At 40.5% G+C, this 249,591-nt stretch overlaps 2 protein-coding genes across 8 annotated transcripts; both read left to right on the plus strand.

Moving 5' to 3' along the window:
• Positions 1–35,148: 35,148 nt before the first annotated feature.
• Positions 35,149–168,717, plus strand: CaMKI (Calcium/calmodulin-dependent protein kinase I). 7 transcript variants are annotated; one of them, XM_070282328.1, is made up of 10 exons: positions 35,149–35,168; positions 35,927–36,104; positions 36,168–36,302; positions 89,373–89,417; positions 89,654–89,728; positions 89,802–89,940; positions 125,456–125,720; positions 125,772–125,898; positions 168,150–168,237; positions 168,296–168,717. In XM_070282328.1, the coding sequence occupies exons 2-10, from the start codon at positions 35,965–35,967 to the stop codon at positions 168,527–168,529; spliced, it is 1,248 nt and encodes a 415-aa protein (XP_070138429.1). In that variant the 5' UTR covers positions 35,149–35,168; positions 35,927–35,964; the 3' UTR covers positions 168,530–168,717. The 7 variants fall into 7 exon arrangements, 6 of the variants coding, with proteins under 6 accessions (XP_070138429.1, XP_043069475.1, XP_070138431.1 ...); XM_070282330.1 differs by lacking the exon at positions 35,149–35,168 and adding an exon at positions 35,179–35,388 and having other exon boundaries at positions 36,168–36,306; positions 89,379–89,417; XM_043213537.2 differs by lacking the exon at positions 35,149–35,168 and adding an exon at positions 35,179–35,388.
• On the plus strand, positions 80,193–80,993 carry LOC138926865 (uncharacterized). The gene has a single exon (XM_070282457.1). The coding sequence runs from the start codon at positions 80,193–80,195 to the stop codon at positions 80,991–80,993; it is 801 nt and encodes a 266-aa protein (XP_070138558.1).
• Positions 168,718–249,591: the final 80,874 nt, after the last annotated feature.

Genomic DNA, 249,591 nt, shown 5'->3' on the forward strand with positions numbered 1-249,591 from the left:
GTTTTGGAAGCCTTATGTTCGGTATTTTGTACTTCCTGTACAAAAGGACCAAGAGGACCCTAAGTGTGTCCGTCATACGGTCACATAGAGTCTGAGCAAATTTTCCAGAGAAGGCAATTGCGACATCATCCGCATAAGCGATAACTTTGCAACCACCCCCTTCTAGGGATCGCAGTAGGCTATTAACCGCCACGTTCCAGAGTAGGGGTGAGAGTACGCCTCCTTGCGGAGTGCCTCTTCTGACGTATCTATGAATTGATTCTCCTCCTAGTGACGCCTCAACAGTCCTGTTTACCAGGATCTGCTCTATAAGGCGTATGGATTGATTGTCTATTCCTAGTCCTGTCAGCGCATTGAATATCGAGCTTGGTAGGATGTTGTTGAACGCACCTTCTATGTCTAGAAAAGCAATGAGTGCGTATTCCTAATCACTAAGTGCCTTTTCGACAAAAGTAGTGATTTCGTGGAGTGCCGTTTCCGTGGATCGGCCCTTCCTATACGCATGCTGTGATTCCGAGATATCATTTGGGTTAAAAGTTAAATTAATGTGGAGGCTGATTAGTCTCTCCATTGTCTTGAGAAGGAAGGACGACAGGCTTATTGGTCTGAAGTCCTTAGGGGTGCAGTGAGATGGTTTTCCCGCCTTGGGTATAAATACGACTTTCGTCCGCAAACACATTGCGGGTACGATGCCTATTCTGAACATTGCTGAGAAAGCTTTCTTGACCCAAGACAGATTGGGACCGGCTTTAATTAGTTGAGCCGGGACAATGCCATCTGGACTTGGGGATTTGAAAGGCTTGAAACTATTTATTGCCCAGCTGAGGTACCTGTCACTCAATAGGTATTCAAGTTGGTGAGGGGGGGAGGGGCTATTCCCCTGTCTCTGCATTTCTAGGGTTGTATCTTCTCGAGAGCATCCCGGGAAATGTGTCTCTGTGAGCCTCTAGGGTTTCTCTGCTGGACTATGTCCAGTTACCTTCTGAGGTTTTAATATATCCTACATTTGGTTCAGTCGTTGCGAGGACCTTCCTGAGTCGGGAGGCCTCTGATGTTTGCTGAATGTTCGTGCAGAACTGGGCCAGGCATTCCTTTTTGCCTTGCGAAGCTCTTTGTTATATTGCCTAAGGTCCGCTTTATACGACTCCCAGGCTGCCTCCGAGTTTGTTTTGCTGGCAAAATTAAAGGCCTTGCGGGCCTTGGTTTTAAAGGGCGCAAGTGTTTTCGACCACCATGGTGGTTTCTTTGACTTGCTATTGCCCGATCTGCTTTTGGGACAAGCTTTATTGAATGCCTTGGCGCACGCTGCCGTAAGCGTGTTCACCATGGAATTCAGGGCTTCCCTACTGTAAACGTCCCCTGTTGGAGGTTTCCTTAAGGAACTTTCTAGTTTTTTCCAGTATAACTCCCAGTTCGCTTTTCTCGGGTTACGTACCGTTAGTCTATTAAAGTTCTCAAAGTTGACCACTAATTCTATGTGTCGGTAGTCCGAGAAAGAGTGTTCCTCTAGGACTCCCCATCTAACAATTCTGTCTGCTAGGGATGCAGAGTAAAGAGTGACGTCGAGTACTTCCCTTCTGTTCTTGACTATGAAAGTGGGTTCTGAACCCCTGTTACCCACCAGAAGATTGGAGCTTAGGATAAAATCGAAGATTGACTCACCCCTCTCGTTTGTGTCAGTGCTACCCCACTGATGATGATGGGCGTTAGCATCGCAACCTATGATCAGGTCGATCTTGTGCTCCTTGCTGTCTTCCACCAGGTGTTTGATTAGCGGGTGCGGGGGGAGGGCCTCTTGGTCGTGGCCCATATACGCCGAACATATCCTTAAAGGGCCATTTGAGCTCTCTATGGCTGGTCTTCATTGCTGAAATTGGGTAGCAAAAAGAGGTTAAGGTTCTTTTTTGCGAGGATGCAGGCTCGCCTTTTACCTGTTTTATCGGCTTTGCAAAGCCTAAACTCCGACGCCCCCAACCCAAGAATCCTGTCTCCTAGGATCCAGGGTTCCTGGATGAGGGCCACGTCCGCTCCACTCTCGGCGAGGTGGAGTAGGAGGGCAGCTGACGCCGCTTTACTGTGATGGAGGTTTATTTGCAAGATCGTCAGGGACATCCTTACAAATCTCCACCACAGTAATTTCTGCCTCCGTCTCGGAGCTCAGCAGAGAGTCCTCTTCCATTCCGACTCTACTAAGTGCCCTTGCCAAGTCGCTTTCCTCCGAGGTGTACCCTTCCAGGATGTCCTCCCCCTCATCCGACATTCCCTCTGGGTGCCCCTCTTCGTGCCCCTCCTCCAAGTCTGGCTCTTGCGTGTCTGCCTCCAGCCCGATACCTCCTGGCTTGGCCTTCGCATCGGATTTGTAGATACGGACCGAAACGTGTTCGAATCCGTACTTTAGCCGGTGCTCCGTCCTCTCCAGGGCTTTAACGGTCTCCTCGTTGAGTCTAAGGATGACCAGCCTCCGCAGTTTCACCGCCTCCTCGACCTTAGCGACTCTCCAGTCCGCCGTGGGAAGCGTCGGGTTGCACATCCTAAGCATCGTTAATATGGTTTTAGGGTCGGCTGGCTTTTCAGTGAGCCACACTCGCGCCTTCGGTTTGCTAGGGATCTCGTCTCAGTCAACCGCCACTAGCTTAGCTCCAGGGTAGAACTCTGCAAGCGATGCAACCATCCGCTTGTAGGTCTCTACCGAACGCGCGTCTTGGCAGGCAATTTTCTGGACGCTACCCTAATACCATCCATCTTCGCATTCTGGTGGGGGTACTCCACTCCCTAGCATCTCCTCCACGAAGCGTCCATGCAACTCGTTAACCACTTGTCGTCAAAGGTCCTTGGGGATGAGCCCATCTTTGGAGCCCTTGTCCAGGACTCCAATTAGGGTTCTTCCCTTCGTTACTTCGGCGAACGAGCGGTTGGACGGCTGCGGCTGGGCCTTCCTCTTCTTGGCCTGGGGGGCTTCTTCCTCTGTGGACCTCTGCCTTTTCGCGCTTTGCGTGGTCTCCTTGGCAGGGTCTGACCTAGTACGTTTGTTCTGATCCAGCCTCACTCCCGCCTTTTCCGGAATAAAGTCCGGCAGGATCTCCATTGCCCACTTAATGATCTCGGCCTGGTGCGGGTTGGCTTTTGCCGATGGGTCCGCAAGATGAAGGCTGCTCATCTTCTGTCATTATAAGAGCCTTTACGCTGCGTCGAGTGAGACGCTCCCGGGCCAGGGTTAGCCTTAGGGGCCCCGCCGGTTGGTTTAGAAGTTGACCCTGGGGTCTTCCTCTCCACGCCGTTCGGTGGTCCCATAGCTAGCCCCACTATGGGGGGCTTAAAAAATTTAAAATTTTTTCCAACCACCAAACAAATATAAAACCACTCTTATTTGCATAATCTTGCGGCCATTCTCGGGCAAAACCAACTCAATGGGCTGGCAAGACTCTCCCAGTTCCATCAAAATCAAGCCGCCTTCGAAAAAGAAAGCCTATTCTAATTTTCAAGATGACGATTCCAGCGACTCCGAGCATGGAGAAATGAAGCGGAAGTCTGCTAAAAAACCCATTATGGAAGACGAACCTACCACCAGCGAAGCAGCCAGAGCTGCACTTAAAGCTAATATTGAAAAAAATTATTATGCAATTCTATCTGATTTAGACGATGAAGATCGTGTCAGCGACATGGAGGTTGACGGTATGAAGAAAAAAGATGACAAGAAGACCAAGCAATCTGTGGTTAAAACGGCGAAAATCATCAAACCGCCCCCAATTTTTATCCCGGACGTATCCAGCATCAAGGGCCTCTCCAAAGACATTTCCCGCCTCTTACGCGGGGATGTTAAAGTGACCTACAAGGCAAGCACTAACAACACAATTCGCGTCATGACCCCAGACAAGGATACTAACTCAACTCTGAAAAAGTTCCTGAGCGAAAATAACCATCGATACCACACATTCCAGCCCCGAGACGAGCGCGCTTATCGGATCGTCGTTAAAGGCCTCCACTTCTCCACTGACCCGGAGGATATTAAGTTGGGTTTCAGCAGCCATGGACACAAAGTCAGGGATATACACAATCCTACGCATAAAGGTACAAAGAAGCCACTAAACATTTTCTTTATTAACCTCGAGCCAGCCAAAAACAACAAGGAGGCCTTTCAAGTCAAGCTGCTAAACCAGCCGTCTGCCTCCACTGCGACGGATCACACGCGGCCTCTTACAAGGGCTGTCCAGCCTACAAAAAGGAAAAGAGCACGTTCGCCCCCAAGCAGACTGCCCCAAGACGCCAGCAACCTCAATTCAGCAAAATTAACCTTAACATCAGCTATGCTAGCGCAGTCAAAAACGGAGCACCACAGTTTGACTACAACCCCAATCCCGATCCCAGTCTTCCAAGTAATCCAATGAACGCCCTAATAGCTAGGATGGAATCTATGTTTGAGCGCATGATGGAGAAGGTCTTGTTCCAAATAGCCCAAATGATGGCCACCGTTTGCAAATCCTTATGCATACGCAATTAGATATAACCATATGGAATGCTAACGGCCTGGTAAAAAGAAGGCCAGAGGTCGAGCTATGTTGCAAGACCCACCAAGCAGACGTTCTCCTCATATCAGAAACGCATTTTACCAACAGATCATACTTGACTATTAGAGGATACGACCTCATTGCCGCTAACCACCCGAACGGTAGAGGTCGCGGGGGCGCGGCCATCCTTATTCGCAGCTGCATCAAGTATGAGGCACTTCCAGCCATCTGCGAAGTCTGGGTGCAATGTGCCCAATTAAAATCTCCACTACCAACGGTGACATAACAATCGCTGCACCATATTGCCCCCCCAGGCACAACATCCACGAACAGGAATTCGGCTTGCTACTTTAATGCTAAACACACCTGGTGGGGCTCCAGAATTAGGAACCCAAAGGGCTCGGCCCTATACAGGCAGATTCAGTCCCGAAACTTGAGCTGTCACGCAACCGGTGCACCCACATACTGGCCTACGGATCCCCACAAAATCCCAGATGTCCTAGACTTCGCCATCTCCGGAGGACTGGACTCTGCCGGAATTCAAGCGAGAGAAGTAGAAGACCTCTTCTCGGACCACAGCGCCTTTGCCGTGTCACTTTTCACCACAGCCTTGCTCAGGTCAGCCCGCAAAAAGCTGATCTACAAGACAACAGACCTTGACAAGTACCAATCTTACCTGAACAACGTTACTGACCCCAGCCCGACACTTGAATCCCCGGTTGACATCGACACCGTTGTAGAAGAGTTAACAGCCCATATTCAGGCGGCAGCTTCTGAAGCAGCACCAAGGCCCTCCAACAGCCCAAGAGCGCTTGACAGGGACATCCATTTTTGGAGCCCAGAAGTCGAAGAACTCAAACTTGAAAAGCGACGACTCCGAAGAGTGTGGATGCTCTCGAGGAATCCTTTGGACAAAAACCGCCTTCAATAGAGCGACCAAATGTCTGACAGAAACGCTGGCAAGACTAACAAAGCAGGCCTTTGACGGATTCGTCGAACAACTTGAGCCAGGCGACCCTCAACATAACTTATGGCGAGTCACCGAATCTATCAGACAGCCGCTGAAAAGGATCCCACCTGTACAAAGAACCGACGGCAGCTGGTGCAGATCGGAGATGGACAGGGCCAACGCTTTCGCCGAACACCTCGAAGGTGTCTTTACGCCTTTCGATCGCTGCTCACCGGAGGATGCTGCTGAAACTGCCCGTCTGCTAGCCGAGCCTTCCAGGGACGCCGATCCAATACCACCAGTGACTGAGGAGGAAACAGCTGAGCTCATAACCATCATGAGCAACAACAAGGCCCCGGGCGATGATGGTATCAATTCAATTGCATTAAAAATGTTACCACCTCCAAGCATTCAGCTAATTACGAGGATCTATAATAGATGCTTGGAGATAGGGTACTTTCCGTCCACATGGAAACGTGCCCAGGTAACTATGATACCTAAGCCCGGGAAACCCGAAGCAAACCTTTTGTCCTACCGACCAATAAGTTTGTTACCAATGCTCTCCAAAGCGAGTGTTTTTAAGCAGAGCACTGCCAGTATTTGATGAGGCTGGACTGATCCCTGACCACCAGTTTGGCTTCAGGCGGCGACACGGTACGCCAGAGCAGTGCCATCGGGTAGTGCAGTGCATCCTGGACGCGTTTGAAACCAAGAAGTACTGCATGGCCGTCACGCTGGACGTGGAGCAGGCGTTTGACCGAGTCTGGCATCCCGGTCTTCTATATAAATTAAAGACTGGCCTACCCCGACCATACTTCCAGTTCCTAAAGTCGTTCTTGGAAGACCGTAAATTTGCTGTTAGATGTGGCGAGGCCATCTCCGGTATAAGAGAAGCTCACGCTGGTGTACCCCACGGCAGCGTTCTTGGCCCGTTGATGTACAATGCTTACACGGCCGACCTCCCTGTTCTTCAGAGGCCTGACCTGCTCGCAGCAACCTATGCAGACGACACCGCCTTCCTTACCACCGCCGATAGCGCATTGGGGGCAGCCGAAACGATGCAATTGCAGCTTGACTTGCTCAGCGACTGGCAAAAGCGATGGAACATTGCCGTCAATAATGAGAAGTCCACTGCCACCACATTTTCTCTCTGCAAAGGCAACTGCCCTCCAGTTAACCTTAACGGCTCTCCAATTCCACAGGTAGACAATCCCAAGTACCTGGGATTCTATCATGACAATCGCACCATCCACGAGGTTCTCAATTTCCCTTGGGTCAAGGACGAGATACAAAGAAGCGGCGCACGTTACATGCAGAGGCTTCATAATCACCCGAACCGGTTGGCCAGCTCCCTGCTGGACAACAGCTAGCAGCCCAGAAGACTAAAAAGGACACACCCGCTGGACCTCCCCTTACTACTCTAATTTATTTCTACCATATTAATATTTAAAATTATCTATAAGTGAAGTTTATGTGATAACATTTAATGATTGCTCCTCGTTTTAAATAAACGTTACCCTGCTATTACAAAAAAAAAAAAATAATAAATATTTTGGTCCCACGAGTAGGCGGGAAGGGGTTCGTCCATCATGACATAGCCCGCTTGTCACAATAAGCCTGGTTAAAACTGGGAGATCGGCCGGTCCCCCAGAGTTCGCATATTAGCGTCCGAGCCCCCCCTCGTACACGCATCCTTCGGCATATGCTGTTCCACCTTGGATTGGGGCGATTTAAGGAAAGGAGTGTTCTTCTCCCCGCCCGACTACCATTTGCCAGCATCCTCGGCAGAGACATGACCTTACCGGGACCTGTTCCGGGACCACTTCCAGCGCCAGCGGTATACACAGTTACGGCACGCAATTGCTTGCGCGTAGGTCCCCCTGTTGTAACCGTTGGCTGACGGCTCCGGCTTCAAGTTAGAGGCAAGGTATTTTGCAAAAAGTTCAGAAACCGCCTGATCCGAGTCGGCTGCTAAATTACCATAAAGTATGGATTAATGTATGTCCGATTTTGACTTTTTGCTGTTAACAAGCTGCCAAAAGTTTAAGGTGATTGTAAAGGAACTTATTAAGGAATTCAAATTCCCGCCTAAATGGCCGGTACAGCTCTCCTGCTCGAGGCTCCCCTGTCTCTATAAATCATTTTAAATGCTTATCCCTTTTATGCTTTAAGTTTTTTAAACCTTTTGTATAACAGGGAAGCCTATAAGATATTCGTACCCTCACAGGGGCATAAGTATCAATAATATTAAAAAAAGCAACCAAGAACTTGAATAACAAATATCGATTGAGCCATCCGAAAAAAAGGAAACCCAATCAAAAGCTGAAATAGATGCATTGATAAGTGACAAGTTAATATCATTAAAATGATAATATGGAATGGGTGAAGCAGTAGGCAAAAAACTATAAAGCTCAATATGAATTACTAACGGCTTGTAGTGTACATCACATGGACTTAATGGTACATTGCATAATTCTACTTTACTATTAACCACGTTATTTAAAAATATAAAATTAAGAATTTTGGATAAATCATTAAAAATATTTACATGGGAGAGGCCCAGACTAAAAATATCATCTAAAAGTACAATTTTATGGCTTTAATGAACGTTGCTGGGTAGCATGTGGGGAGACTCCGGGTCCCGAGACCAGACAATGGAGCTTAAGTTGAAATCACCAGCTACCATCAAATCAGTAGGATCCGACGTTCTAGCACAGACACTAGGGATGTTTTCCATATGCACCTGATAAACACTAAATGCTCTATTTGGAGGGATCTACGACGCAATGATGACTATGGGCCAGGGACGCCCTGGATTGAAATGGCAAGCTGATCCAGTAGAGGGTCAGCCACCGGAAGATGTAGTGGTGTAGCCTAAAGAGAAGACGGGTAGCGATGATCACACCACCTCCTCGCCCACACTGGGTAGTGAATGCATCTCCGTCTTTTCGAAATAGATGGTTCAAGTTAGGCTCGAAGAACTTAGAGGAGCTAAAGTTGTCATTGAGCCACGTTTCCACAAGGATGATTAGATCAAAACCTCAGGCAGGAATTCCATCTGGGACTTGGTCCTCAATCCCGATATATTTTGAGATATAACTTTGAAGCTTTTATTGGGGTCCCAGAACGAGTAGCTACAGTCGAAACTGGGAATTGGAAGGCTAGCCAGTGATAATGAAAGTACACTCCTAGTACTGGTGCATGTGGGGGCGTATCCAATACGCATAGCTTGCAAGATAGCCGACGAGGACACATAAAAATTTCCATTAAACTCAACAGTAGACCTGCGAGTGTCCAGTTTCAAGGCAAATCCAGTTCCAGGTGAAAACATAGAGCGTTCATAGTCAGGCACATCCAAACGCACCAAAGAACCACTCTCACGTCCAAAAGGTAAATAAACATCTTCCATCGGCGAAAAGAAAGCAACAGCGAGTGACCCAGCGAAAATAGATAAGATGAGCAGCGATGCGCTGTCAGCGTCTCGATTACGACCGCCTTGTTGTTGATGGACATCCACAAGAGAAGATAAGATGTAAACAACTCGCCTTGAAAATAGTTGTTTTTGTTGGAGCATATCGATCAGCAAACGAAGCAAGGTATCGGAGGAATTGGAGAAATCGTCAACCGTTACTATTAACGTCCACGGCGTTTGTTGTTGGTAGCGCAGCAGAGAGCACCGCTTACTGGGGGTTTTTTGACGATCGCGTTTGTGGTAAAGGTAGAATAGCCGGGAGGTCAATAACCTTAGCTGGCTCTCTATGCACAAACGGGCTGACTTTTACCGACATAGGACAAAAGTCATCATTGAAGACTGTAGGGAAATGTGGCTCCGGAACTCCCAATCCAAAGTAGACGAACATGAGGGCGTTGATGTCACCAGCTTTTTTAATTAGCCTAGCACAGGCTAAATCACTCGGCTCCACGTTCAGCTTATCTGTGACAAACTTGCACAGTGCGTCTAGTTGGGAAGACGATGCGAATTTTCCAATATGAAGGTATTTTAAGGTGGGAAGCACTTGAAGCTGAGCGCAACTGGGTGCTTGTCCCACAATGCGCCTATTAGGGTTAATCCGCTTCTTCCTCGGGACAGCCACCTTAAATGCCGTTGGGGCCTGGCCCAATGTAGCCTATAATTTCCATTGTCGAACGGCATAAAAAGTATCCTATGTCCGTTTCCTCCCTCTAAGCTACCTCCCAATCAATTTTGGCTCAAATCTGTTCTGCCGTTATTGATTTATAAGAAGTGTAACATAAAGCGATTTTCTTATATATACATAGATTTCTTTAATTATATATTTTTTTCTCTAGGCTGCCAGCGCCGAGCAGGCCAGCGATGAATGAACTTTAATGAACGTTGCTGGGTAGCATGTGGGGAGACTCCGGGTCCCGAGACCAGACAATGGAGCTTAAGTTGAAATCACCAGCTACCATCAAATCAGTAGGATCCGACGTTCTAGCACAGACACTAGGGATGTTTTCCATATGCACCTGATAAACACTAAATGCTCTATTTGGAGGGATCTACGACGCAATGATGACTAACGGGCCAGGGACGCCCTGGATTGAAATGGCAAGCTGATCCAGTAGAGGGTCAGCCACCGGAAGATGTAGTGGTGTAGCCTAAAGAGAAGACGGGTAGCGATGATCACACCACCTCCTCGCCCACACTGGGTAGTGAATGCATCTCCGTCTTTTCGAAATAGATGGTTCAAGTTGTGCAGACACTAGGGATGTTTTCCATATGCACCTGATAAACACTAAATGCTCTATTTGGAGGGATCTACGACGCAATGATGACTAACGGGCCAGGGACGCCCTGGATTGAAATGGCAAGCTGATCCAGTAGAGGGTCAGCCACCGGAAGATGTAGTGGTGTAGCCTAAAGAGAAGACGGGTAGCGATGATCACACCACCTCCTCGCCCACACTGGGTAGTGAATACATCTCCGTCTTTTCGAAATAGATGGTTCAAGTTAGGCTCGAAGAACTTAGAGGAGCTAAAGTTGTCATTGAGCCACGTTTCCACAAGGATGATTAGATCAAAACCTCAGGCAGGAATTCCATCTGGGACTTGGTCCTCAATCCCGATATATTTTGAGATATAACTTTGAAGCTTTTATTGGGGTCCCAGAACGAGTAGCTACAGTCGAAACTGGGAATTGGAAGGCTAGCCAGTGATAATGAAAGTACACTCCTAGTACTGGTGCATGTGGGGGCGTATCCAATACGCATAGCTTGCAAGATAGCCGACGAGGACACATAAAAATTTCCATTAAACTCAACAGTAGACCTGCGAGTGTCCAGTTTCAAGGCAAATCCAGTTCCAGGTGAAAACATAGAGCGTTCATAGTCAGGCACATTCAAACGCACCAAAGAACCACTCTCACGTCCAAAAGGTAAATAAACATCTTCCATCGGCGAAAAGAAAGCAACAGCGAGTGACCCAGCGAAAATAGATAAGATGAGCAGCGATGCGCTGTCAGCGTCTCGATTACGACCGCCTTGTTGTTGATGGACATCCACAAGAGAAGGTAAGATGTAAACAACTCGCCTTGAAAATAGTTGTTTTTGTTGGAGCATATCGATCAGCAAACGAAGCAAGGTATCGGAGGAATTGGAGAAATCGTCAACCGTTACTATTAACGTCCACGGCGTTTGTTGTTGGTAGCGCAGCAGAGAGCACCGCTTACTGGGGGTTTTTTGACGATCGCGTTTGTGGTAAAGGTAGAATAGCCGGGAGGTCAATAACCTTAGCTGGCTCTCTATGCACAAACGGGCTGACTTTTACCGACATAGGACAAAAGTCATCATTGAAGACTGTAGGGAAATGTGGCTCCGGAACTCCCAATCCAAAGTAGACGAACATGAGGGCGTTGATGTCACCAGCTTTTTTAATTAGCCTAGCACAGGCTAAATCACTCGGCTCCACGTTCAGCTTATCTGTGACAAACTTGCACAGTGCGTCTAGTTGGGAAGACGATGCGAATTTTCCAATATGAAGGTATTGACCAATATGAACTGGGTGCTTGTCCCACAATGCGCCTATTAGGGTTAATCCGCTTCTTCCTCGGGACAGCCACCTTAAATGCCGTTGGGGCCTGGCCCAATGTAGCCTATAATTTCCATTGTCGAACGGCATAAAAAGTATCCTATGTCCGTTTCCTCCCTCTAAGCTACCTCCCAATCAATTTTGGCTCAAATCTGTTCTGCCGTTATTGATTTATAAGAAGTGTAACATAAAGCGATTTTCTTATATATATATAGATTTCTTTAATTATATATTTTTTTCTCTAGGCTGCCAGCGCCGAGCAGGCCAGCGATGAATGAACTTTAATGAACGTTGCTGGGTAGCATGTGGGGAGACTCCGGGTCCCGAGACCAGACAATGGAGCTTAAGTTGAAATCACCAGCTACCATCAAATCAGTAGGATCCGACGTTCTAGCACAGACACTAGGGATGTTTTCCATATGCACCTGATAAACACTAAATGCTCTATTTGGAGGGATCTACGACGCAATGATGACTAACGGGCCAGGGACGCCCTGGATTGAAATGGCAAGCTGATCCAGTAGAGGGTCAGCCACCGGAAGATGTAGTGGTGTAGTCTAAAGAGAAGACGGGTAGCGATGATCACACCACCTCCTCGCCCACACTGGGTAGTGAATGCATCTCCGTCTTTTCGAAATAGATGGTTCAAGTTGTGCAGACACTAGGGATGTTTTCCATATGCACCTGATAAACACTAAATGCTCTATTTGGAGGGATCTACGACGCAATGATGACTAACGGGCCAGGGACGCCCTGGATTGAAATGGCAAGCTGATCCAGTAGAGGGTCAGCCACCGGAAGATGTAGTGGTGTAGCCTAAAGAGAAGACGGGTAGCGATGATCACACCACCTCCTCGCCCACACTGGGTAGTGAATACATCTCCGTCTTTTCGAAATAGATGGTTCAAGTTAGGCTCGAAGAACTTAGAGGAGCTAAAGTTGTCATTGAGCCACGTTTCCACAAGGATGATTAGATCAAAACCTCAGGCAGGAATTCCATCTGGGACTTGGTCCTCAATCCCGATATATTTTGAGATATAACTTTGAAGCTTTTATTGGGGTCCCAGAACGAGTAGCTACAGTCGAAACTGGGAATTGGAAGGCTAGCCAGTGATAATGAAAGTACACTCCTAGTACTGGTGCATGTGGGGGCGTATCCAATACGCATAGCTTGCAAGATAGCCGACGAGGACACATAAAAATTTCCATTAAACTCAACAGTAGACCTGCGAGTGTCCAGTTTCAAGGCAAATCCAGTTCCAGGTGAAAACATAGAGCGTTCATAGTCAGGCACATCCAAACGCACCAAAGAACCACTCTCACGTCCAAAAGGTAAATAAACATCTTCCATCGGCGAAAAGAAAGCAACAGCGAGTGACCCAGCGAAAATAGATAAGATGAGCAGCGATGCGCTGTCAGCGTCTCGATTACGACCGCCTTGTTGTTGATGGACATCCACAAGAGAAGATAAGATGTAAACAACTCGCCTTGAAAATAGTTGTTTTTGTTGGAGCATATCGATCAGCAAACGAAGCAAGGTATCGGAGGAATTGGAGAAATCGTCAACCGTAACTATTAACGTCCACGGCGTTTGTTGTTGGTAGCGCAGCAGAGAGCACCGCTTACTGGGGGTTTTTTTACGATCGCGTTTGTGGTAAAGGTAGAATAGCCGGGAGGTCAATAACCTATAACTTTTACCGACATAGGACAAAAGTCATCATTGAAGACTGTAGGGAAATGTTGCTCCGGAACTCCCAATCCAAAGTAGACGAACATGAGGGCGTTGATGTCACCAGCTTTTTTAATTAGCCTAGCACAGGCTAAATCACTCGGCTCCACGTTCAGCTTATCTGTGACAAACTTGCACAGTGCGTCTAGTTAAGAAGACGATGCGAATTTTCCAATATGAAGGTATTTTAAGGTGGGAAGCACTTGAAGCTGAGCGCAACTGGGTGCTTGTCCCACAATGCGCCTATTAGGGTTAATCCGCTTCTTCCTCGGGACAGCCACCTTAAATGCCGTTGGGGCCTGGCCCAATGTAGCCTATAATTTCCATTGTCGAACGGCATAAAAAGTATCCTATGTCCGTTTCCTCCCTCTAAGCTACCTCCCAATCAATTTTGGCTCAAATCTGTTCTGCCGTTATTGATTTATAAGAAGTGTAACATAAAGCGATTTTCTTATATATATATAGATTTCTTTAATTATATATTTTTTTCTCTAGGCTGCCAGCGCCGAGCAGGCCAGCGATGAATGAACTTTAATGAACGTTGCTGGGTAGCATGTGGGGAGACTCCGGGTCCCGAGACCAGACAATGGAGCTTAAGTTGAAATCACCAGCTACCATCAAATCAGTAGGATCCGACGTTCTAGCACAGACACTAGGGATGTTTTCCATATGCACCTGATAAACACTAAATGCTCTATTTGGAGGGATCTACGACGCAATGATGACTAACGGGCCAGGGACGCCCTGGATTGAAATGGCAAGCTGATCCAGTAGAGGGTCAGCCACCGGAAGATGTAGTGGTGTAGCCTAAAGAGAAGACGGGTAGCGATGATCACACCACCTCCTCGCCCACACTGGGTAGTGAATGCATCTCCGTCTTTTCGAAATAGATGGTTCAAGTTGTGCAGACACTAGGGATGTTTTCCATATGCACCTGATAAACACTAAATGCTCTATTTGGAGGGATCTACGACGCAATGATGACTAACGGGCCAGGGACGCCCTGGATTGAAATGGCAAGCTGATCCAGTAGAGGGTCAGCCACCGGAAGATGTAGTGGTGTAGCCTAAAGAGAAGACGGGTAGCGATGATCACACCACCTCCTCGCCCACACTGGGTAGTGAATACATCTCCGTCTTTTCGAAATAGATGGTTCAAGTTAGGCTCGAAGAACTTAGAGGAGCTAAAGTTGTCATTGAGCCACGTTTCCACAAGGATGATTAGATCAAAACCTCAGGCAGGAATTCCATCTGGGACTTGGTCCTCAATCCCGATATATTTTGAGATATAACTTTGAAGCTTTTATTGGGGTCCCAGAACGAGTAGCTACAGTCGAAACTGGGAATTGGAAGGCTAGCCAGTGATAATGAAAGTACACTCCTAGTACTGGTGCATGTGGGGGCGTATCCAATACGCATAGCTTGCAAGATAGCCGACGAGGACACATAAAAATTTCCATTAAACTCAACAGTAGACCTGCGAGTGTCCAGTTTCAAGGCAAATCCAGTTCCAGGTGAAAACATAGAGCGTTCATAGTCAGGCACATCCAAACGCACCAAAGAACCACTCTCACGTCCAAAAGGTAAATAAACATCTTCCATCGGCGAAAAGAAAGCAACAGCGAGTGACCCAGCGAAAATAGATAAGATGAGCAGCGATGCGCTGTCAGCGTCTCGATTACGACCGCCTTGTTGTTGATGGACATCCACAAGAGAAGGTAAGATGTAAACAACTCGCCTTGAAAATAGTTGTTTTTGTTGGAGCATATCGATCAGCAAACGAAGCAAGGTATCGGAGGAATTGGAGAAATCGTCAACCGTTACTATTAACGTCCACGGCGTTTGTTGTTGGTAGCGCAGCAGAGAGCACCGCTTACTGGGGGTTTTTTGACGATCGCGTTTGTGGTAAAGGTAGAATAGCCGGGAGGTCAATAACCTTAGCTGGCTCTCTATGCACAAACGGGCTGACTTTTACCGACATAGGACAAAAGTCATCATTGAAGACTGTAGGGAAATGTGGCTCCGGAACTCCCAATCCAAAGTAGACGAACATGAGGGCGTTGATGTCACCAGCTTTTTTAATTAGCCTAGCACAGGCTAAATCACTCGGCTCCACGTTCAGCTTATCTGTGACAAACTTGCACAGTGCGTCTAGTTGGGAAGACGATGCGAATTTTCCAATATGAAGGTATTGACCAATATGAACTGGGTGCTTGTCCCACAATGCGCCTATTAGGGTTAATCCGCTTCTTCCTCGGGACAGCCACCTTAAATGCCGTTGGGGCCTGGCCCAATGTAGCCTATAATTTCCATTGTCGAACGGCATAAAAAGTATCCTATGTCCGTTTCCTCCCTCTAAGCTACCTCCCAATCAATTTTGGCTCAAATCTGTTCTGCCGTTATTGATTTATAAGAAGTGTAACATAAAGCGATTTTCTTATATATATATAGATTTCTTTAATTATATATTTTTTTCTCTAGGCTGCCAGCGCCGAGCAGGCCAGCGATGAATGAACTTTAATGAACGTTGCTGGGTAGCATGTGGGGAGACTCCGGGTCCCGAGACCAGACAATGGAGCTTAAGTTGAAATCACCAGCTACCATCAAATCAGTAGGATCCGACGTTCTAGCACAGACACTAGGGATGTTTTCCATATGCACCTGATAAACACTAAATGCTCTATTTGGAGGGATCTACGACGCAATGATGACTAACGGGCCAGGGACGCCCTGGATTGAAATGGCAAGCTGATCCAGTAGAGGGTCAGCCACCGGAAGATGTAGTGGTGTAGTCTAAAGAGAAGACGGGTAGCGATGATCACACCACCTCCTCGCCCACACTGGGTAGTGAATGCATCTCCGTCTTTTCGAAATAGATGGTTCAAGTTGTGCAGACACTAGGGATGTTTTCCATATGCACCTGATAAACACTAAATGCTCTATTTGGAGGGATCTACGACGCAATGATGACTAACGGGCCAGGGACGCCCTGGATTGAAATGGCAAGCTGATCCAGTAGAGGGTCAGCCACCGGAAGATGTAGTGGTGTAGCCTAAAGAGAAGACGGGTAGCGATGATCACACCACCTCCTCGCCAACACTGGGTAGTGAATACATCTCCGTCTTTTCGAAATAGATGGTTCAAGTTAGGCTCGAAGAACTTAGAGGAGCTAAAGTTGTCATTGAGCCACGTTTCCACAAGGATGATTAGATCAAAACCTCAGGCAGGAATTCCATCTGGGACTTGGTCCTCAATCCCGATTTATTTTGAGATATAACTTTGAAGCTTTTATTGGGGTCCCAGAACGAGTAGCTACAGTCGAAACTGGGAATTGGAAGGCTAGCCAGTGATAATGAAAGTACACTCCTAGTACTGGTGCATGTGGGGGCGTATCCAATACGCATAGCTTGCAAGATAGCCGACGAGGACACATAAAAATTTCCATTAAACTCAACAGTAGACCTGCGAGTGTCCAGTTTCAAGGCAAATCCAGTTCCAGGTGAAAACATAGAGCGTTCATAGTCAGGCACATCCAAACGCACCAAAGAACCACTCTCACGTCCAAAAGGTAAATAAACATCTTCCATCGGCGAAAAGAAAGCAACAGCGAGAGACCCAGCGAAAATAGATAAGATGAGCAGCGATGCGCTGTCAGCGTCTCGATTACGACCGCCTTGTTGTTGATGGACATCCACAAGAGAAGGTAAGATGTAAACAACTCGCCTTGAAAATAGTTGTTTTTGTTGGAGCATATCGATCAGCAAACGAAGCAAGGTATCGGAGGAATTGGAGAAATCGTCAACCGTTACTATTAACGTCCACGGCGTTTGTTGTTGGTAGCGCAGCAGAGAGCACCGCTTACTGGGGGTTTTTTGACGATCGCGTTTGTGGTAAAGGTAGAATAGCCGGGAGGTCAATAACCTTAGCTGGCTCTCTATGCACAAACGGGCTGACTTTTACCGACATAGGACAAAAGTCATCATTGAAGACTGTAGGGAAATGTTGCTCCGGAACTCCCAATCCAAAGTAGACGAACATCAGGGCGTTGATGTCACCAGCTTTTTTAATTAGCCTAGCACAGGCTAAATCACTCGGCTCCACGTTCAGCTTATCTGTGACAAACTTGCTCAGTGCGTCTAGTTGGGAAGACGATGCGAATTTTCCAATATGAAGGTATTGACCAATATGAACTGGGTGCTTGTCCCACAATGCGCCTATTAGGGTTAATCCGCTTCTTCCTCGGGACAGCCACCTTAAATGCCGTTGGGGCCTGGCCCAATGTAGCCTATAATTTCCATTGTCGAACGGCATAAAAAGTATCCTATGTCCGTTTCCTCCCTCTAAGCTACCTCCCAATCAATTTTGGCTCAAATCTGTTCTGCCGTTATTGATTTATAAGAAGTGTAACATAAAGCGATTTTCTTATATATATATAGATTTCTTTAATTATATATTTTTTTCTCTAGGCTGCCAGCGCCGAGCAGGCCAGCGATGAATGAACTTTAATGAACGTTGCTGGGTAGCATGTGGGGAGACTCCGGGTCCCGAGACCAGACAATGGAGCTTAAGTTGAAATCACCAGCTACCATCAAATCAGTAGGATCCGACGTTCTAGCACAGACACTAGGGATGTTTTCCATATGCACCTCATAAACACTAAATGCTCTATTTGGAGGGATCTACGACGCAATGATGACTAACGGGCCAGGGACGCCCTGGATTGAAATGGCAAGCTGATCCAGTAGAGGGTCAGCCACCGGAAGATGTAGTGGTGTAGCCTAAAGAGAAGACGGGTAGCGATGATCACACCACCTCCTCGCCCACACTGGGTAGTGAATGCATCTCCGTCTTTTCGAAATAGATGGTTCAAGTTGTGCAGACACTAGGGATGTTTTCCATATGCACCTGATAAACACTAAATGCTCTATTTGGAGGGATCTACGACGCAATGATGACTAACGGGCCAGGGACGCCCTGGATTGAAATGGCAAGCTGATCCAGTAGAGGGTCAGCCACCGGAAGATGTAGTGGTGTAGCCTAAAGAGAAGACGGGTAGCGATGATCACACCACCTCCTCGCCCACACTGGGTAGTGAATACATCTCCGTCTTTTCGAAATAGATGGTTCAAGTTAGGCTCGAAGAACTTAGAGGAGCTAAAGTTGTCATTGAGCCACGTTTCCACAAGGATGATTAGATCAAAACCTCAGGCAGGAATTCCATCTGGGACTTGGTCCTCAATCCCGATTTATTTTGAGATATAACTTTGAAGCTTTTATTGGGGTCCCAGAACGAGTAGCTACAGTCGAAACTGGGAATTGGAAGGCTAGCCAGTGATAATGAAAGTACACTCCTAGTACTGGTGCATGTGGGGGCGTATCCAATACGCATAGCTTGCAAGATAGCCGACGAGGACACATAAAAATTTCCATTAAACTCAACAGTAGACCTGCGAGTGTCCAGTTTCAAGGCAAATCCAGTTCCAGGTGAAAACATAGAGCGTTCATAGTCAGGCACATCCAAACGCACCAAAGAACCACTCTCACGTCCAAAAGGTAAATAAACATCTTCCATCGGCGAAAAGAAAGCAACAGCGAGTGACCCAGCGAAAATAGTTAAGATGAGCAGCGATGCGCTGTCAGCGTCTCGATTACGACCGCCTTGTTGTTGATGGACATCCACAAGAGAAGGTAAGATGTAAACAACTCGCCTTGAAAATAGTTGTTTTTGTTGGAGCATATCGATCAGCAAACGAAGCAAGGTATCGGAGGAATTGGAGAAATCGTCAACCGTTACTATTAACGTCCACGGCGTTTGTTGTTGGTAGCGCAGCAGAGAGCACCGCTTACTGGGGGTTTTTTGACGATCGCGTTTGTGGTAAAGGTAGAATAGCCGGGAGGTCAATAACCTTAGCTGGCTCTCTATGCACAAACGGGCTGACTTTTACCGACATAGGACAAAAGTCATCATTGAAGACTGTAGGGAAATGTTGCTCCGGAACTCCCAATCCAAAGTAGACGAACATCAGGGCGTTGATGTCACCAGCTTTTTTAATTAGCCTAGCACAGGCTAAATCACTCGGCTCCACGTTCAGCTTATCTGTGACAAACTTGCTCAGTGCGTCTAGTTGGGAAGACGATGCGAATTTTCCAATATGAAGGTATTGACCAATATGAACTGGGTGCTTGTCCCACAATGCGCCTATTAGGGTTAATCCGCTTCTTCCTCGGGACAGCCACCTTAAATGCCGTTGGGGCCTGGCCCAATGTAGCCTATAATTTCCATTGTCGAACGGCATAAAAAGTATCATATGTCCGTTTCCTCCCTCTAAGCTACCTCCCAATCAATTTTGGCTCAAATCTGTTCTGCCGTTATTGATTTATAAGAAGTGTAACATAAAGCGATTTTCTTATATATATATAGATTTCTTTAATTATATATTTTTTTCTCTAGGCTGCCAGCGCCGAGCAGGCCAGCGATGAGCAGACCAGCGACGACCAGGCCGGCCTAGAGGAAAAAAAAATATAATCAAAGAAATCTATATGTATATAAGAAAATCGCTTTATGTTACACCGAGCGCCGAGCAGCAGCAGCCAAAGCTGCTGTTCGTAGGGCTCTTTGAGAAAGCGCTCCCAGCGCTCCCTCCGAGAGCCGACGCCCCTTTGATCACAAAAATCGTTTTCTAAAAAAAAAGTTTCATTTAGTTATTATTTAATTTTTATATATACATATTAAATAAATACTTTCAGAATTGTTAACGTGGAACGTGGATCCCGATCTCTCATGATGCCTTTTTTGATTCTGACTCTTCCAAAATAACAAACATTTTTTTCCGCGATTAGGTTTGGAAAGCTTCAAAACATGTGAATCGGTTAAACGCCCAGTATTGATGAACCAGGGACTGAAATTTGATTGCTCTTGCTCTTGATTGGAACTTGATTGCTCAAAATCTGTGGTAGCGATTTGGATGGGAATGGTGCCATTCGATTGGGCTAAAAATTAACTTTCACGTGGTATACCGTGCATTATGGCGCATCCTCTTTAAAAGAAAAAGACAGATATTCATAATAGTGGCTGCCGTGTTAAGCAGCGTCAAAACCCGTGATAATGATAATGGTCAGTACTCGTGAATCAGGGTCTGAAATTTTCGTGACTTGCGCTGTCTATGATTTTTCTATGATTTTATGATTTTTGCTCCATACGTGCTTAAAAAGGTCGACTACATCGACTCCACTACCGTTCATATGGGCGCATCCTCTGAGAGTTTTACAATTTTAAAAACAATTTGTTGGGGTAATTTTTGTATGTGCTGTTTACAGGGTTGGCCCACTTTTATTCAATTCTCTCCCAAACGTAGGGAGCGATTTAAATGAAATTTTCAGAGCATATTTTAAAAATAATGTCTCGTACTTGTTGGCTTTTTCCAAATAAGACGCAAGACATTATGGGGCCTATTCAAACACATTTTTAAACTACTTAAAAAATGTGGAACCCGCTTAAAGCAAAAAAAAAAACAAGAAAAGAAAGCTAACTTCGGGCGGAGCCGATGTTGATATACCCTTGCAGTTTAAAGCGGATATAAATCGCAAACATCGGATAAAGGTTGCCGGTCCTTATGAAAATATCATCATAAAACCAATTAATTACAATAAAATATATAAAAAAAAGTCCCAAGCTTCTATCTTCAAAAATATCAAAGTTGGTATTTATACCAAAAACCATTTCCGATCATTCAGTTATATGTCAGCTATAAGATATAGTCAACCGATCGTTATGAAATTTGGTAGATCGGATTAACTGACCAAAAATAGAATGTGTACCAAGTTCCAGCTTTCTATGATCATTAACACGAAAGTTGGGTCATTTCCGATCGTTCAGTTATATAACAGCTATAGGATATAGTCGGCCGATCCTTATGAAATTTGGTAGGTTGGATCAACTGACCAAAACTAAAATATGTACCAAGTTCCAACTTTCTATCTTCAAAAACACAAAAGTTGGGTCACTTCCGATCGTTCAGTTATATGGCAGCTATAGGATATAGTCGGCCGATCCTGATGAAATTTGGCATGTCGTATTTTGCCAAAAATAGCTCTCATGTCAAATTTGAACTCTCTTACTTTAAAAACACCGAAGTTACACCATTTCCGATCAATCAGTTATATGGCAGCTATAGGATATAGTCGACCGATCCCGGCCGTTCCGACTTATATACTGCGTGCAAAGGAAAGAAGGGTGTGTTCAAAGTTTCAAGACGATAGCTTTAAAACTGAGAGACTAGTTTGCGTAGAAACGTCTGACAGACGGACAGACGGACATGCTCATATCAACTCAGGAGATGATCCTGATGAAGAATATATATACTTTATAGGGTCGGAGATGTCTCCTTCACTGCGTTGCACACTTTTGGACAAAATTATAATACCCTCTGCAAGGGTATACAAACAAAAGTTTGTTCAATTCTTTACAATTCTAGCGTTTATTTGATTCAATTAAGTGGCTAAATACTGAAATAATTTAAAAACAAAAAGTTTGTTGCTGTGTTCCATTTCCACCGCTTCGCTTCGACGCTAGCTGAATGACCCTAGTTTGACCCACATATATACCTTAACAAACTTTAATACTTTTCCACATTTTAGCTTCGAACAATACAACTACTTATTCGAAATGAATAAAAATAGACAATGTTGGGGCAAAATGATTCATATAGATATTTATTATCATATGCGTCCTTTGTATTTTAAAGTTATTTGACTGTACAAATATTAATAAAAAAAAAAGGAAAGCTTCGAAAATACACAACTTCGGACGGAGATGATATTGATATATGAAGATCGGATACATATATCGCAAACATTAAATATATAGTTGGCCGATCCTCATAAACATTATATCCTTACACATAAAACCAATTTATTAGAATACAAAATTAAAAAAAAAGATAAGTAATAAAGTTGATATTTTTAGTAATGGTAATTGGTAAAAGTACCATTACAATTATCAAGGACGTGTGAAAAGTTTTAAGTCGATAGCTATAAAACTGAGAGAAAAGTTGTGAGGTTAGACATATGGACAATCAGACTGACAGACGGACATGGTCATATCAACTCAGGAGGTGATCCTGATTATTTATATATATAGAAATTTTCATGTCACAGTTTTTGTTACCAAACTCCTCCGAAACGGCTTTACCGATTCTCATGAAATTTTGTGAGCGTATTAAGTAGGTCCGAGATTCCGCCAACATCTATTTTTCATCCTCTTAAATCCTGTTCGACATACCAAAAATCACATATAAATTTCACAGCTTTTGTTACTATACTCCTCCCAAACGGCTATATCGATTTTCATGATATTTTGTGAGCCTATTAAGCAGGTCTGAAAATCCACCAACATCTATTTTTCATCCTCTTAAATCCTGTTCGACATACCAAAAATCGCATATAAAGTGAGTTACTACCTCATCACACTGATAAAATCACGCTACCATAGAATTTTTACTCAATTAAACGGGACAAAATCCTTCATCATTAAATAAATACTAAATAAATAAATATTTTGTTCAATGAGCAATGCCAATAAAACGCAAAGGGGGTGATTTGAGCCGTGATAAAATTTTTTTTTTTTTAAACGTTATTTTTATTTCTTGAATCTTTTTTAAGCGAGACTAACAAGAGGTGTATCAAATCTTATATTTTTAACCTAACTAATAGTCATATTGACTGATACGCAGTTAGACGGCCCTAAAAATCGATTGCTGGGTTGGGAGGTCGTTGCGTCTAAGGCGGGATACGCTAGAAACCCGAGTCAATCCCCGAGCGAAAAAATTTGGGTGCGAAGACAGTTTTTCTTTGTATGACTCTTTTTGCTTCTGGATTTCGTCTTTTACTGCGAGGATGCCCAGATCCCGGTGGATGTTTTCGTTGCGAACATACCAAGGTGCCCCTATGATAGTTCTCAAGATTTTTGATTGTGCGCGCTGTATGATGTCTATGTTGCTGCTGCTCGCGTTCCACCACAGCTGGGAGCCATACGTCCAGATTGGCTTTAGGACTGAATTGTACAGTAGTAACTTGTAGTCCAGGCACAGTGGCGATCGTGAGTTTATGATCCAGTGGAGGCTGCTGGCTTTCAGTTTTAGGTGCATCTTTTTGCATTCGATGTGCTTGCGCCAGGTAAGTCGTCTATCAAGGTGAACGCCAAGGTACGTTACGTCGTTAGCTTGAGGGATCTACATACCGTTTAGTGAAAGCGGAGGGCATGTTTGTCTATTAAGAGTAAACGTTATATGTTTATACTTTTGTTCGTTTATTTTAATGCGCCAGTCAGACTGCCTCCTTTCCACTATTATAATATGATTAGCCAGTTGGGTTGTTGCCTGCGTTGGGCATCTGGAGCGACTAAGGATAGCGGTATCGTCGGCGACCGTTGACGTTGTTGGTTGTGCGTTCGTAGGAATTTTCGCAGTATACAAAACATATAGACACGGGCCGAGTGCGCTTCCTTGTGGAACTCCAGCTTCGATGGTGTAGTCGCCCGAAGTAGCTGCGTTGCATCTCACTGAGAATACCCTATTGTGCACTGATTCCAGTAGCTTGTGAGTGTATGTTGGCAAATAATTTTTGCCATTTTTTTGCCGTTTTAATTTTTTGCATGAGTCCAATGAGACAAACTCGGTCGAAAGCTTGAGATACGTCGAGGAAAATAGCGCTGCAGTATTCTCGCTGTTCAAAGGCTGAGCGTATTTCGGATGTTAATCTGTTCACTTGTTCGATGGTTCCGTGGTTTCTTCGGAAGCCAAATTGGTGTGCCGGGATAATATTGCTAGTTTCCAGATGTGGTATTATGCGAGTTAACAAGCAAATTTTAAACAATTTAGATAAACAGGATAGAAGGCTTATTGGTCTGTATGATGACGCAATTGTGAGGTCTTTTCCAGGCTTCGGTTTTATTATAATGATGGATTTCTTCCATCATTTCTAATCTTGAGAAAAAGCCAAGATTAATGATTCCATCAAATAGTTTGCAGACGACCTCTATAGCGTATTTTGGAAGTTCGATCAGCATCTTTGGCGTCAATAGGTCACCTCCGGGAGCCTTTTTTGGTTTTAGCCCTCTTACGACTTTTTCGATTTCGTTCAGCTGGAATGAAGGTGCAGCTAGCTGAGGGGTAGCCTATGACTGAATTACTGGCCTGAGGAATAAATTTGAGGCTGGGTTTGGCTGGAAGACACTTTGGAGATGTGTGGCGATGTGTGTTTTAGCTCGGTCTTCGTCGCTGCGAGCCCAGCATCCCGAAGAGTTTCTAATCGGGGTGGTCGTTTCAATTGGCGCGCTAAGATTTGGGTGGGCCTTCCACAGGGGGTACTTTGTGCTTGTTGGCGAGAGATTCTGGATGTGCCTCAGCTGTACATTTTCTTTCTGTTCGTGAAGAGCCTGGTCGAGTGATCGGGTTGCTTCCTTAAGGCGTTGTTTTGAAGCTGGTGATCGGCTGTTTTGCCAATCACGACGCGTGCGCCTCTTTTCTCGCACGAGCTGTTCGATTTGCTGATTAGATTTGAAGTGTTTGTTTTGGTCTACTTCTTTCCTATGAGGAGTAGAGATTTTAGCTGCCGCAACGAGTTCCTCTTCCAGGGCGCTCGTAGTGTAGTCGATGTCCGATTCCATGTTAAATTCCGGGGCGAGTTATATGTGGGCACTCACGTACTTTTTGTATTTTAGCCAGTTCGTTTTTGGCGTCGTCAGGCTGAAGGGGTGTTCGGTTATTTCTGTGCTTTGAAGAAGCGTTAGAAGCACAGGCGAGTGGTCTGATGATAAGTCCGAGACTGCTTTGGCACTTATTAGATTGCGAGGTACGTTTTTTGTCACTGCAAAATCAATAAGGTCTGGGAGCTTTCGTGAGTCTGTTGGCCAGTATGTGGGACTTCCAGGGGAAACGTAGTCCAGTTTATTTTTCACATTTATAATTGCATTGTAAATTTGTCTTCCTTTGGGAGTTACTAGACGTGATCCCCAGTGCGTATGTTTGGCGTTTTAGTCTCCTGCGGCTATAAATCGACCCCCAAGTGAATTGTAGAAGTCCATAAATTGTCCTTCCGAGATTGAGAAACGAGGAGGGCAGTAAACGGCAGCGATTGAAAGGATTCCGTTGCTTGACTGAATTTGTATCGATGTGGCCTGCAAGAAGTTTGTTGCAAACCTTTTGTGAAAGTGGTGTTTAATGCGTTCTCTGATTAGAACTCCAGTTCCGCCGTGGGCTTTCCCATCTGGATGATCTGTGCGGTAGATTGTGTAGCCTCTTATATGAAAGTTGTATTTGCTTGTAAGATGCGTTTCCACCAGTAGCATAACGTCAATATGGTTTTCGGTCAAGAATTGTGACAATTCTAGTTTATGCCGTGAGACACCATTGGCGTTCCACATTGATATTCGTAGCGCCTGCATAGATTATTTAGACTGTTGTGCTACGAGCAGCTGTATCACCATGTTCTGGTTTTGAACAAGCGTTTGCATGGTCGTTTTCATGAATGACATAAGCTCCATCATACTTTGTTGGAGGGTAAGCATCATTGTTTCCATTTTGCTGTGTGGCTGTTCTGGGGCCTGTTGAGCGCTTTGAGAGTTAGGCTGAATTGGAATTTCCCTTCCAGATCATAAAGCATCGGCATAGGAGAAGCCGTTGGTGGTGTTTAGTGGACCGAATGAGGATCTCGCAGCTTTGGCGAAGAAGACGTCTGGCGTAGTTTTTGACGCAATGTACGCATTCTGTGGATTTTGTGGTTGCGCGATGCGGTCGCTTGACGCATGCGACTCTTTAACTCCTTATACACCATACATCCTCTATAGTTTGCTGTATGGCTGCCTCCGCAGTTTCCACATTTCTTCACGGTTCTGTCCTTGTTTGTAGTGCAGCAAGGGGACTTGTGGGCGTCCCCGCAGACTACACAGACAGCCCGAAGTGTGCAGTAAGACCTTGTGTGTCCATACTCTTGACAATTAGTGCATTGCACTGGACCGTTACGTTTATGTGGCTCTTCAACAGTGATTTTCCGATGCAAAAGATATTGCAGGTTGTAGATTGGGTGGACTTCGTTCTTCTTCAGCGACCTGCTTTCTGGCTAGAGCTCGACCTTGAAGAGGGGTTGTGGCTTTTTATCTTTATTTAGAATGTTAATAACATTCTTGGCGGCGAAGCCCTTTTCTTTAAGGGCGGTTTTTATTTCCTCGGCGGTAACATCAGGTTCTATTTCCTTTACTGTCACTTGTAGGCCATTACTGCTTTTCAGCTGGTACGTGAAATCGGTGTAATTGACCGGCAAATATTGTTTTCCTTTTTGCCTGATTTTAGTGCGACCGAATAACCTAAACTAAAATTACTAGACTTCATAATAATTCTGACTTCATAAAAATCCTGACTATCGATAGCCCTAATCCGTTCCGCGACATCCCCACCCCCGTAAAGCAGCCGCAGTCACCACGTTCAGAACAGCTAGCTTTGAAGCGGGACGCGTTGTCATGGCTCGATCGTTAGTCCTCACTGCCGCTCGACGAGGTACTCCATCTCTCCCGGTGAAGACCTCCTCCACGACGCCACGTTTTCACTCCTTTTGTGGTATGGCTGGATCACAGACGAACACCAAGTCTCCTCAACGAATGAGCTCGACATGCTTGTACCATCTCTCCCTGCGCACAAGAGTCGGCAGGTACTCATGCACCCATCGCTTCCAGAATCGATCCCGCATCATCCTCGGTATGCGCCACTGCTTCCTGGTAGCGCATCTCACGGGCTCCTGTCCGTCATGCTTGGTAAGATCTGGGACATCGGGTGCTCCCTTCAGGGTGTCAGTGGAGCCTCCTGGTCAACCGTCACTGGAAGATGTGAGAGCGGACGAGAGTTCACTATACTCTCCGCCTCAATCAGCAGGTTCACCAGTACGTGCTCCTTGGGCACGAGTTCCTTCATCGTGTGCGCCAGCACCTTCTTCACACACTGCACCATTCTTTCCCAGGCGCCAACCACAGCTGGGTTCGCCGGGCAATTGAAAATCCATTCGACTCCTTTAGTCGACAGCTCGCCCTGGATCCGTACAGGCTCGAACACTTCGCTGAAAATTATGTTCGATTCCGCGGGTTAGACCTTGTTTATGATATGTTTTCGGGGTCGCCGAATCCGAATCCGAGATCTAAAAAACACCAGAATTTCAGGGTTACGACGTAACCTCAAAAATCCTCATACAAAATTATATTCGAGTCCGGGGGTCAGACCATGTTTGTAATATGTTTATGTTTAATATGTGAGCAGACGTCAGTTGCTATCAAATAGTGTCGCTATCAGTGATTTCGATCCTCTTCGCTCTTGCTTTCGTTCGTTCTCTCCTCTATATTCTTCGACCGCGAAGTGTGTCTAACATAAGACTAACCTAGCCTTAGTTAGACAAACATGGGAGGTCCTGGGGCACCCAATTTGGGGAGCAATCGGTTTGCTGCTCTATCTTCAAACGTCAGCCCCCCACCCAAGAAACGAAAACTCCCGCAAATACTCTACTCTGACTTCCCGGAACTTCCAACAAAAAATACAACGAACCCCAAATATATTATCATCTTCGCCAAAAAGAGTGACAAACCTATTTTGGAATACAATTGCTTTTCGGTTCATAAAGCGCTTAAGCTTATTAATAATAATTTTACCTCAATTTCTAATTTTATTAATGCTGGTTAAGACTAAAACAGATACAAATGCGTTTATTAAAACAACACAACTGCCTGGTTTATGCGAAATTGAGTGCAAGCTTCACTGATCTTTAAATTCTATAAAAGGTAAAATCTACGCACCCTATTTAAACGGTATTCCCAAAGACGAAATCGTTGAGAATGTAGCCCACAAAAAGTCACATCAGTGTACAAATTCCTGAAGCAAACTGAAAAAGGCTCGCAGCCCAGTGGAGTCATATCGCTTACATTTATTTTTTTAATCTCCCTTCCAAAATTATTATCTCATGGCATAATGTTAAAGTCTCGAAATTTTTCCCTAATCCAATGAAGTGCAAGTCTTGCCAAGAACTTGGCCACACACAAAAAAATTTAAAAAATGAGCCAGCATGTACCAGCAATACATGCGGATACCAGCAGCCCCTTTTTCCGGTTACTGTACCCCCAAATGCGTTAATTGTTCCGAAGCTCACGCCGCCTCTGATAAGCAATTCAAACAGCAAAAAGAAATACTAAAAATAAAAACAACAAAAAAATGTACAATGCGCGAAGCGAAAAACTTCTTCAGAGCTTCTCAACCCAAAATAAATCAGCTGCTGCAGATGAACTCGCGACAATATCAAAACACACAACTAAAAATCATTCCCACACATTCTTTTACATTCACTACCTCTACACTAAACAACATAAACCTCGAAAATATTAACTCTGAAATTGGCTCCCTGGAGTTAATGACTAACAAAACGAAATCTCTGATCTTGACTCCGACGGGTCAATGTCAGAATAATAACTAAATTATTAAACCACTATTATAAAATTAATATAACTAAGCCCCTGATGACTATATGTTAAATGGCTATATGAACAAATACGATGAAATAAAAATCTTAATAGCTACTAAAAGGCCAGATATTATATGTCTTCAGGAAAACCACTTACCATACAATTCAAAAAATATAATCTGCCCAAAACAATATACAATTGGTTATTTTACTAATTTACCACTAAACTTAAGTTCGAAGCAAGGAGTGGGTATTCTTGTTAGGCAGTTAGTGCTAAATGATGGCTCAGTTACACTTCTTAACACACACAACACTTTCACAAATTTTGACCTCTTTTTACCCTCGCCAGTCATCTACCCCTTCTTCTATAAATGGTCGGCCCTTCCTGACTGGAATGAAGGTGCAGCTAGCTGAGGGGTAGCCTATGACTGAATTACTGGCCTGAGGAATAAATTTGAGGCTGGGTTTGGCTGGAAGACACTTTGGAGATGTGTGGCGAATTTTTCAGCTCGGTCTTCGTCGCTGCGAGCCCAGCATCCCGAAGAGTTTCTAATCGGGGTGGTCGTTTCAATTGGCGCGCTAAGATTTGGGTGGGCCTTCCACAGGGGGTACTTTGTGCTTGTTGGCGAGAGATTCTGGATGTGCCTCAGCTGTGCATTTTCTTTCTGTTCGTGAAGAGCCTGGTCGAGTGATCGGGTTGCTTCCTTAAGGCGTTGTTTTGAAGCTGGTGATCGGCTGTTTTGCCAATCACGACGCGTGCGCCTCTTTTCTCGCACGAGCTGTTCGATTTGCTGATTAGATTTGAAGTATTTGTTTCGGTCTACTTCTTTCCCATGAGGAGTAGAGATTTTAGCTGCCTCAACGTGTACTTCTTCCAAAGCGCTCATAGTGTAGTCGATGACCGACAGGCACGTATCCAGACAGGCACGATGAATACCGATGTTTTCAAATAAAAAAAAAATATAACAATTAAGAAGTTTTTTTTTTGGGATCAGATATATTTAGAGATAGAGATCCATATCCAAGATCTCCAAGCTCGTGTTCTTCGTGAAGATTTTGTCAGATTCATCCCAATCAACGATCAGTCTTCTGAAAATCCTGCAAACGTTATTTTGCAGCGATGTGATGAGCTCAATCTTGATATGAGTAAGTGTGTTGGGCAAGGATACGATGGGGCAGCAAATATGGCAGGTCATTTGAGTGGAGTCCAAACGAGAATAAGAGAAAATTATCCCAAGGCAAGATACATTCATTGTGCCAGTCACCGTTTGAACCTTGCTCGGTCGAATGCCATGTCTGCTCCAGCAATACGTAACTGTCTTGGAGTTGTTAGTCAAATTGTAAATTTGTTCAGAAATCATTCGAATGCAAAAAAAATTTTTCAAGAAACTATTCAAAAACATGCTCCAGACAGTAAAAAAAAACGACTTCTCCGCCTTTGTGACACAAGATTTATCGAAAGGCATGACAGTATTATTGTGTTTTTGGAACTTCTTGAATGCATTGTTATAGCTTTAGAAGAAATCGCGCAAAAAACGTATACTATTTCTTCAACGGCATCAACTCTTCACGCAGCAAGTCAAAAAAGTGAATTTTTAGTCAGCATTGTTGTTTGCGAAAAACTTTTCAGTTTGACCCTTCCACTGTCGATTTTCCTCCAAAATAAAAAATCAGATTTAGTTTCCGCTGTACAGTATACAAATGAAGTATTGAGTTCACTCCGACAAATGCGGGAAACAGCTAACGACACTTTCAGAGAAATTTTTCAAGTAGCATCATAATTTTTTGCAGATCTTTTCGACACTGAAATTCAAGCTCCCAGAGTTACGTCACGACAAAAATCTCGTGCGAATCCGCAAACGACATCGAATGAAGAGTATTTCAGAGTCACCACATTCATTCCTTGCATCGATACTTTGATACAGAATTTGACGGATAGATTCATCAAAAACGAAGATATTTTATCCAGTTTCCAACTGCTACTGCCAGGATATGCTTGCAAGAAAAAAATTGATGAACTAGAAGAATTAGGTCCATACTTTCAAGACGAAATGCCATTGTCCGCAGTTCAAGCTGAGTACAAGTTATGGTGTACCAAAATTTCATCAATTGACCCATCGACCGAAATTTTGAGACTGTTGGAGTGTTGTGATGGAAAATTTTTTCGCGGGATAAATCTTCTTCTCAAGGTCATGGCTACTCTTCCAGTCACAACGGCTAGCGTCGAAAGAACGTTTTTAACAATGAAAAGGATAAAAACTCTACCTCGTAGTGTGATGGGCCACGACAGACTTAATTATATTATATTATATATTTAAACCAGTTCGTTTTTGGCGTCGTCAGCTGTTATTCGGTTATTTCTGGGCTTTGAAGAAGCAATAGAAGCACAGGCGAGTGGTCTGATGATAGGCCCGAGACTGCTTTGGCACTTATTAGATTGCGAGGTACCGCTAAATCAATAAGGTCTGGGAGCTTGCGTAAGTCTGTTAGCCAGTATGTGGGACTTTCAGGGGAAACATAGTCCAGTTTATTTTTCACATTTTAATTTACATTGTACAATTGCCTTCCTTTGGGAGTCACTAGACGTGATCCCCAGTGCCTATGGGGATCGATGCGGCCTACAATAAATTTGTTGCAAACCTTTTGTGAAAATGGTGTTTAATGCGTTCTCTGATTAGAGTTCCGCCGTGGGCTTTCCCATCTGGACAATTCTAGTTTATGCCGTGAGACACCATTGGCGTTCCACATTGATATTCGTAGAGCCTGCATAGATTATTTATAGAGGTGCATAGAGCCTGCATGGTCGTTTTCATGCATGACATAAGTTCCATCATACTTTGTTGGTCGTTTTCATGCATGACATAAGTTCCATCATACTTTGTTGGAGGGTATGCATCACAGTTTCTGTTTTGCTGTGTGTCTGTTCTGGGGCCTGTAAGCGCTTTGTGAGTTAGGCTGAATTGGAATTTCCCTTCCAGATCGTAGAGCATCGGCATAGGAGAAGCCGTTGGTGGTGTTTAGTGGAATAAAGACCTCGCGGCTTTAGCGAAGAAGACGTCTGGCGTAGTTTTTGAGGCTATGTACACATCCTGTGGATTTTTGTTGCGAGTTGCAATTGCTTGACGCATGCGATTCTTCAACTCCTTATACACCATACATCCTATATAGTTTGCTGTATGGTTGCCTCCGCAGTTTCCACATTTCTTCACGGTACTGTCCACGTTTGTAGTGCAGTGGGTGAAGTTGGGCGTCCCCGCAGACTACACAGACAGCCGTAAGACCAGCCGTAAGAAGTGTGCAGTAAGACCTTGTGTGTCCATACTCTTGACAATTGGTGCATTGCTCTAGACCGTTACGTTTATATGGCTCTTCAACAGTGATTTTCCGATGCAAAAGATATTACAGCTTGTAGATTGGGTGGACTTCGATCTTTTTCAGCGATATGCCTTCCGGCTCGAGCTCGACCTTGAAGAGGGGTTGCGGCTTTTTATCTTTATTTAGAATGTTAATAAAATTCTTGGCGGCGAAGCCCTTTTCTTTAAGGGCGGTTTTTTTTCCGCGGCGGTAACATTGGGTTCGATTACCTTTACTACCACTTGTAGGCCCTTACTGCTTTTCAGCTGGTACGTGTAATAGTTTTTCTGAACAATGTCCAGATATTTGGACCCGATTCGGAAGTGCTCTTCAGTCTTGGTATGCACTTTTGTTTGATGGAGGTTCCCTTTGATAAGCGGGACAACATGAAAGTTGTCACCGTTGCCAACGCCGCAATTCGGTTGACCAGGGCACTCGAGCTCGCGCCTAATATAGATTGGAGGGGGCTTGGGTTTTTTTTGCGGTGTCTTGGGCTGGTTGGTTTTCCTCAACATCCCCCAGTAGGGCAAATCTGTTACTAGTGGATTTGTCTGCTTCTTCGTCGATCTTGAGGACACTGTTCATTTTTGTTTTATTGCCTGCCGGATTACTCTGCGGGCTAAGCTTGCGCCTAATTTGGATGTAGCGAACCATTCCAGTCTGTGTGACCGGGGCCCCTTTGGCACTTTCCGAAGATGTTGTTTTTTTACTCGCTGTAGTCGTTGACGTCGCGGTAGTAGTACAGCTAGTTGTTGGTCCGAAATTTGTTTCCGATATTGAAGGGGTTTGCACTGCGAACTCCATGACGCGGAAGTCGTTGTGAGCAGAGCGGGTGACCATGCCCTTTGGTTTTCAGCGGCCAGTAGAGCCGTGTTTACCGATTTTTCCACTTCGGTATAGCGGGTTGAAAAGTAAGAGTAGAAACCGCTTCTTTGGTTCACTGAACTTCTACGCTCGTTCTTTTAATCGTTGCTCATTGCATATTTATTTAAAACAATGCACTAGTTTTGGTTTAGAACATCACAACTGTGGTTCACAAAATGTGGTTCAGCGTCTGTTCGCTTATATTGGGTTGCCCCAGTTTTTTTTTTGATTAGCTGTTTTATTTATTTTCAGTTTTCCCGGAGCTCGGGCAATGCTCGTCCGCTCAGTTCGGTAGTTAGATGGTTATCCAATACAATTAGGCCTCAATACATTCGAAATAGAAGATCCGAAAGAACCGAAAAACAAATCAGGCAACAAAATACTGATGTACGATGCTATGGTAATTGGTGCTATGGACAAGGAATGTTCAAATTGTCATGCTCTGAAATTCAAAAATAAGCCAGCTGGGATGTGTTGCTCGTCAGGAAAAGTGCAAATACCAGAAATTAAGGCACCACCTGAACCATTGAACAACGGCTTACTTATCGGCACGGATCCAGATTCTAACGTGTTCCCAAGTCAATTCTAACATTCAATTTATACTTTCAAATGACATCATTCGGAGCAACAGAAATAGTTCGAAATACTAATGCAAATGGTCAACATTACAACTCTACATCCAAAATCAGAGGCCAGATTTATCATAAAATGGGCTCACTGCTGCCAATGCCAAACGAACCACATAATTTCTTACAAATCTACTTTATGGGCGGCGAGGATTCCGGGAGAGCACTTGCTAATCGTGTAGATGCATAGATGCATGCAATACTAGACAAAAAAGCTCTTAAAGGGAAGGAGGAATCTTTGGAAAACGAAATTCGAGTTTTAAGAAGGTATGTACATACATATTTATTTCATAACAAAATGCATTGAACAAAATCAAGACAAGTATAATTGTTTTATAAAAGTTATATTAACAGGCCCCTTCACCACCTAATAATGATAGCCCACTATAAATTTTATTCTCGTTACTTGTAGAGTGCAAGAGTGCAAGGGTTCAATATTGATATATACTACCAATTTCCATATTCAAGTGTTAAAATTTTAAACGCATGGATCTCGGATTCAAAAAAAAGATGGAACTATCCGATTTGGAACATTGACTCCTATGGTATTCACGCAGATGAAGATTCTGTCAAAGTTTTGAGAAGAGGGGGGTCCCAAAACGAATTCTTGTTAAAGCCTAGTACTCTGACGACGAAAATCCCCTGTTAAACGTGTGCCAGCGAAATCGCTCTTTATTTGGCTACCGAGCTAGTGTGACCAAAAAAGTTAAGGAAAAGGGTAATACTGAACAGCTGTTGTTTGTAAGCAAAACGGAAACGCGAAAAAAACTGATATACTCGCAAACGCAGATAAGCTATCAACATCAAAAGTAGACATAAACCGAGCTGGAACCTCAACGCATGTTAGGTAAAAATTTGGGCTTAAACGGTTCAAAACTTTTCAAGTTTATAAATGACGTAGATACGAACAGAGAATTTTTATATATATACATATAGAGTTTATAGGGTCGGAGATATCTCCTTCACCGCGTTGCCTCCTTTTGTCCAAAATTATAATACCTACAGGCCCTGCAGTGCAGGGGTATAAAAATGATAAAAAAAAAAATTAATGGAAATGATTATAAAAAATTAAATCGTTTAAAGAATTTTTATTAGAAAGAAGCATTTGAAAAAACTTTCGTTGACAGCGGAATGAAAATACTTTTTTGGTTGTCAAACATCATCTGAGTCAATCTGAGTAGATATTAACCTATTGCTGTTGGCGAAATAAAGCATTACATTTTTGCAAAAAATATGTACGCTGTTAATGAAATTTGTTAATGAAATCATTAAGATGAAAAGTCATCAAACCATGCCGATTTTTTCTGTCCCATAGAAGAAAGTTTTTAAAGCAGTTTTCGAAAATTGTTCAAAGATCGAAGAACACGAAAAAAAACATAAAACTGATTCGAATGACTGACTGAAAAAGTTTTTGTAGTTCTGAGTACTAGACTATAGCCCAAAACCATACAAACATATTGCGGTAAAACGGTACAACCGTATTGCACGGAACTCAAAAACTTCGGTCACTCTAGAGTGCCGGGCTTTATTCCAGTGTACATATGTGTATAATACCAAAATAAAAAATCAGGGATGCCAGACTATTTACAAATTTGAAAACTTATTGTAAGTATAAGCTCTGCAGTGACTGTTAAATAACAGAACTCTTAAAACCAGATTGCAGTTGACGGTTAGCGCCAGAGATATAATCAATAAATCAATATTAAACAATTTCGACTTCTATTTTAACTTCTTGTCCTAATTTAAAAAAAATATACAGTATTTTAATGTAAAGAGATTCACTTTTATATGTAAATGTAATTTTGAGATTATTTGGTCACTACAGGTAAATCGTTAGTAAGCGTGTATAAATTCCTTAATGTAAACGATATTGTTACGTACATACATACATACATATATTCGTGTGATAAATTTTTAAAATGATCTAAAATAATTTTTTTTTATCTACATTAATTTGCATATTGATAAATGTAATTTTTAAATACGTAAATATGAAATGACAGATTTTAAAATAATAGTGAAAAAGCAATTTGTCATGGTCGTTGTTACATCTATAAAATGATACTAACATATTTTTATACAATAGTTCAATATAATAACAGGTCAAGTAAAAATAGTTATACATATGTATTTATGTGCATATGTATGTACGTCTTTGGCTTGAAGTGTAGAATGTGAGATGTACATATAACACAGCAATCAGCAAAACTATAGCCTTTGACATCTAAGCCCGATGTTTTATACATATGTATGTGTGTTATGTTTTTAAGTAAATTCGTGTTTGTATGTATATTTGAAGTACAAAATATATATATTTAAAATGTTTTTCTTTAATGTGTTTTGTCATCTGATTCAAATTAAAGCAAAAATAATAAGTGTGTAGTGAAAATTTTCAAAATTTATGCAAAGTAATAAAAAAAAAAACATGCCACTTTTTGGAAAAAAAGATTCTGGCAAAAAAGCCAAAGCAAAGGATACAAAGGAGATGAATAAACAAGTGTCAATTGAAGAGAAATACAATCTGCATGGACTTCTGGGAACGTACGTACTAATATCTAAATATCTATATATTAATAATTAAAGAGTATTTTACCAAACATAAAGTGGTGCATTTTCGGAAGTGCGTTTAGCCGAGAGTAAAGATCCGCCTGGAGATCATTATGCAGTAAAAATAATAGACAAAAAAGCCCTTAAAGGGAAGGAGGAATCTTTGGAAAACGAAATTCGAGTTTTAAGAAGGTATGTACATACATACATATTTATTTCATAACAAAATGCATTGAACAAAATCAAGACAAGTATAATTGTTTTATAAAAGTTATATTAACAGGCCCCTTCACCACCTAATAATGATAGCCCACTATAAATTTTATTCTCGTTACTTGTAGAGTGCAAGAGTGCAAGGGTTCAATATTGATATATACTACCAATTTCCATATTCAAGTGTTAAAATTTTAAACGCATGGATCTCGGATTCAAAAAAAAGATGGAACTATCCGATTTGGAACATTGACTCCTATGGTATTCACGCAGATGAAGATTCTGTCAAAGTTTTGACTCGAGGGGGGTCCCAAAACGAATTCTTGTTGAAGCCTAGTACTCTGACGACAAAAATCCCCTGTTAAACGTGTGCCAGCGAAATCGCTCTTTATTTGGCTACCGAGCTAGTGTGACCAAAAAAGTTAAGGAAAAGGGTAATACTGAACGGCTGTTGTTTGTAAACAAAAAACAAATCAGCAAAAATGAATTCGAACCGATTGGATTTTGGTGTTTTCTTTATGTATTTCGCCGCTAAAGAGCTGATTAAGAAAAAGAAAACTGGGTCAAAATCAAAATCAATCACAAATCTTTTCAATGCCATTTTATGGCATTAAAATGCCCCTTGGGGGTCAAATCCCATGTTACAATATGGGCTTCGCCCTGACCGCACTAATTAACTTCACTTTATCCTCGCGTGTCGAAAATTTTTCGGTCCGACAATTTTTGTCTCTTAATTTTCGCTCCATGTTTTGGCTATCAAAAGAAATCAAATTAATTCTTTTTACACCCCGAGATCAGCTGTTTATTTTTTTTTTATCCGCAACGCCATTCAATTTGATAGCCATAATTTTCGTCGTCACAGTACCGGCAAAATCTAGGGGGCAAAAATTTCTTCTTCCTTTTTATACCCTTGCAGGAGACATCTCCGACCCTATAAAGTATATATATTCTTGATCAGGATCACCTGCTGAGTTGATATGAGCATGTCCGTCTGTCTGTGTGTCCGTCTGTCTGTTTCTACGCGAACTAGTCTCTCAGTTTTAAAGCTATCGACTTGAAAATTTGCACACACCCTTCTTTCTTTTGCACGCAGTATATAAGTCGGAACGACCGGAATCGGCCGACTATATCCTATAGCTGCAATATAACTGATTGATCGGAAATGGTATAACTTCGGTGTTTTTAGAGTTAGATTACATGAGCGCTATCTTAAGCAAAATAATATGACATGCCAAATTCCGTAAGGATCGGCCGACTATATCCTATAGCTGCCATATAACTGAACGATCGGAAATGACCCAACTTTTGTGTTTTTGACGATAGAAAGCTGGAACTTAGTGTAGATTATATTTTTGTCAGTTGATCCAACCTACCAAATTTCGTAACGATCGGCCGACTATATCTTAAAGCTGCCATATAACTGAACGATCGGAAATGGTAGAAATACAAACTTTGGTATGTTTTAAGATAGAAGTATGGGACTTTTTTAAGACTTTTGTAATAAATTGGATTATATATTTATATTCCCATAAGGATCGGCCAACTATATCCGATGGTGGCGACCGGATATAGGTTTTAACTGCAAGGGTATATAAACTTCGGCTCCGCCCGAAGTTAGCTTTCCTTTTGTTTACGTGAGGGGCCGTTGTGCCGCAACTTTAAGAGCACACCCGCGCTGAAGAGCGCACCAGCACTGAAGAGCGCACCCGCGCTGAAGAGCGCATCCGCGCTCGCCCCTCGTTGCGCTCTCGCTCCTTCGTCGGCCGTCGTCGATCGTATTTTTGCTATTACTTTTGCCTTGTTTCTTTTTCTAAGTTAAGTTTTAATTCGATGTAAGCAGCCCAATAAAGCTGACCGCGTTATATCCACTGGAAGACGCCCCCGACTTTTTATTTATCATTTCATCCCTAATCCTGGAATCTTTTGCGGCAACCACGCCCCCCTACAAAACATTGGTCCTTCGAGCCGGATAATTCCTGGATTTTCTTCTGCCAGCAGTTCTCGGCATTGTTCCGCCAAAAGATAAGTACATTTTTCCGTCCCCATCTCTCTGCCGGTCTTCAGCAGTGATCCGAACATTAAATTTCGTTCACACTGCTGCAAGATTGTTTTTCCCTCCGAGTCCGAGTTTTCCGACACAACGGCAGGTTGAGATTTTCTAATAATCTATAATAATCTTAAAATGCCGCAAATTTTTCTATCCGTCTCCGTTTTGTGTGCTGCCCTTATTCCTCGCCGTTTTCGGCCTCTCCGTTATCCATTCGCTTGCCAACGGTCGAGGCATATGTGCATCCACATACATACATACGCACATACATGTTTTTTTGGTGCAATTAATCCGCGAAAAATTCGCAAGTGAACAGTGAAATTGTGTGGTGACAAAAAGAAGGCATAATTTATATTGGCCACCGGTGTGAATTAGTTCCGGAATTTCCAAATTCACCGAACAGTCCGCCGCTGTCGTAATATTTGTTTTTATCTTCCTCAACCAGTGTCATTTTTTACACCACATAACTTTTCTGTTCCCCCAATTATAAAGTCCACTTATCAAAGCTCCACTGTGCCAACATATGCCCACATGCCCTTACATATATCCGTACCTGCATGCATGTCCATATATTTTCTGCCTTCAATTCCAGGAAATATATAACTGATAAAATTTAACATATACAGTCCATTTATCGAAGCTCTACTGTCCCACATGCCCATGCCCCACATGCCCTTGCATGCATGTCCATATATTTCCAAATATTTCCTGCCTCCAATTTCAGGAAATATATAGCCGATAAAATTTAAAAAAAATTAATATTTTCTAAAACCAACAATTATAAACCGCCATTTCACTACAAATCCGTGATTGTGTCGCTTAAATTCTCGACCTAGCCGTGTTGTGTTTTTTCGGTTCTGTTTATTTTTCTTTGAGGTACGTACAGGGTGCCGACGGCATAACCGGCTGCGTAACAAAATAGATTAAAAAATCAATTAATTATAAATTTATGTGTTTATAATTATAACTACGAAAATTTATTCAATTCTTATTTTCCGTTCGAGCAAAGGGCCAGGTTTTTTGAATTCACCTTTCCGGCCACTCAATAATTAAAGTCGAAAATTTATTTATCGAAAAATTATAATTAATTTATTTAATTATCGACCTTCTGTCCGAATAGAGCCGCGGTTTTTATTTCCATCTTCCCGGCTTCGTGTTAATTAAATTCAATTAATTAAATATTTAGGTTTCAATTCCACCGTTCCATCTTCGTGATAATTAACCTCAATTGATTAAAAATTAAGATTTTCAACTTCACCCTTCTGGCTCCATCATATTTAAATCCGACAGTTAGCCAAAAATTAATTATTTATTTTTTGTGTGTTAAATTCAAGCCAAGGTTAAGTCCACCTTCCGGCTCCGCAAATTCGAAAATAGTTAAGAATTTAATATTTCAGTATATATTAAATTCAGTACGAACCACACAAGTCGAAATATACATACATATATAGACCGTCATCACTTTTTTCCGAACAAGCACGAATTTTCCGGTACTTTTTCCATTTTCCGTGCCTCCAACGTTGCTTCTACTACGCATCAGGCAACATCCGCCTACAATCCGAGCAAACCTCGTCTCCTTTTGGGTTTTTTCTGGTGGCTAAAGTTTTTCTTTCCACATTGGAATTGTGCCGCACACGACTTTACTTTCCACATCGGCGCCACTAGTTCGCACTTGCTCCTTGTAATTGCCTTTCATCCGCGATCTCACCGTTCTCATCACATTAATGCGACCGGCCACCACTTCGTACGAGGCACCTGTTGCGCGAGTCAGTCGACAAGCGCTGACCAGCGAATTGGACTCTGAGAATGCCCACGGGAGACGACAAAAAGCCGCGTTCGATCCCAGCCATCCGTTTGGACAGATCTCAATCCGCATCTCCGCGGACGCCTCTTTTGAAGCCTAAGGCTACCAGTGCTAGTCCAAGGGCAAGGAGTGACGAATCCGTCAATACAACCCCCGGTCCTTCACAGAGGCAGACTCGCTCCGTTGCGAAAATGGCTCCAAGTGCGGTCGTCAGCTTTATTGGGCTGCTTACATCGAATTAAAACTTAACTTAGAAAAAGAAACAAGGCAAAAGTAATAGCAAAAATACGATCGACGACGGCCGACGAAAGAGGGGCGAGCGCGGATGCGCTCTTCAGCGCGGGTGCGCTCTTCAGTGCTGGTGCGCTCTTCAGCGCGGGTGTGCTCTTAAAGTTGCGGCACAACGGCCCCTCACGTAAACATCCTCCCCCCCTTGCAATCGCTCGGGTTGCAACTGATCCCTCGTCGCTAGCTATGCGTCACTGCAGCTAGAGGGCGTACACGGGTCGATGAAGGCCCCCGTGTCGAAGATCCGGGTCCCGGTGTTGACGCTGTTCCGGTTCAGCAGCGACGATAGGGTGGGCGCGTCCTGCGAGGGTCCTCGAGTAGAGGCGGAAAATTGCCTAGGCGCGGATGACGCGGGCGGACGAGCGGTGGACGGCACCCGATGGGTGGCGGACGAATGCAGTGGAGCACTTGACGGCTGCCGGCCAGTGGCGGAAGAATGCCGAGGGGTTATCGAAGAGTGCCGGGAAGTCGGCGGCCGTGGATCGGTTTGGGAATGCCGGAAAATGGCGGACGCAGGGCGAGAAGCACCCGAACCGCGCCGGGAGTTGGCGGATGACGGCCGACGAGAGAGCGAGACACCAAGTGTACTGTCTCCCGCGGGCGGTGACCGGTGCTCCTTGGTCACGGGGTGCAGCAGCGTGTTGTGCTCCTTGGTCACGGGGTGCAGCAGCGTATGGTGATCCTGACCACACGTCTTACAGCCGTCCCCACGCCGACAGGATCCGTCGGAGTGCTCGTGGGCCAGGCAGATCGAGCAATAGCGGTTCACGAGAACCGCTCGGAGCAGCTCCTCGGCACTAAGGCGTAGGAAGCACCGACACTTCTTCAATGGATGGATCCCACTGCACACTCGGCATCGGTAGAATTGTGTACCTCGAGTACATCTGCTCTCCAGTGACTGGGCGTTACGTGGGCGTGGCGATATCGTTCTGAATATGACCTTGGAATCCAGAATTTGGCCCGGATCAGTCTGATCATCAGCTTATTGCCACCGTGCAGCGTGATGCGATGTGTAAATCAAAGAAGGAGTCGAGACAGAATTGTGCTCGCATCCTGAATCGAAACCCTGAACCAGTGAGTCACCGAGGCTGCGGGCAACTCGTGCGGAAAAAACAGACACGCTGCGGGGGTTAGCTGGAGACAATGGGCCTGTCAGCACCCATCCAAAAATGGTCTCCTGACCGAGAAGCGACCCGCAGATGTTAGCCTTGGAATTACCGAGGAGAATTGACGGAAGAATGTCAGCTCCTAATAACACATCGATTTGGGAGCTCTCAAAGAAGTTGGGGTCCGCCAGGGGAATGTCGGGCAGCCCCTTGAGAAGATCTCGCGAAAACGGATATGATGGCAGATTTCCTGCCAACTGCGAAAGAACGTAAGCCGCAGTCTCTAATTGTAGCCCGGGTCTAGACGGCGACCGAATGGAAAAATGGCACAATTTAGTAGACTGCGCGGAAATGGTCTGATTGAGGCCGGAAACTTGGGCTTGAATCGTCTTGAAGGGAGGCTTGACGAGGTTGAACAGTCGTTCCGTTATGAACGTCGCTTCGGAGCCTGAGTCTATCAGTGCTCCCACATAGAAAGTGTGACCTTGGGGAGCTTTGACGAAATCATAAATACCAGGAGGCAGTCCCAAGCCTCAACATTGATGGAGGACATTGCTAGGGCTGTCAGACAACTCTGAATGGTAGCTTGCAGCTCCTTCAGCGCGACCCCGGACTCTCGAGAAATAGCCTGGATGTTGAAAAGGATCTTCAACTGGCTGTTGACCAATAGCCGGTGGTCCTCAAAGCGGTCTGTGAGGCTTTGCCATGCTGCGACAAACCCCTCATGGGTAAGCGGAGCCTTAGAAACAATGGCGTGGGCGTCACCACTTGTTTTGGACAATAAGTGGAACAACTTCTGTACCGGGGTGAGCCGCGAGTTTTGGATGTAAATGGCCGTAAACAAGTCTCTGAAGGTGGGCCACCGAAGATAATCACCCGCGAAGACCTCGGTATCCAGCGGAGGTAACCGGCAGCCTGTAGGCGCGGGCGTGTGGACATTGACGGGAGCCTGAGTGGATTGGGAAGCAATTTTCTCCCGAAGCTGGGCAATACATCTCGAATAGACGGAGTAACAGTAGCTGTACTTCGCTTCCAGCACTGTCGAGGCGGCCGCATTGTCGTCGGACACGGCTAGCAAATCGGAGCAGCTCTCATAGCTCTTCTCCACCTTCTCCCATAGTGCCCGAATTTGGTCCCGATGGACTTCGCACATGTATTGGGAGCCTATTTCCGTTTCTGGGGCGCCCGGAGTACTTATGTTAGCCTCAAATTGGCTAATTCGATCTGTTGTGGCGATGAACTTTTTCAACGCCACTTGCGTTATATCCACTGGAAGACGCCCCCGACTTTATTTATCATTTCATCCCTAATCCTGGAATCTTTTGCGGCAACCACGCCCCCCTACAAAACACCTTTCTTGTTTAAATTGAATTTTTGTTAAAGTGAAGTTATTTTCTTATTTTAAGTACTAGGCTTAAGTTTAGTTGTCAAACTATTCCAATGGCTTATCTACATATCGTACCTACAAATTTAGCCAAATTGTAAAATTAGGGAAGTCATAGACGTTATATTCTGCTTTCCTACTGGATTCCTTCAGGTTTTTACTGTTACCAAAGTATGCAGCAAACATTTTTGATGTGAATCCATAATTTTTAAGCTGAGTCAAAGAGGAGTGGAAGTGATATAAATATATATATTATACGGCATATAACATAGTCGGGGAACTCGTTTAAACCTGACCTTTCTTGTTTTACTCTTATGTAACGTTTAGGAAACGATTTTGTCATTAACACAGGCCGACAATTTCCAATTTGCACTCCTCTAAGCATAATTTTAATTGCTCCATGAGTTTTAGGAGCAGTTTACAATTTTTGCGATGTATATCCGGTTGGTGGAGGGTATTGTCGGGTCAGCCAGCAGCACAGCGGTTTAACGTTAATGTTTAAGGGGTTATATACAGTTGTGATAAATGAAAAAATCGATTTTTTTTAAGTATAAGTATATACATGTTCTTTAAGTATATACTGTTGAGAATACTCTCAAAAAACTTCATTAAGATCGGAACATTAGAACCGAAGTTTTAGCTATTTATAGCGCACTAACTGCACATCAAACTTAAAACTTTAAACGCGATTATCTCTGAATCTTGTTTTCAAAATTACCTTTGCGGTGGACACGATTACTAAAAAACTACTAATCCGATCAACACCAAATTTTGACCACTAATTTATTATGATAATAGCTAGTCCGTGAACAAAGGATTTTCGAAGGAGTTTTGAAAACTCCTTTTTTAGAGCATCAAAATCGAAAATCTTATACCTGGAAAAAGTACATTTTTTGTTAAAACCGTCGCCATTTTTTTTATCAAAATTTTTACAAATCCTTCGTTTACGGACTAGGCAATACAATATACTAACGAAATTTTTTGTTGAATTTGTGATTTCGGATGAACCATTGTTAAGAGGAGCCCTAAATAATAGGTCTTACTCCAATGAGCTCCTTATGGAAACTGATTTTACTCGGTAAAGTTATCTTATAAGTACGATACACGAGAATCTTAAATCTATTTAAAACTACTTGTCAACGCACTGCACGCTGACCTTGAACAACCATTCTCGGGATATGATGTACACCGCAAGACACCATCGAAAAAAGACGATTTTGGAATTCGGCTATAACACTTTTATTATTTAATATTTTTGTTATGAAAAAATTTAAATAAGTGCCCAGAAACATGTAGTAAGCAACGTCGGCAAAAAATTTTTAATAAACATTTTCTATGGTGTCAAAAAAAAATCGACAAAATTTCATTTTTTAGCGCGGTACCAGAGACTATAGTTCTTAAACCAGAGTGCGTATGTTCTTTTTGAAGATCTGGTGCGTTGGCAGGCCTCTTGCAAATCAGTTTAGCAGGTTCCCGACGCCATGCTATATGTTCAACTAGGTGAGCTGGAAATTTTGGTGTCGGATTTTAATGCGACCTACATTGGGTAGATATCCGATCGTTATTTACAACGATGGTGGACATTAACCTCTTTATCAGTAGAGAAAAAAAGCTGCAGCGCTTACAGAAAACAATTACGACGTGGCGTTGTTGTTGTTAAATAAAAGGTTTAGCATTCGCTGACCCATGTTTCTGAGATCTTAAATTTACGGGCCGTTGAAAGAGTGTCAGCTGCAAGGTTAAGGGAACTATCCGACGAGTTAAAGATAGCGGTATCGTCGGCGAACGTTGACGTTGTTAGTTTTTCGTTCGTTTAGGTAAGGTAATAATAAATAATAATATTTAATATTTAGTTTATTCAGAAACAAAAGTTAAAAAATAAAAACTTCTTATTAAATCAAAATAAAAAAAAATTATGCTATTCAGTCATATAGTAAAAAGCAAAAACAGCTCCGTATCTCGGAGCAGAGCAGAGCAGCTTTTTCTGCTACGGCTCCGCTCCAGCTCTCTTAAAAAGTGACAGCGGTAGCATTAGCAGAGCAATATTTCTATGCATCTCGTTGCTACGAGATTTCAAGGGTATATCAACTTCGGCTCCGCCCGAAGTTAGCTTTTCTATTTTGTTATAATCTACATTTGTTTGTGTCCTCTCGACACAATCTGATTTGAACACAATCTGATAAATATTTTCGGAGCTATAAATAGTATTTATTTAATACATTAATTTATATAATCATGTCAGAGTGCCTGATGCCGTGTAACCTGATGCGAGGTTATTACGTTATCATGTATGGACAATAGAGGTCTGCATGAATACAGTCAAAGCAGCATTTGGCACTCTCACTCAAAGTTCTGACTGACTGAGTGAGACATTGAGTAAAACGGATTTGGCAAATGTGGTAAAGGCATGAGTAAAAAATTTACTCTATCCGAACGGCGACGCAATAACCAAATGAGTTTTGTAACCGAGTACTCGGTTAGTTGTGCGTCGCATTTGTGACGTCAAATTTATTTTTTGTTTTTGTTTTTGTGTTGCTTTTCAATACAAGAAATCAGGGACCGTAATTGTTATAATTTTTAAAATAAAAATTAAAAAATAAAAATTATTTGTTGATTTTTATGACAAAAATTGAAATATAACTCTTATTTTCAATTTTTATAATAATAATTAAGAATAAGAATTATTTTTCAATTTTTATTAAAAAAAAAAAAATAAAAATTATGATTCAATTTTTATTAAAAAAATTGAAAATAAGTGTTATGATTCAATTTTTATTATAAAAATTGAAAATAAAAATTGAATGCGAGTAACTTCTGAATAGGGTTGTTGGTTTTTGAAAAAATATCGTATTGATGATATTTGCTGTGAAAAAAATATCAATCGATAATATTCAGAAATATCACCCAAAAAAATCGATATATCGAGTATTTTCGATATTTTTTATAGTCAGCTAAATTTGAAAAAAGGTTATTTTTAAATTTAAAAAAAGGTTTTAATATGTGTTTTCATCCGCCATGAACTGCAAATAAGACATATTTTTTTATTTAAAAAGTGAATTGAAAAAACAACAAATATTTATACCCACTCTCAAGCAACTTTTATTTAAGTTCTTTGAAATAAAAAATAACAAAATTATTAAGGACATTGTATTCAAATTTATTTATAAAAAAAACTTAATACAAAAAAAAAAAGTTTCATGGAATTCATGGAATATGTACTTAATAATTCTAATTACTTAATTCTCTTATTTAATGCTCTTAATTACTCTTAATTACAAAATAAATCTTTCTTCAATGATTTAAAAAAAACTCTTTCGGTTATATGCTGGTCTGTCATTCGACTACGGGAGTCACAGACAATACATTTAATGGCAGAAGCCAACCGTTCAGATGAAACCGAACTTCCAGGCGTGATAAGAAAACTTAAAGCAACCTTCGCTAGCATCGGCATCGTTGAAATTTGTGAGTTCCAGAATTCCAACGGATTTGTCTCCCAACTACAAAATGGCATACTCAAGTAAACCTGCATTTCCTTTCTTTCGCAACAAATATCGGAGAACACCAACTCAAAAATATTATTATCGACTATTTTTGCCCAAAAAATATCACGATAATAATATTTTTTTAAGAGAAAATATATCGATATATCGATAATTTGATATATTTCCGACATCCCTACTTCTGAACCGAGTGGACTATTAAAAAACCGCTTACATATTTATGATCTGTGGCGCAGTACCTTTCAAATGATGTATCGAACGTCCTCAAAGGACATAATCAAGGATTCTTCAATTATTCAATGTATTTAGTTATATTTCTACTAGAAATTTTCAACTCTGTACCCACCCATTTTCAAGTACACACCGAGTTTCTTAAGATTCTTTCGATTGTATTGAAATATTTGTTGTATATTTTTTAATTTTCTATTTATTTAGTTTTAAAAACAACAGTTTCTTTATGGACTCCGATGATAAGTTGCACCGTAAATCCGAAAGTACTAATTTAAGTGCAGAAAATGCTCTTTCTACCGAAACCTGGGTAGCGGGCACACTATGCAACACTTTTGCTAGTTGGTAGAGCCGAGGATAAGTAAACTTTTTGCCTTCCCAGTATTCCATTATATTCTCCTGCAGTCCAATTTGCTTAGGAGAGTATGTGTGGATCTCTGTCATAGCCAACTTTAACTCAGGATCATCGTCGTCATCGGATTCCTCATTTTCCGAGTTCACCTCAATGGAGCTAAGGAAATCCTTCAGTAGAGAACTCTGGGATTCTCCATCAATCTCACTTAACGACGGGCTTTGGCTTATAGATGAAACTTCGAGTTCTTTTTTTACTATGCTTTCCTAAAAATAAATATAAATTATTTTAGAATAATTATTGCATTACTTTTACAATACGCGATTACCTTTTTATTTAGGGCTAGTATTTTTCGCATTAATGCCGCTAAATGATTTTTAGCACATACCAACTGAATTGGATTTTTAATTAAAACCCGTCGAATCCGTGGATCCAAATAAATTGCGGATAGAACAATTTCATTTTCGGTAAGATTTTTTTCTCGGTTCTCTAAGTGTTTGACGAGGTTCTTAGAGTGTGTGCTCTCCATAGACTTAATGGATAACTTCGTTTCAAGCCAAAGCTTATAAAAATCGCCGAAATATAATTGTTCGCTTTGCAATTTTTGAGTGGCTATAAAAATCGGTTCTAGTGCCGCCAACAGCAAGTTAATTTCCTCCCAATTTGATTCCGTTAACTGCAAAGTTTCACTTAGATTTTCTTCTGAAAACTCCTTGAATACGCATACGTTTTTCAACATAGTGTACGTGGAGTTCCACCTTGTTGGCACATCCAGTAGAGGTTGGGGTAGCCCTTGTGAAGAAATGGCGAGCCTAAACATAATTTTAAAATAGTATTGTAATTTTTAAGTGTAATGTTATGCATTTAATTTGTTTACCTATAAGTCGGAGTTCGCAATGTTTTTATTATGGATCGTGCGCTATCGACAAGGAATCTCCGACTCTTCTCTTTTAGCAGGTTATAAACAGCTAATTGCATGGAATGGGCGGCACATCTAATCGAATGTATAGAGTGAACGCGAATATCGTTCATAAGGTCGTCATCGTCAAACTCGTCACAAAATTCAGAATTCAATTCTTTGTTCATGAAGTCGATCGCTTTAATGACATTCTTGCCATTGTCTGAAGTGACAGTGTAGACTTGCTCCTTTCTTATTAAAAACTCGCTCAGCACATTTTCAATTTCCATGCTTAAATTCAGTCCCGTATGCCTTTTATGCAGCTCAATCCCTCCAAGCGTTTTTACTTCAATGCGGTGGTCTCGATAGTATTGGACATTGATTCCCAATATACCCCTGTTATGCCTCGAAGCAATGTCAATTTTAAGCGAAAGTACTCTATCCTTCAATAACTTCGAAAGAGTCTCCTTTATATTGTGGTATTTTTCGCTTACATGATTCATAACGTTGCGAGATGTTATGGGGCTCATGTCCAAGCCACAAAAAATTTGTTCCGTCAACTTCTTAAAAGGAGCCGAATCCAGCAAAGCAAAGGGAACCTTCTCCTCGGTCACAAGTTGCACACACGCTTTTTTTTACTTCAAAAGAAGAAAGAGCAATGGAAAATTTTTTCTTCTTTGCTTGAGGCTCGTTTGGATTTTTTTCTTCCAGTTCACGTTTATAATTATCTGGATGCACCTCCTGCAAATGTCTTCTCAAATTCGTTAAGTAGTGCCCTTTAAAGGTACGACCACAAATTTTACATTTAGACACATTATCGTCTAATGAAAAATTAAAAAACTCGCGGACAATTAAATCTGTTTTTCGTCCCATCGCGATCAGCACCCAAATGAAATGAAGAAAAAATCAACGACAATTTGATGCTAACCAAAGCATTTCATACTTAAAATAGCAGTGTTAACCTGATGTGCACTTTTACATGGTTGACCCACACTAGAAATATAACTAAATACATTGAATAATTGAAGAATCCTTGATTATGTCCTTTGAGGACGTTCGATACATCATTTGAAAGGTACTGCGCCACAGATCATAAATATGTAAGCGGTTTTTTAATAGTCCACTCGGTTCAGAAGTTATTGGCATTCAATTTTTATTTTCAATTTTTATAATAAAAATTGAATCATAACACTTATTTTCAATTTTTTTAATAAAAATTGAATCATAATTTTTATTTTTTTTTTTTTAATAAAAATTGAAAAATAATTCTTATTCTTAATTATTATTATAAAAATTGAAAATAAGAGTTATATTTCAATTTAAGCAATAGAAATTGAAATAAAAGTTTATTGTGTTTCTGGATTCACCGTTAAAAAATGGTATATGTGTCCTTTTCCCACTCCCCACAAAGGCTTTTTTGTCGTTCAATTTTTTTGAACTCATAAGTCTTATTTGCAGTCCCTGCAAGAAATAGAAAAATAGAAAGGCATGGATTAATTATTATATATACATATGTATGTATGTCATTTATTTAATTTTTCATAACAGAATGCAAAAACATAATTTTTTTTATTGTATTTGCATTGTTAGCAATAATACATCGCTTTTCAGAAATTAAATTTCTAGCATCTGAAAAGGCTCTTTGCAGGTAGCTGCTTGCTACCTGCTTGCCGAGCTGCTTGCAGGTATACAAAAAATTGTGCAACTAGTTTTAGCTTCTGCTCTAACTGCAATGAATGACGAGAATGTCAAAATTTTATCCGAGTACTCTAAGCATTTACTCTGCATTCACTCATTCTATCCATTCCACATTGGTTTGAATTTCACTCATTTCGCGCACAACGAAAACAACCCTTACCAATCCGCAATTCACTTTGTTGAAACGGTTTGGCACGCTTAATTGCGACTTAAACTTATTTTTTTTTTTTTTTTTTTTTTTTTTTTCGCGGTCTTTCAGAATTTGGAAATGGCTTGTGCATCAATAAGAGCATCAGCTAGCATTCCTGTATTCATCATAAAGCTTAGAGGCCCAGACGACCGAGGGGCGCTCAAGAAACGATTTGTTAGAGTATATTAAGTTATTTGTTAATTATTAAGCTAAGAGGAGTTAGTAAGGAAATTTAAAATTCTATATTTTAAATTAGAGGGACAGGAAAGAGATGTAATAGAGTAGAGACCATTGTAGTTCGAACATAATACCCTAAAAGGGTCATGCAGTGCATATGTCGAACTACAACGGCTAAGGAACAGAGGACTAAAGTTTCGAGTCCTTCTATTAGGAATGTTGAAATTTAAGCGTGTTAGTAAATGCTGGCTATCTACATACTACATACTATCTACACTTTTCTCTATGATTATTAATAAGAAAAACTGTAACGTGTAACGGTGTGTGTAGAAGGACTCGTCCTTGCTTGGGCACGCTGTAGTGTCCGGCTCTTGCTCGTCGGCTTAGGGGGTGGTGGTCTTGCTTCGGACGGATCGCACGGGTTACACATTAATAATCTAAAGACCAGAAATTGAGCGTGCTAGCGACAAACAAATTGTAAGATTGAACCGGTAGAAATTTAAAGAAGTTTCAAATTTTATCGAAGAGAGTAAAGGGGTGTGTGCGCGAAAGTGTGAGCGAGGCGATACCACTGATGTATATGTGGTCGCGTTTAGCCCTCCCAACCTATGATCACCATCCTTGAGATCCACTCTGGTGACCCCTTTTACCCACGACCGCTAAGACATTAGCCGAGTTCAGATATTCAAACTTTAGTTAATTTTCATGATTCAAGAGTGACACAGTTTAATGTTCGAGATAAACTTAAAATATAACATGTTGATTAGGGCCAAGATTTGTTCAAGATTTAAATGTTAAAATTATATATAAATGATAAAAATGAAGAGTAAATAAAAGGATTTATAATTAACGCTAGAAGATATTTGAACTAAAAGTATCTAAAGAATTCTCAAATTTAAGTTTACGGTTTCTTTCCATATCTTCAAGTTGTTCTTAAAAAAAATATATAAAATGGTTTTAATAGCTAGGAATAATTCAAAATTTATTTACGTTAAATTTTCTCCACACATAAATTTTAGCTTTTGAAATATACAGAAAGTCGCATTCTTTGCTTTAGTTTTATACACTACGAGGGAATTTCATAATTTAGGCAGAGTTTTAGATCTTTAGTTCTTTAGAGAGCGTTAAATATAAAAAGCATGCAATAAAAGTGACTCACGATTTTACTCCAGATCCAGCGTAGAAAGATCGATCTTCCGCGAGCTGAAAGCTGTAAATTGACCCAAAAGCGGTCTTCTTCGACTTAGATGGTAAAAGAAATTTCGTTCTGCGCAAAAAATGTAGAGTTCCCTTATCGTAGAGGGCGCGGGAGACTTACTATAACATGTAAAAGCTTTAAGCTTATATGTGCATGCACATATGTACACGGAGAGAATTGAAACTCAAATAAAGTTAAAACAAAAAAAATTATATACTTAATTAAACTTCAAAATTCATATCAAAACTTTTTGGAACTTGACGCTAAACAAGTTTTGCAATTTAAAATTAATTAATATTAATTATTCATTTTTCTACACTTAGGAAAATTTCTTTAGGTTAGAAACACGTGATTTGGGGTGATCCCTTATTTTAAAATCTTAAAATTTTTAAAGATTTTGGCGAAAAAGGTACAAGCCGGTGAAACTAGCCAGGGACCGAACGCTGTGCGACGACTTGGAGGTGTGGTTTCGTCCATTTTATTAGAAATTCGGAATTTTTGGTCGCGACATGGCCAAAGCTTGCGTAGATCGACGTATGATAATACCACTGATTTTTAGTTCCTGATTTCTGATTAGTTCTTCCTTCAAAATTCTGCTCCTTCTTTGATCCCCATTAAATTTGATTTGGGATTAAGGGCAAGAACTAGAGCAAACAAAAAAAAATACTTATTATACTCAAATAACCGAAAATTTTGAGTGCAATCGTGCAGACCTCTAATGGACAACCCAATTTAACTTATATTATTATATACGGGAACAATTGCGTTCGACTTTTGGTTTTGAAAGGGGGGAGAACGGCCACGAGAAGTAGCGTCGCTAAAGAGAGATAGGAAATTTGAGGTGAGACTATCTCAAAAGGCTAAATGTTTACATTATGCCCATTACACAGGCCGAAAAAAATTTTAAAAACTTCAAAATTCTACCTTCTACAATCTTTGCGTTCTCTACGCAAGTATCTAAAACAGGGGTGCCAACTCCCATTGCTCTCGTTCCTCCTTTGTTGTTTGATTGCTCTTTCATATGGAAAATGCAAAATCATATATGTACATGTGTAACTTCCAGCATAGGCAAAGGCCAAATGAAAAAACAATTTTTCGTGTTTTCCCTATTATTCTCAATTGTGCTAATTCAAATGCAGTTTGTTGTTGGATTGCCGAAAACATTTCACTGAAAGAAATGCATTCTTGTTTCTGCCAAAATGGTCGAATTGAAGCAATGCATTTTTTTTTTCGCAGAACCATTTTCTTTAAGCTATGCATTTTTTGTCATAGTAGACTGTTGTCAAAAAAGTAGGTCATTTTTATATTGCTAAATATTTAAAAATGTATTTTTTATTATAATGATATTTTTTTTAGTCCCCTGTAAATTCTACAATAATTTTTTTTCAGTGTACCGACATGAATTGCAAAAAAAAATACTCGCCCCAGTGCACAGTGGCTATTCTAGCGTCAGATTAAGCCTTACGCGTAAAAACTCTCGCCAAAACACAATGGAGGATCTCTTTCATTTATTGTTAGTATGGTCAGATCCACTAATTACAAGCTTTTCCAAAAGTTCGGCCAATAACTCCAGCAATGCAGTTTCCTTTGAGATTGAAGGCCTAAATCTTCTTCTGGACTACAATGCTCAAGAAGAAAATTCGGTATCGTCAGATCCACTTATTACAAGCTTTTCCAAAAGTTCGGCCAATAACTCCAGCAAGGCAGTTTTCTTTGAGATTGAAGGCCAAAATCTTTTCCAAAGAAGGCCAAAGAAAATTCGGTGTCGTCAGATCCACTAATTACAAGCTTTTCCAAAAGATCGGCCAATAACTCCAGCAATGCAGTTTCCTTTGAGATTGAAGGCCTAAATCTTCTTCTGGACTACAATGCTCAAGAAGGTAATTCGGTATCTTCAGATCCACTTATTACAAGTTTTTCCAAAAGTTCGGCCAATAACTCCAGCAAGGCAGTTTCCTTTGACATTGAAGGTTAAAATCTTCTTCTGGACTACAATGCTCAAGAAGAAAATTCGAATTCTGAGTCAGAAAAAAAATTTAGATTCAGACTAGGACAATAAAAAATTGTTTATTTTGTAAAACTGCATCTTGAAAAAAAAAATTAAAAATAAAAAAAATTTAATTAAAAAAAATAAAAAATAAAAAAAAATTTAATTAAAAAAAATAAAAAATAAAAAAAATTTAATTAAAAAAAATAAAAAAATTTTGTTAATTTAAATTAATAAATTTTATTTCTAATTGGGTTAAAATTCCATACAAATTTTAAACATTTTTTTTTTTTTTTTTTTTTTTAACGTTGCTTTTATTTCTTGAATCTTCTCTTTGCGAGACTAACAAGAGGTGTATCAAATCTTATATTTTTAACTTAACTAACAGTCATATTGACTGATACGGAGTTAGACGGCCCTAAAAATCGATTGCTGGGTTGGGAGGTCGTTGCGTCTAAGGCGGGATACGCTAGAAACCCGAGTCAATCCCCGAGCGAGAAAATTTGGGTGCGAAGACAGTTTTTCTTTGTATGACTCTTTTTGCTTCTGGATTTCGTCTTTCACTGCGAGGATGCCCAGATCCCGGTGGATGTTTTCGTTGCGAACATACCAAGGTGCCCCTGTGATAGTTCGCAGGATTTTTGATTGTGCGCGCTGTATGATGTCTATGTTGCTGCTGCTCGCGTTCCCCCACAGCTGGGAGCCATACGTCCAGATTGGCTTTAGGACTGAATTGTACAGTAGTAGCTTGTAGTCCAGGCACAGTGGCGATCGTGAGTTTATGATCCAGTGGAGGCTGCTGGCTTTCAGTTTTAGATGCATCTTTTTGGATTCGATGTGCTTACGCCAGGTAAGTCGTCTATCAAGGTGAACGCCAAGGTACGTTACGTCGTTAGCTTGAGGAATCTGCATACCGTTTAGTAAAAGCGGAGGGCATGTTTGTCTATTAAGAGTAAACGTTATATGTTTACACTTTTGTTCGTTTATTTTAATGCGCCAGTCGGACAGCCACCTTTCCACTATTGTGAGATGATTAGCCAGTTGGGTTGTTGCCTGCGTTGGGCATCTGGAGCGACTAAGAATAGCGGTATCATCGGCGAACGTTGACGTTGTTAGTTGTGCGCTCGTAGGAATATCCGCAGTATACAAAACATATAGACACGGCCCGAGTGCGCTTCCCTGTGGAACTCCAGCTTCGATGGTGTAGTCGCCCGAAGTAGCTGCGTTGCATCTCACTGAGAATACCCTATTGAAGAGGTATGATTCCAGTAGCTTGTGGGTGTATGTTGGCAAATACGTTTTAATTTTGTGCATGAGTCCGATGAGCCAAACTTGGTCGAAAGCTTGAGATACGTCGAGGAAAATAGCGCTGCAGTATTCTCGTTGTTCGAAGGCTGAGCGTATTTCGGATGTTAATCTGTTCACTTGTTCGATGGTTCCATGGTTTCTTCGAAAGCCAAATTGGTGTGCCGGGATGATATTGCAAGCTTCCAGATGTGGTATTATGCGAGTTAACAAGCATTTTTCAAACAGTTTAGACAAACAAGATAGAAGGCTTATTGGTCTGTATGATGACGGAATTGTGAGGTCTTTTCCAGGCTTCGGTATCATTATAATAATGGATTTCTTCCACTTTTTTGGGAAATAGCCAAGATTAATAATTCCAGTAAATAGTTTGCAGACGACCTCTATAGCGCATTTTGGAAGTTCGATCAGCATCTTTGGGGTCAATAGGTCACCACCGGGAGCGTTTTTTGGTTTTAGCCCTCTTATGACTTTTTCGATTTCGTTCGGCCGGAACGGAGGTGCGGCTGGCTGAGGGGAGGACTCTGGCTGAATTACTGGCAGGAGGAATGAATTTGAGGCTGGGTTTGGCTGGAAGACACTTTGGAGATGTGTGGCGAATGTTTCAGCTCGGTCTTCGTTGCTGCGAGCCCAGCATCCCGAAGAGTTTCTTATCGGGGTGGTCGTTTCAATTGGGGCACTAAGATTTGGGTGGGCCCTCCACAGGGGGTACTTTGTTGGCGAGAGATTCTGGATGTACCTCAGCTGTGCATTTTCTTCCTGTTGGTGAAGAGCCTGGTCGAGTGATCGGGTTGCTTCCTTAAGGCGTTGTTTTGAAGCTGGTGATCTGCTGATTTGCCAATCACGACGCGTGCGCCTCTTTTCTCGCACGAGCTGTTCGATTTGCTGATTAGATTTGAAGTGTTTGTTTCGGTCTACTTCTTTCCTATGAGGAGTAGAGATTTTAGCTGCCGCAACGAGTACTTCTTCCAGGGCGCTCGTAGTGTAGTCGATGTCGGATTCCATGTTAAAATCCGGGGCGAGTTCTATGTGGGCACTCACGTACTTTTTGTATTTTAGCCAGTTTGTTTTTGTCGTCGTCAGACTGAAGGGGTGTTCGGTTATTTCTGGGCTTTGAAGAAGCGTTAGAAGCACAGGCGAGTGGTCTGATGATAAGTCCGAGACTGCTTTGGCACTTATTAGATTGCGAGGTATGTTTTTTGTCACTGCAAAATCAATAAGGTCTGGGAGCTTTCGTGAGTCTGTTGGCCAGTATGTGGGACTTCCAGGGGAAACGTAGTCCAGTTTATTTTTCACATTTATAATTGCATTGTACAATTGTCTTCCTTTGGGAGTCACTAGACGTGATCCCCAGTGCGTATGTTTGGCGTTGTAGTCTCCTGCGGCTATAAATCGATCCCCAAGTGAATTGTAGAAGTCCATAAATTGTCCTTCCGAGATTGAGAAGCGAGGAGGGCAGTAAACGGCAGCAATTGAAAGGATTCCGTTGCTTGACTGAATTTGTATCGATGTGGCCTGCAAGAAGTTTGTTGCAAACCTTTTGTGAAAATGGTGTTTAATTCGTTCTCTGATTAGAACTCCAGTTCCGCCGTGGGCTTTCCCATCTGGATGATCTGTGCGGTAGATTGTGTAGCCTCTTATATGAAAGTTGTATTTGCTTGTAAGATGCGTTTCCACCAGTAGCATAACGTCAATATGGTTTTCGGTCAAGAATTGTGACAATTCTAGTTTATGCCGTGAGACACCATTGGCGTTCCACATTGATATTCGTAGCGCCTGCATAGATTATTTGGACTGTTGTGCTACGAGCAGCTGTATCACCATGTTCTGGTTTTGAACAAGCGTTTGCATGGTCGTTTTCATGAATGACATAAGCTCCATCATACTTTGTTGGAGGGTAAGCATCATAGTTTCCGTTTTGCTGTGTGGCTGTTCTGGGGCCTGTTGAGCGCTTTGAGAGTTAGGCTGAATTGGAATTTCCCTTCCAGATCGTAGAGCATCGGCATAGGAGAAGCCGTTGGTGGTGTTTAGTGGACCGAATGAGGATCTCGCAGCTTTGGCGAAGAAGACGTCTGGCGTGGTTTTTGACGAAACGTACGCATTCTGTGGATTTTGGTTGCGCGTTGCGGTCGCTTGACGCATGCGACTCTTTAACTCCTTATACACAATACATCCTCTATAGTTTGCCGTATGGCTGCCTCCGCAGTTTCCACATTTCTACCACTTGTAGGCCCTTACTGCTTTTCAGCTGGTACGTGTAATAGTTTTTCTGTACAGTGTCCAGATATTTTGACACTATTCGGAAGTGCTCTTCAGTCTTGGTTTGCACCTTTGTTTCATGGATGTTCCCTTTGATAAGCGGAACAACATGAAAGTTTTCACCGTTCCCGATCAACGACGCAATTTTGTTGACCAGGGCACTCGAGCTTTTTTCCCTAATATAGATTGGAGGGGGCTTGGGTTTTTTTGCGGTGTCTTGGGCTGGTTGGTTTTCCTCAGCCTCCGCCAGTAGGGCAAATCTGTTAGTAGTGGATCTGTCTGGTTCATTATCGTTATTCAGGACACGGTTAATTTTTGTTTTGTTGCCTGCCGGATTACTCTGCGGGCTAAGCTTGCGCTTAATTTGGATGTAGCGATCCATTCCAGTCTGTGTGGCCGTTGCCGCTTTGGCACTTTCCGAGGTTGTTGTTTTTGTACTCGCTGTAGTCGTTGACGTCGTGGTACTTTGAGTTGCAGGGGTTTTCGCTGTTGTTGCAGAAGTTGTAGCGCTGCTTGTTGTTGGTGCGAAATTTGTTTCCGATATTGGAGGGGGGGTTTTACACTGCGAACTCCATGACGCGGGAGTCGGAGTGAGCAGAGCGGGTGAGCAAGACCGTGCCCTTTGGGTTTCAGCGGTCAGTAAAGCCGGGTTGCTTTTAAGCGCCGATTTTTCCACTTCGGTATCGCGGGTTGAAAAGTAAGAGTAGAAGCCGTTTCTTTGGTTCACTGAACTTCTACGCTCGTTCTTTTGGTCGTTGCTCAATGAGCTCATTGCGTGGTACGTATTTTTTTTTTCAACAATGCACTAGTTTTGGTTTAGCACATTACAACTGTTACAAAAAAAAAAAGCTTGTCTGTCGCTTTTAATAAATTGTATTTCAGTGTCTTTTCGCTTATATTGGCGAAAATATAAGCGAAGTGAAGTTTTCCCGGAGCTCGGACAAAGCACGTCCGCTCACTTCGGTAGTTCGATTACGATTTTCGATTACGAAATTTCTAACATTTTAACATTTAAATGATATTCCACATCTGACACCAAATTACCCAAATCGGCCACTGTGCAGTGTATTGATGATTTCTTGCATTGGTATGGAAGTTTGCTCTGCCGTATGCAGAGCTTGGGCCTGCCTCCCTGATCTAAAACAAAATATATAATATACCTCCCGCCAAGTATGTATATACATATAATATTATATATTATATATATTACATATTATAATATATGTTATATATGTAACTCCCACCAATAGGACCTGTCGCATAATGTTCGAGATTAGAGATAAGAGTTTAAGAATATAATATATAAAGTCAAGAGTTCAATAAAGCAAAGTGATAAGGTAACGGCAAGTGATTGAAGAACCACATAGGTTGAACACCCATCAATTTGTTACTGAATCGAAATTAATTATAACAAGAAAGGAAAGCTAACTTCGGGCGGAGCCGAAGTTTATATACCCTTGCAGTTAAAACCGGATATATATCGAACACATCGGATATAATCTGTACCAAGTTCCAGCTTTCTATCTTCAAAAACACAAAAGTTGGGTCATTTCCGATCGTTCAGTTATATGGCAGCTATAGGATATAGTCGGCCGATCCTAATGAAATTTGGTAGGTTGAATCAACTGGCCAAAAATAGAATCTGTATTAAGTTTCATCTTTCTATCTTCAAAAACACGAAAGTTGGGTCATTTCCGATCGTTCAGTTATATGGCAGCTATAAGATATAGTCGGCCGATCCTTATGAAATTTGGCATGTCGTATTATTTTGCCAAAAATAGCTCTTGTGTCAAATTTGAACTCTCTAACTCTAAAAACACCAAAGTTATACCATTTCCGATCAATCAGTTATATGGCAGCTATAGGATATAGTCGGCCGATCCGGGCCGTTCCGACTTATATACTGCGTGCAAAGGAAAGAAGGATGTGTGCAAAGTTTCAAGACGATAGCTTCAAAACTGAGAGACTAGTTCGCGTAGAAACGGACAGACAGACGGACAGACGGACATGCTCCTACCAACTCAGGAGGTGATCCTGATCAAGAATATATATACTTTATAGGGTCGGAGATGTCTCCTTCACTGCGTTGCACACTTTTGGACAAAATTATAATACCCTCTGCAAGGGTATAAAAAGTATATTCCTACTATAATAGGAAGGGAAGTGCAGATATCCATCCCAATTTAGTCCTCTAAGGGCGAAAATCATGCAGTCCGCCATGAAAATGGACAGTTCGATGTGATCTCTGTGCATTCTAGAGCTGGGATACTATCGATGGCACTATCGATATATCGAATTGTTTCCTTTCTGAGCCGCCATCGATAGTTTTTTGACACTATCGATGGTGCTAGGCATTTTTCACATCACTGAAATTTCAATAAAACACGAGGTTTGGTCGCGGAAATGTGCCCAAATTTGGTAGGTAGTTTTGGTAGTGCCCAAATTTGTATTTGTTCCCGCAACCTTGACTGAGTCAGAACGTATGTTCAACAAGGCTGGACTCGTTATGAATAACCGCAGAGCTTCGCTTAAGGCGAATAATGTGGACATTTTATTTTTAAAAATTCCTGGATAAAAAAATTTTTTTTTTGTTTTTTAATTTTATATCAAAAATGACCTGAATTTTGTATATCTCATGAAGATCTCTTGATCTCTGTTGAAGCTACCTTATAATTTATGTTAATGATAAGATAGTAAGGTTGTTGGTTTTTAAAAAAATATCGTATTGATGATATTTGCAGTGAAAAAATATCAATCGATAATATTAAGAAATATCACATAAAAAAATCGATATATCGAGTATTTTTGATATTTTTTATGGTCAGCTAAAATTGAAAAAAGGTTATTTGTAAATTTAAAAAAAGGTTTTAATATGTGTTTTCATCCGCCATGAACTGCAAATAGGAGCTATTTTTTATTTAAAAAGTGAATTTAAAAAACAACAAATATTTATACCCACTCTCAAGCAACTTTTATTTACGTTATTTGAAATAAAAAATAACAAAATTATTAATGACATTGTGATCAACTTTAATTATAAAAACACTTAATATATAAAAAAAAGTTTTTTAAAACTTAATTAATTTATGGAATATGTACTAAATAATGCTAATTACCTAATTATCTTATTTAATGCTCCTAATTACTCTTAATTACAAAACAAATCTTTCTTCAATGATTTAAAAAAAACTCTTTCGGTTATATGCTAGTCTGTCATTCGACTACGGGAGTCACAGACAATACATTTAATGGCAGAAGCCAACCGTTCAGATGGAACCGTACTTCCAGGCGTGATAAGATAACTTAATGCCAATTTCTGGCTTAAGAGTGACCAAACATAAAATATCGGAAATACCAACTCAAAAATATTATTATCGACTATTTTTGCCCAAAAAATATTCCGATAATAATATTTTTTTTAAGAGAAAATATATCGATATATTGATATTTTGATATATTTCCGACATCCCTATAAGATAGAATAATTTTGATCTTTATTTTCTCTTTTTTATTGTGTATATAGCTTAAAAAACAAAAACCCTATGTATGGAAAAAAATAAAGTAAATATGACTATACTATCGATACTATCGAATTTTTGCTTTGAAAACATCGAAACTATCGAATGCTTCGACCATCGATAGTATCCCAGCTCTAGTGCATTCTGCATTGTGGACTCCAGACACACGATACATATTCAACTATCGAACGTACCAAAGGCACAAATGGTTTTTGTTAAATCAGGGTAATTCAATTCTTTAAAAAATCTCGTCATAAAACCAAGCACACAATTTGCATTATTAACCATGGTGGAAATACGGTCGGAAAATTTAGGTTTCAAATTTTGAAAGTTATCCGATTTTAAGTTTAGGTTTGGCTACCTCTACCGCTTTGAATGGCTTGAATGAATTAAAACGTCGGGCCAGGCAACTCGACTAAATAATTTATTTATTACGTTTAAGTATGTACAAATCGCTTAGTTGGTCACACGCCGATTCTCTCCCGGCCTCTCGACTTTAACGGGACTTCTTCAGAGAGTTTTAGCTTCGCAGCTCCGCACTCTTTGTACATTACATTAAGTCCCAGCATGCATCATAAAATGGTTTATTAATGTTGATCATCCAGTTTCATCTGCATGCAGAATAAACATTCTTATAACGTTTAAACAAATTATTTGGTCTTTATATTTTGGTGCGGGTTCAGGTCATTGAAAAATCTCAATGACCAAACATTGATGACCACGACGTGATATAGTTAATATTATTAACTACAATTTGTAAATTAAACATTACATGAACAGTATGTGGTGAACAATTTGCGTACGCTACATATCAGCACATCAGTGGCTAACAAGCAATCAATTTTATTTAAAATAATAAACAAATTATAATCAATAAAAAAACATTAACATAACGGCAGTTCAGTTGTGCCCTGGTGTATTACACAGTGGGTCAGTGATTTGGAACTTTTGAAGATACCTAGTAGCAAAGAATCTTTACAGTATTCTCGTTGTTCGAAGGCTGAGAATATTTGTGATGTTAATCTGTTCCCTTATTTCCTAATCTTCTCTCTCAAACTATTTTGACGGGATAATATTGCAAGCTCCAGATGTGCTATTTTGCGAGTTAACAAGCATTTTTCAAAAAGTTTTGACAAACAGAGAGATATAAGGCTTTTTGGTCTGTACGATGTTGGAATTGTGTTGTCTTTTCCAGGCTTTACTATCATCAAAGATTATAAAGTACATAGATGGGACATCTCATACAAAGAAAAATTTTCTATGGCGGGTTCCAACAGTGAAGTTAAGTTTGAGAAATTTTTCGCGCGACATTGAATGAGGAATAGCCGAGTGGTAGAGTGCTTGGCTGGTGTGCAAAGTAAAACGAGTTCAAAACCAGGCTCGGGAAGTCCATTTTTCTTTAATTTTAAATCTATTTATATTATTGTTTTATTATTTTAATGCGTTTTCCTAAATTTATAATCCAATAAAAAAAAATACAAAATTGTAAAATAACCTTAACATCGTCTCAGTCCGTAGTGGAACCCGCTGTAAAAATGTCTATAAGTGCGGGTTCTACGGCATTTTGGTAGGCCGCGTCATGGAACCCGCTCTCAAATGTTTTCATTTTTTCCGTCGTGGAACCCGCTGTAATAATGAAAACATTTGAGAGCGGGTTCCACGACAAACGGCTGGGAGATGAGATAGGGAGAGAGAGAATTCTATTTTTAGATCGTAACATCTTTGGAACGATGAAAGTTTGAAACGTTGTAACCGAACCACTGTGAGAGTAAAGAGATCAGAAATATCTTCTACTATCCTTACTCGTCAGCTCTGTTTTTGGTATGGATTCTAGCGCCTCCTTTAACACCAATTTTAAGTATCATAAAATCAACTTCGACGGTAGCCTAGATGGATAGTGCGCGGTCCTTATTCAAGGGGTCCTGGGTTCGATTACATTAGCGGGCGGTTTTTCCAATTTTGATAAAGTTTTAGTTTTATGATTCTTTTTATACATATTTACCTTTATTTTTTTTTTGTTTTACTTTTAATTATACCCTTGCAGAGGGTATTATAATTTTGTCCAAAAGTGTGCAACGCAGTGAAGGAGACATCTCCGACCCTATAAAGTATATGTATTCTTGATCAGGATCACCTCCTGAGTTGATATGAGCATGTCCGTCTGTCTGTTTCTACGCAAACTAGTCTCTCAGTTTTAAAGCTATCAACTTGAAATTTTGCACACACCCTTCTTTCCTTTGCACGCAGTATATAAGTCGGAACGGCCGGGATCGGCCGACTATATCCTATAGCTGGATAAATTGACATGAGAGCTATTTTTGGCAAAATAATACGACATGCCAAATTTCATAGGGATCGGCCGACTATATCTTATAGCTGCCATATAACTGAATGATCGGAAATGACCCAACTTTCGTGTTTTTGATGATAGAAAGCACTTGGTACACATTCTATTTTTGGTCAGTTAATCCGATCTACCAAATTTCATAACGATCGGTTGACTATATCTTATAGCTGACATATAACTGAACGATCGGAAATGGTATTTGGTAGAAATATCAACTTTCGTATTTTTGAAGATAGAAGCTTGGTACTTTTTTTAGATTTTTTATTGTAATTAATTGGTTTTATTATGATGTAATAATAAGGATCGGCCAACTATGTCCGATGTTTGCGATATATATCCGGTTTTAGCTGCAAGGGTATATTAACTTCGGCTCAGCCCGAAGTTAGCTTTGCTTTCTTGTTTTTACGTTATTATTATTATTTTTAATTGCATTCTATTACAATTATTGTAAAAATAAGTGACGGACTTGTCGGCTGACAAAATGCTGGAAGGACTCCCTTGAAATTTTATTAGCATTTTATTAGCGGGACATAAGGAAGAATAAAACAATTTTACAATTGTAAAATTAAAGAAAAATATTACAATTAAAGAAAAAAAAAAACTGTAATAATTAGAAAAGAAAGAAAAAGTTCAAAGTCCTTACGAGGATTTGAACACAGAAAAATTACACATAGAGTAACTACTCTATGCATTACGCTACCATCCTGTCTCGATCTGCGGCGATCAAAAATACTAATTGTTCTACCAACTACCACATCGGCGCATCGAAAACAGAAACGGGAAATTTAAATTGAAATTTGGAAGCCAAAACCTTTTTACGCCGTCGTGCGAGCAGTCACACATACACACATAGGTTCACATTTTTGTTGACGGGTACATGTAAAGAGTTCTAAAAATAGATACGATTCTATTTTACGAACGCATGTGCGTTCCCCCCTCACCAACAAGCTCGAAGAAAAAAGTTGACCGTTTTGGGCCATTGACCATAAATTTGTCTTTGTATAATGGTGTTTTTTGTATTTCGGATTAAGGTCATTGAAAAATCGGAATGACTTAATCGTATTGATTTGAAGTGAATAAACGCGAAATCGAAGTTATTTTGCCACTCGAATTCACAGCGTGTGAACACAGAGAAATGAATGAGAAGAAATGAAACGAGAAACGTAATGCAACATTCCGCAAAACCGGAATTCATTTGAATTTTGAAGTCGAAACATTTGAAGTTAGGTTCGTTTGTACTGTGTGCTACAGAGAAATTTCCTACGCCCCTGTAGTGGGGGCTTGTCGCCAACTGCTTTATAGTCTTGCACGAAAAAAAAATACATAGAACCCAACGGAAAGATGGACATGCATTATTATACCGTTGCAGAAGGTATTCAATTTTTTTGGGCTTGGCAAAATTCACACAAATATTGATCTTCAGCCATAAGATATAGTCAACCGATCTTGGTCTCAAAGTGGGGCTATTTCCTAGCTAGAAATATATAGCGATATAAATCTAGAGGCCTTATGCCCAATTCCGCCCAATGCCCAAACCGACTTCGTTTAAAGATATTGAATTGTTCCGCCCAAAACTTCCTTTGCAAATGGTTTTCGTACTGCATATCTCCCGATTTTTTCTTTTCTATTTTCTTTCTCGATCCTTGTTTCCTTTCTAGGTATTTCACCTGACTCACGATATTTAAAAATATACTCAGAGCTTTAATTGAAGCCTGTTTAAGCTGATATCTGGCGATTTGGTGCATTCTGTACAGGCAATAAAAAAATGTTTCCTTCACCCGAGCTGCATTCTATTTGGAATATTTTTAAAGGTGTGTTTACAAAAAAATTTTAATAAATGTAATTTAAGCAATTTTTAAATGACGAAATTACGTAAAAACAAAAAAAAGAAATCTAACTTCGGCCGGAAACCTTGCAGTTAAAACCTGAAACATATAACCAATTTATTACAATAAAGCTAAAATAGTGTCCCAAGCTTCTATCTTCAAAAATACCAAAGTTGATGTTTTTACCAAAAATCAAATACCATTTCCGGCTATATAAGATATAGTTGGCCAATTGTAATAAAATTTGATAGGTTGGATCAACTGACCAATAATAGAATCTGTACAAAGATCCAAACTTCTGTCTTCAAGAACACGAAAGTTGGGTCATTTCCGATCGTTCAGTTATATGACAGCTATGGGATATAGTTAACCGATCCTTATGAAATTTGTTATGTCTAATTATTTTGCCAACAATAAGATTCATACAAAATTTGAACTCTTAAAAACACCAAAGTTCTAGCATTTTCGATCAATCTGTTATATGGCAGCTTTAGGATACATTCGGCCGATCCGTTCCGACTTATACATATACTGCGTGCAAAGAAAAGAAGGGTGTGTGTAAAGTTTCAAGTTAATAGATTTTAAACTGAGAGACCTCAGAAGGTGATCCTGATCAAGAATACATATACTTTATAGGGTCGGAGATGTCTCCCTTACTGCGTTTCACACTTTTGACAAAAATTATAACGTCCTCTGCAAGGTTATAACAAGAAAGGCTACCTTCGGGCGAAGCCGAATTATCGCTATTGGAATTTTATTATAAAATCAGTTTTTTAGAATATAAATTTAAAAAAGTCAGTTATATGACAGCTATTAGATATAGTCGGCCCATCCTATTGAAATTCGAGAGGCTCGAAAAGAAAGAATTCGGGGGCGTCGTGGGTTTATCGGAGGTTTATCGTGGGTTTATCGTCGGAGGCGCATCACCTTTACATCACCTTTATTTTGCTGTAGGGTTGTTGGTTTTTGAAAAAATATCGTATTGATGATATTTGCTGTGAAAAAAATATCAAACGATAATATTAAGAAATATCACAAAAAACAAGAAAAAAAAAGCTAACTTCGGGCGGAGCCGAAGTTGATATACCCTTGCAGTTAAAACCGGAATATAGAATAGAATCTGTACCAAGTTCCAGCTTTCTATCTTTAAAAACACGAAAGTTGGGTCATTTCCGATCGTTCAGTTATATGGCAGCTATGGGATATAGTCGGCCGATCCTAATGAAATTTGGTAGGTTGGATCAACTGACCAAAAATAGAATCTGTATTAAATTCCAGCTTTCTATCTTCAAAAACACGAAAGTTGGGTCATTTCCGATCGTTCAGTTATATGGCAGCTATAGGATATAGTCTGCCGATCCTTATGAAATTTAACATGACATGAATTCAACATGTGTTGCCAAAAATAGCACTCATGTCAAATTTGAACTCTCTAACTCTAAAAACACCAAAGTTATACCATTTCCGATCAATCAGTTATATGGCAGCTATAGGATATAGTCGGCCGATCCGGGCCGTTCCGACTTATATACTGCGTACAAAGGAAAGAAGGGTGTGTGCAAAGTTTCAAGACGATAGCTTTAAAACTGAGAGACTAGTTTGCGTAGAAACAGACAGACGGACAGACAGACGGACATGCTCATATCAACTCAGGAGGTGATCCTGATCAAGAATATATATACTTTATAGGGTCGGAGATGTCTCCTTCACTGCGTTGCACACTTTTGACCAAAATTATAATACCCTCTGCAAGGGTATAAAAATCGATATATCGAGTATTTTTGATATATTTTATGGTCAGCTAAAATTGAAAAAAGGTTATTTGTAAATTTACACAAGAAAGGAAAGCTAACTTCGGGCAGAGCCGAAGTTGATATACCCTTGCAGTTAAAGCCAGATATATATCGCAAACATCGGATATAGTTTGCCAATCCTTATGAGAATATCATAATAAAACCAATTAATTACAATAAAAAATCTAAAAACAAAAAAAACGCAAGCTTCTATCTTCAAAAATACCAAACTTTGGTATTTCTACCAAATACCATTTCTGATCGTTCTGTTATATGACAGATATACAATATAGTCGGCCAATCTTTACGTATTATTTTGCAAAAAATAGCATTCGTACGAAATCTGAACTCTCTAACTCTAAAAACACCAAACTTATACCATTTCCGATCAATCAGTTACATGGAAGCTATAGGATATAGTGGACCGATCCCGGTCGTTTCGACTTATATACTGCGTGCAAAGGAAAGAAGGGTGTGCGCAAAGTTTCAAGTTCATAGCATAGCTTCACTAAGAGACAAGTTTGCGTAGAAACAGACAGACGGTCATGCTTATATCAACTCAGGAGGTGATCCTGATCAAGAATATATATACTTTATAGGGTCGGAGATGTCTCCTTCACTGCGTTTTACACTTTTGGACAAAATTATAATACCCTCTGCAAGGGTATAAAAAAGGTTTTAATATGTGTTTTCATCCATAAACTGCAAATAAGAGCTATTTTTTATTTAATAAGTGAATTGAAAAACAACAAATATTTATACCCACTCTCAAGCAACTTTTATTAACGTTCATTGAAATAAAAAATAACAAAATTATTAAGGACATTGTATTCAAATTTATTTATAAAAAATATTAATATAAAAAAAAAGTTCTTTAAAACTTAATTAATTCATGGAATATGTACTAAATAATGCTAATTACCTAATTCACTTATTTAATGATCCTAATTACTCTTAATTACAAAAAAAATCTTTCTTCAATAATTTAAAAAAAAACTCTTTCGGTTATATGCTGGTCTGTCATTCGACTACGGGAGTCACAGACAATACATTTAATGGCAGAAGCCAACCGTTCAGATGGAACCGAACTTCCAGGCGTGATAAGATAACTTAATGCCAATTTCTGGCTTAAGAGTGACCAAACATAAAATATCAAAATATACCAACTCAAAAATATTATTATCGACTATTTTTGCCCAAAAAATATTCCGATAATAATATTTTTTTTAAGAGAAAATATATCGATATATTGATATTTTGATATATTTCCGACATCCCTATTTTGCTGCTTGCATGGGACTAAAACTTAACTTAGAAAAAAAACGCTACAGCCAGAGCGGACGATCGACGACGGCCGAGATCGTCGCTGGCAGATAGAACCGCTCATCCGCCAATGTCACGCCTTGGAAGTGGGCACGCACCGCCTCGCTCAGCTCTCGAGACGGCGTACTAGCGCGCACGTGAGGCTCGATTTTGAAGACGACCTCCAGCCGAATGCTATCATCGAACGCTAACAAATTTGTTCGTCCCCACGCTGGTAGTGGGCAGACGGAAACACCGCTAGCGATGCGTCAATGCATCTCGATGGCTTACACGGGTCGATGAGGGCCACCGTGTCGAAGATCCAGGTCCCGGTGTCAATGCGCACTAGCGCAGTCGGCACAACGTTGACGCTGTCCCGCTACAGCAGTGACAATAGGGTGGGCGCAGCGGCCGCGTCCTGCGGGGGCCCTTGACAAGAGGGCGGAAAATTGGCTAGGCGCGGATGACGCGGGCGGACGAGTCTCGTTCTGGCGGTCTGTCAGAAAGTTAATTTATTCCTTCCATGTTGGCATTTCGGCCTTATTATGTACTATGTACGGATTGCTCCCACATAGACAGTGTGACTTTGGGGAGCTTTGACGAAATCATAAATACCAGGAGGCAGTCCCAAGCCTCAACATTGATGGAGGACATTGCTAGGGCTGTCAGACAACTCTGAATGGTGGCTTGCAGCTCCTTCAGCGCGACCCCGGACTCTCGAGAAATAGCCTGGATGTTGAAAAGGATCTTCAACTGGCTGTTGACCAATAGCCGGTGGTCCTCAAAGCGGTCTGTGAGGCTTTGCCATGCTGCGACAAACCCCTCATGGGTAAGCGGAGCCTTAGAAACAATGGCGTGGGCGTCACCACTTGTTTTGGTCAGTAAGTTGAACAACTTCTCTACCGGGGTGAGCCGCGAGTTTTGGATGTAAATGGCCGTAAACAAGTCTCTGTAGGCGGGCCACCGAAGATAATCACCCGCAAAGACCTCGGTATCCACTTTAGATAACCGGCAGCCTGTAAACGCGGGCGTGTGGACATTAACGGAAGCCTGAGTGGATTGGGAAGCAATTTTCTCCCGAAGCAATACACCTCGAATAGGCGGTGCCCGAATTTGGTCCCGATAGACTTCGCACATGTATTGGGGGCCTATTTCCGTTCCTGGGGCGCGCGGAGTATTTATGTTAGCCTCAAATTGGCTAATTCGATCTGTTGTGGCGATGAACTTTTTCAGCGCCACTTCGACCGCACTTGGAGCCATTTTCGCAACGGAGCGAAAATGGAAACGGTTGGGATCGGACGCGGCTTTTTGTCGTCTCCCGTGGACATTCTCAGAATCCAATTCGCTGGTCAGCGCTTGTCGACTGTACAAAGCGGTGGCCGGTCACACTAATGTGATGCGAACGGTGAGATCGTGGATGAATTGCGATTACAAGGAACAAGTGGGAACTAGTGGCGCCGACCTCGAAAGGAAAGTCGTGTGCGCACAATTCGAATGTGGAAAAAACTTCAGGAACCAAAAAAAACACAAAAAGGAGACGAGGTTTGTTGAGATTGTAGGCGGATGTTGCCTGATGCAGAGTAGAAGCAGCGTTAGGGGCACGGAAAATAGACAAGTACCGGAAAATTCGTGCTCGTTTGGGAAAAAAAATTGATGACAATCTATATACAGTAGCGGACAATGAAATCCGGACACCTAAATGCTTGCACTAAATGTGAACTTTGCATTAGTTTGGTAGGAGCGCGTGTTATTATATCGAGTTGAAATTTTTTCGTTATATCCGGAAGGTATTTAGCTTTTATGATCTGAAATCATTTTTTTAATTATTAAACTTCTTATGTTAAAAAAAACTGTACATGATTGGGGAGACGTCATTTCCCCGCGACAAACGCTTTAAAAATTGCCTTGCTTGACCTTGCTTAGGGCGAAAGGTCAGGCAAGGAGCATGCCGAATGGTCCGGGGATGCTTTTTTTACTATGGCGTTGGTGATCTGGCATTAATTGATGGAACTGTGAATGCTGAAAAGTTCCAAGGTGTTCTGAATCGTCACCTTCTACCCTCAATGGAGGAGCATCTTTCTCGTGTCCCAAACATAATCCTTTAGGACGACTCAGGTCCTTGCTATCGTGCAAAAAAAAAGGGATATATATTTTTTTTTAATTCTTTAAGGATTTGTTAAAACGATAATTAATGTTTTAAATATCGTTTTTTTTTTTTTAAATTTAGGTAATCAATTATTTGCAGAAAAATCGAGTATCAACCTTAGACTGACCAGGGTAGTCCTGATTTCTATCCGATTCAATATCGTTGTCCTATTTTAAAGTTAAAATACATAAAAAGAAACCCAAAAAAATAAGAGAATTTAATTTAACAGTGGAAAGTGTCGGTTATAAAGACATAATTAAGAAAATTAACGAACTCTTGGTAGATTTTATGGTATCAAGAATAAAGGCCGTATTAAAAACTTAAGGAAGACCAACTAAATACTAAAGAACCAAAACCAAATTATTTTTGAATACGTTAAATACTAAGCTATTAAGAAATAATTTTCAAAGATTGTTGTTAAATAGTTAATAAAAATGTTGTTATTGTTTGCCTACATTTTTGTTATTTCCATCGAATATTGAAGTATACGCTTTATTTCGAAATAAAACAAAACTCAATTTAAAACAACACGTTTTAAATTAACATTTATATTAATTTCATCGATTTAAAACAAATTTACTCCATAAAGTAAACGATAGCTGAAAAAAAACTTAAAAAGTAGTATTTTCTGCCTGTCCGGATTTCAGTGTCCGCTACTGTATGTATGTATATTTATACAAGTGTGGCTCGTACGTAGATATTGAATTCATTCGAACTTGAATAGATTTCGAACTTGCGGAGCCGGAAAGGTGGACTTGATTTTGGCTTGGATTTAACAAAAAAAAAAATAAATAATAATGATTAATTTTTGACTAATTGTTGGATTTAATTATTATGGAGCCGGAAAGGTGGAATCGAAAACTTAATCTGTAATTAATTGGATTTAATTATCACGAAGCCGGAAAGGTGGAATTGAAACCGCGGGCCGCGGCTCTATTCGGACAGAAGGTTGATAAATAAATTATTTATAATTTTCGAGATTAATTATTGAGTGGCCAGAAAGGTGAATTAAAAAAACTGGCCCTTCGCTCAAACGGAAAATAATAATTTAATAAATTGTAGTAGTTAAAATTATAAATATAGAAATTTATAATTAATTGATTTTTTTTTAAATTTATTTGTTACGCTGCCTGGTATGCCGTCGACACCCTGTACGTAGTTCACCTGAAAGGAAAAAAAGAGCACCAAAAAACACAACACGGCTACTGCGGCGGCTAGGTTGAGAATTAAGGGGTTATATACCTTCTTTGTCGAAGAAAAAGAGCAAAGTTCGGATTTTTTTTAGGTATGTAGCAATTATTTAATTACACGGATGTTTTAATTTTTTGATAGTACACTTTATTAACAATGTTGGTGCAACATTTGGTGGAAAAATATTAAATAGTTTTTAAGGGGTGGCTGTTTCCCTTAGAGGCTTTTTTTTTTTAGAGCCTTGCGGTGACAGTTCCCCAGGTCAAACAGGTCAACTTAAACCATAAAAGTAAAAAAATTTCATTAGTTTAGTGTATTTCCTTGTGCTTGAACGATCGATTTAAAAATTTTTATTTTTTTTATTCATACGGGAACGTTTTATGCTAAAAATGAACTTTTTGGTCTCTAGAAATTTCACTAAAAAATTCATTTCGGCGAAAAAAAGTTTGTGCGTGAATAGTCGATCGTTCAAGCACAGAAGAATTTCATTACGAACATTTTAAAAAAAATTTGAACAAAATCGGTTCAGTAGTTTTCCGCCATCCATGTCACCGCAAAGTCATTTTTCAAGAAACACCATTTCGAGATATTCGCGTTTAAAGTTTCAAGTTCAGTTCAAAGCCGCAATGAGGCGCGCGGTTAGGAGCGCTGTAACTTTTTTTCTACTGCTCCAATCTCTATGAAAATTTGGGAAAATGTTCTTAAGGAGTTTTTCTTCAAGATAAAGCAATAAAAAAATTTTCGATTTTGTGAAAATAAAAAAGGTATATAACCCCTTAAAGGGGGGCATCTGAGTAACAGGCGAAAAAAAAGGATTTTCTGGAATTTTTTTTGGCCAAATGAAAAAGCCAATCAAAAATTTGTAAATGAGGTTTTATTATATTAAATTTAAAGTACAAAATTAATTTTTTTTTTAATAAATCGAAAACAAAATGGCGGCTCTGCAACCTTTATTCGAACACCTAACGTCCTTAATTTTTGATCTAGAACAAAAAATTAAGTTTGGTTATTTTCTGTACATCATCGGCTAGTGACACACGTTGCTGATTAAATTTGTAGTATTTGTTTCGGTCTACTTCCTTTCTATGAGGGCGCTCCGGGGCGAGTTCTATGTGGGCACTGAGTGGTCTGATGATAAGTCCGAGACTGCTTTGACACTTATTAGATTCGAAGTATGTTTTTTGGCACCGCAAAATCAAAACGGTCTGGGAGCTTTTGTGAGTCGGTTCTTTCCAAAGGCAACATAGTCCACTTTATTTCTCACATTTATAATAATAAGAACGCGAGAAAAAAAAATAATAATTATAATTGCATTGTAAAATTGCCTTCCATTGCGAGTCACTAGACGTTATACATAATGCGTTTGCTTGGCGTTGTAGTCTTTTGCGGCTATGAAACGATCCCCAAGTGAATTGTAGAAGTCCATGAATTGTCTTTCCGGGATTGAGAAACGAGAAGGGGCAGTAAACGACAGCGATTAAAAGGCTTTCGTTACTTGACTGAATTTCTATCGATGTGGCCTGCAAGAAGTTTGTTGCAAACCTTTTGTGAAAATGGTGTTTCATGCGTTCTCTGATTAGAATTCCATTGCCGACGTGGGTTTTCCCATTTGGATTGTATGTCCTCTTATTTGAAAGTTGTATTTGCTTGTAAGATTCGTATTCACCAGTAGCATACACTCAATATGGTTTTCGGTCAAGAATTGTGACAATTCTAGTTTATGCCGTGGGACACCATTGGCGTTCCACATTGAAATTCGTAGAGACTGCATAGATTATTTAGACTGTTGTGTACGAGCAGCTGTATTACCATGTTCTGGTTTGAACAAGTGTTTGCATTGTCGTTTTCACGAATGATATAAGCTCCATCATATTTTGTTGGAGGGTTAGCATCATAGTTTCCGTTTCCGTTTCCGTTTTGATGTGTGGCTGTTCTGGAGTTTGTGAGCGCTTTGTGAGTTAGGGTGAATTGGAATTTCCATTCCAGATCGTAGAGCATCGGCATAGGAGAAGCCGTTGGTGATGTTTAGTGGAATAGGGACCTCGAAGCTTTGGCGAAGAAGACGTCTGGCGTAGTTTTTGACGCAATGTACACATCCTGTGGATTTTGGTAGCGCGTTCCAATCGCTTGACGCAGGCGACTCTTTAACTCCTTGTACACCATACATCCTATATAGTTTCCCGTATGGTTGCCTTCGCAGTTTCTACATTTCTTAACGGTACTGACCTCGTTCTTCTTCAGCGACCTGCTTTTTATCTCGAGCTCGACATTCAGCCTTGGTTTGCATCATTGGTTCATGGATGTTCCCTTTGATAAGCGGGACAACATGAAAGGTATCACCTTTCCCGATCAACGCCGCAATTCGGTTGACCAGGGCCCTCGAGCTTTTTTCCCTGATAAGGATTGGAGGGGCTTGGGTTTTTCTGCGGTGTTTTGGGCTAGTTGGTTTTCCTCAACCTCCGCCAGTAGGGCAAATCTGTTACTGCTTAATCTGCCAGGTTCTTTGTCGAACTTCTGGACGTGTTTAATTTTTGTTTTATTGCCTGCCGGATTACTCTGCGGGCTAAGCTTGAGCTTAATTTGGATGTAGCGATCCATTCCAGTCAGTAGAGGAAGAGGTAGCGAAATTAATTTCAGTACTGCAGGGTAGAAAGAAGGCTGCGAGCATGAGGTTTCATATGTTTCATTAATATAATTTTAATGCATTAGTATTAGTAACGAATAGCAGAAAGTAGACTGAGAACATGACGTTTCATACATTTTATACTGTGGGTACTGTGGGTTTATACTGTGTGTGCGCGTCAGCGCTCGGTCAGAGAAAATATTTATACCCCTGTCCTGTCTTCTTGCCGAACATATTAATAAGGCAGGAAAAATTCCAAAACGATTTATTGCAATTTTTAAAAAATTCTCTGAATTATGTTTTTAAAATTTAAAAATTTATATGAAAAGCAAATTACTTAAATATTTTCTGGCAACATAAAGTTTTTTTACTGTACCACAGTCAAAGTATTTCGCTATAATGCGCTCGCAAAGCAGCAATCTATCAACAAGCAAAGAGTGGTTTGCAGTTGCATCAAAGCGTTAAAGATCAGTTTTTATTGGATGTCGGATGGATGGACGATGGGGTGGTGCATGTTGTCAGTCGGGAATCGTGTTTCACATGAATGGACTCAGTGCCAAAAGAGTAATAGGATATAGACGGCAGATCCTTAACGATTTGGTTTCTCGTATCATGTTGCCGAAAAAAGAATTTATAGAAAATGCCAACTCTCTAACTATAAAAACACCAAAGTTATGGCATTTCCGAGCAGCATTATTGACCTAAAGCAGTGATCGGCACTCAATACATTGATATGATTTTAACACACTAGTATTAGTAACGAAAAGCAGAAAGTAGGCTGTGAGCATGACGTTTCACACATTTATAGTGTATGAGTCGGGCAGAGAAATTTCCTATGCGCTTAGGAATTTTTAAGAGCAAAAAAGTCCCGAAAAACAGTTTTTTCAAAATAAATCAAGATTTTGACGGTGTTAGAAAAATTTCAAATACGGTTTTATACTATATTCGACCTAATAGAAAATTTCTACTAGATCTCTTCAAAAGTTACTCCAATTTTTGTTTTTGCGTTATTGCGTGCTGCGTTATTTGGAGTCTTGACTTGGCGCCCAAACCCGAAAAAGGATTTTTATTATTTTTTTCGGAAAAACCATACATTTTTAAAAGAATGACAAGATGCTTTTCATTGGCAATCGTTATAAATTTATTTTTGCCCTGGCCCAAATGCTGACAATTTCTTATCTCCAGCTGCTCTGATATCTATGTAGGTTAGATATCTAGGATCTTCAAACTCAAAAAATGATCGGAATATTTACTTCGAGGATTTCACCACGTGATTTTTTCCATCCACCTTCTCTGTCAAACCGAGACGAGAGTCACCGCAGGCTCTGCACAGTTTCTTCTTTACCATTCTGAATTCTTTACTTCGGACGACTATCCTTCTTCTATTTTATATAGTTCCAGAACCAATGCTCTTTCTTTTTTAAACGGTGGCATCCTGAATACTGACTAATGGCCTTATATTCTGTGTTACCCAAAGTCTCCTGGGTCTCCATGTTGTCATTTTCGTTCGATTTAAAATTCCAAACATGACAACCTGATCGAACTAGTTCATCGAACTTTTTTCTTTTTCTTTGAAAGGCTTACAGTACGCGATTTTGCTATATGGTTTGGAACATCATTAGCTGGATTCCAATGAAAATAGACACACTTGTTGCATATCTCGTTGTGAAAACGTAGGTTTTTGCATTTCTGTAGGCTTACAGTTCTTTAAAGCATCTTCTTTAAATTCTTTAAGGCTTTCTATGTACCGTGTGCAGTCTAATTCATAATATTTATAATACAACTTAGTCCGTGACTGCAAACGTAAACATGGATTTTCGGTAGCTTTTGGCTTTGCGAACGAAATCAGTCAGCTCCTTGTGCTCCTTTGCTTCTTCTGTGTCACCTTAAGGTAGTGGTTCTTCAATCCTTCTATCCAACGCATCAAGAGAATTATCGTGTTTTCCAAATCGGTAAATCAGTTTTATTGCATATTCTTTAAGTATATTCTATTGGGAATACTCTCACAAAAATTCATAACGATCGGAGCGTTAGAACCGAAGCTGTAGCTATTTATAGCGCACTTTCTGCATATAAAACTTGAACAAACTTGAAACTTTGAACGCGATTATCTCAGAATCTTGTTTTTTCGGTGGACACGATTACTAAAAAACTATTAATCCGATCAACACCAAATTTTGACCACTTATTTATTATGATATTAGCTAGTCCGTGAACGAGGGATTTTTAATTTTTTTGAAATCTCCTTTTATAAAGCACAAAAAACGAAAACCTTATACGTTGAAAAAGTACATTTTTTGTTAAAAACGTCGCCATTTTTTTTTTAATCAAAATTTCTAAAAATCCCTCGTTCATGGACTAGACAATACAATATACTAACTAAACTTTTTTGAATTTTGGATTTCGGATGAACCGTTTTCGGGAAATCATGTCCATTGCAAGACACCATCGAAAAAAGACGATCCGGGAATTCGGATAACAATCTTTTTCGATGGTACAATTTTGTTATGTAATATTTTTTTATGAAAAAATTTAATTAAGTACCCAGAAACATGAACTAAACAACGTCGGTAAAACATTTTTCATAAATATTTTCTATGGTGTCAAAAAAAAATCGATAAAAATCCATATTTTTGCGCGGTACAACTGTATATAACCTCTTAACAAAACTACTATTTTTTATGAACGTTTATTTTCTCTAGATCCAGCATCTTTTATGTAAAGTTCTTAGTGATGAGTTTTTTTTAAGTACTTTACCGATACTTTCATTTTTATACATGACATTATACATGGTGACATTGACATTACTGAAAAGGTGGACCCCTCTACTAAAGTTTTCTATTTAACCCACACGTTTAAAATTGAAAATGCTGAAAATTGCATTAATGGAGTACCATTTGTTTGGGGTCAGATATTTCGCCAGCACTAGATTTAGGGAGTTTTGTCTCAACAAAAAATTAATTTGCATTTGATTGCGTCGGGCGCAAGTAGAGCAAACGGACAAGTCGAAAGCCTTATGAGAACCCTAAAGAACTTATTAAGTGCCGCTGAAACTAGCAATCGATCTTGGCAAGAAGCAATAGGAGAAGTTCATTTGGCTTTGACCTGTACGATTAGTCGAGTGACAAAGGCAAGCCTCTTAGACGTGTTCACTGAGACCTTTCGATATGATAGGAGAGGTCGAGCCGTCATATAACAAGGAACAATTTGAAAAAAAAACAAGGAAAACTAAGTTCGGACGGAGCCGAAGTTGATATACCCTTGCAGTTAAAACGGATATATATCGCAAACATCGAATATTGTTTGCCGATCCTAATGAGAATATGATAATATAACCCAATTTATTATAATATAAAATCTAAAAAAAGTTCCAAGCTTCTATCTTCAAAAGTACCAAAGTTGGTATTTCTACCAAAAACCATTTCCGATCGTTCAGTTATATGGCAGCTATAAGATATAGTCAGCCGATCGTTATAAAATTTGGTAGGTTGGATCAACTGACCAAAAATATAATCTGTACCAAGTTTCAGCTTTCTATCTTCAAAAACACGAAAGTTGGGTCATTTCCGATCGTTCAGTTATATGGCAGCTATAGGATATAGTCACCCGATCCTTATGAAATTTGGCATGTCGTAATGTTTTGTCAAAAATAGCTCTCATGTTAAATATGAACTCTCTAACTCTACACCAAAGTTATACCACTTCCGATCAATCAGTTATATGGAAGCTATAGGATACAGTCGGCCGATCCCGGTCGTTCCGACTTATATACTGCGTGCAAAGGAAAGAAGGGTGTGTGAAAAGTTTCAAGTCAATAGCTTTAAAACTGAGAGACTAGTTCGCGTAGATACAGACAGACAGATGGACAGACGGTCATGCTCATATCAACTTAGGAGGTGATCCTAATCAAGAATATATATACTTTATAGGGTCGGAGATGTCTCCTTCACTGCGTTGCACATTTTGGACAAAATTATAATACCCTCTGCAAGGGTATAACAAGTCTAAAATTGTTGGATGCACAGTTGGAGATTTTGTATTGTTGAAAAATTTAGAGCGTCATCAAACAAAGTTTGAGCTATGCATGTTGGTGAAGAAATCAGCAAGAAACGACAAAAGAAAATTTCTGGACAGGCTCGCTGAAAATGCAGAAAGCGCAGCCAACATGAACAACATGCGCTCATTGTACCAGATAATTAGTCAACTGATCGGAAGCTTCCATAGGCGAACCCAACCAGTGCGGGACCCAGATGGAAGACTCCTTACTCCTGGAGGCACAACTCCAAAGATGGCGACAGCATTTTATGGATATCAGCTGCACAGAACAACCGAGCAGCACGCAAGAAAACTTCAGTAGTATTGTACCGAGCAATAACTTCAGAATATCACCCACGGGACCATCAATTAGAGAAATAAAGGATGCTATCAGGAAATTAAAACACAACCAAGCGGCTGGAGATACCGGCCGAACTTCTCCAGATTAACACGCAACTAATGGCCGAAACACTGCATCCACATTTCAATAATATATGGGAAAGGGAGCGGATCCCAACATCCTGGAAAAAAGCAACCATCATAAAGCTACCGAAGAAAGGAGACCTCAGTGACTGAAACAACTGGCGAGGCATTACCCTGTTGAACACAAGTTACAAGGTACTAGCCACTCTACTGAACGAACGTCTTCAGGAAAAGATCGAGCCAACACTACGAGATGAACAAGGAGGATTCAGACCACACAGGAGCTGCGTAGACCAGGCAAACACACTACGCGCAATAACCGAGAATGGCGCAATAACTGTGGAATGGCTCTCGCCGCTGTACCTCTTGTTCATAGATTTCCAGAAGGCATTCGATTCGGTAGACAGAGCAGCGATATGGAGGGCTCTTGCTGAGCTGGCGGTACTGCACAACGGGAAAATTAGTGCACCCTTCCAGACGAACACAGGCGTCAAGCAAGGATGTCCTCTATCACCACTTCTGTTCAACTTGGTAGTCGACGAAATTATGAGAGAAGTATGCATGGACAGACGCGGAATCACTTGGAACTTCACCCGACATCTAGAAGACTTGGATTACGCGGATGACATATGTCTCTTGGCTCACAAATTCGAAGACATACAAGCCAAAGCTAGGGACCTCGAGATCCGAGCTGGCGCAGTAGGTTTAAAGATCAACGCATCAAAAACGAAAGCTATGCGGATCAACAACTCCAACACAAACAACATCACAATCGGAGATATTCGACTTCGTCGACAGCTTCACATACCTCGGTACTATCATAACATCAAATGGTGGAGTGGAAAGTGATGTGGAGAACCGACTGCGCAAAGCGAGGTCTGCATTGGGAAGACTACACCGAGTATGGAGAAACCAGCAGAAAAACAGAAAAACAAAGCTGCGCATATTCAACTCGTGTGTAAAATCCATACTGCTATAGTGATCGGAGACGTGGATGACCTCTCAAGGGATATTGATGAAGCTGCAGGCTTACATCAACAAGTGCCTGAGAATAATACTTGGGGTATTCTGGCCAGACAGAATATCCAATGAGGACTTATAGCACTGCAAAGGAGAGGTGCCAATCCAGAAACAAATAAAGAAACGGAAATGGAAATGGATTGGCCACGCTCTGAGGAAGGATCCAGGAAGCATCGTAAGAATGGCTCTGAAATGGAACCCACAAGGAAGCAGAAGAGTGGGTCGCCAAAAGATGACCTGGCGCCGTACAGCACTCCTAGAAATATCCCGGGAAAACATCAGCTGGGACACGATAAAACAAACAGCGCCAAATAAAGTTTGGTGAAGATCCCTTGTAGAGGCCCTAAGCTCCCGAGAGGAGTAATAAGGAAAAAAAAATCAAACAAAGTTAAGTCCAAAGTTTAGGGGGCCGTTTCAAATAACCGAATTGTTAGAGCGGAATGTTGACATGATGTTGACATCAGGAAAATTCCGAATAGGCAAATACCAGCTAAGTTTAAAAGAGGTGATAAGGATTTAAGAAATAAAATAGTAATGTAATAATAATGAAAAAAGCCTGTTGAAAGAGACAGTAATAAAATAGTGTAAAAAGAAACTCTACATGTACAGGAAAGAGGTAGTACAGGTGCACTAGATAACATAATGTGAAGAAGGCTTACAGAAGGGTATTTTTTTGTCAAAAGTGTACAACGCAGTGGAGCAGATATCTCCGACCCAATAATGTATATGTCGGGAAACAGTTAGTTCAGGAAAGTACAGAATGCGAAGGGCATAGCAGCAGAGACGGTGATAGTCTCTGCTGATGAGTGAGGTCCGTTGACGAGTTACCGAAAGTCGTGAGATGAAAAGAGATAACGATATAGGCTCGACTCGAGAGAGAGAGAATGCTGCGAAAGCAGGGTTGAGCGTAATGATCGAGGAGAGTAGAATCATTCTGGCTTGGGTAACGTAGGTGAGCGGAACTCGCTGTGCTCGCGCATAAGTAACAAAAGTTTAAAGGACAATGGAGGATATTCCCGGTCATCCGTCATCAGAAGTGGGATCGCCTTCGCCACAAGAGCACAGCTCTGCTCAATATATGGCAGCGCTGGAGGAGCAAAACAAAAATCTCATGGAAATTATAAAAACCATGCAGGCGCCAAGAGCCTCGGCGTCGGATGGGAAAACCACGCACGTGACACTACCCAAATTTAATCCCGATGGCGCTGGAACAGATGCATCAGCATGGTGCATGGTAATACACTCGAAGGCAGCGCCTTAGTAATAGCACTCAGCAAAGCGTTGGAAGGCAGTGCTTCGCAATGGCTGTCCCAGGTTTGCTTTGCTGGCATCACCTGGACCCAATTCAGGGAACTGTTCATTCAGCGATTCGTGGGCATTGAGACAACGGCTGCCGTACTGATTAATGTGTTAAACGGGCATCCCAGATCTGGAGAAAGCTTTGCAGAATATGGCAGTCGCATAGTTACGCTGTTGCTATCCAAGTGGAAGTCGACGGAACTGGAGGAGATTGCGGTGTCAATAGCGTTAGCCCACATGACGCAAATTGACACTAATTTACTGCATTGGGTCTTTACGACGAATGTAACGACGCGCAATGAACTACAGCGGCAGCTGCAAGCTTACGCCTTCAAGAAGCGCAAACACGAATATGATGAAAATTCGTCAAGCTCGGACAAGAAGAAACCACGAATGCAGATGCAGGTGAAATGCCATTATTGTGGAAAGATTGGCCACAAATATGCCCAGTGCCGTGCTCGCATGGAGAGCTCATCGTTCACCAAAGGAAAAAATCAGAGTGGAAGCAGTGGGTCCGGAATAAAGGAGCGTTCAAACATAAGATGCTACAAGTGGGGTGAGGTTGGACATATTGCTTCTGTATGCTCCAAAGGCAGTACTAGTGGACACGGCGAGTACAAGGAGAAGCGCGTCGACATATGTGAAGTTCTTCAGCCCAAAGGTTTATTCCATCAAAGGGGTGAGATCTTTCCATTTTTTTTGACTCTGGCGCCGAGTGTTCCTTGATTAAGGAAAAATTAAGTTACAAAATTGCTGGAAAAAGATTTAATAATTTAATTGTACTAAGAGGAATTGGCGACAATATTGTTAAGAGCCATTTGCAGATTTTGTCTACGATTCAAATATCCGAATTTAATTTAGAAATCGTGTTCCATGTCGTATTAGACAATTATTTAAAGCATGACGTAATGATTGGTCAAGATATATTCCATCTTGGTTTTGGTGTTATGATCGAAACAGACAAACTAAATATTTACAAAACTAAGATTATTAATGCTATACATGAAGATACATCTAATTTTGAAAATTTACTTGATACTAACATAGAATTAAGTGAAATTGATAAATGTAAACTAAAGAACGTATTGCAAAAATACTCTGGCAATTTTATAAATGGAATCCCAACTAAGCGCGTAACCACAGGGGCATTAGAAATTCGTTTGATAGACGAGAATAAAACTGTTCAAAGGCGCCCATATCGACTTAGTGCAGATGATAAGCTATTAGTTAGGGAAAAAATAGACCAAATGATTAAATCCAATGTGATCCGTCCAAGCAATTCGCCATTTGCAAGTCCAATGCTATTAGTTAAAAAGAAAGATGGCAGCGACAGGCTGTGCATTGATTTTCGTGAGCTAAATTCAAACACTGTCTCAGATAAGTACCCGTTGCCATTGATTTCTGATCAGATAGATCGCTTGCGAGGCGGAAAATATTTTTCCACTCTAGACATGGCCAGCGGATTTTATCAAATACCGATTCACCCTAACTCAGCACCCTAAAAAACAGCATTCGTCACCCCAGAGGGTCAGTATGAATTTCTGGTGATGCCATTTGGGCTAAAAAAATGCATCTTCGATATTTCAGCGTGCCATAGTGCGAGCTCTGGGTGACTTAGCCTATTCCTACGTAGTAGTCTATATAGATGATGTGCTGATTGTAGCAGAAACAAAGGAGGAAGCATATGAAAGGTTAGGTATAGTTCTGAGAGTCTTGTCTGAGGCAGGTTTTACATTTAATATAAAGAAGTGCACCTTTCTTCGTACAGGAGTAGAGTACCTAGGATTCTATATTAAAGATAGTGAAATTAAACCGAATCCAAGTAAGATAGAAGCCCTGACTGCTCTGTCGCCACCATCCACTGTAACGCAGTTAAGGCAATTTATAGGCCTGGCATCGTACTTCAGACAATTTGTCCCGCGGTTCTCAGAGCAGATGAAGCCGCTTTATGAGTTCACCTCCAAACTTAAAACGTTTATTTGGAAAGAGGAGCATGAGCAGATCCGACAAAAGATTATCAAAGTACTGACGACTGACCCTGTACTGACAATTTTTGACCCTGAGCTCCAAATCGAATTGCATACAGATGCCAGTGCTGATGGGTATGGCGCAATCTTAATACACAAAATAGACGGTAAACAAAGAGTAGTTGAATATTTTAGCAAACGCACAACAGTATCCGAAGCTAAATATCACTCATATGAGCTAGAAACTTTAGCCGTTTACAATGCAGTGAAGCACTTCAGACATTATCTATATGGTAGAAAATTCACTGTATACACCGATTGCAATTCACTAAAAGCGACACAAAAGAAAGCTGAATTGACCCCAAGAGTACACCGCTGGTGGGGGTATTTACAGGCTTTTGAATTTGTCATTGAGTATAGAAAGGGTAGCCAAATGGCACATGTGGACTTTTTATCGCGCAATCCAATTCCTGTAGTCTCAACTGTCATCCGTAGAGCAGAGGTTCGTGTAGATCTAGCTGCAATAACAAATAATTGGCTGATAGCCGAACAACGAGATGATAGCATAATAAAAATCATGGACCAGTTAAAAAGCGAAGATATAGAGACAGATGTAAAGAAAACTTATGAAATTAGAACTGAGCTATTATATCGCAAGATACAACGTAACGGCATGACTCGTTGTTTACCAGTGATTCCTAAGGCGTTTAGGTGGTCCGTTATAAACCATGTACATGAGGCTATGATGCATTTAGGGTGGCAGAAGACTCTAGACAAGGTCTATGAACAATTCTGGTTCGAACATATGTCTAAATATGTCAAGAAGTTCGTTGAAAATTGTATAACCTGCAAATTATCTAAGCCCCCTTCTGGAAAGGCACAAATGGAACTGCACCCCATACCTAAGATTAGTATACCCTGGCATACTATCCACGTAGACATAAGTGGCAAGCTCAGCGGGAAAAACGACCTGAAGGAATATATCATTGTACAGGTAGATGCATTTACACAGTTTGTTCACTTGTATCACACTCTTAATCTAGACTCAGAAAATTGCATTAAAGCTGTGAAGTCAGGTATATCTTTCTTTGGAGTTCCCAGTCGAATCATCACAGATCAAGGCAGGAGCTTTTCTAGTGGTAAATTCCGTGAATTTTGCTCAACGAATAAAATTGACTTGCACTTAATAGCCACGGGCGCAAGCCGTGCTAATGGACAGGTGGAACGTGTGATGAGCACGCTAAAAGCTATGCTAACTGCTGTAGAAACTAGTGAGCGTTCTTGGCAGGATGCATTGCAAGACATTCAGTTAGCCATGAATTGCTCCACAAATAGAGTTACAAAATCTAGTGCTCTAGAGTTGCTAATAGGGAAAGAGGCTAGGCCTTTTGGTATGCTGAAAATAAATGAAGAAGATAATATAGTGAATAGAGAAAATGCTAGAATAGAAGCTAAAGGAAACATGGACAAAAATGCACAGTACGATAAAGAAAGATTTGATAAGAACAAGGCGAAGGTTATTGCGCATAAGGTAGGGGATCATGTTTTGCTGAAAGCTGAAGAGCGCCATCAGACAAAACTTGATCCCAAGTTTAAGGGTCCGTTTCAAGTAGTCAGAGTGTTAGATGGAGATAGATACGAACTGAAATCTTTAGTCAATAAGCGGATATATAAATACTCTCATGAGTCTCTGAGAGCGCTACCGAATAGACAATTAACCAGCGAATTAACAGGAGAAACACGAGGTAGTGATGAGCCCCAAAATGGGGGAGAGCCTGCGGTTGGCACAAGAGAATGTGCGTCTGTGTCCCAAAAGGGGAAAGAGAATGAAGACGGCCCGAGTGAGTGTGCGTCTGTGTCCCAAGAGGGGAAAGAGAATGAAGACGGCACAAGTGAATGTGCGTCTGTGTCCCAAAAGGGGAGATGTTGACCGAATGGTCTTAGTGACCTGGTGCATATGTTTGCACGACGAATGAAATTGACAAAATTTAAGTTAAGTAAATGATGAATTGTTTAGAAATAAGAATGGAAGCTATTATGGAAGCAGTTATATGGAAGCTATGGGATATAGTCAGCCGATCCTTATGAAATTGGGCATGTCGTAATTTTTTTGCCAAAAATAGCTCTCGTGTAAATCTTGGACATCATCGCCTTGAAAGTCAAGAAGCTGAGAAGCAGTTATGGCCAGACGCAGAACGCTATCGAGACTTTCCCCGCGAGCCTTGCCAAGGCCATCATTGCTGTGGGCAAGGTGAAGGTTGGGTAGTCAGTATGCCGGACATAGCGCTCCTAAGCGAGCCCCATAGGACTGGCTCAGACAACCGCTGGGCAGTTGACCTATCGGGGAAGGCTGCCATCTGGAGCTGCGGCGCAACAGGCGCGACAATGCTTTCAGTGCACAGTGCAGTGGGATTCGTAAGGGCTCAGATAGGTGGGGCATGGCTTTACAGCTGCTACATGGCATCTAACCACCAATGAGTTTGAGCGCATGATGGACTGCCTAGGAAATGATATTAGAGGCCGTTCTGACGTCCTTGTAGCAGGGGACTTCAACGCATGGGCGCAGGACTGGGGCTGCCCGAGGATGAATGCGAGAGGGAGAGTGGTCAGAGAAACCTTTGCCTCACTCGATCTCGTACTGCTGAACGAAGGAAACCAGCACACCTTTAGCAGAGCCGGAGCAGGATCCATCATAGACCTGACGTTCGCAAACCCTTTGCTAGCGACTGACGCTAACTGGAGGATAAGCGGCAGCTTTATGGCCAGCGACCACGAAGCAATATTGTGCTCAATTGGTAGCCCTCAAGAACGACCGAGGGATCCGAATCCACGAGGCTACAGAGTCGGCACGCTCCAGGCGAGGAACTTCACCGAGGCAGCAGGCAGCGCGCGACATCGGCAACGTCTTACCAAGCGGAGCCAACGAAATGGCTGATACCCTGGCTGCTAAGCTGGAGGCAGCGTGCATGGCGAGCATGCAGCGGAGAAGCCGCTACCGTAAAAACCGCGCTCCCGTTTACTGATGGAGCGACGAGATTGGCTCCATCCGAGCTGAGTGCATGAGAGCAAGGAGGCTTATGCAGCGCGTGAGAGGCACCGACGCCTTTGTGGAGCGGCACCTAGCCTTCAAGGACCGACGCAAAGCATTGAAGGTGGCCATCCGAGACAGCAAAAGGAAATGCTTCCTGGAGCTATGCGACTCGGCGGAGGAAAATCCATGGGGCAACTCGTACCGGATAGTGGTGAAGAGGCTGCGCGCAGGAAGCCAGTCCCCCACGGAACCGAACGTACTAAGGACCATAGTGCAAGCACTGTTCCCAGCCGGCAACCAGGTCACCCAGCTTCCCACCCCCGCAGCAGACAATGAAGCGGCTGAGGAGGTAACGGAAGAGGAAGTTCTGGCCATAGGGAGAGGTCTGGCCCCGAACAAAGCACCCGGCCGGATTCGGTTCCTAACCGAGCCCTGAAGCTGGCTCTAGCTCTGCAGCCGGGCAGCTTTGCGGAGCTGTACAATAAATGTATCCGCAAAGGCACTTTTCCCACCAGGTGGAAGGTACAGAAGCTCCTGCTGCTCCCCAAACCAGGGAAACCAAGGGAGGAGGCGTCGTCCTATAAGCCAATCTGCCTGCTGGACACAACGGGCAAGGTCTTCGAGAGGGTGCCATAGAGGAGGCGGGAGGGCTGTCTCCCAAGCAGTATGGGTTCCGGAAGGGAAGGTCTACGGTGGATGCCATAGCAGAGGTGGTCGGCATTGCTTGCAACGCAATTGCGGGAACCAGGTGGGAAGGTGGCTCCAAGCAATACTGCCTGATAGTCTCCCTGGAAATCAGGAACGCCTTCAACACGGCGGACTGGGGCAAAACACTGGCAGCCCTAAGGCGACGTTCCCATGGCCATAATGAACGTCGTCAGTAGCTACTTTAGCTGCAGAGTGCTACTGGTCGACACGGACATGGGCACGGAGTCCTACGACGTTACGGCGGGTGGGTCCCAAGGATCGGTCCTAGGACCGCTGCTGTGGAACGCCATGTATGACGGGAACCTGAGGCTGCAGCTCCCAGCGGGATGCGACGTCATCGGCTTCGCAGACGACGTAGCGTTTGTGATTGTGGCCAAGCACAGGGAGGAAGTGGAGAGAGCGGCGAACAAGGCAATCGAGGCAATGGAGATTTGGCTCCAAAATGCCGGTCTAAGCCTAGCCCCGCAAAAGACCGAAGCGGTGCTGATCCGGGTTGGTGGAATGGCCATAACCTCCCAGCGGGCCATAAAATATCTGGGTGTGATGATCGACGCCCGGCTCTCCTTCCGCGAGCACCTTGAATATATCCAGGGCAAGGCTGCAGCCACTACCAGGGGCCTCGCCAGGATCCTTCTAAACACCAAAGGCCCCAAGCAGAACAGGAGAAGGCTCCTCGTGAGCGTTGCCTCGGCGCAAATTTTGTATGCAGCGCCCATCTGGGCTGAAGCGATGAATACGCCCAGCTACAGGAGAGGGGTAGATGCAGTTTACAGGCTTGGTGCTATAAGAGTCGCGTCCGGCTTCAGGACAGTCTCCGACGACGCCATTCTGGTTATTGCGGGGATGGTCCCGCTGAAGGAGCGCGCTCGAGAGCTCAAGGAGCTTAAGGGAACCCGTGCTCGCAATGAGGGTGCCGGCGGCACCCCCAATACAGCTGCAAGGGAGTATGCCAAGGAGAGGTCGCTCACAGCCTGGCGGGATTGCTGGGACGCTGACCCAGGTCTTGAGTGGACATGGCTGCTTCCGGCAATACCTGAAGCGTTTTGGCCACGCGGAGGAGAACTGGTGCCCGAAGTGCGGGAGATCGATAGTCGAGGACGCCAGGCACGTTGTCTTTGAGGGCCGCCGGTTTGCACGAGAGCGCCACCGACTGGAGACGACGGCGGCCGATCAATCCACCCAGGAAACCTTGTGGAGGTAATGCTGGAGAACCAGATGCTCTGGGACGCAGTAGCATATTTTGCTGCAGCGTTAATGCAGAGGCTCAGGAGCTTCGAGCAGGAGAGGTGGTAGAGTGGAGAGTTGGGGCCTGTGGCGGGCGAAACAATGCCTAGCGGTCGTCCCGCCCGTTCTCAAGCCCTCACTATCCATCATCCATGAACAACCACCTTCCCCCCCGTTATTATGGTTATATTTATGTTAAGTATGTTAATTTTTTGTCGAGACTAATAAAGCAAAAGAATACAAAAATCATATCAACTCAGGAGGTGATCCTGGTCAAGAATACATATACTTTATAGGGTCGGAGATGTGTCCTTCACTGCGATGCACACTTTTGGACAAAATTATAATACCATCTGCAAGGGTATAAACATTGAAAATAAAAATTATTTTTTCAATTTTCAACGAGTACCGACATTCGAATTTTTAAATTAAGAAAAACCGAAATAAGAAAGTTTTTTCGCTCAGCTCAGCACTGCTTTCATGGTTGTTTTATGCTTACGCATCAGCATTAGATTAAATCTGCAGCAATAGATTATTTTCAGATTAAATCTTCCATTTAGACTTTTCACCTCATTGCATATTCCTCAAAAACTCAAAGAGCAATCATATTTTCCAACATAATCATTTTGCTTTAACCATGCACGTTCACTTATCAATAACCAAAGAAATAAATTAGAAAAGGTAATTTTGTAAACAAACTACTTCACAGATCGCGCTCAAACTTTACTTAGTAATGCAGAACAGTGTTAGCAACATTGTTTGGTCATTGAGCGTTTTCAATGCCGTAAATAAAAAATCAGAATTTAATTAGGTTCAACGCTATAAGCTTTATTCAGGCCGCATATGAAATTAGGATTTATGAGGATATATGAACACTATGGGAAATCCAATCTAGGATGCGAGCGCAGTAAGAAGATGAACGAGAGTGGCGCCAACCTTCCAGAATAGGCTGAGCGGATGCTCGCTAACTTTAAACGCCGAATTAGCAAAGCCGAGCGGCCGAAAGAGAGTCGGCTTGCGACCAACAAAACATCAGTTACTAATTAATTTTTGTGTTTAAATTAGTTGCTTGCTGCTTGACCCGACAAACATAACAAAAAAAAAAATGTCCGAAATCGGTTTAGCACAGGCGTTTTAATTAATCCAGTCCCGGTATTTTTTTGACAGAAGGTATATACCTAGGAAGAAAAACAGCAGCTCCGATCACAACCGAACTTGATAACTTGCAACAAGCATCTTATATCGACGAAGGATTAAATTCAATGCTGATAATCTTAGCACAATTTTTGCAATATGCATTTTGGGTCATTGCTTTGCGAAAGCGGCTGGCTTATTTTAGAGGCAGGCTTATTCAACAACATAAACGACTCTTATTTTTTTATTCGATTGCCTTATTGCCTATAATTTCTTAGCCTATCTTAGAAAATACCTATTATTTTTTTTATTTTTGTTTATTTTTTGTTAAGTGTATTCTTTTGTATTGTTTTGAGATAGATTACACAGTGCGACAGTGATATGGAACTTTTGAAGAGACCTGTGAAAAGCGTTATAACTTCAACAATTTTCAACATAATTTCCTAATGAAATTGGTCTCGTTTTATTCAGAAATAACAAGACAATATTGATATAAGTCAAAAATTATACCATTTCTTGGAAGTTGTACCGAAAAAATGGCGTCAAAGTCCAAAAAACACAAAAAATCAAAAATTTCAGTTTCTTGCGTAAAAAGTTTATCCTTTTTGTTGAAATAAATGAAAGATCTATTTTTTTTCAAAAGCTACAACGTAAAAATTTTTTAAGCGGTTTAAAATTACGCGCTTTGGAATTTTTAAGAGCAAAAAGGTTCCGAAAAACCGTTTTTTCTAAATAAATCAAGGTTTTGAGTGTGTATAAAAAATTTCAAATACGGTTTTATTCTATATTCGACCTAATAAACAATTCCTACTAGGTCTCTTCAAAAGTTCCTCCAAATTTTTTTTGTCGCACTGTGTTATGGGATTGAATTCTATAAATAATATTCAGTTTTAAGTAAATCTACTATAAAATAAAAAAAAAAATAGAATCATATTAACAATTTCTTAATATTTCGTCTAATTCATTTTGTTTAAAATTTTTATTGCTTTCCTTGTTTAACTCATTCTATTTTGTTTAATTTTATTTTCTTTTCATATTTAGGTTCAGTGCTAATCAAAATGATGCCAATTGTCCAAATGGAACGCGGTGAGTTCATACCCCAATCCTTTGGATTAATAAGAATTTCCTAAGAATTTACATAGACAAGATTATACCACTAAAAATCTATAAAATTTAAATGATACGAATAGGTAAGGCTTCGAAGGTTCGTAGTTATAGTTTATATATTTTTTTGATCAATTGGGAATCATATTTTGTTAATAATTTTTAGCATATGATTATTTTTTCTTTTCAGTAACAAGTAATTAAAATTATTTTTACAGACTAACTCACCCAAACATTGTGCAACTTCTGGAGACGTTTGAGGATAAATTGAAGGTGTACCTAGTAATGGAACTGTATGTGCATCTTAATTATTTATTACGCTACGTAACCCAGAAAACGACTAATTCTTTTTTGCGAGTTTTGCAGGGTAACTGGAGGTGAACTATTTGATCGCATTGTAGAGAAAGGATCTTACACTGAAAAAGATGCTTCTCACCTTGTAAGACAAATACTAGAAGCCGTTGACTATATGCACGAGCAAGGTGTTGTCCATCGTGATTTAAAGGTAATTTTAAGTTGAATTTATAAATTATTTTAAAACCATTTTAACAATAATTTACGGTTTGACGTGTAGAACAAAGTAGTAAGATATCGCGTTAAAAAATCTATAATTTTGCCCTGCGCATGACTTAAACGGGAAAATGGCTGGAACGGGTTAAAGTCAGTTAATATAGATTATGGTATTTAAAGGTGATTTTCTGTGGAAGCACTTCCGCCATGTCGTTCAAGGGTATCACTGCACATTGGGCTGAAACGCCGATTTTGCGGCATAAAATCCAAAATTATTTTGTTAAATAAAAAAATTTGTTTTTTTCGAAATTCCGTTAAAAAACTTTTGCACCATTATAAAAATATTTTTCAAATTTTTGCGACCATCCCTGGATTTTAAGTAGCAATTTAAAGTCAGCTGATTGTGCCTGGTTATCTTCCACGTGGTCAAAGTTTGTTGCACTATAATTTTTAATCTTAAGTATGGAAAATATTCATCAAGTTATTCTACATAACTACTGATTTGTTGTATTTAGTTGATTTATATTAACATGTTTTATATCGATCGTAACCCCAAAAATTCTGTGTTTCGTAAGTTAGAACTAATGATATTACGTCGTATTGCAAATGAGGTTTATGTGTTAATCTACATATGTATATTGGAATAAAAGTTAACGCCTTTTGCCGGCTATTTATCTGTTTTGTAATACAAAAAAATTATTTTTTACCCTTGCAGATGGTATTATAATTTTGGTCAAAAGTGTGCAACGCAGTGAAGGAGACATCTCCGACCATATACATATATATTCTTGATCAGGATCACCTCCTAAGTGGATATAAGCATGTCCATCTGTCCGTCTGTCTGTCGGTCTGTCTGTTTCTACGCAAACTAGTCCCTCTGTTTCAAAGCTATCGACTCAGTTTAAAGCTTGAAACTTTGCACACACCCGTGTTTCTTTCGCACTCAGTTTATAAGTCTGAGCTGCCGGGATAAGCCGATTATATCCTCTAGCTGCCATATAACTGAACGATCGGAAGTAACCCAACTTTCGTTTTTTTGAAGATAGAAAACTGAAACGTAGTATAGATTATATTTTTGTTCAGTGAACTCGACCTACCAAATTTTATAAGGATCGGCTGACTATATCTTATAGCTGCCATATAACTGAACGATCGGAAATTGTTTTTGGTAGAAATACCAACTTTGGTATTTTTGAAGATAGAAGCTTGGGACTTTTTTAGATTTTGTATTGTAATGATATAATGATACATATATTGTATGATATGACTATAACTTCGGTGTTTTTAGAGTTAGAGAGCTTAGATTTCGTACAAATTGAATTTTTGGCATACCAAAGTTCATAAGCATCGGCCAACTACACCCTATAGCTTCCATATAAGTGAACAATCGGAAATGTCCCAACTTTTGTGTTTTTAAAGATTATATTTTTGGTCAGTTGGTCTAAGCTACCAAGTTTCATAATAAGCGGCTGACTATATCTTATAGCTGCCATACAACTGAAAGATCGGAAATGTCCGTCTGTCTGTCTGTTTCTACGCGAACTAGGCTACGCGAACTGCACACATCCTTCTTTCCTTTGCACGCAGTATATAAGTCGGAACGACCCGGATCGGCCGACTGTATCCTATAGCAGCCATATAACAGTATAACATATATAGCAGTGTTTTTTGAGTTAGAGAGTTCAAATTTTACAAGAAAGCTATTTTTGGCAAATACGACATACAATAATACGACATGCCAAATTTCATAAGGATCGGCCGACTATATCTTATAGCTGCCATATAACTGAACGATCAGAAGTGACCCAATTTTTGTGTTTTGAAGATAGAAAGCTGAAACTTAGTACAGATTCAATGTTTCTTCAGTTGATTCGACCTACCAAATTTCATAAGGATCGGCCGACTATTTCCTTTAGCTGCCATATAAATGAACGATCGGAGGTGACTCAATTTTTGTATTTTTGAAGATAGAAAGCAGGAACTTAGTGCAGATTCTATTTTTGGTCAGTTGATCCAACCTACCAAATTTTATAACGATCGGCTGACTATATCTTATAGCTTCCATATAACTGAACGATCGGAAATGGTTTTTGGTAGAAATACCAACTTTGGTATATTTGAAGAAATATGTTTGGACTTTTTTTAGATTTTGTATTTTAATAAATTGGGTTATATTAAAGCTATGGACTTGAAACTTTTCACACACTTTCTTTCCTTTGCACGCAGTACATAAGTCGGAACGACCGGGATCGGTCGACTATATCCTATAGCTGCCATATAACTGATTGATCGGAAATGACCCATAGTGCAATTCACACAATTCGACATGGCGACAACGCTCTTGTGAGCGGGAGCATTGTCCTGGTGCGGCCTTTTTTTCTTCAGCTCCGAATCAAGTCGTCCCAAGAGATTGGAATAGTATTCTCCCGTAATTGTTCTCCCTTTTTCCAGATAATCCACATGAATTACACCTCGGGCATCTCAGAAAACCGTTGCCATCACCTTGTTGGCCGACAAACCGATCTTGCTTTTTTCGGTGCCGTTTCTCCAGTAAAAATCCATTGCTTTGACTGTTCCATACTCTCTGTTGTATGGGGATGAATCCAGGTTTGTCAACAGTCACAAAACGACGAAAAAATTCTTTTTTGTTTGCGTTAAGCAATGCCAAACTCTCCTTCGCAATGTGCAAGCGGTTGCGTTTATTTTCCATTGTGAGCAACCGCGGCACCCATCTTGACGATGTGTAAACATTTTACATTTGTGTAAAATGTTTCCAACGCGTTCCACAGAAATGTTTAGAGCATTTGCAATCTCTCGCAGCTTGATTTGGCGATCATCCAATATCATTCCATGGACTTTATCCACAATTTCTGGTGTTATCACCTCTCTGGGCGATCATCGTCAAAAATGCTTGTCCGCCCACGTTTAAATTCAGCAGTCCAATGTTTTATTGTTGAAAACGATGGAGCTGAATCCTTATAAACTTTGTCTAACTCCTTTTTAATATCGTCGTTGGATTTCTCTTTTAAAAACAGAAATCTTATGACTTAAATCTTATATTCGATTTTATTCATGTTGACGACAATGCAAATGTGAATGCGCTAAAAGTCCCGCCAAAATTACCAGCGTTGATAAAACCGCATGAAACTTTCACAGTAATCAGCTGATAGAAAACACAAATCGAATAAAATATTAACGAATTAAGAAAAAAATGTTTTTTTTTGTAAGGCAGATGTCAGGTCAAGCAGCAGCACGGCGTTTAATGTTTATGTTTAAATAATGTTTATGTAATGTTTAGTGTAATGATTAGTGTAATGTTTATTTATTAGGCCTAAGTTTGTACAAAAGCTTTGTTGATCGCAAGCCAACTCTCTCTCGGCCGCTCGACTCAACGGGCTTTCTATAGAGAGTTTTAGCTCGGCAATGTCTAGGTCAGGCCGCCCTCTCCATTTTCGAGAGCTTTAGCTCGAGGTGACTTGTCGGGCCTCTCTCTGTATTTACTTGAGTCCCTGCATGCACCATAAGCTGGTCTATCTGCGGATCATCCGGCTTCATCTGCATGCAGGAATAAACATTTGTAACGTTCAAAATTAACAAATTCGTTTTTTTATTTACGGCATTGAAAACGCTCAATGACCAAACAACAGACTTTTTATCAGCCTAAACTCGTACGTACTTAAAAACTAGTAGAGCTAACAATTTGAATAGTTTGAATAAAATAAATAATAACAAACTGCCTGTTGAAAAAATTAATAAACCCCAAAATACATATCGACGCATTTCCGCAAAAGTGTCGTATGTTGAAAAATCCAATTTTACAGGAAAAGCTTTTTTTTATTTAATCTCTTGCAAACAATAAGCAAAATCATAATATGTTTAAGCGATTAGAAAGCGGTTATTATATTTCTTTATTTTTGTGCGTTTGAAGTATTTCCATGCAAAAAATTTGTGTATGGACATACGATAATTTCGCGCGCACATTGAAAATCACTGTAACATACGATAAAATTGAAACTTAATTTTTATCGGAACTATAGGGTGTTTAGTTATAATATTTCACAGGGTAGTGAGACAATAGGTGCCTAACAATTTTGCATTAAAATCTCAATTTCGAAAAAGAGCGACTTACGATACTTTTGCGGAAATGCGTCGATATATCCACATCACATCATCCACATCACATCACCCCCTTTTACCCCTCGTTCGTTTTTCGCCTAACAAAATAGTTAAATTTAATGCAGCCAAACATTTATTTGTATACAAATATGTGTACATACACTGACGAGCAAAACTGTAACACGAGTTCAATGTTTCAACTTTAAAGGATTTCTAGATTCTATACCAAGAGCGTCCATCTGACTCGAAGCGATGCGGTCACCAAGGAATGTGCGAAAAACCGTCAAACACGGTGGTGGTTCCAACATGGTTCGGGGATGAATTCATTTAAATGGAGTTGGTCCTTTAGTATTAATCGATGGGATAATGCGAAAGGAGCAATATCTAGCCATTTTACAAGAGAATCTTCCGAAGGTTATTGAGAATATGGGTCTTTTTGCACAAAAATGCGTTTTCAAGGAAAGGCAACGACCCGAAGCACACGTCCATAATGGTGAAAAATAAGATTGCAAAACAGAAATTTCAATCTATGAAGTGGCTACCACAATCTCCCGACATGACTCCAATAAAAAAACTTGTGGAGTCCTGTGAAATCGGAGCAGTTGAAATATGCAGTTCCTTCAAGTAAAGTGATGGAGTTGTGGGAACGGACACAGGACATATGGAATGCTGTTCCACCGGAAATGGTACAACGGTATACCCAAAGTATGTCTAATCCCATAGAAAAGTCAGCTCTTCCAAAAAGTCCAAAGGAATGTGGACTCATTATTAAAAAAAATAAATAAAAATATTTGTTAAAAAAAATAACCAGAGTGCAAAACTGTAACATCTGACTTTTTTTACCGTTTGGCGTCATATTTTGAAATATTGAACTCGTGTTACAGTTTTGCTCGTCAGTGTATATAATACATATTTACATGCATATATAATTTGGCGTACATACAAATACTTTATTCATCGGAAAATTTGTCGTTTTCGCTTCAACCGTTGTCCGCTGCTATATTTATATGTATGTATGTATATGCATTAGTTTGGCGCATTTTATTTTAACGGAACCGTTAAACCGCAAAAATTGGTTGGGTATACTTATTATACCCTTGCAGAGGGTATTATAATTTTGTCCAAAAGTGTGCAACGCAGTGAAGGAGACATCTCCGACCCTATAAAGTATATATATTCTTGATCAGGATCACCTCCTGAGTTGATATGAGCATGTCCGTCTGTCCGTCTGTCTGTCTGTCTGTCTGTCTGTTTCTACGCGAACTAGTCTCTCAGTTTTAAAGCTATCGTCTTGAAACTTTGCACACACCCTTCTTTCCTTTGCACGCAGTATATAAGTCGGAACGACCGGGATCGGCCGACTATATCCTATAGCTGCCATATAACTGATTGATCGGAAATGGTATAACTTTGGTGTTTTTAGAGTTAGAATTTGACATGAGTGCTATTTTTGGCAAAACATTACGACATGCCAAATTTCATAAGGATCGGCCGACTATATCTTATAGCTGCCATATAACTGAACGATCGGAAATGACCCAACTTTCGTTTTTTTGAAGATAGAAAGCTGAAATTTAATACAGATTCTATTTTTGGTCAGTTGATCCAACGTACCAAATTTCATAAGGATCGGCCGACTATATCCTATAGCTGCCATATAACTGAACGATCGGAAATGACCCAACTTTCGTGTTTTTGAAGATAGAAAGCTGGAACTTGGTACAGATTAAATTTTGATCCATCCTACCAAATTTCATAAGGATCGGCCAACTATATCCGATGTTTTATTCGGATATATTCGCTATATTCGACTGCTAATTAATTAATTATTTATTTTCATTTTTTCGATAGATATTAATTAATTATTTTTTCGTTTTTTGTCAGATATTAGGTTAGGTTGAGGCGGCGATGCGGGGCCAGTCACTGACACCCCCATCCACTTGATCCACTAGGGCTCCTTGTGGTACCGCGCAGGCAGAGGTCTTACCAGGGGACCTCCCCCCTCCTATCTGCTAATGGGCCCAAAATTATGCTATTATTCCTGATTTACGAATGAAGGCTACGAGTCTGCGTGGCGCGATCTCCGCGAGGTCTGTTAGGTTCGTGAGTGCTGCTGCGCCCAAGAATTTGAGTCGGCTGCGCCCTAGCGCAGGGCACTGACACAGGAAGTGTGCGACTGTCTCATTCTCTTCCACAACTCCTGCAGTAGTCATAGTGCATAGTAGTCATATTAACCAGTGCCCCGTGATGGCCTTGACTGCCAGACTGCAGTCCTGCCTATTGAGGGCGATAAGCATCATTGATCTCTTCTTAGAGCGGATAGGCCATATCATTTGTGAATTCCTGCAGTTTTGGAGATTTTTCCATTTCCTCAGTGATGCGCGGTCAAAGTGATCCCTGCATTTTAGCCTACACGTACCTAAGGGGATACCTTCTGGTTCCTTCTCCGGAAGGAGAGGATTGGTAGTACCTGCTCTTGCTAGTTCGTCGGCGGCGCAATTACCCTCGTGATCCCTATGTCCAGGCAACCATATGAGGTGGATGTCATGCTGCTCTGCCATCTCGTTAAGAGATCTGCGACAGTCATTTACTGTCCTAGAGTTTGATGAGAATCCGTCAAATGCTTTGAGTGCCGCTTGACTGTCTGAGAAGGTACAGATTGTTTCTTGATTGCCAGTAAGTGCGGGGGATCTGAGTGCTTCCTCGATAGCTATTACTTCTGCTTGGAACACACTACAGTGGTCGGGGAGTCTGAAGGACTCATTTAGACACAGCCGTTCGCAATGGAAACCGCCTCGCACCTGGCCATTCAATTTTGAACCGTCTGTGTAAATATGAAGGGAACCGGCTAGTCTTGGGATTTGTGTGGTCCTCCTTGTTAGATTCCTCCCTTGTTAGAATGGATTCCTTATATTTTAAGGTGGAATGATGAAAAGGTATGCAGTAGTCTGTAGCCCCCGTTGGTGTGCAGTGATGTAGGTCCAACTTAGTATGTCCATAGTCGGTCCTTTTTCATATGCCCGTCTCGCTTAGCGTAATTGCCGATAGCGTGGCTATCTTGGCCCCCATTAACTCTACAGGTAATAGATTGAGTAAGAAATCTAGGGCGTCAGTCGATGTGGTACGTAGGCTGCCTGTGATACAGACCTCCGCCATCCTTTGCATTTTCCTAAGTCTCTCTCTACATGTGATGTTTGTGAGAGCAGGCCACCAGACCACCACCCCGTAGAAAAGGATGGGTCTTATTACCACTGTGTAAAGCCAACTGATTATCTTTGGGGACATTCTCCATTTAAGGCCAATGGCTTTTCGGCATGTATAGAGCGCGATTGTTGTCTTGTGAGCTCTATCCATAGTGTTTGACTTCCAGTCCAGTTTCCTGTCTAGCGTAATCCATAGGTACTTGGCGCTACCGCTGAGGGAGAGTGTTTCTCCTGATAGAGTTGGAAGACTTAAATTCGGTATTTTGTACTTCCTGGTGAAGAGGAAAAGCTTGGTTTTGGATGGGTTTACACCTAGTCCATTCCTAACTGCCCATGTTGAGAGGCCCCTAAGTTTTGGAAATTGCGATATCATCTGCATAAGCAATAACTTTGCAACCACCACCTTCTAGGGATTGTAGTAGGCTATTAACCGCCATGTTTCACAGGAGAGTACGCCTCGTTGCGGAGTGCCTCTTCTGACGTATCTATGAATAGATTCTCCTCCTAATGACGCCTCAACAGTCGTCATTCTCCTCCTAAATACTCGATTGATTATCGAGCATGGTAGGATGTCGTTGAACGCACCTTCTATGTCTAGAAAAGCAATCAGTGCGTATTCCTTCTCACTAAGTGCCTTTTCGGCGAACGTAGTTATCTCGTGGAGTGCCGTCTCCGTGGATCGGCCCTTCTTATACGTATGCTGTCATCCCGAGATATCAGCTGGTTTGATGGTAAGATTAATGTGGAGGCTGATTAGTCTCTCCATTGTCTTGAGGAGGAAGGACGATAGGCTTATTGGACCCACATTGCGGGTACGATGCCTATTCTGAAAATTGGGTCCGGCTTTGATTAGTTTTGCCGGGATAATGTCATCTGGGCCTGGGGATTTGAAAGGCTTGAAGCTGTTTATCGCCCAGCTGAGATACCTATCACTCAATAGGTATTGGAGTTGCTGTCGGCTGTCCCCCTGCCTCTGCGTTTCCGAAGGCTGCCCCCATTCTCTGCGTTTCCAGGGTTGTTTCTTCTTGAGAGCATCCCTGGAAATGTGCATTTGTGAGAGCCTCCAGAGTTTCTTTGCTGAACGTGGTCCAACTACCTTCCGAGGTTTTGATGTATCATACATTTGGCGCAGTTGTTGCGAGGACCTTCCTGAGTCGGGAGGGCTCTAATGTCTCCCGAATGTTCGTGCAGAAATTGGTCCAGGCATTCCTTTTTGCCCTACGCAGTTCTTTGTTGTGGGCGCAATTGTTTGCGACCATAATGGTGGTTTCTTTGACTTTATTGAATGCCCTGGCGCACGCCGCCGTTAGTGTGTCCACCATGGCATCCAGGGCTTCCCTACTGTCAACGTCCCTTGTTGGAGCTTTCTAGTTTTTTCCTGTATAACTCCCAGTTCGCTTTCCTCGGGTTGCGTACCGTTAGTCGATTAAAGTTCTAAAAATTGACCACCAATTCTATGTTTCGGTGGTCCGAGAAAGTGTGTTTTTTTAGGACTCCCCATCTAACAATCTTGTCTGCTAGGGAGTCAGAGTAAAGAGTGATGTCAAGTACTTCCCTTCTGTTCTTGACTATGAAGATGGGTTCTGTACTCCTGTTACCCACCAGAAGATTGGAGCCTAGGATAAAATCGAAGGTTGACTCACCCCTCTCGTTCATGTCAGTGCTTTCCCACTGTTGATGATGGGCGTTGGCATCGCAACCTATGATCAGGTCGATCTTGTTCACTTCATAATCTCGGCCTGGTCCGGGTTGGCTTCTGCCGATGGGTCCGTCCTCATTAGGATGAAGGTTGCTCTCCTCCTATCTTTATAGGAGCCTTTCCGCTGCGTCGAGTGAGACGCTACCGTACCAGGGATCACCTTAGGTTTCTCGCCGATTGGTTCAGATGTTGACCCTGGGGTCTTCCTCTCCAAGCCGTTCGGTGGCCCCATAGCTAGCCCCGCTTTCGAAAAAGAAGCCTTAGCATCCTCCTCCGTACCGGCGCGTCCCGCCTCCGGTATGTTGCCCCTCTGGAGGGAGCTTCTCCATCTCAGCCACTCTTTGGCTTTTGAGGGCCTTGGAGTTTGACGGGTCACTGAACCCATTTCCGGACTTTTTTAGGGAGTTCCATTCTCCGCTTTGGTTTTTATTTGGTAAGGTAGTACTCATGTTTTGGTCCCACGAGTAGGCGGAAAGGGGTTCGTCCATCATGACATAGCCCGCTTGTCACGATAAACCTGGTTAAAACTAGGAGGTCGGCTGGTTTCCCAGAGTTCGAATATTAGCGTCCGGACCCCCCCACGGACACGCATCCTTCGGCATATGCTGTTCCACCTTGGATTGGGATGATTAAAGGAAAGGAGTTTTCTTCTCCCCGCGCGTCTACAATAAGCCAGCATCCTCGGCAGAGACATGACCTTACCGGGACCTGTTACCAGCCCTACCAGCGGTGTACACAGTAACGGTACGCAATTGGCTGTTGGCTGACGGTCAGATATTACATTAAATATTTCTTTTTTTTTTTTTTGCCATTGTTATTTAATTTAATTAATTAAATAATTAAAATACAAAAAATTTTATATCATTAAAAATTAATATTTTGTACTAATTAATAAAATAAAATAAAAATTTTTACTTAAAAAAAAAAATAATAAATTTTAAAATTTTTACTTAAAAAAAAAATAATAAATTTTAAAATTTTTTTCGTTGTTGTGTTAATATTTTTTTCTGTTTTTATTAAAAATAAATAAAATCAGAAAATGGATAATAATAAACAGAAATTAAATCCCGCGACTCTTGCTGACTTGAAGAGGAAAATTAAATGTCAGAGTGAAAAGCATTCGCCGGTTAGAGGAACGTTTGGAAGCTGGGTAAGTTCCTTTAGTAAAGACCGAGCTAGAGTGCAGGCTTAGGTTTTAAATGAGACAATTTTTAAGGCAAATGAGTTACAAGAGTTGAATTTGGAGCCGAGTTAGAAGAATTAGAGATAACAACTAAGGCAAGGGTGTTGTCATTATTAAATGCCTTCACTTTAGCTGAAGAGTCCCCACCAGCTACTGCAATTTCTTCAGCCCCAATTCGTGCTCGACTTCCCAGTTTGGCATTGCCAAAATACAGTGGAAACTATTTTTAATTTAAAAATTGGGAAGAGAAAAATGGGAAGAGTTACTGGATTATGAAGAATAGCCGCTGTAATCCGATTTAAAAAAAACTGGAGACTGGCAAGCCAAAACAGAAAAAAAATGCATTGCAACGCACAAGACCATAGTCTTGCCCAGTGTAGTCCGTTCGCTCGCCTTTCTGTAATGCAACGGTTTGAGTTTGTCAAGACAGCCTTATTAAAGTCTGCGAAAAGGTCTCACGGTTGCGAAGTGTAAATCGACTAAGTGTCATATATTTGCAAGATCGCACCACATACTTCTGCACCGATTCACCGTAACCGAAAATAATTTGGCGTTACCACCACCAAATGAAATAGCTAAAGCGCTACATCTTGATGGTCCTTCTACATGCTTTGAATGCGTCATTCCTAGAAAGGGTTTTGTTAGCGATGTCGATCGTAAGCGTTAGAACTAAAAATATCGGAACATATTCGGGTTTCGGGTTGTCTGACTTGCCGTTAGCAGATCCATATTTTTATAAACCTCAGCGGATAGACATGTTAATTGGAGCTGAGTCATTTTTCCAACTGTTGGACAACAAATAAAACAAGGTCCAAACCATCCCATCCTCAAAAAACTCTCCTTGGATGGATAGTATCGAGAAAATATAAGGCTAATACCTCAACTCCTCAACAGCCTGTCTCTAGCCTTATCTCGAGAAGATTATCTCGAGATCCGACTTTAAAGAAAATGTATTTGGAATTTATGGTATTTCATTGCTACATTGCTACTACGTCATACCCTATCCGTGTGTCTTATGGCCTCAAAGCACATCGACCAAATTACGAGTCGTGTTTGATGCGTCTTGTAAGACATCAACACAAAAGTGCTTAAACAATCTGTTGATGGTTGGTCCTACAATCCAGGAAGAGTTGTATTCAACTCTTCTTCGATTCCGACTGAACAGATTCGCTCTGATAGTTGAAATAAAAAAGATGTATCGCCAAGTAATGGTAAATGATGCCGATAGGCGATACCAGTCGAAAGTGTGGAGGAAAGACCCATCAGAGTCCTTGAAACTGTGTAAGCTCAACACCGTTACATATGGCACTGCGCCAGCCCCATTCCTGGCTGTTGTAGGGGGGCATTGTTGCCGCAAAAGACTCCAGGAGTAAGGATTAAATGAGAATTAAATGAGGATTAAATGTCGGGGGCGTCTTTGGTAAAATCAAAACAACGCGTTCAGCTTTATTTGGCTGCTTACATGGTACTAAACTTAACTTAGAAAGAATAAACGCTAAACGTAAATATAAACCAGAGCGGACGATCGACGACGGCCGACGAGAGAGGGAGAATGCATAGAGGGGCGAGCGCGGATGCGCTCTTCAGCACGGATAAGCTTTTAAGCGCGGGTGCGCTTTTCAGCGCCGATGCGCTCTTAAGTTGAGCTGAGCGGCACAACGGCCCCTTACCTAAACACTGGCCATAAGGTGTTTGAAGAGGTTGGAGGAGTGAATCTGTAAAAAAATAAATTCCCTCGAAAAATGTATTTGACAATAACTTCCCTGCCGAAGTTCTTGGGACCGACTTTTACGTCGACGACATGTTAACGGGTGCTGGTTGCATTAAAAAGCTAAAGACAATTAAGTGTGAAGTAACTCAGGTTCTGAAGGCTGAAGTAAGCTAGATTGGGATGATTTCATACAACAAAAGACATTGCCTTGTCGCAATTAGAGGATATCTCAATTCCGTGATTCGTGTTTACCGAGCCGATGTCACGGATTTAAATTCATGCCTTTTCTAACGCATCAATGAGAGCCTATGAGAGCAAAGTCTAAAGTAGCGCCATTCAAGACAAAGATGCTACCCTGTCATGAGTTACGTGCCTCTAAGCCTCTAATAAATGTTCTAATCGAATGAACTGTATTTTGGTTGGATTCAGAAATTACTCTTCACTGGATTCGTTCTCATCCACCGCCGTTGTCAACGTTCATATCGAATAGAGTTGCTGAAATTCAAGAGTGGTCAGATGGCGGCATGTACCAACTAAACAGAGCCCGGCAGATATAGTGTCCAGAGGGGGAGACGTAAAGGAGACTGTAGAATCGATCTGGTTTACAGGTCCATTGTTTGTAAAGGAACCGGAAGAAAAGTGGCCTACGGGCCCCCGTTTAAATCTTTCACCAGAACTTCTACAAATGGGAGCGAAAAAGAATGGGGTTGGAACCGCAGTCGTCTCTACCTCACATTTATTGAAAAAGATAGAGGGATATTCCTTTCTCCTAAAACTGTTGCGAGTGTTCGTTTATATGTTCCGTTTTATAAGGAAATCTAAGAAATTAGTAGTGAATTCTGATATTGTTCTCTCACCTGTCGAATATAATGAAGCATTTAAGAAAATAGTCGAAATAGTTCAAGAGCACAAGTATCAACCATAAGTAGAAAAAATCGGATAAATTTAATTGTTAGCCCTAGTCTACAAAACTAAATCCCTTTTTACACGAATCATCATAGGCTGGGCTTACCTTTTCGTTGTAGCGGGTTGGGGGGCGACTAGCTAATGCTCATATATCGTACGATGCCAAGTTTCCAGTATTTTTGACAAAACGCTCTCAATTTGTTCAGAGTTGCGTCCGATACTTGCACGAGTCGAATTTTCATTCGCCACGAGCACTTGTGAGTCTTTTGCGACAGCGAATATGGATCGTAAAGGCGCATAGGGTGACCAGATAGCTGAGGTGGGAAATACGGACACCGCCGTTTTGTCGTATCCACCCCCCCCCCCCCCCCCCCCCCCCCCCCCCCGCGGTATATTCAAATTATACTTTGCATATTCTTGATTGACTGATTGAGAATAAAAAAGTCAGCTGTTACAGAAATACACAAAGCAACGCTAAAAGCAATTTACATATGTACGCGACAGTATGCATACATACATAGCAAACCGAACAACCAGACGCAATCGTACCACATTTCTAGGGAATTTTACCGTTAACGCGTGCTAAACTAATTGCGCGTTCTCTACGTCAGCTGCGAGCGCGGGCGCTTTCGAATGTTTAAGTCTAGAAACTCCTTTCGGAAAAATTGCAGGTGCAACCTGTTTTTTCGTTAAAAACGCGAAAAATACGGACATTTTACAAAAAAAGTACGGACGAACGGACACAGAGCTGAAAATACGGACATGTCCGTATTAATACGGACGCCTGGTCACCCTAAATGCGCAGGAAGTCTGCAGTCAGACAGTACGGTAATGCATACGCTGCTATAAATACAAGCCTCGTCTGATGACTCAACTCATGGGAGATTTACCCTTAGATAGAATTCGTGCTCTCCGCCCATTCTCCATATGTGGTGTTGATTTTTGTGGCCCTATTGATACGATATTGAAAATTTGCGGTAGGCCGCCCTCTAAGTCCTACCTTGCCTTATTTGTTTGTTTTGCATCCAAGGCAGTTCATTTAGAAGTAGTTTCCGACCTTTCCGGTCGAAGTGGCAGCACCAGAAGGACGATATCCGGACGGGCGAGCTGCACCTGATCGCAGAGGATCACCAGCCGCCACAACAGTGGCTCACAGGAAGGGTAGGAGCTACGCACGCCGGCGTGGACGGAAGGGTCAGGGTCACCGTCCTCAGGACTAGCTCTAGAGCAGAGTATAAAAGAGAAGTCCACAAGCTAGCGCGGCTGCCAGTGAGTTGAAGCCGGGTGGAGTCCTTCAACGGGGCCGGTGTTAACGAATTCGTCATGGTTTATTGAATTTGATATTAATTTGAATTTGTTGTTTGATTGTATTTTTAGTTGATTTGTTAATGATTTAAATATAGTATAAGATAGCTTAGGGCGGAGCGGTAGCGAAAGCTTATATTCGCTCTTGTGCGAATTATAACGTTGAAGAGGCCACGTCTTAGGTTTCGTTTTCGTAATTTTTTTTTATATTTACCAGCCACTCGCATTTTTTATTTTTTATCGTTTTCGTGTTAGAGATAAAGTAATCTCTTTCAACAAAGTTAAGAAACTTCTACTCACACTACCAAAATCGTAAATTTATTATAGCGCCAATTCCATCAAGTTTTTGGACATTTTTTACCGGGAAACTATTTGAAAACCGAATCCTTAGTTTAGGTTAGGTTGAGGCGGCGATGCCTGGGGCCAGTCACCCAGTCAGATTCGCTGGGGCTTCTTGTGATACCGCATGGGCAAGAGGTCCTGCAAGGGGACCACACCCGATTCTATCTACTAAAGACCCAAAAAATTCTATCCTGAGGCGGCTCGCGGGCCCATACAGTTTTCTGAATAAAGGCAAGGAGTCCGAGTGGAGTGATATCCGTGAGGTGAGTTAGGTCCGTAAGTGGTGCTGCACCCAGGAGTTTGAGTCGACTACGCACAAGCGCAGGGCAGTGGCACAGGTGTGTGATTGTCTCCTCCTTCTCTACATCCCTTCAGTTCCTACAGTAACCGCTAGTCTAGCAGCAGAGAAATCTGAGGCAGTGATTCACTGTCCTAGAGGTGAATAAAAACCCGTCAAGAGCTCTAAGTGTCGTTTGACTTTTTGAAAAGATACAAATAGTATCTTGATTTCCAGCAAGAGCTGGGGATCTAAGTGCTTTCCCGATAGCTATTACTTCCGTTTGGAACAAACTACAGTGGTCGGGGAGTTTGATGGACTCATTTAGCCCATTAAAAAATGGACTCATTTTTTTATTTTTGACCTATGGCAGCGACCTCTGTGGATTGCAGTAATGATTTTCCTTATACATAAGAGCTCCTAGTGTTTCTTTTCTGGACGCGGTCCAGCTACCATCCGAGGTTTTAATTTATCCTACATTTGTTGCAGTTGTTGCGAGGATCTTACTGAGTCGGAAGGCCTCCGATGTCTGTTGAATGTTCGAGCAGAACTTGGTTCAGGAATTTCTCTTTGCCCTATGTAGTTCCTTGTACTGCTTGAGGTCCGTTTTATACGCCTCCCAAGCTATTTCTGTGTTTGCCTTACTAGCGAAGTTGAAGGCTTTTCGGGCCTTGGTTTTGAACGGCGCAAGTGTTTGCGACCACCATGGTGGTTTTTTTGACTTGCTACTGCCGGATCTTCATTTGGGGCCGGCCCTATTGAATGCCTCGGCGCAAGCTGCCGTTAGCGTGCCCACCATGGCGTCTAGGTCTTCCTTGTTGTTAGCGTTCCTTGTTGGAACCAAAGATTTGGGGGAACCAAAGATCTGGGCTCTGGATCCCCACTAATTTTATATATCAGTGGTCCGAGAAGGAGTGATTCTCTAGGACTCCCCATCTTACAACCCTGTCTGGTAGAGAGCCTGAGCAAAGAGTTATGTCAAGTACCTTATTTTCTTTGGTTGTTTTTTTTTTTCAAGCGCAAAAATATGAAGGAAATATTTTATGCAAAATTTTTTTTTAACTTTAAAAGTTAGGTAAGGGTGTAATAGGTGGTACCGGTAATAGGATATAAATAATAAAGTACCGGATATAATAAAGTCGGGAAACTCGACTATAGCCGTGCTTTTTTGTTTGAGGTGAAAACAAAATTAAAATAAAGGAATATATTGCTATATTTTGTATATATTAATATATTGAGAGGGCTAATGGTTCCAGATTTCAAGGAAATAGACCTGCTGGTGGTCGGTGGCTTGTCATTTTTTCCTGCGTCAATACCGCTCTCTGGAACCAATCCTTAACCCAATCCTTGACATCTGTGGCAGACTTCGACGATTCAGTGATCCCCGTTATTCGTTTTGTTGTTTTTTTTTTTAATGGAAGGTGCTGTTTAACCTTGGAATGGGGTTATTTGAGGAAAGGACTGTTCTTCTCCCCGCCAAATTGCGATTAGTCAGCGTTTTTGGCAGAAATACGACGGGATCTTTTCCAGCGCTGGGCACACTTACGGCTTGCGAATACTCGCATGTTGCCCACGCGATATTCGCTACATACCAAAATTTCAATAACATTTAATTGTATACTACTTAATACTAACGAATACCTGAATCAAACAACTCTTATAATAATACATTTTTATATCAGAGGTCGGCACGGCCCTATCTCGGGGGCATAGGAAATTTCTCTGCCCGAGCTCTGCCACACACACACAGTATAAATGTGTGAAACGTCATGCTCACAGCCTACTTTCTGCTATTCGTTACTAACACTAATGCGCTAAAATCATATCAATGTATTGGGGTGCCAACCACTGGTTTATATTAAAAATTATTTATTTAATACTGTTTAAGGTTCAGTTACTGGGACAAATGCGAAGAAGAAGCTTATCTTCTTAGCTTAGCTTATGCTTTGTTCGGCTTCCATAAACAAAAATACAAAATGGCACGAGAAAAAAAACGCTGCAGGTACATACGTGTCCATAAGAAAGCATTACTGGCAAGATTGGTAGCTTATGATTTGTGATGGATTATCATTTTTTATGTAACGTTTGTGTGCATCACAGAGTTCTAGTTCTAGCTTCTAGCATGCTTAGCTCACAGAGTTTGTGGGTCTGTTCCACCGAATTTATAGTTCGACGTGATTCGATTGAGCCCAGAAATAATACAAATAGCATAAAACTCTACGAACTCTTTATTCAGAGGCTTTTTCAAATATAATGTTAAATTACTCCTTGTTCCCAAAATTGGGCTCCGCTCCGTATCCTTGCCGCTTCTCTTGGTTCCTCCTGGCTCAGTCGTCGCCGCTTCCTGTTGAACGTTCCTATTGATCCTGCGTTCCTGCGTTGCCGTATGTTCCCCTAAAAGTGGCCCTTTCGCTAGCCGCACGACTGCATCGGCTGCGACTGCTCAAAGCCTGTGCCGCGCTCTTCCGCCCCGCTACACCAGGGATCCACCGCGCACACGCGCTAGCGAGTCTGGATTGGGAGTTGGCCGCTGGTTGTCGCACCTCCGGTATACCAGGGAAACACCGTGCATACGTTATAGCGAGTCAGGATCCGGAGTTCCTGTCAAAGACCGGGCGTTGCGTTTTCGCTACCCCTAAGGAAACACCGCGCATACGCGCGAAGGAGTCTGTATCGGGAGTTTCTTTACTGCTCACCGAGGTGTCCCCGATCGGTTTCTTTATTGGGCTTGAGCACGCCTGTTCGTTGCGATTCTGGAGTCGTTAAGGCGTACGCCAGCTTTGTCCTTTCCTCACTTCGTAGCAAGGCTACCGGCCGTGGTCGGGAATGGCCCAACTCGACTCTGGTACCCTGGGCTTTTAGAGGAACCGCCCTGCAACGGATCCTGATCCAACGGACCTTTACGGTCTACTCTCCTTGGGCTGTTGGACTCTCCAGAGGCAGTCCTTCAACTCAAACTACCGGGTCCTTTTTAAACGCTCTACCACTTAAATGGCGTTTTGCCCTTCACCGACCTTTCGGCCCTGCGGCTAGGCTGCTGGTCTTCACTTTCCTCGTAAGTTCGCTCGGTTGTTGACCGGTGCTTGACCGCTTTCGGACCCCCTCGACCCTCCTTTGCCCCAGCTACCTATCTTGGCGAGAACTATAACAAGTAAGCGCGGCGCAATGCTTCAGAAGTCTAGAGGTGCGACCGAAAACGAAAGGGAGAGACCTCTGTCGGGTCAAGCAGCTAGTTGCTAGTTTAAATAATTAATTAATAATTTAGGCATTGTTGTTGCAAGCCCGACTACCGCTCGGCTTCAACTAATTCGGCATCTAAACCTAGCGAGCATCCGCTCAGCCTATTTTTGAAGGTTGGCGCCACTCTCGCTCTTGGTCTTATTGCGCTCGCATCCCAAATTGGATTGATCACATGAATAAGATTCCAATTTCATATACGGCAAAATAAAGATTTTATAACGTTTTAATTTAATACAATTTGGTTTTTATATTAACGTCATTGAAATCTCTCAATGACCAAACATTGTTGACCCCGACGTGTTCGTTAATATATTTATATACATATAAAAAAAATTACAAAAACAAAACCATTTTGTAAACAGTGTTATGTGGACAAATTTCATACGTGACTAATAAGAGAACAGTTTGTTTATAATAATAAAAAAACTATAATATATAATATATTATACATACATACAGACATAAACATAAACGTTAGTTCGCAAGCATACAACAAACATACGTTCCACAACGCAAGTGCATTCGCCCGCGCATAGACTTCAAACAAACATACGTTCCACAACGCAAGTGCATTTGCTCGCGCACAGCTTCATATATATATACATTCCACAATTCCGCTACGGTTCTGAGCGCACAGTGGGGCTGATCGTTTTTGCCGCGAGCAAATAAAATTTATTTTCGGGTTGTTCGGAACTCAATATAATCTATCATGAACTCCAGCGGCGCCGTTACAGGAGCACCCACTTCAACCGTAGTACTTTTTTAAAGTGCAAGGCCCTGGGTATTCTCCAGGACTTACAGAGGATCCAAAGAGCTCTTCAGCCTGTTTCCAAGGTGGATGATGCCATGCTACACGTGCGACATGGCCAGATAACCACCATGTTCAGCGACTTCAAGGCCACACATGGGGAGCTTGAGGATTTGGACATTTTGCAGATCAGTATTGACATCCGATGGACTGTTTCAGAGCTCGTAGCGACGATGCAGGCCGAAATTGATCACGAGACGACCCTTCCTTTCGCTCTTCAGGCTGACCCAGGGTTAGGTCAAAGTTTTCAAGCGTTGCCTTCTCTGCCGCTCCCTACCTTCAGCGGTGGATACTCGTAATGGGCTAATCGTCGGCCGCAATCCTCGTATTAGTAAGGTGGAAAAGCTTCAAAGGTTGCGATCTTGCCTTCGGGAGTCTGCTTTCTAAGCAGCTCGTTTCTTGGAAGTCTCCGATGAGAATTATGATGTCGCGCTGAATTTATTGGAGAAACGATTTAATAACCGTCACCTAATATTTAAGGCACACGTGAACGAGATTCTGGGCCTCAGTCTGTTGGAAAGTGGCTCATTAGCAGCTCTTCGAGGTCTTTCGGACAAATTCAATGCCCATATGCGCTCGCTATTTAAAGCGAGCCTTAAAAATTATGGGTTCGTCAAATCAGATCGCCATTTGCATCATCGTCCAGGTTCTTCTTCAAAGGTTGGACCCAGCTACCCAGGCTAAGTGGGAGGAAAGTCAAAACTCCTCAGGGCAGACGCCATCCCTACTTGGGTGTCGATGGGCGCTCACGTGGGAAGGCGTCGAGATGCAAATAACAGTAGATCATCCTTTATTGTTAGTAATTCGCTTCCCTCTGCCTGTGCTCTATGCGGTGGATGGTCCCATATAATTTCTGCATGCCCCCGATTTCTGTCAATGCCCCCTGAGATCCGCCTTGGTAAGGCCAGACGACTCGGTCTTTGTCGGAAGTGTCTGCAAATGGGCCATCACATGCGTGAGTGGCTCGCTGCTAATTGTAGCTGTTGTGGAAGGAGGTATCACAGCCTGCTACATTTTCTGGATCCGCAGGCATCTAGCGGCCAGCCCTTGGTTGGTCCTCCCATGTCAGCCATAGCCGAGGTCGCCGAGCCTGTAGCCTCTTCGCCGTCCACTGCTAATACACTAGTTGCTCAAGGTCGCAGCGGCGATATATCGTTGCTTGCTACAGCGAACATTCTTGTTCGTAGTCGCGCTGGAATTCTTGTTTCATGCCGAGCTCTGTTGGATCGCAGGTGCAAGTGATCACTTTCCGGCTGCCAAGTCAGCTGCAGCTCCGGAGGTACAAATCATTCATGGCGGTGTCTGGTATTGGCGTTACCGGCTTTGCGACAGATGGATTCTCTGTTGATGTTCTTCTGCGGTCCCACTGCTCCGAATACTCGGCCCTGGTTAGCGCCGTCATCGCCGCCAATATTACGGAACTGCAGCCTAGCTTCAGTTTGGATGTCTCCAGTTGGAATATTCCTGCAATCTTTCTTTGGCTGATCCTGAATTTTTCCGTCCACAGCGCATCGACCTTCTTATCGGAGCCAGTCTGTTTTATGAGCTGCTGTGTGTTGGGCTAATTAAGCTCTCATCCGGCCCGCCATTGCTGCAGAAAACCCGACCTGGATGGGTCGTGTGTGGAGGCGGTTCACATGTTCAGAGAAGATCACTCGTTTCCACTGGCCACAAGGATGTTTCGGAAAGCGCAACAACGGTAGATGATCAGCTGGATTCTCTGCTCCACCGGTCGTGCAACATGTTGCTCGGCTGGATTCCGGCGCTTACGCTTCCGTTAAAATGTGGTTCTAAGTTGCTGGGAAAATCTTACCCCCAAGCCGTTTGACGATTTCTTTCCCTCGAAAGGAAGCTCTGTCGCCGTCCTCAATTGAAGGAGCAATATGCTGCCTTCATAAAGGAGTATTTGGAGTTGGGACATATGTCTCCACTCCCTGCTGATGCGTCACTGGCCAGTACTTTCTGCCACACCATTGTGTTTTAAAGGAGGACAGTTCAACAACCATGCTCAGGGTTGTTTTTTACGGATCTGCTGTCCACTTCTGGATATTCACTGAATGACGTGTTGATGTCTGGCCCAGTTATTCAGCCAAAGTTACTTCATATTCTATTGGGTAATCAATTAATTATTGGGTAATCGAACTACCGAACTGAGCGGACGTGCTTTGTCCGAGCTCCGGGAAAACTTCACTTCGCTTATATTTTCGCCAATATAAGCGAAAAGACACTGAAATACAATTTATTAAAAGCGACAGACAAGCTTTTTTTTTTTTATAACAGTTGTAATGTGCTAAACCAAAACTAGTGCATTGTTGAAAAAAAAAATACGTACCACGCAATGAGCTCATTGAGCAACGACCAAAAGAACGAGCGTAGAAGTTCAGTGAACCAAAGAAACGGCTTCTACTCTTACTTTTCAACCCGCGATACCGAAGTGGAAAAATCGGCGCTTAAAAGCAACCCGGCTTTACTGACTGCTGAAACCCAAAGGGCACGGTCTTGCTCACCCGCTCTGCTCACTCCGACTCCCGCGTCATGGAGTTCGCAGTGTAAAACCCCCCCTCCAATATCGGAAACAAATTTCGCACCAACAACAAGCAGCGCTACAACTTCTGCAACAACAGCGAAAACCCCTGCAACTCAAAGTACCACGACGTCAACGACTACAGCGAGTACAAAAACAACAACCTCGGAAAGTGCCAAAGCGGCAACGGCCACACAGACTGGAATGGATCGCTACATCCAAATTAAGCGCAAGCTTAGCCCGCAGAGTAATCCGGCAGGCAACAAAACAAAAATTAACCGTGTCCTGAATAACGATAATGAACCAGACAGATCCACTACTAACAGATTTGCCCTACTGGCGGAGGCTGAGGAAAACCAACCAGCCCAAGACACCGCAAAAAAACCCAAGCCCCCTCCAATCTATATTAGGGAAAAAAGCTCGAGTGCCCTGGTCAACAAAATTGCGTCGTTGATCGGGAACGGTGAAAACTTTCATGTTGTTCCGCTTATCAAAGGGAACATCCATGAAACAAAGGTGCAAACCAAGACTGAAGAGCACTTCCGAATAGTGTCAAAATATCTGGACACTGTACAGAAAAACTATTACACGTACCAGCTGAAAAGCAGTAAGGGCCTACAAGTGGTAGAAATGTGGAAACTGCGGAGGCAGCCATACGGCAAACTATAGAGGATGTATTGTGTATAAGGAGTTAAAGAGTCGCATGCGTCAAGCGACCGCAACGCGCAACCAAAATCCACAGAATGCGTACGTTTCGTTAAAAACCACGCCAGACGTCTTCTTCGCCAAAGCTGCGAGATCCTCATTCGGTCCACTAAACACCACCAACGGCTTCTCCTATGCCGATGCTCTACGATCTGGAATGGAAATTCCAATTCAGCCTAACTCTCAAAGCGCTCAACAGGCCCCAGAACAGCCACACAGCAAAACGGAAACTATGATGCTTACCCTCCAACAAAGTATGATGGAGCTTATGTCATTCATGAAAACGACCATGCAAACGCTTGTTCAAAACCAGAACATGGTGATACAGCTGCTAGTAGCACAACAGTCCAAATAATCTATGCAGGCGCTACGAATATCAATGTGGAACGCCAATGGTGTCTCACGGCATAAACTAGAATTGTCACAATTCTTGACCGAAAACCATATTGACGTTATGCTACTGGTGGAAACGCATCTTACAAGCAAATACAACTTTCATATAAGAGGCTACACAATCTACCGCACAGATCATCCAGATGGGAAAGCCCACGGCGGAACTGGAGTTCTAATCAGAGAACGAATTAAACACCATTTTCACAAAAGGTTTGCAACAAACTTCTTGCAGGCCACATCGATACAAATTCAGTCAAGCAACGGAATCCTTTCAATTGCTGCCGTTTACTGCCCTCCTCGCTTCTCAATCTCGGAAGGACAATTTATGGACTTCTACAATTCACTTGGGGATCGATTTATAGCCGCAGGAGACTACAACGCCAAACATACGCACTGGGGATCACGTCTAGTGACTCCCAAAGGAAGACAATTGTACAATGCAATTATAAATGTGAAAAATAAACTGGACTACGTTTCCCCTGGAAGTCCCACATACTGGCCAACAGACTCACGAAAGCTCCCAGACCTTATTGATTTTGCAGTGACAAAAAACATACCTCGCAATCTAATAAGTGCCAAAGCAGTCTCGGACTTATCATCAGACCACTCGCCTGTGCTTCTAACGCTTCTTCAAAGCCCAGAAATAACCGAACACCCCTTCAGTCTGACGACGACAAAAACAAACTGGCTAAAATACAAAAAGTACGTGAGTGCCCACATAGAACTCGCCCCGGATTTTAACATGGAATCGGACATCGACTACACTACGAGCGCCCTGGAAGAAGTACTCGTTGCGGCAGCTAAAATCTCTACTCCTCATAGGAAAGAAGTAGACCGAAACAAACACTTCAAATCTAATCAGCAAATCGAACAGCTCGTGCGAGAAAAGAGGCGCACGCGTCGTGATTGGCAAAACAGCAGATCACCAGCTTCAAAACAATGCCTTAAGGAAGCAACCCGATCACTCGACCAGGCTCTTCACCAACAGGAAGAAAATGCACAGCTGAGGTACATCCAGAATCTCTCGCCAACAAGCACAAAGTACCCCCTGTGGAGGGCCCACCCAAATCTTAGCGCCCCAATTGAAACGACCACCCCGATAAGAAACTCTTCGGGATGCTGGGCTCGCAGCGACGAAGACCGAGCTGAAACATTCGCCACACATCTCCAAAGTGTCTTCCAACTATTTGATGGTATCATTAATCTTTGCTATTTCCCAAAAAAGTGGAAGAAATCCATCATTATAATGATACCGAAGCCTGGAAAAGAGCACACAATTCCGTCATCATACAGACCAATAAGCCTTCTATCTTTTTTGTCTAAATTGTTTGAAAAATGCTTGTTAACTCCCATATACCACATCTGGAAGCTTGCAATATCATCCCGGCACACCAATTTGGCTTTTGAAGAAACCATGGAACCATCGAACAAGTGAACAGATTAACATCCGAAATACGCTCAGCCTTCGAAAAACGAGAATACTGCAGCGCTATTTTCCTCAACGTATCTCAAGCTTTCGACCGAGTTTGGCTCATCGGACTCATGCACAAAATTAAAACGTATTTGCCAACATACACCCACAAGCTACTGGAATCATACCTCTTCAATAGGGTATTCTCAGTGAGATGCAACGCAGCTACTTCGGGCGACTACACCATCGAAGCTGGAGTTCCACAGGGAAGCGCACTCGGGCCGTGTCTATATGTTTTGTATACTGCGGATATTCCTACGAGCGCACAACTAACAACGTCAACGTTCGCCGATGATACCGCTATTCTTAGTCGCTCCAGATGCCCAACGCAGGCAACAACCCAACTGGCTAATCATCTCACAATAGTGGAAAGGTGGCTGTCCGACTGGCGCATTAAAATAAACGAACAAAAGTGTAAACATATAACGTTTACTCTTAATAGACAAACATGCCCTCCGCTTTTACTAAACGGTATGCAGATCCCTCAAGCTAACGACGTAACGTACCTTGGCGTTCACCTTGATAGACGACTTACCTGGCGTAAGCACATCGAATGCAAAAAGATGCATCTAAAACTGAAAGCCAGCAGCCTCCACTGGATCATAAACTCACGATCGCCACTGTGCCTGGACTACAAGTTACTACTGTACAATTCAGTCCTAAAGCCAATCTGGACGTATGGCTCCCAGCTGTGGGGGAACGCGAGCAGCAGCAACATAGACATCATACAGCGCGCACAATCAAAAATCCTGAGAACTATCACAGGGGCACCTTGGTATGTTCGCAACGAAAACATCCACCGGGATCTGGGCATCCTCGCAGTGAAAGACGAAATCCAGAAGCAAAAAGAGTCATACAAAGAAAATCTGTCTTCGCACCCAAATTTTCTCGCTCGGGGATTGACTCGGGTTTCTAGCGTATCCCGCCTTAGACGCAACGACCTCCCAACCCAGCAATCGATTTTTAGGGCCGTCTAACTCCGTATCAGTCAATATGACTGTTAGTTAAGTTAAAAATATAAGATTTGATACACCTCTTGTTAGTCTCGCAAAGAGAAGATTCAAGAAATAAAAGCAACGTTAAAAAAAAAAAAAAAAAAAAAAAAAAACTTCATATTCTGTTAAGGTTCCGATGCCGTAGGGTGGCCATTACTGGAGATATTTGCAAAATGTATCGTTGCGTCAGGATGATGATGATGAGCAATTAAGGTTTCCAAAAGGGGCCGAAACGGTTAATGAAGTGGTGCTCCAATGTTGTTGACATGCTGGATAAGGTGCCTGAAAATCGGGAGTCTTTCCTAAGCTTTGATCGTTCTTTCTTCAGTCGCTAGGCTTTATGACCCATTAGGCCGCGTTGGTCCTGTAATTTCAAAGGCAATGATCTTTCTCCAAAAACTGTGCCGTGAGAAGTTGTCCTGGGATGAAAGTCTTCCTCAAGCTCTTCACTGCGACTGAAATATGATTTGTAGCATCTTTCTTAGTACGCAGCGCGCCGAATTCCCTAGATGGGCGCTAACATCGAAATCCGAGGTGGAGGTTCATGGATTCTGTGACGCCAGCATTGAGGCGTATGGGCATGCGTTTATGTCGTGTCCAAGGGCGCAGGATCTGCAAGCTATTTACTCTGCTCGAAGTCCCGAGTTGCGCCGTTAAAGACTGTTACGGTGCCGAAGCTGGAGTTATCGGGAGCCGAGTTGTTGGCTCGACTTATTTCGGAAGTAGCCCAGTTGAAGGTCTACGTTTGAAAGTATTTTTGCTGGCTGGTGCGATTCTACTGTGGCTCTGTCTTGGATCCGAGAAGAACCCTCTCGGTTTAATGTTTTCGTCGCCAATCGAGTTTCGACCATTCAGAAGCTAACTAGAGAAATGGAGTGGCGGTATGTTCCCACTTCTCTAAATCCAGCAGATATTCTGTCGCGTGATGCTCTTCCCAATGAATTGGTTGAGAATAAGCTGTGGTCTCACGGTCCTCCGTTTCTCATTGGATCCCAAGAGTCGTGGCCAACCGCGGTCTCATCTGAGAGATCGATCCTGGAGTTACGTGCAAGGGTCCTGCTCATTCAGTCTCCGTACGTGGATATTACAGCGGTTTCCAAGTACGCTAATTCGTTTCCAGCACTGCAGATGGTATTCGGTATACAAGTTTTCTCAACGAATTCGCCATTGACGCCACTCTCGCTCTTGGTCTTATTGCGCTCGCATCCTAAATTGGATTTATTACATAAATAAGCTCCCCCATTTCATATACTGCAAAATAAAGATTTTATAACGTTTTAATTTAATAGTTAATAATAATTTAATAACGTTTAATTTGGTTTTTATTTTACCGTCATTGAAAACTCTCATTGACCAAACAACCTCAATGCACGATAGACTGAAAGGGAGTCTCGAAGCAACTCAATTTGACTCGAATTGCTCGAAAATGCTCGAATTATAGACGTCTGCAAGTCCCGACATCCTTCCGCGGTAGAAATACATACCGTATTTTCACAACCTTCTAACAGTGGAAGCAACCTCAGCTCATTAACTGGAAAGCTTGGACGCAAATACTCCACATCCAAAGACTGAGAAGGAAGCCCGACCTTGCTATCTAACTGAGTATTCTAAATCATCGGAAAACCAGGAGTCAATTAAATTTTTCCGCCAACAAAAGTTCATAAAATAAACACGTGACTCGTGACTTTGATGTCAACTGTTGAAAAGAACTATGGTCGATGGCGTTTTCCTGGAACCAGAGCCGAAAAATGTAATAGGTTGTGGCGCCTTCGTCATACTGCAATTTAAAGAATTGCGGACACGCATTACAGTCCTGAAGCAGGAGAAGATAATGGGGAAAAAAACGTGCGTGACTGTGCGTGATTACCACTCCTCTCACCTAGGTGGAAAACGAGCCTGATCATATCAAAAAATTTACACTCTGGAACATTAACCGAAACTCAAGCCATTCTTCGGAGCCTCCAGTAAATGTAGGAAACTAAGGCGGACAGTTTGATCCATATTTGCAGCGGGACTTTCACTCACCACGGTCAAGTGGCCGGGCAGGAAAGTAGAGGAAAGAATTACCTCTTTGAAAAAAAAAGTTCGAACGAGAAAGACGGTACCGAACAAGGTTGCCTGTCGTCTGAAATGGCGAGGGATGACTAATGCGGTTAAAAAGTGGCTTGGCCCAAAATAGCTCGTATTATAGGTAAGACCCGACAGGTAATTTGCGAAACGCAAATTTTAAACGATATCCAATTCGGATTAAATTCAAATGGGAAACTATTGAGTTTATATCATAGACAAAGCTTAACGTCATTAGCGTAAATAAGTGCCAGTGAGGGTTACATCTGTAAAGCAAGGTGCAAATCGTCAAGAAATGTTTTTAAAAAGTTGGGTAATCATATATTTAAGTGGTTATATACAGTTGTGATATATGAAAAAATCGAGTTTTTTTATTGCATATTCTTTAAGTATATTCTATTGGGAATACTCTCACAAAAATTCATAACGATCGGAGCATTAGAACCGAAGCTGTAGCTATTTATAGCGCACTATCTGCATATAAAACTTGAAAAAACTTGAAACTTTAAACGCGATTATCTCAGAATCTTTTTTTTGGGAAATTACCTTTGCGGTGGACACGATTACTAAAAAACTACTAATCCGATCAACACCAAATTTTGACCACTTATTTATTATGATATTAGCTAGTCCGTGAACGAGGGATTTTAAATTTTTTGAAAACTCCTTTTTTAAAGCACAAAAAACTAAAATCTTATACGTTGAAAAAGTACATTTTTTGTTAAAAACGTCGCCATTTTTTTTTAATCAAAATTTTTAAAAATCCCTCGTTCACGGACTAGACAATACAATATACCAACTAAACTTTTTTGAATTTTGGATTTAGGATGAACCGTTTTCGAGAAATCATGTCCACCGCAAGACACCATCGAAAAAAGACGATCCGGAAATTCGGCTATAACATTTTTGTTATGTAATATTTTTTTATGAAAAAATTTAATTAGGTACCCAGAAACATGTACTAAACAAAGTCGGTAAAACATTTTTCATAAATATTTTCTATGGTGTCAAAAAAAAATCGATAAAAATCCATATTTTTGCGCGGTACAACTGTATATAACCCCTTAAAGTGTTATCCGGAATGGTCGTTTGTGAATACGGTGTTTGAAAAAACTGTGCAAAGAGATCGGAAACTGCCTGATCAGTGTATGCAGTGATCAGCGAGTTTTCAAACGAAAACAAAAGTTAAGCAAAGGTGGAAAAGATTCGTGGTTACGCTTAGTGCTAGCAAAGTTTTAAGATTGCTTTGGATCCTATGTTTTCTATATATTTTAGGTTTTACATAGGTACCTTGAACTGTAATTATTATTCAGGAAATCGGACCAATCAAATTCCAAACTTAATTTTTTTTACCCTTGCAGAGGGCATTGTAGTTTTGGTGAAAAGAGTGCAACGCAGTGAAGAAGACATCTCCGACTCTAAAAAGTATGTATATTCTTGATGAGGATCACCTCCTGAGTTGATATGAGCATTTCCTTCTGCCAGTTTCTACGCAAACTAGTCTCTCAGTTTTAAAGCTTTTGACATGATACTTTGCATACACCCACCTTTTTCCCCCTTCACGCAGTATATTAGTCGTAACGGTCATAAGTGATTGATTGAAAATGCAATAACACTGGTGTTTTTCAAATTTCATAAGAATCAGACGACTATATCTTATAGCTGCCATGCCATATAACAGAATCGGAAATGACAAAATTTTTTTCTTTTTCAAGACAGAACTTCGAACTTGGTACAGATTCTCTCGCGTAGGAAAAGGCGGACCAACTTATAATTCGTACACTCGATTGCGCTGAGAGATTAATCTTTGTTTCCACACTTTTATAATGGAAACAGAATTTTTGTAATATAAAATATTTTCGTGGAGTTAATAAAGATAAATTTATTAACATAAATAAAGTATACTATTATACTTTAAACAAGAAAGGAAAGCTAACTTCGGGCGGAGCCGAAGTTTATATACCCTTGCAGTTAAAACCGGATATATATCGCAAACATCGGATATAGTTGGCCGATCCTTATGGGAATAGGAAAATATAATCCAATTTATTACAATACAAAATCTAAAAAAAGTCCCAAACTTCTATCTTCAAAAATACGAAAGTTGAAATTTCTACCAAATACCATTTCCGATCGTTCAGTTATATGGCAGCTATGGGATAAAGTCGGCCGATCCTAATGAAATTTGGTAGGTTGGACCAACTGACCAAAAATAGAATCTGTATTAAATTCCAGCTTTCTATCTTCAAAAACACGAAAGTTGGGTCATTTCCGATCGTTCAGTTATATGGCAGCTATAGGATATAGTCGGCCGATCCTTATATAATTTGGCATGACGTAATGTTTTGCCAAAAATAGCTCTCATGTCAAATTTGAACTCTTTAACTCGAAAAACACCAAAGTTATACCATTTCCGATCAATCAGTTATATGGCAGCTATAGGATATAGTCGGCCAATCCGGGCCGTTCCGACTTATATACTGCGTGCAAAGGAAAGAAGGGTGTGTGCAAAGTTTCAAGACGATAGCTTTAAAACTGAGAGACTAGTTCGCGTAGAAACAGACAGACGGACAGACAGACAGACGGACAGACGGACAGACGGACATGCTCATATCAACTCAGGAGGTGATCCTGATCAAGAATATATATACTTTATAGGGTCGGAGATGTCTCCTTCACTGCGTTGCACACTTTTGACCAAAATTATAATACCCTCTGCAAGTGTATAAAAATATGTATACCCCGTACTTATACCCCGTATGTTCTATAAGAATGTGCTTGGTCATTGAGGTTTTTCAATGACATTATTCCGCACAAAAAAAAAAAACGAATTATTTATTTAAAGACGTTAAAAGAATATTTCGAGTCGAGCGGCCGAGAACAAGTCGGTTTGTGACCAAGACGATAAGTACATACTAAAGAACAAATAAATAAACTAAATCACAGCGACGGCTGCCTGTCCCGAAAAAATTTGTTTTAGAAGAAAAACCGCAAAACAGGAAAAAAAAAATCAAATCTAAAATTCTAAATCAGTCTAACCTATGCAAACCAGAGAACTGATTCGGGTGAATGAAAAAAATTCATACACGCTCAACAGCCGAATAATCGCACTGTTCGGATCAGCCAATCAACCTTGCATGCGCTCACATTTTGGTTATAGATTTTAAATCCACTCAGGTGCGAGCGATTTTTGTGTCACTCCAAATTGTTCGGCTCGTGTTCAGCATAATGATTTCGGGCGCTACTCATTCGGTTCAACAATCATTTTTTTGAACAAGAATAGCACTCAACTCACAAAAATCAACTCGAATGATTTTACTCATGGAAATATGATTTTACTCATTCACGCAAACTGAACTTTTTTTGCACAGATGAAATGTGTGAAGAAGAAGGTGAAATGCAACTCAATGAAAATGATTTTACAACAAAGCGTTTATTTTCATGTTTTAATTTTGATTTTAAATTTATTAAGAAATTATATTAAAGGATCAAAAAACAGAATCAATGGTCAAATGCTTTATAATACGAGTTTAAAAATATTATGCTGTCGACAGATTTTGGGCAAAGACGGTTCCTCTTTTCAGTAATGACGTTTCCAGCCAAAGAAAATCCGCGCTCTGCAGCAGCACTACTTGCCGGCATTGAGTGGACTTTAAGTGCGAATTTTGAGAGTCTGGGATATGTCTGATCTTTATCCTTCCACCATTTTAAAACATCAAAGTCATCTCCTATATCAACTATTTCTTCACAATAGCTTTCCAGCTCATCTTCAGGTGTTTTGAAGCTATTCAGAGTGGACTTTTGAATTAGGTTGGGGAAAAAAAAAGAAACACTCTGATCCTTGTCTGCTTGGGTACTTGTTGAAAAAGTTGAGCTTTCAAATGAAAATTCTGAGAAATCGCCGTTTGGTGTGCTTGGGCTAATTTCAGCAGAACTAGTTGATGGAACGTCCAAGTTCTTAATTTGTGAAATGCAAAATTTTCGTATAGCGTCATGATCGTTAGGCTGCATTCGTAACGCAGTTGGAAACAAAAAACAAGCAGCTTTATGCCACACACAAATATTTGGAATCCAAATTTCATTAACGTTATTACATATCTTTTCTTTTAATGTTACCAGTGCCGGTACATCTTCCTCTTGTGGTGCGCAAATATGCCTCATTTTTTCAATTGGTATCACAAGGTATCACAAAACACAGGGATGGAGAACTGCAGAATTGAAGCTTCTTAAAAATTATTTCGAAATCGCTACATAAGTCTACCAATTGTTTTAGGGTTGATATGTTTATAAGCAACAATCGCTGACTTTCTTGTTTTTCTATTAGAATTTCATTAATGTTGAACCAATTGTCCACAATAGACTTAAACATTGTGAAAGTCAAATTCCATCTTGCAATTCTATTCTGCAAAGTTTTGACGATATTTGAGCCTGGATCGGTAACGAACTTCATTTGGTCCAAATTATATATACCGAATTCAGCAAACAAAGTGTTCAACTTGTTTAAAACATTTGTGCTAGTTGAACGCTCGAAGTCCATTGACTTAACACCTAAGATGAGATCTACCAATTTTAAATCTTTTTGGTAGTGCAAGGTGACACCAAGAAAGTTGCGATGAACGTAACTGTCCATCCACAAGTCAACTGTGGCAGTTGCTCCACCACTATTAGCAACTTCGGATATCTCATCTTTAATCATGTTTTTTTTCTCATCCGCCAACTTTTGCGTAGCTCGAGACACCGTCGTTGCATCAGGCAGCAGGTCATCAAGATCAACTTCTTCCTTATACCTTCCACCAATATTGTCTAGAAACTTTGCCATGTTCCTAAATCCATTGCCATTAATTGATGAAAAGGGTCGGCAGTCCTGTGTCACCCATTCCACACATGCGTCAATAGCATCTTTTTTGTCCTCTGGTTTCGCTGTAGTCAACAATTTTGACTCTTTAAGCAACTTGCAGCATTTGTGTCGGCTTAAATTTGAAGTCTGTTTCGGTGAGTATTTCACAAGATTATGACAAGATCGGCAATATAAAAAACCATCCAGAACAACGCCATCCTCCTTAACAATTTCTGTTAATATGTTCCAAATATTACTTCTTCCCTTATGTCGGGCAGCCAATTGGTATTCATTTGAGCGAATTTTTTCAATGATACCCTCCATATCCATCAAGTAACAAAATGCAACTAATTATGAAGTACTAAAATGTAATATGAAGCAAAACGAAGAATGTGACCAAAAAAAACAAAAAAAAGGACAAGCTACAAACTACAAGCTAAACTACGAGAAGCTGGCATAGAAATTGTTATTGTACATGCAGTCGTAACGCTCACATTGTGTCGTCTTGTCGCTAATCGTTTAGTCGTCCACACTCAACTCAAGTTGATCCCATTGATGCTTTCGTATACACCTGCTCATTTTTTGGATCGGAATGATGCGTACGGCAAAATGATTTGATTTCACTCATCACTGTTTTTTGTTCAGTGAGTTGAATTGAGTGAGAAATTTTGAACCGAGGACACAAGATGATTGGAATGATGCGTACGGCAAAATGAGTTGATTTTTACTCATCACTGTGTTTCGTTCAGTGAGTTGAGTTGATTGAAAAAGTTCGCATATAATTAAATCAAGAAAGTAGTGATTTTTGAAGTTCTCTGATGCAAACCAGATACAGTAAAAATTAAAAAAAAACTTCTTTTAGCTAAAACAGGACGCAATTGAAAAGTTGTCATCCAACGTAAGTGGAAGAAGTATTGTCTGGTTGCTTAATCCGATTCTGTTTGTGTATACGCGAACTAGATTCTCAGTTTTACATTTTTAGAATTCTTTCTGGCTTTGTGATATTTTTAGCAAAGAGACCAGTTTAATTTTGCGGCTTCTCCAGCCTCTCCCGAGCGATCTTGGGCCCATCTGTGTGCTTTACTTTTTTCTTTTTCGCGGAGCATTACGCAAATTTCTAGCTTGTGACGACGCAATCCGGTTGTCTTAAAAAAATTATGTAGACCGCAATAACCAGATCATAGCTGAACAGGATGAAGAAGATATATCATAGGTGTTTTTACTGTTTTAAAATTTTACACAGTTCCACAGATCATCTGTTCTTGGCAGACACCTGATCCGGTTTTCGATAAATGTTCGGCTCTCTATAGTAGACCCCTTGCGTACGCATGTGCATGAGGTTTGTCAACAATTACATACCTAAACAAGAAAGGAAAGATAACTTTAGGCGGAGCCCAAGTTGTTATACCCTTGCAGTTAAAACCGGACATATCACAAATATCGGATATAGTTGCTCGACCCTGATAAGAATATCATATTGCAACCAATTTATTACAATAAAATTCAGCCGAAGGCCCTAGTTGCCATGGTTTTCGTAGTAGATTTATGTTCTGTAAACATAATAATAATGTTTTGTCTACGATGTAATAATAATAATAATATGACAATAAAATATCTTAAAAAAGTCTCAAGCTTCTATCTTCAAAAACACCAAAGTTGGTATTTCTACCAAATACTAATTCTGATCGTTCACTTATATGGCAGCTATAAGATATAAACGGCCGATTGTTATGAAATTTGGTAGGTCGGATCAACTGACCAAAAATAGAATCTGTTTCAATCAGAATTAAGTTTTATCTTTCTATCTTCAAAAACACGAAAGTTGGGTCATTTCCGATCATTCAGTTACATGGCAGCTATAGCATATAGTCGGCCGATCCCTCTGAAATTTGGCATGTCGTATTATTTTGCCACAAAGGCGAACTCCAAACTTTCTTACTCCAAAACAAGAAAGGAAAGCTAACTTCGGGCGGAGCCGAAGTTTATATACCCTTGCAGTTAAAACCGGATATGTATCGCAAACATCGGATATAGTTGGCCGATCCTTATGGGAATATGAATATATAATCCAATTTATTACAATGCAAAATCTAAAAAAAGTCGCAAACTTCTATCTTCAAACATACCAAAGTTGGTATTTCTACCAAAAACCATTTCCGATCGTTCAGTTATATGGCAGCTATAAGATATAGTCGGTCGATCGTAATGAAATTTGTTAGGTCGGATTAACTGACCTGATTAACTGAAAAATAAAATCTGTACCAAGTTCCAGCTTTCTATCTTCAAAAACACCGAAGTTATACCATTTCCGATCAATCAGTTATATGGCAGCTATAGGATATAGTCGGCCGATCCGGGCCGTTCCGACTTATATACTGCGTGAAAAAAAAGAAGAGTGTGCGCAAAGTTTCAAGTCGATAGCTTTAAAACTGAGAGACTAGTTCGCGTAGAAACAGACAGACGGACAGACGGACATGCTCATATCAACTCAGGCGGTGATTCTGATCAAGAATATATACATATACTTTATAGGGTCGGAGATGTCTCCTTCACTGCGTTGCACATTTTTGGAAAAAGTTATAACACCCTCTGCAAGGGTATGAAAACCCCGTCTTTGAAAAAGGGAGCAATAACAAAACAGATTAAAACTGTGTCTTACTATCACTGCTTAATGTTTTTTTCGGTCAATGACGGATAAAATACCTTTTTTTTAAAAACTGAATTAGCCAAATTAAATTAATTTAATTTATGGCCTCGTCTTTCAGATCACTACAATAAATTTCGAAAGTTTTTCTTGAAACTACCGTTTATATCTGGCCATCAAGTTATCTAAAAAATCAATTGACCGATCACCTTAAAATTTTTCCATGAAAACCGATAACATGTACAGAACTTGTGTTATATAAATTGTGTCTTATACATATTACATATTGTATACAAGAGAGAGTAGAGAGTATTTAAGGGGACCCCCCCCATTCTCGATTTTAAATTTTGACGATTTTCAATGGGCTGGCAAATGAACATAAATTATTTTTTAGGGTTGTAACTGTGCTTACATATATTAAGACACAAAAAGGAAGAAAATCATTTCACAGAATTTTTTTTTGTTTTGTTTTTGTTGTTGTTTTTTGTGATCAAAGAAAAGCCCTTCTTTTCGGCGGCGCATGTGATTTCTGCTCACTGGAACATCTGAATCCAAAAATTCCAACGGGATTAGAAAAAGTACATGTTTGGCTCTCGTATGAACTAGGATTATTAACTTCGCTCAAAAATTAACAAAATGGTGGACCTTTGAAATTTTTTTTTCGAAATTTCCATTTTTTTCAGCCACAAATCGAGTTGAAAAGTAAAGAAGATCTTCACCGATTTGATTTATCCTAGTTCATACGAGAGCTATATATGTATAGAATAACGTGTTAAAATTTGGAACCGATTGGATTAATAGTTTTTGAGTAACCTCATGAGCCAGTCGTAAAAACACTGTTTCGAGAAAAACGCGTTTAAAGTTTTGAGACGGCTCTCGCCGTCGCCTGAGGCTTCCACCATAAATCGGCTATATCTTTAAGAGTTTTTGAAATTTTTACTTGAAATTTTCAGGGAACATTCTTGAATAGTTACAAGTTCGAATTAAATTAAAAAAAAAAATCGATTTTTTAAAACCGAGAATGGGGGGGGTCCCCTTAAGAGAGTAGACAAAAATAAAAATTAATATTTATGCAAACTTACAGCCGGAAAACTTACTTTACTATAGTCCCGATGAAGATAGCAAAATAATGATAAGCGATTTTGGCTTATCCAAAATGGAGGATTCTGGAATTATGGCGACCGCATGTGGTACTCCTGGGTATGTTGCACCAGAGGTATTGGCCCAGAAACCTTATGGAAAAGCCGTTGATGTGTGGAGCATTGGAGTAATATCATACATTCTTTTATGTGGCTATCCTCCTTTTTATGACGAAAACGACGCTAATCTTTTCGCTCAAATTTTAAAAGGTATTATTTCTTAAAATTCGAAATTACACAATTAATAATAATTTATTTCAGGGGAATTCGAATTCGATTCACCATATTGGGATGAGATAAGCGAATCAGCCAAAAACTTTATAAGAAATTTAATGTGTGTTGCAGTAGAGAATCGATTTACTTGCAAACAAGCTTTGGGGCATCCTTGGTAAGGCTCTAAATATTTAAAATTATTAGCTTATGTAGTATCCCTTTTTGTAGTATGTTGATGTGGTGAAAAAACATAAACGCTTTAAGTAAATGGTGATAACTTATTATACCTTTGCAGAGGGTATTATAATTTTGGTGTGCAACGCAGTGAAGGAGACATCTCCGACCCTATAAAGTATATATATTCTTGATCAGGATCACCTCCTGAGTTGATATGAGCATGTCCGTCTGTCCGTCTGTCTGTCTGTTTCTACGCGAACTAGTCTCTCAGTTTTAAAGCTATCGTCTTGAAACTTTGCACACACCCTTCTTTCCTTTGCACGCAGTATATAAGTCGGAACGGCCCGGATCGGCCGACTATATCCTATAGCTGCCATATAACTGATTGATCGGAAATGGTATAATTTTTGGCAGAATAAAAGAACATAAAAAATTGCATAAGGATCAGCCGACTATATCCTATAGCTGCCATATAACTGAACGATCGGAAATGACCCAACTTTCGTGTTTTTGAAGATAGAAAGGTGGAATTTAGTACAGATTCTATTTTTGGTTAGTTGATCCAACCTCCCAAATTTCGTTAGGATTGGCCGACTATATCCTATAGCTGCCATATAACTGAACGATCGGAAATGACCCAACTTTTGTGTTTTTGAAGATAGAAGTTTGGGACATTTTTAGGTTTTGTATTATAATAAATTGGATATAAGGATTATAAGGGGTCCTTAAGGATCTGCCAACTATATCCGATGTTTGCGATATATATCCGGTTTTAACTGCAAGGGTATATAAACTTCGGCTCCGCCCGAAGTTAGCTTTCCTTTCTTGTTTTTCTATAATATTGTATTAAAAGTATTACCACTTGGTATACTTATATGACAAATATAAAGTTACTGTTTGGTCATTGATGATTTTCAATGCCAGTAAATAAAAATCAGCTTGTATTAAGTTTAACGTTATAAGTCTTTATTTGGCCGCATATGAAATTGGGATTTATGTACAATAGGTGAATTCCAATTTAGGGTGCGAGCGTAATAAGAAGACGAACGAGAGTGCCGCCAACCTTCCAGAATAGGCTGAGCGGATGCTCGCTAACTTTAAATGCCGAATTAGTAAAGCCGAGCGGCCGAAAGAGAGTCGGCTTGCGATCAACAAAACTTCAGTTAATAATTAATTATTATGTTTAAACTAGTTGCTTGCTGCTTGACCCGACATTCTCCCCCCATTTGGGGCTTCTACTCCAACTTCCTCCTTAAGGGGCAACAGGCACAGCTTAGTCACTGCTCGCTTGGTAATTCCAGATGAGGTTTTTATCACCGCCACTCGAAAGATACCATCCCGACCAGGGATTAACTCCATTATTCTCGCAAGCGGCCATTTCATCGGAGGTAGATTCTCGTCCTTTACTAGCACCACATCGTTCGGGGCCAAGGCAGGACCGGAGGCGCGCCATTTGGCATTCGATGGACTCCATAGAGCAAAACTCCAGCAGTGACCGTTGATGCTCTTCGCTTAGAAATAATCGGCGCAGCTCCTTTAGCTTGTTTTTGGCTCCGACAAAGTTGGTTGCGTTGTCCGACCAAAAATGTTGAGGCCTTCGGCGGGTGCATATAAACCGCTTTAAAGCCTGTAAAAAAGAAATTGTGGACAGATCCCTTACAAGCTCCAGGTGGACGGCTTTGGTAGCAAAACAAATGAAAACGCTAACGTAACAGTTTACTGGAGCTTTGTTTCGCACTTCCGGCTTATAATAAAACGGCCCACAAATATCCACACCAGTGACTCCAAAGAACTGGGAGCCGCTAACTCTTTGATCCGGGAGATCAGAATGTGCTCCAACAACCGAGGCTTAGTCTGGAACCATCGGATGCATTTGTGTATTGCCTTTGTCACGGTTTTTCTCCCCGAAATTGGCTAATAATGGGACCGAATGATTGCCAACAGCGCGCGAGGTCCCGTATGTAAATTTCGCTCATGGAAGTCAACAATTATAGCCAATTATAGTCAACAATTAACAACTGAATGGCTTCTTGGAAGTATAATTGGATGCTGACTATCGAAATCCAACGAAGAATTGTTTAGCCGACCGTCTACGCGCAACAGACCAAATTTATCCACGAAGGGAGGGATGAGGCAAAGGCCCTAGATACCATCTGCAGTGCTGGAAACGAATTAGCGTACTTAGAAACCGCTGTAATATCCACGTACGGAGACTGAATGAGCAGGGCCCTTGCACGTAACTCCAGGATCGATCTCTCAGATGAGACCGCGGTTGGCCACGACTCTTGGGATCCAATGAGAAACGAAGGACCGTGAGACCACAGCTTATTCTCAACCAATTCATTGGGAAGAGCATCACGCGACAGAATATCTGCTGGGTTTAGAGAAGTGGGAACATACTGCCACTCCATTTCTCTAGTTAGCTTCTGAATGGTCGAAACTCGATTGGCGACGAAAACATTAAACCGAGAGGGTTCTTCTCGGATCCAAGACAGAGCCACAGTAGAATCGCACCAGCCAGCAAAAATACTTTCAAACGTAGACCTTCAACTGGGCTACTTCCGAAATAAGTCGAGCCAACAACTCGGCTCCCGATAACTCCAGCTTCGGCACCGTAACAGTCTTTAACGGCGCAACTCGGGACTTCGAGCAGAGTAAATAGCTTGCAGATCCTGCGCCCTTGGACACGACATAAACGCATGCCCATACGCCTCAATGCTGGCGTCACAGAATCCATGAACCTCCACCTCGGATTTTGATGTTAGCGCCCATCTAGGGAATTCGGCGCGCTGCGTACTAAGAAAGATGCTACAAATTATATTTCAGTCGCAGTGAAGAGCTTGAGGAAGACTTTCATCCCAGGACAACTTCTCACGGCACAGTTTTTGGAGAAAGATCATTGCCTTTGAAATTACAGGACCAACGCGGCCTAATGGGTCATAAAGCCTAGCGACTGAAGAAAGAACGATCAAAGCTTAGGAAAGACTCCCGATTTTCAGGCACCTTATCCAGCATGTCAACAACATTGGAGCACCACTTCATTAACCGAAATTGGCCTTTGGGAAGGATCCCGGATGTTTGCTGCATTATGCTAATAGCTCCATCTATAGAGTTGCCTCCGGAAAGTAGATCATCCACATAAAAATCGCGACGCAGAATTTCGGCCCCTTTTGGAAACCTTAATTGCTCATCATCATCATCCTGACGCAACGATACATTTTGCAAATATCTCCAGTAATGGCCACCCTATGGCATCGGAACCTTAACAGAATATGAAGTAACTTTGGCTGAACAACTGGGCCAGACATCAACACGTCATTCAGTGAATATCCAGAAGTGGACAGCAGATCCGTAAAAAACAACCCTGAGCTTGGTTGTTGAACTGTCCTCCTTTAAAACACAATGGTGTGGCAGAAAGTACTGGCCAGTGACGCATCAGCAGGGAGTGGAGACATATGTCCCAACTCCAAATACTCCTTTATGAAGGCAGCATATTGCTCCTTCAATTGAGGACGGCGACAGAGCTTCCTTTCGAGGGAAAGAAATCGTCAAACGGCTTGGGGGTAAGATTTTCCCAGCAACTTAGAACCACATTTTAACGGAAGCGTAAGCGCCGGAATCCAGCCGAGCAACATGTTGCACGACCGGTGGAGCAGAGAATCCAGCTGATCATCTACCGTTGTTGCGCTTTCCGAAACATCCTTGTGGCCAGTGGAAACGAGTGATCTTCTCTGAACATGTGAACCGCCTCCACACACGACCCATCCAGGTCGGGTTTTCTGCAGCAATGGCGGGCCGGATGAGAGCTTAATTAGCCCAACACACAGCAGCTCATAAAACAGACTGGCTCCGATAAGAAGGTCGATGCGCTGTGGACGGAAAAATTCAGGATCAGCCAAAGAAAGATTGCAGGAATATTCCAACTGGAGACATCCAAACTGAAGCTAGGCTGCAGTTCCGTAATATTGGCGGCGATGACGGCGCTAACCAGGGCCGTGTATTCGGAGCAGTGGGACCGCAGAAGAACATCAACAGAGAATCCATCTGTCGCAAAGCCGGTATCGCCAATACCAGACACCGCCATGAATGATTTGTACCTCCGGAGCTGCAGCTGACTTGGCAGCCGGAAAGTGATCACTTGCACCTGCGATCCAACAGAGCTCGGCATGAAACAAGAATTCCAGCGCGACTACGAACAAGAATGTTCGCTGTAGCAAGCAACGATATATCGCCGCTGCGACCTTGAGCAACTAGTGCATTAGCAGTGGACGGCGAAGAGGCTACAGGCTCGGCGACCTCGGCTATGGCTGACATGGGAGGACCAACCAAGGGCTGGCCGCTAGATGCCTGCGGATCCAGAAAATGTAGCAGGCTGTGATACCTCCTTCCACAACAGCTACAATTAGCAGCGAGCCACTCACGCATGTGATGGCCCATTTGCAGACACTTCCGACAAAGACCGAGTCGTCTGGCCTTACCAAGGCGGATCTCAGGGGGCATTGACAGAAATCGGGGGCATGCAGAAATTATATGGGACCATCCACCGCATAGAGCACAGGCAGAGGGAAGCGAATTACTAACAATAAAGGATGATCTACTGTTATTTGCATCTCGACGCCTTCCCACGTGAGCGCCCATCGACACCCAAGTAGGGATGGCGTCTGCCCTGAGGAGTTTTGACTTTCCTCCCACTTAGCCTGGGTAGCTGGGTCCAACCTTTGAAGAAGAACCTGGACGATGATGCAAATGGCGATCTGATTTGACGAACCCATAATTTTTAAGGCTCGCTTTAAATAGCGAGCGCATATGGGCATTGAATTTGTCCGAAAGACCTCGAAGAGCTGCTAATGAGCCACTTTCCAACAGACTGAGGCCCAGAATCTCGTTCACGTGTGCCTTAAATATTAGGTGACGGTTATTAAATCGTTTCTCCAATAAATTCAGCGCGACATCATAATTCTCATCGGAGACTTCCAAGAAACGAGCTGCTTAGAAAGCAGACTCCCGAAGGCAAGATCGCAACCTTTGAAGCTTTTCCACCTTACTAATACGAGGATTGCGGCCGACGATTATAGAGAATCTCCACCGCTGAAGGTAGGGAGCGGCAGAGAAGGCAACGCTTGAAAACTTTGACCTAACCCTGGGTCAGCCTGAAGAGCGAAATGAAGGGTCTTCTCGTGATCAATTTCGGCCTGCATCGTCGCTACGAGCTCTGAAACAGTCCATCGGAGGTCAATACTGATCTGCAAAATGTCCAAATCCTCAAGCTCCCCGTGGGTGGCCTTGAAGTCGCTGAACATGGTGGTTATCTGGCCATGTCGCACGTGTAGCATGGCATCATCCACCTTGGAAACAGGCTGAAGAGCTCCTTGGATCCTCTGTAAGTCCTGGAGAATACCCAGGGCCTTGCACTTTAAAAAAGTACTACGGTTGAAGTGGGTGCTCCTGTAACGGCGCCGCTGGAGTTCATGATAGATTATATTGAGTTCCGAACAACCCGAAAATAAATTTTATTTGCTCGCGGCAAAAACGATCAGCCCCACTGTGCGCTTAGAACCGTAGCGGAATTGTGGAATGTATATATGTATGAAACACTTATGAGTATGTTTGTATGAAGTTTATGAGCGGGCAATGGCACTTGTGTTGTGGATCGTAAATATGTATGTGTGCTTGCGAATTACCGTTTATGTTTATGTCTGTATGTATGTATATATATGTCTGTATGTTTTTGTTTTAGTAATTTTTTTATGTGTGTATAAATATATTAAGGATCACGTCGGGGTCACCAATGTTTGATGGCGAGCGTAATAAGAAGACGAACGAGAGTGCCGTCAACCTTCCAGAATAGGCTGAGCGAATGCTCGCTAACTTTAAATGCCGAATTAGTAAAGCCGAGAGGCCGAAAGAGAGTCGGCTTGCGACCAACAAAACTTCAGTTAATAATTAATTATTATGTTTAAACTAGTTTTACTGGCTTATCTTGTAAAGTTGGTCCAAAGAAAGATGATATCGATTTACTAATTCAAATAATGTGGCCATACAAAGACGATAACGCAACGGCGAAAACAAGTCAAGTTAAGTTTAATACGTACGGAAGCATTAAATTCGATATGCTCACATCATTATTTGGGGTAAAATTTAATTGAAGGTAAGTTTTTTACAAACGAAAAAGTTTGTTTCATATCTAGATGCTGATTGACGCATCGTTTTATATCCCTTGCCCAAGATTAAGCTATCATGGCAGGTGCTCACTTTGAACACAACAGACTTTCATACTTTTAATAGTGGGATGAAAGTGAGAATGGTCGGGTCACATACGAGTTCATCCCAGATGTCTCGTTTGTTCTCTACCGACCGGACTTTGGTTATAGCCTCAGCGCCGGGTTCCGGTTGACTGGTTTGCTGACTGCATTCTTGCGTTCCCACCGCCGAGGTGACCAGGGTTCTTCTAAGGGTTCTTCTTTTAGTTGCACAAACCTGACCAGAGGACTAGTACCAATATATCAACTACGGAGATCGGGCCCAACTCCGCCTTGTTCTTAATGATTGTTGAGAACATAGCTGGCCGTCTTCGAACGGTCTGGTCATTGGCCAGCAGCGAGTGCCGCGAGTTGTGGCAGAGGAAGGAATAGTTCTAGCCTTCTCCGTTTCATTGGTCGAAATTGGTAGTGTCCTTGGTGGCACGGCGCCTGACCGGAGGCTTTGATAATTTCTAGTACCACTGGAGCCAGGGCCCACAGAACTTATTTCGTCCTGGATAAGGTTGAGGCCCCTTAGGAAACTACGTGGTAATTAAAAATCTTGGCCCCCGGGTGGACTTTGTGCTAATTATTTAAAAAATTTGGTTAAAAAAAGAGTCATGAAGAGACAGTGACACGGTGTTATTACACACAATAAATACTACAAATACAAACATTTAAACAAAACCAAAGAGCTGCTCGCGACGCGTCCGTGAAGTGCGACTTAAATTCCAACACATTCACGCGTCGTATAATCAGGACAAGCCCAGGAAATCCAAGGATCATCACCACCAGAATCACTAGCGAACTCCATGTCCTGTACCTGCATCGACTGCACGAGGAAAGTGGCAGCGGGATTAAAGGATCCTGAGGAAGAAACGCAGGTATTTGTGCAAAAAATTGAAAATAGAGAAAAGACGAATTAAATCTACGTCTTGTGCTGGAATATTGCACCCTCCTTTCAATTCTTGGCGCATACGTACTTGTGAATGGTTTGAATAAAAATAACTAACAAACTGCCTGTGCACTATGGGCAAAAAATCGATTTTTTTGGCATCAATTCTAATTTTAAAGATAGAGGCTTGAAACTTTGCAGATATGTCTTAACAATTATGCCTGAATTTCTGATTTTTTTTTTTTTGTAGTTTGATCACGCCTTCCGTTCCTCCCCCTTAAAGCTATAGGCAAACAGTCTTTGATTTTCAGGCATAAAGTCTGATTCCTAGAATATTTATAATAGACGATTAAAACTTTCAACATTTTAATCCATCAAAATGGATTATCCGATTTTGACCCACCAAACCCATAGCTGGCAATTATTTTACACTGCGTAATGTGTAATTGAGAAATTACTTCTTCTTGAATTTCCAATATGCGGTCAGCAGTATAATTTAACAAATCTTTAAGCGATACTTCTGCCTTTGTTTCGGAATAACAAATTTGTTTGGGTCTATATTTTAATTTTCTTTGAGTAAGCGCAGAATACGGCGGATATATATCGCATCCATGCTGCTTAGATATGGCTTTAATGTTGATGTATTGCTGTTTTGTTAGCCCATTTTCTATTAAAAAGGCTAAGGCCTTATCAGGACTTATTTTTATAACAGCATTCTGCTTAGGGCTCTTTACATTTCTGCTAATATTTTCGTTTCGTAGCAAAAGGGCACTATCGATTAGTTTGGTTTTTTTTTTGCCGAGACTGAAGCCGCATGCAACAATAATGGCAGGGATTTTTCGTTTTCTTTGGCCAGTTCAGATGCTAATTTCCGTATCAGTCTTGGTCCAGCATACGTCAAGGATTTTCGACCACGTTTATCATGGGTCACGTCCTTTTCCATTACACCAAATTTTAAACTTGACGCGAGCCACTGCGAATGTTTTGATTTGAAGCGATCTAGATTTCGGTTGCATTTCGCCAAGTTCTGATAAAGAAAACCAAAAAACTGCTTCAGTTTTTGCTTAATCAATTTGCACTGAGCATCGTTTAAATCGATTTTGCCCATATTTTCCATTATAAAGTTATATACTAGAGCTTGTTGCCAATTATTGTCATTCCATACATCAAGCAACGTTGAATGGCAAAACTCAAGTGCAACTGCATCATATCAAATTATTGCCAAATGCCAAATGGAACAAAAAGGAGCAAAAGAGCTTTATGGTATTGGGTTCAGATAATATCAGTTGTTAAGTTTCAACTTTCACCTTGCGTTAACCCTCGTCAACTTGTTAGTTAACTTCCACGAAACACACATCTACATTTTTCAGTTGGAACATAAAAGCACAGCAACAACACATTGAAATATTGGACAACACAACACATATAACAAAAATTTCGAGCTTATAACTTTTTTGACTTACCATAACCTTTTAATTCCATATTCAACTGATTTTATCAGTTTTCTTTTCTTTAAGGTGAGACCAGATCTCAAACTTTCGACTTTGTTAAAAAAAAGGACTAAAAAATAACATTTAAAAATGTTTAAAAATTATATTTGGGATCCTGATGGTTTTCTTAATCAGGTGAAATAGTTTGTTTTTTAATAAAAAACAACAAAAAAATTTTAAAAATGGCCAAATTTTTGACTTTTTGCCCATAGTGCTGTGGATAAAATTAATAAACATCATAATACATATATCCACATCACTATCGCCCCCTACCTTTTCGGTGTTATTGTCAACCAACTATTTTTTTGGATACTCAGTGCCTCGATAATAAATAAATTAATTAATTTTTTCATTTTTTCGCCATATATTAATCACTTATTTTTTCGTTTTTCGCCAGGTATAAAATTCTTTTTAAGCCGCGGTGGGAAAATCATATTTTCTATCCGTTTCAACAAATCCTCCTTGGTTTACAAGGTGCCTCACTTGCCTAAAAAATACTAACTATAAGCTTTAATTTAAATATAAAAAAACCTGCAGTAGTATGGATTTCTCAAGATATCTCATAGCTCGGTCAAATTTACCGTGCATAACACTGAATGTTAAAGAAATTATATTCGCCGCTGCTGGATACAATTTACTCAGGATCCGATGCAGTTTTATAATTTTGTAAACACAAAGCGTATACATGTATCATTCCCACCACTGCTTACGTTTAGAAATTCATCTGCGATCTCTTATGAGGCCATTGCCGATCTATTCGCAGATTGCCTTTGCATACAACATTCAATCAGCAAATCATATTTTCTATCCGTTTTTCTCCGAGAATAGCTTATTATCTGATCTTCTAAAGGTCAAACACATTTATTCGCCAGGCCCTGATTGAGTACCAGGCTGTGTGCTAAAATACTGTGCCAGGGCTCTGTGCAAACCTCTTCTAAAACTTTTTAGCTTATCTTTGGAAACCCCGATTTGTCCCCTTAAGTTGAAGGAATCTTTCATAACTCCCTTACAGAAAATGGGGAAAAACTCCGATGCCGCCAATTACAGAGGCATCTCTTAAGTGTCGGCAATTCCAAAGCTATTTGAAAAATTAGTTACTTCCCATCTACAACACCTTTGCTCTTCGATCATCTCTCCTTGTCAGCATGGCTTTATTAAGCGTCGCTCCACCACCACAAACTTATTGGAGTTGACATCCTTTGTCATAGATGGCTTTTGTAAGGGATATCAAACCGATGTAATTTACACAGACTTCAGCAAAGCATTCAGTTAATCACTCACTTTTGTTGAGTAAACTGAATATGCTGGGTTTTCCTAAAGACCTCTTAACGTGGATCTCCAGCTACCTAGATGGAAGGACACAAAGAGTCTTATTTAAAAACATACAGTCCCGTCTGGTCCGTGCTACATCCGGCGTCCCTCAAGGAAGTCATCTTGGCCCGTTATTATTTACGCTTTTTATAAACGACTTGCCCCCTGCTTTAACGAACTCTCTAGTTCTTATGTATGCAGATGATGTAAAGCTTTGTCTTCAGTACAAATCCATCTCTGCTTAATGGAGTCTTCAGTCTGACCTTGATAACTTTCAAAAATGGTGTTTAGCTAATGATCTAATACTTAATGGATCTAAATGCAAACATATGTCTTTTTATCGTTCTTGCCCTCTGCAAGCTACTTATTCTATTAATGTATTAATTCTATTAATATTCCTCTGTTCCTTAGCCATTGTAGTTCGACATATGCACTGCATGACCCTTTTAGGGTATTATGTTCGAACTATAATGGTCTCTACTCTACATCTCTTTCCTGTCTCCTAATTTAAAATATAGAATTTTACATTGTCTTACTAACTCCTCCTAGCTTAAAGAATTAGATTATAATTAATACGATTAACAAAATATAGATTAATACGTACTAACAAATCGTTTCTCGAGCGCCCCTCGGTAGTCTAGGCCTCTAAGCTTTATGATGAATACAGGAATGCTAGCTGATGCTATAATTGAAGCACAAGCCATTTCAAAATTCTAACAGACCGCAATCAAAAAAAAAAAACAAAAAAAAAATTCTTTCTGAGGTTTTTGTTTTTTGCGATAGTTATTAATTTAATTAATTATTATTATTATTATTAACAGCTTTTTTTTTTTTTTTTTTTTTATTATCAATCAATCAATAGTTATATTTAAAATCTGTCCGGAGATATGGACAATAATTAAATTTTATAATGGGACCTTAACTTAATGAAATATTGAGTAGTACAATGTTTGCTTATCCTAGGAAACTAATTTTAACAGTAAACCTTAGCGATAGAATTCAAGTTATTTCGCCCGAGTGGCAGAGGTCCAATGGGTGGGTCCGTTTCAGCCTCCTTGTGGTGTAGCTGTTGTCCAAAAGATTGATGGCCTCAGGGTTAGGATGTCGGTCCAGCCTTTCCACGTACCTATTGGCGAATCGCTGAACTTCTTCGCTCACATATGGGACTCTCAGTTGGGCGTGGATTATCGCATTGTCGTGGAACGGATGAGCTCCAGTTAAAGTTCTTAGGGCCTTGTTTTGGGCGATCTGGATGATCCTTCGGTTGCTTAGACACGCCGTCCCCCATAGCTGGATACCATAGGTCCAGACTGGCTTTACAATGGCCTTATATATAAGAAGCTTGACTCTTTGCTTCAGTCTGGACCTCCTTCCAATGAGCCAGTTGAGCTGACGTAGCTTGATCCGGATTTGCGTCCGTTTGCGCTGCAAGTGAGTTTTCCAGGTGAGCCTTCTATCCAGGGTCATACCCAGATATTTGGGTGTAGGGCTGGCTGGAATTGGGGTGCCTCCGAGACTGATTCCAGGACAGTCGCCTCTCCTCATTGTAAACGTCGTTTGGCCTGACTTCTCATGGTTGACGGCGATGTTCCACCTTCGAAGCCACGGGTCGAGGATGTCCAGCTGGCGTTGGAGTCTTGCAGAAGCCTCCTCTGGCAAGATTGAAGAGGCCAAAAATGCCGTCTCGTCGGCATAAGTAGCCACTAGAAGGCCCTCCTCTTCAGCGACAGGCATGTCGGCTGTGTACATGGTGTACAGGATGGGACCAAGTACACTGCCCTGCGGAACTCCAGCTTCAATGGGCCTGTACTCCGATGTCGCATTTCCGCTTCTGACCCTAAACTTCCTGTCGGTCAAGTACGAGTTAAGGAAATCGTAATACTGTTGTGGCAGGTTCCTCTTGAGCTTCGCTTTTAGACCAGGGTGCCAGACCCTGTCAAACGCCTGCTTGACATCCAGGAAAACAGCACAGCAGTAATGTTTTCTTTCGAGGCTGTCCAGGATTTTTGCCACGATCCTGTGGCATTGCTCGGGGGTGGAGTGGGAGCGCCTGAAACCAAACTGGTGATCTGGGATCAAACCAGCATCGTCCAGTACTGTCTGCAATCTGCGCAAAAATACTCTCTCAAGTATTTTGGAGATTACAGACAGTAAACTAATCGGCCTATATGAGGCGAGATTAGTTTCAGGCTTTCCAGGCTTAGGGATCAGGATGACCTCCGCCTGTTTCCAGCAAGTGGGGAAGTGTCCACTTTCTAGGCACGCATTATAGATCCTTGTGAGCCTCCTTATTCCTGAAGGTGGGAGAAGCTTGACCGCGAGTGTCTCTATCCCATCTGCACCCGGAGATTTTTTGGCGTTGAGGCCTGACACCTCCTCCTTGACCTCTTCCTCCGATACGGGCTCCATCTGGCTAAGGTTCGTGGGTGGTAGGGCCAGTACGAACTCCGTTTCTGCTCTGTCCTCTTCCGTGCACATGTTGAATGGCTTGAAGGCTGCTTCGAGGTGAGCAGCAAAAGCATCGGCCCTTTCCTGATCCGAACGACACCATCCACCGTCGGATTTTCGTATTTGGGCGACCCTTTGCTTGGGACGCTTTAAATGGCGGGTTAAGTTCCACAAATTATGTTGGGGGTCCCCAGGCTCGACCTGGCGCAAGTACTCTTCGAATGCGCAAGTCCGCAACCTCTGCAGCAACTTCTTGAGTTTTTTGGTTGCACGATTGAAAGCTGTTTTATCGCTGGGGTACCTGGTTTGGAACCAAATCCTTCTCCGTCGTCTCTTCTCATTGAGGAGTGCAGCCACTTCAGGAGACCACAGGTGTAAATGCCTTTGCAACTTCCTATTGTTGCATGGAGCCCTAGGAGTTGCAATTAAGGCAGCGTTGTGCATCTCTTGAGTGAGATTCTCAACAGCCTGATCGATACCAGCACCCGTGCTAAGGTCTGGCTGCGCGCTCTCTAGGGCGTTCTCCATCCACTCGGAGTAGCTCTCTATGCTGGTGCGAGGTCTGATCATCCTGAGTCGGGCGACTTTCTTCTCTACAGGGGTGTTAATGTGGAGTTCCACCGCACTGTGATCAGAGAAGAGATCTTTATTTGCCGAGCAGGCTATGGAGTCCGGATGGATTCCATGGGAGAATGCGAAGTCGAGAAGGTCCGGCAGTCGTTGGGGGTCTGTGGGCCAATACGTGGGCTCTCCAGTTGAATGGCAGTTATAGGCTCTGCGCTGTATGCATTTGAATAATGCAGTACCTTTGGGATTACTCACTCTCGAGCCCCACCAAGGATGCTTGGCGTTAAAGTCTCCTGCGACGATGAATTTGTCGCCTATATCACTCAGCAGGAGGTCGAACTGGCCTTCCGAGACTTTATGTTGTGGGGGTATATATGCAGACGCAATGGTGATTTTTCCCAAAGGAGTGGAGACGGAAATTCTGGCGCACTGGATCCAGTCTTCCTTGAGTATTGCTATGTCGTTGTAGTCAATGCTGGCCTTGACTATGATCGCCGCTCCTCCGTGTCCTCTTCCGCTAGGATGGTCTGCATGTATTACGTCATATCCGTGCAATTTCAGGAATGACTTATGGGTGAAATGGGTTTCTGCTATAAGCAGTATGTCGATGCATTGAGTGTGTATAAAATGTTCCACCTCAAGCCTGTTTTGGACAAGTCCGTTAGAGTTCCAAAAGGCTACGTGCAGGCCTATTTGCTGCATACTTGAGAGAGGATGGAGCTCATCATAGCTGTCATTCGCTCGAATATTTTGTCCATTACTCTCTCAAGAAGGTTTTCCACCCTCGTCATAAATGCCGCCATCTGGTCTGCCTGTGGCATCCCCTGTGCTGTCGCTGGTGTCTGTGAAGGCCAGGCTCCTCCTTTAACTATGTCAGCATAGCTTCTGGCTGTGGTGTCCGTAATTGGATATGGCTGAGGGGGTGGGTACGCTAAGCGGCGTGGTTGAGGTGGTCGTGGTTCCTTAGGAGCCATGCAGGCCTTGGCTTTCTTGTAAGCCGGACATCCTTTGTACGACGCAGGATGGGCCCCGTGACAGTGCACGCATTTAGCCGCTTCCTCACGTGACTTCTTACACTCGCTTGTGCTGTGATGATCGCCGCATTTAACACAGAGATGCTGCAGCTTGCAGTATCGCTGACTGTGCCCAAATCCTTGGCACCGGTAGCATTGCGGCACATCATGGAAATTGCGTGGAGGTTCGACAGTAACCACAGAGTGGCAGACTCTCTTGACATTGAAGATCTCCTTATTGTTGCTGGACGGCTCCAGATTGACAAAGAAGATCGACATCGGTGTTTTGGAGATGTGCCCTACGGCATTGCGCACATCTCGGACCACGTGTCCTTGTCGCCGGAAGTCCGCTTTAATGTCATCGATGTCAGTGGTATGATGCAGACCTTTCACTACAACTCGATAGGCTCTATCTTCCTTGTGCTGGAACGTATAGTACCTTTTCCCGGCACTATCGAGGTGGGATTTGAGGGCAGAGTACGACTCCTTATCCGGCATCATAATCCTCAACTGATTGTCTCTGGCGGCTTTGTAGGAGAAGTCCTTCTTTTTGCCAACGATGTCCTCGATGCAGGAAATCAGAGCAGCAATGTTAGAGACATCTGGGATAAAAATCGGTGGTGGCTTGATTTCCTTCTTCTTGGGGGACTTAGAAGACATAAGTACCTCTTCATCATCGACCGCTTCCGTGCCGTTGTCTAAAACTTCATCTTCAAGATCAGATAGAATAGCATAATAATTACTTTCAATATTAGCCTTCAATGCCGCTCTTGCTGCTTTGCTGGTGGTTGGTTCGTCATCCCTGACGGGTTTTTTAGCCGACTTCCGTTTCATTTCTCCAAGCTCGGAGTCGCTGGAGTCGACATCTTGAAGGTTAGAATGGGGCTTCTTTTTAGAAGGCGGCTTGATTTTGATGGAGCGGGGGGTGTCTTGCCAGTCCATCGTGTTGGTTTTGCCCGAGAATGGCCGCAAGATTAAGTAAATAACAGTGGTTTTATATTTGTTTGGTTGTGGAAAAAAAAAATTTTTGATAAAAAACGATAGATAAAAATGATACGTTAGGTTCAAAGCAAGCTTCATTATTAACAGCTAAACGAAAATTACAAATTCGCGCTTAGTTTGATAATTAAAGCTATAGCAACTGAGGCCTTAAGCTTATTTGAGTTAAGATTTAAAGTGATTGTTTGCAAGATTTTGTTCTAATTCAAATGCTTAAGTAGTAATATCATTATATAAATGTAGGTATTAAGTAGAAGTTAAGGGTAGGTATGCTATTAAATTAGGTGGTACAGGTTCGTAGCTTTTAGGAAGTCTATTGTTTTATTTAAGTTTCTGTAGGAAGTTATTTTCTCTATTGAATTATCAAGGTGGTTGATTCTTTCATTATCATAGAGAGGGCACTCAATAAAAATGTGGCAAATAGTAAGGGGTATGTTGCAGTTGGGGCAGAGGGTTGGTGGGGATTTGTTAAGGATGTAGTTGTGGGTTAAGTTGGTGTGTCCAAGTCTGATTCTGCTGAATTTTTTGAATTCTGCCCGTGAAGTGTTTTTTACTATCTCAGGGGTAGCTTTTTCGTGGCAGATTAATTTGTAGTAAGGAGATGCTTTTGTAAGTGTGGTGCAGTCCAGAGTTTGTAAGTTTTTAATGATGTATTTACTTATATCTGATGGGTTGTAATTGCATTCAGTGACAAGAGGGAAGTTGTGGGAGTTTTTAGCTGTTGTGTCTGCAAGGTCATTACCTTTTATACCGCAGTGACCGGGTATCCAAAGTAAAGTTAGTTTGTCCGTTTTGTATTTGCCTACTATGTTTCGTATTTCGCTTGTGTAATAGTTTTGGTTGTTAGTGTTATTAATTGCTTTTAAGGAGGAGAGGGAGTCGGTGCATATAACGTATTTTCCTCTATTTTGTTTGGCGTATATACATGCGGCAAGGATTGCTGCAATTTCCGCTGTGAAAATGGAAGAGAATTCAGGGAGTAGTTTGTACAGAATTATTTCATTATCTGTGGTGACGCTATATGAAACGCCTTTAGGTGATTTTGAGCCGTCGGTATAGAGAAATGTACGGTTTTTCATTTGATTAACGATTTCTTTAAAATTTTGTTGATAGGCGATCGGGGTTGTTTTTGTTTTGTTGGATGAATTTAAGGAGGTGTTAGTGATTGTTTGGCTGCCCAGCCAGTGTGGTTTTTTTCTTTCTTGGTAGTTATGGGGGCCATTGTTATGTTTAGTTGGTTGCAGAGTTTAATAGTGTTATAGAGGGAGGAGGGGATTTTTGGAATCTTCTTGGTTTTAGTTAGGTTTTTATAAATTTTTTCGATAGGTGAGTGCTTGGAATTTAAAATTATTTTGAAGTTTTTTTGGGTGGCGTGTAATGTTCTAAATTCCAAGGGTCTTATGTCCGCTTCAAGTAATAAATTGTTTATTGGTGTTGTACGAAAAGCGGAGAAGGTATGACGGATAGCTGTGTGGTATAAAGTTTTAATTTTGTTTAGGAAGGACTTGGGGGCATTGCCATATAAATGTATTCCATAGTCGATTTTGGACATCAAGATTGCTTTTACCACATAAAGGATAGTGCTAACATTACATTCAAACTTGTTACTGGATAGGCATTTTATTATGTTGAGTCTTTTTGATAGTTGTAAAGTTAAGTTTTCGATGGGATTGTTCCATTTGTATTTTTTATTAATTGTTATTCCTAGGATTTTTAGGGTGTCTACATCCTTTAGAGTTATGTTAGATGGGAGGAGAGTGAAGTTGCAGTTTCTTTTCCTGCATACATGCAAATGTTTACATTTGGTGTCTCACAGTTTGGCTCCTGAGTAGTCACACCATATTAGGATTTTCCTAAATAGTGGATCTAAGTTGAGATTAGTTATTTGTTTGTTAAGCTTTATACTTTATGTTAAGCTTTTATGTATTATAGTGTAGTCGTCTGCATAGGCGGTGAATTGGCAATTCTTTTTTTTGGCTATTATTTGGTTTAACTTGTTGTAGGCTATAACAAACAGGATAACCGACAAGGGTGAGCCTTGGGGTATGCCGTTGTCTAAGGGTTATGAGGATGAGTATACCTTATTTGTAAGGACTGATATTTTTCTATTGGTAAGAAAGTTGAATATATATTTGGCTATTTTTGGACCTATTTTCCAATCTTTGAGTTCATCCATGATGCTGTGAATACCTACCCTGTCAAAGGCTTTGGCAAAGTCTAAAGAAATGATAGAGGCATGGTTTTTTGTTGACAGGGAGGAGGTTATCTGATAATCTAGTATGGCTAGAGAATCAGAGATCGATTTTCCCTTTTTGAATCCGAACTGACGGCTGTCTAATAACTTGCAGTTTGAAGCTAGCCACCAAAGCCGTTTAGATATAATTTTATCCATGACTTTTGCTATGCATGGGTTGAGGGAGATAGGGCGATAAGAGTCAATGGAGGTTTTATCCAAATTTGGTTTGGGTATGGGTATAACAGTGCTAACTTTAAACTGTTGGGGGATATGTGAGTTAAGGATGTTATTAAAAAGGTTGAGAAGTCTTATCAGTAGGCTTGGAGATAGGTTTTTTATTATTGGTCTCGTCCTGGTGTCGTGCCTTTAAGTTGATTGATGGAAGCTAGCATTTCGATCATGGTAATATCTTTTTCAATACTAAAGGCAATAGTAGATGGGGTGTGTGAGGAGTCGTGGGTTGAATGTGATTTTTGTTGAATGAAGGTTGAGGAAAAATTGTTGTCGAGTGATGAGTTTGACCAATGGGTACTAAGTGTGTTGGCTATTTCCTTATTATCAAGTATGTTTTGTGTGGGGTTGTTGGGGTCAGTAAGGCAATGAATGTTGTGTTGTGTTTTTAGGCCACAGAAGCGGTTTATGTTTGACCATATTTTGATAGTGGAGGATTTAGGGCTTATTTCAGCTGTAAAGTCTTGAATAGATGTCCGTTTCTTGATTTTTATTTCCCGCTTAAGTTTGGCATTTGCTTTTTTGTATTCAAGTATGTTTGTCATGTCAATGTTTCGGTTTAGAGTACGCCAACATAAGCTTTTTTCGTTTTGGAGTTGTTGAAGGGTTGGGTCCCACCATGCAACAGTTTTCTTTATTTTAAATTTATGTGATTGGGGAATGGTTTCATTGGCTGCTTGAATAATTATTTTAGTTATGTTGGCAGCTTCTTTGTTTATGTTTGGGCTGGGAGGTCTTTCGTTGGATAACTTTTCGGAAATCTCTTGAAAAAGGGGCCAGTTAGCTTTTTTAAGGTTGAATCTGGGTCTTTCAACAGGGCAGGTGATGCTCTGTTCAAACATGTCGATATAAATGGGATAGTGATCACTGCCCGATAGGGAGTTATCTGTGTACCATTTGGAGCTAAGGGAGAGTAAGGGTGATGCAATGGAAAGGTCTATGTGGGTGAAGGTATGGTGCGTAGTAAAATGAGTTGGTGATCCGTTGTTGAGAGTTATTAGTGAGGATTGGTTAATATATTTAAATATTATGTTGCCTCTGGTATTGTTGGACAGTGAGCCCCAACTTCTATGCCAACCGTTAAAATCTCCTGTAATTAGGAAGGGTGGTTGTATACTGTCGTAAATGTTTCTGAGGTTTTGTATTTTAAAAGGTTTGCTGGGTGGTATGTACGATGAGATTATGGTGAATTCTATTTTGAAGTGAATTTTTACTGCTATAGTGTCAAAGTCAATTGCATTAGTCGGTACGATTTGCTGTTGTATTGAATTGTGGATTAGAAGTGCTACACCTCCATATCCGTTTATAGCCGTATTTTCGTGGTAGAAGGTATAGTTAATTGGGATAGGGATGTTTTGGGTGGAGAGAAGGTGGGTTTCTTGTAGTGATATTATTTTTGGGTTGTGGTTTTTGATAAGGACTTGCAACTGGCTATAATTGTTAATGTACCCGTTTAAGTTCCGTTTGAGGACTTTTAGCATTAGTTAAAATTAAGATTTGGTTGATAGTCTATATGGTATTATCTTGTATGAAGTCTAAGTATAAATGCTGTCGCTATCGCTGTTAAGTAAATGGTTTGTGATTTTGTTGTTTTTCTTGGGTTTTTGTTCATTTTTTTCTTTAGATTTGAGGGGCTTGGCGAGGGTGTTTTGTTTGTTTGTGAAAATTTTGAGTTTGAGTTCTTCTGATAGGGATGAGCTGAGTGTTGATGTTGATTTTGATTTTGATGTTGAGGCTAATGTGGGGGTGGTGTCCATGGGTACTTCGAGGTCGTCGTATGATGTTGCTTTTCTTTGTTGTTGGTGGCCAGGTGAGATATTTTTGGATGTTTTGCCTGCAGTTTGGTGATCAGAGAAGTGAGAAGGTGGTTTTGGGGGTATTGTTGCATTTTTGGATGGTTGTTCTGCTAATATGGTAGAGTATAGTGCTGGTTGGTGTATGTGTCGGGTGTGGTAAATTTTGACGGCTGTTTTGTGGTCAACTTTTTCAAGGGTTTTAATTGATGTCAGCTCTTTTTGTTTTATGAACGCTGGGCATGCTTTGTCAATTGGGCTGTGTTTGTTGGTTGGGAGGTCGAATTTGCAGTTTATGCAGAACTTTTCGTTGGTGCAAGTTTCGTCAAAGGATGTGTGTTTCTCTGCGGAGCAGTTGTTGCATAATGTGTTTGATTTGCAAGCTGTTGTGGGGTGGCCAAGTCTGAGGCAGTTGCGGCATCTGAGTGGGAGTGGTATGTATGGGCGTATGTTTACTTTTTCATAACCAATCATCATTGTCTCTGGGAGAGTCAGTGATGCGAAGGTTATGATTATGAGTCCGGTTTCTTTTAGTTCGTTTTTGTCCATTTTCTTAATTTTCCGTATTTCTGTAACTTTTGCGATTTAAGTTCTTGCAGTATAATTTCTTCTTCAATGTTTCTTAGGTCATTGGAGTAAATTACTCCCTTGGAGAAGTTGAGGGTATTATGCTCATTAACTGATACGGGAAATTCGTGGAAGGTGCTCAGCTTTTTGAGTTTAATGGCTTGGAGTGTGTTCTTGGTCTTGATTGGTCTGATCGCCAATTCTTGTTTTTTTGCATGATTCCACTACACCATTGCATGTATAGTCAATAACTTTTTTAATTAGGAAGGGACATACGTCTTCAAATGTTTTATTGTCTGTTCTTTTTATGATGATGAATTTGGGGCCGGTGTCGCTTGACTTAAAAAGCCTATTTATATCGGGAGGCTTTGGGTTTTTGGAACTGATCAGTGGATTTGTTGTTTTTTTATTGCTTTTTTTCAATATTTGTTTTGTGCACTTGTACACTTGTTTTTGTAGTAGTTATTGTTTTTAACTGATAAGAGTTGGGTCTGGGGTTTGCTCACTAGTCACACGTCTTTACTCCTTAAAGCTTAGAGTGAAACTGTTTAATTAATTAATAATTAAAAAACTAATAAAAAATATGTTTTTATTATAAACAAGAAAGCAAATCTAACTTCGGGCGGAGCCGAAGTTGATATACCCTTGCAGTTAAAGCCGGATATATGTATATCGCAAACATCGGATATAGTTGGCCGATCCTTATGATTACATCATAATAAAACCAATTAATTACAATAAAAAATCTAAAAAAAAGTCCCAAGCTTCTATCTTCAAAACTACGAAAGTTGGTATTTCTACCAAAAACCATTTCCGATCGTTCAGTTACATGGCAGCTATAAGATATAGTCGGCCGATTCTAATGAAATTTGGTAGGTTGAATCAACTGACCAAAAATAGAATCTGTACTAAGTTCCAGCTGTGATGAAGGATATTACCAAGAGTTGATTTTGGTTGGTTTTTATTTGGAAGGAGCAGCTGAGGTGCCGCTCCAACGATCAAAATGTCTCTGTTCTTTTACATAATTTCTTAAGTCTAAGTAAGGCTAAGTCTCGTGGCAGCGCTGCTCGCAGGCGGCGGCAGAGAGACGGCTATGTACTTTATATAAAGGAATATAATAATATACGTTTTTATGCGCTCTCAAGTGGAGACGCGAGGGGTATGCATATGCTGGCCGTTTGTTACGATTATGCTGACACTAGCACTTTCTGTGTGCGGGCTAAGCCATAACGATCAGTTCATATTTCGGCCACTTAGGGTTTATGACCGCACATATTTATTCAATATATGTGCATACTACATCTCCCTCCTTTTGAAAAATAACGTAATATAATGAAGTTATTTTTATACCCTTGCAGAGGGTATTATAATTTTGTCCAAAAGTGTGCAACGCAGTGAAGGAGACATCTCCGACCCTATAAAGTATATATATTCTTGATCAGGATCACCTACTGAGTTGATATGAGCATGTCCGTCTGTCCGTCTGTCCGGAGCTATCGTCTTGAAACTTTGCACACACCCTTCTTTCCTTTGCACGTAGTATATAAGTCGGAACGGCCCGGATCGGCCGACTATATCCTATAGCTGCCATATAACTGATTGATCGGAAATGGTATAACTTTGACGTTTTTAAAGTTAGAGATTTGACAAATTTGACATGAGAGCATTTTTTGGCAAAACATTACGACATGCCAAATTTCATAAGGATCGGCCGACTATATCTTATAGCTACCATATAACTGAACGATCGGAAATGACCCAACTTTCGTGTTTTGGAAGATAGAAAGCTGGAACTTGGTACAGATTATATTTTTGGTCAGTTAATTCGACCTACCAAATTTCATAACGATCGGCCGACTATATCTTACAGCTGCCATATAACTGAACGATCGGAAATGTTTTTTGGTAGAAATACCAACTTTGGTATTTTTGAAGATAGAAGTTTGGGACTTTTTTTTAGACTTTATATTATAATAAATTGGGTTATTTTATTATATTCTCATAAGGATCGGCCAACTATATACGATAATTGCGATATATATCCGCTTTTAACTGCAAGGGTATATCAACTTCGGCTCCGCCCGAAGTTAGCTTTCCTTTCTTGTTATAATAAAAATTTCTAATTAATACATCTTTTTTTTTTATTTATTTATTTGTTTTGTTTTATGTTGTTAGAATCATAGAAAATGAAATTATTAAAAGAATATGTGTATTTATTTATCTATGTATGTGTGTCTTTGTATGGCCATACTAAGTGCCATTTATGAAATAAAGATTTTTATTCTATCTTTATGAACTGTTTGTTTTTTATGTTTATTATTTGCTATTACTGTTGTCGGGTCTAGCAGCAGCACGGCGTTTAATGTTTATGTTTAAATAATGTTTAAGTAATGTTTAGTGTAATAATTAGTTATAGTTTATTTATTAAGCTAAAGTATATATCGCCTTAGTTGGTCGCAAGCCGACTCTTTCTCGGCCGCTCGACTTCAACGGGCCTATTTTAAGAGAGCTTTAGCTTCGCAATCACTATGTCGGGCCGCCCTCTCCACTATCGAGAGCTTTAGCTTCGCGTATGTCTAGTCCAGCCGCACTCTCTGTCTATATTATTAGTCACTGCTTAGCACCATAAACTGGATGATCACAATGGTTGATCCCAGTTTCATCTTCGTGCAGCATAAATAAAATATAACGTACTATAATTAAATTCGTCTTTCATTTCCCGACATTGAAAACTCTCAATGACCAAACAACTATGTTATCTCTATCTCCTATTTCCGTTACTATATACGGACCTGTATATTTAGGATCTAACTTATGACCTGTCTCGTTTTTTAATAAAACTTTGTCACCTACTGATATATCTATATCCCTTACTTTATGATCGTATAGTAGTTTATTTCTATTCTTATTTGCTTCTAACATAACTCTAGCTCTTTTATAGGCTACTTCTAATCTATACTTACTCTCCTTAGCATAGTCATCTATATTATATAGTGCTTCTACACTATCTATGCTATTAAAATGTTTTGGCAAATTACTTGTTTTACCGAATACTAGCTCATATGGACAATATGTATGTGCCATAGAGGGGGTCGTGTTGAAACAGAAGACCAAGTATTGAAGCCATACGTCCTAATCAGTTTTATCAACCGATATGTAAAATTCTATTGTTCCAACTGTCTGGTGGTGGTGTGCTGTGGATGTAATATTTTCAATATTTAAATATTTGCACAAGTCGTCTATAATTGAATTCTTATATTCTGTTCCCATGTCCGTAATGAACGTCTTCATTGGACCGTACTTCAGGATAAAAGATTCAAATATTGCATTAGCGACAGTATTGGCATTTTTATTCGGAACAGGTATGGCAACTAAATACTTAGTTAAATCACATATTAAAGTGACTGCATACTCATTGCTCAGGGGTCTTTGTGTGTTTAGTTATTTTTGATTTCTGGCATTTTTGACATTTTCTTTTCCAGTAATAGTGTCTTTTTACTTTGGCCAAAGTTTTTGATATGCGAGTATGACCTCCTTGAATTGGATCATCATGAAATGTAGACAAAATTGCGTCTTGTTCTTTTAAATTTGTTATTTGGGTCACCGGGTTGAGTAGCGCTACTCTTAATGTTTTCAATATTTTATTGCCCATTAGTTTAAATTTATCTATTGAAGTATATTCAAAGATATTTTCCTACGGTGCCACTTTGAGTTGGCTGATTTGATGTATACCGGCTTGCATTTCAAGCCTTTGGAAAAATTGATCTAAATCAATAACTCCATTAGTATATAAATCGCTAACATCATATCTTGCAGTAATTTTTCTGCCTTGTTTAAATAAACATAACATATTTTCTGGATAAATCTGGATATTGTAGCAAGGTAGGTTCCATAAGTTTTGTTTTTAAGTATTGGAGTGCATCCACTTTAGGTGTGCTACTCTTTTTTTATTTTTTTCGCAACTCCGCGATTGCCCATTGCTTTCACTCTACTCACTCAGATTTTTTGTCGATTTATTTTTCATTTTCGATTTTCCAGTAATTTTTCAGTTTATCCAGTTTTTCCGGCTTTTTTTTTGCTTATGCGAATCCTCCTGGGTATATCCCTTTTAATCCCTCGATGTCTTTAGATGTTCCATCGCTGTCACGGTCGCCATGTGATGAAGGATATTACCAAGAGTTGAGTTTGGTTGGTTTTTATTTGGAAGGAGCAGCTGAGGTGCCGCTCCAACGATCAAAATGTCTCTGTTCTTTTACATAATTTCTTAAGTCTAAGTAAGGCTAAGTCTCGTAGCAGCGCTGCTCGCAGGCGGCGGCAGAGAGACGGCTATGTACTTTATATATAATAATATACGTTGATATACGTCATATTTCGGACACTTAGGGTTTATGACCGGGACTTTGGATTATGTAAACACTGCAACAAAGTGTTACGTACTCTCTTTAAGTACTCTCGGTACAGTGGGTATTCAATATATGTGCATACTACACATCTTTCTATCTTCAAAAACACGAAAGTTAGGTCATTTTCGATCGTTCAGATATAGCAGCTATAGGATATAGTCGGCCGATCCTTATGAAATTTGGCATGTCGTATTATTTTGCCAAAAATAGCTCTCATGTCAAGTATTAATCTCTAGCTCTAAAAACACCAAAGTTATACCATTTCCGATCAATCAGTTATATGGCAGCTATAGGATATAATCGGCCGATTCCGGTCGTTCCGACTTATATAGTGCTATATACTTATGTGGAGTGGCTTCAGGTTTTAAATGAGACAATTTTTAAGGCAAATGAGTTACAAGACCAGATCGAGCAATTAGATGAGAAAGATGAATTTGGAGCAGAGTTAGAAGAATTATAAATAACGACTAGGGCAAGGGTGATGTCTTTATTAAATGCCTTCACTATAGCTGAAGAGTCCCCATCAGCTACTGCAATCCAGCGAACAGACAAAAATGCAAAGAGTCACTGGATTATGAGGAATGGCCGCTGTGGTCCGATTTTGAGGTCCGAAAAAAACATTAAATTGTGATACCAGCACCTGTCCGTCGTAGAGACTGCCAAGCCAAAACAGGAAAAAACTGGGTTCGGGAAGCAGCACAATAAAAGTTTGCAGTTATTGCAACGCACAAGACCATAGTCTTGCCCAGTGTAGTCCGTTCGCTCGCCTTGCTGTCATGCAACGGTTTGAGTTTGTCAAGTCAGCCTTATTAAAGTCTGCGAAAAGGTCTCACGGTTGCGAAGTGTAAATCGACTAAGTGTCATATATTTGCAAGATCGCACCACATACTTCTGCACCGATTTACCGTGACCGAAAATAATTTGGCGTTACCACCACCAAATGAAATAGCTACAGCGCTACATCTTGATGGTCCTTCTACGTCACATGCTTTGAATGCGTCATTCCTAGAAAGGGTTTTGTTAGTGATGTCGATCGTAAGCGTTAGAACTAAAAATATCGGAATATATTCGGGTTTCGGGTTGTCTGACTTGCCGTTAGCAGATCCATATTTTTATAAACCTCAGCGGATAGACATGTTAATTGGAGCTGAGTCATTTTTCCAACTGTTGTCCGTTGGGGAAATAAAACAAGGTCCAAACCATCCCATCCTCAAAAAACTCTCCTTGGATGGATAGTATCGAGAAAATATAAGGCTAATACCTCAACTTCTCAACAGCCTGTCTCTAGCCTTATCTCGAGAAGATTATCTCGAGATCCGAATTAAAAGAAAATGTATTTGGAATTTATGGTATTTCATTGCTACATTGCTACTACGTCATACCCTATCCGTGTGTCTTATGGCCTCAAAGCACATCGACCAAATTACGAGTCGTGTTTGATGCGTCTTGTAACACAACAACACAAAAGTGCTTAAACAATCTGTTGATGGTTGGTCCTACAATCCAGGAAGAGTTGTATTCAACTCTTCTTCGATTCCGACTGAACAGATTCGCTCTGATAGTTGAAATAAAAAAGATGTATCGCCAAGTAATGGTAAATGATGCCGATAGGCGATACCAGTCGAAAGTGTGAAGGAAAGACCCATCAGAGTCCTTGAAACTGTGTAAGCTCAACACCGTTACATATGGCACTGCGCCAGCCCCATTCCTGGCTGTTGTAGGGGGGCGTTGTTGCCGCAAAAGACTCCAGGAGTAAGGATTAAATGAGAATTAAATGAGGATTAAATGTCGGGGGCGTCTTTGGTAAAATCAAAACAACGCGTTCAGCTTTATTTGGCTGCTTACATGGTACTAAACTTAACTTAGAAAGAATAAACGCTAAACGTAAATATAAACCAGAGCGGACGATCGACGACGGCCGACGAGAGAGGGAGAATGCATAGAGGGGCGAGCGCGGATGCGCTCTTCAGCACGGATAAGCTTTTAAGCGCGGGTGCGCTTTTCAGCGCGGATGCGCTCTTAAGTTGAGCTGAGCGGCACAACGGCCCCTTACCTAAACACTGGCCATAAGGTGTTTGAAGAGGTTGGAGGAGTGAATCTGTAAAAAAATAAATTCCCTCGAAAAATGTATTTGACAATAACTTCCCTGCCGAAGTTCTTGGGACCGACTTTTACGTCGACGACATGTTAACGGGTGCTGGTTGCATTAAAAAGCTAAAGACAATTAAGTGTGAAGTAACTCAGGTTCTGAAGGCTGAAGTAAGCTAGATTGGGATGATTTCATACAACAAAAGACATTGCCTTGTCGCAATTAGAGGATATCTCAATTCCGTGATTCGTGTTTACCGAGCCGATGTCACGGATTTAAATTCATGCCTTTTCTAACGCATCAATGAGAACCTATGAGAGCAAAGTCTAAAGTAGCGCCATTCAAGACAAAGATGCTACCCTGTCATGAGTTACGTGCCTCTAAGCCTCTAATAAATGTTCTAATCGAATGAACTGTATTTTGGTTGGATTCAGAAATTACTCTTCACTGGATTCGTTCTCATCCACCGCCGTTGTCAACGTTCGTATCGAATAGAGTTGCTGAAATTCAAGAGTGGTCAGATGGCGGCATGTACCAACTAAACAGAGCCCGGCAGATATAGTGTCCAGAGGGGGAGACGTAAAGGAGACTGTAGAATCAATCTGGTTTACAGGTCCATTGTTTGTAAAGGAACCGGAAGAAAAGTGGCCTACGGGACCCCGTTTAAATCTTTCACCAGAACTTCTACAAATGGGAGCAAAAAATAATGGGGTTGGAACCGCAGTTGAAAAAGATAGAGGGATATTCCTTTCTCCTAAAACTGTTGCGAGTGTTCGTTTATATGTTCCGTTTTTTAAGGAAATCTAAGAAATTAGTAGTGAATTCTGATATTGTTCCCTCACCTGTCGAATATAATGAAGCATTTAAGAAAATAATCGAAATAGTCCAAGAGCTTAAGTAACAACCAGAAATAGAAAAAATCGGAAAAATTTAATTGTTAGCCCTAGTCTACGAAAGTTAAATCTTTTTTTACACGAATCATTACAGGCTGGGCTTCCCTTTTGTTGTTGCGGGTTGGGGGGCGACTGGCTAATGTTCCTATATCGTACGATGTTGTACCAAGTTTCCATTATTGTTGACAAAACGCTCTCAATTTGTTCAGAGCTACGTCCGATACTTGCACGAGACGAATTTCAGCGCTTATGGATCGTAAATGCGCAGGAAGTCTGCAGTCAGACAGCACGGTAATGCATACGCTGCTTTAAATGCAAGCCTTGTCTGAGGACTCCACTCATGGGAGATTTACACTTATATAGAATTCGTGCTATCCGCCCATTCTCCATATGTGGTGTTGATTTTTGTGGCCCTATTGATACGATATTGAAAATTCGTGGTAGGCCTAAGTCCTACATTGCCTTATTTGTTTGTTTTGCGTCCAAGGCAGTTTATTTAGAAGTAGTTTCCGAGCTTTCAACGGTCTACAACCGTCCTCGTTGGAGTTGATGTCGTTCTGAACTCACGGCCCCTGGGCGCTCTGAGTCAGGACCCAAGCGACGGCGAGGCGCTTACTCCCGGGCACCTGTTGACAGGCGGACCGCTCATCGCCCCACCAGCACCGCGGACCCCGGACTAGCAGGGTCTAACGTGCTTGCGGCGATGGCGGCTTGTCTGGTCAATAAAGCAAACGTTTTGGCAGCGATGGTCCCGGGAGTACGTCTTGGGCCAACAGGCGCGGTCGAAGTGGCCGGACGGGCGAGCTACTCCTGATCGCAGAGGAGCGCCAGCCGCCACAACAGTGGCTCACCGTCCGCAAGCTGGCGCGGCTGCCAGAGAGTTGAAGCCGGATGGAGGCCTTCAACGGGGCCGGTGTTAATGGATTCGTCGTGGTGGATTGGATTTGATATTAATTTGATGTTGTTTTGAATTTGAATTGTATTTTGTAGTTGAATTGTTAGTATGTTAATCTAGTCTGAGATAGCTTAGGACGGAGCGGGAGCGAAAGCTCATATTCGCTCTTGTGCGAACTCGCCCCGCTTCGCCGCGGGTTAAGGTTAAGCTTAAGATTAGAGAAAATAGAGATCGGTTTATAACGTTGACGAGGTTACATCCTCGTAACGTTATTTTATTTTTACTTTAACGTTTTTTATTTTTTTGTTTTATCGTGAGATAAATCTTATAACTAATCTCATTCAAGACTTCTATCTTTACAAAACAAACCAAAATTATGGCGTTCCCGTTAGATGGAAGCTATAGGCCGTTCTAGAGACCAGAGCATTCACTGAGCAAAAAAACGTAGTTATTTATTTTATTTTTCGTTAATTCAAAAGTTTGAGTAGGCACAAAAATAGTGTATTTTATTTAAAAAAAAAGCTTACTTTATAAAGCCTAAAAAAACGTGTCTAACAACAGTTCTTAAACAAATAAACAAGTACGCTTCGCTATTTATATTTTCTTATGGAGAAATTTGTTCCAGCCCCATTTCTGAGAAAATTATTCTCAGTGGAAACATTTTTATACCCTTAGAGAGGGTATTATAATTTTGGTCAAAAGTATGCAACGCAGTGAAGGAGACATCTCCGACCCTATAAAGTATATATATTCTTTATCAAGATCAGCTTCTGAGTTGATATTAGTATGGCCGTTATTTAAATTTTAATACCATTGCATTTAGCCATTTAGATATTTTTATACCCTTACAGAGGGTATTATAATTTTACATGAGAAGTACTTTTGGCAAAATAATACGATATGCCAAATTTCATAAGGATCGGACGACTATATCCTATAGCTGCCATATAACTGAACGATCGGATGTGACACAACTTTCGTGTTTTTGAAGATACAAAGCTGGAACTTAGTGTAGATTATATTTTTGGTCAGTTGATCCAACCTACTTAATTTCGTAACGACCGGTCAACTATATCTTATAGCTGCCATATAAATGAACGATCGGAAATGGTTTTTGGTAGAAATACCCACTTTGGTAGTTTTGAAGATAGAAACTTGGGACTTTTTTTTAGATATTTTATTGTAATTAATTGATTTTATTATGATATTCTTATAAGGATTGTCCAACTATATACGATATTTGCGATATATATCCGGATTTAACTGCAGCTTTAGCTTTCCTTTCTTGTTAAAATATAAAAATGGTACACTCAAAATAAAATTAAGCCTAAGATTGAGAAATTCGCCCTATTTTTGTCTTCAACGACATCGCACCATAAAATTTAGGGTACATTTTTCTAAAATTAATGGCGTTTCCTTTCTAAAATCTAAGGCAAATTGCCCTTAAAATAAGAAAAAAATTTCTAAAAAATAGAAAACAATTTCTTACATTTAGGGTTTATTTTTCTTGGTTTTAGAAAGTACTTTTCTAAAACTAAGGAAAAAAGTCTTGATTTCATGGCGATTTTTTTCTAAGCCCCAGGGAAGCCGCCCTAAAATTAAGAAAACTTTTTTTACAATATATACAAATATTTCTTAAATTAAAGGTGGCCTTTTCTAAATTCTAGAAATTTTATTTCTACATTTTACATTACATCTTACACATACATTTACATATTTTTACATTTACATTTGTTTTCTTTGATAGCTCTCTTTAGTTCTTACTTTCACATAAGACTCTATTTATGGTATATAATAAATTTGACCCTCGAATCTTGAATTGTATACTTGACTTTTAAATTTCCAGTAGCACCACGTTTTCCTCTTTTGTTGGGGACTAGAATAGCGTGAATCATGTGCGTTTTTTTTATCTGTGGAAAATAACGTCAATTAATATTGCGATATAAATATATCAATATACTATTTAATCGTGAATGTTTTAAAACATGTTTTGGGGTAGTGTAATTATTGCCTTTTTACCTTCGCTTTGTTGAGGGAATGTTTTTAGTAAGATAAAACTCTGGACTTCCTTTTAAAGAAATGAGAGAAAAAATTGCCACAATTTAAGAATTCATTCAACAAATGCATTAAATAAAAAAAAATTAATGTATAAAAAATATTACCAATTTGTGTTCACAATTCTGCTTAATGGGCAATTCCTCCATAAGCTAAGTGTAGCTACACTTGTATCGTCCTAGAAAAAGAAACTTTTGCGCCACTCAAAAGTAAGATCAAATTTTGCGTTGACCTCTTCACAAGGCTAAGCTTCACCCCTTCACTATTGAAGACAGCAATATTACCGGAAAATGTATTTGGAAAAATATTTTCAACCTTTGAAGAGGGGCGTAATATACCAGTTGATAACTTTTAGCCTTCAAATTATATATTTTGCCATATACAGCAGACCTTCTGGCTTTTTTCCGATGCTAAGATCTATTATGTCTTTCCACAATTAGCTCTAGATTAATTAAATTAGTAATTAAATTAAATTAAACACTAATGCGTTAAAATCATACCAATGTATTGGGTGCCGACCACGGACAGAGATAACATATAAAAAAAATTCTATATTAAACAAAATATTTCTATTTTCTAGAGTTACCTAAATTAAAGGGTAACACTGTGCATTTTTAGAAAGGAATATCTATATTGTAGAAACAGTTTTCTCTTTTTTAGGGTTAGTATCTTTTTTAGAAAGGAATGTCTATATTGTAGAAACAGTTTTCTATTTTTTAGGGTTAGTATCTTTTTAAGAAAGAAATTTCTATATTGTAGAAACAGTTTTCTATTTTTTAGGGTTAGTTTTTTTTATGGTGAGCCTTTCTATTATTAAGAAAATATTTCCTGTAAATAAGTCATAATTTGCCTTAATTATAGAAAAATTTTCTTGACTTTAGGGCGATTTCAGTTTATGGCGACTATTTCTATATTTGAGAAAAACTTCTTTGATTTAAGACATTTTTCTTGTTTTCAGAAAATTTTTTCTAAAAACTAGAAATTTTTTCTTGTATTTAGAAAAAATTAAGTTTTATGGCGAATTTCTAAATTTAAGGGTAAATTTTATTTTGAGTGTATAATAATATCAATTTTGAAAACATATATAGTTACAAAATTGGAGCATATTTTTTCGCGCGGCTTCCACTGCATACGTACAGACCTCCTCGCGTACAGAAATCCAATCCTCCCGCCCAGGGGTTACTGGCCACTGGCCAAAGTATTGGAAGTAGAGCAAAGCGAAGTCATGTGGTCTACAATTGTCTCTAATTGTAGTCCGAGTTTAATATCTAACAAGGGGATCATGTTGTGCATTTTTCAAACAATAATGGCTAAGGAGTAGAAGACAAAAGTTTTTAACCGTCGCATGCCCGAATTAAATGGACGTGGCTTTTTGAGTAGACATATAAATAAGAGTTGACCCCAATATCAATTGAAAAAAATTTTAATGTCCTAGGTGTCCTGGTTCAAGAGCAACAGGGTGTTCCGTATATGCAAAATTGGGCAATTGTGTTATAAATTTAAAGTCAAGTTGATTTTTTAAATGCCGTTTATTTCTATTTATAAAAATTAGTAAGATTCCCATTTTTAGAATTAGGATGAATACGTTGCGGGATTGACTGGTCCCGTGACGCTGGTCTTGAGTTCAGTCGACAATAAAACATTTTTATTTAACGGCTATTGCCAGAGCTCTTTATTCAATGAAGGGAGGTTGCTTTCTTTTGGGATACAGAATGAAACTGAAAATGTTTTAACGTTGGCTGTTCTCAGCGGCTCCGCAAATGTGCTGTGTTTGCCGTCTGCACACAAGCTTCCGGCATAAAGCTGGGTCAGCGAAATGCCAGTAGCTAAGAATTGGACTCTCGTCCGGTTAACGTAGTTAACTTGTAGCATAGGACACGAAACCATTTTTTTCGGGATTGGAGCACAAGTGCACATTACATTGCATTTACAGCTTGGAAATCCAGTGCTGCATAATCCACATCTTGCTCTTGCTCTCCATTCCGGCCAATGAATTTAACCATCAAGTGCATTTCAATTCTATGCCCTTCGTTTGCATGGCATATAGATTCGTTTCCTGACATATTTTCACCCATAGTTCATCCGCAAAGAAAGTTTTAAAATATTTGATGGGTGTTTTAACCGTATTGCTGCATATTTCACTTTTCCAAGTGGTATCGCTCTTCATAAACTCTGCATTCCTCCACTTTAATCTCTTCAAATCAATTTGTTCGATCACCTGTTTAACGTATTTATTTTCATTCGAATTTTCATCATTTTCGCTTCTAATAAATTGGTCAATCAAACCAACTTCCACATTTTCAGCTCTGGTATCCAAATTTCGCAAAGTTTCTTCTATAATCTAGTCCATATTTCGATATTCTTCTTCTTCATTTTTCTCACCAGCCGAATCATCCCAATCAAAGTTGGCAAATTTTTTAATCTGAGCTTGAGTCAGACCTCTTGGGCGCATCTTACAATCCGTATACAACAAAAATTTATTTTTCGAAAATTACCACAATAGACCAATATACGCAACACGACATTTACAAAATTTTTACAAACTTAATAATATTTTTATGCAAGGTTTTTTTTTTTTAATATGTACTCACTTACCTTTTTAACACTTTTTTTTGCACAATGAATTTGTCAACTACACTCTCGGGCCCAACTACACAATATAACCCCATTCATATGATCCCAACTCTACTTATGCCCATAATTTATATTAATTTCACTATCACGGTGTTTCTAAGGCCCTTCATCAATGGATATACATATATCATTGCCTATTGGGCTCAGCAATGTTTCTATTTACACCTGTTTAAGCATTGAACACCAGAAAAATTGTAAAGATAGAGTTTCAAGGGATCGGACCCATGGAAATACCAGACAAACAGCATGGTCTAAAACCGAGTGCTGATCGCATGAAAGAGTCGGATGGCAGGTCAGCGTGCAGTGCGTTGATAAGTATTTCTAAATAGATTTAAGATTTTCATGTATCTTTCATGTATTGTAAAAACAAAAAACCGTTTCCAAACGGAAGTCATCATTTTTTGGGGCTCCTTTTTAAATTTGGTCCATCGAGACCCCTGACGTTTTCCCCCCTGTTTTAAGAGATTCAGGTTATAACATGGCACCTATAAGTGGCTGTAGAAAAATAAAAAATGATCAGCCTATTGTAGCTAAAAAATAATGCTGCAAACTGGGCATAAAAGAGTTCATAAAAAAGCTTCAAATCGTAGTCCTCTGTTGTTTCCCCCCAAGTGGTAAGGGACACAGAGATTAAGAATAGCAGAAATGTCCGAGATCTTATATCGGAATGTTTGTGAAAAATTTTGGGCTGGAATTCAGTCATCGGATTTCCAAAGCGATACACGACGCATGGAGTTACACAACTTGTGCAGAAAAAGATCCTGATCACAGTTGTAATCACAACACCGGAAATACATAAGTATTAAAAATAATACTAGCAGTTTCAAGGCCAAATATCAAGCAGAAATAAAAATAAAAAAGGTCGGGTTCCTGGGAACGACAGCCAAACTCTTTGGCAATTTATATGGCGGGACCAAAGTCTACGGCAGGACCACCGGTTAGTAGAACAACATAAGCGGAGGAGGAAGGAGGAGGAAGGAACATAAGGAGGAACAAGCATCAGTACAGAAAATTTAAAAACTGTATGATATGAAAAAAAAAAAAAATTATAAAAAATCGGTAAAAAAGGTAAGAATTTTATAAAAAAATTTTAATTAAAAAAAAAAAAATAAAATAAAAATTAAAAAATTTCTGTAGCCTTGCACGATGGTCAAACATAAGGTTGAACAAAACATTTAAAAATATTTAAATATTTTAAAAAATTTTAAATTAAATTAAATTTATTTTAAAATTTTTTTAATAATATAAAAATTTTTTTTTTATTTTAATTATTTAATTAGTAAATGAAATACAAAAACGACAACAAACGAAATAAGATATTTAATTTAACATCTGGCGAAAACGAAAAAATAATTAATTAATATGGGGAAAAAGATGAAATTAAATTAATTAATTGATAGTCGAGGCACTGAGTATCCAAAAAAATAGTTGGTTGCCAATGACACCGAAAAAGGTGTATACCCAACAATTATAAGGTAGCGCGTCACTTGGAGTTCCGGTAAAATAAAATGCAAATTATTTATGCACTTATATATGCATTATATATGATCATATATTTGCAATTATAATCAAATCTAGCATTGACTACAGCGGGATCGCAAGAAACCCCTGGGGGGAAAATGGCCGGACCTCCAAAAATGGCCGGACCTACTGGACTTTGCTATATCCCACGGAATTCATTGAAACCTACACAGGGTGGCTAAATAACGCTCTAGGCAATACATAGCCGGACCTCAACACAGGATTTGATATTGACAATGCCGTGGTCAACCTCACTCAGGAGATGCATAATGCGGCCTTTGTCGCAACACCAAGGGCTCCATGCAATAACAAAATCCTTCAAAGGCACCTACATTTGTGGTCTCCGGAGGTAGCTCTACTGCTCAATGAAAAGCGACGGCTTAGAAGGACCTGGTTCTGAACTAGGTATCCCAGCGACAAAACAGCTCTCAAACGTGCGACCAAAAGACTCACGAAGCTGTTCCAGAGGTTGCGGACTTGTGCTTTTGAAGAATACCTGCGTCAGGTTGAGCCCGGCGACCCCGAGAACAACTTGTGGCAACTGGAGGTGAACCAAGCTGAGACTGAGAGGTTCCTGTCTTTACCCTGCACGGATTTCTGTCAATTGGAGCCAGTCTCGGAAGAGGAGGTTTAAGGCTGGCCTCAACACCAAAAAATCCCCGGGTGCGGATGGCCTTGAAGCACTTGCCATTAAACTTCTCCCCCCATTAGGTATCCAAAGGCTTATGAGCATATTCAACGCGTGCTTAGAGATCGGCCACTTCCCCTCTGACTGGAAAAAGGCGGAGGCCATCCTCATTCCGAAGCCAGGAAAGCCTGAAGCTGATCTTGCCTCATACAGGCCGATAAGCTTATTATCAGTACTATCCAAGTTACTTGAGAGAGTATTTCTGCGCAGATTTCAGACTGTATGGGACGAGGCTGGCTTGATTCCAGACCATCAATTTTGTTTCAGGCATTGTCACGCCACCCCGGAGCAATGCCACAGGATTGTACAAAAGATTCTAAACAGCCTGGAGGAGAAGAAATATTGTTGCGCAGTTTTCCTTGACGTCAAGCAGGCATTTGACAGGGTCTGGCATCCAGGACTACTAATGAAAATAAAAAGGAGAGTACCCCATGAGCATTACGCCTTACTCAAGTCATACTTGAATGACAGGTCATTTAGGGTCAGATGTGGAGACGCAAGGTCAGATTATAGGCCCATTAAGGCAGGTGACCCGCAGGGTAGTGTCCTTGGTCCAATTCTCTACACTCTATACACAGCAGATATGCCTGTTATAGATGAAGGAGGTTTGCTAGCCGCAACATATGCAGACGACACAGCTTTCCTAGCTTCGGCAAGCTTGCCACAGGAAGGCCTCTGACTATCTCCAGCGTCAGCTCGATGCCCTTGACCCGTGGCTTCAAAGTCGGAACATTGCGATTAATCATGATAAGTCCGCCCAAACTACATTTACCTTGAGGAGAGGCGACTGTCCACAGATTAGCATTGGAGGCACTGCCATACCACCTAACTCAACCCCTAAATAGTTGGGAATGGATAAATAGTTGGATAGGCAAACTACTACCCATCTACTGCGCAAACGAAAGCAAGTACAGGAAAAGCTGCGGCGGCTTTACTGGTTGATTGGACGAAAGTCAACCCTGAAGCTGAGGGTAAAACTACTAACATATAAGTCAATAGTGAAGACAGTTTGGACGTATGGTATCCAACTGTGGGGCACAGCGAGTCCAAGCAATATGAAAGTCATTCATCTGGTACAAAACAGAGCTCTCAGGACGCTGTCTGGAGCTGATCCTTACCATGACAATTTCATTATTCATGCTCAACTGGGCATCCCTACAGGCAGCGCTGAAGTTAGAAGATTCGCCGCTAAATACAAGGACAAGCTAACACGACATCACACATGTACCACCAATTTGCTGGACAGCAGCACCACCACCAGCAGACTCAAGAGGAAATATCCACTGGATTTACTTAATTTACTAAATGAACTTTTTAGATTCATGAATTGTATTTATCAAACTCCTATTGTCAAGGTTCACTTGAAAAATTTAATTATTGTATTAAAGAAAGATTGTAAATAAAACTTTCAAATGTTAAAAAAAAAAAAAAACAATATTTAAACCTTAATATATTTGAATGAATTAAGAGAAATAAAGTCGGCCGATCCTGGCCTGCAAAGGAAAGAAGGGTGTGTTTATAGTCGATAGCTTTAAAACTGAAAGACTATATAGTTCATGTAAATACATACAGACGGACATGCTTTTATCAACTTTGGAGGAATAGTCTGTTCGTATCTACTACTTTTAAAGACTTGAAAAGTTCTAAACCGTTTAAGCCCAAATTTTGACACAACATGCGTTGAGGCATGATACAATTATATAATTGTATCATGCGTTGAGGTTCCACCTCGGTTATTGTTCAAGCATTGAACACTATTTTTTATAGAAATTCTTAAGTTAGAGTTTCAAGGGATCGGACCCATGAAATACGAGTCAAACAGCATAATCTAAAACCGATCCCCTGCAGCCTACACAAAAATATGTACTCAAGTGGTGCGCTTATCGCACTGACGAAAGGGTCGAATAGCAGGTCAGCGTGCAATGCATTGACAAGTAGATTTAAATAGATTTAAGATTCTCATGTATCGTACTTATAAGAGAACTTTACCAAATAAAATCAGATTCCATAAGGAGCTCATTGGAGTAAGACCTATTTATTTAGGGCTCCTCTTAACAGTTGTTGTCTACTTTTGATGTTGTTAGCTTATCTCGCAATACATCAAACGCATATATAACTTTTTTCGCGTTTCCCCGTGCCCCTACAGGCAGCCAGCTAAGAAGAAAATGTCAAATGTCAAAATGTCAGTTAGAAACGAAGTCATGCCCCCCAAGAAGTCGAATTTGGGTCGTCATACTCGCAATACATAAGCAAAAAGACGTAACATTTCGAATATGACTGACGAAGACTGACATGACTCCACTCATCTTCTGGGATGGTGCCGATGGCTATCATTTCAATGTGAGGATGGTAAATCCAGTCAATGGTGTAGAAACGAATAAAAAGTGCAGCGCAATGAACTTTTACTCATACCGATTAATGGTTCGGAGGACCGATGACAATCATATATTGAAATGTCGTCAATTGTTTCATCAGAACATTGTCGATATGTATGCAAAAATTGAAACAGAACGTTTGCTGTTCCTCCGATTGAATCAGACGAAACTTCGGTCCGAGGAATATTGGCGGGATACTGTGATGATTGACAGTAATACAACCAACTTTGGAAAGCTCACGATTTTGCCATCCTCATAAATAGGTGGTCCACGCCACATGCAGGAATATGCTCAAGATGCCATGGCATTGCTCGTTGCTACGGCCGTCCAGACTTATTTATCACGAGATAGCTTGGGACGAGATAGTGCAGCTGTTATTTCCTGGACAATCGTCTACGGATAGGCATGACATCATGCCACATGCGCACATACTGATCTGGAAATCGACGATGTGATATGCGCTGAGATTCCACGGGCCGAGGTTGATACGGATTTGCATGCAGTTGTCATCAAGAACATGATCCATGACCCATGTGGTACCCTCAACCCAACTTCACCATGCATGGTAGACGGGAAGTGTTCCAAGCGATATCCTCGAGCATTTGCAGCCAACACCGTAACAGGGAACGATGGATATCCTCTGTATAGGAAACGTTCAACTGAAGATGTCGGGACTTCGGCAACTTTAAACATGAGAATTGCTGATATTGAGGTGGACAATCGTTGGGTGGTTCCATACTCACCCCTATTGTCAAAATCATACAAAGCGCACATCAACGTAGAATATTGCAATTCCATGAAATCGATTAAATATATCTGTAAGTACGTGAATAAAGGCAGCGAGTACGAGTTGTCGATGAAATCTCTCAATACCAGGCTGGAAGATACATAAGCAGCAACGAGGCTGCATGGCGAATTTTTTCGTTCCCCATTCATGAACGCTATCCAGCTGTAGTTCAGTCCATTTGGAGAAGGGTCAACGTGTCTATTTCACCGAACGAAATGTACAAGAAAGAGTCCTGAATCCGCCTGCGACAACTCTGACTGCCTTCTTCACCTTATCCCAGGAAGCTGCTTTTGCCAGAACCTTGATGTATTCAGAAGTGCCCTCTTATTACACGTCGAATGCCACTAAAAAAGTGTTCCCGCGACGCAAACGAGGCGAGCCCGTCGAAGGACAACCTGGCATCTTCAAAGAGAATACAATCGGTAGACTTTATACAGTGCATCATAATCAAGATAAATGTTTTTTCCTTCGCATGCTGTTGGTGAATGTGGCCGGTCCCAGGTCTTACCAGTATTTTAAAAATCTCAACGGCATCACACATGCTACCTTCCGCAGTGCGTGCCACGCCTTAAATTTGTTAGAGAACGACCAACAGTGGGATATCTGCATTCATGATGCGTGCAACACGGCACATCCGCACCAAATTCGCCGGTTGCAATTTGTTTGCAATCATATTGACTGCTTGCTTCCCTTCATCTCCAACAGAGTTATGGGAAAGATACCGTTCGCATATGGCGGAGGATATTTTGCACAGAGTACGTCTAGAAAATTCTGACATGACCATGGAATTGACAGAAGTAATTTTCAATGAAACTTTGATAAGGATTGAAGACAAGTGCTCAGCTATTGCAAATAAAGTGCAAAGTCAATTGGGAATGCTAACACCTGCCCGAACTGCGACTTCAGCATTTGATGTGGATTTGCGCCGTGAGCAGAATTACAACCGTCATGATCTCCAGTCATATGTCCAATCCAACATTACGAAATTAAACCACGAACAAAGAATGGTTTATGATCATGTCATGCAAAAGAGAAATAGTGGGGCTGGGGGCATCTTCTTTTTGGATGCTCCAGGAGGAATGGGGAAAACATTCCTCATATTGATCCTGGCTACGGTTCGAGCTAACAAGGATATAGCCTTAGCTCTTGCTTCATCTGGAATCGCTGCGACATTGTTACCTAGTGGGACGTCTGCTCATTCAGCGCTGAAGTTGCCATTGAACGTGCAAATCATCGAGACTCCTACGTGCAATATTTCCACAGCATCTGGCATGGGAAAAGTATTGCAATGATGTAAACTCTTTGTTTGGAATGAATGCACGATGTCACAAAAAAAAAATCGCTGGAGGCTCTCGATCGATCATTGCGGGATTTGCGGGATTTGCGTGGAGCACTCCAACCATTTGGGAATGCGTTAATATTGCTCGCAGGGGATTTCAGACAAACGTTGCCTGTGATTTCCCGATCGACACCAGCTGACGAGATAAATGCTTGCCTGAAATATTCCATATTGTGGCAAAGATTATAAAGTACATAGATGGGACATCAGGGCCCAAAACGGTCAACTTTTTGCGTCGAGCTTGTTGGTGAGGGGGGAACGCATATGCATACGATTCTATTTTTAGAACTCTTTACATGTATCCGTCAACTACAATGTGATCTTTTGTATGTATGTGTGACTGCTCTCACGACGGCGTAAAAAGGTTTTGGCTTCCAAATTTCAATTTCAATTTCTCGTTTCTGTTTTCAATGCGCCGATGTGGTAGTTACAACAAATAGCAGAACAAATAGTATTTTTAATCGCCGCAGATCGAGACAGGACGGTAGCGTAATGCATAGAGTAGTTACTCTATGTGTAATTTTTCTGTGTTCAAATTTTCGTAAGGACTTTGAACTTTTTCTTTCTTTTATAATTATTACAGTTTTTTTTTCTTTAATTGTAATATTTTTCTTTAATTTTACAATTGTAAAATTGTTTTATTCTTCCTTATGTCCCGCTAATAAAATTTCAAGGGAGTCCTTCCGGCATTTTGTCATCCGACACGTCCGTCACTTATTTTTACAATAATTGTAATAGAATGCAGTTAAAAATAATAATAATAACGTAAAAAGTAAAAGGGAAAAAAAAAAAAAAAAAACGTAAACATGTATAAAAAGAATCAAAACTAAAAACTTTATCAAAATTGGAAAAACCGCCCGCTAATGTAATCGAACCCAGGACCTCTTGAATAAGGACCGCGCACTATCCATCTAGGCTACCCTCGAAGTTGATTTTATGATACTTAAAAATGGTGTTAAAGGAGGCGCTAGAATCTATAGCAAAAACAGAGTTGACGAGTAAGGATAGTAAAAGATATTTCTGATCTCTTTACTCTTACATTGGTTTGATTACAACGTTTCAAACTTTCATCGTTCAATTCTCTCTTTCCATCTCTCATCTGCCAGCCGTTTGTCGTGGAACCCGCTCTCAAATCTTTTCATTATTACAGCGGGTTCCACGACGGAAAAAATGAAAACATTTGAGAGCGGGTTCCACGACGCGGCCTGCCAAAATGCCGTAGAACCCGCACTTATAGACATTTTTACAGCGGGTTCCACTAAGAACTGAGACGATGTTAAGGTTATTTTAAAATTTTGTATTTTTTTTATTGGATTATAAATTTAGAAAAATACATTAAAATAATAAAAATATAATATAAGTAGATTTAAAATTAAAAAAAAATATATGTCCCGAGCCTGGTTTGAACTCGTTTTACTTTGCACACCAGCCAAGCACTCTACCACTCGGCTATTCCTCATTCGTTGTCGCGCGAAAAATTTCTCAAACTTAACTTGTCGCGCAATGGAACCCGCTCGTTCCAGCGGGTTCCACTGATGGAACCCGCCATAGAAAATTTTTCTTTGTATGAGATGTCCCATCTATGTATGTACTTTATAATTTTTGATTGTGGCAACATGTACGTACATTACAGTGAAGACAGTTATGCGTGTCCAGTTACAGAGCGATGACTCAGCCGACTTATTCTCACGACAGCTACTGGACATTGGGAACGGAAAGCTGCCAGTCAATGAGACATCGAGAAAAATAGCATTGCCCGAATGTCTGTAATTTAGTTACATCGAAAGAAGGACTTATCCAAAAAGTGTTCCCCGATATCCGAATAAATTATAGGAATCACGGTTGGCTCAGTGGACGAGCGATTCCTCGCTGCCAAGAACAAAGATGTCTACCAGCTCAATCATGTAATCACATCCAGTATAGAAACTGACGAAATTACATATAAGTCGATAGACACGGTTGTGGAGGCAGAGGAAGCAGTTATTACCCTATTACCGTAGGGTATTAATTACCCTACGGAGTTTCTAAACTCACTTGATCTGCCTGGAATGCCACCACACATATTGAAATTAAAACTAGGTGTGCCGATTATCATGCTCCGGAATATGAATCAGCCGAAACTCTGCAACGGTACGCAACTCGCAATCACGAAATTGATGAATAACGTTGTAGGAGCAACGATCATAAGTGGTTCTTTTAAAGGTGAAGATGTCCTCATTCCTACGATTCCTATGTTTCCGACTGATACCCCGTTCCACTTCAAAAGATTGCCGTTTCCCATTCGTTTGGCTTTCGTAATGACCATAAATAAAGCTCAAGGTCAATCTCTGGAGTTGTGTGGTTTGGATTTGGATGAAGATTGTTTTTCACACGGACAATTATATGTTGCGTGTTTCCGTGTTGGAAAACCAAATAATCTTTATATTTACGCGGAGAATGAAGCAACAAAGAATATTGTATACCCACAAGTATTACAGAATTAAATTAATTTGAAAATTATTTTTTTTTGTTTGACTTATTTCTTATGCGTGCAACCACAATATGCCACAGCGAAACGTGGCAGGGTATAGGTAGTAGATGTATAAGAATATTTGTATATATTTTAGAGTGTCGGAGATCACAGCGTTGCATACATTCGACCCAAATTATAGTACTATCTTCTATCTTTTATCTGCTAAATTGTACTGCTTACATATTTTTACAAATTTATTTTAAGCAATTCATATATTTAAAGATTACCATTTTTCTTTACTATTTTCTAATTTTTTTTTATTTAAATAGGATTTCTGGAAATGAAGCTAGTAACAAAAATATTCATGGAACTGTTTCGGAGCAATTAAAAAAGAACTTTGCGAAATCTCGTTGGAAGGTAAACGAATTGGGCCTAAAAATAATACAAATTAATTATTTTATATTTTATTTTTTAGCAAGCTTACTACGCGGCAACTGTAATTCGACAAATGCAGAAAATGGCGCTTAGCAGCAACAGCAGTGCGAATTTTGATCCAATCAGTAATATAAGCAGCAACGCTAGCAATAAAAACAAAATAGCATCCGGACCTTCTATTTCGACAACTTCACTAACACATGATTCTGCACAAAGTAGTACAAAAAATATCAGCAGTTCAGCTCGAAGCAATATTAACGGAGCATCAAATTAGCACAAGTTATAATAATTTTTTTTAATTTTTGTGGTCTTAAATACCGTATCTCGTTTTACCATTGGTCTATATATTAGTCTCTAATAAAGCCAATCGGTTCTTTGAACCTAGGGTGATAATCTTTTATTATACCGATTCTCTGTTCCATTTCCTTAAATATATTTAAATACATAAAACTATGGCAAGTACTTAGCTTTTTTATTGACTAGTCTGGGCTTAAAAGATGTTTTATTTGAGTCATACGTAATAATCATATGGGCAGCGTTTAATCAAAAACTATTTTAAGGGCTGCCTAACAAGCAATAATAACGCTGGAGCGGTGCAAATATAAATTTTTCATATTATTGGGTAAATAGATTAAAGAATTTCTTTAAAAAATCATCACCAATTCTTATGTGGATGCACCATAATAACCATTATCTTGTTATACCCTTGCAGGGGTTATTATAATTTTGTCCAAAAGTGTGCAACGCAGTGAAGGAGACATCTCCGACCCTATAAAGTATATATATTCTTGATCAGGATCACCTCCTGAGTTGTTATGAGCATGCCCGTCTGTCCGTCTATAACTGATTGATCGGAAATGGAATAACTTTTGTGTTTGTAGAGTAAGAGAATTCAAATTTGACATGAGAGCTATTTTTGGCGAAACATTACAACATGAAAAAATTTCATAAGGATTGGCCGACTATATCTTATTGCTGCCATACAAGTGAACGATCGGAAATGGCCCAACTTTCGTGTTTTGGAAGATAGAACTTGGTGCAGAGTATATTTTTGGTCAGTGAATTCGACCTACCAAATTTCATAACGATCGGTCGACTATATCTTATAGCTGCCATATAACTGAACGATCGGAAATAGTTTTTTGTAGAAATACCAACTTTTGTATTTTTGAAGATAGAAGCTTGGGACTTTTTTGTAGCTTTATTGTAATAAATTGGTTATATTATGATATTCTCATGAGGATCGAGCAACTTTATCCGATGTGTTCGATATATATCCGGTTTTAACTGCAAGTGATTATCAACTTCGGCCTCGCCCGAAGTTAGCTTTCCTTGTTGCAAGTTAGTGTAGGAAGGAATAGTAGAAATAATGGTTTCAAGTAGGAATAAGCGTATTGTGCTCACAGAGCCAACAGACAGAGTCAAGATCAAATAACGAAAAGAATCTTAACCAAATAAGAACAATGATAGAAAATCTAAATGCGGTCGCAGCCAAAGATGATGTACCCAAGTGGGCAATATTTTATAAAAATATATCGGATGAACAATACCGCAAATATTGGATGTTGTTAACCAATTCTTTTAAGAATTTAATTCATAATAAATTATGAAAAATTGGTATACAAAGTTGCTTTATATCGCAAATATCGGATAAAGTTGATCGATACCTATGAGAATTTCTTAATAAAACCAATTTTAAAACCTATTGTTGGCAAAATAATACGACATACCAAATTTTATAGGGATCGGCGGACTATATTTTATAGCTACAAAATATATAAATAAGTAATGGCACTTCAGAAATATTACAAACCAAACCCAAGCGCTCTTTTCTTTGCAGCTGTTTTTCAATTAACAAACTGTTAAATATTAGGTTGCCTAAATAGTCTTGCGGTATTTTCGCTAGTTGGCGCTGAAAGCGCGTAGTTCTTATTTTATTCGTCGCATTAGGTCATTCTATACCTTTTTGGAAAGCTCATTTCACGCTAACACTTGTGTGATTGATTGTCGTGTTACGTGTTTGTTTTATTATTGTTTGTTCTTAGTCGTTCGTGAGTTATAGCGTCGCAATCATGGAGCAAAATAAAGAAAAAAATACGGCATATTTTACAGTACTACTACGATAGAGGCAAAAATGCATATCAAACCGCCAATAAAATTTGTGCAGTTTATGGACCCGATACAGTTTTCATTTCCACCGCACAACGATGGTTTCAACGTTTTCGTTCTGGTGAAGAGGTGGTCGAAGATGCGCCACGCTCCGGAAGGCCTGTCGTCGAAAGTTGCGATAAAATCGCTGAATTGGTCGAAAGAGACCGGTATAGTAGCAGCCGTAGCACCGGTCATGAGCTGGGCATGAGTCATCAAACCGTTATAAACCATTTGAAGAAGCTTGGAGTTACTAAGAAGCTCGATGAATGGGTGCCACACGAATTGACGCAAAGACATTTTTGACTGTATCGACGCATGCGAATCGCTTCTAAATCGCAACAAAATCGACCCGTTTTTGAAGAGTATGGTGACTGGCGATGAAAATTGGGTCACTTACGATAACGTAAGGCGCAAACGGTCGTGGTCGAAAAGCGGTGAAGCGGCCCAGACGGTGGCCAATCCTGGATTGACGGCCAGGAAGGTTCTTCTGTGTGTTTGGTGGGATTGGCAGAAAATTATTCACTATGAGCGTCTCCCCTATGGCCAAACGCTCAATTCGGACCTGTACTGCCAACAACTAGACCGCTTGAAGACAGCACTCATGCAGAAGAGGCCATCTTTGATCAACCAAGGCCGAATTGTCTTCCACCAGGACAACGCCAGGCCACACACACAAATTTAGTGACGCGCCAGAAGATCCGGGAGCTCGGATGGGAGGTTCTTTTGCATCCACCGTACAGTCCGGATATCGCACCAAGTGATTACCATTTGTTTCTGTCCATGGCGAACGCGCTTGGTGATTACCATTTGTTTCTGTCCATGGCGAACGCGCTTGGTAGTCTGAAGTTGGCCACAAGGGAGTCCTGTGAAAATTGGCTCTCCGAGTTTTTTGCCAATAGGGAAGCCAGCTTCTATAAGAGGGGCATTATGAAGTTGGCATCTCGTTGGGAACGCGTCATCAATCAAAACGGCGCATATTTGACTTGAATCGCATCATTATGCCACGATTCGTTGTGGCAAATTGTGGTTGCACGCATAAGAAATAAGTCAAACAAAAAAAAATAATTTTCAAATTAATTTAATTCTGTAATACTTGTGGGTAAACAATATTCTTTGTTGCTTCATTCTCCGCGTAAATATAAAGATTATTTGGTTTTCCAACACGGAAACACGCAACATATAATTGTCCGTGTGAAAAACAATCTTTATCCAAATCCAAACCACACAACTCCAGAGATTGACCTTGAGCTTTATTTATGGTCATTACGAACGCCAAACGAATGGGAAACGGCAATATTTTGAAGTGGAACGGGGTATCAGTCGGAAACATAGGAATCGTAGGAATGAGGACATCTTCACCTTTAAAAGAACCACTTATGATCGTTGCTCCTACAACGTTATTCATCAATTTCGTGATTGCGAGTTGCGTACCGTTGCAGAGTTTCGGCTGATTCATATTCCGGAGCATGATAATCGGCACACCTAGTTTTAATTTCAATATGTGTGGTGGCATTCCAGGCAGATCAAGTGAGTTTAGAAACTCCGTAGGGTAATTAATACCCTACGGTAATAGGGTAATAACTGCTTCCTCTGCCTCCACAACCGTGTCTATCGACTTATATGTAATTTCGTCAGTTTCTATACTGGATGTGATTACATGATTGAGCTGGTAGACATCTTTGTTCTTGGCAGCGAGGAATCGCTCGTCCACTGAGCCAACCGTGATTCCTATAATTTATTCGGATATCGGGGAACACTTTTTGGATAAGTCCTTCTTTCGATGTAACTAAATTACAGACATTCTCGGGCAATGCTATTTTTCTCGATGTCTCATTGACTGGCAGCTTTCCGTTCCCAATGTCCAGTTGTTGTCGTGAGAATAAGTCGGCTGAGTCATCGCTCTGTAACTGGACACGCATAACTGTCTTCACTGTAATGTACGTACATGTTGCCACAATCAAAAATTATAAAGTACATACATAGATGGGACATCTCATACAAAGAAAAATTTTCTATGGCGGGTTCCATCAGTGGAACCCGCTGGAACGAGCGGGTTCCATTGCGCGACAAGTTAAGTTTGAGAAATTTTTCGCGCGACAACGAATGAGGAATAGCCGAGTGGTAGAGTGCTTGGCTGGTGTGCAAAGTAAAACGAGTTCAAACCAGGCTCGGGACATATATTTTTTTTTAATTTTAAATCTACTTATATTATATTTTTATTATTTTAATGTATTTTTCTAAATTTATAATCCAATAAAAAAAATACAAAATTTTAAAATAACCTTAACATCGTCTCAGTTCTTAGTGGAACCCGCTGTAAAAATGTCTATAAGTGCGGGTTCTACGGCATTTTGGCAGGCCGCGTCGTGGAACCCGCTCTCAAATGTTTTCATTTTTTCCGTCGTGGAACCCGCTGTAATAATGAAAAGATTTGAGAGCGGGTTCCACGACAAACGGCTGGCAGATGAGAGATGGAAAGAGAGAATTCTATTTTTAGATCGTAACATCTTTGGAACGATGAAAGTTTGAAACGTTGTAATCAAACCAATGTAAGAGTAAAGAGATCAGAAATATCTTTTACTATCCTTACTCGTCAACTCTGTTTTTGCTATAGATTCTAGCGCCTCCTTTAACACCATTTTTAAGTATCATAAAATCAACTTCGAGGGTAGCCTAGATGGATAGTGCGCGGTCCTTATTCAAGAGGTCCTGGGTTCGATTACATTAGCGGGCGGTTTTTCCAATTTTGATAAAGTTTTTAGTTTTGATTCTTTTTATACATGTTTACGTTTTTTTTTTTTTTTTTTTCCCTTTTACTTTTTACGTTATTATTATTATTTTTAACTGCATTCTATTACAATTATTGTAAAAATAAGTGACGGACGTGTCGGATGACAAAATGCCGGAAGGACTCCCTTGAAATTTTATTAGCGGGACATAAGGAAGAATAAAACAATTTTACAATTGTAAAATTAAAGAAAAATATTACAATTAAAGAAAAAAAAACTGTAATAATTATAAAAGAAAGAAAAAGTTCAAAGTCCTTACGAAAATTTGAACACAGAAAAATTACACATAGAGTAACTACTCTATGCATTACGCTACCGTCCTGTCTCGATCTGCGGCGATTAAAAATACTATTTGTTCTGCTATTTGTTGTAACTACCACATCGGCGCATTGAAAACAGAAACGAGAAATTGAAATTGAAATTTGGAAGCCAAAACCTTTTTACGCCGTCGTGAGAGCAGTCACACATACATACAAAAGATCACATTGTAGTTGACGGATACATGTAAAGAGTTCTAAAAATAGAATCGTATGCATATGCGTTCCCCCCTCACCAACAAGCTCGACGCAAAAAGTTGACCGTTTTGGGCCCTGATGTCCCATCTATGTACTTTATAATCTTTGCCACAATATGGAATATTTCAGGCAAGCATTTATCTCGTCAGCTGGTGTCGATCGGGAAATCACAGGCAACGTTTGTCTGAAATCCCCTGCGAGCAATATTAACGCATTCCCAAATGGTTGGAGTGCTCCACGCAAATCCCGCAAATCCCGCAATGATCGATCGAGAGCCTCCAGCGATTTTTTTTTTGTGACATCGTGCATTCATTCCAAACAAAGAGTTTACATCATTGCAATACTTTTCCCATGCCAGATGCTGTGGAAATATTGCACGTAGGAGTCTCGATGATTTGCACGTTCAATGGCAACTTCAGCGCTGAATGAGCAGACGTCCCACTAGGTAACAATGTCGCAGCGATTCCAGATGAAGCAAGAGCTAAGGCTATATCCTTGTTAGCTCGAACCGTAGCCAGGATCAATATGAGGAATGTTTTCCCCATTCCTCCTGGAGCATCCAAAAAGAAGATGCCCCCAGCCCCACTATTTCTCTTTTGCATGACATGATCATAAACCATTCTTTGTTCGTGGTTTAATTTCGTAATGTTGGATTGGACATATGACTGGAGATCATGACGGTTGTAATTCTGCTCACGGCGCAAATCCACATCAAATGCTGAAGTCGCAGTTCGGGCAGGTGTTAGCATTCCCAATTGACTTTGCACTTTATTTGCAATAGCTGAGCACTTGTCTTCAATCCTTATCAAAGTTTCATTGAAAATTACTTCTGTCAATTCCATGGTCATGTCAGAATTTTCTAGACGTACTCTGTGCAAAATATCCTCCGCCATATGCGAACGGTATCTTTCCCATAACTCTGTTGGAGATGAAGGGAAGCAAGCAGTCAATATGATTGCAAACAAATTGCAACCGGCGAATTTGGTGCGGATGTGCCGTGTTGCACGCATCATGAATGCAGATATCCCACTGTTGGTCGTTCTCTAACAAATTTAAGGCGTGGCACGCACTGCGGAAGGTAGCATGTGTGATGCCGTTGAGATTTTTAAAATACTGGAAAGACCTGGGACCGGCCACATTCACCAACAGCATGCGAAGGAAAAAACATTTATCTTGATTATGATGCACTGTATAAAGTCTACCGATTGTATTCTCTTTGAAGATGCCAGGTTGTCCTTCGACGGGCTCGCCTCGTTTGCGTCGCGGGAACACTTTTTTAGTGGCATTCGACGTGTAATAAGAGGGCACTTCTGAATACATCAAGGTTCTGGCAAAAGCATCTTCCTGGGATAAGGTTAAGAAGGCAGTCAGAGTTGTCGCAGGCGGATTCAGGACTCTTTCTTGTACATTTCGTTCGGTGAAATAGACACGTTGACCCTTCTCCAAATGGACTGAACTACAGCTGGATAGCGTTCATGAATGGGGAACGAAAAAATTCGCCATGCAGCCTCGTTGCTGCTTATGTATCTTCCAGCCTGGTATTGAGAGATTTCATCGACAACTCGTACTCGCTGCCTTTATTCACGTACTTACAGATATATTTAATCGATTTCATGGAATTGCAATATTCTACGTTGATGTGCGCTTTGTATGATTTTGACAATAGGGGTGAGTATGGAACCACCCAACGATTGTCCACCTCAATATCAGCAATTCTCATGTTTAAAGTTGCCGAAGTCCCGACATCTTCAGTTGAACGTTTCCTATACAGAGGATATCCATCGTTCCCTGTTACGGTGTTGGCTGCAAATGCTCGAGGATATCGCTTGGAACACTTCCCGTCTACCATGCATGGTGAAGTTGGGTTGAGGGTACCACATGGGTCATGGATCATGTTCTTGATGACAACTGCATGCAAATCCGTATCAACCTCGGCCCGTGGAATCTCAGCGCATATCACATCGTCGATTTCCAGATCAGTATGTGCGCATGTGGCATGATGTCATGCCTATCCGTAGACGATTGTCCAGGAAATAACAGCTGCACTATCTCGTCCCAAGCTATCTCGTGATAAATAAGTCTGGACGGCCGTAGCAACGAGCAATGCCATGGCATCTTGAGCATATTCCTGCATGTGGCGTGGACCACCTATTTATGAGGATGGCAAAATCGTGAGCTTTCCAAAGTTGGTTGTATTACTGTCAATCATCACAGTATCCCGCCAATATTCCTCGGACCGAAGTTTCGTCTGATTCAATCGGAGGAACAGCAAACGTTCTGTTTCAATTTTTGCATACATATCGACAATGTTCTGATGAAACAATTGACGACATTTCAATATATGATTGTCATCGGTCCTCCGAACCATTAATCGGTATGAGTAAAAGTTCATTGCGCTGCACTTTTTATTCGTTTCTACACCATTGACTGGATTTACCATCCTCACATTGAAATGATAGCCATCGGCACCATCCCAGAAGATGAGTGGATACTGCAAAGCATCGTAACAACGGTGAGTTTCCATCGTTTCGTCGATGGAGAACAATATCTCGAGGTTGGAACTGATCCCCGACTATGACAATTGCCACTTTGTCTATAGTTGGAGCATTATATCTCCTGATATGTTCTCCAGCAGGCGTTTTGTCTGCATGAATGATTATTTTATGGGTATCCGAAGGCATCATATCGATTGCTCGGCCAATAACGACATTGCCATTCGTGCTATAATCAACAGTTGGAATATATCGGAATGCAATACGATTGTATTGGAGGTTTCGATCTGTTGCAAGCTGTAAACGCGCTTCTGTTACCCTTGCCCTGTCGCGTTCATTATTGTGAGACCGAATCAAATTGATTGCTGCAGAACGCGACTCAATCGTTTTCGCTCAAGCCTAGCTGCTCGCGTTTCTGCTGATTCCGCGTTGTGCATCCGCATTGCTCTCAGCCGCTCAGTCTCTCGGATGGAGGCCGATGTGTGGTTTGTTTAAAATGTTTGTGATATGTTTGTCATTTGTAGAATAAAAACGTGTTGTCCCCGTAATCGAGAAAAAATGAAGGTATCCTTCTCAATGCATATTTTGGATAAAGTCTCATGTTCCATAAGGGATTTAAGTGAGTCTAGAAGAGTCCATCCACGAAACGTATTGTATGTTGTAGAGTATTAAATTCATGTTCGAATGAATGTAATTTAAAATACCACTTTTTCCGATTTTGCGAGAATTATTGTAAACATCAATATAATATTGAGTTGGAGAACGAAGAGCTGGACTTTTGTTTTTTAAAAAACTATAAATTGTCTTTCATTACAAGGGCACACGATGCTTTAGATGGATTTTCTTCTTTAAACTATAATACATTGCTAAAGGCACAACAAAACAACAAAGTACTGTCACAGAACCAGTTAATAAGTACTCTAAAAATCTGCAAAAATTTACATTAGCTAACAAAAAAAAAGAGATGTGGTGCCACGCCCTCTATTTTTCTGTTGGTAAAAGATATTGATCAATATAACCCCATGCAAAACACAGAAGTCAAATATCTTGCTCCGATCTTGAGTTATTAATTTTTGTCAACTAGTTTTTTTTTTTTTGTCAAAAACTAGTCAAATTCCCCATAGTGGATCCGTTGGGGCCGAGGTCTGTTCGGCTGGGGTCCTTGTTGTTGCTCCCTCTTCTATGCCTACCAGCACTGGGAGCAAAAAGGTTACACCGGGCCAGGCCCCAACGGCATCAAAGGTGGCTTTCCCGAGGAAGAAGCGGATCAACCCTAAAAGGCGCATTGTGGGACAACCACCCAGATACGCTCAGCTTCAAGTGCTTCCCATCTTAAAAAACATTTTTTTTTTTTCGCGGTCTTTCAGAACTTGGAAATGGCTTGTGCATCAATAAGAGCAACAGCTAGCATTCCTGTATTCATCATAAAGCTTAGAGGCCCAGACGACCGAGGGGCGCTCGAGAAACGATTTTTTAGTACATATTAAGCTATTTGAAATTTGTTAAGCTAAGAGGAGTTAGTAAGGAAATTTAAAATTCTATATTTTATATTAGAGGGACAGGAAAGAGATGTAATAGAGTAGAGACCATTGTTGTTCGAAAATAATACTCTAAAAAGGGTCATGCAGCGCATATGTCGAACTACAATGGTTAAGGAACAGAGGACTAAAGTTTCGAGTCCTTCTATTAGGAAGGTTAAATTTTAAACGTGTTAGTAAATGCTGGCAATATTCATGAATGATTATTTTATGGGTATCCGAAGGCATCATATCGATTGCTCGGCCAATAACGACATTGCCATTCGTGCTATAATCAACAGTTGGAATATATCGGAATGCAATACGATTGTATTGGAGGTTTCGATCTGTTGCAAGCTGTAAACGCGCTTCTGTTACCCTTGCCCTGTCGCGTTCATTATTGTGAGACCGAATCAAATTGATTGCTGCAGAACGCGACTCAATCGTTTTCGCTCAAGCCTAGCTGCTCGCGTTTCTGCTGATTCCGCGTTGTGCATCCGCATTGCTCTCAGCCGCTCAGTCTCTCGGATGGAGGCCCGCTCTTCGTCAGTCATATTCGAAATGTTACGTCTTTTTGCTTATGTATTGCGAGTATGACGACCCAAATTCGACTTCTTGGGTGGCATGACTTCGTTTCTAACTGACATTTTGACATTTGACATTTTCTTCTTAGCTGGCTGCCTGTAGGGGCACGGGGAAACACGAAAAAAAACTGATATATTCGCAAACGCAGATAAGCTATCAACATCAAAAGTAGACAATAACCGAGCTGGAACCTCAACACATGTTGTGTCAAAATTTAGGCTTAAGCGGTTCAGAACTTTTCAAATCTATAAAGATTGTAGATATTTGAAGATTGAAAATTCAATAAAATTACCGCAAGACTTTTTTGACAACCTAATATAACACTTTAGGGTTAAGGCATCATAGTTTGACTGGTCTAAATGGTAAATAAAGTGGTCAAATATCCCATAGTGGCGCTCTTAACCTGTACTCAACTATATTTAATCTACCCAACAAGTTGGTATGGAAAAGGCGAAATTGGAGGCAATTAGAGTAAGAAACATACTCGAGTAAGAACAACTCCGGACACTTCAGTCTTCGACTAAACGATCCGCTAGATTTCACCAGCACAGACTACTGTACTTCTAGGGGCCATACAAAAACCCCACAATGTACAATGTAATGGAATGCCCAAGCCCCCGGCCCAAAGAATGAAAAAAGCCGTTTAGACGTCTCAAAACTAGAAAAAGTGGGAGGAGAAGTACACAAGCTTTAACTCTAGCTCTCACTATTAGAGCCGGTTGGCTCGCCAACTCTAGCTCTAACCCTTATCTCAATGCTAAGAAAATTCCAGATATGAAGGGTGGGTAGGAGGAGCAGCAGATTACATTTTTTTATACATCGAATAATCTAAGCAGTCATAGCAGGAGCAGCTATGCTCCGTCATACAAGCCAGCCCGAAGTATCCGAAGTATCATACGCTAGAACATAAGTTTATGATAAGTACTAATTTTCTGCGAATTGCTCAAGTTTTCTGGTAAGTAAATTTCGCTTACCCACTTTGGGACAGGCGTGTCTCGGATCACTCCGAACTTGTTTTACATGGCGTGTTCCACACTAAAGGGATTCCACTTTGGGACACTCTCAATTCCCTTGAGCCTAACAAGTAAATTTAGCTGATTTTGTACACGAAACGCTGAAATCTTTCGTTGGCGTTAGATGTTCGGCCTTTGCAAAATAGTATATAACTACATCCAACTACATGATACATTTGAACAACATAATACTGACATGAGACAAAATTTGAATAGGATCGTTGCTTCGGTATGTCATCCGCCTCGTAAAATTCCGAGAATTACCAGCTAATGATGCCAAACTTAGCCAACCTTACCGCAGGACGAGTAAAAAATACTTCAGGAGTATGTTCTACAGCACTCAGTACTTAGACATTCTTGGCACGATGAACATCTACGATTACATACTTTGCTTGCTGGTCTCATCCATGAGAAAAACTAGATTTCCTTCTGCAAGCGGAGTTGAGTTCGGCTGAAACAATTTTGCCCTTTTTGCTAGTATGGCTAAATATTTCCGGAACCATTCATTCTAGAATCGATCCCATTCCCCAGTGCACTATGGGGAATTTGACCAGTTTTTGTGACAAAAACCCATTCTCTGAAAGTCGGAAAATTAATATAAGTTTCAGTGTAACGCATTCCAAATTCATCAATCTTCAGTGGTGCATAACCGAAATTTTGATAGAGGGCGCCACAACAAAGGAATCAGCTGACAAACACAGCTGTTGCAATTGCAAATCACAGGCGACTGAAATATTAAGTTTTGTTAACAAAGTTTGAGAGGGTACAAATAAAAATCTAAACAGTATAACAACTTTTTTTGAAATGAATACCAATCTGTGTGGTTTGTTTAAAATGTTTGTGATATGTTTGTCATTTGTAGAATAAAAACGTGTTGTCCCCGTAATCGAGAAAAAATGAAGGTATCCTTCTCAATGCATATTTTGGATAAAGTCTCATGTTCCATAAGGGATTTAAGTGAGTCTAGAAGAGTCCATCCACGAAACGTATTGTATGTTGTAGAGTATTAAATTCATGTTCGAATGAATGTAATTTAAAATACCACTTTTTCCGATTTTGCGAGAATTATTGTAAACATCAATATAATATTGAGTTGGAGAACGAAGAGCTGGACTTTTGTTTTTTAAAAAACTATAAATTGTCTTTCATTACAAGGGCACACGATGCTTTAGATGGATTTTCTTCTTTAAACTATAATACATTGCTAAAGGCACAACAAAACAACAAAGTACTGTCACAGAACCAGTTAATAAGTACTCTAAAAATCTGCAAAAATTTACATTAGCTAACAAAAAAAAAGAGATGTGGTGCCACGCCCTCTATTTTTCTGTTGGTAAAAGATATTGATCAATATAACCCCATGCAAAACACAGAAGTCAAATATCTTGCTTCGATCTTGAGTTATTAATTTTTGTCAACTAGTTTTTTTTTTTTTGTCAAAAACTAGTCAAATTCCCCATAGTGGATCCGTTGGGGCCGAGGTCTGTTCGGCTGGGGTCCTTGTTGTTGCTCCCTCTTCTATGCCTACCAGCACTGGGAGCAAAAAGGTTACACCGGGCCAGGCCCCAACGGCATCAAAGGTGGCTTCCCCGAGGAAGAAGCGGATCAACCCTAAAAGGCGCATTGTGGGACAACCACCCAGATACGCTCAGCTTCAAGTGCTTCCCATCTTAAAAAACATTTTTTTTTTTTCGCGGTCTTTCAGAACTTGGAAATGGCTTGTGCATCAATAAGAGCAACAGCTAGCATTCCTGTATTCATCATTAAGCTTAGAGGCCCAGACGACCGAGGGGCGCTCGAGAAACGATTTTTTAGTACATATTAAGCTATTTGAAATTTGTTAAGCTAAGAGGAGTTAGTAAGGAAATTTAAAATTCTATATTTTATATTAGAGGGACAGGAAAGAGATGTAATAGAGTAGAGACCATTGTTGTTCGAAAATAATACTCTAAAAAGGGTCATGCAGCGCATATGTCGAACTACAATGGTTAAGGAACAGAGGACTAAAGTTTCGAGTCCTTCTATTAGGAAGGTTAAATTTTAAACGTGTTAGTAAATGCTGGCAATCTACATCTCCGTTAATAAGGTTATGCAGAAAAACTAACCGAGCATTGTCCTACGATTTGTTAAGCTAGGTAAGTTTATAAGTAAAAGTCTGCTACTGTATGGTAGGATGGAAGCTGAAGATTTGCATCCCAGTATAGACCTCTGAGTGCAAATATTAAAAAGTTCTTTTGTAAGGATTCTATGCGGTCCTTATGTGCTCCATATTGGGGACTTCAGACACATGAACCGTACTCTAGTATAGGACGGACCAAAGAAATAAATAATGTGTTGGTTATATAGGGGTCATTAAATTCTTTTGACCACCTTTTGATAAAACCAAGGACCCCTTTAGCCTTATTAACCATTAAGGAAATATGGTCGGCAAATTTAAGTTTGATGTCTAATAGGACGCCGAAATCATTAACCTGGGTTAATTTTTCTAAGGAAATCCCAATAATAGAATAAGCAGCTTGCAGAGGGCAAGAACGATAAAAAGACATATGCTTCCATTAAGTATTAGATCATTAGCTAAACACCATTTTTGAAAGTTATCAAGGTCAGACTGAAGACTGCATTGAGCAGAGATGGATTTGTACTGAAGACAAAGCTTTACATCATCTGCATACATAAGAACTAGAGGGTTCGTTAAAGCAGGGGCAAGTCGTTTATAAAAAGCGTAAATAATAACGGGCCAAGACGACTTCCTTGAGGGACGCCGGATGTAGCACGGACCAGACGGGACTGTATGTTTTTAAATAAGACTCTTTGTGTCCTTCCATCTAGGTAGCTGGATATCCACGTTTAGAGGTCTTTAGGAAAACCCAGCATATTCAGTTTACTCAACAAGAGTGAGTGATTAACTGAATCAATTGCTTTACTGAAGTCTGTGTAAATTACATCGGTTTGATATTCCTTACAAAAGCCATCTATGACAAACGATGTAAACTCCAATAAGTTTGTGGTGGTGGAGCGACGCTTTATAAAGCCATTCTGACAAGGAGTGATAATCGAAGAGCAAAGGTGTTGCAAATGAGGGGTAAATAATTTTTCAAATAACTTTGGAATTTCCGACAACTTAGAGATGCCTCTAAGAACATTCCGCGTTATGCACGGTAAAATTCGACTGAGCTAGTAGGTATCTTGAAAAATCAACACTACTACAGGTTTTTTTGTATTTTAGTAAGAGCCTATTTTTAATATTTTTTAGGTTAGTGAGGCACCTTGTATACCAAGGAGGATTCGTTGAAGCAGACGGATATTTCCATGGCACACAGGAGTCAAAAAATTGATTTAAGGATGTAGTCTCATGTGCCGGCCTACTTTTTAGAGGTTATTTAAAAAAATTTTTTTTGTAATAAAAAATAATGCGATCGTTTCAATTTTCAAATATGTTTTTATAAGCATCACAAACTATTTGAAAATATTTTGTTTAATTTATTCTTGTGTAGTTTAATACACTTTATAGCATGCCAAAGTATGCATATAAAAAAAAAAGATAGGTCCCTGGCGCAGGTGATTTCGACTGCTAGAGTCATCCGAAACAAAAAATTAGTATAGATTATTGTTTTGTAAGCTAATGGCTCTGTCCCGTACTAGAATGAAATATTTTCATCAATAAACAACAAAATGGCGAACTCACAAAACAAAAAATTAAAAAAAATTAAAAAAATGTATCTTAAATTAATGATAAAAAAAAAACTAATCATTAAAAATAAATGATTCTAGTACGGGACAGAGGTGTTACTTTTTAGAACAACATATCCAAATTTCAGCTAGATCGGTACCATAGAATTTTGTGAATCACCTGCGCCGCACACAAAAATGTCGTTCCGAGAAAAACGCGTTTAAAGTTTAGACGCTACCGAGAAACTCATACTTTTCGGTGTAGGCGCGCTCTCGATTATGGGCTGTATCTCTGTCATTATTTGATATTTTTATTTGAAACTTTAACAGTACATTCATAATAAACAATACTATCAAAATATAAAAAAAAAAAAATTGATTTTTTCAACCTCACACATGAGACTACATCCTTAAAGTAAAGTAAAATTTTTCTAAAGTGACATTAAGATCAGTGCATGCCAAAATATCGGACCAATCGTATGTATCAATAAGGCTATTAAGTTTCTGAAAGTCAGCTTTACAGAAGCAGCGAATCTTATTTGCCACGCATAGAGACATCTGATCGATACCAGGAATAGTTTCGATAAAGACTTCCAGCGTGGGGTGATATGGATCCTATGGGGTTGAGAGGGAAAAAGCTCTGGAGAGAGCGGTACCATCAGGATCAGATACAAACCATAAGTCTAAAAGCCGACCTAACGAATTTCTAATATGGTTAATCTGACCTAGGGACATGTCAAACATGCCCGCGGTGAAGTCATGGTGAGTGTTATGTGACAAAGATGGTGAGTTATCGACGTTGGACCACTTTAATTCTGGGATATTAAAGTCGCGTACCGCTACAAGTTGGTCGCGATCCGTCATAAGATTAAAAACGTGTCGAATAGCGGACAAATGCTGCCAATATGTGATTGCCAATAACATAGTGATTTTAACGCAAATAAATTCTATGTCACCAAACTCTTGGGATATCACCTCTTCAGAAGCAAGAGTAGAGTCTACCGAAATGAGGACTCCACCCCCCCTTCGCTGAGGTCGATCCCGTCTAAAAGTGGATTACTTACTTGGAAAAACTTCGGAGCTAACGATCTCCGGCTTTAACCAAGTTTCTGTAAAGGCTATAATGTGGGATGCAAAGGAAGAACTATCAGAATATAGTTTAGGGAGTTTGCTACGGAGCCCCCTAGTGTTCTGATAGGTAAGTGTTAGTGACGATACTAGTTTTTTGGGTTAGTGGGGTTTTCTTTACTGAACTAGGCTGATGTTCTTGAAACTGGCCAAAAACTGGAAGAAAAAATCGTCTTGAACATCAGCGTGGGCACACAAATCTTGAAAGAAGACGTGCGCCGTGTATAATTATATTTAAATTTAGTTATGTCCTCCACCTTTATATCGGCTTTTGTTTTGGCTTCGATATAAGCCGAGATATCAATCTCTGAAGTATCAGGGGCAAGCCGAGAAACAAATATATGTTTCGATGGAGGAATCACCTGTAAGGATTTTGGTGTCACAGGTACAAGAACTGCAGCATCAGTCGGTGCCGGTGGTCCGGACTTTGGAATACCCTTTTTGGTGACTCTGACGGGGGTTTCATTTACTAAGACCTGTGGTATCACTTGAAGGGATACCAATGAGGACATTTGCTCAGATAATTGCTCATTTTCCTTGAGAAATTCGAACGGCGAATTGTTCTCAGTTCTAGCCCTTGGGGTGGCCAGAGATATGAGCGGCTGCGTTATTGACGGCTGAGTAGACTGAGGTGGATCACAAACAGCGGATTTCTTACGCTTAGGAGACTCCATTAGTAGCTGAAGGCTGCTAAACTGAGTGTCAAGCGCACAGAGTTGGTCAACTCTGTCTCATGAACGACCTCATTTCGCCTTGGACAGCACGACAATTTTCAAAACAATAGTGTATACCCGACCTACGGGAAATGGCATCCGAAACTGAGGCAGTGAATCCGGCATACTTGGCGTGCACGACGTTTTCACATAACCAGCAATGGATGGTAGGCTGGGATGTGGAAATTATCTTGTTACAAGACTATATAGTGCAGACAAGTTTAAATTAATTGTTTTTTTTTTAAATTAATAAAACAAAAATTAATATATAAAAATTTAAAGAACACAATACCTTGAACCACTGTGCCAAATAGGAAACCGAAGCGGGAGCTTTGAATAGTGCAAAAGAGAAATAGAAATAGAGATAAGCCGGGGAAGAAGCAGAGCTAAGCTATGCTTGGAATTGAAATTATTCAATTTATTAATTCGACTCCAAATATACCACAGCACTCGCGAAGCGATACGGCTTAAGCATAAGATTCACAATATATGTATGCAATTGATTAAGTGAGTAAACACCGGTTTACCAATAGTTATAATGAAACGCAGTGCGCAAAAAAAAAACACGACCGTTCGCTTAAGAGAAAGAGAGGGAAGTGACCTTCATATTGGAAAATTCGCGTCGTCTTCCCAACTAGACGCACTGTGCAAGTTTGTCGCAGATAATCTGAACGTGGAGCCGAGTGATTTAGCCTGTGCTAGGCTAATTAAAAAACATGCACCAATACTGGGAGAGTACTTTCATTATCACTGGCTAGCCTTCCAATTCCCAGTTTCGACTGTAGCTACTCGTTCTGGGACCCCAATAAAAGCTTCAAAGTTATATTTAAAAATATATTGGAAATGAGGACCAAGTCCCAAGTCCCTTCTTGAAGCCTTACTTGTACTATGTATTTCCAAAAGACGGAGATGCATTCAGTACCCAGTGTGGGCGAGGAGGTGGTGTGATTATCGCTATCCGTCGAACTCTTCAGGCTACACCACTGCGCCTTCCGGTGGCCGACCCTTTACTGCATCAGCTTGCGGTTTCAATCCAAGGCGTCCATGGCCCGTTCATCATCATTGCATCATACATCCCTCCGAACAGCGCATTTAGTGTATATATCATGCGCATATGGAAAACATCACTAGTGTCTGTGCTAGAACGTCGGACCCGACTGCTTTGATGGTAGCTAGCGATTTTAACTTAAGCTCCATTGTCTGGTCTCGGGACCCTGAGTCTCCCTGCATGCTACCCAGCAACGTTCATCAAAGCCATCAAATTGTAGTTTTAGATGATATTTTTAGTCTGGGCCTCGCGCAAGTAAATATTTTTAATGATTTATCCAAAATTCTTGATCTTATATTTTTAAATAACGTGGTTAACAGTAAAGTAGAATTATGCAATGTACCATTAAGTCCATGTGATGTACACTACAAGCCGTTAGTAATTCATATTGAGCTTTATAGTTTTTTGCCTAATGCTTCACCCATTCCATATTATCATTTTAATGATACTAACTTGTCACTTATTAATGCCTCTATTTCAGCTTTTGATTGGGTTTACTTTTTTTCGGATGGCTCAATCGATGATTGTTATACTAAGTTCTTGGTTGCTTTTTTTAATATTATTGATACTTGTGCCCCTGTGAGGGTACGAAGATCCTATAGGCTTTCCTGGTATACAAAAGGTTTAAAAAACTTAAAGAATAGAAGGGATAAGAATTACAAACGATTTATAATGACAGGGGACACGCGAGCAGAAGAGCTGTACCGCCAATTTAAGCGGGAATTTGAACTCCCTTATAAATTTCTTTACAACCAGTATACAAATATCCGATGTCGATTGGTTTTTGGCGCTTTCTTTACAGCAAAAAGTCAAAATCGGACATACCCTACTCCATATGTTATGGTAATTTAGTAGCCGAGTCGGATCAGGACGTTTCGGAACATTTTGCAAAATACTTTGCCTCTAACTTGGAGCCTAAGGAAACTCTTCTTAGCATTGAGCCTTTTCTGTGAGTAAGTAATGTGAGTAACATGGACATATTTGACTGTGACTAGTTGAAGCTACACGACATTTTACCAAGTCACACACACTGACTTGGATGGTATTTCCCCATTCTTTCTTAAGAAGAGTATCGCTTCCCTTTCTACTCCCCTTCAACTGCTATTCTCCTTGTCGCTCTCTGGTACATTCAGCTATCGGTGGAAGATTACTTCTGTAACGCCTATTAACAAAGGTGGCAATAGGTATGATGTTACCAAATATCGACCTATAGCCAAAATTTTCAACGTCGCTAAGATATTGGAGTGAGTAGTTACTAAAAAATTGACATTTCTGGCTCGTAATTTTATATCCCCCAACCTGCTTGCCTGGGAGGTCCACTTCAACTTATTTAGCGGTCTTCTCTAAGCACTGCTTGGAGGCTTTTAAAACCCGATTTCAGGCCGATGCCATTTACACTGACTTCTCCAAACCCTATGACAAAGTTTGTCATGCTGCCCTTCTCGGCAAGGTATATAAATGAGGTATTCAATTCTGCCTTTGGTTCGAGTCTTATGTGGCTGACCGACATTGCTACGTTTGTATTGGAGGCGCTATCTTAAGTCTATTTGTCACCTCCTCTGCTCTTCCGCAAGGCAGCTCTCTTAGACCTTTCCAACAGAATCTTGAATCTTGCCTATGATGGCCACTCTTTGTCGTTCATAAAGCATCTTTGAGCCCTGCCCTGCAGTAATTCTGGCATGGCCCTCGGGATCGTGCTTATGTCCAATCCATACATTTTTGCGGACCACGTCACCCGGTCGAGGAACTCCAACGGGTCTCCTGATCCGTCGAGCCGAAACGACCAGTCCCGGACTTGCCTAGTAACTTTCGCGTAGTCTACCGGTACCGGGACATACTTCCTTGACTGTGGCTCCATGCTTCTTCCTACTCTTAGCTCCGGTACCGCCAAGATCTCTATTAATCTTTCGGTGTCGCTGGTCGCTTTCTGCCTGGTGATGGATGTTTAAATGAACCTTTCTCGAATACTCGCATTAACGCGTGCACTTCATCGTCTTTGGACTCGTCGACCCACTTCGCTACCAGGGATCTCATGGTTTTCACGGTCCCGTCCGCTGATAGACCGAGTTCTCTGCACACTTCGCAAAGCTCCTCCTTTCTAAGTGTGTATATCCAGTTTTTCTTTCACATATCCAGTTTTTCTACGCTATGTTACTTCTAGGTTCAATGCAATCACGTAGTTTGGGCGCCAGTTGTAACGAACTGTTTTCTCCTTCCGCTCGCCACAATTTGTCGCGGCTAGCTCACAGAGTGTGCGGGTCTGTTCCACCGATTTTTTAGATCGACGTAATTGCCCGAGCCCAGAAATAATACAAATAGCTAGAACTTTCCACACTCTTTATTTTGAGACTTCTTCCAAGATACAAAGGTTTGCTCTCAATACCGCTCAGTATTCTCGCCGCTCCTCCTAGTTCTGCCGGCTCCGTAGTTGACGTCCATTCTGGGTTGTACTCCTCGAACTGCGTTTCCTTAGACTCCCCGAACATTCGCTGGCCCCACGCGGGCCTTTCTACTTCTTGGGAAATACCCCCTTGGGTCGTCTGCGACTGATCAAATGATTGGCAGCGCTCTTCCGCTCTATTACTCCACACCAGGTGTGCCCCTCTCTACACCTGGGATTCACCGCGCATACGCGATAGCGAGCCAGGATTGGAAGTTATCCAGGCCGTCAGCCGCCTTTTTGTTAAATGTTAAAAAACTACTATATATAATTTAAAAAAAAAATATTTTTTTTTTAAATATTTTATATTATATATGGATAATATCAATCAATCAAAATATATTTATTGATCTATTTTTTATATAATATACAATAAACAAGAAAGGACGGCTATAGTCGAGTTTCCTGACTATATTATACCAGGTTATACTCATCTCTTCCACCCAAAATTTAAATATCCTATAAAGTTTAAACTTTAACGGTATGTATTCTTAGAAACACATTTTCGTTGCATAACACAGCGGACCCCTTACAGTCATCCTACCGAATTGGCTAATTATACCTTTGCCGAGAGTATTCTAATTTTGGTCAAAAGTAAGCAACGCAGTGAAGGAGACATCTCCGACCCTATAAAGTATATATATTCTTGATCAGGATCACCTCCTGAGTTGATATGAGCATGTCCGTCTGTCCGTTTTTCTGTCCGTCTGTCTGTCCGTCTGTCTGTTTCTACGCGAACTAGTCTCTCAGTTTTAAAGCTATCGTCTTGAAACTTTGCACACACCCTTCTTTCCTTTACACGCAGTATATAAGTCGGAACGGCCGGGATTGGCCGACTATATCCTATAGCTGCCATATAACTGATTGATCGGAAATGGTATAACTTTGATGTTTTTAGAGTAAGAGAGTTCAAATTTGACACAAGAGCTATTTTTGGTAAAACATTACGACGTGCTAAATTTCAGAAGGATCGGCAGACTATATCTTATAGCTGCCATATAACTAAACGATCGGAAATTACCCAACTTTCGTGTTTTTGAAGATAGAAAGCTGGAACTTAGTGCAGATTCTATTTTTGATCTAACCTACCAAATTTCATTAGGATCGGCCGACTATATCCTATAGCTGCCATATAACTGAACGATCGGAAATGGTATTTGGTAGAAATATCAACTTTCGTATTTTTAAAGATAGAAGCTTGGGACTTTTTTTTAGATTTTTTATTGTAATTACTTTGTTTTATCATGATGTAATCATAAAGATCTGCCAACTATATCCGATGCTTGCGATATATATCCGGTTTTAACTGCAAGGGTATATCAAGTTCGGCTCCGCCAGAAGTTAGCTTTGCTTTCTTGTTTTTTACATGTAATTATTTAAGCGCTTACTCTGGCCAAACTTAAATTTCAGTTTGTACTTGCGCTTCATTCAATAAAAAAGGAATTTGTCCCTTACTCCGGCACAAACGTAAACAGTAAATTTATTTTATTGAAAAAATTAAATTATTATGTAAATTATTAAAAAATTATGTAATTGGGCACTTCTATCTAAATACCCTCTATGTCTGCATAAATTTTTTTTAAATAGAAAAAATAAATTTTTCACAAAAGAAGTGAAATTTGTTTCTTAAGTCTAGTTCTCTGACCACGACAATCCGCTGTCACATTTGTTTCAGCAACCGAGCAACCATATAAAAAAACGGTGTGAAAAAAGGTAGAAGAAATTTTTGCCACCTTGATTTTGCCGGTACTTTGACGACGAAAATGATTGCTGTCAAATCTGGCCGTCGAGGAACTGACCGCACAAATCCAAGCTGCAGCAGCCGAGGCAGCTCCAAGGCTTTCCAACCGCCCGAGAGTCACTGACAGGGACATCAATTTTTGGAATCCAGATGTCACGGCTCTTAAGCTGGAAAAGCGGTGACTCAGGCGGGTCTGGATGCTGTCCAGAAACCCGAGGGACAAGATCAACCTGAATAGAGTCTCCAAGTGGCTCTCTGAACTCTTAGCGGACTTTAGGAAGGAAGCGTTCGACGGGTTCGTTGAACAGTTGGAACCGGGTGACCCACAAAACAATCTGTGGCGCGTCACGAAAAGCATCCGACGTCCTCTTAAGAGGATCCCACCTGTTCAGCGGGCCGACGACAGCTGGTGCAGGTCAGAGACGGACCGAGCCAACGCGTTCGCCAAACACCTAGAATGCGTATTCACCCCTTTCTACAGCTGCTCGCCAGAAGAAACGGCACAACTTTTGACAAAGCCCGCACGAGCCGACGACAGAATACCACCTGTGACGGAAGAGGAGACAGCCGCCCAGATTTCAGTGTTAAGCAACACAAGGCCCTGGGCGATGATGGCATCAATGCAGCCGCATTAAAACTTCTGCCACCTCCAAGCATCAAGATACTGACGAAAATTAATAATAGATGCTTAGAAATTGGGTACTTTCCGACCAACTGGAAACATGCTTTGGTACCCATGATACCCAAGCCCGGAAAACCCGAAGTCGATCTTGCCTCTAATCGTCCGATGAGTCTTATATCGATACTCTCCAAAATACTCGAAAGAGTGTTTTTGAGTAGAGCATTGCCAGTACTGGACGAGGCTGGACTGATCCCCAATAACCAGTTTGGCTTCAGGCGGTCCCACGGAACCCCGGAACAAAGACACAGAGTTGTGCAGTATATCCTGGACGCCTTCGAAATCAAGAAGTACTGCCCGGCTGTAATGCTGGATGTCAAACAAGCCTTCGACCGGGTCTGGCACTCCGGTCTCCTGCTTAAATTGAAGACTAACCTGCCCAGACCTTACTACCTTTTTCTGAAGTCGTTCCTGAAGGACCGCAAAATTGCAGTCAATTGCAGTGCTGGGCCCTTTATTATACAATGTCTACACGACCGATCTCCCAGTTTTGCGGGGCCCCAATATAATGGCAGCGACCTATGCGGACGATACCGCCTTCCTGACCGCTGCTGACAACGCTAAAGAGGCAGCTGCTGCCTTGCAGGAGCAACTAGATCTTCTCGGCGATTGGCAGAGAAGGTGGAATATTCAAGTGAATAACGATAAATCCACGACCACCACATTTTCTCTCCGTCGGGGAATTGCCCACCGGTAAACCTCAATAGCTCCCCCATCCCACAAGTAGAAAACCCAAGATACCTGCGCTTCACGCTAGACAGGAGGCTTACTTGGATGCCTCTCCTAGTCAAAAAGCGAAGGCAGTGTGAAAAAAGATTGAAGGCGTACTATTGGCTGATGGGCAGGAACTCGAAGCTAAGGAACACTTCGAAAATCCTAATCTACAAGGCGATTATTCAACCAATTTGGACGGGATCCAACTTCGGGGCACAGCCAGCAAGACTAATATTCAGACTATCCAGACGTTTGAAAATAGAGCCCTCCGTATCGCCACTGGGGCCCACGTCTACCACGACAACCAGACAATCCACGAGGTGCTTGGCTTCCCATGGGTGAAGGAGGAGATCCAGAGAAGTAGCAGCAAGTACATCCAGAGACTACACAACCACCCCAACGAGTTGGCGACCACTCTTCTCGACAACAGCGAACAGGCGGCTGCGAAGAACTCACCCGGTGGACCTCATCCGGAATAACTCTTAGACTTTCTTATTTTTCCACCTCTAACTTAAGTTACACATAAGCCAAGTTTTCGGCCACAATATTTAATGGTTGTCCCTGTTGGACAGTTATAAATAGAACCACACCTGTCATAATTAAAAAAAAAAAAACAAAAAAGGAAAGCCAACTTCGGGCGGAGCCGAAGTTGATATACCCTTGCAGTTTAAACTGGATATATATATATCGCAAACATCGGATATAGTTGGCCGATCCTTATGAGAATATGATAATATAACCCAATTTATTATAATACAAAATCTACAAAAAGTCCCAAACTTCTATCTTCAAAAATACCAAAGTTGGTATTTATACCAAAAACCATTTCCGATCGTTCAGTTATATTGCAGCTACAAGATATAGTCGACCGATCGTTATGAAATTTGGTAGGTCGGATTACCTGACCAAAAAAGAATCTGTATGAAGTTAAGCTTTCTATCTTCAAAAACACGTAAGTTGTTATATGTTATATATAAGTAAGTTATATGGCAGCTATAGGATATAGTCTGCCGATCCTTATGAAATTTGGCATGCCGTATTATTTGCTTTAGCTAAAAATAGCTCTCGTGTAAAATTTGAACTCTCTAACTTTAAAAACACCAAAGTTAAACCATTTCCGATCAATCAGTTATATGACAGCTATAGGATATAGTCGGGCCGTTCCGACTTATATACTGCGTGCAAAGTAAAGAAGGGTGTGTGCAAAGTTTCAAGACGATAGCTTTAAAACTGAGAGACCAGTTCGCGTAGAAACAGACAGACGGACATGCTTATATCAACTCAGGAGGTGATCCTGATGAAGAATATATATACTTTATAGGGTCGGAGATATCTCCTTCACTGCGTTGCACACTTTTGAACAAAATTATAATACCCTCTGCAAGGGTGTAATAATAAGAAAAACTTTGTTTTTTTTTATTTTTCTTTGTTTGTCATAGCGGAGACTCAGTCCCCGCGCACCCTTCACCTTACCTCTATTCAGCAGCCTGGCAGGATTGCTGGGACGCGTCGACGAAGGGACGATGGACACACACCCTCATTCCTAACCTTAGAAGGTGGGTGCTGCGAAGCCACGGGCACACAGTGGTCGATTTGGCCTCGCTAGCGGCATTTAATTATGATTTTCAAATTTAAATAAACGTTAATTTAAGTTTACCTATCGATAGTATACACCTTGATTAGATGCTAATTGATGTTTTATAAGCTCATCAATAAGCTAATGATCAGGTGTGAACTGTAAAAGTCAACATATGTTTCAGCAGTTGATTGGTTGCATATTTGAATAAATGGTGCAATTTACGATTATTCTAGTGCAAGTTTGGTTTTTAACAACTATTAAGGTATGTGCTACATAGAAAATCTGTGCTTGTGACGTGTCAGTATATGTGTTACTTATAAATTGTAGTGGATTTGGAGTGTATTACCAATGTGCGGAATAGAGCGCACACCAGTCTTTCGTGAAGTAGAACTTAACAAATTCACCTGCATTCACTCTGGTTGCAATTATTTGTTAAAGTGTGAATTATTATCTGTCCGAAATATCAAAAATGAGTGCGTAGTCCTGCGTATCTACAAGTTATTTCACTTTTTATGAAGAATGTCAGTGTCGAAGCGCGCACTTTTCTTAGTATGGCACGACGAAGCCGTTACAATCAAATATGATTGTAACAAAAAGGAGTTTTGCAAAATTGGGGAAAAATAGTAGTTTTAATAGTGGGCTTGTCCAGTAGTGGAAGAAATGCGATATAAATAAGGCAGCTTTTGAAAAAAGGAATAAAGAATGGCTAGACACGCCTCAGGTGTTGATGGAAAGATCATCATTTAGAAATGTTGGACGCCCAAAGAAAAGTATTTCAGAGTGATGCATTCTTGGTTGCTTTTTTTAATATTATTGATACTTGTGCCCCTGTGAGGGTACGAAGATCCTATAGGCTTTCCTGGTATACAAAAGGTTTAAAAAACTTAAAGAATAGAAGGGATAAGAATTACAAACGATTTATAATGACAGGGGACACGCGAGCAGAAGAGCTGTACCGCCAATTTAAGCGGGAATTTGAACTCCCTTATAAATTTCTTTACAACCAGTATACAAATATCCGATGTCGATTGGTTTTTGGCGCTTTCTTTACAGCAAAAAGTCAAAATCGGACATACCCTACTCCATATGTTATGGTAATTTAGTAGCCGAGTCGGATCAGGACGTTTCGGAACATTTTGCAAAATACTTTGCCTCTAACTTGGAGCCTAAGGAAACTCTTCTTAGCATTGAGCCTTTTCTGTGAGTAAGTAATGTGAGTAACATGGACATATTTGACTGTGACTAGTTGAAGCTACACGACATTTTACCAAGTCACACACACTGACTTGGATGGTATTTCCCCATTCTTTCTTAAGAAGAGTATCGCTTCCCTTTCTACTCCCCTTCAACTGCTATTCTCCTTGTCGCTCTCTGGTACATTCAGCTATCGGTGGAAGATTACTTCTGTAACGCCTATTAACAAAGGTGGCAATAGGTATGATGTTACCAAATATCGACCTATAGCCAAAATTTTCAACGTCGCTAAGATATTGGAGTGAGTAGTTACTAAAAAATTGACATTTCTGGCTCGTAATTTTATATCCCCCAACCTGCTTGCCTGGGAGGCCCACTTCAACTTATTTAGCGGTCTTCTCTAAGCACTGCTTGGAGGCTTTTAAAACCCGATTTCAGGCCGATGCCATTTACACTGACTTCTCCAAACCCTATGACAAAGTTTGTCATGCTGCCCTTCTCGGCAAGGTATATAAATGAGGTATTCAATTCTGCCTTTGGTTCGAGTCTTATGTGGCTGACCGACATTGCTACGTTTGTATTGGAGGCGCTATCTTAAGTCTATTTGTCACCTCCTCTGCTCTTCCGCAAGGCAGCTCTCTTAGACCTTTCCAACAGAATCTTGAATCTTGCCTATGATGGCCACTCTTTGTCGTTCATAAAGCATCTTTGAGCCCTGCCCTGCAGTAATTCTGGCATGGCCCTCGGGATCGTGCTTATGTCCAATCCATACATTTTTGCGGACCACGTCACCCGGTCGAGGAACTCCAACGGGTCTCCTGATCCGTCGAGCCGAAACGACCAGTCCCGGACTTGCCTAGTAACTTTCGCGTAGTCTACCGGTACCGGGACATACTTCCTTGACTGTGGCTCCATGCTTCTTCCTACTCTTAGCTCCGGTACCGCCAAGATCTCTATTAATCTTTCGGTGTCGCTGGTCGCTTTCTGCCTGGTGATGGATGTTTAAATGAACCTTTCTCGAATACTCGCATTAACGCGTGCACTTCATCGTCTTTGGACTCGTCGACCCACTTCGCTACCAGGGATCTCATGGTTTTCACGGTCCCGTCCGCTGATAGACCGAGTTCTCTGCACACTTCGCAAAGCTCCTCCTTTCTAAGTGTGTATATCCAGTTTTTCTTTCACATATCCAGTTTTTCTACGCTATGTTACTTCTAGGTTCAATGCAATCACGTAGTTTGGGCGCCAGTTGTAACGAACTGTTTTCTCCTTCCGCTCGCCACAATTTGTCGCGGCTAGCTCACAGAGTGTGCGGGTCTGTTCCACCGATTTTTTAGATCGACGTAATTGCCCGAGCCCAGAAATAATACAAATAGCTAGAACTTTCCACACTCTTTATTTTGAGACTTCTTCCAAGATACAAAGGTTTGCTCTCAATACCGCTCAGTATTCTCGCCGCTCCTCCTAGTTCTGCCGGCTCCGTAGTTGACGTCCATTCTGGGTTGTACTCCTCGAACTGCGTTTCCTTAGACTCCCCGAACATTCGCTGGCCCCACGCGGGCCTTTCTACTTCTTGGGAAATACCCCCTTGGGTCGTCTGCGACTGATCAAATGATTGGCAGCGCTCTTCCGCTCTATTACTCCACACCAGGTGTGCCCCTCTCTACACCTGGGATTCACCGCGCATACGCGATAGCGAGCCAGGATTGGAAGTTATCCAGGCCGTCAGCCGCCTTTTTGTTAAATGTTAAAAAACTACTATATATAATTTAAAAAAAAAATATATTTTTTTTAAATATTTTATATTATATATGGATAATATCAATCAATCAAAATATATTTATTGATCTATTTTTTATATAATATACAATAAACAAGAAAGGACGGCTATAGTCGAGTTTCCTGACTATATTATACCAGGTTATACTCATCTCTTCCACCCAAAATTTAAATATCCTATAAAGTTTAAACTTTAACGGTATGTATTCTTAGAAACACATTTTCGTTGCATAACACAGCGGACCCCTTACAGTCATCCTACCGAATTGGCTAATTATACCTTTGCCGAGAGTATTCTAATTTTGGTCAAAAGTAAGCAACGCAGTGAAGGAGACATCTCCGACCCTATAAAGTATATATATTCTTGATCAGGATCACCTCCTGAGTTGATATGAGCATGTCCGTCTGTCCGTTTTTCTGTCCGTCTGTCTGTCCGTCTGTCTGTTTCTACGCGAACTAGTCTCTCAGTTTTAAAGCTATCGTCTTGAAACTTTGCACACAACCTTCTTTCCTTTACACGCAGTATATAAGTCGGAACGGCCGGGATTGGCCGACTATATCCTATAGCTGCCATATAACTGATTGATCGGAAATGGTATAACTTTGATGTTTTTAGAGTAAGAGAGTTCAAATTTGACACAAGAGCTATTTTTGGTAAAACATTACGACGTGCTAAATTTCAGAAGGATCGGCAGACTATATCTTATAGCTGCCATATAACTAAACGATCGGAAATTACCCAACTTTCGTGTTTTTGAAGATAGAAAGCTGGAACTTAGTGCAGATTCTATTTTTGATCTAACCTACCAAATTTCATTAGGATCGGCCGACTATATCCTATAGCTGCCATATAACTGAACGATCGGAAATGGTATTTGGTAGAAATATCAACTTTCGTATTTTTAAAGATAGAAGCTTGGGACTTTTTTTTAGATTTTTTATTGTAATTACTTTGTTTTATCATGATGTAATCATAAAGATCTGCCAACTATATCCGATGCTTGCGATATATATCCGGTTTTAACTGCAAGGGTATATCAAGTTCGGCTCCGCCAGAAGTTAGCTTTGCTTTCTTGTTTTTTACATGTAATTATTTAAGCGCTTACTCTGGCCAAACTTAAATTTCAGTTTGTACTTGCGCTTCATTCAATAAAAAAGGAATTTGTCCCTTACTCCGGCACAAACGTAAACAGTAAATTTATTTTATTGAAAAAATTAAATTATTATGTAAATTATTAAAAAATTATGTAATTGGGCACTTCTATCTAAATACCCTCTATGTCTGCATAAATTTTTTTTAAATAGAAAAAATAAATTTTTCACAAAAGAAGTGAAATTTGTTTCTTAAGTCTAGTTCTCTGACCACGACAATCCGCTGTCACATTTGTTTCAGCAACCGAGCAACCATATAAAAAAACGGTGTGAAAAAAGGTAGAAGAAATTTTTGCCACCTTGATTTTGCCGGTACTTTGACGACGAAAATGATTGCTGTCAAATCTGGCCGTCGAGGAACTGACCGCACAAATCCAAGCTGCAGCAGCCGAGGCAGCTCCAAGGCTTTCCAACCGCCCGAGAGTCACTGACAGGGACATCAATTTTTGGAATCCAGATGTCACGGCTCTTAAGCTGGAAAAGCGGTGACTCAGGCGGGTCTGGATGCTGTCCAGAAACCCGAGGGACAAGATCAACCTGAATAGAGTCTCCAAGTGGCTCTCTGAACTCTTAGCGGACTTTAGGAAGGAAGCGTTCGACGGGTTCGTTGAACAGTTGGAACCGGGTGACCCACAAAACAATCTGTGGCGCGTCACGAAAAGCATCCGACGTCCTCTTAAGAGGATCCCACCTGTTCAGCGGGCCGACGACAGCTGGTGCAGGTCAGAGACGGACCGAGCCAACGCGTTCGCCAAACACCTAGAATGCGTATTCACCCCTTTCTACAGCTGCTCGCCAGAAGAAACGGCACAACTTTTGACAAAGCCCGCACGAGCCGACGACAGAATACCACCTGTGACGGAAGAGGAGACAGCCGCCCAGATTTCAGTGTTAAGCAACACAAGGCCCTGGGCGATGATGGCATCAATGCAGCCGCATTAAAACTTCTGCCACCTCCAAGCATCAAGATACTGACGAAAATTAATAATAGATGCTTAGAAATTGGGTACTTTCCGACCAACTGGAAACATGCTTTGGTACCCATGATACCCAAGCCCGGAAAACCCGAAGTCGATCTTGCCTCTAATCGTCCGATGAGTCTTATATCGATACTCTCCAAAATACTCGAAAGAGTGTTTTTGAGTAGAGCATTGCCAGTACTGGACGAGGCTGGACTGATCCCCAATAACCAGTTTGGCTTCAGGCGGTCCCACGGAACCCCGGAACAAAGACACAGAGTTGTGCAGTATATCCTGGACGCCTTCGAAATCAAGAAGTACTGCCCGGCTGTAATGCTGGATGTCAAACAAGCCTTCGACCGGGTCTGGCACTCCGGTCTCCTGCTTAAATTGAAGACTAACCTGCCCAGACCTTACTACCTTTTTCTGAAGTCGTTCCTGAAGGACCGCAAAATTGCAGTCAATTGCAGTGCTGGGCCCTTTATTATACAATGTCTACACGACCGATCTCCCAGTTTTGCGGGGCCCCAATATAATGGCAGCGACCTATGCGGACGATACCGCCTTCCTGACCGCTGCTGACAACGCTAAAGAGGCAGCTGCTGCCTTGCAGGAGCAACTAGATCTTCTCGGCGATTGGCAGAGAAGGTGGAATATTCAAGTGAATAACGATAAATCCACGACCACCACATTTTCTCTCCGTCGGGGAATTGCCCACCGGTAAACCTCAATAGCTCCCCCATCCCACAAGTAGAAAACCCAAGATACCTGCGCTTCACGCTAGACAGGAGGCTTACTTGGATGCCTCTCCTAGTCAAAAGGCGAAGGCAGTGTGAAAAAAGATTGAAGGCGTACTATTGGCTGATGGGCAGGAACTCGAAGCTAAGGAACACTTCGAAAATCCTAATCTACAAGGCGATTATTCAACCAATTTGGACGGGATCCAACTTCGGGGCACAGCCAGCAAGACTAATATTCAGACTATCCAGACGTTTGAAAATAGAGCCCTCCGTATCGCCACTGGGGCCCACGTCTACCACGACAACCAGACAATCCACGAGGTGCTTGGCTTCCCATGGGTGAAGGAGGAGATCCAGAGAAGTAGCAGCAAGTACATCCAGAGACTACACAACCACCCCAACGAGTTGGCGACCACTCTTCTCGACAACAGCGAACAGGCGGCTGCGAAGAACTCACCCGGTGGACCTCATCCGGAATAACTCTTAGACTTTCTTATTTTTCCACCTCTAACTTAAGTTACACATAAGCCAAGTTTTCGGCCACAATATTTAATGGTTGTCCCTGTTGGACAGTTATAAATAGAACCACACCTGTCATAATTAAAAAAAAAAAAACAAAAAAGGAAAGCCAACTTCGGGCGGAGCCGAAGTTGATATACCCTTGCAGTTTAAACTGGATATATATATATCGCAAACATCGGATATAGTTGGCCGATCCTTATGAGAATATGATAATATAACCCAATTTATTATAATACAAAATCTACAAAAAGTCCCAAACTTCTATCTTCAAAAATACCAAAGTTGGTATTTATACCAAAAACCATTTCCGATCGTTCAGTTATATTGCAGCTACAAGATATAGTCGACCGATCGTTATGAAATTTGGTAGGTCGGATTACCTGACCAAAAAAGAATCTGTATGAAGTTAAGCTTTCTATCTTCAAAAACACGTAAGTTGTTATATGTTATATATAAGTAAGTTATATGGCAGCTATAGGATATAGTCTGCCGATCCTTATGAAATTTGGCATGCCGTATTATTTGCTTTAGCTAAAAATAGCTCTCGTGTAAAATTTGAACTCTCTAACTTTAAAAACACCAAAGTTAAACCATTTCCGATCAATCAGTTATATGACAGCTATAGGATATAGTCGGGCCGTTCCGACTTATATACTGCGTGCAAAGTAAAGAAGGGTGTGTGCAAAGTTTCAAGACGATAGCTTTAAAACTGAGAGACCAGTTCGCGTAGAAACAGACAGACGGACATGCTTATATCAACTCAGGAGGTGATCCTGATGAAGAATATATATACTTTATAGGGTCGGAGATATCTCCTTCACTGCGTTGCACACTTTTGAACAAAATTATAATACCCTCTGCAAGGGTGTAATAATAAGAAAAACTTTGTTTTTTTTTATTTTTCTTTGTTTGTCATAGCGGAGACTCAGTCCCCGCGCACCCTTCACCTTACCTCTATTCAGCAGCCTGGCAGGATTGCTGGGACGCGTCGACGAAGGGACGATGGACACACACCCTCATTCCTAACCTTAGAAGGTGGGTGCTGCGAAGCCACGGGCACACAGTGGTCGATTTGGCCTCGCTAGCGGCATTTAATTATGATTTTCAAATTTAAATAAACGTTAATTTAAGTTTACCTATCGATAGTATACACCTTGATTAGATGCTAATTGATGTTTTATAAGCTCATCAATAAGCTAATGATCAGGTGTGAACTGTAAAAGTCAACATATGTTTCAGCAGTTGATTGGTTGCATATTTGAATAAATGGTGCAATTTACGATTATTCTAGTGCAAGTTTGGTTTTTAACAACTATTAAGGTATGTGCTACATAGAAAATCTGTGCTTGTGACGTGTCAGTATATGTGTTACTTATAAATTGTAGTGGATTTGGAGTGTATTACCAATGTGCGGAATAGAGCGCACACCAGTCTTTCGTGAAGTAGAACTTAACAAATTCACCTGCATTCACTCTGGTTGCAATTATTTGTTAAAGTGTGAATTATTATCTGTCCGAAATATCAAAAATGAGTGCGTAGTCCTGCGTATCTACAAGTTATTTCACTTTTTATGAAGAATGTCAGTGTCGAAGCGCGCACTTTTCTTAGTATGGCACGACGAAGCCGTTACAATCAAATATGATTGTAACAAAAAGGAGTTTTGCAAAATTGGGGAAAAATAGTAGTTTTAATAGTGGGCTTGTCCAGTAGTGGAAGAAATGCGATATAAATAAGGCAGCTTTTGAAAAAAGGAATAAAGAATGGCTAGACACGCCTCAGGTGTTGATGGAAAGATCATCATTTAGAAATGTTGGACGCCCAAAGAAAAGTATTTCAGAGTGATGCAGAATAACTCAAATCAACAAACTATCAGGCATTTCGGAGAAAGTCTCGACGGATGTATTGTTGTTGGCTGCAAGTAGCAGCCTATATAAGGACGGAAATACATCAAGAATTGTGTCGAAGCTGAATGCTGACGAGTAGCTTACCGGGGATATTATAAGAACTGGAAGTACGGCCGGTACTGAAAGTACTAACAATGGAAACACTGCACGAAGATTTTTTGCAAATTTAGCTGCGCGCATAAAAAGAGTGACCAAATTTTAATATTCCGATTTAGCATTGTCCTGCGAGCATTGTCCTGTGGACATTACTTAAACACCAATGCATTCGGATCGTACGCTATGGAAACTGCCGAAATTTTCGTTAATAAATATTCTTGGTTTGACATGCCATCGCCTGTTCACAGAATTTTAATTTTTTTGTGTATGATGTATATAAAATTGTTGTATACAATGTATATGTTTCTTATTTGCTTCTTGCATAATATAAGTTATAATTCTATTTCTTACTCTTTTTCTTTAGAATACAAAAAATGTAATAAAAGTCTTTTTTTAAATATAAAAAAAAAATTAAAAAAAACACTATAAATTTTATTTTTGTCCACATAATGCAAAATTGAGTAACAAACCGAAAATAAAAAAACGATTGAAGATATCTCTAATATTTCAGAAGTTATTAATTTAATGCCGCTAGTGAGACCGAATCGACCACTGTGCAATGGGCCTCTTTTTATACCCTCTGGAGCGCCCGTTAATCCTCCTGGATTCTGCTCCACAGATCACGCCACTTTCCCGTTGGCGGGCTGCCGTTACTCCTGCTTCCAATATCACGCCAGTTTCCCGCTGGCCGGCGGCCGTTACTCCTGCTTCCGGCTTAAATGGGGTATGTCTTCAAAAATAGTAAGATGGTTTTACACGGCGGTTGTGAGACTTATCCTGTTTTACGGGGTAGTGGTCTGGTGTCCTGAGCAGACAAACCCCATATTTAGGAAAAGGTTTAGGAAATCGCAAAGAATGGCGGGTATTTGCATTATAGGCAGACTTCATATTGATTTACTGCCTGTTGAGATATTGGGGATAAAGTTAGCTACTCTATCGGTAGTAAAGAAGGTTTATGGAAAATGACAAACTATAGACACACCAAGTTGGACCTACACTGTTTCACGCCTACGGGGCTACAGACTACTGAATACCCGTCGATTATCCCACCGTAAACTATATTTCCCCATTCCATCGAGGCGATCCTATTCCTTTCATAATTACACAGAAGGTTCAAAGTTGAACGACAAGTTGAGGGGCGATTTCCACTGCGAGCGGCTGTGTCTAAATGAGTCCGCCGACCACTGTTGTGAAGAAACTATTTGCATTTTCTTAGATAATAAGGCGGCTCTCAGAGCCCTTGACGAATTTTCATCCAGCTCTAGGACAGCGAATGACTGTCCCAGATCTCTAAACGAGATGGTGGAGCAGTAAGACTGCCTGGGAAATTATGACGAAGTAAAAAAGCCAAGCGTGTATGTCTACACGCTATATACAACAGTTTTGCCTGTTATAGAGGAAGCAGGTTTGTTAGCCACAACATATGCAGACAATATAGCATTCCTAGCCTCGGTAAGCTTGCCTCAGGATGCCTCCGACTGTCTCCAGCATCAGCTCGATCCCCTCCATCCTTGGCTTCAAAGGTGGAACATTGTGATTAATCACGAAAAGTCCGCCCAAACAACATTCGCCTTGAGAAGAAGCCACTGTCCACAAGTCAGTATTGGAGGCACTGCGATACCACCAAACTCAACCCCAAAATACCAGGGAATGACGTTGGACAGGCTTCTTACATGGACAACCTACCTTCTACGCAAACGTAAACAAGTGCAGGAGAAGCTGCGGCAGCTTGACTGGCTGATTTGACGTAGATCACGCCTAAAGCTGAGGGTTAAGTTACTTATTTATAAGGGCATAGTGAAGCCAGCTTGGACGTATGGCATCCAACTGTGGGGCACAGCAAGCCCAAGCTATGGGAAAGTCATCCAGCTGGCACAAAACAGAACCCTTAGGACGCTGTCCACGCTCAATTGGGGATCCCTATGGTCAGCGCCGAAGTTAAAAGATTCGCCGCTAAATACAAGGACAGGTTGTAAAAACATCCCAACATGTATGCCCCTCATTTGCTGGATAACAGCACTACCACCAGAAGACTTAAGAGGAAGCATCCACTGGATATACCAAATTATTTTTTCTTAGGATTATAACTTGCATTTCTTAAATTCTTTTTGTCAAGGCTTTAATTATTATTACACATTATTAATTATTAAAACACACAAAATTTAATTATTTTCGTTTCTTGTGGACAAATTTTAAATAAAACTCTCAAATGTTTAAAAAAAAAAAACAAAAAGAAAAGAAAAGGCAGGTGCTATCAACTCTCCCTGAGGAACAACAAGTAGGCATTCCCTTAGCAACGTGTAAGTTGAAATAATTCGACCTGGTAGCACTGGGAAAATGGAGGAACCTCCAGATCTGCAGGAGCTCGTGAATGATATGGCCCATCCGCTCTAGGAAAAGATCTATGAAACTTATCTCCCCTAATAGGCAGGACCGCAGTCTGGCTGTCAAGGCCATCACGGGACACTGGCATTTGACATAGGCACGCACGCGGCTAGACTATCAACCACACTTAGACAACTGTAGGAACTGCAGGAATGTAAAGGAAGAGGAGACTGTCACGAACCTCCTGCGCAACTGCCCTCGCTTGGGTGAAACTCCTGCGATACGGAGGTTATTTCTCAGGAAGGTCGACTTTTTGGGTACTTTATTAGATATGAAGGGGATGGGGGGTCCCATTGCAGGAAACCTTGCCGTGCAGCATTTGGAGTATTGCTGGAGGAGGGTTACGTCCTCCTTCTTTCAAGGTTTCAGAAAGACTATTGAAGGAGACAAACACTTCCAGCTGTCCATCTGGCTCATAAGATATATGATGAAAGGCACGAAGGTTGTCGCCTCACTCTGCCAAATCAGATCGCTCTCGCCAGATTCTATATATCTTCGATCTCCCCTTATGCCGGACGCCACTGTTGATGATGTCAGGAGTCACCTTTTAAGCCATCTAAAGGTAACTCCCAATAAAATAGCTATTTTTAAGTTTAACTTAAAAAGTAGACGTTCTATATCTTCTTTAAAAATAGTCCTACCTGATTCCTACCTCGAAAAACCCTTGATCCTGTTGCCTGACCTAAGCACAGTATCCTTCATGAATTCCCAGCCACAGACGCTCAGAATCCTAGCCCTGCAAAAGCTGCAAGAAACTTTTCTCAAATGAGTTCGAAATAGAGTTCATTGCGGTGATTATAATTGGCTCGTCTCATATTTACATGACCTTTTCCTTCATTCCTCCTATGGTATATCGTATATTTTTATCACCTTGAGGCCATTAAGTCTGTTTTTTCGTTGGGAGATTCCTAGGGAGATTTCAACCGTCCGCATCAACCATAATGACTTTATCGATGGCTTATCTGATTTTTCACTCCAACTATAAGTGTTACATCCTCTGTGACAGTCATTCGGTCGTCGCCGCTATCTCTTCCTGAACACTTTCAGCATCCTACACTATGAGCATCGGTGTTAATCGATGTTCCCCATAATGATGCTGGCTTTAAGGCACCTTATCACCTTGTGGGGTCCAAAAAATCGATTTTTTTTTTTTGTCTTATCGTGTAGATATATGTTCCAAAAATGTGCTGTAAAAGTTTCAGATCGAAATCTGAAAAATTTCGAAAGTTATAGCCCGTTACATAGAGCACTGTCGAGCACCTGCCGAGCGATATTTGTTCATTTCTTTTTGAAGCCAAAACTTTAAACGCGTTTTTCTCAGAACCATGTTTTTGGACCTTACGTGCAGGATTAAAGACGCTACAATGAACCAATCGTCACCAAATTTTTTTAAAAATGTTCCTTAGGGTTTTTTCTAACAAATGACCCGTGACCAGCCAAAAATATTGGAAATTGTTTATTTAAAAAAATAATCAGTACAGAAAAAAATGCGAAAATTGACATTTTTTTTTCAAAACCTCATAACTTTTGGAATTTTGATTTTTTTTTCATGATAGAGGGTCATTTGATAGATGATACGATACTAATTAAGAATGTGTTCGGTTTTTTTGTTTCAGATCACGGGTTCTCAGCCAATCCTGCACGGGAGCAAAATGCATGCCGCCACCAATGGGCGCCCCCTCCCCCCCCTTTTTGGATTTTTTCAAGTTCAAAATTTGTATTCTTTGAATAAATATATGTTTATATTCTGACGAAAATTTCAGCGCTGTATCTTTAACCGTTTTCTCAAAAAAAATTCCTAAAAAAAGAGCACTTTTTGACCCCACAAGGTGATAAGGTGCCTTAAGGTTCAACTACGTTTCAATTTCTTTAGAAAGACAGATGTTATTGCCCTTCTCAATCATTTGGCCGAAATCGATTGGATTTTTCTGTCATCTTTAAACAAAATTGAAGTTGCTGGATTCGTTCGACAAAATATCTCACAATGCGTTGAAAAACAAAACCACCTTAGTATAATGTAACGACCAGTCAACCTGGTGAGGTGGCATCCTTGGATCAACGGCTGAGAGAAGGGGTTGCACGCGGTTGCCAGCTAGGCCTCGTCGGCTAATGGGTGGGTCATATAGGGCCCTTTCTCTCTCCCTGATGCTTACCTCGAAGATTAGGTAATAGCGAAGAAATTCTATCGTAAATCGGATGCGTGCAAGTTATCCAACCCCTAAATACAGGCCACATATGGCTTTTATAAACAATATTTTCAATCTCTGCATTTGCCTTTGGCTTGATCTTTGGCTCAATTATCCAACCCATAAATCCAGGCCACTTATGGCTTTCCACTTATGAATTTTATAAACAATATTTTCAAACTCTGCATTTGCCTTCGGCTTTGTCTTTGGCTCTGAGGCGCGATCTCGGTTCCCCATAAACAAATAAAAATCAAAAGTAAACATCAGCTTCCCTCCGAAGCCCAATCAATTACGCCTTTTGCGTTTCAAGTACCCACCAAATTGCATCGATCAGCTTAATCGAATTTCATAATAAGATGCGACAGTTTCATCTTAAGCCTCTAATCTAAACACAACTGATGGCCGAGGTTCTTTGGATAAGATTCAGAATTAAGAAGTCAGTCCTATTTTGACCGAGACCGCGAACGGTTGACAAAAATATTTAAGAAAAATCAAAAGTGTCTTGTAATTTTTACGTTTAATAAATAAAGGTTTAACACCAAGTTGTGAAATCAAAAAATAAATTTTCATTTTTTTAATTCACCGAACTACAAACAATTTAACTGGCGCCCAACTCAAGGGGCCGCGTCACATAAAGCTCCAAAAAAATAGTTTAATGAAAAATAAGTTAAACATAAACGGAACTCGCGCGGTCAACAACTCAACATTTTTAGTGGAAAAATTAAAACATCCACCAAACGACACTACCAAGTGACAGTGATCGTTAACAATAAAGTAAATGGAAATTAATTAATGTAATAATCCATAAAGAGTGAATTAAAACAAAGGTGGACCGAAATTCTAACCAAACAATTACAAGAACACAAAAACTAAAAAAAAATCAACGCACAAAAAAAAAAAACAAACAAGAACAACAAAAACAAATAAAACGACAACTCCAACAAGAAAAACCAGGAAAGGAAGACAGGACATTCTCAAATAAAAACGACAACTCGCTCCAACAAAAAAACCCAAGGAAGGAAGACAGGACATTCTCTATCAACAAAAAAACCCAAGGAAGGAAGACAGGACATTCTCTATCAACCACCAACCACACAGAAGGAAGACCCCAACGGGACAATATCGTGAGGAATTAATTTAAAATAATAAAAAAATTAAAGACTAAAATTTAAGATCTGTAAACTTGAGTAAAATAATATAAGATTTATATATTGCAAAAAGTAAGATTCGCGATTTAACAAAAAAATATAAAGAATAATTCTGGAAGATTTGATAAATAGCTTTTGTGAACTAAATCTAACAATGGCAACCGGAGACTCAGCACCAAATTTTTCTGCAAGCAGTGTAGCCACAGCCGGCAGTTTAACAGTAGAATTGATAAACAGATTAATAAACGCTCAATTGAATGAAGTTAGCAGGAAAGTAGAATGTTTAGAAGGAAGGCTAGCCACAGATGCAAACACTGTGGAAGATTATAAAGTACAAACAATTGACCCAGCTATAAAATGCGATACAACACTTGAAGTGGTAAAATCCTTACCAAATTTCACAGGGGAAACAACACAATATGTAGGTTGGAGGGAAGCTGCAGAAACTGCAATGAGTCTCTATAAAATTGAAAGTGAACAATATTTTATCGCCCTAACAATTTTACGAAATAAAATTATGGGAGCTGCCCACGATGCTCTTACCAATCATGGCACAGTTTTAAACTTTAAAGCAATCTTATCCCGATTGGACTTTATATATAGTGACAAACGACCAATACATGTTCTCGAGTCAGAACTAAGTATCCTCAGGCAAGGACGAATGACAATTACTGAGTACTATAACGAAGTCAATAAAAAAATGACCTTACTAATAAACAAAACCATAATGACATACGGAAAGGACAGTGTAATTACCAAAGAAACAAAAAATTCAATAAGGGGAAATGCTCTACGAGTATTTATATCCGGACTTAATGGATCTATTTCAGAAACTCTTTTCTCATTAAATCCACCAGATTTGCCCAATGCTTTGGCAAAGGTCCAAGAATTAGAATCAACCAACTTCCGTGCTCAATTCGCAAATAGGTTTAATGGATTTAAAAATGAAAGTAAATATCGGGGAAACAACTTGATTGATCAAATACGGCAAAATAATAATACCACTAAAATGGGAAATAATTTTAATCATAACCAAAATTACAATTGGCCACAAAAGGGAAATTTTTGGCAAAATAATAATCAAAATAATAATCATAAGCAACAAGCTATCGAGCCAATGGATGTTGATCCATCGATTCAACTCCAGAATAAACCTAATAACAATCGGCAGCCGAGCCAAAATTGGCAGCCAAATAATAACCAGGGAAGATATAATAATTGGCAGGCAAACGATAATCAAGGTAGATATAATAATAATTATCATCAAAATAAAAATCGTTCAAATTTTTATAAAACAAATCAAAATAGAGAGCAAACTCAAGCTCAAAAAAGGGAATCAGATGGAACAGAAAGTCAGCCAGCTAATAAAGTAACCAGATTAAATAATATTAATGAAGACCATTTTTTAGACCAGACCCCTACAGAGGAATGCCTTATTTAAATAGGATAGATCGAAAAACCAAGAAGCAGCTGAAAGTTTTAATAGATACAGGAGCCACTGCTTGTTACATAAAAAGGGGAATTTTTGAAAATAAAAACGAGCTACCAATATACAAAAAGGTAACAACAGTTCATGGCTACTCAATTATTAGGTATTACCATATTATTAATATATTTGAAACAAAACAATTATTTTATGAAATCGAAGGTTTAGAATCTGATATTCTAATTGGATTCAATCTATTAAGAAAAATTGGAGCTATAATAAATATAGATAAGGGAATCTTGGAATATAATGGGAAACAGGAGAAGTTAAAATATTATGATAATGAGGAGAAAAACGAAATACGTTTAATTGAAAAAAATAATATTCTTCCGTTAAAAGAATTTATTATAAAAAAGTATTTTGATGATAATGGTAGCAAAAACACAGATTCATTATTTGTTGAAAATAGTGAGAAAAGCTTGGGAGTTAAAAATCCCGAGAACGCCGACGTAGAAATATCCGTCAACAAAAATACAAGTATCTTGGGAACAAAAAATCCCGAGAACGCCGACGTAGAAATATCCGTCAACAAAAATACAAATGTCTTGGGAACAAAAAATCCTGAGAACGCCGACGTAGAAATATCCGTCAATAAAAATAAAAATATCTTGGGAATTAAAAATCCTGAGAACGCCGACGTAGAAATATCCGTCAATAAAAATAAAAATATCTTGGGAATTAAAAATCCTGAGAGTGCCGACGAAGTAAATACCGTCAAAAATCAAATAAATAATATAGGTACCGACCAATTAGGCGGACTGAGGGAAAAGATAGTTCACTATATTGAAAAGGAGCATTCAAAGATAAATATGCAAATTCCTTTTAGAACAGACATAAAGGGGGAAATAAATCTAATTTATGATAGGCCAATATACGGGAAGCAATATCCGTATGCTCTATCTGTCAACGATTTCGTGAATAGCGAAATCAAAAGAATGTTATCAGAAAAAATAATAAGGCCTAGCAGAAGCCCTTACAATTCACCACTTCTGGTAGTCCCAAAGAAAGGAGAGAATCAAGACGGAAGCCGTAAATTAAGACTCGTCATTGATTATAAAAAATTAAATGAAAGTACTATACCTGACAGGTACCCAATGCAAGACCCATCAGTAATTCTATCAAATTTGGGAAAAGCAAGATATTTTTCAACAATAGATTTAGAGTCAGGATTTCATCAGATACTAATGAAAGAATCTGATGTCGAAAAAACAGCCCTTTCAATAAATAATGGAAAATACGAATTTTTAAGAATGCCATTCGGATTAACAAATGCACCAAGAATCTTTCAGAGAGCAATGGACGATATTCTAAGAGAACAAATAGGGAAAACGTGTCATGTCTATATGGACGACATAATAATATTCTCAAACTCAATTGAACAACACTATACAGATCTAAACAGAATTATAAATATATTATTGAGGGCAAACATGAAAATCTCTTTAGAAAAATCTAAGTTTTTCAAACGCGAAACCCGTTTTCTAGGATACATGGTATCCTATAACGTCATCAAGACAGACCCAGAGAAAATTGAAACCATTAGAAAATATCCGCTTCCAGAAAATATTCGGGAACTAAGAAGTTTCCTAGGTTTTACGGGCTATTATAGAAAATTTGTTTCAAACTACGCCTACATAGCCAAACATAGCCAAACAAAATATCTTGGAGGTCATAATGGCAAAATCTCAAAAAGAATGTCAACAAAAATATTGATTCAGCTGGATGAACCAGCAATTAAAGCTTTTAACGAGCTGAAAGAAAATCTCATTGCTCAAGTAGAACTAGTTCAACCGGACTATAATAAAAAATTTACCTTGACCACCGACGCTTCAGACGTCGCAATTGGTGCAGTTTTATCTCAAGAAGGAAAACCAATTACTTTTATTTCAAAAACCTTGTCTAAAACAGAACAAGCTTATGCGACTAATAAGAAGGAACTTTTAGCGATAGTATGGGCTCTTAAAAATCTAAGAAATTACTTATACGGAGTAATTGGAATTGAAATTCAAACCGACCATCAAACTTTATCTTACACAATTTCGGATAAAAATCCCAATGTAGATATGAAAGGATGGTATTCTTTCATACAAAGTTTTACACCGAAAATAACATATAAGCCCGGTACAACAAATGTAGTTGCAGACGCATTATCTCGAATTCAGATAAATAATATTACTGACAGCGATATAGAACAAACAGACCAGTCAGACTCAGATCAGAACACACAGCATTCAGCTGAAAGTAGTTTTGAAAATGTAATACAAGAGACCCGTAAACCGTTAAATCAATTTAAACAACAACTGTTATTAACAACGGGGAGGTATACAATACATGAGTCACTGAAAATTTTTGACAGGACACGACATTTAATTGAATATGACACACCAGAAAATTTAATAACTATATTAAGAGAGTATCTTCCACCTAACATTACGGTAGGAATTCATTGTACCTTAGAGGACTTATTTCAAATTCAATTACCTTTAAAAAACAAGAAAGCAAAGCTAACTTCGGGCGGAGCCGAAGTTGATATACCCTTGCAGCTAAAACCGGATATATATCGCCAACATCGGATATAGTTGGCCGATCCTTATGGGAATATGAATATATAATCCAATTTATTACAATACAAAATCTAAAAAAAGTCTCAAGCTTCTATCTTCAAAAATACCAAAGTTGGTATTTCTACCAAAAACCATTTCCGATCGTACAGTTATATGTCAGCTATAAGATATAGTCAACCGATCGTTATGAAATTTGGTAGATCGGATTAACTGACCAAAAATAGAATGTGTACCAAGTGCCAGCTTTCTATCATCAAAAACACAAAAGTTGGGTCATTTTCGATCGTTCAGTTATATGGCAGCTATAGGATATAGTCGGCCGATCCTTACGAAATTTGGCATGTCGTATTATTTTGCCAAAAATAGCGCTCGTGTAAAATTTGAACTCTCTAACTTTAACTCTCTAATTAACTGACCAAAAATAGAATGTGTACCAAGTGCCAGCTTTCTATCATCAAAAACACCAAAGTTATACCATTTCCGATCAATCAGTTATATGGCAGCTATAGGATATAGTCGACCGATCCGGGCCGTTCCGACTTATATACTGCGTGCAAAGGAAAGAAGGATGAGTGCAAAGTTTCAAGACGATAGCTTTAAAACTGAGAGACTAGTTTGCGTAGAAACAGACAGACGGACAGACAGACGGACAGACAGACGGACAGACGGACAGACGGACATGCTCATATCAACTCAGGAGGTGATCCTGATCAAGAATATATATACTTTATAGGGTCGGAGATGTCTCTTTTGACACTTTTGACCAAAATTATAATACCCTCTGCAAGGGTATAATAATTTCACAAACACATTCCTTTTTACAAGAACCTTTCTACAAGACGTGGAAAACGAGGAAGATAAAGCCATAATAATAGAAGAAACGCACAGCCGTGCTCATAGGGGGCTAGAAGAGAATTACAAACAGATCAGTAAATTATATTATTGGCCAAACTGTTTTAAAAAATTAAAAGAATATATTAAAAATTGCGTGATTTGTAACGAAAATAAATACAACAGGCACCCAATAAAAATTCCAATTGGGGAAGCCCCAATTCCAAGTAAAGAAGGAGAAAATTTACACATTGATATATATTACGCGCAAGGTCTTACTTTCATAACTTGTATTGACGCTTACTCAAAATTTCTAGTAGTAAAAGAAATCCAAAATAAATTAAATATCGAAAATAAAGTAATGGAGCTTCTTCAGCATTTTCCACAAGCAAAAGTAATAATGACCGATAATGAACCGAGCTTTACCTCGGCCCAATTTAAATCTTTCGCACAAAGGTGCAATTTAACTTTACATTACGCAGACCCGAGGCACAGCACGTCAAACGGACAGGTTGAAAGGGCACATTCTACATTAACAGAATTAGCTCGATGCATTAAAGAAGAATTTAATTTAACTGACTTTTCCGAAATAATAATAAGAGCCGCCCAAAAATATAATCAGAGCATTCATTTTACAACGAACCAAAAACCTTTTGACGTATTATATAATAAAATAGAGCACGATAACATTCCTGAACTTTTAAAAAATACTCAAGAGAAAATGTTGGAAACACATAATGAAAACAGAAAAGAAAAAGAATATCATGTAGGACAGGTAGTCTATGAAAAGAAACACGGGGAAAGAAATAAACTTAAAACCAGATATAAAAAACAAATAGTTAAGGAAAATTTACCCAACAAAATAATAATCAACAATAGAAATAGAATTATTCACAAAGATAATATAAAATTCTAAGTATTTATATATTATCCTTTTTTCTTTCCTTTCCCAGAAAATGTTTTATCAGGTGCTCATACTACACCTTATTTTATTAACAAAATCAGAAATAATTGACTATACAAGTCACGAATATCTTCTATTTAAGGACAATAAAGACGTATTGACGTACGATTCATACGCAGATTTATTCCATGTAACTAACTTAAGCTTTTATAAAAAAATAATACATTTGGAATCAGATAATATTAAAAGGGATATATAATAAAAGGTCACAATGGGAAATTAAATATAACATAAAAGTAATCGAACTAATTTTATCGCAATTAATATCAACTAGATCAAAAAGAGGGATAAATGAGTTAGGCACCGTGTGGAAATGGTTAGCTGGAACTCCGGACCATGGTGATTTTATTACAGTTCAGAATAAAATTAATGAATTAATTGAAAACAATAATAAGCAGTCTATTATCAATTCCCGATTATTCAAAGAAATAGAATCTCTTTCCGATGATTTTAAAAAAGTATTTATTGATCAAGATCTACCACTTCGAAAACATCGCTTGCGATTATTAACATTTGATCTGCAAAATTTAATTGACACAATCACTCTAGCAAAAATAGACGTTTTTAATACCAAAATTTTAAACAATGATGACATCTTGGAAATATTAAAACATGAACAAAAACCAGTAATTATAGCTGATTTAATGGACATCTCTTCTTTTAAAATAGCATTGCATAAAGAACTTTTAATAATTTATATAAAATACCCAATAATAAAAAACAGATGTGAAATATATCACGCTAGAGCGATTTCCCAAATCGATGGAAAACTAGTATTAAGCGATCAAGTCGCAAAATGCGAAAATATTTTTTACGAAATGTCTAATTTTAAGAACAAACTTTTTAATAATTATTGCACTTTAAGTAACAAAAAACTTGTTTTACCCGATTATTAAATGGTGAGAAATCAACCTGTAAAAAAATAAGAGAAAAAAATCAAAAAATAGACATCATACAAGATGGTGCCATTCTTATAAATGGGAACAATATTGTTAACAACTCCCATTTAAACGGTTCGTTTTTAATAACATTTAATGGTACAACTAAAATTAATAATATCTCATACACCAATTTGGAAAATAAAATTCTTGAATACGTAACTACGAACCACTTTAAAAATTATGAAATATCCGATTACATATTATCAAATAACTCTGATCTTTCTTTAGATAATATAAACATTTTAAACCCATTCGTTAAAATTAAGAATACTAAAATATCACTTACCTTTATATTATTAATTTTAATCATTATATTTTTGATTCTTTCACTTATTATAAAATACAAAAATGCTATATTATTTGTAACCAAAAAACATCGGCCTGAACCAGAAAAATCTATTAACCAAGAAATTTTTTAAACAGAATTAAGAGATCATTTAAACGAATTTCATATTGAATCGGGACGATCCATTTTAGAAGGGGGAGAGTTATCCAACCCCTAAATACAGGCCACATATGGCTTTTATAAACAATATTTTCAATCTCTGCATTTGCCTTTGGCTTGATCTTTGGCTCAATTATCCAACCCATAAATCCAGGCCACTTATGGCTTTCCACTTATGAATTTCATAAACAATATTTTCAAACTCTGCATTTGCCTTCGGCTTTGTTTTTGGCTCTGAGGTCCGATCTCGGTTCCCCATAAACAAATCAAAATCAAAAGTAAACATCAGCTTCCCTCCGAAGCCCAATCAATTAGGCCTTTTGCGTTTCAAGTACCCACCAAATTGCATCGATCAGCTTAATCGAATTTCACAATAAGATGCGACAGTTTCATCTTAAGCCTCCAATCTAAACACAACTGATGGCCGAGGTTCTTTGGATAAGATTCAGAATTAAGAAGTCAGTCCTATTTTGACCGAGACCGCGAACGGTTGACAAAAATATTTAAGAAAAATCAAAAGTGTCTTGTAATTTTTGCGTTTAATAAATAAAGGTTTAACACCAAGTTGTGAAATCAAAAAATAAATTTTCATTTTTTTAATTCACCGAACTACAAACAATTTAACTTGCACGGCCTCTCGAATTGCGAAGGCCAAACATAGTCCTCTCAAAACAGATTCCATTTGGATCCTCAAGATCCTCGAGAACGCAAAAGTTGGGGGTGGTTCAGCGGCAAGGCGGTGGCGAATTAAGCGAGGCGAATTATTTTTCTTTTATCTCATTATAAAATTCATGTTTATTAGGCTAAGGTAATTTTATACATTTACTTTTTCCCCATCCCTGCTTCCCCTAACTTCGCTAAAAAATTCAGTTTTCCTTCTTGGCTTACGTATCTACCAACTAGATGCTAGGTTAAATGATCGAAATTGAAAAACTTAAAATAGTAGCGCGGTGGCAATGAATTCCAATGTAATATATCTTAGAGTTAGCTTAAATTAGGGAATTAACGAATATTGTTTCATTTCATGTAACTCTTTCTTTGCTCTGCAAATAATAAAATAAAAATTACACCCTTAAGCTCTTCTGCACCGCTTCGTGGTGAAAGGCTTACTGCGCCTGGCGTATGTGGATTCGCTGCGTATCTGCGCGTTTTTCTATAATGGACTCAGCTGTCTTTTTCCGCGAGCTAGCATTACATAGGAACGGTTCGGCGATGCCCTTATTACTTTTCAGGATCGGGCTCTTTATCGGATCGCTCGCGGTGTCTATGGCGAAGGCAACCGTCCACTTGGTGGACCCCCTTCGGCCGGGAATCGGACGATGCGGTAGTTTGACGACCGGAATGTTCCGCGTCGCTTCGTTTGGCTTTATGTAAAACTACACGTACTCACTCACCCCTTTGTCCGCGACGAGCTGGTTGAAGCGCTTCCACGTGCTCGAAGCTGGAAAGGAAATATTTCGGAAAAGCTTTCGCTAACCCGTTCACACAAAAAAAATATTCACTTAGCTAGCCAATCGAAGTCTTTATCCGGAGCGGAACCCTCCTCCATGCCATATCATATCTTGCCTCCTAATTTCCCCTCACTCGATCATGAGGATCACCAAACAAATATCCAGACTAAACATCAAGCTCCACTTGTAAACATTCTTATAAATTGTCCATGGCCAAACCCAGTCATAAGCATAAGAGCCGGCGAGTCATCAACAGTCCGAATTTTATCTATCAGTTTTCACCAATTGTTGCATTAGGCCTGTCCCTTTCTCTTAGAAACTATTAAGGCAATTGTTTATTCTCTCCAAGTACCCTTTTGGGTTATTTCTCTGAAGCCGAGGTTTGTTGGTTATCTGTTAATTAAAAATGGGCAGTCTTATTCCTGGATCAAGCCAGTAAGCTTCAATCGATCTAGCTTAAATTCATTAAACAAAGTTTGTGAAATAGATAAAAAATAATAATAAAGTTTTTTGAAATAAAAAATTTTTCCCTGGGGATGGGGCAGATGGTACCTCAAAATTCGCTGGCATCGAGCATCAGCCAGCGTGAAAAAATCCGCTAATCGGGGAAATAAACACTCAGCTAATGTAGGGAATGGTGTGTGGCTCGATATATATATTTAGCTATACTGGGTCAGATGTTTTTAAAATAGCATATGTTTTACCTTATAAAGATAATGAAGAAGATTATGCAGCCGCAGCAATAGAGAGCCCAATAGGGGTCTCTAAAGGTATGCTCTGCCTACATGGGCCACGGCCAAGATACCTTTCCCCGCATACGCTTTTCAAGTAGCTGGTGGACGACAGCGAGAAGCAAAAGATTGACCTGATTAAAGGGTGTGACGCCAACGCCCATCATCATCAGTGGGGAAGCACTGACACTTACGAGAGGGGTAAGTCAATATTTAATTTTATCCTAAGCTTTATCCTAAGCTCAAGACACAACGGAGGCTTCCGACTTAGGAAGGTCCTCTCAACCACTGCACTTATTGTAAAACCCCCCACATTAAACATTTATTAAACATTACATTAAACCCCCTTTGACCTGGTCTGGTCTGGACTTCGGCTGCGGACTGAAAGGCCTCCACTAAGTTGCCGGGGATACCGCGCCTACGCGCTGTACCGCCGGGCTCGGGAGTTGGCGGGCTGTAGCCTCCGCTACACCAGGAGAACGCCGTGCTTTGCGCGCCAGCGACTCTGGTTTGGGAGATAGCTACTGACTGTCGCCTCTGCAACACCAGGGAGACATGCCGTGCATGCGCACCGGCGGACCTGGTTCGGAGTTTGCGGCCTACAGTCGGCTCCGCTACGCCAGGAAAACGCCGTGCTTTTCGCACCGGCGAGTCCGGTTTGGGAGATGGCTACTGATGGTCGCCTCCGCAACGCCAGGAAGACACGCCGTGCATGCGCACCAGCGGCCCCGGTTCAGAGTTTGCTGCCTACAGCCGGCTCCTCTACGCCAGGAAAAACGCCGTGCTTTTCGCACCGGCGGGCCTGGATTGGGAGTCGCCGAAGTCTTGTCAGTCCCGACGGGGTCGGAAGTCGCCTGTCCAGGACCGTATGTCACGCCTCCCTTCGGCCGGGTGACCACCGCGAGTACGCGTCAATCGTCCCCGATCGCGTTTCTAAGCGGGCGCGAGTTCCCGAGTCGGCTTATCCGTGCCCTGCAGGACCACGCCTGTTGGTTGCGAGTCAGGAATTCGTGTGGCGTGCGCCAGACTTATTCTTCCCTCACTTCCTTGCAAGGCTACCTGCTTTGACCGGGAATGGCCCAACTCGACTCTGATACCCTGTAGCTGTCGAGGAAACCAACCGACACCGATTCTTTCTCGTTCTGTCCTTCTCGTCTTCTGGAGCAAACCGGGCTCGGGATCCTGAGTTGGCCTGTCCTTTCCGTTGCAGGACCACGCCTGTTGGTTGTAAGTCAGGAGTCAGGTATTGCTTCCGGCAATACCTGAAGCGTTTTGGCCACGCGGAGGAGAACTGGTGCCCGGAGTGCGGGAGTTCGATAATTGAGGACGCCAGGCACGTTGTCTTTGAGTGCTGCCGGTTCGCACGAGAGCGCCACCGACTGGAGACGACGGCGGGCCGATCAATCCACCCGGGAAACCTAGTGGAGGTAATGCTGGAGAAGCAGATGCTCTGGGACGCAGTAGCAACTTTTGCTGCAGCTCTAATGCAGAGGCTCAGGAGCATCGAGCAGGAGAGGCGGTAGCAATGCCAAGCAGTCGTCCCGCCCGCTCTCAAGCCCCCACTATCCATCATCCATAATCATTAATAAAACAAAGTATACAAAAAAAAAACCTCTATTTAGCAAGGCAATTGCGCAGTTCGACGAGTTCGGACACATAACTAAAAAACGGTGGCTCAGCCCCCGCGGCCCCTCACATACCCAATTGCCTCTGCATGCAATTTAAGCATGAATTAATGCTTAAGACGATTTATAGCTACAGCTCCACATGAGCAACCCCTTCCGCCAGTATAGGAACACGAGGCAATTCTCCAGTGACTCTGAGTCCGAGACCGAGAAGGGCCGGTCAGATTTTCACACCAAAAAGCGCAAAGGCTAGCGGTGTTCCATCCGCGAACATGGCTTTCAACATGGAGCAAATGACGGCCACTATACGGGCGGCCGTTCACCATGCCATTCAAGAAGCCAATATCGAAAGCCAACGTAGGGAAAACGAACTGCGCCTGGCTATACAGCGGCTGACCGAACAGATTAACGCGGTACAAATAACTCCCGTCCAAGCGGAAGCGCCCCAGATCAAGGTTTACGAGCCCATAGAAATTAGGGTTCATGTCAAATGTGACGAGCCCCTAGATGCCGTTAAGTGCCTGCCCGAATTCACGGGAGCACAGGACGCATATGCCTCCTGGCGGCAAGCGACAGTAGCCGCATATTATATTTTTAGAAATTACGTAAATATTTCCCGCCACTACCAGGCAGTTATTATTATTAGGAGTAAACTAAGAGGCCCTGCCAATGCCGTGCTATCCTCATTCGGCACTGTGCTAAATTTTGACGCGATTATAAATCGACTCGACTTTACGTACAGTGACAAGCGCCAGATTCACGTCATCGAGCAGGAAATGGGTACTCTTAAGCAAGGAAATCTGACCCTCCTGCAATACTACGACGAGGTCGAGAAAAAACTCACCTTGCTCACCAATAAGGCTACCATGTCGTACGAAGCCTCGGCGGCAAAAGTATTATGCGACAAATTCCGGGATGACGCACTCCGAGTATTTATCTCGGGACTCAAGCGCAGCCGGATGTCCTTTTTTCGGCAAAGCCGAAGGATATGCCATCAGCCTATATTTTGCGCAAGAAATGGAATCTAACCACGAGAGATATTCCTTCGCGGCTTCCTTTGCGAGAAGGCAGAAGGTATCCAAAGGCGCCGGAACACCGACAGGCTCCCGCGCAGACAAATACCCAGACAAGCTCTGGCAAAAATCCGTACTACGCCAAATAACACAAGGTGCAAGTACACTCTTCCCCACGTAATGGAGGCATCCCCGAACTCATGGACATTGACCCATCACTGTCATACCAAAACAGGAAGCCGGCCGTGTCCGATCGATCGGCCCTACATAAAAGGCAGAGGGTTAATCACGTCGCGCGAAGCGCAGGCGAAACCGATGAAAAATATACAGCCGCAACTGTAGCTTCAAGCGCGGCTCAGGAAATTGAAGACGACGCCATTCTGGAATATGATTCGGACGTAATAAATTTTTTAGGGAAAAATCCCTGGTGCCCGTCATCAGACGAAGAGTAGCGGGGGGAGAAATGAAGCATTTAATAGACTTGGGCGCGTCAAAAAATTTCATCCGTCCATACGAAGGGTGGAAAGGCGTCCGCCCAGTAGATTCGGCATATTCGATGGCGTTACCACGATCACAAAGAAATGCTTCCTATCCCTATTCAACTTGAAGGCCACGTTCTTCACCCTACCAGATTTTTCCTCCTTTGATGCCATCATCGGTCTTGACCTGTTAAAACAGGCAGGGACATCGCTTTGCCTAGCTTCCGGCCACGTCAAATAGGCCGGCCACGTCAATAAATCTCCGAAATAGAAAAGCTAGAATTCCAATCATGCCCCAACGTAAATTTCAATGAAGTGGACTGCTCCAGCGCACTACCATTAGTCAAAAACACGTTTTCAAAAATGAAAAGCGACAGAAAAAATGCCTTTGCGAACCCAAATGAGGCGTTACTTTACAACACGTCAGAGGTGGCCACCATCAGGACAGTTGATGAGGAGCCCATTTATGCCAGACCTTATCCGTACCCGGTGGGACGGCCGATTTCGTCAATGGCGAAATTCAAGACCTACTACAAAACGGTATCCAAAAATCCAGAAGTCGAGATCCCCCTACAATAACCCAATCTGGGTAGTAGACAAAAAGGGCACCGACGAATCTGGCAACCGTAAAGATGCGGCTAGTATTAGACTTTCGAAAGTTTAACGAGAGGACAATACCGGATCGCTACCCCATGCCAATTATATCTATGATTCTAGGGAATTTAGGCAAAGCCAAATACTTCACAGTGCTCGATTTGAAGTCTGGCTACCATCAAATTACTCTGGCAGAGCGTGACCGCGGAAAGTACGAGTTTCGCCGGCTGCCATTCAGGTTGAGGAATGCGCAAAAATCGGTATTCTTCAAAAAAAGCGTTAACTTTTTGGGGTTTATAGTCACCAGCGATGGGACTACGACAGACCATGAAAAAGTCAGGGCCATCAAGAATTACCGGAGCCTAAAAACGTGTTTGAAGTAAGGTCATGCATGGGCTTGGCTGGCTATTATAGGTGCTTTATAAAAGATGTTGCATCAATAGCTAAGCCCATTTCGAGAATTTTAAAACGGGAACATGGAAATGTCAGCAGACACAGTTTCAGAAACATCCAGGTGCAGTTTACCGTCCCGCAACGGCTAGCTTTCGAAAATCTGCGTAACATCCTGGCCTTTGTGGATGTGATCCTCAGGTACCCCGATTATAAAAAGGTATTTGATCTAACGCATACGACATTGGCGCTGTGCTTTCCCAAGAGGTACGACTCATCACTATGATCTCTAGAACCTTAAAGGACAGAGAGGGTAACTACGCTACCAACGAAAGGGAGCTGTTAGCCATAGTTTGGGCGCTAGAAAAGCTGCGTCACTACATATATGGGGTCAAAGATATAAACGTCTACACTGACCACCAACAGCTGACCTACGCGGTTTCGGATTCTAATCGGAACACAAAAATTAAAAGATGGAAAGAACGCATCGACGAGTGTGACATCCACGGACCAGCCTCTCAATTGCTTTCAAAACCAGGTAAGTCTGGAGAAAGCACGCTTTCCGTCAAAACGCATCTTCGTTCTCTTTGGAAACAAGAGACGGCATATTATTGACTTCAATTGCGAGGAGTCATTGCTTGAGGAGCTCGCAAACAAAATAGTTCCTAAAGGCGTAAACGGCAATCATTGCGATTTGTACACGCTAGCAATGATACAGGACAATTTGGTTCGGCAATTCCCTGCCACCAAATTTTGGAGTCCCGGACAACGCCCGGAACAGAGAAAACGCTTCCCGACAAAACAGACAAAAACCGTTGAAGCGGACAAGGGGACCACAGTCCTTATAGAGGGGAGGGTGGTCCACAAAGACAACCTTAGGTATGCCGAGTATGACTATACTATTGTTCGCCTGATAATTTTTCATCTTTTATTGTACATTTTTCTAGCCACTTGGCATAAGTTTTTACTATCATTTTGTATTTTTAATCACGCTTTGGTGGTCCAATTTCACGCCAATTGCAACAAAATACAGCACATCGAAAATGCAGGTTTACAGCCATATACCTGATTTTCCTTTTGGCCGCAACATCGGCACGCGTCACGGACTACTCTAAAGCCAAATACATTCCCATCGTTGATGGCCGGATTCTAGTATGGGGGGAATTCGCGTTCGTAAAACAGTAGCGAATATCTAGGAATATAGGCGTGTCATAGAAGAAACTAATGGGATGACCAACATGTTCCTCAGTCCCACATGCAGAAACTCTTGGGTTTTGATGTCGCCAGCTCGATTCGTTAAGCATCAGAAGCTTAGACTTCCTAGGGATTCCGTTGAAAGTAGTGGCACGAACGCCGGACGCGGAAGACTTTGAAAAAATTAAATTTAAGGAATTTCAATTAAAAAATGCAAACAATAGGCAGTTCCATATCAACAATACCGCGGAAAGTACGAGTTTCGCCGGCTGCCATTCAGGTTGAGGAATGCGCAAAAATCGGTATTCTTCAAAAAAAGCGTTAACTTTTTGGGGTTTATAGTCACCAGCGATGGGACTACGACAGACCATGAAAAAGTCAGGGCCATCAAAAATTACCGGAGCCTAAAAACGTGTTTGAAGTAAGGTCATGCATGGGCTTGGCTGGCTATTATAGGTGCTTTATAAAAGATGTTGCATCAATAGCTAAGCCCATTTCGAGAATTTTAAAACGGGAACATGGAAATGTCAGCAGACACAGTTTCAGAAACATCCAGGTGCAGTTTACCGTCCCGCAACGGCTAGCTTTCGAAAATCTGCGTAACATCCTGGCCTTTGTGGATGTGATCCTCAGGTACCCCGATTATAAAAAGGTATTTGATCTAACGCATACGACATTGGCGCTGTGCTTTCCCAAGAGGTACGACTCATCACTATGATCTCTAGAACCTTAAAGGACAGAGAGGGTAACTACGCTACCAACGAAAGGGAGCTGTTAGCCATAGTTTGGGCGCTAGAAAAGCTGCGTCACTACATATATGGGGTCAAAGATATAAACGTCTACACTGACCACCAACAGCTGACCTACGCGGTTTCGGATTCTAATCGGAACACAAAAATTAAAAGATGGAAAGAACGCATCGACGAGTGTGACATCCACGGACCAGCCTCTCAATTGCTTTCAAAACCAGGTAAGTCTGGAGGAAGCACGCTTTCCGTCAAAACGCATCTTCGTTCTCTTTGGAAACAAGAGACGGCATATTATTGACTTCAATTGCGAGGAGTCATTGCTTGAGGAGCTCGCAAACAAAATAGTTCCTAAAGGCGTAAACGGCAATCATTGCGATTTGTACACGCTAGCAATGATACAGGACAATTTGGTTCGGCAATTCCCTGCCACCAAATTTTGGAGTCCCGGACAACGCCCGGAACAGAGAAAACGCTTCCCGACAAAACAGACAAAAACCGTTGAAGCGGACAAGGGGACCACAGTCCTTATAGAGGGGAGGGTGGTCCACAAAGACAACCTTAGGTATGCCGAGTATGACTATACTATTGTTCGCCTGATAATTTTTCATCTTTTATTGTACATTTTTCTAGCCACTTGGCATAAGTTTTTACTATCATTTTGTATTTTTAATCACGCTTTGGTGGTCCAATTTCACGCCAATTGCAACAAAATACAGCACATCGAAAATGCAGGTTTACAGCCATATACCTGATTTTCCTTTTGGCCGCAACATCGGCACGCGTCACGGACTACTCTAAAGCCAAATACATTCCCATCGTTGATGGCCGGATTCTAGTATGGGGGGAATTCGCGTTCGTAAAACAGTAGCGAATATCTAGGAATATAGGCGTGTCATAGAAGAAACTAATGGGATGACCAACATGTTCCTCAGTCCCACATGCAGAAACTCTTGGGTTTTGATGTCGCCAGCTCGATTCGTTAAGCATCAGAAGCTTAGACTTCCTAGGGATTCCGTTGAAAGTAGTGGCACGAACGCCGGACGCGGAAGACTTTGAAAAAATTAAATTTAAGGAATTTCAATTAAAAAATGCAAACAATAGGCAGTTCCATATCAACAATAAAATAGAATATCAAATTAGCAAAATGTCCCCAACCATCAACCAACTTCTGAGGTCAGCTAAAAAGTCCCAAATTGATACAGGGCAACTGTTCGAGATGCTTTTAACTCGAAATAGGATGATCACAATGGAGTTGAAAGGTTTAATCAGGTTTTCCAAAGATCAAGTCGGCCTGTAAAAAGATCACCGTTTTCCCATACTCAGATTGGAAGACAACGTAATTGCTGAATTTGACGGTGACATCCATAAAGTAAAAAATTGCTCTGCGACATCAGGGGCTACATTTTGCCAGCTGGCGTGAAAAAGATCATGCGCTCAAATCCAACAAAGCGATTTACACCCCATTACTTACGTTGATGAGGGAATTGTAATTATAAATGATCGCACGGCTCGCGTGTGTGTGGATAATGGCACCTTTGTCCATGTAAGGGGCACATATCTCGTCACCTTTGCAGAAGGTGCCATCGTCAACGATACCCGAATGGTCAATCATGACGCAGCCCAGAAGAGGGCTCCAGAAGTGGCCAGCTCGTCTTCCCTGAACGTCACTATGAAACGTAACGTTCTCAGCCTTCCTAACCTTCACCGATTGAGTGAAGGTAATCTGAAACACATAAAGGAATTCAGGAAGAAGATCGACCACCATCAATTATATCAGATGGTATTTATAGCGTGAGCAATATGCTGCGCTTTGATTTGCATCAGCTTGCACTATCGGCGAGTCACTCAGTCCCGAAGAACCGCGGCCCAGCTAAAAGAAATGATTGCCCAAATAGGGTCGGCCGAGGACGACCTCATTCCTGAAGGGGGAGTAGTTAACTGAAGTTAACCGCGAAACGGCAATATCCGATTATTTAAGAGCTCGCTCTGGCCAAACTGCTAAGATAGCGTCTGGCCGGATGACCATGCATAGCCGGCGAACACTGCATACTTGCGTGGCCGCTATGAAATACATTTTTGTTAGCTTTAAGTTTCAGTTTGTACTTGCGCTTCTTTCAATAAAGAAGGCATTTGTCCTTTACTCCGGCACAACCGTTAAACAGTAAATTCATTTTATTGAAAAAATTAAATTATTATGTAAATTATTAAAAAATTATGTAATTGGGCACTTCTATCTAAATACCCTCTATGTCTGCATAAATTTTTTTAAATAGAAAAAATAAATTTTTCACAAAAGAAGTGAAATTTGTTTCTTAAGCCTAGTTCTCTGACGACGAAAATCCACTGTCACACGTGTTTCAGCAACCGAACTCCATATAAAAAAAACGGTGTGAAAAAAGGTAGAAGAAATTTTTGCCACCTAGATTTTGCCGGTACTTTGACGACGAAAATGATGGCTGTCAAATCTGGCCGTCGAGGAACTGACCGCACAAATCCAAGCTGCAGCAGCCAAGGCAGCTCCAAGGCTTTCCAACCGCCTCTCACTGACAGGCGAGTCACTGACAGGGACATAAATTCATTTTATTGAATTGATCACCGCGCCTCAAGGGCCGCGATAAAGAAGCAAGTGCTCCCACCGTAATTCCTGTCATAGAAGGAATTTCCCTCGGCAACCCAATCAGGGACCCAATCATCGCTTACTACCTACAAGGAGAAGCAACCGCCTGGGCAACCGCCAGAGACGACTACACTCTACTACACTATACTCATCTCTTACACCTGTGATGACTCCGCCATCAGCGAGGAATACCCGAATACACCATAATATAATATACCACCGCATAATTTAATTAACTTGTAGGTGTAGATTAGCCATTCAAGCAGTTTGTCATCAATGAGATTTCACTTTTACGGGTGGGTGTGGGAGTGCAAATTTTGACACAAACTTTATTGGCGAATACCATACGAGTTCTCTCTTATAGTCTTCGAGATCTTGCGATGCCTCGTCTCTGATCTACCTTAAATCCACAAGCTTGTGCGTTTACCCCCAGGCCGTTACTGCTTGTCCATTTGGCTAGGGCTTGTAGTTTTGCGATAATGAGATCACAGATTATGCCACGTCCTCCCTTTTCTATCTTTGCATAGAATGGAACTGACTTTGGTGTTCCATAGAAAAGGGGAAGGAACTACTCCTTGAAGGGTTCCTCTACCGACAGACCTTGATGTGAAGGAATTGATAAATGAGTCCCACAAAGTGTCCGTCTACCCCAAGAGACAACAGGGTTGAAGAGTTGAAAGTTGTTGCATATGTCTCGAAAGGCTACTAGGGCGTTATCCTTGTGAGAGAGTGATTTTTCAATCTTAGAAACAAACGCATGAAGGGCAGTTTCTGCGGATTTTCCCTTTTCTGTATGCGTGTTGTGATTTGAATATGAGGGCTGGGATAAGAGAGTTGAAAGCCTATGACTCTTTCCAGGGTCTTAAACGAAAAGGATGATAGACTAATTGATCTAAAATCTTTTGGGGTCGTATGAGACCGTTCGCCCGGATTGGGTATAAACACAATACGTGACTTGAGCCAGTGCTGCGGAATTTTTGAAAGAATTCCCAGAAAGAGAGTGATATATCATGTTGGATTTTGGCGGGTGTAATTTCGTCGGGACCAACCAATTTGTAAGGCTTGAAGCTGTGTATTGCTCAGCGCAGGATTTTTTCTTATTGAAGGGTAGCTCTGATGACCACTAGAGGGGCTTGATTCGCTTTTTGTTTGTATTATATTTTGTTTTATTTTTGGGCATGCTCTTTCTAGAGCGCCATTGTAGGCTTGGGTGAATTGATGCACCAGAGTGTTCAGACTTTCAAGGGTTTGCGGATAGTCTGGTAGTTGTGGTGGTTCTCATGGGCTTGGGAATATTTCGTCCAGTTAGTTTTCCTGGGATTTTGCAAAATATTTGGCTTGGAGCTTTTAAAAAGTAGGGATGTTTCTATACATCTATGGTTGGATAAAAAGTGCTCATGCGACACTCTGTGTTGTTAAATCTATTGATGCCTTAGGGTTTTTGATAATAAATGTACAAATACGGAGTTGAGTATGTGCTTTTATATTAGTGTTAAATCTATTGATTCCTTACGGTTTAAGATAATAAAGGTGGGGTTCTCTCCCCTGTTACAGAGGAACAGAATTGATCTAAGTGTAAAATTAAAAATAGACTCACCGCGGTTGCTTGTGTGTATAACTCGCCAAACTGGGTGTGGTGTATATAGCTGGGTGTGGTGAGCGATGGACTTCCTATTGGAGGTCTATGTTGAGCTTCTTGCTGAATTCTGCTAGCTTTTCCGGCCATATATGCCGAAGGTACCCTGATTGGAGTTGACTGACACTCCACGGACCGCGTTGTATGCGTCACTGTAATAATAGAGCAAAAAAATGCCTTTCTGCTTTTGAGAAAGAATGCAAGCTCTAGTTTTACCTACTGCTAGCCGCTTGTATTTCCTAGGCTAGAGGTTCCTTCTCCTGCCAACCACGATTCCTGGACTAGGACGAATTTGGCTTGTTCATCAGCCAAATGGAGGAAGAGAGCTGCCGAGGCTGCCGCAGTTTGTTATAGATCCAAGAATCGACCGTCGTTGCACGTCACCACCTTGACGCTGCCTGAAACCACCCCATGTCCTTACTGACTGGGACAGGGCGCGTCGTTCCCTGGCCAGGACCTTGGACCTTAGCCTGTTTGCCATGTCTCATGCGGCACTCTGTGTTGTTAAATCTATTGATTCCTTACGGTTTTTGATAATAAAGGTACGAATACGGAGTTGAGCTATTTAGGAATTAGGAGCTAAAAGCAGTTTTTTAGAGCCCTATTTGTAGACTCTAGTGCATTGTGATTCGTTTTAGGCAAATGTTTAGTCGTCGTATCAAATGGGCTTCTAGCGCACTCCACCTTCTTCAGCCTTTTCTGTGATTTTTTAGAGGGCTCCCGATCCGCTGCAGGTAACCCACCAGGCTGGATATCCGCGACACCCGGTTTTTACCTGTAAGGATTAGTTCTAGAAAAGAGTTCGTTAACCGATTCCTGGGTAGTTGCTGGAACTTGCACTTTAACAAGTTAGACGTGGACTTTCTCTATTCTCCATATGAGTTCAGAATAGGTTTGTTTGAGACTGATTTTATTGAAATAAAACTACAATAGTTATAGCTAAGTTAGTGCTTAGCAGACTGTATTGTTTAGGAGGTAAACTTATGGAAATTTAGCACAAAAATAAAAATGAAATTACTATTATGTTAAAATATTTTGCAATTTTGCAATTTGCAAACCATTTTTTGACTACAGGTCCAACCGAAGTTGTCGGGAGTGATGCATTAAGTTATTTAGGATGCCTGCAGGATGCCGTGTCTTTCAATTCTTGATGGGTCGTAGTAGACTTTCATTGTCCACTCCGAGACTAAAATTCTCGTTGTTCCAAGACTTTTGTAAAATATTCCAGGCTTGTTCCTCAACTGAGTCACTTTTATAGGCTAAACCATGGCTAATGGAAACAGCAACTTAAGAGCAAGAATTATTGGTATTGGTTCCTTCCCCTTTCCCCTTTTGGGGTTCCTTCCCCAGACTGTTCCGGCTTACTGGTGACGTCCAATTAGCGCTTGTTTTTAATTTCTTCTGGTAAAAGGGAAGCAAACTGCGCCAATAGTTTTTTGAAAATTCCAGATGAAGTTTTGATGTCGAAATTGTCGGGTCAAAGATACGTTTTGATATCTAGTCCCATAGGATTAGCAATCCCTCTTCGATTTTTTGAAACGCATGTTTCTATTTGTGACGATCTGAGAGCTCTGGCAGGTGCTAAAATTACCACTGATTCCAAAACACATGCTTCAGTCATGCGGGTGGTGTTGGCATCAGCAGGAGCCGTCAAAGGCTCGCCAATTATGTCCTGGCGTTGATGCTCATTCGTCAGTGGGGTCTGTCGACATAGCAGAGATAGGGCGGGAGAATGGCCTCTATTTCAACGATTAATGTTCTGTTCTTCGAATGTTGAGGAAGCAGTGGAGGTGATTGATTCGAAATCCGCCGTTTTGCTGATTTTACCACAGTTTCCCATAAACCACCAAATAATGGCGCTCGTGGGGGAATAAATTTGTAGTCGATTTGCTTTTTATTGATGTGCTGGACTTCACTTTCCTTAGGAGCACTTGAAAAGACGACGTATCTAACTTCTTTAATTAGTTGTTGGCCCCAATAAAATTTGAAGTATTATCGCAATGGATCTGGCATTTTCCTCGACGTCCCAGGATCCAAGAAGCGGCGGAGAGCGGTTTTGATAGTGATAGCAATCCTTTTAGTCACCCATTCTTCATGCTCGAAACAAATCCTTTACTCTAAAGTTGTTTTAATGTAGAGCGCAATGTACGCACCTTAACTGCTCTTTGTTTTCTGATCTTTGGTTTTTGAAAAAAGATTCCTAAGCCTAAAGGCCGCGGTGCCGTTTATGTATATAAAGGCTTTGATATTTTTGTAAGGCAACGGTCACGTTGCCGCTGAAGGAGTATATTATGCACATATATGTACGCGAGCCGTAAATGCTCGCGAGACGCTTTTGCTTGCGTTTTACCCCAGGCATACTTGGGTTGCTCGTATTTCATCTACTTAAGATATGTGTGGGACCTTTGAGCTTATGTGTGTACACAATAAAATTCAATGTAATACTTTGTTGTTTTTCACTTTAATTGGCACAGTAATCTTTGCATATTACAGCGCGCTGCAGCGGCCAGAAATGCGTCTTTGGTAAGATAACTCACAAACTCTAAATGAACCGCCTTTGTGGAGAAACAACAGAAAACTACGATGTAAGCCTTGTCTGGTCGTTTGCCTTGAATCTTGGGATGAATCAGTGATGCATATAGAACTACAGTAGTCTGTCCCACGAACTACAGTAGTCTTTCCCAAGAATGAACGAGCCTGCGTGATCCTTTCAGCTTTCTCCCGAGTTGACTCAAAAATTTAAACATGACTCTGCTGCATCGTATGTAATTGTGGACAATGCCTCTGGCCATTTTTTGTGTCATTGACTATCCAATATTATTGAAGAGCTATGGCAGGTAAAGCTTGGGCACCACATAATCATTTTCACGATTGTGTCATTGTAAAGAAGCAAGATAGGATGTTGTGCATTATAAGCTAGATTATAATTCTCCAATCTCCCTCCTACCCGGATTAAGCCATCTGGTCCGGAGATCGGGGCCACCGATACAAGAGAACTTTTTATCTACGATTTTGTATCGTTTTAACTGTTTGCATTCGTTGGCGCTCTGTTGGATTTGCAACAATCCGTTTCGATTTGTGGAACGAATTTCTGTGCCGGCAGTTGTATAATTCTCCTCCGAATGCGTCCGTTGCGGCTACCATGCTGAAGAATTTTGTCTTCTGTTCCAACCTGGTCAAAATAATGGTTTGCATGTAAGCCCAGTTCTCTTTATATCCATGAAAGAACAGAGGACCGTAGAACCAACCGGTCGACGGCGGTGATAATTGTATCATTTTCTAGAAATCGGTCTCAAGTTTTTTCAAGGACTGCTAGTTTTGTTTGAAAGTATGTCGGCTTTTGTTTTCGGTTCGGTCCATCTTTCTTATAATTGCGAATGCATCTAGCTATGTCTTGCCTAATTTCTTGCTGGGCATCTAAGAGAATTTTAATATTAGCCTCCTCAAGGACTTGTGCGATTATTATTTTTGGAGTAATGTTCTCCCTTTCCATCTTTCTGTTCTTTGTTTCTGACCGTTGGGAGTGCTTTATTTGCCAACGAAATTGGTCAAAGAAACTGAACCTTTTTATGGATTTTAAAATCGCCGATTAGTGAAACCAATAATGGCGTCACCATGAAGACCAATAATCGAATTTGGCAATTTTGGTACGTTGATACTGTCAGAGACTTGGCTTTGATAAAGTATTAATCGAGCGTTTGGTGCTTAAATCTACTGATTCAACGGGGAACGTTACACTGGTATGAAAATTTTAACGCCCTTTTGACAGGAGTCTTCCTTGATTCCGTAATGCAATGTGTTGCAACGAAAGGAATCACTATAAGTTCTAGATCACGTCGAACAGTGGTTGATTTGGTTATTTTAGCGTCAGATTAAGCAAATTTTCAACTGCCAAAATTCATAAGCATTTTGTTTCCTATCGATAGTCAAATAATTAAATACCAGTAAAAAAAATACATTTGGGACTATACAATTTCTTGAATCCGCTCTTTAATTCGACGTATTTTCATATTTGTGACACATTTTTCAATTTTGTCTGTTTAGAATCAATTTCAGCATTTCCTCAGTTCATTTTCTAACATAAATTTTTTTGTGAAAATAAATGTTTTGTGACCTGTGAGTAGCTGCTGTATTCATAATTTATGTTTAACACCAGCAATATTTTAAGTACATTTTTTATAAAAAAAACAGTTAATTTCTGTAGAGGTAAACTTTGTGAAGCTCGCCCCTTTTAGCGATATTTTCAGCAATCATGTTAGCCTGTAAACAAGCACTGTATGCAGTATGGCATGGGGTGTAGTGTCTCCTGGCAGGATCGCCATGTAATATTTAGAAGATTTAGTCCAGTTGTTTGTTGATTAATTATACCTTCTTTGTCGAAGAAAAAGAGCAAAGTTCGGATTTTTTTTTAGGTATGTAGCAATTATTTAATTACAGGGATGTTTTAATTTTTTGATAGTACACTTTATTAACAATGTTTGTGCAAAATTTGGTGGAAAAATATTAAATAGTTTTTAAGGGGTGGCTGTTTCCCTTAGAGGCTTTTTTTTTAGAGCCTTGCGGTGACAGTTCCCCAGGTCAAACAGGTCAACTTAAACCATAAAAGTAAAAAAATTTTATTAGTTTAGTGTAATTCCTTGTGCTTGAACGATCGATTTAAAAAAATTTTTTTTTTATTCATACGGGAACGTTTTATGCTAAAAATAAATATTTTTCGTCTCTAGAAATTTCACTAAAAAATTCATTTCGGCGAAAAAAAAGTTTGTGCGTGAAGTGAAAATTTGAAGTAAATAGGTTCAGTAGTTTTCCGCCAATCCATGTCACCGCAAAGTCATTTTTCAAGAAACACCATTTCGAGATATTCGCGTTTAAAGTTTCAAGTTCAGTTCAAAGCCGCAATGAGGCGCGCGGTTAGGAGCGCTGTAACTTTTTTTCTACTGCTCCAATCTCTATGAAAATTTGGGAAAATGTTCCCAAGGAGTTTTTTTTCAAGATAAAGCAATAAAAAAATTTTCGATTTTGTGAAAATAAAAAAGGTATATAACCCCTTAAGGAGCAGACGTTAGCCTGCTCCGATCGATCTTTATTAAATGAATTCTTAGCTTTTGCGCTGTTCGCTGTGAAGCGAACGGGAATGATGCTCGCTAGCTAGGGAGTCATGCGCGCACATACAGTAGCGGACAATGAAATCCGGACACCTAAGTACTTGCACTAAATGTGAACTATGCATTAGTGTGGTAGGTGCGCGTGTTATTACATCGAGTTTTTCGTTATTTTCGGAAGGTATTTATCTTTCATGATCTGAAAGCATTTTTAAAATTTTTAAATTTCTTATGTTAAAAAAATTTTTTTTTAATATGTCGAAAATGACTGAAAATTTTCAAGGGCCAATTGGCTTTACAATCGAAAATCTTTAGCTTCCGAGGAATAAGCTCTAACGTTGGATTTATTAAGGGGTTATATACAGTTGTGATATATGAAAAAATCGATTTTTTTTTTATTGCATATTCTTTAAGTATATTCTATTCGGTGTACTCCCACAAAAATTGATAACGATCGGAGCATTAGATCCGAAGCTGTAGCTATTTATAGCACACTATCTGCATATAAAACTTGAACAAACTTGAAACTTTAAACGCGATTATCTCAGAATCTTTTTTTTGGGCAATTACCTTTGCGGTGGACACGATTACTAAAAAACTACTAATCCGATCAACACCAAATTTTGACCACATAGTTATTATGATATTAGCTAGTCCGTGAACGAGGGATTTTCCATTTTTTTGAAAACTCCCTTTTTAAATCACAAAAAACGAAAATCTTATACCTTGAAAAAGTAAATTTTTTGTTTCAAACGTCGCCATTTTTTTTTTAATCAAAATTTTAAAAAATCCCTCGTTCACGGACTAGATAATACAATATACAAACTAAACTTTTTTGAATTTTGGATTTCGGATGAACCGTTTTCGAGAAATCATGTCCACCGCAAGACACCATGGAAAAAAGAAGATCCGGGAATTCGGCTATAACATTTTTGTTATGTAATATTTTTTTATGAAAAAATGTAATTAAGTACCCAGAAACATGTACTAAACAACGTCGGTAAAACATTTTTCATAAATATTTTCTATGGTGTCAAAAAAAAATCGATAAAAATTCATATTTTTGCGCGGTACAACTGTATATAACCCCTTAAGTCTTCTTTCGACGATTTCCTACAACATTTTGAGAAAACCAGAACTCTAAAGCATTTTCCAGAATCAGGAAAGAAAAAGAAGACCAACTACCACTATTAAGCCTGGCTGATCGTTTCAAATCAGCAAAACATGTAAGAAGTAAGTTTTACCAGTTGAAAAGAGTCAAAATAAGCACTCAAACCGTTCGAAGAAACATTGAGGAGGCAGGACTTCATGGCCGGCAAACAGCGAAAAACCCAATCTTGACTGCAAAAATGATTCAGAAAAGGCTATAGTTGGTCAAAATGCACGAATCTCGGACTGTACATGATTGGCGGAACGTCATTTTTTCTAACGACACCAAAATAATCCATTTGGCTTACAATAGTATGAGCTAGGTGCGCCCCAAACGCGACAACGCTTCAAAAATAATTGCTTACGGCGAAAGGTCAGGCAAGGAGCGTGCCGAATGGTCCGGGGATGCTAACTATGGCGTGGGTGATCTGGCTTTATTTGTAGGAACTGTGAATGCTGAAAAGTTCCAATGTGTTCTGAATCGTCAGCTTCTACCCTCAATGAAGAAGCATCTTTCCCATCCCCCAAACATAATCTTTCAGGACGACTCAGGTCCTTGCTATCGAGAAAAAAAGAAAGAAATATATATTTTTATACTTCTTTAAGTATTTGTTTAAGCAATAATTAAAGTTTTAAATTTCTAGTATTTTTTTTTTAAATTTAGTTAATAAATTATTTGCAGAAAAATCGAATATCAACATTAGACTGGCCAGGCAGTAGTCCTGATTTCTATCCGATTCAATATCGTTGTCTTATTTCAAAGCCTAGTACTCTGACGACGAAAATCCGATGTCACACGTGTGACAGCTGTCAAACTCCAAATAAAAAAAACGGTGTGAAAAAGGAACAAGAAATTTTTGCCTCCTAGATTTTGCCGGTACTCTGACGACGAAAATTATGGCTATCAAATTGAATGGCGTTGCCGGATCAAAAAAAATAAACAGCTGATTTTGGGGTGTAAAAAGAAATCATTTGATTTCTTTTGATAAGTAAAACATAAAGCGAAAATTGAAAGAAAAAAATTGTCGGACCGAAAAATTTTCGGCCCGCGAGGTTAAAGTGAAGTTAATTAGTGCGGTCAGGGCGAAGCCCATAATATGGGATTTGACCCCCAAGGGGCATTTTAATGCCATAAAATGGCATTGAAAAGATTTGTGATTGATTTTGATTTTGACCCAGTTTTCTTCGCTCCTTAGCGGCGAAATATATAAAGAAAATCCAATCGGGTTGAATTCAGTTTTGCTTATTTGTTTTCTGTTTACAAACAACAGCTGTTCAGTATTACCCTTTTCCTTCATTTTTTTGGTCACACTAGCTCAGTAGCCAAATGAAGAGCGATTTCGCTGGCACCCGTGTGACAGCGGATTTTCGTCGTCAGAGTACTAGGCTTAAAAGTTAAAATACATCAAAACCAAACCAAAAAAAATAAGAGAATTTAATTTAACAGTGGAAAGTGTCTGTTATAAAGACATAATTAGGAAAACTAACGAAAACTTGGTAGATTTTATTCCATCAAGAATAAGGGCCATATTAAAAACTCAAGGAAGACCAACTAAATACTAAAGAACCAAAACGAAATTATTTTTGAATACGTTAAATACTAAGCTATTAAGAAATAATTTTAAAAACTTTTTGTTACCTAGGAATAGGTAAAAAATAAAATTTTGTTGTTTCCCTACATTTTTGTCAATTCCAGCGAATATCGAAGTATACGTTTTATTTCCAAATAAAACAAAATAACGTTTAAAAGAACACGTTTTGAATTACCATTTATATTTATTTCTTCGATTTGAAACCAATTTACTCCATAAAGTAAACGCAGGCTGAAAGAAAACTAAAAAAGTAGTATTTTCTGCCTGTCCGGACACATATGCATTACGGGGGGAAAGTAAAGATGAGAAGCCTAGCCGCAAGACAGAAGAAGTAGTGAGGGGGGAAGCGCGCCGAGAGAAAGCAGAGTCGACGTGGAACGTGTTTATAAAGTGCGGCGGGGCTAGCATCAACGGTGGAGCAAGGAGTAGAAGGGGCGAAGCAACAGCAGAGGTGGGACGATCGCGACCCGTCAACGGGAAAGTAGTGTGATTTGGAGATGGAGAACAATATCTCAATATATCGTCGATGGAGAACAATATCTCAAGGTTGGAACTGATCCCCGACTATGACAATTGCCACTTCGTCTATAGTTGGAGCATTGTATCTCCTGATATGTTCTCCAGCAGGCGTTTTGTCTGCATGAATGACAATTTTATGGGTATCCGAAGACATTATATCGATTGCTGTTTTGAACAAACGCACCAAATGGTTCCGTTCGTGAAAAAGCTGTAGCTGCGAAATAATGGGCTTCTTCACCGAGGTATTGATTCCATAACGTGCATCGACTTCAGCTCCATCATCACCAATGAAGTTCATTTGAAGAAATTTGTATTCGCTGTCTGGGAACGGAAGCAGGGAACCGGCTTTGTGATAGATTTGTCCTTTGATTTTAAAAGTTGGCATGAATTGCGCAGTTATATTACTTGCACAGTAAAAAAATGTGAAACATCACGGGTGACTCATACCTGTCTGGTTGGCTCTGCAATAACTCCTCACATTTTAAATGTGCTGGAGGAGGACACATAAGTGACCTTATCAACAAGGATAAGTGACCTTATCAACAAGAAAATCGGCCTGACATGGTCTTGCATCGCTTGTAGAGAAATTGTGTCAGAGATGCGGACTTTTATGAAACAGACGAGAAATGGTTTCCTAGATGTCCGCAAGCAATTCTCGGCCCTTAATGAGCAATTCCTCGCTCTTGAAACTCAATTCCTTGGGCTAAAGTTGTTAAGTGAATCCCCCAGACGAAAAATTCCGAACAACAACCTGCTGACTGCTAAATTATTGAATACCCCTACATCCCATGCTGTACAAGTCGATGAATTTTCAACACCAAACATTTTACCGTCGCCTACTAGTCTACCTATTTGTGCTGTTCCAGTACCAAGGGACTTGATGAGCCTTCCTTCAGGGCACTCTAATATTCATCCCTTGCAAGAAGCGATCAGCGTACCAAGTACAAATCTCGAGCCACCTCTCATCTTGGAGCCTCCATCGTTGGACATCGTTGGACAACCTACCCTCTGCTCTAGCTGTGATGTCTCCAAGGCCTCTGGTTGGTGTGGCGCCTGAAGTTAGATCTTCTGGACTTACGCTGAGGGCGGTTGCTCCTCGTAAGGCCATTTTTGTCTCTCGGCTTATGCCGGATGCTACTGTTGATGATGTCAAGAGTCACCTGTTAAACCATCTTAAGGTAGCTCCTAATGAAATAGCCATTTTTAAGTTTAACTTTAAGCATAAGCGTTCTATATCTTCTTTTAAAATAGTTCTACCTGATTCCTACCTTGAAAAAGCACTTGATCCTGTAGCCTGGCCTGAGCACAGTATCGTTCATGAATTCCTAGCAAAAGACGCTCAGAATCCTATCCCTGCAGAAACTGCTTCAAAAAACTGAATAACATAGTATTTTCCTGCTGCTATCAAAACGTTAGAAGTATTCTGGGTAAGCTGAGCCAGTTTTTTACAAAGAGTGCTTCTTTTGATTTTGATGCTATCGTGCTTACTGAAACTTGGCTTAACTCCTCTGTCTCTGATTATGAAATTCTTGTTTCCAAATTCATAGTGTTTCGATTGGATCGTCCAACTTTTGCAGGTGGTGTCCTCATTGCTGTTACTAATAAGTACCCTTCTGAAATTATTCCTTTCACGAACGAGTTCGGAATTGAGTTCATTGCGGTGAAAATTTTAACTGGCTCGTCTCATATTTTTCTGACCTGTTCCTACATTCCTCCCATGGCTGAAGATATTGTGTACTTTCACCATCTTGATGCCATTAGGTCTGTCTCTTCGTTGGCCAAGGACCGTGATTTAATCCTAATCATGGGAGATTTCAACCTTCCCATCATTTCCTGGATCCCGTCTGAGGTAGACAATTCCTTGCTTTCCAGTTGTCATAACGACTTTATCGATGGCTTAACCGATCTTGCCCTGCTCCAAATTAATCCAATTCATAACACTCATGGCAGATTTCTCGACCTTATTTTTTCTAATGTGTCATCCTCTGTGACAGTCATTAGGTCCCCGCCGCTATCGCTTCCTGAAGACATTCACCACCCTACACTATTAGCATGGGTGTTAATTGATGTGCCTCACAATGATGCTTGCTTTAATGCTAAACCTCGTTTCAAATGCTTCAGAAAGACTGATTTTATTGCCCTTCGGAATCATTTAGCTGAAATCGATTGGAATTTTCTTTCATCTATAAACACAATTGAAGCAGCTACGGATTCGTTTTACGAAATAATTCATAATGCCTTGAACAAATTTGTTCCGGAAGTCCCAGTATCATTGTCTACAAAACCACCTTGGTATAAAAACACCTTTCTCGTCTTAAGAACAGGAAATCCAGAGCTTACATAAAATTTCTTAAGTCAGGATCGATGTGCCATCAGTCAAACTTTTTTTATGTTCGCAACCAGTTTATTATTCTCAACGATCTACTCTATAAGCAGTATATCAGGAATTTTAAGGTAAACTTTCGTAATGATCCAAGCTCCTTCTACTCTTTTGTCAATATGAAACGTAAATCCAATCTTTTTCCTCCTTCCCTATCATATAAAAATATTTCACATTCTTCTTCTGATTTTTTCAAACCACCTATTCGTCCGATTCATATAACCACAATTTTTCTTATCCTTATAAATTACCACATATAAACAACATTTACTTTTCAAAATTTCGAATTCAGGATCTGTTCGAAGCTCTTTCAAAAATAGATATATCATTCTCTGCTGGTCCTGACAATGTTCCTAGCTGTGTTCTAAGGAACTGTTCTGATATCCTTTGCTATCCTCTCACTATATTATTCAACCTATACTTGGAGCTAGCATGTCTTCCCAAGAGATGGAACAAATCTTTTATTTTTCCGCTTCACAAGAAAGGCTCTAAAGCACTTATTGAGAACTACCGGGGGATTGCTAAGCTATCTGCGGTTCCCAAACTGCTTGAGAAACTGGTTACTTTCCAACTGCAACATTTTTGTAAAAGCATTATTTCCACTTCACTGCATGGTTTTGTCAAGCATCGCTCTACCACAACTAACCTTCTTGAATTCACTTCGTTTATCCACAGAGGATTTCTGAGCCGCATGCAAACTGATGTGGTATACACTGACTTTAGTAAAGCGTTTGACTCTGTGAACCACCATCTCCTCCTTCATAACCTGTGTCTTATGGGGTTTTCTCCACATATAGTACAGTGGTTGACCTCTTATCTATCGAACCGCACGCAGCGTGTTTTGTTTGAAAACAGTTCATCACAGATTATAAACGTTTCATCTGGTGTCCCACAAGGTAGTCACTTAGGAACTCTTCTGTTTGTTCTTTTTGTCAACGATTTACCTAGTGTTGTAAACTTTGCTACTACATTTATGTATGCTGATGATGTCAAGTTATGTCTTTGTTTCTCAGACCATTTCCTTCATAGGCACTTGCAACTAGACCTTAACGAATTCTTCTTGTGGTGCTCAAACAATCTTCTTTTGCTTAACTGCTCTAAGTGTAAGGTTATGACGTTCAATCGCAGTGTGCCTCACATCGTTTCGTACTCACTTGGGAATAACGTCTTAGATCGTGTTTCCCTAATTAACGATCTTGGAGTCATTTTTGACAATAAGTTGTGCTTCAACGAACACATATCACTAACAGTTAATAAGGCCAGAGGTGTGCTAGCTTTTATCAAACGTTGGACTGAAGAATTTGATGATCCTTTCACAACTAAAACTCTATACGTATCGTTGGTTCGTCCTATCTTGGAATACTGTTCTAGCGTTTGGAGTCCGCAATACTTTGTTCACCAAAGGAGGATTGAATCTGTCCAAAAGCAGTTTCTGCTATTTGCGTTAAAAAGCTTAAACTGGGACATTGCCACTTTCCTCCCGTCGTATAATTTCCGGTTAAAACTACTAAACCTACCTCCTTTAAAAGAGCGCCGTACTTGTGCTGGGGTTATGCTGCTTCATGTGCTTATTCTTGGACAGGTTGACTCACAAGTACTTCTTGAAAAATTAATGTTTTCTGTGCCTAATAGAGTAACTAGATCATTTCGACCCCTTTGGTTACCGATTTCTAGATCTAATTTTGCGGAACACGATCCATTCCGCGTTAACTGTAAAAATTATAACTCGTTATCCCATTTAATGTCCCCTGATTATTATGGAATATCTTTTAACTTAATTTATCCTTACTCTTAGTTATAATAATATAGAAATAACAGTTCATTGTTAATAATAAATAAATAAAAAACGACTACATGCCGGACTTGTAACCCAAACGCTCAAAAAAACTACCAAGGGCGTGCACCACAGAAAAGTCCACGCAAACAGTTAATCAGCATAGCGACCAATACATAGTAACACTTTCCGACGACCTCACGTCTGTAGGCCCACTACCGCAACCTAAATATTTATCATTCCCTATAACTCATATAGACGTTAAGAGAAAACGGTCTACTGGTCGTCAAGAAGCTTTTAAAAAACAATGTAAAATAGAAAAAAAATTAATCCTTTCATCCATATTAGATAATCCTCTTGACTTACGTCCTCAGGTCCTGGGGTTAATGGACACTGGTGCTTCTGTAAGTTGCATAGGTGGTAGGCTTGCAAACGATCTACTTCAAGAAAACCTTAAATACAAGTTAATGACCTCCAAAATCAAAACTGCTGACGGAAAAGTCAAACTTTAGTCGGCAAATTTTCAAATGACATTACTTACAGAGGAGATACAAAACCCCTGTCTTTTTATTTAGTTCCTACTTTAGTCGAAGACTTCGACTAGGGACTAGGACGTACATCGTTAATTTCACACTCGATCGATGTGGGAGAAGCTTAACCGATTAAGCAGCGGCATTATGCCGTGTCGCCGGCAATTGGAAAACTTATGTATGACGAGCTCGATCGAATGCTCGAATTAGGAGTTATTCAAGAATCTAACAGCTCTTGGTCATCTCCAGTAGTGTTAGTGAAGAAACCAGGAAAAGTAAGACTCTGCGTAGATAGTAGGAAGGTGAATTCCGTCACCGTAAAAGATCCAATGCCGATAATCGATGGTATCCTAAGTAAATTACCAAAAGCCGAATTCATTACTAGCCTCGATTTAAAAGATGCTTTTTGGCAAATTTTCCCAAATTTTCATAGAGATTGGAGCAGTAGAAAAAAAGTTACAGCGCTCCTAACCGCGCTCATCATTGCGGCTTTGAACTGAACTTGAAACTTTAAACGCGAATATCTCGAAATGGTGTTTCTTGAAAAATGACTTTGCGGTGACATGAATTGGCGGAAAACTACTGAACCGATATACTTCAAATTTTTTTTTAAATGTTCGTAATGAAATTCTTTTTTGCTTGAACGATCGACTTTTCACGCACAAACCTTTTTTTTCGCCGAAATGAATTTTTTAGTGAAATTTCTAGAGACGAAAAATATTTATTTTTAGCATAAAACGTTCCCGTATGAATAAAAAAAAAAAATTTTTTAAATCGAACGTTCAATCACAAGGAATTACACTAAACTAATAAAATTTTTTTACTTTTATGGTTTAAGTTGACCTGTTTGACCTGGGGAACTGTCACCGCGAGGCTCTAAAAAAAAAGCCTCTAAGGGAAACAGCCACCCCTTAAAAGCTTTTTAATATTTTTCCACCAAATTTTGCACAAACATTGTTCATAAAGTGTACTATCAAAAAATTGAAACATCCGTGTAATTAAATAATTGCTACATACCTAAAAAAAAATCCGAACTTTCCTCTTTTTCTTCGACAAAGAAGGTGCATGGTATAACCCCTTAAGGATGTAGTCTCATGTGAGAGGTTGAAAAAATCGATTTTTACATATTTCGATAGTATTGTTTATTAAGAATGTACTGTTAAAGTTTCAAATAAAAATATCAAATAATGACAGAGATACAGCCCATAATCGAGAGCGCGCCTACACCGAAAAGTATGAGTTTCTCGGTAGGGTCTAAACTTTAAACGCGTTTTTCTCGGAACGACATTTTTGATTCACAAAATTCTATGGTACCGATCTAGCTGAAATTTTGATATGTTGTTCTTAAAAGTAACACCTCTGTCCCGTACTAGAATCATTTATTTTTAATGATTAGTTTTTTTTTTATCATTAATTTATGATAAATTTTTAAAATTAAAAAAAAATTTTTTTTTTGTGTGTTCGCCATTTTGTTGTTTATTGATGAAAATATTTCATTCTAGTACGGGACAGAGCCATAAGCTTATAAAACAATAATCTATTCAAATTTTTGTTTCGGATGACTCTAGCAGTCGAAATCCCCTGCGCCAGGGACCTACCTTTTTTTTTTATATGCATACTTTGGCATGCTATAAAGTGTATTAAACTACACAAGAATAAATTAAACAAAATATTTTCAAATAGTTTATGATGCCTATAAAAACATATGTGAAGTACATCTTGAAAAATTAATGTTTTCTGAGCCTAATAGAGTAACTAGATCCTTCCGACCCCTTTGGTTACCGATTTCTAGGTCTAATTTTGCGGAACACGATCCATTTCGCGTTATTTGTAAAAATTATAACTCATTGTCCCATTTGTTATCCCCTGAACTATCCCTAGATGTAATTAAATCCAAAATTATGGAAAATCTTTTAACTAAATTTATCCTTACTTTTAGTTATAATAATATAGAAATAACAGATCATTGTTAATAATAATAAATAAATAAAAAAAAAAAAATTATTTCCGGACCAAATGACGTCATTTGGAAGCAAGAGTTGTATTTCCTTATGTTCGACAGGAAATGCTTCGATTCAGCAGTAGATCCAGCTAATAGAGAGTGCTGAGGCTCTGTTGGTGCTTCAAGTTGAGGCAATTTCACTTTCCCGGAAGCGCAACACAATCCTTTTGGTTCGTTGTTGAATTTGAGAGCCTGACAGTGTGCAGACCTGATTCATTCGGCCAATAACGACATTGCGATTCGAGCTATAATCAACAGTTGGATTATATCGGAATGCAAGACGATTGTATTGCAGGTTTCGATCTGTTGCAAGCTGTAAACGCGTTTCAGCTACCCTTGCCCTGTCGCGTTCATTATTTTGAGACCGAATCAAATCGATTGCTGCAGAACGCGACTGCCTAACTCTCAATCGTGTTCGCTCAAGCCTAGCTGGTCGCGTTTCTGCTGTCTCCGCGTTGTGCATTCGCATGGCTCTCAGCCGCTCAGTCTCTCGAATGGAGGCCCGCTCTTCGTCAGTCCTATTCGAAATGTTACGTCTTTTTGCTTTTGTATTGCGAGTAAGACGACCAAAATTCGACTTCTTGGGTGGCATGACTTCGTTTCTAATGACATTCGTTTCTGACATTTTCTTCTTAGCTGTCTGCCTAAATAGATATAATATAATATATTCGCAAACGCAGATAAGCTATCAACTTCAAAAGTAAACATAAGCCGAGCTGGAACCTCAACGCATGTTTGGTATTTGTTTGGTAAATTGGGCTTAAACGTTTCAGAACTTTTCAAGTCTATAAATGACGTAGATACGAACAGAGCATTTTTATATATATATATATATATATATAAGCATTCGCTCCCCGATTCTAAGCTAAGCCAACTTAAAATTTATGACCTTATATTCATTTGCTATATCACCACAAATGAGAACATATCTTTCCATTCTTTAAAATAAATAAACTTGAACATTAACTAAAAACTATCATTCCGATCGGAAGTGGCACGTTTTCGATAATATCGTCCCTATTTTTATACCCTTGCAGAGGGTATTATAATTTTGTCCAAAAGTGTTCAACGCAGTGAAGAAGAAATATCCGACCCTATAAAGTATATATATTCTTGATCAGGATCACCTCCTGAGTTGATATGAGCATCTGTTGATATGACAGTCTGTCTGACTGTCTGTGCGTCTGTTTGTTTCTAGTCTCTCAGTTTTAAGGTTATCGACTTGAATCTTTTCGCACCCCCTTCATTCCTTTGCACACAGTATATAAGTCGGAACGGGATCGGCCGACTATATGCTATGGGTTCCATATAACTGAACGATCGAAAAAGACACAACTTTCGTGTTTTTGAAGATATCTTAATAGCTCAAACTTAGTGCAGATTATATTTTTGGTCAGTTAAATCGACCTTCCGAATTTCATAATGATCGGCCGACTATATCTTATGGCTACCATCAAAGATTATAAAGTACATAGATGGGACATCTCATACAAAGAAAAATTTTCTATGGCGGGTTCCAGCAGTGGAACCCGCTGGAACGAGCGGATTCCATTGCGCGACAAGTTTGAGAAATTTTTCGCGCAACGAATGAGGAATAGCCGAGTGGTAGAGAGCTTGGCTCGTGTACAAAGTAAAACGAGTTCAAGTCAGGCTCGGGACAACCACTTTTTTTCCATTTTAAATCTATTTATATTATATTTTTATTCTTTTCATGTGTTTTCCTAAATTTATAATCCAATAAAAAAAAATACAAAATTATTCAAAAAAATACAATAAAATCAGTTCATAGTGGAACCCGCTGTAAAAATGTCTATAAGTGCGGGTTCCACGGCATTTTGGCAGGGCGCGTCGTGGAACCCGCTCTCAAATGTTTTCATTTTTTCCGTCGTGGAACCCGCTGTTATAATGAAAACATTTGAGAGCGGGTTCCAAACGGCTGGCAGATTAGAGAGGGAAAGAGAGAATTCTATTTTTAGATCGTAACATCTTTGGAACGATGAAAGTTTGAAACATTGTAATCGAACCAATGTGAGAGTAAAGAGATCAGAAATATCTTTTACTATCCTTACTCGTCAGCTCTTTTTTTGGTATGGATTCTAGCGCCTCCTTAAACATTAATCTTAAGTACCACAAAATCAACTTCGAGGGTAGCCTAGATGGATCGCGCGCGGTCCTTATTCATGGGGTCCTGGGTTCGATTTCATTAGCAGGCAGTTATTTCAATATAAATATAATATATAATTCAATATAAAAAATATTACAATTAAAGAAAAATAAAAAAAAATAATTATAAAAGAAAAAAAAAGTTCAAAGTCCTTACGAGGATTTGAACACAGAAAAATTACACAGAGAGTAACTACTCTATGCATTACGCTACCATCCTGTCTCGATCTGCGGCGATTAAAAATACAATTTGTTCTACCAACTACCACATCGGCGCATCGAAAACAACGACGAGAAAATGAAATTAAAATTTGGAAGCCAAAACATTTTTACTCCGTCGTGCGAGCAGTCACACATACATACAGGGGTGAAATTTTTGTTTACGGATACATGTAAAGAGTTATAAAAATAGAATCGTATGCATGTGCGTTCCCTCCTCACCAACAAGCTCGACGAAAAAAATTGACCGTTTTGGGCCCTGATGTACCATCTATGTACTTTATAATCATTGCTACCATATAAATCAACGATCGGAAATGGTTTTGGTAGAAATACCAACTTTGGTATTTTTGAAGATAGAAGTTTGGGACTTTTTTTTAGATTTTTTAACAGGGACCGTAATCATTATAAGTATTATTTTTAAAATTGCTTTTTAATGATTATAAAAGCATAATAAATTGAAAATTAATGTACCTAATTGTCCTACTGGTTGATCATTATGATGATTATCATTATTATTATTGTTTTGGTAATTGTGTATATCTGCTGCTGCTGCTCTGTATGTAATAGTTGACCTTATATTAAATAATTGCAACAAACACAGGTAAAATACATTTTGTTGTTGTTGTTGTTGTCAATTGTTGCTCTAGGGTCCCTTTATAAGGATATAGGACAATATTGGCAATATCCTTAAAGGATCAAAAGTTGTTGCTTGGTGAGTTTTATTTTGAGCGAAAAAAATAAAAATCACGAATAATCATTATTTTTGAGTTTTATTTTTTTTGCTCAAGCTTAATAATTTTTTGTGATTTTTATTTTTTTTGCTCAAAAATAATGTTTAACAATAGAAGAATAAATATAAAAAATGAAAACTAAAAATCATCAAGGATATTCATAGTGTATCCTTAAAGGATAAAAACGTGCTAGTCAGGCTTGTTCTTTGTTTGTTGGAAGTGATTGATTTATTTATTTAAAAATAGCGACAATAATCATTATTTACGTCCCTGTTTTTTATTATAATAAAGAAGGTTATATTATCATATTCTCATAAGGATCGGCCAACTATATCCGATGTTTGCGATATATATCCGATTTTAGCTGCAAGGGTATATAAACTTCGGCTCCGCCCGAAGTTAGCTTTCCTTTCTTGTTTTTTTTTTAACGATGCTTTTATTTTTTGAATCTTCTCTTTGCGATACTAACAAGAGCTGTATACAATCTTATATTTCTAATTTAACTAACAGTCATATTAACTGATACAGAGTTACAGTGATAGAGTTACAGAGCCCCAGTGATATATATCGAAATTTTTGAATGTGCGCTCTGTATGAGATCTACGTTGCTGCTTCTTGCGCTCCACCACAGTTGCGAGCCATACGTCCTGAATGGCTTTTGGACTGAAATGTAGAGTAGTGAATTGTAGCAAAGATTATTAAGTATATAGATGGGACATCTCATACAAACAACAATTTTGTACAAACAACGCTGGAACGAGCGGGTTCCACAGCGCGACATGTTAAGGGGTTATATACCTTCTTTGTCGAAGAAAAAGAGGAAAGTTCGGATTTTTTTTAGGTATGTAGCAATTATTTAATTACACGGATGTTTCAATTTTTTGATAGTACACTTTATGAACAATGTTTGTGCAAAATTTGGTGGAAAAATATTAAAAAGCTTTTAAGGGGTGGCTGTTTCCCTTAGAGGCTTTTTTTTTTTTAGAGCCTTGCGGTGACAGTTCCCCAGGTCAAACAGGTCAACAGGCTTGAACGATCTATTTAAAATTTTTTTTTTTCTTATGCATACGGGAACATTTTATGCTAAAAATAAATATTTTTCGTCTCTAGAAATTTTACTAAAAAATTCATTTCGGCGAAAAAAAAGTTTGTGAGTGAAAAGTCGAATGTTCAAGCACAAAAGAATTTCATTACGAACATTTAAAAAAAAATTTGAGGTAAATCGGTTCAGTAGTTTTCCGCCAATCCATGCCACCGCAAAGTCATTTTTCAAGAAACACCATCTCGAGATATTCGCATTTAAAGTTTCAAGTTCAGTTCAAGGCCGCGAAAAGGCGCGCGGTTCGGAGCGCTGTAACTTTTTTTCTACTGCTCCAACCTCTATGAAAATTTGGGAAAATATTCTCAAGAAGTTGTTCTTCAAGATAAAGCAATAAACAAATTTTCGATTTTTTGAAAATAAAAAAAGGATATAAAACCCCTTAAGTTTGACAGATTTTTTGCGCGACAACTAATGAGGGATAGCCTTGTGGTAGAGTGTTTGGGAGATGTGCAGAGTGAAACCGAGTTCAAGTCAGGCTCGGGACAACCACTTTTTTCCCATTTTAAATCTATTTATATTATATTTTTATTCTTTTAATGTGTTTTCCCAAACTTATAATCTAATCGAAAAAAATACAACATTTTAACATCACCTTAACATCGTCTCAGTTCGTGGTGGAACCCGCTGTAAAAATGTCTATAAGTGCGGGTTCTACAGCATTTTGGCAGGCCGCGACGTGGAACCCGCTCTCAAATTTTTTCATTTTTTCCGTCGTGGAACCCGCTGTAAAAATAAAAGCCTTTGAGAGCGGGTTCGTTGACAAACGTCTGGCAGATTAGGGATGGAAGATTTTTAGGAGGATTAGGGAGATTTCTATTTTTCGATTTTAACATCTTTAGAACGATGAAAGTTGGAAACGTTCAAAACGAACCAATGTGAGTGCAAAGAGATCAGAAATATCTTGTACTATCCTTAATCTCAGCTCTGTTTTTGGTATGGATTTTAGCGCTTAATTTAAAACCAATTTTAAGTACCATTAGATCAACTTCGAGGGTAGCCTAGATGATTAGGTTGCGCTCCTTATTCTTGGGGTCCTGGGTTTAATTTCATAAGCGGGCGGTTTTTTCAATTTATAGAAAGTTTTAGTTTTATTATATTTTTTATATTAACTTTTATTTTTTATACCCTTGCAGAGGGTATTATAATTTTGTCCAAAAGTGTGCAACGCAGTGAAGGAGACATCTCCGACCCTATAAAGTATATATATTCTTGATCAGGATCACCTCCTGAGTTGATATGAGCATGTCCGTGTGTCCGTCTGTCCGTCTGTCTGTCTGTTTCTACGCGAACTAGTCTCTCAGTTTTAAAGCTATCGTCTTGAAACTTTGCACACACCCTTCTTTCCTTTGCACGCAGTATATAAGTCGGAACGGCCCGGAACGGCCCGGATCGGCCGACTATATCCTATAGCTGCCATATAACTGAACGATCGGAAATGACCCAACTTTCGTGTTTTTGAAGATAGAAAGCTGGAACTTGGTACAGATTATATTTTTGGTCAGTTAATCCGACCTACAAAATTTCATAAGGATCGGCCGACTATATCCTATAGCTGCCATATAACTGAACGATCGGAAATAGTATTTGGTAGAAATATCAATTTTCGTATTTTTGAAGATAGAAGCTTGGGACTTTTTTTTTAGATTTTTTATTGTAATTAATTGGTTTTATTATGATGTAATCATAAGGATCGGCCAACTATATCCGATGTTTGCGATATATATCTGGTTTTAGCTGCAAGGGTATATCAACTTCGGCTCCGCCCGAAGTTAGCTTTGCTTTCTTGTTTATTAATATTTTTTTTTTTACTTTTCATATTTACTTTATTATTATTATTTTAAATTTCAATCTATTACTATTTTTGTAAAAATAATTATATTTTTATTAATTTTATTATGAGAAATTAGCGGAATGGGGTAAATAGTGACTGACTCGTCGGATGACAAAATGACGGACTCCCTTGGAATTTTATTCACCGGTTTTTTTATTTTTTTCTTCACCACTACAATAGAGCTAGAGCTTAAAGATAATTAAAAAAAAAAACATCTTAGTTTTAAGAAGGATTCCAACCTTGGAAAATTGGCTACCACCATGACCACCATGAATTGAAATTTGGGAGCCGAAAAATTTTTACGCCGTCGTGCGAGCAGTCACACAAAATACAAAGGCACACATTTTTTTTATGGATACATGTAAAGATTTCTAAAAATTATATCGTAGGCATGTGCGATCCACGCTCTACTAAGGTCGACGAAAAAAGTAGACCGTTTTGGGCACTGAGAATACCCTATTGCAGAGGTATGATTCCAGTAGCTTATGGGTGTATGTTAGCAAATACGTTTTAATTTTGTTCATGAGTCCAATAAGCCAAACTCCGCCGAAAGCTTGATTTACGTCGAGGATGATAGCGCCAGAGAATTCTCGCTGTTCAAAGGCTGAGCGTATTTCGGATGTTAATCTGTTCACTTGCTCAATGGTTCCGTGGTTTCTTCGGAAGCCAAATTGGTGTGCCGGGATAATATTGCAAACTTCCAGATGTGGTATTAAGCGAGTTAACAAGCATTTTTCAAACAATTCAGACAAACAAGATAGAAGGCTTATAGGTCTGTATGATGAAGGAATTGTGTGGTCTTTTCCAGGCTTCGGTAATTATACGGTAATGATATAATGATATAATGATGGATTTCTTCATGTTTTTTGGGAAAAAGCCAAGATTAATGATCCCATTAAACAGTTTGCAGACGTCTTCTATAGCGCATTTTGGAATTTCGATCAGCATCTTTGGCGTCAATAGGTCACCACCGGGAGCCTTTGTTGGTTTTAGCTCTCTTATGACTTTTTCGATTTTGTTCGGCCGGAATGAAGGTGCAGCTGGCTGAGGGGTATCCTATGGGTTGAGGCTGGGTTTGGCTGGAAGACACTTTGGAGAAGTGTACCGAATGTTTCAGCTCGGTCTTTGTCGCTGCGAGCCCAGCATCCCGAAGAGTTTCGTATCGGGCGGTCAATTCAATTGGGGCGCTAAGATTTGGGTGGGCGTTCCACAGGGGATACTTTGTGCTTCTTGGTGAAGGATTCTGGATGTACCTCAGCTGTGCATTTTCTTCCTGTTGGTGAAGAGCCTGATAAAGTTATCGGGTTGCTTCCTTGAAGCGTTGCTTTGAAGCTGGTGATCTGTTGTTTTGCCAATCACGACGCGTACGCTTACGACTTGTACGCGTACTGCTTTTCAGCTGGTACGTGTAATAGTTTTTCTGATCAATGTCCAGATATTTGGACACGATTCAGAAGGGCTCTTCAGTCTTGGTGTGCACCTTCGTTTCATGGATGTTCCCTTTGATAAGCGGGAGAACATAAAAGTTGTCACCGTTCCCGATCAACGGTGCAATTCGATTCACCAGGGCACTCGAGCTTTTCTCTCTGATATAGATTGGAGAGGCTTGGGTTTTTTTGCGGTGCCTTGGGCTGCTTGGTTTTCCTCAACCTCTGCCAGTAGGTAAAAATCTTTTACTACTGGATCTGCCG

This window comes from Drosophila bipectinata, chromosome 4 (genome assembly GCF_030179905.1).
Source record: "Drosophila bipectinata strain 14024-0381.07 chromosome 4, DbipHiC1v2, whole genome shotgun sequence".
Taxonomy (NCBI): Eukaryota; Metazoa; Arthropoda; class Insecta; order Diptera; family Drosophilidae; genus Drosophila; species Drosophila bipectinata.

Coding starts and splice junctions, on each gene's coding strand:
- CaMKI (XM_070282328.1), top strand. CDS start 35,965: ATGCAAAGTAATAAAAAAAAAAACATGCCACTTTTTGGAAAAAAAGAT. Junction 89,418..89,653: donor AATTGTCCAAATGGAACGCG/GTGAGTTCATAC, acceptor TTATTTTTACAG/ACTAACTCACCCAAACATTG. Junction 125,899..168,149: donor CAAGCTTTGGGGCATCCTTG/GTAAGGCTCTAA, acceptor TTATTTAAATAG/GATTTCTGGAAATGAAGCTA.
- LOC138926865 (XM_070282457.1), top strand. CDS start 80,193: ATGGTGCATGGTAATACACTCGAAGGCAGCGCCTTAGTAATAGCACTC.